Here is a 241,188-nt window from a genome sequence, read left to right as displayed (position 1 = left end):
GCCTCTCTTCCCACTTTTTTTAGCATATAAACTTTGGTATATTATCTCACGTATTTATGCATATCCTTGGCATGTTCATAAAATGTTTCATTAGGCATTCTGTAGCTCTAATTAGTTTAGTCAAATTGTTTGAACCTATCAAATTACTTCCATTCTACTCACCTCACCTAGAAAACTTCAAATGTTTTTTTATTCAATTTTTATACCTTGTTCATATTTTTGTTCTCAACTACAGTACTTAAGTACGATTTTTACTTAGTCTATTATTTTTCCTTTTAATTGGTGCTAACTACTCTAGAAAGCTCTGTCCTTATTTTAATTCTTTAATTTTTATGTCTAGCCCCTGGAATCCTTATGTTCTTTTTTCTAATTTTTCTTCATACTCAAACTTCGTACATTAAAAATTACCCATGTACCATTTTACTCACGTGAGTCATTTCTCTGAATATTTTTACTTTAAAAATATGGGAGAGATTAAGACAAATTTCTGAGTTGTAATCCACTACTGCTTTAGTTGTGTTTTATTAATCTCTCAGATTCTTAGTCCTGTTTACTAAAAAATTATAAACATCTGAGCTGCACTGTAATTGGTGCCGAGCTTGTTAAGCACTGACTCCATTCCTCCAGGATTTCTGTTGGAGAAGAAAAGGCCCTTTAAGCAAGACTGTACCTGTGAGACAAAAAGAGAAACAAGATTCCACATATATCTATCTAGATTTCCCCATTCATTTTCAGATTTGGAGCCTAATCACATAAATTAAAAGGCAGGAGGAGGAGGCAACTTCTACAACCTTGATTCATTGCCTTCACAGCACTGGAGGGCAAGAAGCAATAGTAAGTAGGTACAGCTCTGTAGCTCCACCGCAGGAGAGAGAGGAAAGAAGTGAGAGGAAACAGGGCTGGAGAGAGGTGTTGGATAGTTTTCATTCCCCCTAGTTTTTTTTTTTTTTAATTTTTTTTTTAATTTTTAATTTTTTTAATTAAAAAAATTTTTTTTTATTCCCCCTAGTTTTAAAAGGCAAGTAGTCTTTAAATGAACTCTTTGCCTTAATAAGGAAAATTGTACATTATACTGAAAGAAGCTTGTGCTGCTGTAGCTAGTTGCAAAACAAAACAAAAGGTGTGTGTGTCCTGTAACATGAAACTGTGAGAAAACACATCGTGAGGTATGGCTTTCTGAAACTATAAACATCTCAGTTATGTAAAATTAGAGATTATGTTTAATGTTTATGTTTGCTTGCTAGTTCTTGGCTGTTAGTATATGTCTAAAACTAAACCCCCTTTCCTAATGGATTAAACAATCCTTTTTACAGAGTGGTTGTATTTAGAAAGACCCCTGTTCTTTAATGGTGGGAAAGCCATTGCAATAGAGGTTTTGAAGAGGGTCATGGAAAAAAGTGGTCCCAAAGAAAATGATGTCCGCTAAGATGCTATATAGTTTGGAAATTTGTTTTGAGTCGATATTCTCTTTTTACTCTCTGATGGTCTCTGGGTTAGTTACAGAACTCTTATCAGGTTCCTATCAGTAATGTATATACCATATTTCATTTTAAGTTGTATTTCAGATTTAATTACTTGATAAACTACTGTATCCAAGACTAAGATGAATCAATTTTCTTGCTTCTTCTACAATATGGCTTTTTGAAAAATTCCTGATTTCTCATTTATCTTTTTGTGTATTTCCCCCATCTCTACTTGTTCTAATACTGCACGGCTCCGGTACTATTTCAATTCTTACTTAACACCTCAACGTTTCCCCACAAATCTCTGAGCTCACACTCTTTCAACTAAACCTATGCTAGTCAATATGTCTCTCAATTCTCTTGGCAACTTGTTCTTTTATGCAAATTGTATACAAAAATATGACTTGCATATCTTAAAAATGTGATGTAAACAAAAAGAACAATACTGTTAAATTACTGTTCATAATCACAAAATTATACTTTTAAATATAGGAGTTATTTAAAATCCCTTTCATTACGAGAAGGGCATTACAATGCAAGTAATTCACATTAAAAGGCATTCTATTCAACAGATATGTTGATTGGTGGGTCAGTTTTGCCAGTGTTTTAATTCACATGTAATTCGTGTAGACCCTGTGTCAGCAACAACTAACAGTAATACTACTTTATCTGAAAAATGATAAACTATTTCCATTTATATGTTCTGTGATTATTTTACTGTTCTCAAATTTTAGTCCTTTACAGAAAAAAAAAATAAAGCATGTTGATAAACTGCAATTTGCCATTACACATTCTCTCCAAATCTTAGTATAAAACACAAGACATGTTTTTTGCACACTCTGATAGAACAACCAGATTTGTAATTGATTTCTTTATTTTATTAGATTTGTCAATATACATGGCAGCTTTCTCAAATCTCAAAGTTCCAAAAGTATGTCATTTTAAAGGTGAAAAATCATGTTCCTTTAGATGTCATATTCCTAGAAAGCTATTAAAGTCTATTTATAAACAAAAATAATTCATAAACTAACACACTTTAGAAATCAGAATATTTTAAATTACTTTAAATGAATACAAGATATGCCTTTTTAATTAACTATCATAGTTAAATTTAATATCACAAAACAAAATGACTTGTCCCCACTAATTTCTCAAGTGGGGTAAAGTCATTGGGTTTTACACTTAATATAAGTTTTAAATGTGATTATTAAATGATAATATTTTATCAATTATAGGAAATATTCATTTATAGGAATTTCCTTAGGTTCATCAATCTTTTTAGGCCAAGTTTGAGCCCATGTCAACCTTCAAGGTTAGATTCAGTGCACCTAACCTGCCTATTAAGTTGTCAATTTAAGAATACGAATTTCATTGATAAGACAGGGAATAAACAGTGGCTAAATCACTGTTCAACTTACAAGAAAAAAAAAAGCTACAGTGAATGGGATAGTTTCAAATAACTAATTATTTAAAACAAAAACAATTTTTTTTTTAATTTAAACAGGAATGGCCAATGATGTTGGGTTTAAAATTTCACAGGGTAACCTTAGAAAAAAAAAAAAAACACATAAAAATAGTGAAGTCATCACCTTATTGATAAAAAACTAAACTTTAATAGTCACTGAAGGGGTAACAACCACTTGTAGTCTACATTTAAAAGTAATTTTAATCATAGCTAAAACAAACTATAAACAAAGAATTCTATTAAAAATAACAAAAATGATAAACATTTAATAACACCTAAAATGTAGATACTTAAGATCCTAAACAAAAATATTAAAGGTAAAGGGCCTTAAAATTTTTTTCAACAATTCATCTTATAAATTCATTTTCTAAATAGCTCATATCCTTTGCTTTGGTGTTTTGTCTCCTATCAGCTAAACATTATACAGTAGAAAATCACTTATGTTCTTTTCAAATGCTTGGCATTATAATGTGATCTCATATCTTTCCTCAAATTAAATTTTGCTCCACATATTCCACATGTATACAGGTGAACATCCATGTGCTGTTCCAACTGTTCATTATTTGGGAATATCTGAAAGCAGACCTGGCATATAGTCTCACCAGCAGATAAATGAGAAATCATATGCCGTACATGGTCATGTTTTCTGAAGTTGCCTTGATCACAAATGGAACAGACATACCTGGCCATGCCTTTGTGCATATCATTGTGGAGTCGCAACTGACGTTCCCTTAAAAACTGCTTTCCACATGTCTGACAAACAAACTGTTTTTCCTTGGTGTGAACAGTATAGTGTTCTCTTAAGTGACACCGCTGATAAAATCCTTTCCCACACAGATTACAAAAATGCTTTCGTCTGTGATCCCTTTCATTCTCTTCCATGATGGCACTCTTGAACATGTCTTGGTCTAGGCAGCTAGACATATGTTCAACCACTAGATTTTCAGTTTCAAAACGCTGGCCACAACTAGGACATCGAAAAGGACAGGCAGAATGTTTAAATAACTGCTTTTTTTGGATATTGTTTATCTGGAAATGATTGTCCCTAAAATCATCCAACATTTCAACAAACATATCTCTGATTTCAGACTGTTCGTCAGGATTCTCTTCCATGTCCATTTTCTCCTCAGTACTTCCTAACCCGTTCATTGTCAGGTCTTGGGGCTCTCCACATCTCTGGGCATGTTCCTGAAGCTGTCTACCCTTCACAAGTATTTGTCCACATTTGCCACATGCACAGATATTTTCGATGTGTTTGGCTAAGTAATGAGATGACAGGTCCTCCTCAGTTATCGTGAGTCCACACAACTCACAGGATGCGTTTTCAGTATCCTCTTGTACTGGACTGCTGTTGTTAGGGGGCCTCATATTTTCCAAACCACCTCTTTCATCAGTGTTTATTGACATCCGAGGTTTTAGAGCTTTCCTCCCACTTTTTTTAATACTGACATCTTCTTCAACATAGTATCTATAAAATGGCTCTTCAGGTTCATCTTCTAATTCATCATTGTCAGTGGACTCATTACAGTCTTTATCAGTAACTTTAATAATGTTAAAGTCTTTCAGTTCATCTGTAGGGATATCTTCTGGTTCCATCTTGATAATGATTCTTTTCCTCTCAGCAGCTCTGCTTTTTTCTTCACTGGCTAGTTCAGACTCCACTGTGCTACTTTTTCTGCTTCCAGTGGTTGAAGTTGAGTCATCAGCAGCCTGGCTCGTATCTCCTCTGTATTTGTCCGTCTGTGCAGAAAATGTTTTAGAAGAATCCTTTTCAACAAATTCAGCTTTGATATTACTGTCTTTTCCATCTCTAATATCCACTATTCTGTGGTAGGATCTTGTATTTTGGTATGAATGTCGGTTAGTACAGGTTAGCACATGCTCATCTAGTAATTTCTCACAGCTAAAGCCAAATCCACAACTATCACAGGTAAAACTCCGTCCAAAGCGTCGTGAGACACGTTCTTTTGGAGTAGATAATTTGGACACAGAACTCTTTTTACATACATCAAATAATGGTTCAGGAAAATTACCTAATTGCAAAGACTCTTCATCAGGCTCTCTATTATGTGGTGTATTTACTGTTGAACTCGGCTCTGCACACCATCTATTGGCTTCACTGCCATTTCTAGCCACAGTGTCTTCATACATTCTTACCCCAAATATCATTTTGCTGTTCTGGTTGCTAGAAGCAGAAGATGAACATTTTGAACTAGAACAATCTGCATCCTGTATGTCTTCTAAACAGTCAGGAACATTGTACAGCTGTAGGTAGTTCATTGCCACTTTAAACTGCTCAAAACTGGAAGGAGCTGTCATAATTTTTCCTAAATACATAAACTGCAAAATGAGATCAAAACACTCGGCACTAATTTTCATGTTGCTGAGATTCAGCTGTGCAGTACTATGCTGATGATTCATGAAAAACATTCTAAAGTAGGAGCTACAGGCAGCTAGAACTGCTTTGTGTGCTTGAAAGTAAATGTCATCAATTGCAATACAACAGTCACAGAGGAAACCCCATTCCCTTTGGTTGTTGAGCTGCTGAAGGACGTAGCTGCTGTGGCTGGGCTTTGCCATCTTCTATTAATTAGAGACCTATGTAAAACAAAAATATTAAGGTCAGACAAGATATCAGAAAAGCACTTAAAAAAAAAGAATAGGGCTTCCCTGGTGGCGCAGTGGTTAAGAATCCGCCTGCCAATGCAGGGGACATGGGTTCGAGCCCTGGTCTGGGAAGATCCCACATACCACGGAGCAACTAAGCCCGTGCGCCACAACTACTGAGCCGGCGCTCTACAGCCCACGAGCCACAACTACTGAGCCCGTGTGCCACAACTACTGAAACCCGCGCGCCTGGAGCCCGTGCTCCCCAACAAGAGAAGCCGCAGCAATGAGAAGCCTGTGCACCGCAACAAAGAGTAGCCCCCGCTCACCGCAACTAGAGAAAGCCCGCGCGCAGCAACGAAGACCCAATGCAGCCAAAAATAAATAAATAAATAAATTTAAAAAAAAAAGAATAATTTTGATCATGACCTGTGACTTGTGTGAATTTACTATTACAATCAAGGTATGACTAGCTTTCCAGTCTAATGTAGCAAAGTGCAATAACATATACCTGAATCATTTTTAAAACTTGAAGGTGAAGATACCCAGCCATTTATTCAAGCATCTCGTTTTTATTTTAAGAAATACAAGCAAAGGTATCAAAAGCAAAAACCATACAGTCTTGGTTTCATTACGCCTTTAGGGTGAAAATGTATACTAAATTTGAAAGGAAAAAAGACACTAGTTTAAAAGTACTTGAAGGATACAAACAATGAAAGTTAAATAAAATAGCAATTTAAACTGAAAGTTAGTAATTCAGTCGCAGAGTATTAAAAACTTCTTAGATGACTGACAAAAGGAATGATTGCTCATCCTTAAGTGTGATATGGGTATTTTGGTTGTGTTAAAAGCATCCTTATCTTTTAGATACACAGACTGCTGTATTTATTGATGAAATATCCAAGATATGCTTGCAAATAATCCAGTGGGGTGGGTGTGGGGGCTATAGATGATACAAAACTGGCCATGTGTTGAGAACTATTGACGCTAGGAGGCAGATATAGTTCTATTTTTGCATGGTTGAAAATTTCCTTAGAAAAATTCTATTTACAAAAGCTTATTAGATTACATGGAAATGGCACCAAGCAAACAGGTTTGATCAATGCTCCTCTCTTTTCTTGATTATTGGAGAGGCAATAATTCTGTAGAGTCAGAGTATCTGTCTTATATTGCTTGGCTTGCACTTTACAGTATAAAGAAGCAGTGGATCTATTTGGGAAGGAGATACCTATCCTTAGATTGTAAATTTTTCTTCACTTTTCAATCATTAAAAAAAGAATACAAAAGTAACACATGCTCATCGCAAAAAACTGAAACATAAAAGTACATAGAATAAAAACACACCTTAGGTCGCACACCTCTTTCCAGAGGTAACCTCTCCAATTGTATATCTTCAAATCTGTTTATGCTATACCTACAGAGTCAACAGCTATTGAGTACCTACTACATGCCAGGCACATAGTTTTGCTTTTGTTGTTGTTCTTGTTTATTTTTTACCTAAATGGTATTGTACTGTATATACCTTTCTGCAACCAGTTTTCTTCCCTTATCAACATATAAATATTTTTAATGTATGGAGCTGACAATGAATAAAGAAGAGAGGAGAGGAGAATATTAAAAGTACTGTAAGTCCTATTACATTACAAAGCTAAAATAAGATAAAATTTTAGCCTTAATTTTTAATCTGTATACATAAAACTTCAGAATCTATCATCTACTCAAAAACAAGTTCTTATACAATTTGAACATAAAAAGAACATTTAACAAGCTGTTCAGAGAAATAAAACGTTCACTCTTCAGTCCACAAACCCTTCATTCCCTACAGTAGAAATTAAAAGATTATCTAACTTTACTTACTTCCACTTGTTTTTTATAAACTGTTTGTCCCAGATCACATGTGGATGACATACCCCTTTCCCCAACTACCTAAGGCCACTCTGCCTCCTTCTTCCTGCCTGAAGACAGGGTTACACAGTAGGCATGTGCACCTGGTGAAATGAAGGTGGCTTATAATGAGACCTGCTGCCTTCCTAAACTTGCAACCTCTAGGCCTTTTCTGTAAGCCAAATCAAGTATTTCAAGAAGGTACAGCATTTCAACCTTGTGTAACTCAGATATCTGTACTAGAATTGAAGAGTCATGTTCAGTATGTACCCATATACAAAATGCAATATATGCGCAGATCTTTATCAATGTGTTATTTATAACTTGAAATGCCTCGCAATAAGGTAGTTGTAAGTAAACCAAGGTAAATCTACTTCTTAAAATTCACCATCATGTGGCCTTTATGAAAATTATATTTATGAATGAAGGCTGTAGAAGAAAATGAGAAAAGTTTTCAGGATGGAAAGTCAAGTAAATAAACACAGGCTATGAAATTATGTAACAATTACAATTACATAAAACAAATCCAAACAACAAAACCTTATTCAAAGGGTTAAAACACACACACACACACACACACACACACACACACACACACACACACACACACACACACACACACAGAAAAATACTGACCCCAAGCCCATTTTATGTAGGATGAGATTTCTAGGTCTATAGACATTTTACAGGATTCAGAGAGACCTTTAATGAAAAAAGAGGTAGAGGGATAGATATTATCTCAATTTTTTTCCCCTAGTAATAAGAGTTGTTCAAAAATGAAACGAACTCGTCTAGAGGATAATGAGTGCCCCGTGTAGAAGCAGGGATGAAATAATGTTGAGGACAGTATGGTACAGTGAAAAGAGCACAGGCTTTGGATCAGACAGGCCTGAGTTCCAACCTAGCTTTGCCACCTGAGGTAACTTGTTTGTCCTCATTGACTCCAAGTTTCCTGAACTGTCAAAGAGGGGATAATAATACCTCAAAAAAGTGGCATGGACATATATACACCACCAAATGTAAAACAGATAGTGGGAAGCAGCTGCATAGCATAGCTGTACGGTGATCAGCTCAGTGCTTTGTGACCACCTAGAGGGGTGGAATAGGGAGGGTGAGAGGGAGACACAGAGGGACGAGATATGGGGATATATGTATATGTATAGCTGATTCACTTTGTTATATAGCAGAAACTAACACACCATTGTAAAGCAATTATACTCCAATAAAGATGTTAAGAAATAATAATAATACCTCAAAAAACATATCAAACATTAGGGTTCACAGCAGCAATGTGTAAACTGTATAGTGCTTGGCACATGATAATTAATGGAAGTAACAGTGGCGATGCTTCCTTAAGCATAGGAGGTAAGTTTGACGAGATAATCTTACAGCTCCTTCCATATGAGTCCAGCAGTATGAAAGCCAATAGTTTATCTGTTAAAACTTTCAGGTTTTAAATGCCCTGTGCTTGAAATAATGACATGAAGAGCTTAAAAGTTCCAAGGACCCTTCTAATCTAAAGGAAAAGCAGTTTTATGGTCAGCAACCAAAATTAATGCAGCTACATAGAAGACCGATATGATAAGACACATCTGTAGCTACAGTCATAATTCAATTAAATTAGTGAACATACATTCTGTATTAACATAAACAAGACACTAAAGCATATAAGAGGATCAACAGCATTTTAACACACATTTATTAATTCAACAAACATTTGTTGAGTATTCTATCTTCGCCTCGTAAGGCTGGAAGCTGAACAAGTACCTTTTGGTCAAAAATTAATGCTAACACTACAGCTCCTAGGCTGACCTAAAACTGTAGTTTCTATAATGTTATTATGCAAATGCCCAAGTTCTGAGTAAAGTGGATTTTAGGGAGAGTAACTTTTAATAGCAATCATTCACACATTAGTACCAACAACTCTGTTCTTGTTACACCTCATTCAGAAAAGCCTTAAGAAGGCTTAATAACAGCAAAACAAAAACAAATAAACAAAAAGGCGGGAGGTGGAATCATGGGTGAAGGATCTAAATTCCTGTGAGACTTTTAGTTTGTTATGTCTTGAGAATAATTTTTGCATTAAAATGTTTGTATTTCACTCACTTTTATTAATTAAACAATAATTTCATTCAAATTCCAAAAGAGGTTTGCTCTCTTCAATTTTAAAAATATCCTTAATAATGCTACCCAAAAAACTTAGTGAACTTTGTTATAGTAAAGCTTGTTACCTGTTTTCAATAATTGCTTATATTTCAATTCTTGTTTTTATAATGACATTCTGTGATTGCTTTTGTTTGTGTTACTAGCTACATCACTGGTAAAACAAGTCTGTACAGCTAGAAGTTCTTCAAGGGCTGGGGTTGAGAGCAGAAACTTCAAACGTGATCCAAAGCCAAGGGTTCTCCTAAGGCTAGGATACCCAGTGTGGATGCAGTTCTCCAGAGGAATAAGGAGGTAGGTGATGCAAAAATGTTTACACTGAATTTTAAAAATTTTAGTTTGAAAAAGTTTAACCAGCTCATCTCAAATTCAAAAACAGCTACCAAACACATTAAGAATATTCAGTAATTTAGACATTCATAGGCTTTTAGAGCTTAGAGACCTAATCTAGTCCAACATGCTTATTTCATAGAAGAAGGACAAAGATGTTGTGCTGTTAAACAATGTTATCAAGGGTTAACTGTGGTAAAGTATTATAGGTACTAGGATTCCTGCCCACCCAGCACGGTACTAACCACTGAACTGTGGTTACTACATGCTCCTTGGTATTATGCAGTGTACCCCCATATGTAAAGAACAGTCAGCAAGGACTGGGCATGAGTCCTTAACATAGGGTTTGTTAAGGCCCTTGCACAAGAAACTACGCCCTCTGAACTCTATCTGTAATGTGGTTATATCTGTATATGCACATCTAGTCTCACTCAGTAGACGTGTTCCCTAAGTTATACTCTGTAAGCTGTTTCAGTAAATTTCTCACTGACACAGTAAGGTTTCAGAAATACTTTTCCTTCATTGCTAAATCTCTTAAATGGAAAAAAAGTTTTGCTGGACGTTTCTTTTGCCCTAGCCTTAGTGAAATGATAATTTAAGGGTCTATAAATAAGCATATAAAGTGAATGAAGAAGCAACTTAAAGGAATTTTTGAGTGACTCCTTCCATAAGGCAAACAACCACCCTCTGTGTCCCAGACTTGCATTATCAAGGACATTCCCCTGTGAACGATTTGCATAGCCTCAGTGAGTCTACAGTTCAGCATCCCAATCTCTGAACTACTAACAATTACCTCTGGGTCTCAAGGGACATTTAAGTACATACATTCATTTCCTCGTACCTATTTCTATGTCTTATATGACTGAATGTATGTATATGGATTTAACCTGTGGGCTATAGACTGACTAGCTTCTTAAGAAGCTTGAAATGTAGTGAAAGGATTCTCTCCTGTTTATAAATCAGAGTATCAGAATGTATTGAACACCTACAATGTTCCCAACATGGCATAAAGCATTGAGGTGGAGGGTGGAGAAGGATGGTATACAGTAATATGTAATATGTAATATGAGGGATTACATTTTATACCAAGAAATGATTTGAGAAAATATAAGTACTGAATTATATTGAATAAAGTTCAGTATGCATTTAGAAAAAGCATGAATTGTACTAGAACAGTAGTGGGCTTTAGGAAGGATTTGAGTGAAGTCTTGATGAATGAGTAGAAGAAAGAAAAATAGAAAGCGGTGTGGGGAAGGCATTTCAGGTATCTGTATTGGTATGTACGTAAAAAATTGGGGAGAGGTACACAGCAGCATAAACAAAAGCTTGGAAATGTAATGCGAGGGAAGGTAAATTTGTTTTACTGGCCTTAGTACCAATGTGCCAGGATCTAGTCTAAGCAGGTGTGTGTGTGTGTGTGTGTGTGTGTGTGTGTGTGTGTGTGTGATATATCTGCTTAGACTAGAGCCTGGCATATCAATAGTAAGATATATATATATACACACATATATGAATATATAGTGTGTATTATATATAAAACATGTATGTATGCATGTAAATATGTATATCATTTTATCATTTAATCCTCATAACAAACTCTACAAAGTACATACTGTTTTAAGACCCATTTCCAGATAAGAAAACAGAACACAATGTTATATAACCTTCCTAAGGCCACAGAGGACTGGGTGAGATTAGAACACAAGCAATATGACTCTTGAGCCTGAGATCATAGCCTTAACGACTTTGCTACCTATAAAAATAAGGTCACCTTGACAAAATTCTTTCCTAGAATTCCATTTTCCAGGGTATACAGTGTTCCAATCTCTAAATTTAAACGTAAGAAAATTCTTTAGGTTTTCTGCTTGAGATTTCCAGTAAGAACTGGCTGTACAGGCTCACAAAGATAAAAGGTTTTAATTCCAGGCACTGAAATTGGACAGACATGATCAAGTTTAGAAAATTTTATTCACTTTTTAGAACAAGCATCCTGGCTGATTATTAGACTGCAAATTCAGTACTTAGTACAGGAAGTTCTGAAATTATAACTGGGTTATGTTCCAAAACTTTATTTTTAAGTTAGTTATTTGGAACTTGAAACACATATTCCCATAGAAACAAAGCTATAAATGGTGGCTCTGTTCTGTGCTCACACCCTAAAGTCTTTAAAAACCCAAATGTAGCTGTGTGTTCATTCGTCCTAACTGTGCTGTAGTAGTACTTGCATCTTTAGGACTAACGGAGGGACTGTACAGCAATGCCTACTACACTCAACTCTCCAGGATGGGGACGAGGTTAAATGGCCTTTGTGTTCCCCGTGCCTAGCACACTGCCCATGTAGTTGGCACTTAATGCATGCCTGTTAAATGAAAGTGTTAAAAAAGAGCCCAGGGAGCAGACACCGATAGGTTTGAATACCAGCTCTACTACTTATTCAGCTACGAATTTTCTTCACCTCTCTAAGCCTGCTTTCCTCATGTATTAAATAGAGATAATCATACTTCTCACAGAACTCTTGTATAAACTAGAGATGACAAATGTTTGTCTTTTCAATCCAAGAGTAATAGGATTTTTCTTAAACATTAATGTCATCATTGTGAACAAAGTTCACAGAATTTTACCAAGTGATGATCAAGTTCAACCCGCTACTTCATAGATGAGAAAACAAATGGAGGCCCTGAGAGGTTAAGTCACATACTCAAAGTCACGTCTTGTTTTCGTGGCTGACAGGATGGGACCTTGGTCTCCTCAATCTTGGTCTAGGGCTCTTCCTTCTATTCTAACAGCCGCCCCCATATACAGCATCATGTAGCTGTCTGCTTGCTTCTCTGCATCAATTATGTCTTCCTGAAAAATAGGAGCTCTTCAAATTTCCAAGGGTTGTTTGCACCTGCACAAAATGGCCTGAGGCTGTTATGCTCTTGGAGACTGTAGTTTGTTGGATGATTAGTATTTTTCTGTCTCCCTACTTGTCAGGCCAACAGCTGTCACTTGTAAAAGGTGTGCTGATCTCCTGCTGCCCGCCATTTCAATCTGTTATGGGTTATGAAATTAGACAAAAACTCATTGAAACTGCATCTACATAAATAATTTAATTTTCTGTGAGGACCTAGGGAAGTGTTCTATGAATAAGATAGGGTTTTAATTCATGCACTTTGTTTAATCTATCTTAATTGTTGACAGGCAACAAATTGCCTTACTCTTTCGCTTCAGGTCAGGCCACTGGATAGCTGGGGTTGTCAACCAAATAACTCTGAATAACTGAGGTGTTACTGTAGTTAAGCTGCTAGGTCTGGGAAATGAATTCGTCCACACAGAAAGCAAAGGGAACATAGTGGCTCCTGAAATTTTCCTCTCTTCCTCCAGGAGTGGAAGAGGAAAAGCATTTAATTCAGGCAGTCTAAATGTTGATCTGTTTATCCTACAGAGGCAACATGGCATCTACTGACCACCAGAGGGCACTGGGTGAAGAGCAGGCTTCTCTCAGCAAAAAGCAGCTTCACCAGGAAGTCCCTTTTTGCACGTGGCATTCGTATTCTTAGGGTTCATCTTGTGGAACTTCTATTCCAGCGTACTCACGCTGTGACTTTGTCTGGGACCCACCTAAAACTGCTCCTCCCCCTTCTCCAGCATGCACCAATCACCCAGGATACTTGGGAGTCACCTGGGATTTCTTCTTCATAATTAACTATTAAGTCTTGCCAGTTTTCTCACTAAATATTTCTCAGATTTGCCCCTCGATTCCATCTTTACCTTCCCTGTCCTCTGAGGCCTCTATCACTACTCCTGAATTATTACAATAGGCTCCTTAACTGGTCCCTCAAATCCATCCTTCACCCTCAGATGATTCATAAAGAACAAAAATCAGACCCTGTCATTCTGCTTCTGTGGGTCCTTTCACATACCCTCAGACTGAAGAGCAAACTCCTTCCCAAGGGATACAAAAGCCCTCCGTGCCCCCCCCCCATCTAGTCTCCTATGTGGCTACTTCCTGCTTCAAACTTCTGTTCAAGTGGCATAAAACTGCTGGCCACCACCCCATCCTCCAAGCCCATATACTTCGTGTATTTCTTACCTCCATTTTTACTCATGTTGATTGGTTCTTCTATCTGAACCGGCCACATATCTTTTAAGAATCAGTTTATCACCTCCTCCAGAAAGCCTTCTGCAAGACCTCCCTCTCCCACTGTTTTAGGTTTTGATATTACTCTGTGTATTATCTCCTTATTTTGCACTTATTATGCTATTTTTTTAATCATCAGAACAGCAACATAAAGTAGATGTTAAAGCACAGACTAACCAGACTGCCTGGGTTCAAATTCTGGCTCTGCCACTTATTAGGTGTGTGAACTTGAGCAGGTTGCATCCAATCTGTGCTTCAGTTCTCTCATCTGAGAATGGGGATTGTAATCCTTCCTAGGGTTTAGTTACTGTAAGACAGTGTGTCACGGAGCAAGTGCTAAATAATAATCAGCTTCCACAATTACGTATATGTTGGTCTCCCCACTAGACTATGAGCAACTTGAAGGCCAATATTTTGGCTTGTTCGATTCTCTGCAACACAGTGTGTGTACTCAGTAAATGTTGCTGCGTGAAAACTGGTGAGGCAAGGGGATATGGGGATATATGTATACATATAGCTGATTCACTCTGTTGTACAGCAGAAACTAACACAACATTGTAAAGCAATTATACTCCAATAAAGATATATATAAAAAAAAGAAAACTGGTGAGGCAGCTCTAAGATGATGGGAGGGACTACCCAGTTTCCTTCTTTCAGCAAGTCCACACATAATATTTTTTAACTGTATTGCTTCCAATTGTGTAGCTCCAAGTGCTACTTTTTTAACTCTAACCAAAATCCTGAAAATTTCACCCTTATTAAGTCAATGAAACCAATAAAGAGTATCATAAAAAGTATGTTCATTCTAAGAAGTTTAACTCCATTTTTAAGTCTTAAATCTATTTAACATTTAAGATTTCCCCTCATCCCAAAGCAACGAACACAGCAAAAGCCTTCATGCTTTCATACATGCTATTCCCTTTGCTTAGAGCCTTTTCAACATCCAGCTCACTCTCTTCAGGAAGTTCTTTCTGATTCCAGGGTAAGGTAGATGCCTCTTCTGTGCTTCCAAAACAGCCTATACCTACAACTATAGGGTGACAAATAATGTATCATCCAAACTGGGATGCTATGTCTATCATCACACGCGCGGCAGGGATTATAATGATATGGTTTCCCTGCTTTGCTGTAAGCTGCTTGAGATCGTGGCACTGTCTTAGTCATCGCTGTATCCCCTGAGCCTCTAACAGTCGCCTGACATTTAGTGGATATTTGACCAGTTTTTGAATGAATAAGTGTTGAAGAAGGCAAGTTTTATTTTGCTCATCAATTTTTTGCATTATTTCAATTATGGCAACGTTTATATAGTAGTCAAAAATCTACAAAGTGATTTCCCATACATTATACAACTGATCCTTACAACAACCCCGAGGTAGGTTATCTTTGTTATCCTCATTTTGTGAATGAGGAAACAGGTTCAGTGGTTGGTACTGAAGCGCTCATCTTGTAAGATGGGACTCAGACTCTGACCCTTTTGATTCAGAGCCCTAAGTTTCCGTTTTTGTAAACCAGAAAACACTCTTTCTGGCAATGACTATTAACTGAAGTGTCCCCTTGGACATTCTAAGCCTCCCAGAGTCACCCCATTCTCATAAAGCCCCATATTGCAGGCAGAATGCCCTGCGCTCCCCATCTCTGCTTCCATCTTCTGACTCCCACGGCCCATCAGAGGAAGCCCTCCCCTAATACAAAAGATTTAAAGTGAGGATGGAGCTCTTCAGTTATCTCTAAAAAGGATCGCATGCATCTCACACAGACAACAAACAGAAAATCTGGTTGGCAATTTAATTCTTTCTTTAATTTGCCAATTTTATTTTGCAAATGATTTGTTCCCAACACTCTCAAATAACAAATGCTGTGATTTAACTTCTATGTACTATTTTGGGGATTTGTTTTCAGAACATCAACTACTTCACAGGTTACTCTTCCTGAATATACCAGGCTAAGGAATAAGTGATTCTGTACTCTAAGACTTCTTATACAGATAACTATACATGGCACAATATAAGTATACTTAGAAATCTATCTTAAATATGTACCATCTCCTTCTAGGCCACATCTGAAAACCACTGTCATTAATCCCCTTCTTTCCTCTAATTTCCTTTCCTTGATGTTTGGTATGCTACCTCTGGATATAGATCAAGAGGGACCTCTCATCCCATAACAGCACAGGTATTATCTTGGCAGTGGCCTTAATGGCAAGTATACCTACTCCTTCCCAACTATAGATTATGAAACTCTTTACAAATGTGAGGGGTTTTGTTTTGTTTTAATGAGTTTGGCAAGTATAAATCAACCCATCAAAGGCTTGACACCAACATTAACATTAAAAGTGTGAGAACTAGCCCACCAAGCTACAGTAAGTACTTCATAAGGACAAACCTACAATAGCAGCCCTGTTGTATTTAAGCTCTCACATCTGTTACTTAATCATAGAATTTTAAATCAGTCCAATGCAAAACATTCCCTTTCCTCTACCTGGCCATTTCTCACCAACCTGAGCAGTGAATAGAGAACACGAGCCCATGAATCATCACAGCCATCCCTAGCCAGGGTGAGGCACACACAGCAGCACAGTATGACCAAATGTTGCTTTCTCTCATTTTAAACAAGGAATTGACTGTTAACAGAGATTACCTCTGGGGAGTGGGAGTCAGAAATGACTTTCATTTTTGTTTTTTATGTACTTTGGTATAGGCTGAATTTTTACAAAGAGCATGAATTTTATATAAAAGCCTTTCCATTTTGAGAAAAAAAGAGACACTAATCACTTTTAATTTGGTTTCCATAAGAGTATAAGAATAATGTCAATATTTTATGGTAAGAGATACCAGCACAAGAAGAAAAAATCAGGAGAAAAAAAATCCTATAGACATCAAAATGACCTCTCAAGCAAATATATCTCAATTTTTTTCAAATATATCTCAATTCTTTTTTGGAAGACAACAGATTGTGGCTTAAAAGTAAAAATCTATGGAAAATTTTCTGCATTTTTATCCCAAATGGTTTCCTCCCCTTTGCGCCAGAAGCTTAATAGCAAAGGCTTAGCACTTTTCCTGGATGGAAGAGAGGCCTGAAAGCAGGCACTTCTTTTCTCTTGCACATTAGAATGGTTGTCCTGCAAGGAACACAGAGATACCCTTAAAAAGTTCCATGGACTATACCTTTCCCAGAGCCTGGCAAAAGAGGAGAATGAGGAAGGAGTACAAAAATTTAGCTGTGTTAAAGCGAAATCAAACACAAGGTCAAGAGCAAGTGGCTGAGACTGTGCTCTGCCCTGCTAAGGTCCTGGTTAAATACAGTTTCTCTCTTCTCTGACAATGATGCACCAGGGCTCCCCACTGCCTCCAATTTAGGCCGTGTTGGGGTAGGAAGAATAGAAAGGCTTCAGGTAAGGTTGCTCAACGGTGAGTTATTTTTCTATACCATGAAAATTTGGTTGTAATGGAGAAATCTGCTTTTAAAATGAATGTAAGATGCTGACTGAAAGCTCTACTTGCAGACTGTCATTATTTTATCAATCTTTGGGAAAGCATTTCACCTCCACTATGCTTCAATTTTCTCTGTTTAAGATGAGGAAGCCCCATCTAGCTTCCAAATACGTTCAGTTATTATTGAGACTTTATTAGATATCCAGCAAGTGATTCAAAAGGAAAGTTCTGAGGTTCTGATGGCCAGCCATCATTGAAACTTCATCGTTTTGTATTCCAAGTGTCCTCATCATATCCATTTGCAATGACAAAATTTCATAATTTCAAAGGAGCGAGTGGTGATTGCTTTGGAGTTATCATGAGAACTGCATCCTTCACCAAATCTGCTCCAGAGTGCCTTGAACTTCAGCTCAAGAGGCTGATTCTAAGTCTCAGAAAGCCTGGGACCACTTCTTGGGATCGAGTGTCAAAGGGAAAATTGTTCCTGGCATAGTTTTCCTGCCGTAATACTGCATGGAAATATACTTAGGCCAATAAATAATCTGCGTGTACCTACCACGTTGAAGCTTGATTTAGGAATATTATTACACACAAATTCCATACTGTCCCCAGAAAACATCAAGTACTTTCATCAACATCTCCCTGACGCTCCCAATTTGGAAAATGTCATGTCAACCTTTCAGATCACGCAGACGCGCTGCTTAGGTAGGAAGGGAGACTGGGAGGGTGGCTAAGCTCAGACCCAAACCTACATATTTTAGCGGTAACAACTCCTGATCTACATCCAACACATTTACCGAACACTAACAGAACTTCTAGCAAACGCCCACCACTGGAAGCGAAAGCACTCTTTTCCCAAGAAACATATCTTTCCACTGAAAATCCCCAAACCCGAGACCTACCACTTTTTACTGAACAAAAAGCTTGTGTGCCGGGAGGAGGGAGTGGGAAAAAGCGTGGCAAGAATTTGCACGGCTCTTACGCCTCCTCCCTCGGAGCGCGCCCAAGTCTGCGGCCTCGGGCTCCGGGACACTTCCCCTCCCACCCGCCAAGGAGCCGCGGCTGTAAGTTGAGAGAAGCGGGCTCTGGGCACGTCAATCAACCGGGTCCTCCCGCCTCCCGTCTACACCTCCCCTCCCCCCTCAAAAAAATAAAGGCAGAGAAAGAAAGGAAAAAGAAGGTAACTAATTTGGGAACTAGTCTCCGTGGGGGCTTCGCCTCCGACCCAGAGAGGCCACACGTCCCCGACCAGGCGCGCCGGCGGGCGGCGGGATCAAGCAGGCGGCCCAGCAGCCACCCGTCGCCGGGTCCTCGCCGCGCGCCCGCCGCGCTCCGGCTCCCCGCACTGGTCGGCGCCGCTCCGGCCCTGCACTCCGCTAAGCCCGCGGCCCGCCGCTTTCCGGCCCGGGCCAAAGTTGCGCAAATAGCCCCACAAATGGCAAATACTCACCGGCCGCAGCAGGAACAGGGGCTGCGGAGATTTTAGGGAGTTTAAGGCAAATCGGCTACGGGAAAGGCGGGCGGAGGCAGAGGGGCCGAGAGCTGCAGTGGCGGCGGCGCGCGGCGCTCGGGCTGGGCTGCGCGGAGAGGCTCTGGCTCTGCCAGGGACTGTGCTGCAACAAAGGACTTCCGCTGCCGCACAGCCGCGCCTGCCGCACCGCACTGAGCCGGCCCCGCTTACGCGGTGACTCCGGGTCTGCCCACCAGTTCGCTGCGGCGTCCGCCAGCCTTCCCCTCCCTCTCGACCGCCCACCCACTCCGCCGCTGGCTGCTAGGGGCACCCGCGGTCGCCTGTTTGTTGCAACAAGTTTTTGCGTCGGGCTCCGAGGAGGCTGGCGCAACCCGTACCGCGGGGGCCGGCGCGGCGGCGGCCTGACCACCCCTCTCGCCCCTTTCCCAAGGGTAGGCTTGGGACCTCCTCCTCCTCCTCCTGTTTGCACAGCTGGATGGGACTGGGCTCCTCCCGACTCCCCAAGGGCAAGATGCTGCTTTCCCACTCCGTCCAGATGTCAGACCCCGGCCCCAAAGGGCTCAGCAACTAGGCCTTCCCTCACAGTACGTCCCTGGCGTTCTGGGGGCGCCGGCACCCTTGCCCTGACCCGTGCGCGGCCAGTCGATTCATGATCGCCCATTCCCCGCGCCTCCCCCACCCTTGCCTTCCGTGGGCCTGTCCGCCTCTGGCCTTGAGTCACTTCCCCCGCCATGCCCCACCCCGCCCAGCCGGCCTCCCCTCCCAGGCTCCCGTGGTTCAGCTTCCCTGGCCCCGCGCCCTCACCCCTCTTCCCGCGAACACGCGGGAACATCCTTCCCCGCCCCCATCTCCTAACTGAGGGGGTGCCTGTGCTTTTGCACACCCTGGGGAAAGTCCCCGGGTCACGCGGTTGTGTGTGGGGAGCCTGACGCTCAGGCTCGTCTCCACGCTTCCGCCTACACAGTCGCGACTAGCGACCGTGGCGAAGCCACCCGGAGCGCGGGCCGACCCCCCGCCCGGCCACTTGAGCGGGCGGGCGGCCGCGCACCTACGCACCTACGCACGCACGCACGCACACCGGCCCCCCTCCCCCCCGCCCCTCTGGTGCGCCAGCTACCAGGCGCGCGGTCACGTGGGCCCATCCCGGGACGGCTGGCGCGGGAAGCCGCGCGAGAGCGGGCCGCGGGGTGCGTGAGCCGGCGCCGCCGCGTGACGTACGCTGCGCGGGAGCCGCCCCTCCCGCACGGAGGAGTCAGCCGGCCGCCCGCCGCGGCGGCCTCTGGGTAAGTGATGAGGCCCGGCCCCTATGGGCTGCCCCGGGCTCAGTCCCTCCCGTCGCGAGCCGCCTGGGGCGGCGGCCTGCAGCTGCGTCGGTCGCGGGACAGATGCAAGTAGCTGGGGAGGGGGGTGTTTTTGGTCCGTTTGAGATGTCAGGGCAGTGGAGGAAAATGGCAACCGCGAGTGAGAACTGGGCCGAGGAGGTCCAGAGCTGCTCTTCGCTGCCCGCACCAGGCGGCTGCCGGGGCCTGACGCAGGCCCGGAGAGGGCGCGGGGGCGCATTAAAGGCACGGAGTCCTTCCGGCTGCCAGTCCGGGTGCGACCGGCGCGGGAAGCCCCGACGGGCCTGAGGCATTCCCCAGGCAGCCGCACCCCTGACCCCTCTCGCCAATGGGCGGGTCTCCAGGTGCTACCTACGGGACGCTGCAGCCACTGTCCTCTCTTTCCCACCCTCGTTTGTGATTACCCCGTCTCTAGGGCAGGAAGTCCCCACCATCCCCATAATTCATTTTTCTTTTTTCAGATTATATTAATCTCATTCTAAGCAAAGTCAGTTTTTCTTTTTAAAGCTTGCTCCATCTATCACTGCCTTCTCTAGCACTCATTATTTGGAGAAAGCAAGCAAGCTGTTGTCAAGCTGCTCTAAGCTGTACCTGGAAATTGACAGCAGCTGACATGTTTCATAAATTAATGTCCGTTTCCTCCCAATGGCATGCATTCTCTTGAGACTAAAGTCTTTGGCAAAGCTGTTGATTCTCAAAGGATGTTGTGAAGTGTGTAAAGTACACTTTGTAATCACAAATTTTAAAGCTGAAAGGGACCTTATAGAAAATGCAGTTCATCCCTCTCATTTTACAGATGAGGACACTAGGCCGAAAGACTGTGTAGCGTGATCGAAGTCCCATACCTCTTTACTAACTGGACTCCAAGGCTCTAGATGCCTTGGTCGTTACGCTCCTCGCCGCAGCCGGAGTGCGGTGCCAGTTTAACCCAGGCACTGTAGAGACTATCTGCCAGAAGTGATTATGCTTGACTTGATTCCGGTTATTGAGAAATCAGACTTGGCTAGTGTGATGGCTCTGGTGTCTTAAGGAATGCAGTTGACTATTTCTAGGTGCAATAAGCTGCCTGTTAATGTACTTTGGGCTCAAAGCTTGTCGTCGTACCCACCCCACCCCACCCCCAAATTCAGCCCTATTCTCTGCAAGAATAACCAAGATTTACAGCATTGGTTGCTTCCTTGGGTAAAGGCATCAAAGATCTCTTTACCAATCTGCATGTGCTTTAATTAAGTGTAAATTATTAATCCATTATCAGACATCAGCTCTTTAATAGGGAACAAAACACCGATGGGATAGGAAGCAGAATGGATGAGTTCTGATGGCTGGGAGGTTATCAGGAAGCAGTGGAGCATCACAGGGATGGTCAGCAAGAAAAGAGGAGGGGACCTCACATGACTTGCTACACCTTTTTGCCCAGCCCTGCTCTGAATGTCTTGGAGGTAGTAGAGGGATTCTGCTCAGGTGTGGTCACTGTTTATTGAGTACCTGCAGTGGCTAGCTGCTTTCATAGATGAATTTTGAATACTTAGCAAAAAGGAGGTAGTATTGTCTCCATCTTACAAGCGAGGAAAGAGTCTCAGAGATTTACCTGGCTTCGATGATGCAGTCATTTGCAGTAGAGTTCAAGCCTAAATCACTTTATCTCCCAAGTCCGGTCAGTGCTCTTTTGCATTAGATCTTGCTACCATTTCTAGCCAGGAAGGGGATGAGAGAATCGCCTGTGGCTGATTTATTGGCGCCTGTGGTTGCCCAGAGAGGCTGAGCAGGACTTTCAGCTGCCCTCTATGCCTTAGAAAGTGGAGCTGTGTGCTTCCACCCTATCTCCTGAGGGGAATGCGAAGGAGCCAGGCTGTCTAGCTGGGGAGGAGGGGCCCAAGTGCCTTGGCCATAAATTACCCTGGCCAGGGCTGTGCTGGGAAGTGTTGCATAATGCCCTCCCCACCACTGAACCGAAGTGATTTATTTACTATGGTCCATAGATGGTGCTTGACCATCTTGTTAAAGAAAAACGTCTCCATTTTAGTAATAACAGGGCCAGAAAAAGCGTTGAGGGTTTTTTCCCCCCTTGTCTTAAAAAGCAGCACAGGTGCTCTTATCTTGATAAATTATAAAGTATTTCTGCACCACTTCCTGTGCCCCCTTTCTGCTTGCTTATTCCCAATTGCATGTGAACTTCAGTCTTTTGAGAGAAGAATGCTAAGAAAAATACTGTTCCAGTTTATAGTCACCAGCACAGGCTATGGAGTCAGACGTAGCTTTTGATCCCCACTTTATACTATTTGCTAGTTGCCTGTCCTAAGCCTAGGTTTTTTCCTCATCTGTAAAATGGAAATAAAAATAATACATATAGTCATGGTGAAGATTAAAAGAGATAATGTGCATAGAGCATTTAGCACAAGGCCTTGCACATACTATTTATTCTGTATAATAATAGCTATTGATAATAACTAAACAGTGTTTCCTCTAGGATAGAAGAGATATCGCTACTTGAACTTGCTTAGGGAAAGTGGAGGAAGTGGAAAGAAAGTAACAAACAACAGTTTCAGGATTTTTGGTTGAATTTATTAACACTTCTACTTTCCCTTTGCTAGTAGGAATGTTTTTTCTTTCTTTCTTTCTTTTTTGTTAACCTTACCTGGAGAAAAAGTGTTTATAGTGTTAAGTTAGTTATTTTTGAAAATTTTCTAATTCATTTCTTCCCTGGTTACAAATCAGTCATACAACGACTTTTTGTTCCCCCTGAAAAACCCTAGGCACTTTAAGCAAAGGGTTTCATTAGCCCATGTGGATAACGTGTTTGTGGAACATTCCATGGCAAAGGAAGTAGTGGTTCACCTATATTCAGAAGTTATAATCATTCTTGTTTATACCGTATCCTAGGTGTGTACTAGCATTGTTGTTTTCCAGCTTTCTCCTGTCCTGTGAGTAGCTTATTCTTCTTTCAGAAATGCAGACTTTATTTTTTTAGCAGACTAAGAAGAATCTTTTCCTTTCCTTTACGGGGTTCTGGTATTTTTAAAGTCCGGTAGCAATTTGCCCTCACTGGTGTTAGCATTTTTGGTTGCCTGGTGTTGCGGCTTTATCAGGCATCCCACATGTTGTTTAGATGGGGATAGAGATGTAGTAGGCTGGCTGTGTCTGCCAACAGGCAGGAGGCCCCAAACTAACGTTTCCCTGTTCCGTTAAAGGTTTCTAGAGCATGACTGTGCTTCCTGTGTCATCTACCACGTCTGCTTCTTACCCTCTTCTCTTATACTCTCAGTGATTTTCATAAGCAAATGCCTAGAATTACTGCAGGTTTTACCTCACACAATAATTTTCAGATTTGGAATTTCCATGTCGTTTTCAGATATTATGAAAATAGGTATAATGGTGTATGAGAGAGTTAAATACACCTCTTTTTCCGAAGTACTTTTTAAAAAGTTTGAAAATGTTGTGTTCCTCGTCTGCCCCCAATACCCATCCTACTAGTTTGGGAATATTTTTGTTTCTAAATCTGGCTAATATTTTAGTTTAAAGTTAAAATTAGAATTACAGTAGTTGATTTTTGTTCATTTAATGTAACTGGGATAATTCCCACATTTTGAGCACTTCTTGTGAAATTGCGTCATCTCTGTAACTTTAGTTTGTGAAATAGTCTCTAGGGTTTCCTTTGTCCCTTGTTCTTTTTTTTTTTTTTTTTTTTTTAAATTTTTTTATTTTATTATTTATTTATTTTTGGCTGTGTTGGGTCTTCGTTTCTGTGCGAGGGCTTTGTCTAATTGTGGCAAGTGGGGGCCACTCTTCATCGCGGTGCGCGTGCCTCTCACTATCGCGGCCTCTCCTGTTGCGGAGCACAGGCTCCAGACGCGCAGGCTCAGTAATTGTGGCTCACGGGCCCAGTTGCTCCGCGGCATGTGGGATCTTCCCAGACCAGGGCTCGAACCCGTGTCCCCTGCATTGGCAGGCAGATTCTCAACCACTGCGCCACCAGGGAAGCCCTGTCCCTTGTTCTTTTAATGCAGTGGTTCTTCATTGAGGCATTATATTAGAATCACCTGAGGAACTTAAAAAAGGATCTGTGCCTTACCCTCAGCAGTTCTGTTTGGGTTCATCTGGAGTAAGACTCAGGCATCAGTACAACTCTACATGGAAGGTTTTACCATGCAGTCAGCAGTTAGAGCCACTATTCTGGGGTAAAATGATTTCTGCAAACATTCTCTGGTTATAAAACGTTACACCACCACAATCATGTGAAAGTACATTAAAAAGTTAAAATCCTTGTATAAAGTCTTATTATGTAGCACTTTGGATATTTCTGCTTTTACCTTTGTATTTATAGCCATGAGTAAGTATCTCAAAAAAGCTGTGCACATTCCTGGGCCGACTTTCCTGTCTCCATGTCTTAACAATAATTAATAATAAAGTCACAGTGGTGAGAACCACAAAGAAAATATCTAAGACTTTGTTTTCCAAAGAAACAGATGTCTTACTCCTTTTGTTTCTTCTTTTATTAAAGATTCTTTTAGCCTGCAAGAATGAAAAGCTGTGTATTGCAGGACATCATTCTGGCTACCATAGATCTGAGAGTCCAGTCTAACTATTATAATAGATTTTTTTAAATAAATAAAAATCAAAGATGTTGGATATCAAGCTAACTTTGAATTCAGCTAACATAGATACTAGTATTAAGCTGTACTAGCTTACTTAGTTTGAGCTAACCTAGAGTTATTGCAGTCTAGTAAGTAAACAAGGTTTTTGTAGTCTCTTAAATATCAGTGCTATTATTATAAATACCACTTTGATAACAGATAAAGCATTTTAAGATGTAGGACCGTTATATTTGGCTATAGTATTTGTAAATATAATGATAGGTTATTTTTTTGCAACCTCTCTCACATTTTGAATTTCCACCAAAAATTCTCACATGTGACTTCTAAGATGTTTCTGTATACATAGGAAACTTTGGCTATTCCACATACTAAAGAAAATAAAATGAGTGGTCAAAAAATGATGAGCAAAGGCTATATAAAAAGCCTAGCTAATAATCTGCAAAGTAAGTTACATTAGAAAAATGTTCTGAATAACTTTGTGATGTATTGGCTCTATTAACATGAGGTAAAATCTGGTTGTGCTGCCTTAACACATGAAAGGTCTATTATGCAAACAAATTTGGATGAACTTATATATGTGTGTGTGTGTGTGTGTGTGTGTGTGTGTGTGTGTATATATATATGACTTCTTTTTTTGTTAACAGATTTGAGTTTGTTTCATGTTATAAACTTGGAACATTTACCCCCTTATTTGATTCAATATATTTGCAAAGTCTGCCATCAGTATATATGTTGAAAGTTCTAGATGGGAATTTTGAAGAAAGGGCACTGAGTTTAAAGTCAGACTTGAACTGAAGTTCTACCAACACCATTTAACAGCTAGTTGTCTGACTTTGGGTACCTTTCCTGCCTTCTCTGAGCCTGTGGTTTCTTAAGCAGAAAATGGAAGTAATACAGTACCTGCTTCACTACCTCATAGGATCAAAAAAAGATAGTATAGGGCAGAGGTTCTCAAAGTGTGGTCCAAGGACCCCTTGAAGGTTCCTGAAACCCTTTCAGTGGGTTTACAAGTATCTCCCTTTTGCCAAGGCCAAATTCTCTTAATACATTTGAACCAAAACAACATGTGGCAACAAATTGATTGCAGAAGCAGAGAAAAGAACCCAGCTGTATTTTTTAAAGCCAGGTATTAAAGAGGATTGCAAAATATAAAGCAATGCCACCCTTCTCACTTAAAAAAAAAAATTATTTTTTAGAATGTGTTATTTATATTAATATGGAATGGGTTTATTGTTATTTCAAATATATTAAAATTTTAAAAATTTCTCTTAATTCTGCATATGGTAAATACTGATAAATATAATCCACATAAACAACAGTTCTTAACAGCCCTTAATACTTTTCTTAAGAGTGTAAATGGATCTTGAGACCAAAACTTTTTAGAACTGCTGATAAAGGGTGACGGCTGAGTTCCTATCAGGACGATTCTGCAAATAAAAATTATAAACTTGAAAAAAAGTTTTAAAAACGACCAGATGGCATTCGAGAGTGACAAAAAGCAAGCAGAAACTGGAATGAGGTCTACGCTTGGAAGAATGGAACAGCTGTGAATAATTTTCCATTTTTATGGCTTTTAGCCGGAGAGAAGGCCCCAGTTGGGGACGGCTGACTAAAACTGTGATAATAACCTGTAGTCTTACTTGAAGAAAAGAGGATAGAGTTCAGAGTGACCACACAGGTAGAAAGCAAGGAGGAAAATCCTAGAAAGGATGTTGGGGGGAGACCCCAAATCCTGTATCTAAACTCAGCTTGGATCTCTTGCCAGCCCCTAAACGTATACTTGTGTTGAGCAGCCTCCAAACAGCACACCTAGCACTAAAAAAACTAAACCACGGGGAGGCAGAACTTGGAGTTTAAGTTCAGCCTGGTTAATTTGCAAAAAACAAAACAAAAACATCAGTACGCTTTAGAAGAGTATTACAGTACCTAGAGTCTTTAGTAATCACAGTGTCTAAGATATTATCCACAATGACTAGACATATGAAGAAACAGGAAACTGTCACCCTAATTAATGGAGATTGACCCCAAGATGACCCAGAGGTTGGATTTAGCTGAGAAGATTTAAAGCAGCTACTATAACTATGCTCAAGGATGTAAAGCAAAATAAGGTTGTAATGTGTGAACAGACTGGAAATCTCAGCAGAGAAGTAGATACTAAGAAAGAATGAGATGAAAATTTTAGTCCTGAAAATATATCTGAAATAAAGAATGGGTTAGATTAGGAATGACGGTGAACTTGAAGATAAGTAAATAGAAATGATCTCATCTGAAGCAGAAAGAGAAATAAATTATTGTGTGTCAAAGTTCTCTGTAAACTTCAACACTCTATATCAGCATCAGGGATTAATAGGTTTCTTTCAAGGCCTAAACTCACCTCTTCCCTCTGCATATGGACTGACTTCATAGTTTGTAAATCAGTGCCATCTAAGAGTACACTCAAATTCTCTGTCCTTACTGCAACCATCTGCTTTCCACCATCAGAAAAAGAGATTGCTTTTTTCTCCATGGCTACCTGCTACACCTGTACTTTTTAAATTAATTAATTAATTTATTTTTGTCTGTGTTGGGTCTTTGTTGCTGCGCGTGGGCTTTCTCTAGTTGTAGCGAGTGGGGGCTACTCTTTGTTGCAGAGCGTGGGCTTCTCATTGTGGTGGCTTCTCTTGTTGCGGAGCACAGGCTCTAGGCGTGCAGGCTTCAGTAGTTGTGGCATGTGGGCTCAGTAGTTGTGGCTCGTGGGCTCTAGAGCTCAGGCTCAGTAGTTGTGGTGCACGGGCTTAGTTGCTTTGTGGTATGTGGGATCTTCCTGGACCAGGACTCAAACCTGTATCCCCTGCATTGGCAGGCGGATTCTTAACCACTGCGCCACCAGGGAAGTCCCTACACTTACACTTTTGATTGCATTCTTTCTGGCTTCTAGAGATTACACCCCTCTTCAGCCTGAAAGTCTTTGATCTGCAGTTTCCTCAATGTCCTGTTCTGTCTGTACCTACCCTTTATGACCTCTGCTTTCTGACATTCCCCTGCAGTCAGATATTTTGCTCTTGCTGCTTTCCCAGACTGTTGTCAGAGGTCACCAGAAACCTCTTGGTCAGCACACTTGGGGGTGTTTGTAATAGGCCTCATCCTGTGTTTCTTTGCAGCATTTTATACCATTGCCACCTCCTCCCACAAAGGTTCTTGCCTTTTCTTTATCTCTCTCAATGACAATATATTTTCTTATTTCTCTTCTTCTGTCTAGTTGTACTATTCTTGTCTTTCAAGGATTTATTCTTAGCTCTTTCCCCCTCTTATTTCACTCAGTAGTCCCATCCAATCCTGGTGACTTCAGCCTTGTTATTGCAGAGAATCTCCTTTCCAGTGCTGCCTGTTGTCTCCACTGGTAACTAAACATTTCTACTCAGATGTCCTAGAGTGGACACATCGAACTCACTGTGTCCAAAATGAAACTTCTCTCTTACCAAGCCAGTTTCTGTGCCTCTCCTCTGGCATCCTGCTATGCTACCTTTGTATCAACCTAGCACATGGCAGTTACTCTGCAAGTAGGACCCGAAGCAATGAATGAATTCTTGCAGTTACCCAAGCTGGAATTCCGAGACTCACTTTTGACTTGATCTTCTCTGTGGCTGGCCACATCCAGTCCTCTGCCAAGTCATGTCAGTCTCCATCTGGTATATCTTCTTGTATTCCTTTCTTCATTCCCACTGCTGTTATTTGTATATTGCAGAAGGCTACTTGCTGGTCTTTATTTCTCCATGCCTTTCCCTTGCTAATCTTTTATGTATGTTGCTACTAGAGCAGTTTTGATTCCCAGGCCTAATGATGGTGATTTTACTCATTCTATTTTTTTCTGCCTGGAATGCTATGTTCACCTTCTGCCTGTTCATCGAAACCCAGTTCAAATGGATTATTTTTCATTGGGTTTCCTGTCATTTATCTCCCCCTCATAGTGTGTTCTCCAACTGCTGTTATTGGCACTTATCACTTACTTCATGTCATAGTTACTGTGTTTTATGTTTTGTCTCCCCTATTAGCCTATAATCTTGATTGCAACATCGTAATTTTTTTCTGTCCCCGTGCCTTGTACAAGGCATGCTTTCAAATATTTTTTCTTTATTAAATTTCTCTTCACAAAATATTTGTTCGATAAGTGAATTTAACTGTTACTCATAGAACATTAACCACAGATTTTTGTATATGTGGCTTTTTAGTGTACTATTTTCATTTCCACATGGTTCAACAGTTCACTATACTAATGCACTGTATGTATAAATATATATATATATATATATATATATGGAACTGTTGAAAACATTTATGATCTGAGGGGGGTTTTTTGGAGACAGTTTGTAAGACTGGTTTAAGGTACTTCAATTTGAACCATTTTATTGAATCTAAGACATGTTTTCACATATTGAAATCTCCAACATAGAGTTTTATTTTGGTTTTTTAATCTCCTTATAAATTGGTGGTATTTTAGAATCAGGAAAATGGTAAATACAATAAATATTGACTTTTGGTTAATTGGCCTTTTGGAACAATACCCACAACCTGGATTTTCATTTATATTCTTAGAAGATAGACTCAGGTCTCTGTAGGTTCTGTTATCTTATTTCTTATTTCATTGCTGCCTAAAAGCTTTTAAAATGAGATTGTATGGGAGAGTTTTGTTTTGTTTTTTTTACTTGGGGAGGAGTAAGGGAAACTACTATGTTTGAATTAGTAGGATTTTTAAAAGTAATGATGCCAAAAGCTCAGTTTCTCTGTACACTGGTGCCGAATCGAATCTTGGAGACAGAGTTCTGGGTGTAGTAGAAAAGGATAGCTTTATTACTTTGCCAGGCAAAGGGGGGGACACACGTGGGCTCCTGCCTCTAAAAACTATGTATCCCAACTTGGAGAGGATACTGAGAAGTTTTATAGTAATGGTTCCAAGAGGGCATGATCAGCTCATGGACATTCTTCTGATGGGTTGGTGGTGAGGTAAGTAGGAGTCAGCAACATCAACCTTCAGGTTCCAGCTGGTCTGGGGTCTGCATGCTTGTGGGCAGCATACCATCGTTAATCTTAACTTCTCCCACCTGGAGGGGGTTTCAGTATCTCCAAACAGCTGAAAGATATTGTTGTGTGTATCCCTTGATGGGGAACCAAGACCTTGCACAAAGGCTGCACTATTGTTTCTATGACTGTTGATTTCTCTCTGGTCTAGCATCCCCTCCTTTCCTGAATAAACAACTGCTTTAATCTGCCTGTTGGAATTCAGGGAAGGTCATGGAGGCTGAATGAAAGCTATGTCTTGTAATCAAAGAAATGGGGGACACAGAAAGGCTTTGTGCCCAGGAGCCCCACAGGGCCCTGCTCAGTATCATAATGTATGAATGTAGAGTTAAAAGAAGCAAGTTGCAGGATTCCTAAAGTATAATATTATTTGTATAAAATTTTAAAACATGCAAAACAATACCAAACGTTCTTAAGGAATCTGAACACATGCAGTAAGAATGTGATAATGTACAGGAGAGTCATAAACACCAAAATCAAGATGGTGGTTACCTTTGGAGGCAAGGTGGGTGGTGGGGTAGAGTGTGGGAGAGATGCCAGGGTGTCTCTACCCTGTTTGTAATGTTTACTTGTTGTGCCCAGGGGTGGGTGCTTGTTACCTTGTTCTCTTTACGTACTGTCTGTCTGAAATATTTCAACATATTCAAACAGTATAGTTACCCCACCCTTAACTCTCTGCTCCCTAGTTTCCCTCCCAGAAGCAAAACTGGTTTCTTTGAACCTTTCCAGACATGTGTACATAAACAAGAATATATTTATGTGTAAATTCCCCCACCTTTAAAATAACCACTCTACCACTTTTACATAAATAGTAGTCTTCTCTACACAGTTTTACATTTTGCTTTTTTTACTTACTATGTCTTGGATATTATTCCATATTAGTACGTTATATATGTAGTTTTAATAAAAATAGATTTAACCTTTTATCAACAGTAATTGCCTTTATCTTTACCAATTATAATCTAGACTTTATCCACTAATAAGTATAAATGTTTGTTTTGCTGTGTCACATTTGCTTAAGCAGTAGGAAATCTGGGTTTCTCCCCGATTCTTCTTTGCAGGCTTCCCAGGGTGCTTGATGTGTAGACTGTTCCCTAGGCTCCTTCAGTTGATGAGTCGTGTTTTTTTCTGGGAGGTGGAGAGGGAGGACATTGGGGCTCTGGAGTCCAGTGCCTGGGTTTGAATCCCCTGCTCTGCAACTTACGAGCAGTGTGATCTTGGGTCAGTTAACTCTCTGTGCTGATTGTTTCTTCATCTGTAAGATGCATTGAGTATTTCCTTTCTCATAGAGTTGAACTGAAAATTAAATGAGTGAAAAATGCCTGACACACAGGAAACAGTATAAACCGTTGACTATTTTTATTATATTATCCACCACTCAGCATTTTGCTGCCCAAGCTACTGCCAGTCTCCAGACAGCTAAACCCACACTCTCATCACTGACCTCCTTAAGACTTTGGTCTCTCTGGTTAGTAGGAAAACTTCATTTCTTTTTTTAGGACCTGCTTTTTTAGAGGAGGTTCTCCCAGCACCCCAGGGATGCCCTTTATACCACAGCTGCCTTCTCTCTGCACAGTTGAGGTGGAGAAGGTGGAGGAAGGAGAAGGTGGCACAGCTTCCCACCTCCCAGAGCCCTCACGAATGTTCTTGCTGCTCTGCTCACACTAGACTCTCCGCCAGAATTCTTTTGCATGTTCTTCCTCATGCGTGATTTTTTCCCCTGAGACCAGTGGTCCCATCCTTCATTCTACTTCTTTGGGAACCTCCATGCTTGTATGTGTCTGAGTCCAGTTAAGGTCAGGGCTTAGGTTCTTTCCCATTGGGCTTCAGGCCCCATGTGAATCTGGGGATGTGGCTTGACATCTATTTTAAGGGCTCCTGTGACTGAAAAGTTACCCAAACATTATATGATAGTTAGGAGGCCAGTGTCCCCTGAGCATAACAGAGGATCCCTAAGGAGCAGTGACAGCTCTAGCCCAGGCAGGACACACTGTAATGTTATTAACATTTATAGTCAACATTTGAATAGTAGTTTCCATTACAAGGTGCTTTTCACATAAGTTATCTCATTTGGCCCTGAGGCAAGGATCAGTACCTCATTCCCATTTTTGCCAGTGAGGAAACTGAAGACTAGAAACTGTGGTTGCATAGATAAAAAAGGACAGACTTCCTTTCACGTCTTTGTCACCACACCAAGCCACCTTCTTACCAGATTTTAAAAAGGCCACATTTTATCATTTCAGCAGGGTTGAAATCAGTTGTCATAATGGGGTATTTAATGTTAGCTAAGTTTGGGGTAAAATTAACAGTATTGAAAACTGTTGAATAATTTCATTTACATTTAGGTCTCCTTGTATTCTGTAGGTTTGTGTGATCTATAGCCAACCTTGTAAAAAAAAAATCTATATTATCCTTTTTCAGAGCCACAATGGACACAGCTAGCCATAGCCTTGTCCTTCTGCAGCAGCTGAACATGCAGCGAGAATTTGGTTTTCTGTGTGATTGCACAGTTGCTATTGGAGATGTCTACTTCAAAGCCCACAGAGCAGTGCTTGCTGCTTTTTCTAACTATTTCAAGATGATATTTATTCACCAAACAAGGTAAGGATGTGCTTCTGTAAATCAGAAGAATTTTTGATACTGTGATATAGCTAAGCCTTATTTTAATCTCATTTTGGGGATTCTTTGTTACGGGATCACCTTAGGAAATAATAAAAATTTGTAATTTTTTTACGCATCTGTCATTAAACTCTGTGTAGGGTCCATGGTAGAAGATAAGAATGAAAACAATAATGGCTAAAATCTGTTGAAGGCTTATAGCATAAACAAGCACTAAGCATTTAGCTAATGTAAATTCTGTTATCCATACTTTTTTAGAGAAAAAGAAACTGTAACTGAGTTGTTCAGTAACTTGTCCATCTAGGATTATACAGCTGATATATTAAACTCAAATGCAAATCAGTGATCTTAATCACTAAGTCATTGATTTCTGTTCCATAACACTTTCACAGCAAGGTTTCAATGTCATAACTCTGCCCACTTTATATTCCGTATTACAGTTCAAATGTCGTTTGTTTCAAATATTTTTTCAAAAAAGTTTTTTTAAATTTAGATTACCCCAGCATGGGATATTAGAGAGGGGGCTATAAAGTGGTATCCAGATTCTGAGCTCTTGGAAAAAAATAACTTTAATACCTCCTAGGTTAAAAGTGGTGCAACACTGTATGATTTTTTAAAAGACCTTACATGGTGGCACTTCTCTGGCGGTCCAATGGTTAAGACTCTTTGCTTCCAGTTCAGGGGCCGTGGGTTCAATCCCTGGTTGGGAACTAAGATCACATGCCAGGTGGTGCAGCCAAAAAAAAAAAAAAAAAAGTTTATAGTCTAAGAGAGAGGTAATGCATGTAAAGAAAATAATTGCAGTGTAATTGATCTCTTTGTGCCTCAGTTTCCTTCTCTGTAAAACACTAGAATAATATACCCACCCCATGGTGTTGAGAAGATTAAATGGATTAATAATATTAAAATGCTTAGAACAGAGCTTTGCACTGTTAGCTGCTGCTATTAATAGTTACTGTGATGTCTATAATAGAACTGCTGCACAAGGTAGAGTGGAGTGTCAGCAGCCTTATTTTGAGAAGGTTGGAACAGGTTTTACAGAGGCTCTGAATGTTGAAGGATCAGGAGGAGTTTTTCAGATATTGTAGAGGAACGCAAAAAGTTACAGTTGCAGGCAAAGGGGAAAAATGCATGAAAACATATGCAGATATGAACCAGGCTAGCACATTCAGAAAATGGAGTAGATCAAAATGATTGGAATATATGACACAAAGGGGAGAGGAGGTTAGAGTCGGGGACAGGTCATGGGTAGTCTTTTCTGCCACGCAGAAGTTTCTTCTCTGACTTAAGTGTCAGTGTAGAAACTAGATTAGAAACACTACCGTCACATAAGCCTCATCTGAGAGCAGTGAGTTGGTTCAGCACTTAAAGCACCTATTGTGTACCAGACACCATGCTAAACTAAATTCAGGCGATACAAAGGTAGCAGGCCTACTTTGTGGTATCTCTGTTGAGCAACTAAAAATCCTCAGTTAAAAGAGCTCTGTGCTGATATAAAAAACCCCTGCAACAGACCATGGCAGTGAGGTAAGAGTCACAGGTAAGAGTGAAACCCAAGAGGGAATCCTAAAATGTCAGGACTAAAGAAATGGATTGCCGGCATACTGACACTTGCTTTCTGATGTATTGACACAAACTTTTGCTTCAGGGAAGGTAAGTCCATCAACTGATTCCATTGTTCCTTGTCATCCAGCATTTCCCTCAGGTTGTTTTTATCCTAATTTTGCAGGGTGTTTCCTGATTTCTTGTTACACAGTTATTTCTATCTATTTTCTGAATTCTAAATTCATATGTGAAAATTGGGCTTGAGATTAATTTAAACCTTTTCAAAGTTACACTTGTGTTCATTTGCGATTTAAAGAGTAGATATATTAATACAGTTTGGAAGCCAAAATAAGGTTAGTGTAGTTTAAATTCTAAATAGTACCAATTCCAATAGACCCTTTTAAAATTTTTAATTATTTTTTATTATGGTACAATGTATGTAAACATAAAATTTGCCATTTTAACCATTTCTGTTTGTACAATTCAGGGGCATTAATCACATTCACAGTGTTGTGCAGCCATCACCAGTATCTATTTCTAAAACTTTTTATCACCCCAGAAAGAAACTGTAGCCATTAAATAATAACTCCCCATTCTCTCCACCCCCAAGCTCCTGGTAACCTCTAATCTATTTTCTGTCTCTATGAATTTTCCTATTCTAGATGTTTCTTATAAGTGGCATCATATAAAATTTGTCCTGTTGTGTCTGGCTTATTTCACTTAGCATGTTTTCAGGGTTCATCCATTTTGTAACATATATCAGAACCTTATTCCTTTTTATGGCTGAATAACATTGCATTGTATGTATACACTGCATTTTGTTTATCCATTCATCTGCTGATGGACACTTGGGTTGTTTCTAGCTTTTGGCTAATGTGTATAATGCTGTAATGAACATTGGTCTATAGGTATCTGTTTGAGTTCCCGATTTCAGTTCTTTTGGTTATATACCCAATAGACTGTTAAGTTCCTTAAGAGCAGGGTACCTATTTTATTCATCATTTTTCTACCCCCTGGCATGCAGTTTAAGTGCATATCACTTAGGAGTCACTAATTAAATGTTCAACTAATCAGAATATCTGTGTTTCTTAACTTCAGGCAGTAGATTGAATATATGAAGACTTGTAGTTGCGCCATAAAACTGGTATACAATGAAAATTTAAGCTTTTGTTGCTGAGTTTCATCAAGGCAGATTGCTAAGTTAGAACTTCTTAGGAAGAAACTGCTTTAGCCTAAGACTGTGTACTGTTAACTAAAAGGCCAACCGGGTTGTTTTATTCTGTGTGGGTCTGTTTTTTTGTTTTTAACAGTGAATGCATAAAAATACAACCAACTGACATCCAACCTGACATATTCAGCTATTTGTTGCACATTATGTACACGGGGAAAGGGCCAAAACAGATTGTGGATCATAGTCGTTTGGAGGAAGGGATTCGATTTCTTCACGCCGACTACCTTTCTCACATTGCGACTGAAATGAATCAAGTGTTCTCACCAGAGACTGTGCAGTCCTCAAATTTATATGGCATTCAGATCTCAACGACCCAAAAAACAGCTGTCAAACAAGGGCTGGAGGTCAAGGAAGCTCCTTCCAATAACAATGGAAATAGAGCTGCTGTCCAGGGTGACCACCCCCAGTTGCAGCTCTCTCTTGCTATTGGGCTGGATGATGGCACTGCAGACCAGCAGAGGGCCCATCCTGCTGCCCAGGCCTTGGAGGAGCACCAGAAGCCTCCCGTGTCCATCAAGCAGGAGAGATGTGACCCAGAATCTGTGATTTCCCAGAGCCATCCCTCACCCTCTTCAGAGGTGACAGGCCCCACTTCCACCGAAAGCGGTATCAAAATACACCTATGCCATTACTGTGGGGAACGTTTTGATTCCCGTAGTAATCTGAGACAACATCTCCATACCCACGTGTCTGGATCCCTCCCATTTGGTGTCCCTGCTTCCATTCTGGAAAGTAACGACCTTGGTGAAGTGCATCCACTTAATGAAAATAGCGAGGCTCTTGAATGCCGCAGGCTTAGCTCCTTCATTGTCAAGGATAATGAGCAGCAGCCTGACCACTCAAACCGGGGTACCACAGAGCCTTTGCAGATCAGTCAAGTGTCTTTGATCTCCAAAGACACTGAGCCAGTAGAATTAAACTGTAATTTTTCTTTTTCAAGGAAAAGAAAAATCAGCTGTACCATCTGTGGTCATAAATTTCTCCGAAAGAGCCAATTACTGGAGCACATGTATACACACAAAGGTAAATCTTACAGATATAACCGATGCCAAAGGTTTGGTAATACATTAGCCCAGAGATTTCAGCCATATTGTGACAGCTGGTCTGACGTCCCCCTGAAAAGTTCTCGCTTGTCACAAGAACAGTTAGACTCATCTTGTGCCTTAGAGTCAGAACTCACACAAGAAAATGTGGATACTATCCTGGTTGAGTAGCAGTTTCTCCTTCAGGATTTTTGTATCAGTTCTGAAAAAGAAAACTCACATGCATTTTTTAATTCATAAATTATTTTTCTCCTCAAGTTCTATTGACTTTTTCTTTACCATTTATCCATAGTTTTAAGGTTGTATGTATTAGATCTTCTTATTGTGAAATATATTGATACATAGCTACTAAAATGTAACCTTCAATTAGGGCTGTGAACTTTTCATAAATTAAATCACAATTTAGAAATCAGAAATCAATATAGAAGTATGGAAGTTTTTCCAGGTTGTAGAATCTGTAAAATCAAATCGAATATGAAATAAGTGAAATCTTTTTTAAAGAATATTCTAGACTATCACTTTTGGTTAATGTTCCACATGAATTAAGCCCTTATGAGGATTATTTTAAAATATTTTCTGCCATGTAGGGAATTAATAGTTTTTAGTGCATAACTATATGTTATCATGTATAAAACATTTGTTTTAAGGCATAGCTATACCAAATCATGAGTAGTTTTAAATTACTTTTTACTTACTAGCTCTGCAACATCTTATGTGGCTTTATTTATTTTTTTTTTTAACACTGAGCATACCTCATTTTCAATAAAAAATATTTAAAAGAGAGAAAGGGAGAAGAGTCAGAAACACACAAAAACGTAAAGAAACAGTAAGATACATACACATAGATAAGCATAGAAGCCCCTGGTGTTAGAGACAGAAATTCAGATAGATCTGTGTTGACTGACACCCTAGTGTTGTTATCTTAATCTAGAGTGTTTTCTTAAAGACCTTAAGGGAGTTTGAGATTTTTATGACCAGAAGTTTACATGAGCTTATGAGGTAAATGATAAAATACAAATTATCTTTCTATCCACAGTATCAGAAGATTTTATAGGCTACCTGGGTTGACATTAATTTTCTAATCATCACCTGAAAAGGTAATTTTTCAGTGGCACAATTTTAACTTTTTTCTGGTCCATAAAACCAGCAGAGTAGATATAGTCAGTGTCCTAGAACTATGTTTAAAATCCATGACAGCCTTCCCTCTGTGAATCAACTTAACTCCCTTTTATATTGGTGAAACTTACAAAGCTAAAATTCCAGAAAAATTAAAATTGGTGGACTGAATGATAGATTCTCCTGCTCTGTGTAGCTGGGAAATAGCTGGTTAAACTTCACCACAGAGGATAGACCTAAATTGTTTCTGAGATGTTTAAATTTTAAATACTAGATAGTCAAGGATAACAAAAGAGAGAGGCTTCAGAACAGCCTTATCTTTTTTTGAATGCTGCCCTGCTAAATTCTAAACTTCACAGGTATTTTAGTAAATTTAGTAAATTTGGTTTGTGAAGCTTAGAATTTAACTACATACAGAAACTGTTTGATCCCCTTCCTGACTGCTCACTTCTTCGGGTATTTCCTGACATCACAGTTCCTCAACAGGATCCGAGTTCAGTCAGGAGGTAGCTCAAAGAGAAATCCAGCTCATTCTAAGGGCACAAAGGTTTTCTCTGGGTTATCAGTGAGTTTAGGTGAATTATGAACTGATAAGTATTTCTTAAGGAGTGAATGAAGAAAACCAGTGGGCATTGTCTAAGGGGGTTGAGCTTCTGTCCTAGACAAGGATGGGGAAGCCTTGTGGGGTCCGGGTTGACATGTGTTAAGAGCAAAATCTAAGTAGCTATTGATACAGAGTCAGTTGTATTGGGAGTAGTTAAAACAAATGTATTGCTCTTTAGTGTCAGAGCTTCATCTAATCTTATACTTAAATCATTTAAGTAATTATTCAAACTCATACTGTCCTCAAAGACTTCATCTCATAGGATGAATACAAATATTAACATTGATTTCATGTATCTTAGGCTATTCTAGATATATTCCCTAGCCTTCTTCAAGTAAAATCTTATTTTTCTCATTTAGATAAAAATTTTCCTGATTTTTCTCTTCTGTTTTCTTTCCTACTTGCTCAGTCATTAGTCATTGACACAAAAAAGTGTGTATAGCTAAAGGGTGGGAGTAAGTGTGCATATGAATTGTGGTGTAGGGCAGCAGTTCAGGGCAGAGTCTGGATGTGGCAAAAGTTTGCTTTTGGCTGACTGTCCATGATAGACAACATTAACTTAAAGCAGAGATATATCTACTTTTGTTGGGTGTTAAGAAAAGAGTGCTTAACTGTATTTTTATTCTTATTCATAAAGTTCCTTTTAATATTAGGAATTCAAAGCAGATGTTCTTTCCTTCATCTTCACAGTGTTCTGTCTGTAATAGGAAGTGGGAAAATGATTACTCCATTTTATAGGAAAAAATCCCAAAACCTGGGTTCCAGAGAGCCAGTGAATAGTGGTGTGGGGAATGACCCCAGTTTTATCTTTTTCATTCATTCAACAGGAATATTTTTAAAATAGCTGTTTTATGACTAACACTGTGCCCTGAGTGTATTTTTTTAAGACATGATTCCTCACTAAGAAAAATCTACCTTGTATAAAAAAGTCCTTCCAGCAAAACCCTTTAGTTTTGACTACATCATTTGTAAAATGGAGCTATTATCTTAGCCATATAGTATGGTTTGCATGATGATCACCAAACTCTTAAAACTGGAAATGCCGTGTACACCTTAATGTATTGGGCAAGTACTAGACAGACATTTCCCCTTTGGATCAGCTTAGAATTTTCCCTTCTTTCTAGATCCCACATATAGTTGTTCTCTGGAGGAAAACAGACTGTTTCAGTATTTGTCCTTATTAGCCTATTGTCAGAACTCAGTATCTGATAAGTGCAGTCTGCCTTATAAGAAAACGAAAATTTCTTGATTTATCTCTTGAGATTATTATCTCTTTCTCTGATTTTCTGATTTCCCATCTGTAAAGTGTCTATAAGCAATCCCCACCTCACAGGGGTGTTGTGAGGATTTGTATTAAAACTGTGTTAAGTTCTATCAGTATTATTGGTAAAAACCAACCATATAAAGAAAACTACATTCTACATGTTTTCTGCAGCTAAACCTATTAACTTTAGTATTCCAACTCATAAATTCTAGAATGTCTTAGAAGCAGTCATGTACTATTTAATACTCAATAATTAATTGGCAGAATTCTTATTTTTTGTTTACAAATACTCTAGAAACAGCAGTGTTGCTAGAATTCCTATTCTACCTACCATAGTTTAACCATCAGTATTTCTCTTCAGCCTTTAACAAGGAGGATATTAATTCTTTGGTGTTATTGGGAATGAAACGTTGCCAAGTTCAACTTTATTTACAGTTCCCCCAAACATATTGTTTACATATAGGAAAAGGAACAAGAGCAATGGAGAAAATACCATTTTCATTTCTTTGATGTAGGTCATCTAAAAAGTAGATGGAGACCAGAAATGTAGCAGGGCGAATAACCGAGTAATTCATTATGTTTTGTCAAAATAGTAAGGCTTCACTTAAAACTGAAGGAAATACATATTAATCATGGAAGAAGATAGTCTGGAAAATGTATAATTCCACTGATGTTTATTTGCACAGGCTAATTCTTGATGTTGTAACTCAGATCCTTGAGAAGTATCCATTTTTTTGTAGTAATTGAGGTAAAAATAGGCCATGTGAAGAATTTTCATAATGTAACTTGTATCTTTGTATGTTTTAAACTAAATGTAGCTCTATGGTATTTTATTATAAATTTTTGAATTCCTAAGAATGAAATCTGTACATTTTTATTCTTTGCTGTACTTATGTGTTTGTATGGTTGGACTTTTTTGAAAACTGGTAAGATTCTATAGTCCTATGCCTGGCTGTCTTAAATATAAGGAATTACAAACTGATTTTTGTCTTCAAGACCTGGAAGAATCCTTTGTGCTTCAGTGTATATCTGTGCCACACTTGATTAATTAGTAGATATTGCTCCAATGCAATTGATGTTAACTGTCATCAACTCTTCTATTTTGTGCCAAATAAAGTCATTTAGTCAGATTAAATAAAATATCAACTTAAAATACTTCAAAGAAACTTGTATTTCAAAAACCTGGACAAAAAAAAAAGGCAAAAGGGAATTCCTTGGCGGTACAGTGGTTAGGAGTCTGCACTTTCACTGCCGAAGGCCTGGGTTTGATCCCTGGTTGGGGAATTAAGATCGCACAAGCTGCACAGCACGGCCAAAAAAAAAGAAAAAAAACCCAAAAACTTGTACAATGAAAAAGGGCCCCTGAAGAAATCTTCAAAGTACTAGTAATAGTAACACATAATACAGGAGACTGAAATCAATAATATATTGTATGGTTAAACTCTTCCACCTAATGTATTGGAAGTTTGCTTCAGAAACATTATTTCAGAAAGTTTCGTATTCTCCATTTGGAATGAAAACTGTGAATTTCATGTATTTTATCATGACAAATAAATTAATGTGACTTGATCATAAACAAAACCTTTTATTAGCTCAGCTTATAGAATGTGTTCTTATTTTACAGCAGTGTCTGCCAAATGTTGTCTTCCTAGTGTTGAGGTAAGTAGTCTCTGTACCAGATAACATTTTGGATGTGTGATGCAAAAATGCATCAGTGAGTCCGATTCTTACCAACCATAATCTGTGTTAATAGAAAAGTGGTGTCCTAATCAAGTGCTTTCCAACTGCCATTTCCGGAAAGAAAGGTAGTATGTAGTCATTTCCCAGAAGTTTCTTGCTTTGCTCCTTCCTTTCTTCCCTATTTTCTCTCTATCTCCTCCAGTAGCGTAATCTGCAACAGTGGTTCTTAGCCAGGACACATTAGTCAGGATTCTCCAGAGAAACAGAACCACACTGCGCGCGCGCGCGTGTGTGTGTGTGTGTGTGTGTGTGTGTGTGTGTGAAAGATTGATTGATTGATTGATTATAAAGAATTGGCTCATGCAGATATGGAGGCCAAGTCCCAAGATCTACAGTTGGTAAGCTGGAAACCCAGGGAAGCCGATGGTGTAGTTCCAGTCCAAACTTTGCAGTTTGAGAATCACAAAGGCAGGAGAAGACCAATGTCCCAACTTAATAGGCAGAAGTTACCCTTACTCTCAGGAGGGTCAGCCTTTTTGTTCTATTCAGGCCTTCAACTGGTTGGACAAGGGCCACTCACATTAGAGAGGGCAGTCTACTTTACTCAGTCTACTGATTCAAATGTTAATCTCATCCAGAAACACAGACACATCCAGAATAATGTTTGACCAAATATCTGGGTATCCCATGGCCCAGTCAAGTTAGACACATAAATTTAACTATCACACGGGGTGATCCCCTTGCACCATGGTGACATTTGGCAATGTGGAGGTGTTTCGGGTTGTCACAACTGGGTGGGGGTAGGGGAAGGTTGCTGCTGGCATCTAGTGGGTAGAGAGACCGGGGGTGCTCTAAACATCTCACAGTGTAGAGTATAGGCCCCACAACAAAGAGTTTTCCAGCCCAAAATGTCAGTAGTGCCGAGATAGGCTACTCCTGGTCTAAAAGGGCAAAGTAAGTTTTGTGAGGATTGTCAAGAGCTAAAGGATACAAAACTTAAATTTAGCGATTTTTGCCCCAGTCATCTTTGAAGTTAATACAGTTCTTATGGAGTATGAGATGTGTTTGTTCAGAATTAAATTTCTGTTTGTATTCACTTTTATGCCATCTTTTCAAAGGTACAAAATGTGATTATTAAAAATCATAGATGTATTAAGCAACAAGACAGTTTTAAGTCTATTCATATAACCTTTGAGCTAAACAATTGTGTCTGTAATAAGGTCTCTCTGAAATTAAAATGTGATCATAGTTTGTAATTTGTGTAGATATTTAATCTGGCCCAAAGGTGGCACCAGTCTACCTTTTAAAAGTCTATTTTACATTATGCTCAAATTTGGCATCACTGTTTGCTTAATTCACATTTATTTAATACTTAGCTATTCCTGGATCTTGCTTCACTTTATAGAGTCATGACTAATGAGAATCTTCCTTGAATCCCATAATATATTAGGTACTGAAATATATTGACATCCCTCTTTGATCAAGATGCTTCCAATTTACCTGTATAGCAGCAGATAACTTTTTAAAATATCACATTTAGTGTGCTTGTTATATCAAGCATTTCTGAGGATTCTTGTAAGTCTTTAACATTAAGGCTTTGGAATTTTAGTCTCAATCACATTTGTTCTTCTAATCAGACATCAAACTCAGTTTTTGGTGTTCTGCCTGGTCTAGAGATAAATCCAGGGACATTTGAGTAAATACTCCCTAGTTTCTTACCTCTTGCTTCTTTTCTTCATATCCACAACCTGTGAGTTTGGCCTGTATATTATTTTCTGAAATTTACTTTCTCTTTCAACTGTGATTCAGCAACTGGCTTTCTAAGCTGCTGTTTTTCATCCCTTTCTCCCCTCACTTCCTACCACCAGTTTCATTCTCCGAGACGGCTGAGACATTCTCTAATAGAGTTCCTGTACCTTCCAATACTGAGTGAATACAGGCTACCCTTTCCTCCCCATAATTTCTGCTTGCAATTTACTATTAATATTATCCTAGGACTTTGTACCTCATCACCAAATGCTTCTCTTAAACTTATTTTACAACTGATTAACCAACTTGGGAGAATGAACCTGCTTCCTCCCAGATAAATTCTCTTCCAGTATTTATATAATGTTGAAACTTTCTTCATTGAAACAACTTGATGATATTGTATCAAAATAATGGAAATAAAGGATCTTCCCTTAAGCTATTAGAAGACCTTGGTGTCCTTTTATGTCAGAAATCTGAAGGAATAGCAGGTGCTCTGGGAGAGCTTCTCTGCACAACTGAACTGGTCCTTGCTTTCTTGGGAGAGGCTTGTTCAGGAAGGAGGCCTGGGAAGGAGGCCTTCATCAGCTGCAGTTGTTACCCATTGTCTGATCTATGCTATTACTGAATTTCAGGAAGGTTCATGTTAGATTTTTGTGGACCAAACAGGCCTTTGAGGAATGAGATCTTGTGAATTTAGCTCTGCCACATTTTTCTGTAGTGGAAGCCATATGGTACTTAGTCCAAACCATATGTAGGAAAGTACCTAATTTAAAAAAAAATTTTTTTTTTTGGTTTCTGGCATTTGTACTAAGTGCCTTGTAGGGAGGAAAATCTAAAGAACCTGTGGTGGTTCTATAGGAAAAGGATACAACATTTGCAAAGATAAGGGAAAAGGTTTTAAAATGCAGACCAAAGATTCCAGTGGAGTGAGTCTCAAAAGATTTTTTTACTGGACCAGTTCTCATTTCCCAACATTACCCTTCTTTCACATATGTGCATAGTCTGTGCTGTGAGCTCGGTGGTACCTGTCCTCTCTTTCTATCACAACATTTTAAAGTGTGGGAGAAAAGGCATATAAATGGAAGGCTCCTTTTAAAAATTTTAAACATTTCCTGTTTCACTGTTAACATACCACAGTTTTGCAGATCTCTCAAACTGGTGGTTATGTTCAGACCCACCACGTAGAGCCATGCAAATTATGCACAATAAACGCTAGGGGCGCCACTCACCAAATGCGTGCTTCTGGAGTTGGGCTGTATAGTTTGAACAGCTGTGCAAGGCAGCCCTGCCTTTCCTTAGCCTGGCTTAAATGTTGAGTCTAAGAAGCCCTTATTTTGAATTTCTGCAGCAAGTAGCAGTTTTCACTGATGCAGCCAGGAAATTATATTAAACTAAAATACACAGGTGGTATAAAGAACAATGAAATCAGAATAAGAAAAAATGAATACTCCCTAGGTGACACAACTATGTGTTTGTCAAAATGTGTAGAACTGTGCACTAAAAAGGGTGTATTTTACTGTATGTAAATTGTACCTTAATGAAAAAAAGGTTAAGACCACCCAGATAAATATAGAAAGTCTTGGAGCTTAATGAGCCATGATGATTATCATTCACTATTAATCCTTCCATAGGTCAGAAAAAAACACCAGCCAGATATTGAGTATAGAGAAGAAAACCCATGAAACTAAAAAGGTAATTCTGAAATTCACTCTGAAATAAGGCAAATTACTGATAAGGCTGTTTGTGGCACATCTGGATAAAAGATCTGAAAGGTGGACTTTTTGTCACCTGAATTGAATAGTGAGTGACCACTTATTTTGGCATTCCGTGCATGTTAGCCTTACACAGAGTACCAGAACAGTTCTAACTAGTTATTTTGATCAGGGGGATAGAAATACTCTAGTTAAGTTTTGGGTTTTTTAAAATAAGTTAATTTTATTTATTTTTGGCAGCGTTGGGTCTTCGTTGCTGCATGGGGGCTTTCTCTAGTAGCGAGCGAGGGCTACTCGTTGCAGTGCGCGTGCTTCTCATTGTGGTGGCTTCTCGTTGTGGAGCACCGGCTCTAGGTGCGCGGGCTTCAGTAGTTGTGGCACGAGGGCTCAGTAGTTGTGGCTCGCAGGTTCTAGAGCGCAGGCTTAGCAGTTGTGGCACACGGGCTTAGTTGCTCTGTGGCATGTGGGATCTTCCCGGACCAGGGATCGAACCCGTGTCCCCTGCATTGGCAGGCGGATTCTTAACCACTGCGCCACCAGGGAAGTCCTCTAGTTAAGTTTTTATACCACAAATGGCTATTCCACACGGAACCTCTGCATTGTAATTTATATATAAGGATATTTGATTGGTTTGAGCATGCATGCCTGTAGCTGCATTACTCTTACCTGTGACTGATCACAGATGTGGTCCAGAGACCCACTTGTAGCTATACTGACTGGACCTTCCTGTGATCTGAAGGTACAGATGTCAAAGTAGGGATTTGGGAATAAAAGGTTTGAGTACAAGTGTACAAAGGACTGCATCTGCTTTTGTGTCACCCTGTGCTCCCTATCTCCCAGGAGTATGGAATTGGAAGGCCTGTTTTTTATGGCAACAAGTATAGCTGTGAAAAGTGTAGGAAAGGCTTAATCCCTGCCCCATAATTACACTGTCATAAATATCAAGATAAGGCCAAAAGTCCTATTTGAGTCTAGCCACGAAACAAATTGTGAGGAAAGTGCCTCTCGTCTTGCTAACACGCAGAAACTGCTGGACACCACTACCATTGCTATTATGATAGTTTGGAATTTACAGAGACAATTTTAAGTTTGGGATTTTCCCAACCTAGGAGCCACCATCCTCCCCTCACGCAGGTTTTCCTTAGTTGTTCGTGGTGTCTGTGCCCAGCTTTGCTGAGGATTTTCTGTGAATTAGTATAGTGTGCTCATGTACATATATACATATACTTGCTTTTTTTCCGAAGTTCAGGAACTTAGCCTCCAGTGATCTCAAGCTTCAGGGAAAAAAAGAAAGGTATGTACTTCTCCAAGGGATTGGGAACTCCAGAATTCAGCGTTAAGGCCAGAATTGTCTGTCAGGACAAGTGTTGCAAAAGGTTATGTACTTTTCTCTTAAATTAGATGTGATTTAATAAAATTTTTTAAATTCTGCAAAGTGTGAAATATTAAATACCCTATGTACAGTGTACCTTAACAAGACATTTTATTTTGGAACAAACTTTAGTTTTAGGACTTTTAAGATGCTATCAACTTTAAATTGGTCCCAAGATTTGGAAAGCACATTCTTTCATAGTGCCTATTTATTGTCATTGAGCTGTGCTTAAGAAAAAAACAGGGTTGCTGATGTTAAGGGAAGAAAATCAGTGTCTTAATAAACACAGAACTTTTGAAACACCCAGCTTTAGCAAGCACCATCTGAATAAGCATTTCCACATAAAGATCGCTTAGTAATTTGGAAAACCATACAGATTATTAACAATTTATAGGTTAATACAGAAAAGACAACTAGTGACAATAGCAAGAGACGATGAAAACAAGTACACTTCTGTCAAGTTCATAGATGGCATCAAAGTCAGAATTGCCCTTTAGATGGAATTATTTCAGTGAAATTGAATTCAAGTTCGAGGTGTTTTTCTTTCTCTTTGCTGGAGGTGGGCTTTTTTAGGCACGTCTCGTCAAGTCTGGCCAACACTCAGGAGAATAGAACTTTTGGTGGTGCTAACTCAGTAGTTTCAATCAGTGTGATCTTTATGGTTTCAGGAAATTAACGTACTATATACCACGTTTCTCTTAAAAGATTTGGATAAATAAACATGAGCCAATATAACATTTATTTTGTATTAACAGTACATATATTAATTCAGGTTGAAACCTTTTTTCTACAGAGTATTATTTCTTTAATATTCGCATCTGATCCACAATAATATAGTACTAACTTTAATGAGAAATACAAATTGGAACTTCTGCTTTCATAATAGCTCATCCAGTTAACATTTTTACAAAGAACTACTATAAATATGTAACATTATGCAGGCTTTTTTCTGCACCTGTTCACAAATCAGAAGGAATATACTTTTAAGCTACTTAGCAACTGAATGCTATCAAACCGCCCCTGTATTTATATGACCATCTCCCCATAACAGACAAAATGAATCGCTTTCTCTTTAGTCTCCATGCACTCACGATGCTGCATTACTGTGGTTCTTTGCCTTAACCCCTGTCCAAGTTTCAGTTGCTGGGGCTCCCTAGGTTGAGCTCTTCGAGGGCAGGGAGCCTGTCCCCTTTATCAGTGTTTGGCATGTGTCATACCCAACACACGTTGAATAAATTGAATTTAATCTAAATTTAAGTAGTTTCTTTCTGTTAAATTTTTGTAACTAAGTAAGGATTACAAAAAAACTTTTCAAAAATGTGCCATAAAATATACTATATATTGAAATTTTGAATTCTGTATAATGAGAAACTTCATGTTTGTGAAACAATAAAACATCATAGGAATTTGAAACTAAGAAACGCTAAACCTTAAATGAGGATGTTTAAAAATGCAGAAAGGGCAGGCAGAAAAGTCCACCCCTAATGTATTGAGTATCAGGTGAAATTAGAAAGCAGACTTCACACATTTGAATAAAGTTGACATTAAAGGGGTATTTTCAATGGGATTCTAAAGCCTAATAATTATGTTAATTCTGCCGTAAATCCCCCCCCAAATTAATTATTAACTATAAAAAATAAGGCAACTTGAAGTTAGAAACTTATGAAGTTAACTCTGGATTTTTTGCAGAAGCCAGATTCGACTGGTGCCCTCTCATGATCCATTATTTCTAAAAGCCTTTAGCTGGAAGGCTATTCACACATATTGGTGAAATAACAATCTCTCAGAAATAAATCAGAGTTTTTAAGACTTCATTAAATAGTAGACCAATTAAGATCACAAACTTCATGCTGTCAAATGGATTACCTTCAAAGAAAATTATGCTGACAGCTTTTCTGAAGAACTCCATTTGTGCCAAATGCTTATTGTTCTTTGAGGTGGAGGAGGTGGCAGGGAACATAATTTCTCTTTGAATGTTCTTTTGTTTTCTGCTACCTTTACTTAAATGTTACCAGGGACTATTTTTATATCCTATAAAGTACTTTGAGAAAATGTTAAGTGAATAGTGCTACACAAAATAGAGGAGGATTTTTGTATTCGCTTGTTGTAAAGCAAACTGAATAATACTTCGATCTTAAAAGGGGGAAGATAATGTGCTGAAGAAGTTATCTGATAAACCAGCCAGCCTTGTAAAATTATGAGTTCAAAGAGAAACTGAATCCCAGCTACTTAATAAGTGTTCACTAAAAGCATTTATACCACAGCAAATTTAAAGGAAAATTAATGTGGTGTTATTAAATTGCCTTTTAAGTGATATTTTAATATTGTCAAATGGATGTGAATTGAATAAGAACCTATTTATATTCATTTAATGTCTTGCATATAAGGTCACATTGCTTAAAATAAATACCATTAAAATAAAAAAAATATTTTATGAGAAACTTCTAAGTCATCTGATTCCTAATTATTCTATAACAACAAAACAATTTAGACCACCTTACAATTCATAGTAGTAGGATTTGGCCATGTAGCAGATATAATCAGATTGAGATCAATTAATTTCTGGAATCCTTTTTCAAACTGGATCCTACTTATTTAATTCACCAGATATTCTCAATAGAAAAGATTGAGGAGAAACCACTTAAGATTGAATGCAAATAGAGTACACATTTCATCACAAAAACAATCAATTATAATACATTCTAACCAAATACGTACCACACCACAGTGGAAAAAAAATAGAAACCTAGGACTACTTAGATAAAATGTTACTTTCTTAGAAGAATTTCATTACACATATTTACCTCACATGTTTTTAAAACTCCCAAATAAATATACCTAAACATTTCAAAATATTTTCAATAACTGGTAAATGCTATACTTTTTGCTCATTCATGAGAAATTACTAAAAATTTACAATGAAAGTATATGGCTTGAGCCATCCTTGCAGTAAATGAAGGCAGGATTCTTCAAAACACTGTTAAATGCACCAACTTTAATCAGTCTTTTTAAATTGCTCACTTTTAAATATGTAGTTGCTGGTAGCTGTCCAAGTCCATTAGCACCACATATAGTGAATTAAAAAGAGTTTTTAGGGAGGATGACTTAGCAGTCTTTTTTAAAAAAATGTTTAAAAATTATACAATTAAATGAAATTGATTTCTTGGGTCATGTTTTGAAAGATCCACTTTTCATCTTGTGAAACTGAAGGATTTTGGTAGTTTCCCTCTTCCTCCCACCCCACCCCCCAAGGTTATAAGCATGAAGGTAGGAAAATCTGGGGGAATACGGGGAATACATTTACACTTCAGCAAAGAATCTTGCTAATAATATCCATTATCTGGTTCAGTTCCAAAGTCAGATTAGGTTCTTCTGCCAGAGGTCTCAATATATACTTACAGGAAGAAATGAAGATTCTATGGGACAAATTAGCACATACTTTCTGTATGCAATCCATAAATAATGCAGGAAGTCACCAGATCATTTGAAATCATCTAATGTACATTCTTTTCTCCAAGAATGTACAAATACCTTACAACTCAAGCAAAAGCTCTTCATTACTTCATCTACTTTCAGAGTGACACTGTCACTCAGTTTAGACAGTGGAGGACTGTACAATAGGAACCCTGACCTGTGAGGTAGGGAAGTGTGTTGCAGTATTAGGGCCATTTCACACAAGGAAAGGTTGAAACAATTACTTTTTCAAAAAATACGGCAGTCATTGAGATCGATGATTTAAATAACTGAATAAAATGCAAACAAGCCCTTCTCATTGTTAAGTTCAATTTTTTTTTTTTTTTGTAGGGGACTAGCTGGACTAAAAGTACTGATGAAAAAGTTTATTTTCATTATCTGTGTAAAATTTTTACTGGTGTCTCTCAACACATAGGCACAATGAAAGATGTATTTGGCTCATTCTTAGCCAAGCATGAATATTTTCACTAAATTATTATGATTTCCTATGACTTTTACAGCCAGGTTTGCTTTGAGTCCACTCTCCCCTCTTTGAGGAGAGATTGATGAATACAGTCTCCAGAGATTTAATCTTGCAATATGAATCATGTGTTATATGTGATGATTTTTTACTTGGAAAGTTTGTCTTCTCCTGGATGGAAAATAATCCACTTTTTGTTGTTTTGTTGTTTTAATTTTAAAAAATTATTTATTTTTTGGTTAAGTTGGGTCTTTGTTGCTGCGTGTGGGCTTTCTCTAGTTGCGGCGAGCGAGGGCTACTCTTTGTTGCGGTGCACGGGCTTCTCATCGCGGTGGCTTCTCTTGTTGCGGAACACGGGCTCTAGCCGTGTAGGCTTCAGTAGTTGTGGCACGCAGGCTCAGTAGTTGTGGCTCGTGGGCTCTAGAGCACAGGCTCAGTAGTTGTGGTGCACTGGCTTAGTTGCTCTGCAGCATGTGGGATCTTCCCCGGACCAGGGCTCGAACCCGAGTCCCCTGCATTGGCAGGCGGATTCTTAACCACTGCGCCACCGGGGAAGCCCTGTTGTTTTGTTTTTTGTTCTTAGCTTTTCAGCAGATGATCCCATGCACAAGTGGATTTTTATACAGGTCTGCTTGGGGCAGAAGAAAGATGGAGATGGAAAATTCACTCGCTGTTTCCACACCTTTGCACTTGGTAATTATTTGCGTGTTTGAAGTAATTTGTGAATGGCTTTTGTAAGGAACTTGAGCAAGACTAGAAAACCACTCATGTTTAATCAAACTATTATTTTTTTGGTTTGCAGTATTTTTTTGAGGTAAGACTACTGCCTAGGAGTATAACAGCTATAAGTCACACATTCACAAAAATAGCTCACCTTATTCACCATTTTATACAACATAAAAGTGCACTGTAAAAAAAAAGTTGTTGAAAACAGAATGCGATGTTAACCTATACACAGTGTTGAACTTTTAAAAGGAAACCAGGCTTTGTGACATCAGAGGACATTAAAGAGCTTATGGCATACCGCAAGTACTCAATAAATACATCTTGCTTCTCCCAAGCACTCTGATCTCCACAAACCATTTTAGCAATTTCCTGGATATCACTTTTCATTGCAATCTGTACTGACTTCCTCCAATCCAGAAGTGGCTACATTTCAGTGATAAGGGAGGGTTTTATAACTTAATTCTTTAGCACTTCTGGGTTGGAATTGTACCTTTAAATTCTACAGATGTTAAATCTCTCATTTGTTACTGAATAAGAAATGCCACAAATATGTAAAATAATTTACCATTAAGCATTTTTTCCCTCCCATGATGTGGAAATTAAGTCACTGTAGAAGATTGCTTTTTGCATTATCATCAGAGGCCATTTCATTAACCAGCTGTTCTATAGACAACTGGATAGCATTCTTGACAAGAGAAGAAGCTGTTTCTATTAAGAGTGTTTCATATTGTTCTGAAGTTCTACTCTCAAAACCACTATCATTAGCAAAAACCCCCACTTGCTCATTTTCGATTGAAATTAAGAATTGCTTAGGGACATTTCTAGATTTCTTAACATCAAATTCACTGATTTCAGTGTCTGTGATAATAATAGCAATTGGCTCCATTCTTTTGCTTTCTTCTGGTTTGGGTTTTTCTGCAGTGATTTCATTTACTTGAAAATCTGATTCCTGGCTCAGTTCAGTATCTTTCGGCTTACTCTCCTCAGCAACAGTCTCTTTACTTTCACGGTCTTTCCAGTCTGGTCCACTTTCTAGGATACTGTTTCTGGCTTCTTCCAGAATTTGTTGATCTGGGACTGCAGGTGAGGGAGGAACATCAGAAACCACTGGGAGCTGGTGTTTTGTGTCTGAAGTTTCCAGTGGGCTTGCTTGCTGAGGTTGGATGCTTTGTTTTTCCTCAAGCATTTCAATGTCTTTTTCAAGGATTAGAGTTCCTGTTTGAATAGCAGAATGCCCTGTATCTAACTCAAGTTCTACTGAAATCACTTTCTCTCCAGGAGAAGTTACGCTGTTGTTCACATTTGATTCACAGACCTCATCACTCCCTTTCTGTGAGACATCTTCCCTTACATGCTGCTTCGACTTGGTCTTTGCTGCCTGGTCATCTGATTGGGTCAGAGTTTTTGTATCCAAACTTCCAGCCTCTCGTTGGACTTTGATACTGCAGTCTGAGTCTTCTATAATTTTGGAATGATTACTTCTTTTCTCCCCTTTTGAGAATTTTATACAGGGAATCTTGAGTCTGGACTTTGCCCTTTTTTTAGAATGATCATCCTCAGCATTGATTTCAGGTTGCACTTTGGCCTCAAAGGGCTTTTGCTGCTTTGAAGAATCTGACCTTTTGCTGCGTGTTACAAGGCGTTTGATGGAGGCCCAGGCCCCCCCGGGGGGCTCTGGCTGATCAGAGGCTCCTGCTTCTGGGGAACACTTCCTTGCTGCATCAGCAGCTTCAGAGCCAGCTTTGGGCTTCATTGCTCTGGCTGCTTTCTTTCTTCTCTTGAAGCAAAGCGTCGATGCTTTTTCCTCCTGCCTCTCATTCTGAGGACTAACTTCTGCTGATCTCTTCTCATCCTTGCTTTCTACTTGTATTTCAGGAACTGTGTTCTCCATTTTTATATTACACTCTTTCTTTCTCTAGAAAAGTATATCCTCTCTTCCTTAGCAGCCTTTTATGACAAAAAAGTAGGCAAAAATATCACACTAAGTAAAATTTCTTCCCGATGTAATCACTCCTTTTGTCTTACTCCATACAGTTGTTTTAGGTGGTTTTTCCAGTTATAAAAATGCCTAGTTTCTCTATTACTTGTAATTTCTCTCTTTAATTTCTTCATGAAAGCCCTTTTACTGGATAGATTTTTGTTTTATTTAAGGGTCAACCTGATAAGAGAAAAGAGAGTGGTATTTTATTTCACCATCAGCCTACTGTTTTCTATAGAGACTATTTCAGTTGAATGCATATGGTTCTACTGGGCATGTTTCCCATATAATAACTTACTAAAATGACTGGAGAATAAAAATTGGGGTTTACTTTTGCCCTATCCAGAAGATTTCAGTGTGAATTTATTTTGCTGTCTTTTGTTTGTTAAAACTTCATTTTGGATTTCTCTGCAAATCTGATATGATTTTATCAGTTCTGGAGTTGTGCTGTCTTTACGAATTGTTTATGACTCTGAATTGCAAGTTAACAAACAAAAACCACCACCACCACCATGAACAACAAAAAACAATGAAGGGCAGGGTGTAATTTTTATTAATGCAATAAAGAGCTCTGAAGTTGCAAAGGATCTTAGAGATTATTTGAGATTATTCAAGTCCAGCCAGATGAAGAAACTGAGCTCCAGAGTGGGCAGCTGGCCTGCTAAAAGCCACACAGTTAGATGAGGTTATAGCCAGAGTTAGAACTGAAGACTTTGACTCTCTAATGTTCTTTCCATTATACCATAAGGTTTCTGTTCTAAAAATGTATGTTCCATGAAGGAGGTGCTACTTTTCATACATGCTCTTGGGAAATTTTTAACATTACTGTCATTCTCCACTCTCAAATCTGTTTGTGTAATTTTGACTTTTTTTTTCTAAGTATCTGCAGTTCAAACATTTTCCATAACGAGCACGTAGTTGAAGGTCAGAGTGATTGGTAATAATAGTTGACATTTATTGAGCAACTCCTGTCTATCAGGAAGTGCTAATAAGCACTTTTACATACATCTCTAATCCTCCCACAACATTACAGAGTAGGTGGTGGTATCACCATCTACAGATGAAGAAATCAAGGCCTAGAGAGATTAACTAACTTGCTCTAGATTATACAGCTAATCGATAACAGAGCTCAGATTCAACCCAAGATTGCCTGTTTCTAAAGCCTGTCCTCTGGAACCGGGTTTTAAGAGTATCATCAGAAAAATGAATTGTTTGGAGATGCTAATCTGCACTAGACTCGCTAGTCAAAAAATTTAAAAATTGCTTAAATGGTTGTGTTACCATAATGTAGCCCATCAACTGATAACTGAACCAAGACTAGACTGAGTTCTTGCTATTTTAAAATTTAAGCTTTTGCAATTCTTTATATTTTATTTTCTTGGTTCTGGAACTAATTTGAAAGCCAGAAATAAGTTGATAAGATATGCAGTTGGCAAACTGATTAGTTACATATAAATATAAAGGTATATTTTAAATCAATCCACAGAATGGTATGAGGGTACCAATGAATAGAGACGTGAGGTGATCACCTAACAAAAATCCTATGAATTTTAGTTGATGGATGTTCTAAAATAAGCAAAGGGACTCTTTCTTTGTACTGTTTTTTTTTTTGTAAATCCTTCACTGTTGAAGGTTTATTTGGGTAGCTCTTGATTCTGTGAACCACAGAAGGAACTGGAACTCTGAAAATCAGTTCATGATCTAAGTAAATATTCTCTTAGTTTGAGTGTTACATACTCCATGCCCCTGACAGAAAGGCAAAGTCATCCTAGAACAATGATGGAACTAAAATATGAACATTTTACAGTGTCCCTCCTCATATGATGTTTGCATAAGCACAAGAACCACAGCTGATTATAGCTCCTTAAGTCTCGTCACCTCTTGTGAGTTCTCAGTGCCTGAGAGTTTTTATTAACCAGAGGCTGTATAGCTAATAGAAATATTGAAATCGGATCATGTTTAGGAATGTATCATTTGAAACTAACCTGGATTGCCCAAAGACAACTGCTTGAGAAGCTCACTTAAATGTATATCATGATGCAGAAATAAATACCCAAACAAAACCTAACTGAAATGGGGAAAATGCAGCCTGTAGATACTAAAACTTTGCAGGACATTAGACTGCAAATGATTCGTCCTTAACCTGCACAAAGTTTTATCGCCTGGGCAATCTTAAAGTCCCTGTTGTAATTTCCTGATAGAATCGCAAGTCTACTGCCACAAAAAATACCCCTTCCCCTTTTCCCGTGAGCAGAGAAGCACGGAGGCGAAGAGCAGCCACTTCCTGGGGAAAGCAGTGAATCTCTCCCAGCGCCAGGTGTGGACCACGAAGCTTTCTCCTGGAGGAGGGCGTCTCTCCTTCGGCTTGAATCGCCTTATGGCAGGAGCTAGAGCGCAGCAGAAAAGTACTCAAAAAGGAAAGTGCTGGGGCGTGGAAGACATAACCCAGCTTCAAGCTATCTGCACAATTATAATGGCCAGGAACCCGACACTCTTATTTCCCCCCAAAAGGGCAAAGAAGGAAAAAAGCTACCAGCAACACGAGCTGTAACGACAGGTGTGGGCAGAGCTGTTGAGGGTCGCGCTGGCTGGAGATTTCTGCAGACAAACGACCTTCCCGATTCTCACTCCGGCCACCTCGGGCGGCTCGGATTCCCGGTGTCCAGCGGGCACCTCCCGCCCACTTCGCCCCGCAGGCGGTCAGCGGACCGGGCACCGGTCCGCACCCTTTACCCGCAACCTACTCGCCTTCTTCACTTACCGCGGGCGCCGGGGTCCCTGGCCGACGCTGTCGCCGAGGTCGCGGGGGCGCTCGCAGGGCTGGGCGCACGGGTAGGCGGGAAGCCACGGTCGCACCCGGAGCAAGCAGCCCTCTGCAGAGGGACCGCAGCCCCGCGGCGCCCCCTCCCCCAGAGGGCGGGGACTGACAGCCGGCTGCACCAATGCGCGCGGAGGGTGCGGGTGCGGGCGCGGGGCGGGGCCGGGCTAGGGGCGGTGGGCGCGGGGGAGGGGTGAGGGGGTGATCAGGAGGTCTTCCCGAGAGCAGTTCGCCCAGCCACGGGCGCTCCCAGCCTGGCGTCAATCCCCGCCGCGCGACCACATCGGGGGCCACCGAGAAAGAGAGGGCTGGCAGATGGGGAGGGGACCAGGGTCATAAGCCTCCCATTTTCTCAGACGCAAAGTAGCAAAATCCAATTTTAAATTATAGGTACTCCCATTATAAATCGCCCCACTGAATATTTAAGTCACAGCAGATATCACAGTTTAAAAGCAGGATTCAAAACTGTGCAGAGTGAATCTCGTTTGGCGAGAAAATTACATGAACTGAGAGAGAAAAACCTCATTACACCCAAACCCACGCCTGGAAAAGTTTTGGTTATCAAAGGTTTCATTGCCAAATTCTCTCAGAGGCCCAAGACACAGACCCGTGTCTTCCTAAGTATCTAGAAGGCAGGTAGAGATGATGCAATCTCTGTGCCATCGAGGTCAGAACACAGGAACCCAGCCCCATCCATCCTTTATACCTTATATATATTTCCAAGAATAAGTAGCTTACAAGTTATCCACGTTTCCCTTCAGGATATTCCTAGGTGCCTGCTTAACCTTGTCCCTCTCAAGTGGGGTGTGGAGAATAGGAGACAGCTTTCCTCACCATTCCAGTCCTGATCAGAGCAAAGGGCACAGGCAATATCTACCCTCCTGCTTGACTAGCTAGGCTGTGTATTTTCACACATTTTGAGTCTTTAAACAAGTTCCTAGCCTTAGTGAAAAGCACCATAAGCATTTATTTGTACACATAATCCACTGTGTACAATGCATTAACACTAATGAAAGGTGTTACAATGAGAGTGGGCTTAATGTTACCTACAACGGCATTCCTGGGAGCTCCAGAGGTGAGGTCAGGTGGGATGCACAATTCCTGCCTTCTCCTCTGGCCCCTCCCAGGCAGATGAAGAACCTATTAAGATGGAGGGAAGAACTACTGAAAAGTAGTTGTACTTAACTCTTTTCTTCAATAGGATCATGATCTTTGAGAGTAAACCTCAGTTACCCATTTTTGGATGTTTTTCCAGGAATATATTTTACCTTTGTAAGTTTCTATAGCTTCCACTGAAACTTACTAAGCAAAGATTAGGACAACAGCAAAGCTGAATCTAAGCTGTCAAGATCTTAGAGACAAGAGCTGTAAAACAGGAAAATCCATAAGCATCTAATTTATAGTAGTTATAATTAAGAATTCAATTTATCTTTGTTCATTCAGCAAATACCAGTCTGTGAAGATGTTTTATATCCCCAGATGAGTTACTAACCCTGCTTACTGTCAGTTTTGAACTTTAAACAAGCCAAAAGAAATCCAGGCCACTCATAACCAACTGAGGTGCAATTACTTATTGAGATCCAAGTTTTCTCAAATCTAGCAGATCTGGGAGTTTGCAACAATTTCAGGCAAAAATAAGATGAGCTTATCTAGATGAAGATAGGGTAGAATAGCTGTCTTATTAGGAAGTAACTGGAAATGAAATCAGCGATAGGTTAAAAGCAATAAAGGCCATCTTAATGACTTGTAAGATCTTATCCCACTTGCTTTTCTTAAAAAAAAAAAAGACTACTGAAAGGGAACTGAAGAGTGGTTTGAGGTAAGAGGTGAATTGATTTTCTATTTGAAGGGCAGATTTCTGTAAGGTATATTACATATAACTCATCTCCAACCTCCAACACACACACTCACAGAGTACAGAACTATAAATAAAATACTGCGCTGTCATTTTTCTTTAGAATATAACTAGAACCCGATGCCATATCTGAGTTTTAAAAAATGTATCCAGTACCTCATACATGAAAGAAACCTGTCATCCTTGAACTCACTTAAGTGACAGTTAGTAAGCTATTACCCATATCATTGTCTGCTACTCAATTAGTAGCTTTTCATTATATAATGAGAAACAGGCTCTAAATATATCTCCAATCTGATGAGAAATTATCCTACCTACAGCTTATCTCGTTAACATCACCAGACACAGCGTGCCAATAAAATCACTTGCTTATTTATCTGATCTCTACTGATCATACCGTTTCTCCCATCCTGGTCCCTATTCACCCACAGCCTGGGCCTGTAGCTACCAAACCATGAAACAACGGTTAAGCGTCCATCAGAAGGACTGTTTAAATACTCCACAGCCTTAAGAAACAAGATGAATCCCAAACTGCTGATGGAGCAAGACCTCCAAGGTATATTGCCAAGTGGAAAGAGCAAATTGTACCATTTGAATTTTTACTGAAGGCATATTTTACTTCTAGGAAAATTCTTGCATTAGTCCATTCACTCCAAGCAATACCTGGTGAAAACAATTTGGCTTATTTATTGTATTAGGGCTGTTTATAATTTTTGCCTTATAAACCTCCACTTACCCTCTCCCACCAACTGTGTTCACTACTTCTATCAATATTAAAGATTTAAACACACACGGCAGGGACTTCCCTGGTGGTCCAGTGGTTAAGACTCCGGGCTTCCAATGCAGGGGGCGCAGTTGGGGAACTAAGATCCCGCATGCCGTGGGGTGCGGCCAAAAATTTTTTTTAATTAAATAAATAAATAAACCCACATGGCTTTTTGGTGATATGAGGAAGGCTAAATTCCTTAAGGTGATCTTTAAGTCACCATGTCTGACGATAGACTGCTTTCTTCCCCTGTTTACAAATTGAATTCCCAGCAAGTCCCATCCAGATGAGGTTTTATAGGACATTTTAAAAAACACTAGAAACAATGAACTCCGTGCAGACAGGGCCCAAATGATGCTTTCAAACAGGAACTGACATCACTGAGTGGGTACAATGTGCCAGGCAGTATACAAAGCATGGTGGAGCTGGGGCTCCGTGCTCATGACCCCTTTTGCCATATGCCCTCCGAAGCACTGTCATCATTTCTTTAAACTGCAAAACCGACACTATTACAATCACACCTAGGGGATTAAAAATAATAAAACCGGGGCTTCCCTGGTGGCGCAGTGGTTGAGAATCCGCCTGCCAACGCAGGGGACACGGGTTCGAGCCCTGGTCTGGGAGGATCCCACACGCCGCGGAGCAGCTCGGCCCGTGAGCCACGATTACTGAGCCTGCGCGTCTGGAGCCTGTGCTCCGCAACAAGAGAGGCCGCGATAGTAAGAGGCCCGCGCACCGCGATGAAGAGTGGTCTCCGCTTGCCACGGCTGGAGAAAGCCCTCGCACAGAAACGAAGACCCAACACAGCCATAAATAAATAAATAAATAAATAAAATTAATAAAAAAAATAATAATAATAATAAAACCAAGGACACCAGGAAAAACACTGCTCTGCCCATGCTAGCAGTGTTTTAGCACTGGCACCAGTGGGGATGCAACATCTTCTGGAAGGATCCAATGCAGGAAGAAAAAGGGGAAAAGGGAGGAAAGATGGGAGAGGAAGAACAGAGATAGAAGATAAAGAACAAGAAGAGAAGGGAAAACAAGTGAGGGAAAAAACATCCTGTAGGGAGGGAGAGAGAGCTCAGGCACAGGGTAGAAGCTCAATAAATATGTGCTGAACCAATAGAACAGAGCTACCCTACAGTTAGTGCTGTATGACCATCCTTCCTGAGGACTTTAAAAATAAATGGTGCTGGGCTCCCCTGGTGGCGCAGTGGTTAAGAATCTGCCTGCCAATGCAGGGGACACAGGTTCGAGCCCTGGTCCGGGAAGATCCCACATGCCGCGGAGCAACTAAGCCTGTGTGCCACAACTACTGAGCCTGCGAGCCACAACTACTGAAGCCTGCTTGCCTAGAGCCCGTGCTTTGCAACAAGAGAAGCCATCGCAGTGAGAAGCCCGTGCATGGCAACAAAGAGTAGCCCCTGCTCTCCGCCACTAGTGAAAGCCCGCACGCAGCAACGGAGACCCAACGCAGCCAAAAATAAATACAAATAAAATAAATTTTTAAAAAATGGTGCTAAAGCTGTGACAGAAACGGGAATTCTAAGGAAATTCAGGACAAAAACCTGTGTAAGCAATACTTTCTCGGCGTAAAAAAAAAAGAACAATACAGAAAAGTATATGACAAAAAGGCACGTCCTCCAGACTCTACTTCTCCCTCAGCCCTCTCAGGAGGTCTCCTGTCCTCCCAGAAACATACAAGCAAGCACCTTTCCCCCTTTAAACACAATGTATCATATAGTACACACTACAACTTGCTTCTTCAGTCCCAGGGGTCTCCCGGATCACACAGGACAGCAGAGCTAGGGCAGCAGTCTGTTAATGCTACAATTTATATTTGAACACCAAGATTGCAAAATTATTTACTTTTATTCTATGGATTCAGTAAAGTAATTAGGCATGTGCATGAATGATTTGTGTTGATTTATACACGATGGTGGGAATTAAGACTGAAGAAAGGCTTCTGGGGAAACTCCCACTACTTATTTTTCAGAAAATCTTCGGGGCCGGGACTGACTTCTCTCAACTTCCACACACTTCCCGATATGAGGCCTGAATAAACACTGGCCAAACTTTCAAAGTTGCTTCTTGAAGATGGACAATCTGGAAGGAAAACGAAACAAGAAATAGTTTTCTCTAAGTGCTGAAACATCTCCTCTTCCCTTCCACACAGCACCATCACCCTCTCGCACTGTCAAAGTTGTCAACATTTACCTCCTTTCCCACTGCCAGCTCTTCTGGGGTCTGTCCATAGACTTGAAGACAATGCACAGCATTTACATTATGGCTGTGTGAATACTGTTCAAGGGCAGACCAAGCATGAGCCAGGATGACATTTCTGTGTGCTCCCCCAGCATCTAGCACACGGTCTCTCTGATGTGCAAGCAGAGGTGCTTCTATGAGCAACCACCCTTACAGTTGCCCAGATGACAGCCACGGTTTGCTTCCACCTGGACCTTTACATTCTTAAACTATGTTAGAGCTTTTCTTTTGCATAATTACCCTTTTGACACCCTTGTCTTTCTAGCTCTCTCTACTCTTTCTCAATTCCTCCCTCCTCCTGTTCCACGTGGGATTTGTGACTCTGGGTCACCTGCAGTTGTCAGGACTGCCCTTCTTTACAGTCCAGACCAGGCTTTGGTTTCCTGAAAACCGTGTCTCCCTTTTCTTTGTTTGGTCTTCACCGTGCTGGAGTACACCGCTAAATCCCTTCCTAGGAAGAGGCGTCGGGGTGGCAAACCGTGCGTGTCTGAAAACCTCTGGATAGATTTGGTGGGTGTAAATACAGGTGGAAAGTCATCTTTCCCCGTAGACTTGGAGGGCATTCCTCCACTGTCTAAGAGCCTTTTACTGCTGATAAGAAGACAGGGGTTCAGGCTAATTCTCATTTTTTTCATAGGCAAGCCATTTCTTCCTCTTTGGAGAAGATTTTTAGGATTTTCATATTTGATGTTTCTGAAATTTCACCTGGATATGTCCAGGGGTGGCTCATTCATTGTGATGAGTACTTGGGGGCCCTTCACTTAAGACCCAAGAACTCCTGGACTGGTCCTGCTTCCTTCTCTTTTCTACTTTCTGGGACATTTACTCACTCTTGTGTGCCAACTGTCTATTCAGAGTATACAGACCTTCAGCTGCTCCTGCCCTCCAATGTGCCATCAGCTCCAAGCCCAGAGGCTCCTGGGGCTCCACAGAGGAGGTCTAACCTCCACTGGGGTCCCTCCATAGTTCACTGGATGGCGCCTTTCCACCCTATGCTGCCAAACTGTGATGAACCCTGCTCTTCTTCCAGAAATGTTGAAATATAAGTATTTCCTTCATTGGTTACTGCCAACCCTCACTACTGCCCCCTCTCCTCTCACTGATGTCTGGAAAGAAATCTTTTGAAAGCACTGAATTTGCGCTTTCATAGCTTTAGTTGGAGTCCTATAATTCATAAACATGCCTCATAAGGAAAAAAGCAGAACTTTCACCAGAAACAACTTACCTGTTTAGAACAGCCCATGCACCTGCTCAGTTTCAGGGTCCAAATCAATATCATAGAAACAGGGCCGGGTAGGGAGTCCAGGCATGGTGCTCATCTAGGAGATGCAAAATAGCATTAAAAACAAACTTAATATGATGTTTTTTTCACCTTCCCTTCAGCTAGAAAGCTCAAGGCACAAAGACAGCATATTATTTTATAGTTAACCATAAAATGGCACTCTTCATGTTACATATTAAAAACCAAGTCACTGATCCTGTTATGATCTCAGAGAGAAACCCTCGAGTCCTCCAGCAAACCAAACACCAGGCTTCCTCATGGGCTCCCACACAGACTGGTGCAACAAGAGGTTGAGGAGGTGCCTCCACCTTCGTCCCACAATGGCAGGTGCTGGGGAGGCTGAGGAGTCAGTTATTCACCCCCTCGGTTCTCACATCACAAAACCAAAAGGAGGTGCAGGGCTTGTCTGCTGTTTAATTTTGTTTTAATGAGTCTTGTGTAGATACCCATATTATTTTTGCTTCAGCAACACAACATTAGGAATCAGTATCCTTTAACTCAGGCCAAGACATTTCTGTACCTAATCTAGATGGTTTTACAGTCACTGTTCTAACTGGTCCAATTTGGCCTTCTAAACCTGAACTTGCAATGCTCATGGATTTTATTTACACTTGCTTCTTTTTCTAAAGAGTTGGCTTTGACAAACATCTACTTAGATATAAATCTGTAAGGCTTGTAAGTGGAAAACTCAGTATAATTTTAACCTGTAACAATGTCCTTTATAATGAATACATACATACAAGTTTCAAATCAGATCTAGACAGGAAAAGAGTTTAAGTGGAACTTCTACAACTTAACTATAAAAATGTCATAGAAAAGGATGAGTCACCTTACGTAACACAAAACACTTATACTTTAAAAAACCTGATTCTGACATCTGAGCGCCAATCAATACTTCCTAGAACGTACTACAGGTAGCTGACATCGGTCTCTGTTCTCACATTCTATAAGAGATAAGCAACTGCTGAGCATGGGGACAAGGAGGAAAAAGGAAGGGACTGGTCCTCCACCCTAGCGTAAGAGCCTGAAGATGACACTATAAAGATGAAGGACAGGGCTTCCCTGGTGGTGCAATGGTTGAGAATCTGCCTGCCAATGCAGGGGACACGGGTTCGAGCCCTGGTCTGGGAAGATCCCACATGCCGCGGAGCAACTAGGCCCGTGCGCCACAGCTACTGAGCCTGCGCGTCTGGAGCCTGTGCTCCACAACAAGAGAGGCCACAATAGTGAGAGGCCCGCGCACCGCGATGAAGAGTGGCCCCCGCTTGCTGCAACTAGAGAAAGCCCTCGCACAGAAACGAAGACCCAACACAGCCAAAAATAAAAATAAATAAATTAATTAATTAAAAAAAGATGAAGGACAGGTGCCCACTGATGTAGACACGCATGTGCACATTGGCAGAAAATTCTGAAGATAATCCCCAAAATAGCGATTAATAGGATTATCAGTACTACTCTTTCCCAAAGAGGACTTTTTTCCCCTTAAACATTGGTCATGTTGATAATCAGAAAATGTTTTTAAATGAAAAGATTATGTGTACATACATATAGGAACTTCGATATGAAACTCCAAAGAGAAGCCACCACACCTTGAATTAGTACATAAAATGCTCAAGTCCTCTGAACCCTGTTCAGGCCCCAACAGCAATCAGAAACCCTGAAGAACAGTAATTGTTAAGGCGTCTAGATTATGTGCGGAAACGTCTTGGTCCAGGTGGGCTTCTAAGGTGAGAGTCTGTTCTGGATGAGAAAGTCCCAGCCTGACACTTTCAGCTTTGCTTTCGTCTCTACAGCCACCCCTCTGCACCCACACATCAAAGGAGCAGCGACAATACTGCTCCTCAGCTGTCAGGTGCCGACAATTTCTCCGGAAACAACACACGTTCTGAAGTATTCGAGGTGCTGGGTAAATGGTTTAACGTTCCTACTGAAAGGGAATTTCTACAAACCCCAGGCACTGACGAACCTCGGAGCAGAGCGACGCACGCCTCCTGCCTCTGGAGGGAGGGGCTGAGGGGCACTGGTGCACACGCCCTGTTTGACCACCACTGTGACGCGATGCTGCTGCCCCACAGAGAGCTGACAAGAGCAGGGCTCACACCTTTAATAACCTGCCCAAGGCCAAACCCAGCAGGGGTGAAAGTGGATTCAGTTTTAATGTTCCATACTTTCAACTATCATATCACCTCCTACTGCTTTCTTACTATACTGAAAGAAGCTCCAAAAGGAGGTTTATTGGTTTCTTTTACTTGTGTATTGGCTTAGTTTACTATTTCGATCCTGTATTGCAGTAAGAACAATCTGCAGATGTAGGATACTGGGCGGATCTATGGGGGAACCTGGGCACAGGATCAATGCAGACTCTGGGACAAAGTTAGTCCAAACTGCAAGTATGTCCTTAAGCTTTCCTCTACCTCCCTATTAGCAATTTTCCTCCTTAAACATGCATGAAACCTGTTAAGATAAGATTTGATAATTAAATCATCTCAAAGTGTAAATAAACCCCCTCACCTTTCATATCTACAGGGTTCACTCACACTTTAAGGGGGAAATTCTTTACTCAAAAATGATGCATTCCCTGAATTTCAGGCATAAGCTCCAGGCCTGTCGAGAAGACCTGGGAGGTGCAGAGCCTCAAAGGGGCTGTTGGGAGGACCGAGTCAGTCTGTGAAAGGTGCCCAAAAAAGTCAGTTGTGATTATATATAAGCACCACCACAGCCTATGAGTCAGGCCCATCCTGGATTCAGTCAAGGTCATACTGCCACTGGGAAACAGAATTATTATTCAGTACAAGCAGTCATAGCACCATCCTTGAACTGAGACCAAGATGGTCCATAGCAAGACGATTCATCGTAACGGGCCCGACTCCAGCTTTCTCCTCAGCAGTGAACTCTGCTAATTCGGCATTTGTGTGATGGCTTCAGTAATCAATTTAAGAAGCACGGGTGAACAAGCAGCGCTCTCTGCTTGCAGCACTCACTCACCGTTCCCACCAGGGGGTACAGAAAGCCAGCCCCAACGCTGGCGCGGATGTCGCGAATGGGGAGGACAAAGCCAGTGGGCACGCCTTTTTGCTCTGGGTTGTGAGACAAGGACAAGTGTGTCTTGGCCATGCAGATGGGCAGAGTCCCAAAGCCCTGGGGAAAGACAGGAACAGAAGTGGGACAAATGAAAGGCTGGCAATGCAACGAAGAACATCCGGGCACTGTGCTGATGTGGCTTCTGCAATTTATTTGAAACATCCAACTCCCTTTACATCCATCTCTACATCACTGCCCTCCTCCAGCTTAGTTATTATTGATTAAAAAAAAAAAAACCTTTGTTGGGTGAAGGAGGTAAGCACTCACAACCATATCCCACAAGGGATTTCACTTTCATTTATATAAGCAATTAAAAATGATAGCTTGGAGCAGATATGAAGGTACGACTAAAGGCTCTCAATAAAGACACCCCATATTTCCTCATGGCTTTCCCACACTCACATACCACCTCTGGGTAGATAAAGAACTTGGGGCCGGACCACCTAATCCACGCTCAGTATTTAAGAGGGGAGAAGGCTGCCGCCCAGAGGAGGGAAGCAATGCCTGGTGGGCTGGAAGAATGCAGGTATTCTGACCCCAAGGCCTGCTGGATAAAGAGCTGAAAGAACCAACCAAACATCTACCTGCTTTGTGTAGACTTCAGCTTTGTGCTGTGCTTCGGGGAGCAATTCAATGTCATCCGCCCCATAGATCTTCTGTGCAATGATCCTGATTTTATCCTCAACTGGGAGCTAACAGACAGGAAAGAGAGGGGAGACCATGACTAGACACCCATGAGGACACGAACCTTTACTTACGGCCATGTTCCAGGTCAGAGTCCCCAAAAGGGCCAGAGATGTTTTTATACACATACACAAATAGGCAAATAGTTTGAGGTTTATTGGATTAGAACTTTTTTTTACTACCAAGCCCCAGATTTTATACGTGGAAAATGTCCCACAGGTGTAAAATTACTGTGTGTGTGTGTGTATTTAAGACCTCACTATCATAAACAGTACTGCTCACTACTCAAGAATAACTATTTCTTCATAAATAAAAAATAATGCTTCAATAACAAAGATCAGTCTCCTGTCAAAGCAGACCTGGGATACTGTTTATGAACTAAGGCAACTGATATCCATTCACAGAACCCCTGGTGTGTACAGGAGAGGCAGATGCCATCTTTAACACAACATACCGATCGTTAATCGCTGTTACTTAGAAATAGTTATAAAAATAAGATCATCTACATATTTAAACAACCTAGTGACTTACACAATCAACATGCAATGGGTGTGGTGGGAAAGGAAATGCTTTCCATGGCACCTGTGCAAACAGTGCAGCAGAGGGCGGCCAGTGGTCCAACCAGTGACCTCTAGGTCTAACAAGGAAGCCCAGGGCTGCTTCCTCCAGGGCAAAGCTTTCGGAAGTGGGGCCTGGCCTCTTAAATGCTGCTGCAGCCTAGCTCAGGGCACTAGGATTCAGAGCAAACAGCACAGGGAGTAACTACCCGACGGAAATGGGAAGGACAGCTACTCACAGGTAACCTGGGTGAGCAAATCACTGAAATTAGGCAATATCAGACTCTACGCTCCCTAGCAACTAAGGCTAAGAGAACACTGAGTTTTGTTTTGTGAAAGAAATAATTATCTTAAATAATGAAAATAAACATTTTCTTTTGAACTAAACAGTGATCATTTATGAAGGGGCTTTGTATAATGGATATAAATAAATATAATTGTCTATTCAATTACAGCTTTATAAAGATCCAATAGAAACTACTTTCATATGCCTCTTATAATTGGAGCTCTATAAATGCCAAGGCATATTCAGAACTTCTGAAGCAAAAGTACTTTCGTTGAGGAGTGATTTAAGACCAACAGATGCTTAAGACAAAAAGTGGCAGCCTCCTGTTTGTCAGAACAGAGAAAAGTTCCAAGTAGAAATGGGTTATAAAGTCCTCGTTACCCCACTTCTTCCAGGCCTCCTGCTCACCTTCAAGGACTGGGTTTCCTAATTCAGGTACTGTGGATGGGGGCTTAGAAAGGGTGCCTATAAATGCTTTGTATTTGTGTGCAAACTTGTGTTTAGGGCATTTCCTAAAAAGATGGTTGGTTGAACAGGTTTTCAAACCAGTCTATAAAACTAAAGCTCAACAGGAAAATGTCCATGTCAATAGGAGAATGTTAATTAATTGTAACTAAGATATAAGAGTATTATACCTGCAAGGGGCAAAGAAAACAAGAGACTGTTAAAATTCAAGAGTAATAGGGTTTCTTCCGTCTACCTTTTTATGGCTATTTTTGAAAGTTTATGATTATCTTCTAAAAATCAAGCCAAAAAGCAGCCTAGATAATACAAGCAGAACTAGCTTCAACATCCATCCCATGTTCCTAACAGTTTCCAATTATTGTGGGCATACTACTTAATGTCTAATCACATCCTGAAATACACAGAGAACTGAAAACAAAATACAACCCTATAATAACAACATTTTTGTGAACTATCTTTACTGCATCCCAGAATAAGCAGTGCTTCTGCCTGAGCCAGATGTACCATAATTTACTCAGTGATGCAAAGAATGCTGAAGCCTGCCAAGGTGCTTTGGTTTTGCACCTGAGTGATTCTCTGAACTTGAGGCAGCGTCTGTACCAGGAAGTGCACTTTGGACCACACTGCTTTCCCCTATATTGGGGAAAATGTTTCTGAGTTTGATGTAGCCCCTTGCCAATTTGCCATGACTCTTGCTTCTATATGTAACCCTCTCTCCTGCCAGCAAAGGGACTGTACTGTGAGCCTTTTCAAAGTTAGGATGTGAGCCAACCTCCCGGGGTGTTCTTGCCTGGACGCCCTCCTCTGCCAGTAAGCAGCAACGTGCGTTGATAAGAAAGCTGTCTGGAGTTGAGAGTCCAGGCTGTGGTCGTGTAACTCACCTACATGGGAATCAAACCCATAGGTTGAAGCTGCTAAACACAGGCTCTAAGCAGAAGCAGCCACACAGAAACTGCATTGTGCTTTTTGTTTTTTTTGCATACAGCAGGTAACCCACCTTGAGGTCATAGAGGAGCTGGAAGCTGCTGGGTGCCTGAGCTGCCCTCTGGACGGCCTGAGCCAGCACCAGGGCGCCCTTGCCCCCTTCTGCCCAGTGAGTGCACTTCACAGCATCAAAAGCCCCATGTTCTTTGGCGAGGCGGGTGATGAGGTCCAGCTCAGCCTCCGTATCTGTCCTGTAAAGGTAGCGCTTCACGTTAAAGCATTGATGATGGCTGGAGAGGACAGAATCTGTCATGTTTTTGCCATTAAAACCCATGTGAATTACCCACTGATAAACAGACACTAATCAAGTAATACTGCCTGGGTTTGAACCCTGGTTCCACAGTTTACTAGCTGGGTGACTTTCAGCCAGTTACTTAAACTTTATGTGCCTTGGTGTCCACATGGGTAAAATGGGCATAATCATAGCACTTATTTCATTGGGATGTTATGAGGCTTAGACGGTAAATACATGCAAAGTACTTAAAACATTCTAGGCACATCATAAGGAATCGATAAATACTAGCTTTTCAAAAATTTTGCTTCCTATTTTGCTGTGGTTAGACCATCAGAACAAGACCAAAACCAGCATTACGATAACTAAACAACCCACACAAGTTCTCTTACAGGAACACTTCCAGCTCAATACGTTTAACAAATTGTCAAGACAACATCCTACCAGACCTGGTGAACTAATAGAACTGTGTAGGGCTATGACCTTCTCTTAGCACAAAAGGCCTTTAAAGACCAAAAAGAACAGTTAACTTCTGGCCTGTGTGTTACCCACTTCACCTGGTAGAGAAGGGCACCCACAGGAGCCAAATCTGACTCTGGACCCTCAGCAAGTGAGGTGATGAGTCCCCTGTGACATATGCAGTGCCCGTCATATGGCAGGCTCTCATCAACAGCTCCCAAAGCACAGGCTTAATAACCAATAGCAGTAACTGAAGAAGAGAACAAAGCTGAAAGCTGGGCTGCACAATCAGCACCAGGAGATGTTTGCTGGCCGTTTTCCACACTCCCCCTCGACTCTTACACTTTATACTTACTTGAAGGCGTTCACGGCCACTACCACTGGAACTCCAAACATCCTGGCATTTTCAATTTGTTTCTTCAAGTTACTGAAGCCTTTTTCAACCAGCTCCAGGTTCTGCAGAAACAACAGTGGAAGGTCTGTGAGGTCAGAGAGCAGAACTGAAAACAGTTGCAGGTTCTTCTTAAAAGAGAAACTGTCTCCTTGACCCAGAAGCCGCTCACTGTCAGGACAAGCCAACAGAGACATGCTGGAGGCTGCAGCCCTGGAGTGAGCTGTGCGCCTGTCCTGGCTGCCCTGAAAGGGTGAGATTTGCTGGGGCATCTGCCCTCATCGTGCTGTATCTTAATAGCTTATTTGCTGTTTGAACGGAATCAGCTGCCTTTAAATAAATTATATTTACGACCCCTGTTTTATAGATTGTATGTACTTATATGGTACAGCAGTACAAACCGACTCTGTTCAGCATGGCACAGACCCTGCCATCAGAAGACAGGGCCTAGCATACATAGTGTGTGGCATTTGTCAGAAAACATGGAGTCATCAGTGATGCTTTCACGGGTTTAAATGATCTCAACCATAAACCTTTTTTTTTTTAATTAATTTTTATTGGTATATAGTTGCTTTACAATGTTGTGTTAGAACCATAAACCTTCTTGTGTCAGAAATGAGATAAATACCATTTTTAAGAACCAAATACTATGAAATTTAAAGGAAAGTAATTAAGGAAACACATTTTAAAATATTTTAAAATACGCTTCCTGGAGCACTGCTTGCAGCATGGGAAAACTGCAAACAACACAAAGCTCCTTCAGTAGGGGATTGAGCCAGTGAATCATGATACACACACTCGATAAATATGTATCAGGTACATGTTATGAAAAGTGCGAAAATCCGTATTAGCATGGAACCTCTCAAAGATGTACTGAAATGGCGAAACTATGAAGAGATTAATTAATCCCATTTTTGGACAAATACAAAAATACATGTGCATATTCATGGAATTTTTTTAAGATGTTGAGAGATACGCACCAACTGTTAACAGGGGACTCAAATCATATATATATTATATTCTTGTATTATTTAATTTTTTTTTACAAAGGGTATATTATTATATAAGCTTAAAATACATTAAGTATTTTAAAAATGAAAATATCATAGTCTTATATAAAAATAAGTACACTAGATCGTGAGTAAAACCCAGCAGTAATAGCGCTTGGTTTGTGGGTTCCATAAAACAACAGAAAAAAGGTAAGATATAGAAAACAACTGAGATCATTATAAACATGATTGATGCTTTTTCCCCCCTTAATAACTGAAAACTGAGATTAGAATTTAGTTGACATTCTAAAGAGCACAGCTAATTCCTTACCTCTAGTCACATGAAAACCAATTAATACGTAAGATTGATTGAGAACAGTTTTAAATAAGTAGAATTTCTTAAATGAAGACACCAGCTGGGCCAGTGAGGGGCAGTTGCTCTAATTAGATGCAGGAAAGGCTGCGGGGTGGCAGGAGGGCCAGAACTGTGAATTCCCCTCCTACGCATGAATCAGACAAATGACCATAAAAGGCAAATCATAACTCAGAAGACAGGCAAACTGAAGGCACCAGCAATTCTTTGCTAGCTGCTTTTGACTTACTTCATTTGGGGGCTGAAAAGTGACCCTGTACTGCCTGACAATTTAAAAGCCTCCAAAAAAGGCAGAAAACTTGAATCAACAGTGATAGCAGCTGAACTTACCATCTCATTCGGGGGCCTAATCTCTCACACGATGACCCCAAACTGGTGCTAGAGATGTTTCTTCGATGGTAAATGATATAAATATGAAAAGGTTTGAGCTCACAATTCCTTGAGCTCCTGCTTAATGCCATAAACCAAATCAGTTTATGAAAACTGCCTAGAAAAATAACCAGGATGCTGACCCTATCTTGGCCCCTTAATATGGATTTAACTCTGCAGAGGAAAAAGAATTTCAAAAAAGGCCCCTACTTGCTTCTGATATGAACGTCATTTGAGAATCAACGAACTAATGCAGGGAAGACAAGGCAACTTCCATGAGATTAGTGCAGGGTTTCTCAACCTCAGCACTACTGACATTTTGGGCTGAATATTTCTTCATAGTGGAGAGAGTGTCCTATGCATTGTAGCATCCCTGGCCTCTACCCACTGAATGCCAGTAGCACTCCCCACCTCAAGTTGCAACAATCAAAAATGTCTCTAGACATTGCGAAATGTCCTGGGGTGAGGGTTGGGATGGGGGGAATTGCTTCTGGTTGAGAACCAACCACTGGTCTAGGGGAGTGGTTTTACTGACATCCTATGCAGGCAATTGCTTTATGAGGCATTTCTTCCCTGTTTCATTTAGTACAGTTCTTCAGCACACTGCAGGCCTGTTAGCACACCCTGCTCCCAAGAGCAACCTTGGGTCATAGCGACAGCCCAGTCATTTCTAAATGGGCCAGGCTGAGAAATGCTGATTCAGAATGTGGTGCTTTCTAGGCCAAGTAATTAGAAGTGACTGAAGTTACCTCCTCTACGTAAGCCTTGGGCAGAGGAAGTCCAGCAGTAACCTGGAAGGAAAAGAAGCAAAGTCAGAGGCATTTTCTACTTACAATTAGAGTTCAGCTTCAAACAGTGCTTTGCCATGTGTTAAAGGCCAGAAGCTGCATGCTTGGGGGATACACAGCAGTAGAAGGTTGTTTTCTGCCCTACAGATTTACAGCTATGACCAATACTACGGCACAGAACAAAAATGACTGCTTTGAGCAGAGTGGGAGACCTTTGTGGCCTGAATTGAAGAGATGAGAAGGGATGAATCTATGAAGGCAGGTGAGGGAAGGGATGTGTCCTTGGCAGGGGCAAAACCCCAGCGAGTGAAGCACACAGCAGTGGGGGTGGAAGTAAAGCTGAGTGTAGAGAAAAAGGCAGCGTGAGCCCTGCAAAAGCCACCCTGAGACATGTGCCGTGAAGTCTGCGATGCCCTGCGATGGGTTCGTGAGCTGGTCCACGGAGCCAGCCCACTCCTTTGTGGAGCTGAATGGGGCACGTGAGCAACAGGAACAAGAGGGAAACAACACACAAGGCTTTTCTCCCTCTATGGGTGCTCACTGTTCCAGAGGTATCTGGTGGGTCAGCCCTGCTGCATCCACAGGGAAGTGCAACAGGGGTGAAGGCGCCAGTTCCAGGGACCCCACTGGGCAATGGACAGTGATTAAGAGGCCTTCAGCTTGCTCTGCTCCCTTTCCTCAGAGACACCATGGTGCTCCAACTCCAAAGCGGCCTCAGAGAGGCGGGGCAGGAAGCAGGGACCTGAGCCCACGGTCCGGGCCGCACGTGGCTCCAGCAGGTAGCAGGAGCAGCAGGCGAGGGTCCCGGCAGAGCTGTGTGCAAAGCTCTCCCCTCAGTGCTGCCAGCTTACGCGCCCCCAGTGTTTTCCAGGCATGAGATCAGGAGGAGAGGAGGTGCAAAGGCGTGAGGGTGAGTGAGGGGGTGCAAGAGAGAGAAATGTTGGTTATGAGCAGCAAGAAAAAGGGAGTCTGTCCTGCACTCCTAGCAGAAGGGGGCTTCCTGGGTTAGGAGTGCCTCGGGGACGAGTACGGCTGGAGAGGTGTGCTGGGGTTGTGACAGCAGTGGCTCTCCCCTTAGTGGGGACCTAATCCTTTCATGGGGTCCAAGAGTTCAAGACTATTTCCATAATTCTAAGACATTATGGCTCTTTTCACTCTCATTATTTCCTGAGTATACAATGGACTTTTCCAAAGATTATGGGACATGTGGTATCACAACAGATCAAATGCCAAAGATGAGAATCCATCGGTCTTCGATTAAGCCAGATACTGAAGAGATCTGAAAAACGTACAATGCCTAAATGTTGTTTTGGAAAATATAGTCACTTTTCACTTAAAAAATGTTATTTATGTTAATATTTATGTCAATATTTAATTTCTAATATAGTAAATATCACCAGACATAACTCACCTGAACAAAGAGCTCTTTTAGGCCCTTAATAATTTTTAAGAGCGTAACAAAGTTCTGAGACCAACATTCTTGAGAACTGCTGTAACAGGAAAACCCCTGATCACTACACTAAGAAACAGGGATTTTCTTCTGTCGGTGAGGGAGGTCTTATTTATCAAGTTACTAGACCAGCTCCCAGAGGACAGGAATTTAATACTTCTTCAACTAATTTCTGAAAACAAGCACCATGTCTTCATATGCAGGTGCTGAAGAAAAGGTGTTAAAATAACAGAGCAAAAAGTACAATTTCTAAGCAGTATGAATTCAGGAAAACACAAAGTTCAGGTTGGAGCTGAAGATAAACCACGCTCACCTGTTTCTCCCCATCACCTGGAGGCAGTCTGGAGCTCCTTCTCCCCCGACTCCAAGCTGTTAGTCGTCCTGCCCAGCACCCCCCTCCCAATAAGGGGCTGACCTCTATCTCAGCTAAATGGTTTGGTTGGCTGGCTGCCAGCACCACCATTAGAGGGAAAAGGGACTCAGATTTTAAAAGAACAGTCTGAACATAAAGGAGTTTTTTGTAAATATAGCCAAGCACATGTCCTTGGAGGGGTTTTGATATTATCAGGTGTTTTGCTCCGAAAGGTAGGCCATGACGACAACCTTGGCTCTCTTAAAATGGGAAGAGCTGGTACTGCCTAGGAGTGATAAGGCAGCCAGCACAAGAGCCGTCTGAATATCCCCTGCTTCTGGCAACCCATTAATCATGAGGACAAGAGCAGCCTAATGAAAAAGTGGCACAAGTCATCCAGTTTCCCTTTAGCCTTCAGAACATTTCTGAGAATCAAACTCTTCCAACTCCTGTTCCTCACCGTGGGGCCGCCTCCGTGCATTTTCAGAGCCCTGACAGTGGCAACAAGCACCACCACATGCGGGCGGAGACCAGAATACCGGCATTTGATGTTAAAGAACTTTTCCATTCCAATGTCTGCTCCGAATCCTGCTTCAGTCACTGTCATGAGAAAAGCAACTGTAAAAATGCCATCCCAACTCCCTTGATGTTAAAAGAAAAAACAGTCTATCATTGATTCTGCAAAAGCACTAACCTACAAACCCTTCGGGACCAACAAGCTTGAGTGCAATCCGGTCTGCAATGATGGAGGAATTCCCGTGTGCGATGTTGGCAAATGGCCCAGCATGAACAAATACTGGAGTGCCCTGTGGAAATCAAGACATCATGAGCGAAGCTGCCCATCCTGCTTCAAAAGGGACCACTCGGTAAGGGGACCAAAATTAGCTGGAATCCAAAAGAAAAAGACTTCCCAAGGGAAAGTATGAAGCCGCCTCTTTTAGATTTCAGTAAAGTCCCAGTCACAACTATGAGAAAGAATGGGAAGAAAGAGATGACCAGGGAGAGAAGGTCTCTGACTCCCCAGGAACAATCTGCTTTACAACCAATCCAGGAAGGCAGGAGTCACCCTGCTCACCTCTAATGTCTGCATGAGATTGGGCTTGATGGCGTCCTTCATGAGTACTGTCAATGCCCCGCTCACTCCCTGCAAAACAAAGGCACGAAGGGTTGATTCCCACCAGCAAAAAACCTACCTTTTGAAGCCAAAATTCAACATTCTTAGGTCTTCCTTTTTTAGCCATCTTGGACCAACGAGTACTTTTACCTAAACTAGACCACCCATTTATTTGTTTATTTATTTTTCAGGATATACAATAAAGTTGCCAATTATCTAAAGGGAGAAGAGAGAATGAAAATGACATCCATATGTAAATTCTGGAAAAATACATAACCCTGGAAACAAGCATCTCAGTGAAGCTGAAGCTCTGTTGCTGATCGATGTGGAGAATCCATTTTAAACGCATTTACGGTATGGAAATGCTAGTTCCTAAGAGTACTGAATTATAGGTAACTTTGGTCTCTGGGCAGAAATGGCTGTAAACCTGATTTAATATGTGTCTCCTGTACCTTAAACTGAAAATTTACCCAGGAGTTCAACACCAACTCTTATATATCAGGTCCCTCTTTTTAAGCCATCCAACCACAGATGAACAAACTGGTATCACTGTAAGATAAAGCTATGAATCCCACTTATATTCAGTTTTAATGAGTTTCTAAGTTCCTTGGTGTAAAAATTTAAAACAATTTCTGTTCTTATACACATTAACTGTGAAAACAGGAAATTAATATTTCCCCCCTTTTCCGGATTCATCTGACAGACCGCTAATCATAGGCCAACCATTTTGGTGTGTATGTCAACACAAACAGGCTTTTAAAAAAGTAATCTAGGGCTTCCCTGGTGGCGCAGTGGTTGAGAATCTGCCTGCCAATGCAGGGGACACAGGTTCGAGCCCTGGTCTGGGAAGATCCCACATGCCACGGAGCAACTGGGCCCGTGAGCCACAATTACTGAGCCTGCGCGTCTGGAGCCTGTGCTCCACAACAAGAGAGGCCGCGATGGTGAGAGGCCCGCGCACCGCGATGAAGAGTGGTCCCCACTTGCCGCAACTAGAGAAAGCCCTTGCACAGAAATGAAGACTCAACACAGTCATAAATAAATAAATAAATAAATAAAAGAACGTGAATTTCTTAAAAAAAAAAAAAAAAAAAAAAGTAATCTAGGGGACTTCCCTGGTGGCGCAGTGGTTAGGAATCTGCCTGCCAATGCAGGGGACAAGGGTTCGATCCCTGGTCCGGGAAGATCCTACATGTCGCAGAGCAACTAAGCCCGTGAGCCACAACTACTGAAGCCTGCGCTCTAGAGCCCGTGCTCCGCAACAAGAGCAGCCACCGCAATGAGAAGCCCGCGCACTGCAATGAAGAGTAGCCCCCGCGCGCCACAACTAGAGAAAGCCCGCGCACAGCTACGAAGACCCAACGCAGCCAAAAAAAAAAAAAAAAAAACAAAAACGTAATCTATAAGATTATCTCATTTCAAACTCCACAATACCATGTAGATAGTTCAGAAATAACCCTGATGTGGACAATGAATATAGCAGGACCATCAGAAGAACTGGCCGAGCTGTCCCCAGTGTGGTCACCAGCGTGGATATGGTGCCGAGCCTCACGATGAGAGGCCTCTGTGCAGGGAGGCCTGTCGCAGGGAGGGGCCGGGGGTGACTCGAAGCTCAGCTCTCAGGGCCTCGCTTGGACTCCTGATGCTCTCTGAAACCGAAGTCAGACACCCTCTCTTGGAAATACTCACAGGCTGAAGATATTGCTCAAACCACCTGTGGTCTATTATCGGAGCATACCGTCTATCACTCACTATGAAGTACTTTTTATAAACTTCATAATTATCTAGTAAGTAGCAAGATCATATGAATTTATTAGTTAACTGCAGCATCTTAAGTACGCCACCGTTTCTGTTAGTGGTAACTGCTGAGACACGCGGGGACAACAGACACAGATGGATTGTCAAGTCTGCAGTGCCCGGGTACCCACCAGATCTTCGGCACTAATGGGCTCCCCTTTCTTGCTGGATGCCACCACCATTTTGCTCAGTCTCTCTCTCATGTCTTTTAGAGAACTGGTGAGAGCCAGGACAGCCATGATTTCACTGGCCACGGAGAGATCAAACTGGGCCTGTTGGCAGGCAAAAGACGCATCAGGGAAAACTGTGTTAAACAGAAGCGTGGATTGCAAAAGTAATCCTTGTTTGCATCCCAGGCTTAAACAAATAGCTTAAAAGGACAGAATAAAAGAACAGTACACAAAGAACGTAATGAAAATAACCTTCCAACAGCAAAAATTTGTAATTAATTATTCTAAGACCTTGAGTAGTCGATTTTTACACATAAATGTTCTAGTAGGACCAACAATCCCTGTGAAGGCAGCTTGTAATCATGTGATTATGGTTTCCCTAACATACAAGGGACTAACTCAGAAGCTCTTACACCGAAGAGACATACTGCAAAATGGCCACAAAAAAGAAGCAATTTTAATCGATTCATGTACAAGGATATTCACTTGGGGCACTCCACCTCCAGGAAAAAATACTGGGGGAAAAATACACAGGTGACACATGGGATTTACTGCAAAAGCTGTCAGGAGTGCTCAATACCACACACCTACTCGCTCCCATTTTACAAGGGAGAAGGCAGAACAACACCTGGCAGTATCAGTTGATCAGGAGGGGATGGAGGAGGATAAAAGCAGCAAGGATCTAGTGCCCATGAACTAATTTACTTAGAAAGGAACAGGCAGTTACCGTCCGTGTGTACCCCTTCTCCGTCGGAGCCTGTCCAATTGTGATCTTCCTCAGGAATCTGTCATTGGTATCCAGCACTAGGGTAGAAAAGGAAGATACAGTAGAGGGAAAATACAGCAGATACAGTAGAGAGGGAAAAGGACCATAAAGTCAAAGGAACCAGCAGAATTTTAAGCAACAAATCTAACTTAATGACTATAATATTTGATTTCAAAATTTATGGTAAAGCTAGAATATGGGTCCAAGTTTAGAAATGATGTTTGCATACCATTAATGTGCAGGAATTAAAGACAGGACTGTAGAGTGGCTTGGTTTATTCTTCCTAGAGAATTCAAATAATTAACTAGAAATCTGGAATCTGTTTCAAAGCATATTCCACACTCCACAAAAAACAGAGCAGGCCAGTTTTTCAAAAGGCCGAAGTTTATGTTGTTCTGTGGGATGACTCACTGATCTTACATAACCCTGAGACACACAAGGTCCATAAACACAGGGCAAAGGCAATGCCTTTTGAAGCAGGCTGGGTAACAGACCTGCTCTTTCCTTTAGCACACTTAGAAGAAGTAATTTCCATTCTGATGACAATACATCTTTCCAACTGCATACCCTTGGAAAACATGGCAAAGATCAACCTACTAACTAATCTTAATCCCACCTCCTAGGTCTAACTACGGTGAACACTTTAGTGTATTCCCAATTTTGTTTTTTGTATGACATACCAAAAATAACAACAAAACACAAAATGAACAACAGCAGCAAACCAGTTCACACTCTTTTAGGGTGGGTCAAAGAGGAGAGGCACTTTCAAGGTACTTGATAACATGCCAAGTTATTTTCCTTAAAGACTGTAATAATTTAAACACTAAAAGCAGTGTCTTGTGCAGCACTTGGAGAAACACACACACCACCCCATTTGGTAAGTGAAGGATGTAATGCGTTGTTGGAGTTTGTCCTTATTTTTCTAAAAAAAATAGTGTCTAGTTCCTTGCATCTAATTTCTGTGTATAAAACAGCCAGTCAATGGGTATGATCCATCTTTTCCCTTGTCTGCTTCTACTTTCTTACAAAGCATGAATTACATATAAAGCAAAGGAAAAATGATTGAGATAATAAATTTTCAAAATGGATCTTTAGCTTATTCCTCATAAAATATTATACCATATGTCTAAAGCTATTGAAGCAAAGGAAGAGAAATATCAGGGTGGTTTTAGATATTAGGAGAGTTGCCTTAAAAATGCCATTAGCTAGCACAGTTACTGAGCCAATGACAGTCACAAATACAGTCAATAAATTGCTTGTTAGCTGCATTCTGTGCATCTAGATGAAAATTTCTTCTCAGCAGTGACAGAGTTTAGATGCATACACTGTTGGTACAAAATAAAACTCTAAGCCATGCTGGTTGACATAGAGAAAAGTAACATCTGGCAGTGAAACCAGGCAACTCACTCACCAATTTGCTGAATGTTTAAACCCTGAAGGAAGGCTACCTACTTTGTTACAAGAGAGTTTAAGAAAATGACGTAAAAGTGAGTAGGCAAGCTCCAGACCTACAAGAAAAATCAAGTCACTTATGCCAGACAAGAATTCAAAGAATAAAGGGCAACAAGATTTAAGAAGTGATTAAACATCACTTCTCTACTTAATGACACCAAAATTTTCTGCATAAAATGAAAGTTGCAAAATGTTATTTTTGGTTTATGTATGAACTTCCTTAAAACCCTCCTCACGCCAATGAACGCTGAAGAGCCAGCAAAATGTCCAACTAACCGAACAAAAGGAGGTTTGATTACAGCTAATAAGGAGAGATTGATGGAGGTGGCCAGGAGAACGAGTGAGTCGCCATCCTAGTCAGGCCTTAACCATGAAAATACCAACACACAAGCTATGGACCTCCCATTTTACCAACTCTAAGGGAGGGCACGGGGCGTGCAGTATAACCAAACCAATGGGGTGTACACCCTGCTCTGGTACCTCTTTGCCAAGTTATAGTTTCTGGATCAATGTCCAATCTTGCAAATCTGTTTATCTCGTCATCTGTCAGTGTGGTAGGGTCAGTCTTTTCAATGCCTAGTCTCTGAAGAGGTAGGAAAATTAAAACAAAAATAAGACAAACCAAACAAAAGCAGATAAGATTTTAAAAAAAATTTTTTTATCCCTATCTCCAGATAGGGGAAATATAAACCATGTTAAATTCAGAAGGGAAAACTATGATCCCTTTGGCTAAATCTTTATTTCCCATTCACACATGTACAAAGGTATTATTAACATGTTTGTCCCTATCACTGAGCACCAGAGGCATTTCCCTAAACTGAAGCCCTATGTAAACATAGTGACCAAAAAGTGTTGTACCTAACTCACCATATGCAAACATATTGAAAGGAAAAGCTTTTTCAATCAAACAGTTGAGAAGCCCAAGTCAAATGCAAAATTAGAAGGGCAAAAACAAATATCGATCAATAAAAATCAATGTAAATCACTTTTAATGCTTTTTTAAAAACTAATATGCTGACCTTTTGAATATATTTAAAGGGATAAATAGTCCTTTCAATGCAGAAGAAAAGAACAGACATTGCTCTAGCACAGTACATGCTTTTTAAGTAGTACTATCCTTTCACTGCCTTCTTAACTATTCCAAAAGGCACAAGAAGGGTTTGTCTCTTCCTCCTCACAGAACTTGGAAATTTGTTTATTTACAATGTGTACCATGGTCAAATACTGAAATGGAAAATGCCTTTAAAATGTACTCTCTTTTTCTCTTAACTCATGGTAGCTCCGAGTGGCCCCAGCAAACCCTACTCTTCCCATAGTTCCCTTCCTGTGCTATGAGGACTTTGTTTTAAAACCTCAGGTGTGTTTTCAGAGCTGGTGCTCACTGGCTTGTCAAATAGCGTCACAAGCCTGGAACATGACATTGTTTACAGAAGTCAGCAAAACCCTCAGTCACTAAGCTGAGAATTTGCTGTTGACAACCCTTCTTGGCTGAGTACCTGGTGGGTAGACTGTGATAACACAGCACAAGAGAGGATGCCTGGGGACCAGGAAACAGAAGACTGACGTTCTAGTTCCCACCTGGTGAAGGGTGCTGTGGCCATGGACAAGTCCCTTGATCTCAAATCCTAGAGCTCTTTAAAGGATCATTTAAACGTTGAGTCCAGCCCCTCCCCACACGTGACATAAAGTTCCATCAGCAAAGGTAAGATTAGAAGTTGCCTGCTCTTCTACAGTACTTGCTACCTTGCAGAACACAATTCTTTTACATAACAAGGTAATAGCTGACTTACCTTATGCAAGGATTTTTTGTGGGGTGTGAGAAAAAGAGAAGCTAAAAAATATCAAACTGTGTAAAAGTCACTTTTTCTCAAGTCCAGAGAAAAATGCATATATATAAATAGTGACAGAACTGTAAAGCAAGTAGGGCAAGATGTAAATCATTACTGCATCTGGAGCTTGTGTACTATTCTTACAGCATTAAAATAAAGTTTCAAAAACTTAAAAATAAGGTGAGTGTAACTACTATTGATAACAAGGTAGCACATACCATTTACTGAATGCTTATATGTGTCAGGCAGTGTAAAGAATATTTACAGATATATGACCTTTCTTTCATATGTAAAAGTAACACAAGAATATATTTTGAATTTTATTTTGAAAATTCCCTTGTGCTACCCCTTTATAGCCACACCCTTCCCCGACCCATAACTCTTGGCACCCACTGATCTATTTTCCATCACTATAGCTTTGTCTTTTGAGAATGTCATATAAATGGAAGCATACAGTATGCAACCATTTGCGGCTAGCTTCTTTCAAGCAACATAATGCCTTTGAGATTCATTCAAGTTGTTGTGTGTATCAACAGTTCATTCCTTTTTACTGTATGGATGTACCAGTTTATCCATTTATTACTGAAGGATATTTGGGTTGTTTGTAGATTTTGTTTCTATATGAATACAAGTTTGCATTTCTTTTGAGTAAATACCTAGGAGTAGAATTTCTGGGTCATATGGTACAGTGTATGTTTAATAACTACATATTTGTAATAGAAGTTCAAATAAAACACAGAAGTAACCACTCTTGCTTAAGGCCCTGATGCTGCAAAGAGCAGGTATTCAAACTCCAGAAGCTGCTATGCTGCCATGCTGGCATCCTGACTCCTATATCCATGCTATAAAGAAGTGTCATTCTTAGCTGAGAGCACGTCATCAGTGCTCTATTGATTCTGGGACTAACCACTAAAAATTCAAAGATAAGTGAGAAACAACCTCTGCCACCCATCTTTATGTATATCATAACCTTATGACTATGGTTATGGATGAACTTGTCCAAAATAGGCTACTCTAAGGAGATTATAACCTCCTTATCAATCACCTAATTTCACACAATATCAAAAATGAACAAGGGAAAAAGCTTACCCGTAACCTCCGGATCTGGATATCAGAGAACTTTCTCACTCCATTTACTGATGGTACCAAACGATTAAAGAGGGCCTTAGAGAAAAGGAGGAAGAGGGCTTTTAACAGAGAGGAACGCCACTGCCTTGCTACCTGCATTATTGGTACCCAGGGGTCCAACATTAATTCGAGTGCTTCAAACCTTTCGAAAGTGCCCGTGGGGGTCTCAGCAGCCCACCTTGTCTGTCTGGGTCTGTTCGTGGAACATCCGGGCATCGATGGCTGCAGCCACAAGGTTATTAGCCGCAGTGATGGCATGGATGTCACCAGTGAGGTGGAGGTTAAACTACAAAAGGTAGAAGCCACATCAGTCTCCCAACTTCTCTGCACCTTTTCACATTCCTTCTATTGCAACCAAACCAATCCCTATGTTAAAGCCAATGGAATGTGATGGCAGCACAGCTAGTGGACAAACACCAACACAGCTATCTCTTGAAAACAAATTACTATCTGTCCTCGGAAGAAACACTGATTCTCCCTAAGAGACATGGCCAATAACCATAAACGCCGCACCCCTGGGAGCAACAGCAACACTGGATTAGTAAGAACATACTCACGTCCTTTGAACAGTGAGCAAGAAGTACACTGGAGCGACCCAACTCCATGCCTATACGCTGCTCCCACTTCTGTGGTATTACTTTGAATTCACTTCATGTTTGTTCTTCCCTATCTCATGCTTCATTTAATCACTTGCTTATTATTTTCACTGCAAGCCAGGCTTTGAAGTCTTTGTCACGTCAAAAAAGTAAGCTGGGGCTTCCCTGGTGGCGCAGTGGTTGAGAATCTGCCTGCCAATGCAGGGGACACAGGTTCGAGTCCTGGTCTGGGAAGATCCCACATGCCGCAGAGCAGCTAGGCCCGTGAGCCACAACTACTGAGCCTGTGCGTCTGGAGCCGGTGCTCTGCAACAAGAGAGGCTGCGATAGTGAGAGGCCCGTGCACCGCGATGAAGAGTGGCCCCTGCTTGCCACAACTAGAGAAAGCCCTCGCACAGAAATGAAGACCCAACACAGCCATAAATAAATAAATAAAAATTGAAAAAAAAAAAAAAAGTGATTATTTAAAAAAAAAAAAAAGGAAGCTGTTTAAAAGTTGGCAAATTAAGATGTTTTTCTCTGAAGCACTGCTTCTGTTGAGCAAACAGGTCATTTGCCTACTAAGATCTCTACAATAAACTTTAATCCCAGGAAGGAAAAACTATAATAAAAGGTCTGATTCAACCAAATCCCAGACCACATTACCTCTTCCATAGGAATGACCTGTGAGTAGCCGCCGCCTGCAGCACCACCTGGAGGACAGGTCAAGGTTGAAGACTCACGTTAAGCATGTTTCACCACAACTTGCAAATCAAATGAAAGCAAATCGGGTTTTGTAACTGCTCCGTATATTATTTGCTTTTTACAACCATTTGGACAGATTTGATCAAGTGCTTTCTAATTTCCTTGACCAAACTAAACTGCTTGATCTTGTTCACTCTGAAGTCTCTCAACTGAAATCTGAATCTAACTGACAAAACCATAAACACATAACATACCTACTCATTATCTTTAGAAACAGGTTCCCCTTGATTCCTAACATTTGTTAAAAAAAACCCAGCCTACAGTTACATAAAGGCAAACCTGTTCAATTTCCTACCCTCATAAATGCTATTCTGGCATTTTAAAAAAGGAATATTTAAAATAAACACAGCAACACAAACACAGAGACTGCAATTCTTCCTAAATAGGACACATATGGTAGAAAACAGCTTAACTGCTAGATTTTTGCTGGCCCATTTGGATTACTAACCAAAATCCAGTTAAAAATGTCCAGGATATCAGGTTAACAGTGAGATAAATGTCAATCTGAGGTAGAGGTTTTGTGTGGGGTTTTTTTGTGGGGCAGAGATCACGCAATGAAAATGGGGCAATTTGTGATAAGAGGAAAAGGAGCATATTGGGTTCAATAAGGGGGAAAAGGCGCATTCTGAAATAAAAGGGGGTTATTAAGCTCAAAAGCAGAGCTAAGTTAACGCACTTATATCAAAACAATAGGCTGAAGAAGGGCAAAGGCGTACCCCGTGTCAACATTTGTAGTAATTGTTAGAACAAGCAGGATATGTGATACCCTATCGCCAAGCAAATGATGAAGCTAACTCTGAGAACCTACTTTAATTAATAAAAATAATTTTAATTAAATGAACATGTTTGCAGTACTGCAGCTATCAAAAACTGAAGGTGAAGTACAGTTACTGATGTTGTGTTTTCATCTAATCAGAAGAAACACTGGGTTGATGGTACTATCTTAGAGCTTGAAGTAGACATGGGGACTCACCCTGGTACTTGATGATACTGCCTTGAATTCAAGCTACCTCTGAATCCCAGTTGCTGCTATCGTAAGTGGTGATAATACTAACCATCTTAGAAGATAAAGTAATAGGCATAAACTGCTTAGCACAAAACCTGGCACAAAGCCTATACTCAATAAGCATATGCCCTTCTTATTCCCTCAGTGTGAAACATCTGTAGGGTTTGTCTTTGTCTCTAGAAAGTCAGCATGGTGATCAGCAGCTGTGATTACCTTTATTGCTACTATGACAGTCGACTATCGGTCATATAAAAGCACCCCTGGCTACACATTACCCCTCCCAGGGAACCCCTGTGCAGTGTCAGACAGTGACAGCAGGAGTTGGGGTGATCCAATGAAAGCCTTCACCAGAAGCACCATGATGCTTTTCCGGGATGTGATGAAGCTGTTCCTAGTGTCTAAATGAGCTGAAGACCCCGCACACATTCATGGGCCAAGTGGGCCAGGAGGACTGAAAGAGGTGCAGGCGCCCTCTGGCCACCCAGGTCTGGTCTCACTAATACCTTTTATTCCGAAGGTGGGGCCCTGAGAAGGCTGTCGCACACACGCGAAGACGTTCTGATGGAGGTGGGCGCTGAGGCCCTGCACCAGCCCAATCGTGGTTGTGCTTTTCCCCTCTCCCAGGGGTGTTGGAGTTATTCTTCAAGATGAAAGATGAAAATAGGAAAATTACGTTTATGTAAATTAAATTCATGTGTATCACTAAGTCAGCTCTGATCTTAGAGAGTGACTCTTAATCTGAATAACCAGAAAGATGAAAGACATGAAAGGGATCTTTTCCAAGGGTCTTAGTTGTAACTTCCCCCCAGTTTTAAATTAAAAAAGACTTCTGGGGCTTCCCTGGTGGCGCAGTGGTTGAGAATCTGCCTGCTAGTACAGGGGACACGGGTTCGAGCCCTGGTCTGGGAAGATCCCACGTGCCGCGGAGCAACTAGGCCCGTGAGCCACAATTACTGAGCCTGCGCGTCTGGAGCCTGTGCTCCGCAACAAGAGAGGCCGCGATAGTGAGAGGCCCGCGCACCGCGATGAAGAGTGGTCCCCACTTGCCGCAACTAGAGAAAGCCCTCGCACAGAAACGAAGACTCAACACAGTCATAAATAAATAAATAAAAGAACGTGAATTTCTAAAAAAAAAAAAAAGACTTCTGCATTTTAGCTCTTCTGACAGTTAGGGGCAAATATACTCTACCTTGTAAGAGACACTGCTATACTTTTAATTTCTCAATTTAGTCTCAAAAACTAGCTTTTAACTCAGCCAAACAAAAAAATAGATGAATGCTCAACAGATCTACAGAATTAATGATCTGGGGTTAAAAAAAGGCAATTCCATCTGAAGATCAGGTTTTAAGAGTCAAACTCTTCCACCTACTAGATGAATAATGTTGACAAATTTTCTCACCTCTACAGAGTTATCTACTCTTCCTCACAGGTTCGCTGTAAGGATCAAATTAGATAAAATACATATGAAAATGCTAAAACCAAATTAAAGGAACCTCCACATATACATGGCTAAGTGCAACTGCAACCCCTGGTAATAATAATCAGGATTAATATTAAGATTCAATTGGCAAGGGGCTTCCCTGGTGGCGCAGTGGCTGAGAATCTGCCTGCCAATGCAGGGGACACGGGTTCGAGCCCTGGTCTGGGAAGATCCCACATGCCACGGAGCAACTGGGCCCGTGAGCCACAACTACTGAGCCTGCGCGGCTGGAGCCTGTGCCCCGCAACGGGAGGGGCCGCGATAGTGAAAGGCCCGTGCACCGCGATGAAGAGCGGCCCCCGCACCGCGATGAAGAGTGGCCCCCACTTGCCGCAACTAGAGAAAGCCCTCACACGAAAACTAAGAGACCCAACACAGTCATAAATAAATAAATAAATAAAATAAATAAAGTATTAAAAAAAAAAAAAAACTATAAAAAAAAAGATTCAATTGGCAAATGGACAAAAAACATACCCGGTCACCACCACGTATTTCCCGTCGGGCTGGTGCTTCAGGCGTTCCAGTACTGACAGCAGGACTTTGGCCTTGGTTTCACCATACAATTCTACCTCTTCAGAGCTCAGACCAATTTCTCGAGCCAGGTTACCAATGGGCTTTGGCTTGCAAGACCGTGATATATCAATGTCACTTAGGAGAAATATAGAAAATATGTATCAACCTTTATTCACGGGACTCAGTCAATGCCGTCCTAGTAATGACCCACCTCAACCACGTTCGGAGGGGGCATACACATAACCATGGTATCCATCAGCTAAAACCCCACCATCCACAGAGTGTGAAAAACAGCAAAAGCTTCTTTTTACCTTGGCACGGGTGTCTTCAGGTTAAGTTTGTTATACTGAATGATCCACTTCCCTGGCTTAAATTTCTCCAGGAAACGCTTTGCACTGTCTACCGTGCTCTAAACAAAATGACACAAATGGGACTGAGAAGACGTGATGATTTTAACCTCCACCTCAGTTCCTAGTCCTGGTCACTCAAGTTCAATCACAAAATGAACAGCTTCAGGATCCGCCTGTTAACATGCTTCAATTCGAGGCTGGAGTCTACAGGCAGCAGGATGCCCTGGGCTGCGTGCCTCGCCTGCACCAGCTGGTGTGTGTTACAAAGGGCAAGAAACCAAAACATACTGAGTGAAGCCAGGCTGCTCGCACTTTTTTCCCCTTAAGTTATCACATTCCAGAGTAAATCAGAATCGTGCTACCCCTACTTCCCTCTATTAATACGACTGATTCTACTTCTCTCTACTTTCATTTCCTTTATTTCTTCAAAAGATTCACATCCTTACTTAGATTCTGAGTGGGTTCTATGACATTTCTACTTGGGGAGAAATGCAGTACCTGGAATTCTATCAGTTTCGTAGAACTATTACAGAAACGTCCATTCACACTTACCTGCATTAGCATCGCCACCGTCATTGGCCCGACACCACCAGGAACAGGAGTAATGAAGCTTGCCCTCTCCTTGGCCTCCTTGTATGCCACATCACCCACAATTTTCCTCCCACTTGGTTTTGTATCATCTGGTCAAAGAGGTAAAATAATCAAAGCACAGTCTCAGAATAACAATGCTGGTGTTTATTTCTAAGTTATGTGATCAATTACAACAGCTTGTTCCAAAAACTAAGTCGAGTTTAGGGTGTGTAGTCCCATCTGGTTCAAGTGCCTACTTTACTTAAAAGCTGTGGGGGGGCTTCCCTGGTGGCGCAGTGGTTGAGAATCTGCCTGCCAATGCAGGGGACACGGGTTCGACCCCTGGTCTGGGAAGATCCCACATGCCACGGAGCAGCTGGGCCCGTGAGCCACAACTACTGAGCCTGCGCGTCTGGAGCCTGTGCCCCGCAACGGGAGGGGCCGCGATAGTGAAAGGCCCGCGCACCGCGATGAAGAGCAGTCCCTGCACCGCGATGAAGAGTGGCCCCCACTTGCCGTAACTAGAGAAAGCCCTCGCACGAACCGAAGACCCAACACAGCCAAAAATAAAGAAAGAAAGAAATAAAGTAGCTATAAAATTAAAAAAAAAAAAAAAAAAAAAGTAGTAACAGTAAAAAAAAAAAAAAAAAAAAGCTGTGGGATGTGATAAAAGCTCCCCATTTATGATAAAAACTCTCCAGAAAGTAGGCATAGAGGGAACTTACCTCAACATAATAAGGGCCAAATGTGACAAACCCACAACCAACATTGTTCTCAATGGTGAAAAACTGAAGCCATTTCCACTAAGATCAGGAACCAGACAAGGTTGCCCACTCTCACCACTATTATTCAACATAGTTTTGGAAGTTTTAGCCACAGTAATCAGAGAAGAAAAAGAAATAAAAGGAATACAAATTGGAAAAGAAGAAGTAAAACTGTCACTGTTTGCAGATGACATGATATTATACACAGAGAATCCTAAAGATGCTACCAGAAAACTACTAGAGCTAATCAATGAATTTGGTAAAGTAGCAGGATACAAAATTAATGCACAGAAACCTGTTGCATTCCTATACACTAATGATGAAAAATCTGAAAGAGAAACTAAGGAAACACTCCCATTTACCATTGAAACAAAAAGAATAACATACCTAGGAATAAACCTACCTAAGGAGACAAAAGACCTGTATGCAGAAAACTATAAGACACTGATGAAAGAAATTAAAGATGATACAAACAGATGGAGAGATATACCACGTCCTTGGATTAGAAGAATCAACACTGTGAAAATGACTATACTACCCAAAGCAATCTACAGATTCAATGCAATCCCTATCAAACTACCAATGGCATTTTTCACAGAACTAGAACAAACAATTGCACAATTTGTATGGAAACACAAAAGACCCCGAATAGCCAAAGCAATCTTGAGAAAGAAAAATGGAGCTGGAGGAATCAGTTTCCCTGACTTCAGACTATACTACAAAGCTACAGTAATCAAGACAGTATGGTACTGGCACAAAAACAGAAATACAGATTAATGGAACAGGATAGAAAGCCCAGAGATAAACCCACACACATATGGTCACCTTATTTTTGATAAAGGAGGCAAAAATATACAATGGAGAAAAGACAGCCTCTTCAATAAGTGGTGCTGGGAACACTGGACAGCTACATGTAAAAAAATGAAATGTAATAAATGTAAAAATAAATAAATAAATGTAAAAAAATGAAATTGAAACACTCCCTAATGAAAAATGAAATTAGAACACTCCCTAACACCATACACAAAAATAAACTCAAAATGGATTAAAGACCTAAATGTAAGGCCAGACACTATAAAACTCTTAGAGGAAAACACAGGCAGAACACTCTATGACATAAATCACAGCAAGATCCTTTCTGACCCACCTCCTAGAGAAATGGAAATAAAAACAAAAATAAACAAATGGGACCTAATGAAACCTAAAAGCTTTCGCACAGCAAAGGAAACCATCAACGAGACGAAAAGAAAACCCTCGGAATGGGAGAAAGTATTTGCAAATGAAGCAACTGACAAAGGATTAATCTCCAAAATTTACAAGCAGCTCATGCAGCTCAATATCAAAAAAACAAACAACCCAATCCAAAAATGGGCAGAAGACCTAAATAGACATTTCTCCAAAGAAGATGTACAGATTGCCAACAAACACATGAAAGAATGCTCAACATCATTAATCATTAGAGAAATGCAAATCAAAACTATAATGAGGTGTCACCTCACACCAGTCAGAATGGCCATCATCAAAAAATCTACAAACAATGAATGCTGGAGAGGGTGTGGAGAAAAGGGAACCCTCTTGCACTGTTGGTGGGAATGTAAATTGATACAGCCACTATGGAGAACAGTATGGAGGTTCTTTAAAAAACTAAAAATAGAACTACCATACGACCCAGCAATCCCACTACTGGGCATATACCCTGAGAAAACCATAATTCAAAAAGAGTCATGTACCACAATGTTCACTGCTGCACTATTTACAATAGCCAGGACATGGAAGCAACCTAAGGGTCCATCGATAGATGAATGGATAAAGAAGACGTGGCACATATATACAGTGAATACTACTCAGCCATTAAAAGAAACAAAATTGAGTTATTTGTAGTGAGGTGGATGGACCTAGAGTCTGTCACAGAGTGAAGTAAGTCAGAAAGAGAAAAACAAATACTGTACACTAACACATATATATGGAATCTAAAAAAAAAAAAAAAATGGTTCTGATGAACCTAGGGGCAGGACAGGAATAAAGACGCAGACAGAGAGAATGGACTTGAGGACACGGGGAAGGGGGAAGGTAAGCTGGGACGAAGTGAGAGAGTGGCATTGACATGTATACACTACCAAATGTAAAATAGCTAGTGGAAAGGAGCCACATAACACAGGGAGATCAGCTCGGTGCTTTGTGACCACCTAGAGGGGTGGGAGGGAGACGCAAGAGGGACGGGATATGGGGATATATGTATACATATAGCTGATTCACTTTGTTATACAGCAGAAACTAACACAACAATGCAAAGCAATTATACTCCAATAAAGATGTTTTAAAAAAAAAAAGCTGTGGGATGACAGGTGTTTGCTATCTCTTAGGGAGAAACTTACTTTACCTGCAAAATTCCACAAGATGCTTAAGTGGTTTTTCATAACCAGGAGAATCCTTTTGTCTTCTGTCAGGTGGCAAATAAAATACCAACTGTTTTTTATTCTTAAAGCCAACCACCAAGTATACAATGAGCACCTTTTAAAATGTTAATTTGCCAAGGCCTTCAAAGGAATTTTTTGGGTGCACAAAGCTCCAGCTTTATCGCAGCTGCCAGATATGGTTTCTACAGCAACTGTCAGCATTTTGTAAGCTCCAGGCATGAGCTGGAGGAACAATTCAACATCCAGCTCCAAAGACGAGCAGCTACTTAAATGTATGCAAAAAGGCAAAGAATATAATTACACTCCCGTTAAAAGGATACAAGAACAACTACAAATCTTAGCAGCAAAGAATAGCTATTCAAGAGAACAAAACCCCATGATGCATCACTGCTCACTCACTCCTACACTTGGCTTCCGTGCACTTCCAAGAGGGGCTGGGGACAGGGCTAGACCTTGTGGTTGGTTCTAAGGCAGGACCTGGTAAGATCTTAGCCATTTCACCTCTTTGATTAGATTGCCACAACTAAGAAAGGAAGCCTCAGGATTCAGCCAAAAAGCCAGAATTAAGCGACTTTGGCTCTAGGATCAGCTCTTTCACTAGCCTCGAGTCTGCAGCCCCTGTGGGCTCCTTACTGATCAGAAGTCCAAAGAGGCAAAGAAGGATGAACACTACCTATTTCACAAGCTTGAGGAGAATCAAGTAAGAAATTGTGCGTGTTTCTTGAGATTGAAAAAGCACTCTCTGGGCTTCCCTGGTGGCGCAGTTGTTAAGAATCCGCCTGCCAATGCAGGGGACACGGGTTCGAGCCCTGGTCTGGGAAGATCCCACATGCCGCGGAGCAACTAAGCCCGTGCGCCACAACTACTGAGCCTGCGCTCTAGAGCCCGCGAGCCACAGCTACTGAAGCCCACACACCTAGAGCCCGTGCTCCGCAACAAGAGAAGCCACTGCAAGGAGAAGCCTGCGCACCGCAATGAAGAGTAGCCCCCGCTTGCCGCAACTAGAGAAAGCCCGCGTTCAGCAACAAAGACCCAACGCAGCCAAAAATAAATTAATTAATTAAAAAAAAAAAAGAAAAAACACTCTCCAAACATAAGGGTTTCTCTTCCTACCCTAGATACATTAGATATTTTCTATATGTACTCTAAGGAGCTGGTGAACACAACCCCTTGTGATGGTTTCAGGCTTCTAGATTTTAAGGCAGCAAGCTACGGCAATGGCAGAACATTTCCTCTCATAATCACTAAGGTCGTTTCAAAATGCCAGGGAAATAACGGTTGAGGGTTGCCCTTGTATGGGTTTCAATTGTCTAACACCGAAGTTAGCTAAAAATACCCCTGTACCTCCTTCTATTTATGAATGTTAGTCACTTTCTCCGTGTGTTTCTGCATATACAGGAGATACGTCAATTACTGCACAACCTAACGCTGCACTGGGTGGGCTCAGCTCTGCTCCTTAATCAAACGCTATCAGGGCTGGCTTCAGTGCCCTCTGATGTACGTACAGGGTTTCATGGAAGGTGTGATGTGGTCAGTGGAAAAGTGACCCCGTCTCTAAGCACATGGCTTCAGTAACCAACAAACATTTTGCTTATCTATCCCAGCCCTAGAATTTCTCTTTCATCTGGAACTATTAGTGCAAAACTACTTAAGATCCAGATGAGGGACTTCCCTGGCGGTCCAACGTTAGGACTCTGCGCTTCCACTCCAGGGGGCATGGGTTTATAATCCCTGGTCGGGGAACTAAGATCCCGCAAGCCGCGCGGTAGAGGAAAAAAAAAAAACCCAATCCAGCTGAGCCTTGAGTCCTTCACATGTAATTTGGGGGCCCCAATAACAGGGTCCAGTATAGAAGCCACTACGCTGGATAGGTTGAGACTGGATTGAGGGGGGTTAGGAATCTGTTCCCCCCTTTTATAACCCTTCCAAATAAAACACTATTAATCCAGCCTTTTTCAAATTATCTTTAGTAAACCACCAGGAAGAACACTTTTACATGTTTCTCTGGCCAAAACTTTCTGCTCTGTACTTGAATCTTAAAAAAATATTCCTCGGGCTTCCCTGGTGGCGCAGTGGTTGAGAATCTGCCTGCCAATGCAGGGGACACGGGTTCAAGCCCTGGTCTGGGAAGATCCCACATGCCGCGGAGCAACTAGGCCCGTGAGCCACAATTACTGAGCCTGCGCATCTGGAGCCTGTGCTCCGCAACAAGAGAGGCCGCGATAATGAGAGGCCCGCGCACCGCGATGAAGAGTGGCCCCCGCTTGCCGCAACTGGAGAAAGCCCTCACACAGAAACGAAGACCCAGCACAGCCATAAATAAATAAATAAATAAATAAATAATTTTAAAACAAATTCCTAAAAAAAAAAAAACGAAACAAAAACCCATAACAAAACAACTACAAAAAACTACATACCTTAATTCATCCTTAATTTGGAAAATAACTTAAGATGTTATCCCTGAAAGGACCATGCAAATGATTTAAATAATCAAAATATGAACCAAGAAGTGGCCCAGTTGTGGAAAGTGGTGTTTCAAGAGTGAACATTTGAACCCTCCTACACTGTTGGTGGGAATGTAAATTGGTACAGTCACTATAGAGAACAGTACGGAGGCTCCTTAAAAAACTAAAAATAGAGCTACCATATGATCCAGCAATCCCACTCCTGCGCATATATCCAGAGAAAACCATAATTCAAAAAGATACATGCACTCCAGTGTTCACTGCAGCCCTGTTTACGATAGCCAGGACATGGAAGCAACTTAAATGCCCATCAACAGAGGAATGGATAAAGAAGATGCGGTACATATATACAATGAAATACTACTCAGCCATAAAAAAGAACGAAATAATGCCATTTGCAGCAACATGGATGGACCCAGAGATTGTCATACTGAGTGAAGTAAGTCAGAGAAAGACAAATATCATGATATCACTTATATGTGGAATCTAAAAAAAGGGGTACAAATGAACTTACCTACAAAACAGAAATAGAGTTACAGACGTAGAAAACAGACTTTGGGTTACCAGGGGGTAAAGGGGGAAGTGATAAATTGGGAGACTGGGATTGACACATTCACACTATTATATATAAAATAGATAACTAATAAGGACCTACTGTATAGCACAGGGAAATCTACTCAATACTCTGTAATGGCCTATTTGGGAAAAGAATCTAAAAAAGAGTGGATATATATATATGTATACCTGATTCACTTTGCTGTGCACCTGAACCTAACATAACATTGTAAATCAACTATACATCAATAACAATTAAAAAAAAAAAAAAAAAAAAGGAATGAACACTTGCAAAGAGCAGTCTTCAGGTCCTCCTGCTCACCCTCGGGTCTGTAGCAGTGATCCTGCCTTCCTTGGGGAACAGTAATGATACTTATTCACCTATATCCCCAGGATCAGAAAAAGTACAGCTGACCAGGAGGAAAGATACTGCTCTGACCTTATTCATATTTTACCTTCTGCATGAGGAATAAATGTGAATAGGAGGTTAAGTTTCACGTGTAAGTCAACATTTCATTTCATACGAGACTCAAGAGCCCTACCCAGGTTTTTCTTCTTCCCTCTCTCAAATCCAGTCTAAAACAAAAAAGGTCAAAAGCAGAAATATGATACAGAAGATGCAAGGTTTTAAACAGAATGAGCTTGAATGTCACATTGCAAGTACTGAAAGTGAGGAGTTGTAGGAGAGCAATTTATCACCCATCAGATAATTACACTACAAGAAAATGAGTGATCAATTATGAGCTACTGTCTTAAAAACATGGTACGGAGAGTGGGAGGGAGGTTAAAAACGGTGAAGGCTTGACAGTGACTCATGTTCCTGGCAGCTTAGTGTCTATATTTCAAACTTGAGATGGGAGGGGAGGAAAAATATTCTTGCTGTAACTCTTTTTAACATTCCAACAGATATGGGTGCCAGCAGTCAGAAGGCACAAGCTGGACACGGCACCTACAGGCAGACTAGTGGAGAAAGGGCACAGGACACCAAGCATGAGAGACATACAATGAGAGAAACACCAAGTTCTGTGGGAGGGGAGGGAGGGAGAGAGGATTTTCAAAGAAGGAGAGATCATCTCTTGCTGAAGGAAAATCAGACAAGGTTTGGAAGGAAGAATGGACATTCTGGACAGAGAGGAGGTGGGGAGGAAGTCATTGAAAGTGAAGATCACGGTTGTGTAGCCCAAGGCCTGGAGTGGTGCCTGATGCACAGAAACAGTCGCTTGATTAAAAATTGTTCCTTTTTTGACCCCACGAGGTATGTATGCAAGTATTCACTGAATTGTCCTTTCAGATTTTACGTTTGAAAACTTCATGAGGAAAGAACTGCCTGCCCCACTAAAGATGCAGGCAGAAGAGCAGCAAAGTACAAACAGGCATGTGCAGGAGAGCACGTGGTCCATTTCACAACAGTTTAAGACAGGTATTCACAAAGTGTGTGTGAGAAAGAAGGCCACAGAGGTGGCTGAAACTAGTATGGGGCTAAGGAGTCTGGCAGGTAACATGGAAGAAAGAGGCTCACAGGTCCACATCAAGACCCATAAACATGGCAAGAGCGCACAGATGGATCTGAGTGGGAGTCAGCTGGCGGTAGGGAGACCAAGGAGAAATTTATAGCAGTGCATCCAGCAGAGAGGGTGACTCTCAGTGGTGACACTGAGAACAGAGAAGAAAGGGAAAAAACTCATAAGATTTAAAAACGGATCCATACATGGAACGATTGGGAGGGAAACTAAAAGGTTTCAGACCTGTGGGAAGGAAGAATGGTGATGATATCACTAACCAAAACAGGGCAGTGAGGAGTAACTTAGGGACAAGGATGCAAGGACAGTTTTGGACATGACTATAATGTTGGCTTTATCCTTGGCCTAGAAACAGCCCAGGCCAAACATCTTTGCAAAGCCCTAACTAGAGGACTCTTGACACAACATGTCCCTCTCCTGGAGTCTCACAGCACTTTGCAAAGATCACACTATATTTTAACCATCCTTTGTTAAAGTCCATCTCTACGTGATGATAAAGCGAGAAATCATCTTGCCTCCTCTCCCACCCTCTCCCTGGACAAGGTCATCTTGGACTGCATGGCACAGTGGCTAAAATCACAGGCTCTTCCTGCAAGGCGCAACTATGCCGTCTGCTAACTTCATGCCCCCATGGGTAGGCTGATCACTCTAAACCTTAGCACTTCAAGTCTAAAATGGGACAAGGGGTTCTCGCTTGGGCTTCATCCTCCTCTGCCCAGCCCGCCTCCAGAAACCACCTTCTTCCCCCAGCAACACTCACCTGGGACATAATTGATTCCACAGTCGATGACTATTGCCCCAGGTTTGATCCATTCCCCTTTCACCATTTCAGGCTGACCAATTGCAACTACCAGGATGTCACCTTTACTTACCTAGGGAAAGACAGTTCTGACTTCAGAAACTAAACAGTGAAACATAAAAAAAATCTAGAAGTGGAAAGGACATCCGTAAGCTTTGTATGAAATTCATTGTCATCAGCTATTTTATGCAGGCCACACACTGTCTCTGACAGCTCTTCATATACTGTGCTCATTCCTACACACGTCAAAACCTCCCCTTTCACTAGATATTTTACTGAATGGGGAACCTGATGAGAACCTGTGAGATCGGGAGGAGTACAGGCTTAGAGCCACAGGCCTGGGACAACGTCCCTGAATTACATGACACCTGGAGACTGCCCCCTCTTCCCCGGAACGTGGGGACTACCACCTTCAGCAGAGCATTGCTTGGGGAGGATTAAAGAGGTGCTGGGCCTCTCTCCTGGTCTCTCCCCACATTTAAGAGACTGCACTGTCAACGGGATGTGTCCATGTGAGAATTCCTGGGCTCAGGAATCTGATGCAGGGGTCAAGAACAAGCTGTGACTGAGGTCACAGGACCACTGTCCATAACCCGCTCTGGACACCTCCACCTCTCAGACCACCCACTGTCGCATATGTGGGATCTGGCTGCCATGGGTCAACCCCAGTCCCTGTACTGCTAACCCCTATCTACCACGAGATGGACTGGCACAGAAAGAATACAGTCCAAACGAAAATCTGCATAGACTTGGACAAGTTTTAAATTTGAATTTGTTTCTTCATCTTGTAAGACAGACAAGAATCACAGAATTGTTAGAGGGGTTAAAGGCGGTAATGAGGTAATAGAGTACATGGCAGTTTCTGGCACTTAAATATGAACCATCCCCATTAGGCCAGAACCCCTGCCACACGCAGGAACGGGCGGGCAAACGCGCGCGCGTGACCCCTTACCTCCTCGCCTAGGTGGGCAGTCTTGGAGTGGCAGGTGGTCACTGTGGCCTGGTTCCACAGAAGCAGGTCGTGCATTGGGGCACCAACGATTTTACTGCGCCCGACCACCACAGCGTGCCTGCCGGCGAGCTGCACCCCTGAAAGAAAAGCCAGCGTGCGTCAGAGAACTCGGGAAGCTGCCCTCCTTCGCATGCCACCTAAATGGGAGAACTCAGGACAAGTGCACAAAAGCAGGTTCCTAGCATCAAAAAGCAATCTTCCTAAAACCATCCCTTCTTTGGCTACTCAGGGTTTCAGCTACAAGTTGGGACTTGTACATGTGTCCTTCTTGCTGTGGGTTTTTGAGAGGAGCTTAAGCCAAGATCCATTCACTGAGGCACAGGAGAGTGGGGAGAAAACCTACACTCAAATCAGAAAGAAACCCTGACCTACAGCTAAACAGCCGTATGGAAGAAGAGGACATATTACATTACATGGGAAAAAGTTATAAGAAACAGGGTGAACGTAATGGGGTGGAGGGAAATTAGATTAGTATCAGTAACTCTTTAGTTCCTCATCCAAATTTCTCTTTTGGCTTAGGGACTGAGCCACAGGGTTATTTGCAGGGAAGTGATAAAGGGGAACTTAACTGTAGTAAAAAATTTTCTTTTTGTTTACTGAGCACCCATTCTTCTGGCATTATCCCAATGTCCTTTTCAGGACTGACATACTCTCCTCAGTAGAGATGGTGTGGGTGAACACCCAAGAGTGAACAAGTGACCATATTTCATCCTGTGGCCAGTGGGATCCATCCCATGACTCTTAGGCACAAGGATGCAACAGGCTGGAGCTGCTCGGGGCCACCAAGCAGAGCTCAGAACGAGCCACCGTGCAAAGGGGAGCAGAAATAAGGTCCTGAGGACTCTACTGAGCCCTTCTACCCAGCCCCACTGAAGCGAACTCTTCCTTAAGGCAGTTTGTGTTTAAACTGTGCTTCTTGTGTAACATTAACTCTATTCAAAAAAGGTGAGTTTCTATATAATGCTAACATCATGAACATCTAGAAGTAAAACCTTCAAAGTGTGAAGTGTTTAGAAGGTAACTGTCTATACCTTTTAGGGTACAGTAAAGGACCTGAAGCTGCATTAGGGCAAATGGTCGCTTCAATATCAACAAGAGGAGGTGGGGAGCCTACAGCTGCCACGGCTCATGGGATTTTTTTCTATCAAGTTGGAACACACTGTGTGCTAAACATGCCATAGAGTATAAATTTAGCTGTAGGACTGAACAATAATAGCTGTCCCAAGGCTTACAGATTGACCTTTCCTTGCCAGCCACAGAAAATTTTCACTTACGTTAGCTAATACTTTCCACTTGAAATTTCTGATCCACTTCCTTTAAACAGGGCACACTTCCTTGTAAAAAATAACCTCTGCTAAGAAGTATTCATGATGAAATTAAAATACCAAGAGGCTGACTAGGTAACGGGGTAATACGGCCAATTATCCAAGGAATCCATTTCCTAGATCTACAACGGTGACTCGGGGCCCATTCTGGGATTCAGACTTTTCACTTCGCACCCTACAGACTATCTGAATCTTTATTACCATATAGGTTACTTTTTCACACAAAATAAATTGCTTTGAACTCAAATAACTCTGACTTCGAATCTTGGCTCTGCTGCCTCTTGGACAAATTACTCAATCTCTCGGAGAATGTCTTCTCAGCTATTAAACAATAAGAATACCTATCTACTTCATAGGGTTGTTGAGAAAATTGAGAATTTAGGTAAAGAAGCCCCTAGCACACAGGTCCTTGTGCCAATCAAGCCCACTTATTTAGGGCTCACAGTGTATCTCCCCTAGACCTCTGAAGGTCAAGACCAGGCTCCACGAAATGGTGCTTTGTTTTTGTATGGTTGTTTTTACCTGTCTCCTTGATGAGTTCCAAGCATCCTTTGGGTGTACAAGGGATGAAACAGTCATTTAGGTCACCTCTAGCAAGTTTTCCAGCACTGATGCTAGTCAATCTAAAACAAGGAAAGTGATAGGTGTCTTTTACTCTTTAGAACCAAAATGATGTGTTCCTGAAGTAGAAATATATTATAGTCGCAATCATGCAATGTGGTACAGAAAGCCAAGTCACACTCACCCGTCCACATCCTTCTCGGGTGCAATAGCGTTGATCAATGCTTCAGTGTTAATGGGATTCTCTGAATCTAAAGGTAGCTGCACTATGAAACCATGCACAGTGAAGTCTTCATTCAAAGATGTAATGCACTTTAACACCTAAAAATAAACCACGTACAACTTACATACCACATAGAAATCAACAGGGTGGAGAAACACTTTCCAAGTCAGAAGTCCCATTCTCCCCCCGAGAGTTTAACTGTAGTCCTCTCAGAATGTACCTTGCCTTGGATCCTGAGAGCAACTCTACTTTAACACAGAATGTAACCTTCAGGTGTCTTGCAAGAAATCCAACAAACAAAAGAGCTAAGAACTTTAATAAACTATTACTGCAACAGTAAAATCCATGGTACCATCACCCAAATCAAGATTTCTGTGAAGACAGAAATGTTCTGTAATTTGTACCTTACAATCGTGGTTACTAAAATACTTGAAATGTGGCTTAGTTCAACGAGGAACGGAATTTTAAACTTTATTTCATTTTAATTAAATGACCACATGGGGTTAGTGGCTATCCTGCTGGACAATGCAGATGTAGAACATTTCCACGACCTCAGGAAGTCCCTTTTCCCTCCTGCCGCTTCCCGGTTAATCCCCCACAGTTCTGACTTTACTCACTCATGATCTGTTCTGCCTATTCTTGAACATCATAGAAATGAAATATACATTTCGTTTTTCAAGTGCAGGTAACAACAGGCCAGTGATCAGTTTTCAATGAACATCGCAGGTGATTTGCAAACAAATGATGCAGCAATCACACTGTGAGTACCAAACATTCGTACCTAGCACTGCCCCATTTACTCTGTGGGTATTTTCAAAGATTTCCTGAAGGCTGAGTCTGTGAAGAAAGAATTACCTGGAGGTCTCTTGTATGCTGAATGCATCAGTCCCTAAAGTTCCACTAAACTAAAACCAGAGAGGAAAGCACTTCGGCTGCCCTCTTAACAGTTGATTCTTAACAGCTCACCTCAGATTCTGTGGCCGTTCGTGGTAACTTAATGTGCGTGGCTTTGATCCCGATCTGCAAGAATGAACATTTAAAACAGGTACATGGCAAAAGGACTTGAGACATGGGCCCATTTCTTCTATAGATGTGACTAAGACAAACCAGGTGGCAGGCATCATTTCACCCTCATATACCCTGAAGAATGAGTCTCTCACTTTGACCCATCCATCATTTCCTTGTTAACTGTCACCACGGCACTTAAGCAGTTTTATGTCCACTATTCCTGCTCTTTAGAAGCAAGCGGATCACTGATTAGAAAACATTCCAGGGCAAACCAGAGGCTGAAGCTCTGTCACCCATTTCTAACTTGCGAAATACATAAACTGAAGTCTGCTGTGGGCGATAAAAGTTTTTGTGGGGGGAGCACAAAGGGGAAGGGGTGGCAGACAGGACCTGGGGAGGGGGAGGGGTAAGAGTGGAGAGGCGGGGCGTCCGCGCCGCTGTTCTGGGCTTTACCTCTTCAGCAGCCTTCAGCTTCACGTTTATATAAAGATTAGAATCATCTCTGTTGCCGACCTAGAATAATAAAGACATGCAAATCAGACGATTAGGGAAAGGCAAAGTGTATGGAAAAGCTTCTAAAATTTTAGTTTTGATAAAAGGAATATTTAATCACAAGACTCCTGTTAGGGTGGACCTAATCCTAGCTCACACGCAACAGACGCCCACGCCAGGCAAAGGGCAGTCTGCTGCCCTCAAGACAGAGGAAGAAGCACGCAGAAGCCAAATCCCCTGCCCCACCATGCTAGGTCTCCCTATGTTCCCTGTTTCTTTAATCACGGACATATTTAGCTTTCCACTGTAATCATTTATCTAAAATTTTCCTTTACAAATATTTTTCCACGTTTCAGTGGTTGACATTTGTCCTTTTCAAAGCTGAAACGTCCTCTAGGGGTGATATGCCACAATAAGTTTGATTTCTCCCAAAACTGCAGAGGGAAAAACGGTACGTCCTTGACACCAAAGGTAACTGATGCATGGTTGCTTTAAACAGGACAACCGTGGAGAAAGAAGCTGGCCCTAGGGACGGAGTATCTCCAGGTCTGGTCACGCTGATGCTGTTACTGGAAGCTCCCCTCAGGCTCACAGAACACGGCCTTACTCTTAGCTGCAGGTGTCCTTTATAGAGAAGTCTCAGTTTTGCCAGTGCTAATTTGAATTTCAAGAGCCAGATGAATGCGGTGAGGGGAATTTGATTTTTCTACGGGTTATTTGCACCTAAGTGCATTAGGTGCTTCCTGTGGGGCTTCCCTAGAATTTTAGTGCCTCTCATGTTTCGTTTTCGTCATTTTATATATATGATCTTTGCCCCATCATCCAACCTTCATTGATTCAGTTACCAGATTTAATACACTCTGGGATTTTTAGATCAAAGTAGGAAATAGAGTACTGTTTTTTTCATTTTTATTAATATTGTAAACAAAGAATGTTGCCTGCCATTTCAGTTCTATAAGGATCAAGTCATTAGCCCCTGCAGTTGCTGACCTGCAAGTACACCCTGAAAGGAATTCAGGGTGCAGCATTCCATGTTTTGGAATATATGGGCCCCTTAGATAGTTCAAATGCATGTCTTAGGAAGAATTTCAATGACCCCAGATTCTTGCATCTTCCCACACATAGAAAAGCCCTAAAAGTATTAACTGAGGGGGCTTCCCTGGTGGTGCAGTGGTTAAGAATCCACCTGCCAATGCAGGGGACATGGGTTTGAGCTCTGGTCTGGGAAGATCCCACATGCGGCAGAGCAGCTAAGCCTGTGAGCCACAACTACTGAGCCTGCGTGCCACAACTACTGAAGCCCATGCACCTAGAGCCCGTGCTCCGCAACAAGAGAAGCCACCGCAATGAGAAGCCCACGCACCGCTACAAAGAGTAGCCCCTGCTCACCACAACTAGGGAAAGCCCGCGTGCAGCAGCGAAGACCCGATGCAGCCAAAAATTAAACAAATGAATAAAATTATTTTTTTAAAAAAGGTATTAACTGAGATAGCTGATCCTGTGACCAGCAGTAGCCTTTCACTGAGATCTTGACTGCCTGTATCCCCCAGCCCAAATTCACACACACACACATAATACATATACTGACTCCTCCCCTACCTCTTTGGAACAGTTTCTCTGAGCAATTAGAGACTGTCACTGTCTCCTACGCTATAGCCCTCAGTAAGACATTGAATAAACTCAACTCACAGCTCTCACGTTGTACGTTTTTTAAGTTGACAATATTTATAACTACAATTAGTTATTTCGACTTAACTCGGAGATTAAATGGTTTTATCACTCACTGCCGGGGTTTTTTTTTTTTTAATAAATTACAACTTCTCTGTTCTATACTTTATCTTCACCTCTCATGTAGCTAAATGCAACTGTAAGTCACTTTTCCAGGAAAGGTGTGTGGGCATTTTCCTGAGTCTGTGTGCACCTGAAAACATTTCTCTGCTGTCTTTGCACCTGAAGGCACGTTTGGCTGAGTTTGGAGTCATGACATTTTCCTTCAGAGTTGTTGTCTTTGGCACCTAGTGTGACAGAAGTCTTTTGTTGTTGTTCCTTTATAGGTAACTTTTCTGTCCGAATGTTTCTGAAGGAATTTTTCTGAAACTCCAAAACTACCACCAGTTTTTTAACAGAAAGCTTAACAGTTATGAGCATACGTCAAAATCTTACTGTAATCCTAATGCAAAGAAAAAGACCTCTTAAGATCCAGTTCAAATATTCTCATATAGGCATTTCATAGGGAAAAATGGTTATATAATCATTGATAGACTGGATGCAAAAAGAATGTTTAGTTGAAGAACAGTAGATTCTTGACTGACAGGCAAGTGGGTGGATGGCCTACTGGTTTCCCAGAACAAATCTTAATCCCATTATAGTCTATTAAAAAAAAAAAAAATCACTTAAGCATTTTATCAGAAATACCAATTTCTTCCTTGAAGGAGGTGAATTACATCATCCAAAAAACGTCCTATTGAGACAGAAAAGGAAGTGGGCAGGGCACAACCATTACAAGAATGACACAACCATTAAGAATAGGATACCACAAAAATCGGTTAGAACACATTAGGTCCAAGATGGCGGAAGAGTCTACTTCCAGTGGACCTTGAGCCTCATTATACACTCATTGTAATACATTAGCATATGACAAGAACATAAATGACACAACCATGGGTGCCATGACAGTTCCAAGGCTGACCATAAAAGGCCCAAAAGCGGATGCGGCGGCCCTATTCCTGGAAGTCCCTGCCCCTCCTCCAAAATACCTGGACTAATCCTCCCACTTGTTAGCCTAAGAAATTACCCAGCCCATAAAAACTAGCCACCCCAACACCACGGAACCACTCTCTCCTTTTAAGATGGCCTACGCTGTCTATGGAACGTGTACCTCGCTAAATAAACTTGCTTTCACTTCACTATGGCTCACTCTTGAATTCTTCCCTATGCAAAGCCAAGGACCCTCACCTGGCGGCCTGAGGGACTCACCCGAGACCTGGGATATGACCATCCTCTTGCGCCCCATTTTTCCTACAACACTATCTTGGAACAAGTTAGGAATTTTTTTTTTTTTTCACACCAGGAATCTACAAACTGTTTCTGTAAAGGGCCAGGCAGCATATATTTTAGGTTTTTCAGGCCACATACTCTGTCATACCTTCTTTTTTAACCATTTACAACCTGAGCAGTTTTGGACATGGGCCACAGTTTACCAATCCCTGTTTTACACCATAAAATATCTTGGGTATTGGTCTACTGATTAATTTTTCTTCTGCTCCCGGAGCCTTTTGTAAACATTCAGGCCAATTGAGTTTATTTTTTTGTTTTGTCCATGTCTTTTGTGAGGACTGAATAAGTTACTATATATAAAGCACTTTAGGGCTTCCCTGGTGGTGCAGTGGTTAAGAATCCGCCCGCCAATGCAGGGGACACGGGTTCAAGCCCTGGTCCAGGAAGATCCCACATGCTGCGGAGCAACTAAGGCTATATGCCACAACTACTGAGCCTGCACTCTACAGCCCGCAAGCCACAACTACTGAGCTTGCACGCCTAGAGCCTGTGCTCTGCAACAAGAGAAGCCACTGCAATGAGAAGCCCGCGCACCGCAAGGAAGAGTAGCCCCTGCTCGCTGCAACTAGAGAAAAGCCTGTGTGCAGCAACGAAGACCCGACACAGCCAAAAATAAAATAAATAAAATAAATAAATTTATAAAAAGCACTTTAAATAATACCTGGTAGGAAGCAAGTGTTATTATATTATTAATAACTATTTTATGGAAATACAGCCTCATTTGTATCTTTTTTAAAAAAATTATTTATTTATTTTTTCGCGCGTTGGGTCTTCATTGCTATGCACAGGCTTCCTCTAGTTGCAGTGAGCAGGGGCTACTCTTCGTTGTGGTGCGTGGGCTTCTCACTGTGGTGGTTTCTCTTGTTGCGGAGCATGGACCCTAGGTGTGTGGGCTTCCGTAGTTGTGGCTCGTGGGCTCCAGAGCACAGGCTCAGTAGTTGTGGCGCATGGGCTTAGTTGCTCTGCGGCATGTGGGATCTTCCCAGACCAGGGCTCAAACCCATGTCCCTTGCATTGGCAGGTGGATTCTTAACCACTGCGCCACCAGGGAAGTCCATCATTTGTATCTCTTGTGATGAAAAGCCAAGTCTTAATTTCCGTTAAATATTTAACTATTTGGAAGTTATCAGTCTGCTATTTTAAAAGAAATTCCAACTTGTAGGTATATATGCCTGGACCAGATCCTGAATATCCTTAATGCTAATGAATTAGAAAAACGAATGGGAAAAGCAAATTGATTTTGGAGACAGATAGAGCTGGGTTCCTATCCAGACTCAGTACCTTCATGTCTGTGGCTCTGGGCAAGCTACCCAAGATCTTTGACCACCAGTTACTGTTACTGAACACAGGTTAGGGTGCTCCAGGCGCAGTGAGGCCAAACAAACTGAAACGTCGGAGTTTGGAGCAAAGAAAGGTTTATTGCAGGGCCAAGCAAGGAGAATGGGTGGCTCGTACTCTAAAACCCCAAACTCCCTGATAGTTTTGAGGGAAATGTTTTTACAGGCAAAATTTGGGTTGAGGGCTACAGGGTATGTGACTTTCTTTTGATTGGTTGATGGTGAGGTAACAGGGCGGTATTCCAGGAATCATGTGCTCAGCCTGAAGTTGCCATCCTCCACCTGGGGGTCTCAGTTCTGCAGAAGAACTCAAAGATATTGTTATGTATATTCCCTGAGGAGGAACTAGGACCCTGCCCCAAGGCTGTGCTGCACCACTGTTTCTAGACTGTTCCTCCCGTGTTTCTGCATCCCCTCCCTTCCCTGATCAGCAATTGTTTGAATCTGTCCTATGGAACTCAGGGAAGGTCAAGGAGGCTGAATGAAGCCTATTTCCAACAAACAAGATATGGGGGACACAGGAAGGATTTGTACCAGGGAGGGCCCCACAGGGTCCTGCTCGGTTTCATACAGCTCCCATCTCGTAGGGGTAGTATAAAAATCAGAACATCTAGTAATATATACAAATCATTTGAACTCCAGGAGTCACTCTACATAAGCAGTACTGTTGTTCCTTCTGTAAAGGATGGGGAGAGTGGGTGTAGCTGGATGGATTGTGATCAGATTTGCATTTTGACAAGGGCTACATTTGCAGTTAAAAGGACTGGAAGCATCCAGATCAGAAGCCTGTAAGCAGTTGACTAGCGGCCCAGAGGGTGGGAGCAGTAGAAATCAAAAGGAGGGAAGATATCCCAAGAGCTTATGAGAGGCATTACCAATAGTACCTTAGTCCCTAAGGGGATGTAGAGAGCAGGGAGATGCCCAAAAGAGACAGCTCAGGTTTCTAGTTTGAGTGTGTGGGAAAATGGTGGTGCCTGTCACCAGGATGGAAAACAAACAAGAGGTCTGAGGTGGCACAGATATGATTACAACATAATCTGTGAGCCTTGCATCATAGAAAGATGTTGATTCTGGTGCTAAAGTACAAGATTAAAATATTCTACCACTGTTTTATTGCAAGGACATAAGAGACAAGCTGCAGAACAGTGTTTATGTAACAAAAACACTTTGCAATCAATAAATTTAAAATAGGAGTTTGGAAGTCAATTTTAAAAAAGCAAGAAAAAAAAACCCCTCAATATTGCTACAAAAAGGTTTACAGAAACAGATTTCTTGTCTACGACATTTACTCTTCCTACAACAAATAATTCACAAGAATAAGCCAAGAAATAACTGTCCCACAAAAGTACCAAGTGGACACTCACAACATACACCTTCGATTCTTAGTAATTTGCAAAAATGGAAAATCCACCACAGCACAGGATATACCAGGCAGAACGACAGGCCTTCTGTGCTTTTCTTCTCAACTAAGGCCTCTCAGATAATGAATAGCAATAGGGGAAAATATTTAAGTACTATTCACTCTGAAATTCTTGATGAACATGGAACAGAAACTTAGCAAGGGATTAAATGATATACATGGAGACATACATACAGAGAGAAATGTGAAGTGAGGAAGCAGGGGTTTCTGAAGGGAATTTCAAATGCAAGCTATCAGTTTCCTGTCATCCCAATCAACCCTTCAAACATTCATTTGTACATCTGGCCACATGACACATATTTATTAAATACCTCCTACTTATTGAAGGCCTCTTACTGGATGAATCTGGAGCTCTTGAAAGAAACCTCAGACAGAAAGTATTCTCCCATGTAGCTATGGGACTGGGGGAGCTCACTTAGGGAAAAAATAAGGTAGAAAAGAAGTCTGAGGGCTGAGCGTTGAGGTATTCGAGTGGTCTAGGTATCAGGAAGGTATCAGGAACAACAAGCAAAAAAGATTAGAGAAGGAGTGATGTCCTAGAAGCCAAGAGCCTAGAACCAGAAGAGATCCAGGTTTACCAGTTCCTGACCTACAGCTGATATCTGGGGTCAGATAAAACTGCAGGAGGCAATGGTTCCCTAGGTGCGGTTCACACGCTCTTGCGGGAACCCCAACACCCTTTCAGAAGATTTGCGAGTGCCATAATACTATGATGTCACTTGCCTTTTTCACTGTATTGACATCCGTATGGAGGCTGCACAAGTTAGGCTGTGTAAGACTGCTGATGACTCAGCACTAAATCAAGACAATGGCACCAACCTGTACTAGTCACACAGTCTCAGTAAAAAAAAAAAAGACACCAATTTCACTTAGAAGTGCTCTTGATGAAGCAGTAAAAATTACTTTTATTAAACGTTGACCCTTGAGTACATGTCTTTTTAATATTCTGCATAAAGAATGGGGAAGCAATCACAAAGCACTTCTGCCGCATACAGAAGTGGTTGTCACCAGGAAAAGCACTTGAGCTTTCTTGCCTTGCAAGCAGAACTAGCAGATTTTTAAATGGAACACCATCTTTACTTAAAAGAACAACTGACAAATAATGATTATTTGGGCTTGAATATTTGGCAAATATTTTCGCAAAATTGGATAAAGTGAGCTTGCTACTTCAAGGAAAATAACTAATAGTATTAATTACCAATGACAAAATTTGAGCTTTCAAGCAAAAATTGGTATTTACGTACTCCTGTGAGCTTGACAACTTCTCAACACTAAAGACTTTTCTGATAAGTTTGTTGGTGATATTAATGATTATGATTTTTAAAATATTGCATAATGAAACGTGTTAACATTTGGAAGACCTGCATAATTCAGCGAACCATTATGTTCCAAATGGGGAATGAAGGACATAAAACCAGACACAGGTAAATAGCCATTCAAACTGCAACATAAAACAAGATTTTGATTTAACAAAGTATGAAAGTTCACTGATAACAAGTTTCAGAGTCCACACTGCAACTACCTTTTAAAAACTTTACTTACTGAGTCCTTATAGTATTAAAGAAAAATATCCACAATTATCTGGGAAGACTATTAAAAGAACTCTTCCTTTTACAACCATACGTCTCTATAAGGTCAGATGTTCTCCATATATTTCAATCAAACCAGCATAGCAAGAGATTGAATATAGAAGTAGATGGGAATCCAGCTGTCTTCCATTAAGCCGGACAGTACAGGGTTTTGCAAAAATGTAAAACCATGCCCCTCTTCTCACTCAATTTTGTTTCTAAAAGTTACTTTGTCATAAAAATGTTACTTATGCTAACACACAGTGAGCTTACTCTTGGCATTTTTAAATATACAAATGTCGGGCTTCCCTGGTGGTGCAGTAGTTGAGAATCTGCCTGCCAATGCAGGGGACACGGGTTCGAGCCCTGGTCTGGGAAGATCCCTCATGCCGCGGAGCAACTAGGCCCGTGAGCCACAACTACTGAGCCTGTGCGTCTGGAGCCTGTGCTCCGCAATAAGAGAGGCCGCGATAGTGAGAGGCCAGCGCACCACGATGAAGAGTGGCCCCCACTCGCCGCAACTAGAGAAAGCCCTCGCACAGCAACGAAGACCCAACACAGCCAAAAATAAATAAATAAATAAATTTTAAAAAAGACTGTCTTTAAACCTCTTAGTTTTAATTTCTGAATAGTATATATCAATGGCTAAATCCATATAAATGAAAGTTTACGGGTGTGAAGGGCTCCTAAGACCAAAGGTCAAGAGATACTGGATTACGGAAAGGTACCCACAGAGAAGAGCAGAGGGCCAGGACATAGAAGCTGAGCTGAAGAGGAGGAGCCTGCAAAGAGAAACCGAAAAGGTCTGAGGTTTCACAGAAGCCAAAAAAAAAGAGGAAGAGCTTTGATGTGCCTGTTGTCTTAAATGCTATCGAGAGATTGAGAAAGGAAGAAAGATATTAGTAGAAATACACTATCACAATACCTGTAAAATTGCCAGGCCTGGTGTGAAACCAGGTGCTTGCTCTTTCATCTGAATGACTTGGTTCTTCAGTCTCTCCCTTATTTGCCTAGAGAAACAGGAAAAAATTGGAGTTAACATTTAATGCTTCAAGCCACAAATAAGCAATGTGTATTACTGGATGTATTTCTCTTTTAAATTAAAAACACCTTCAGGGGCTTCCCTGGTGGCGCAGTGGTTGAGAATCTGCCTGCCAATGCAGGGGACACGGGTTCGAGCCCTGGTCTGGGAAGATCCCACATGCCGCAGAGTGGCTGGGCCCGTGAGCCACAATTACTGAGCCTGCGCGTCTGGAGCCTGTGCTCCGCAACAAGAGAGGCCCGCGCACTGCGATGAAGAGTGACCCCCGCTCGCCGCAACTAGAGAAAGCCCTCGCACAGAAACGAAAACCCAAGACAGCCATAAATAAATAAATAAATAAATAAAATTAAAAAAAAAAACAAAACACCTTCATTAACAGACATTATCTGATATAATATGTACCCTGTACCACCCATCAATTTTCCAGGCCTCAAGTAGACATGGATCTTTTCTAACTCTTTTTTTTTTTAAAGATTTATTTTTTTATTGATTAATTGATTGATTGATTGATTGCTATGTTGGGTCTTCGTTTCTGTGCTAGGGCTTTCTCTAGTTGTGGCAAGCGGGGGCCACTCTTCATCACGGTGCGCGGGCCTCTCACTATCGCGGCCTCTCTTGTTGCGGAGCACAGGCTCCAGACGCGCAGGCTCAGTAATTGTGGCTCACGGGCCTAGCTGCTCTGCGGCATGTGGGATCTTCCCAGACCAGGGCTCGAACCCGCGTCCCCTGCATTAGCAGGCAGATTCTCAACCACTGCGCCACCAGGGAAGCCCTTTTCTAACTCTTATTGACACTGCCTGGGCCATGGGGTATGGGCCAGTTTAAAACATACTAGTTGAATATATAAAATAGACAATCAACAAGGACCTACTGTGTAATACAGGGAACTCTACTCAATATTCTGTAATTACCTAAATGGGAAAAGAATCTGAAGAATAGATACACGTATATGTATAACTGAATCACTCTGTTGTACACCTGAAACTGAAACATTGTAAATCAACTAACTCCAATATAAAATTAAAAATAATAAAAAAAAATACTAGTTGATGGCATTCAATATCATACAGTGAACAAATAAAAACTTGGACCAACACTTCTGGAAGGCTGCTAATCCTCATCTTTTTCAGCCTTTCCACTCTTCAGGTGCTGTAGGAAAAAAGTCTGCCAGAAAGAACTCAAGCTCACACCTTCTGCTCAACTTACCCTACCTAGTAAGATGATCACAGGGTATCCACATAAGGCTGAATGATAAATCAATGAATCTCACTCTGAATTCAATATGAATTTACAAATTATATCCTAATTCACAAAAGAATTTTCCTTACTCAAGGTTGAAAGTATAACCTCTTGTGAAACAAAGGTACATCAATTTACTAACACACAACTCTCAACAATACAATAAGACATCAAATAAATTACATCTATAAGTAAACATTCAAAGTAGTCCAATCTTGTCCAGTTATGATACAGTTATTAACTTGAACAGGATCTGTCTCTCCTGAAGAACCAGTTTTGTCATTTATCTTTTTTCATCTTAACCACACTTGACAAACAAATATACCCGGACATTAGCAAGCATCTCTTCCCTCATCCTAATTTGGTTACTCCCTTCCCCAGTTCTCCACACTTGACAAATATCTGGCATAAAAAGGCACAGGAGTCACAAAAATAGATTATGTGTATTAGCCTAGTAAATGGTAAGAATGTTGAACGATACAAGAAGTCATACCGAAGACTTCAAAATCTTCTAAGCTAATAGCCTTGTTTTTTCAAATCAGTATTCTATAAATCATATCATTCAAAAGAAGTATTAATGGACTGTTGGATTTCCTTTTACTGGGATTTGACCTGAACAGAGGCCACAATTCTGCTCTGACACAAGATAACAAAAGATACTATAGCTGCCAAGTTTTCCCTAGGCTGCCACTGAAACTCCCCAGCAGTTCCAGCCACAACTGTTTCTCCTGCATGATCAGAAGTGCTGCCCGGGGAGCTGCAGAAGGTCTCTCCCAGGGGCCAAGTTTCCAGACTCCACTCTCTCCTCTCCCCTTCCTTCCCCCAACCACTGTATGAACACAGAGTGCTAAGCAAAGGTTTCCACTGCTTCTCCTTAACCTTCTCGACCCAAACAAAACCCATGGTTTGGGGTGGGGGGTGGGGGTAAAGAGCCCGCCATTCCTGGCACAATGTGAGACAGTAAGGAGACACAACAGTGAGAAGAAGTGAACACGTCTGAGACTCTCAATAACCCTCTGAAGTATGCGAGGGACAAAAAGCTTTCTTATTCCTGCTCACAGATGTAGACACAGGCTCTAAGCAGTCAGGTCGGGTGGCTTTCCCAGGGCCAATTTACAGAAAGAACAGCAAGTGCAAAGTCCCTGAGTGGGTAATTGAGGCCCAAGGGGAAGCAGTAATCAAATGAGGTATACAGTCATTTATTCGGAATGTGATGGGAAGCCATTAGAGGGTCTTCAACAGGGCTGACATGATTGGACTTACATTTTTTTTTAAATAGATCTTTATTGGAGTATAATTGCTTCACAATACCGTGTTAGTTTCTGCTGCGCGACAAAGCGAATCAGCCATATGCATACACATGTCCCCATATCCCCTCCCTCTTGAGCCTCCCTCCCATCCTCCCTATCCCACCCCTCTAGGTCATCGCAAAGCACCGAGCCAATCTCCCCGTGCTATGCTGCTGCTTCCCACCACCTATGTATTTCACATTCGGTAGTGTAGGTATGTCGATGCTACTCTCACTTCAACCCAGCTTCACCCTCTCACCCCATGTCCTCAAGTCTATTCTCTATGTCTACCTCTTTATTCCTGCCCTGCAACTAGGTTCATCAGCACCAAAAATATGGAACACTTCATGAGTTTGCATGTCATCCTTGCGCAGGGGCCATGCTAATCTTCTCTGTATCGTTCCAATTTTAGTATATGTTCTGCCAAAGTGAGCACCGGACTTACATTTTTAAAGGATTATTCTGGCTGCTGAATTGGGAACAGACCCGAGAGGGAACGGTGAGAATCAGGGACAGCAGCAAGAAGTCACTGCAATTGCAAAATCCAGGCCAGGCCAGAGGTGATGGCGGCTTGGATTAAGGTATCAGTGGTAAGCTGGCAAGAAGTAGATGTATTCCAGATATACTAAACATGAAACACAGAGGAAATGCCAGGGCTATAGATGACTCTCAGGTTTTGGGGGTTGTGAAATGGAGCTGGGAAGACGGACAACTACAAATACTTTAAGAACAGAGCAGATTTCATACTGATACAGTGAATTTATTTACCAAATCTTATAAGGATTGTAGAATAAGTAAGCATCTGAGACCCAAAAGGAAGGAATCTAGGGACAAATAAAAATAATACTTATACCCAGCAGGTAGCAAGCTATAGGAACCCAGTACTACAAGGTGGTATAGGTGGAAAATGTTGTTTCAGCCCAGTAGGTTAAGAGCAAAGAACAAAATGTTCTGTATTTTCTATGCTATAATTTAAATGGGTCTAAGTACGCTTTTTTTTTTTCCCTAAAAAAGATTATAGCTTGAGATCAGTTATACTGACTCCCTTAAACTTTTTCTAAGAAGCAGGACTGTTTTAAAAGTTGCATTAGCAGGGACATTCTTCCAACTACAAAGATTTGTTTAAAAGCTAACACTTGGGCCTCTTTCTGAGACATGACCAGAATAGCAATGAGACATTTTTAAGTACACATAAACCACAATCAGCAAGAACTAGACAGCCCAGAACACTAAAGCAACCAGTGGAAAATCTTCTGCCCTGGTGAGGAAAAAAGAAAAAAATCAAGACAATTGTAATTATGTCTCCGTTAAGTCCCTTAAAATTTTTTTCCTGCCTGGTTTTCTTGGTTGGCCACTAACCGAAGCACCTTAAAACGAAAAGTGGAACAAGCCAAGTGTCAGGTGTGTCTGAAGTTGAAGAAACTACAGAAGAAGAACATGGAGAGAAATATTAATACTCCCTCCCTCGTCTATCTTTATTTTAGGGTCATAGAGCTGTGATGAATTAAATGGTGGGAACCCCTTTAATTTTTATAGCTCACTTCCAGAAAGTATAAATGCTATAATGGAACAACTTTGGAATCACCGAAACCTCCTAAATAAACAGAAACTTCCTTGAATTGCAGACGCCTCCCATTTCTATCCTCGGCCCCATGAGTTATACCATCCTGGTAAAGATTCTGGGGGCAAAGTGAGGCAGAAGTGGGCATGTGGAGAAACACCCCTGATCCCTGAATAGAAATACACATGCCAGTCACACCATCTTCCATCAACATTCTCTAAAATCTAAGGGAAGACATATCTCAATCTTGATGTAGGAGAAATCAGTACTAGAGTGCCAATGAAGGTAGCAGGACCAAGTAGCAGTAAACCATTGAAGTCTCTCTGGTTCTGATGGACAGATACTAGTAAAATAGTCGTAGCTAATTAAACATGAACAGACACAGATGCAGTTTTAACTAAGTTACTACTGGTATCTAGTGGGTAGAGGCTACGGATACAATTACATATCCTACAATGCACAGGACAAAGAACAACAAAGAATTATCCAGCCCAAATGTTAATAGTGCCCAAGGATGAGAAACCCTGCTACTGGCCAATAAAATGCAATGGTTGGGGTTATCTTTTCTAAGGTGCAAAAATCACAGTGGAAATCATTTATAGCTCAACCTGTCAAAATTTGTTTGAATCTCTATGGATAAGAGTTATTTGCGTGACTATCAGTTTTCTCCAAGTTGACTTCTCCCACATATAGTTGTCAAAGAGCCTAGTCAACAAAAGTCAAAGGTGTACATCCCTACAGAATCACATCACCCTTGAAGAGTCCTAGTCAGAGCCTAATATCTCTAACAGTCACCCAGATCTCTTGCCTCAAGTCTTGTACAATTATTCCTGAAAAAGTCCATTACGAATTCCAACTCATTCTGTTTTACATAATGGCCTATTTTCAAATTTTGGACATTTTATGACTGAGAAAAAAAAGCATTGCTAAAATATAATGTAACAAGGACATTTCAACAGAAGCTACAGGTAGGAAAAGGAGGCGGTAAAGGGTATTTAGCTACATGGCTAAGAAACCTACATGACGAGAAAAAAGCTGCCCAGTCAACAAACACTGAAATGTAGCACAGGCTTAGAGGAATTTGCAAATGATCTTCAAAAGGTCCACAGAATAGGCCTTCAGTAACTAATCAGAGAAAAATCAAGAACATTCATCTTCAACATGCAGGGCTATTCTAAACAAGGATGTACATTTCTCACCCTCCCCCACCCCCACAAGGGGACTGTTGTTATAAGATTTTACAATGCAGTACAACACAAATGTCTGATTTCATCTGCTTTATTTTCATTTTGTTCATTTGCTGTTTTGTTTCATTACAACTGTTACACTGCTAAAAAATTCTTCAAATTTTCTGAAAAACTTAACATGTAGCTCCTTGTAAAAACAATTGAGGCCACCTAGTGTTCCAAGAAAGGCATATATTTCAAATTCCTAGTTAGTTAAGTCAAATTAAAAGATTAAATTACCTCCTTGTTGAAGAACATATTTGCAAATGATGCAACCAACAATGGCTTAATTTCCAAAATATATAAACAACTCACATAACTCGATAACAAAAAAACAAGCAACCCGATCAAAAAAACGGTCAGAAGACCTAAATAGACATTTCTCCAAAGACATACAGATGACCAACAGGCACATGAAAAGATGCTCAACATGACTAATTAGAGAAATGCAAATCAAAACTACAATGAGGAATCACCTCACACTAGTTAGAATGGCCATCATCAAAAAAATCTTCAAACAATAAATGCTGGAGAGGGTGTGGAGAAAAGGGAACCCTCCTACATTGTTGGTGGGAATATAAATTGGTGCAGCCACTATGGAAAACAGCATGGAGGTTCCTCAAAAAACTAAAAATAGAGTTGCCAAATGATCCAGCAATCCCACTCCTGGGCATATATCTGGACAAAACTATAATTCAAAAAGATACATGCACCCTTATGTTCACAGCAGCACTACAATAGCCAAGACATGGAGACAACCTAAATGTCCATCAACAGATTAATAGATAAAGAAGATGTGGTACGTATATGCAATGGACTACTTCTCAGCCATAAAAAAAGAATGAAATAATGCCATTTGCAGCAACATGGATGGACCTAGAGATTATCATGCTAAGTGAAGTAAGTCAGAAAGACAAATACCATATGACATCACTTATATGTGGAATCTAAAATATGACACAAATGAACTTATCTATAAAACAGAAACAGACTCACAGACACAGAGAACAGACTTGTGGTTGCCAAGGGGGGCAGGTGGGGGAGGGGTGGATTGGGAGTTTGGGATTAGCAGATGCAAGCTATTATATATACAATGGATAAACAAGGTCCTACTGTATAGCACAGGGAACTATATTCAATATCCTGCGATAAACCATAATGGAAAAGAATATGAAAAAGAATGTATATATATATATATATATGTGTGTGTGTGTGTGTGTGTGTGTGTGTATATATATATCTCTGAAACACTTTGCTGTACAGCAGAAACTAATATAACATTGCCAATCAATTATACTTCAATAAAGTAAATTTATTAAAAAAAGAATTATTATAATTTAATGCAAATATTTACTAAACTTGACAGTTACCTCAAATATATATTTGAAAGCTTAATGTGAATCTATTTTATGCTCCAATGAAAATTTATAATGTAAAATTCTTCCACCCAATTCTCTCAAACTCTCTCAAAGACCTAAGGGAAAGGTGAATTGCCTGATATTTATGACATGAAAATAGCTAAATGTGTAAAATTCTAATGAACCCCCCAATTCCCAGTGAGTGTAAAGGTCATCATTAATCCACATACACAGTGACAGAATAAATGCTTTTTAAACTTCTAGATCAGGGTTGATCGATCTCAACACAACTAACATTTGGGCCAGATAGTTCTTTGCTGTGGGGACATCCCGTGCATTGTAGGGTGCTTAGCAGCAACCCTGGCTTCTACCTCTAGATGCCGCCAGCGCACAGCCACTCCCCATATGACAGGCAAAAATGTCTCCAGACATGTCCAAATGTGGCCTGGGGTGGAAGGAGGGACAAAACTGCCCCCGTTTAAGAACCACTGATCTAGAGGAAACGAATGGAGCTGCAAAGTAGGCTGATTGGTGGAGAAAGGCTTCATAAAAGATAGGATTTTAAAAAGAGCCTAAAAGTGCATTAGCATTAGAGAAAGGTCACACAGAGAAACAGCATTGTCAGTGTCCAGGTGCACACAACAAGGTGCGGTAGGATGCCTGAACAACTGGTCCCACCTTCCCCCGCCCTCACTTGGGAGTGGGGGCAGCTTCTACTCAGATCCAACAAATTGGTGACACCTAGAACAGAGAGCATGGTATTGCTAAGCTTTCCACGTCCTTTCAAAAGGTCAGGCATCCAGATTCTTATGTGTAACTACACACTAATGTGTGAGGAGGTAATCCAATTTTTAAAAATAACTCTGTAAGCCCAACAAAACATAACTACATTTGGCCTCCAGGTTACCATTCTGTAATCTTCAGCTGGTAGCAAGAGTTATGAGACATGATGGGGTGGCCCCAAGCCTCAGGATCCAAAAGTGAGGGCCCAACACCCAGAATTACTCTTATTTCAGGAGTATCTAACCACAGATCTGGCCATCAGAGCAGATTATGGCCCTAATCTCAAGCAGGCCTCTGGATCATCATCCAAGGGGAATGCCGAGAAACTGTAGAAAACTGGGGTATCCACTTGAAAAGGAAGAGCAGGCCAACAGCTCTTATCTGAGAAAAGGCTCACAGAGACCTGGCCTTTCTGCTTTTAGAGAAGACTAAAGGACAATCTTGGGTAGAAAGGGCTTAGGTCCAAAAGGCTGCTTACTAAATAAGCAGGGACTAGTACTTGGGCACCAAAATCCAAAGGAAAGATCATTTATCTTAAGTTATGCAAGGCAGTGAACTCTCTTCCCCGTAACACTAGCAGGCTCGTGGCCCTGCCTCTTTCAAATCTTTGCCCAGAAGTTCTTTTCACAATGAGTATGAGCTTAATTCCCATATTCAAAATTATAACCCCCATGCCTCAGAAATCTGTCCCTCTTCCCTGCTCTGGTTTTCTCTTTGGCATTTCTCACTACCTTACATTCTGTTTTACCAATTTTACCATCTGTCTCTACGTATCAGGACGGAGACTCCACGAGGGTAGGGATGTGGGCTGTTTTGTTGACTGTTATAGTCTCGTGGCTTTGAAGAGTGCCTGGCATATAGGAGGCACACAGATATTTATTAAGTGAATAAATATCCAGAAACACATATTTGTCCCTAACCCTCAGATCTCCCCCCAATTTTCAAATCCAGCCTACAACCTTGGAACTCCCCTAAGGAAGAAAAGGAAGTGTTCCTTCCAAAGGGACACAACTGGCAACTAGATCCAGGTTTCCCATAGGCAGAGAAGGAATCTGGAATGATGAATTTTGTCCAGTCCTGGCTACCAGAAAGATATAAAGGGAGAATAAATAAAGGTAGAGAAAAGTCAGGGATGGCCTTCTCAGCAGAATGGGAAGCATGGCAACAAGAGGAAGACTGCTATAAAGAAAAAAAAATTAGTTTATGAAATTCCTTTTAGCAAAAGTAGTAAGTGCCTGACAAAGTAAGAAGCACCATGTACTGGGTGAAGACTTTGGTTCTAATTGAGCCTCTGCCATTAACCAGCCGAGTAACCTTTGGCCAAATCACATCACTTTTCTTGCCTCAACTATTTCCTCAGCTTGCAGGATAGGATGGGCAGTGAACTAGATTCTGGAGAAATTCTGACTGTGGAATTCTTGACTTGCCCCATCCTTCCTCCCTCCAAGGAAGAAATTTTACAATTCAAATACTACATCAGAGAAGAAACTGCCCAGGGAGCTTGAAGGCTTGCAAATTGGTCCCCAGAGAGGCCCAACAGTGGTGGCAAACAAGGAAGCTGACCTGCAAATCTGGGGAATGAGGGACCCTTCCCTTTGACGCCAGGATCCCTGGCTGCAATGTAAGAAGTTCACTTACCTTTCCTCTCAAGAGTGTCCCTGGCCTAGTAAAAGAGGAAGGTAGGGACACCCTGCCCAGACCCTCTACCTGCAGCCCAACCTACTCAAGCTCTAAGAACCACCTTCTTGTTCAGGATTCCCCCAGGGCCATGGCCAAGGGTCAGCTGCCTGCTGCAGCCTCAGCATGGGGAGCTGAGGCACTGCACTACTTCATGAACCAAGTAGGCTGTCCCCCGTTCCAGAGCTCCTCTTCTCTGAGGAATTGTGAGCTCTACCTGCTCCTGGAGTCAAGCTCTCCATGAAGGTCAAGGTGCCACGCTGTGGCAGCATCTGAAAGAGCCATTTGATAAGCACATTAAAGAAAAATCTTCTGTAAGTACAAAGTCCTTAGTCTTAGTGCTTGTTTATGAATTGTGTTAGTAGGAACTAGTATCAATTAGTTCAATTGATTGCTCAACCATGGGGCACTGTAAAAGATTAGCTATGTTACTTCTGAGCCAACAAGGGAGAGGAACAGTACCTGGAACAGTACCTGGAACAGTCATTTCCAGAGAATGCTTTCAGTACCTGCCACCAAATCACTGCCCTATTCCTCCTCATTGATGAAACTTGGACTTAAGCATTAAGGCTTTAGGGACTTTCCTGGTGGCACAGTGGTTGAGACTCCGTGGCCCCAATGCAGGAGGCCCGGGTTCAATCCCTGGTCGGGGAACTAGATGCCGCATGCATGCCGCAACTAAGTTCGCATGCCACAGCTGAGGAGCCCGTGTGCCACAACTAAGACCCAGCGCAACCAAATAAATTTTTAAAAAATTAAAAAAAAAAGAGTTAAGGCTTTAGATAAGTTGTTCTCAACCTTCAAGATGCATTAGAATCAAAGGATGAGCTTTTAAAAGATTTTTAAAATATTGAGTCCAGTGGCTTATTGCTAGCAATTCCAATTAAATCAGTCTGTGTGGGTACCAAGCATTGAAGCTTCCTATGAATATAAGTTAGTAAAACTACCTTGGAAAAGATTGTCAATTTCTACTTATATAAAACTGCTCATATATATGTCCTATTACTCCACAATTCTACTCTTAGGGATGTAACCAACAGAAAGGTATATATTATATGTTCCACGAAAAGACATATGAAAGAATGCTCATAGCACTATTCATAGTCACCCAAAACTAGAAACCAAAATGTCCATGGATAAGCAAATAGTGGCATATTCATATAGAATACAAAACAGCTATGAGAGTAAATGAACTACAACTACCTGAACAACATGAAATAATTTAAGAAACACAACATTGACTGAAAGAAGCCAGACAGAGAAGACTTTATACTATATGATGTCATTTATATAAAGTTCAAAACCAGGCAATACTAATCTGCAGTGTTGGAAGTCAGGATAGTGATTACCTTTGTTGGGGATGGTGATGGGATGGGAGTGAGAGAGGGGTTTCTGGAATGCCAACACTGTCATTTCTTACTGGGTGCTACTCAAGTTCAGTAATGAAAAACTCATTGAGCTGTACACCGACGACAGGTGCACTTCTCTGTATGTATTCATATGTAAATAAAAAGAAATATCAAACCCAAAACCTCCCAAGGTGATTTTAATCTGTAGCTAACGTTGAGAACCACTGAAATAGATCTCAAGGCCAGACTTCCCTGGTGGTCCAGTGGCTAAGACTCTATGCTCCCAGTGCAGGGGACCTGGGTTCGATCCCTGGTCAGGAAACTAGATCCCACACGATGCAACTAAAGATCCTGCATGCCGCAACGAAGACCCCGCAGGCAGCAATGAAGATCCTGGCGCAGCCAAATAAATAAATAAATATTAAAAAAAAAAAAAGGAATGAATCTCAAGGCAACTATCACTGTCAAAGAGATAATGAATCAATCATCTCTGTATACATTAACTAATTACTAATCGTTAACAGCTAACTTGTATTGAACACTTATTATGTACCAGGAACAATTCTAAATGCTCTTCAGTTAGGAACTCATTTAATTCTCCTAACAATTCAATGGCCTAGATATTATCTTTATTTTACATTTGAGAAAATTCTGGCACAGAGGTTAGCTAATTTGCTTAATGCCACAAAACTAGTAAGGAGTGAAAGAAGGTTTCTAGGTGTTTTGGATATAGACACAAATAAAAGAACGCATGTATTTGCCCTTACGGAGCTTACAAGTATATTTAACTTGCTCTCCACTCAACCAAAACATATCCAGTAAGCACCTATTCTCAGTAGCCTGCCAAAAAGCAAACCTAAATTATCTCTTCACAACCAGTCTTTCTAAAAAGAAGATTTTATCAAGAAAAGCTACTGATTAAGGGACTGGGTTTGAAATATAAGCAAACAAAAAACGAAGGTCAAGCACAAACAATGCAGTTTAGCAAACCACATGCAGAAAAGCGCTCAGGTGTAAGTATTGTGACTTCTAATGTAAACGTTTGGGGTTCCTCCTCACCAATGTGAAAGATTCACCACCATCTAATTTACATCTCACCTTCTTTGTCCACCATCTCTGTCTTCCAGGAAACCCAAGGTGGGTTTCACTGCCAATGACTCTATAATTCACTCAAAAACCTCTGCTCACAAAATTAGGGCTTCATGGGGCAATTATTGTTGCCAGCTACAGTTGTTACTAAATAACTGGTGAGGTCCAAGGTCCCAAGAGCAACCTCCAGGTGGATCACACAAAATATATCCTTTCCCCTTCTACTTTCATCTTTCCCCCCCAGTCACCTCCCAGCCAGGTGTTACTCCCAGGGAATTAAGTCTGGCAATCATATCCACTAGCGAAGCATTCAGAGTTCCCATAGGGTAGAAATGGCAGAGGTCAAAAGGAATAGAAAATACTGTCAGGACTCAAGAGCCAAACTAGAAAGTAAATCTAGGACCAGGACACAGGCGATAGCTGTCAGAGGGGCATGAAACTGACGGAAAAAGAAAACGTTTAGTGGGTTCCACTTAGCAAATGATGACTGGTGCAGCGGGAAAAGCTATGGTCTGGAAGGAGACCCTCTGCCACTAACCAGCCTTGTAACCTGGTTACCTCACTAATCTCAGTCTCCTCACCTCCAAATTACAGGGCAAGGGAATTAACTGGATTTCTGAGTTCTGACTGGGAGGCTGCAGGCAACCCAAACTACTCTCTCGTCTGGCAGCTGCACTTCTGGGAGCATAGTCGTCGGGGTGAGTAAGAGGACTTGTCCCAGAAGCATAGGAGCCAGCGGGCACAGCCACCAGGCCCCTTTCTTTGGTTGTAGGGAACCGGTCTTCAGGTGTGAAGGGCTCAGGACAATGTCCTCCCTCCCCACCCGTCTGGCCAGACTCTTAGGCTACAATTCTCCCCCCAGCAAGAAAAAAAAAAAGGGTCCTTAGGGACCTGCACAGCCTGCTCACAGCCCTCGCCAGCAGCCCGACACGCCCTAACAACAATGACAGGTCCTTACGCGGAGATGACCTTCCCGTTCAGGATTTCCGCCGGCGCCATGACCTCTGTAAGTCCGCTGCCCACAATGGTCACCGACAAAACCGAGGTTCGACTCTCGCCACTGCTGCGCGGGACTGCCCAACACACGTGCTTAGCGACCGCCCAGGCCGACCCTGCTACTGCGCGTGCGCTCCCCTGGACTTGGATGCGCGCGTGCGCGGTCCAGACGGACTTAGGCCCCTCAAGCAGCGAAAAGCTGAATAGAGGGAGGGTCTGAAATGCCACGGGAAGATGAGGGAACTCTGTGGAAGACTGGATGGAGGAAATGATTGGCTGGTGGAAGGACCCTTTCCAGAATGCGCCATCGTGTGGGCGGGGAATCAGCTGAAGAGGGAATCACCCCCGATTTCAGCCTTTCGGTGGCGGGGCAAGGGGCGGAGCCGAGGGGCGATCTCGCAGGAGACCAGTTTGGCTGGCGCGGGAGGCCTGCGCGGGCTAAGGGGGCGGGGTTTCTGCTGGAGTGTTCTGGCCCGGCTCCCGCGTGGGGAGCTTGGCTGGGCGCCGGGCTGGCCGGCAGGGGGTAGACCTGCGTAGTGTGGGGCGGCGTCCGGCGTTCTCGCTCTCCGGCTGCGTCAGACTCGTGTCGGGGCCCCCACCCCGAAACTGAATCGGACAGTCTGGGTGGCGCCTCTGACTGTTTTTAAAATCTCCTCAGGTGAAGCTGATGCTCCGCCATGGTTGAAACCCAACCCGCTGTTTCAGGTCGGTGGAGCTGGAGCGCCGCGTGGCTCCCTCAGGGTGTGGATAACCCCAAGTTGGCCAGTACGGGGAGGGTCGTCAGCTTTGCCAGTCTAGATTTTGCCAGATTCCCCCACGCAGATCTGGGGTTGGAGAAAGGACGCGGGCCTTACATAAACTGGATGCCTAGTGACAGGGGCAGACACTCCTCCCTCTTGGAAGGCAGCTGGGGTGTTTGCGAGGACTGGGCCTGCAAGTTTCTGATTGGTTCCAGGACCGACCCACAGATACTAAAATCCGCAAATGGCGGAAATCCGTTATAAAAAATGGCGTAGTTTTTACATATAACCTAAGCACATACTCCCGTGCATACTCCCGAGATTACTCTAGATCAGTAATCTCTAGATTACTGATGCAGGGTAAATGCTATATAAATAGGTGCTGGTATGCTGCAAATTCAAGTTTTGCTTTTTGGAACTTTCTGGAACTTTTTTTTTTAAAATAATTTTTGACCCAGGGTTGGTTGAATCTGAGGATGCGGAACCCAAAAATACTGAGGGCCAACTGTATAATAACTTTAAAATGTTAGGGACTTCTGAATACATACCGTCACATTATGTTATACCTGGACAACTGAAATTAAGACGAAAATTGAAGCAGATGTTCCTGGAAAATTACAGGTAGTGAAACTTTTGTGATTGTAATACTAAATAGATATTGACTACAGCTTCTTGTTTGCTGAGGGAGATGACATAAACCCCGATTTACAGATGTAGAAATAGACTTTGAAGGATAACTAGTCAAAGATGCATAGCTGTGCCTAGAATTAGGACCAAAACTGGATGTTTCAAATATGTTGCCTTTGCACCTTAACGGCCTGGTTTTCAACTATAATATCTCTATGTGACCTGTACAATTAATTCATTCATTCATTGAGCAGATAGTTACTGAGTAGCTACTGTGTCAACAACAAAAGACACTGCTCTAGGTGCTAGAGATACCACGGTGAACCAATAAAGTTGCCCCCCCATCAGCTAATGATCAATTAAAGAAATATGTGCTCTAATTTTAGATATTGAGACCTAGCATTTTTAAAAAATAGGCAAGCTAAGAGGATAGGGAATGGTGGTGGGAGGCAGGAGAGTGCTGTTTTAGAAGTGTGCTAAGAGAGGCTTCTCTGGGGAATCTGACTTGAGCAGAAACCTCAATAAAGAGAGGAAGGTAGGGTGTAAGAAAAAAAAAGCGAGGGATTGGTTTGAGCAACTGGTAGATGGAGTTGCCATTACAGAGATGAAATAACTTTTTAGATGTTTTTAGATGCCTCTTAGACATCCAGATGTCTTAGTGATATTCATATAAACGAGAGATAACGATAGTTAAATCCGTGAGATTGGATGAGCGCCCAGGAAGAGAATGAGTGTAGGTAGCGAGAAGACCTAGGACTGATGCCTAGGACACTTCAATGTTTAGAATTCAAAGAGATGAGGAGGAACCAGGAAGGAAGATTGAGGAGTCCAGCGTGTTATGAGAATAAACTCCGAGAGCATGCAGCCTTAGAAGACAAGTGAAGAAGAAAGTGTTTCACAGGAATAAGGTGTAACTAATTCTGCCGAGTATATTGCAGATTGGTCAAATAAGATAAAGACTGAGAACCGATCATTTCACAGAGACTAGAAAGATAAAATATTTTTACTCAAATCCTGTTAATGGCAGTTGCTTGAAAAAATGTGTATCCTTTCTGCAGAAGTTCCATTTTTACAAAAATTTTGAGGGTTATTTGATAATAGCTATCAAAACTTTAATGTGTGCTTTCTTTGATCTTGTAATTCCACTTCTAGGAATTCATCCTAGAGTAATAAGTACACGTATATACAAACATATATGTATAAAAGTGTTCCTCACAGCATCAATTTCCATAGTAAAAAACAATAAAATCTCCATCAGGATGGATGAAGTTGTTAAAGGAACAATGGATATACACTGTAGATGCACTGTAAGATAACTTTCACAAATTGTTAAATGATCAAGGCAGGTTATCCAGTAAAATGTATAATATGATTTATGTTAATATATTCAAAGCAGGCCTTCTTTGATTACATTATCAAAAACTGCCCCCTCACTTACCTACTCGTTACTATCACATTAGCCTATTTTATTCACAGCACTGAACACTATCTAAAATGATTTTATTTATTTATATACTTGTTTACTATCTTTTTCTTTTTCCACCAGAATTTCAGCTTTATAAGAAATTTCCTGTCTTGTTCATAGTTATGTTTCTGCTGCTTGGGGATGTAATTTTTAAAATCTAGTTTTAGAGGGAAAAAATGGATATTTCTTATTTTCCTGGTTTAGTTATTAAACTATTACTCTCATTCCTATTAATACTAATTTTATCCCTGCCTCATTTTTATCATATGTAAATGAAGATAGGGGAACAGTCGTTCTCAACCCTAAAGTCACACTAGAATTACCTGTGTAGATTTTTAAAAATATTTCTGCTTAGGCTCTCCACTGCAGACCAATTAAGTCAGAACTTGGGGTAGTGTCAGAGTATCAGTATTTTTTGAATTTATCTTTGAGATTCTAATGGGTGGGCAGGGTTGAGAACCACTAGATTAGATGATATTTGAAGTATGATTCTAGTGATTCTGGTATCAAGAATACATAATAGGGACATAATTTCTTAGAATTAGAATACCAGTTTTTCAGACAAATCATCTTTTGCTTTAGGAATAGTAGATGGAATCATCATTTTTCTCCTCCTTTCAAAATACTTCTTTCTTGATAAGGTGTAAATATTGAAGTACAAAAATTTGACCTATTCCATGAATTTCACAAGAGAAAGCCCCAAAATATAAGTTTTACCTTTGCTGGAATGTTTACTTTCAGTGGGATCACTTTCCTAAGAGTTGTTAAGTTCATTCATGCTTGATGAAACCACTTTATGTTTTCACTTCATTAATTAGGGAAATAAAGACCCACAGGCCTTACTTTATCACTTTAGGAGGTCTCTTTGCCCTTCCCTGGACCTCTGTGATACGTTCTTCTAGCAACAGCTCCTTTGATGTGCAAACATTCTTTTGGTAAATAGTGCAGGGCAGCCACTCATACTAGCCAATTCAGGTTTCTTCTAGAATTGACCTTGGATTTAGAATTTTCTCTTGTGCCTGATATGGTAAAAATTTATGGTTTTTACTTTCCACTAAATGAAGCATAGCATACTGTATCTTTCTAATGTGAGTTTTTTTTTTTTTTAATTTACTTATTTTTTACTTATTTACTTTTGGCTGTGTTGGGTCTTGGTTGCTGTGCACGGGCTTTCTCTAGTTGTGGCGAGCCGGGGCTACTCTTCGTTGCAGTGCGCAGGCTTCTCATTGCAGTGGCTTCTCTTGTTGTGGAGCGTGGGCTCTAGGCACACGGGCTTCAGTAGTTGTGGCACGCAGGCTCAGTAGTTGTGGCTCGTGGGCTCTAGAGCACAGGCTCAGTTGTTGTGGCACACGAGCTTTGTTGCTCCGCGGCATGTGGGATCTTCCCGGACCAGGGCTTGAACCCGTGTCCCCTGCATTGGCAGGCGGATTCTTAACCACTGCGCCACAAGGGAAGTCCTCTAATGTGAGTATTGATAAATCTTATGACTGTGTAAAAAATAAAGTTATGAAAAAAAAAATAAAGTTATGTAGAAACCTAAATTCACAGAATAATTGTGTCATATTGCCATATTCTATTTTTTACTTCAGACTCCTATTATATTTTTATTATATTTCTATAAGGTAAGTTTGGGAGAACAGTACTATCACCTATATAAGTTAACTTTGTATATGTATATAAGGGTGGTTTTTTTGAAAGAACCTGTTGGGTTCTTTAGTTGTTCAATCTGTAGTTTTTGTTCCTCATATGGGATGATAGAGATAAACCAGAAATAGATTCTGCTCTTAATGTACCTTTAATTTAGTAGGAGACCTAAGATTTTTACATAATACAATATATTTTTTTAAAATAAATTTATTTATTTATTTATTTTTGGCTGCGTTGGTACTTTGTTGCTGGGCGCGGGTTTTCTCTAGTTGCAGTGAGCGGGGGCTACTCTTCGCTGCGGTGTGCGGGCTTCTCATGCGGTGGCCTCTCCTGTTGCGGAGCACCGGCTCTAGGCACACGGGCTCCAGCAGCTGTGGCGCGTGGGCTCAGTAGTTGTGGTGCACGGGCTTAGTTGCTCCGCAGCATGCAGGATCCTCCTGGACCAGGGCTTGAACCTGTGTCCCCCGCATTGGCAGGCGAACTCTCAACCACTGTGCCACCAGGGAAGTCCCCATGATACAATATTGAATGAGATAACGATCAAAGGAAAAGTATAGCTCGTATACTATAAGAGTTAGGAGGAGAGAGAGATTACCCTCACCTTGCGTGAATCAAGGAAGGAGGTGGTACTTGAGATACTGCAGGATCAGTTCATGCTTCTGGGGATATATTTTGGCTCACATAGTAGCTTTTTTCTTAGAGGCAATATGAGTGAAACTAACAAGTTTTTAATAGAGCATAAGATTCATAAAATGGTAAGGAAATAAAAATAAAAGCAGAGAATAGGATTCTTAAGAAGACCTTTGTCTCCAGTATGATTCTTGTGCCAGGACTGAGGAGCAGTTTATTCTCCCTTTTCAATTCACCAAAATTTTAGTTGTTCTTTTAAGTCTCTTCTTTGGTTCTTAGAAAAGGAATTGATATAGTAATGATTTTAAGTATCAAATAATTAAAATGAAGAGGAGACTAAAGTTTCATTAAAGACAATTGTTCTTTAATAAGTGTCTTCAGTATCAATAAATCTAGAATAAATTAATAGAGGAATTTCAAAACCGATTTCAGGGTTAGTAAAGAAAACCAGGGCTTCATACTTCTGTTCCATGTTCTTCAAATCACACCCACCTGATTTTTTTTTTTTTTTTCTCCTCTTATAAAAATTCCTCTCATTCTGGGGCTGTTCCATTTCCTGGGAGATACCACCAGCAAAGGAAACTCATACCCCACTTACTTGCAGCCCTTCCAGTGCACAGTTTCTAAATGCCACTTTTTTCCCACTAGAGTACATTCTCTGATCTTAAAAAAGAAATCTTCATCTTTTCACTTAATAAAATACATAGGTATTAATTTGGAAGATGTCTTTCTTCTATTTCTTTTATTTTCACTTTAGAAAAGAAAGATAATATATGGAATTGAAATGGATAGGGAAAATGGATTTAAGGCAGTATTGAGTTCTTGGGAGATTGAATTTATAAAAATCATTCATAATGTGAGGTTACATTTTTTGTTCCTCTGGGACAGAAAGAGCACTATGAGCTATCACATGCTATATTATTAACTCATTTTAGACGTTATCTTTTAGCTGAATCTTGAGAGATATAGGTAGCATTTCTGATTCAGAAATTGAAAATGAAGGAAAAGTGTCTAAAGATATGATTCACAAGTAGCATTTAAGTATGATACTATAAGTGCATATATGTATATCAGCAGGCTGTTTTCAACCAGTTATAATTTAAACAGTGTTTTGATACTATCTTTAGAAACTAGATTTGTCTTGTGTCCAAGCAACAGGTTCAGCGGGCACCTCCTTCTGAGGTCTGGCTAAACTGTAAGGATCTGAAGTGGAACCTTCCCGAAGACTTCGTTGACTCTGGGCAGACCTCAGCATCTCTTCCTGACTCTTCTCTGCAAACTCTTCTTGGAAGCACTTTAGTTCACCATTACTAGATCTGTTTCATTCTTCTTTTATCTCCAGCATGTCAAGCCCTCTCCAGTTTTTAAACCACTCAAATCCAGGCAGGCTTGCTACTGCCCAAAGCAAAGGGCCCCACAAGGCCAAGCCATCAGAACTCAGGCATCTATCAGCTTACACATCTCGGAAAAATAGCCCAGGGGTGAGTTGTACTCTGGCATTTATTTTTTTCCCCCATTTTCAGGAGGAAGAGGTAAATTTCTTGCACAAGTGAGAGCTAAAAGAAAGGAAAGTTCAGTTCTCTTTGCCCACTTGCCTGTGCTAGCACCCTTTGCTAATGAATGATGCAAGACATGAGGTCAAATGATTTCTCACTTCTTTTGATTCCTGGCTTGACTCTAGAACAAGAAGCAATGAAACATCTGAATCTAATGGAACCTCAAAGTGGATTTTACTTATTTTTGCTTTTTTGGTGGTTCTGATATTTCACCAAGGCCCACAATCCCAAAACAATATAAAATAGACTGTAAAGGGCCTCTGAGTTAATTTGATCCAACCCCATCATCTTGCAGATTAGCAAAATGAACACTGGAGAGGGGCCACAGTGATTTAGGGGCAGAACTGAGTAGTCTGACTCCCATCACCTTTCTATTGTCCCATATTACCCCTTTGGTATGCAGCTTTATTAGGACCGCATCCTAATAAGACTCTGGAAATTAAATACCCTCTTGGATCAGATGATATCTCTTCCGTTGATACTTTTAAGACCAGTGGACTGATCCATCTATTCTTTAGCTTGTAGCTCCTAGGAGATGAAGTTTGAGCCAGGGGGTGAAGATGGAGGCTTAGGGGGGTGGTTTATTTCCATCCCCTATTGGCTTTAAATGAGAATGACAAGCCTAGTTTCTTTCTTAGGAAAGGAAATGTATTACGTTAAAACAAGTCAATAGATGAATGGATAAAGAAAATGTGATATACGTATTCTTTAAAAACAATATCATTCAGCCGTTGAAAAAGAAGGAAATCCTCCCATCTTCAACAACATAGATGAACCTGGAGGACATTCTACTAATTGAAATAAGCCAGACAAAGAAAGACAAGGACTACGTAATCTCACGTATATGTAAAATCTAAAACAGTCAAACTTACAGAAGCAGAGAGTGGAATGGTGATTTCCAGAGGTAGAGGGAAAAGGGAAATGGGGAGATGTTGGTCAAAGGGTACAAAGTTTTAGTTATGCAAGATGAATAAGTTCTGGAGATCTAATGTTCACCAATGTGACTACAGTTAACAATACTATATTGTATACTTGAAACTTGCTAAGAGGGTAGATCTTAAATGTTCTCACCACAAAAAAAAGAAAAAATGGTAACTGTGTGAGGCGATAGATATGTTAATTAGCTTGATTGTGAAGATTATTTCACAATGTATACATGTATCAAAACATTGTCACATACTTTAAGTATATATATAATTTTAATTTTCAACTATACCTCTATAAAAATGGGGAAAAGAAGTAACTGATACAATGCAAAAGGACAGTGTTCCACAACCTTTAACTCCTTTCAAGTACATAAATGCTCATGAATCCCTCTAGGAATTTAAAAAATTATTTTACCATTTTTCATGAAATATGATAACACCATAAAAATATATTTAAATATTGGTACATTATAAAATTATAAAGTTTATATTAATAAAGTAATTATCTTATTTTCAACATGTCCTCATTTAACTATGAACTTTATTTTAAATCAATTATAAGACAAAAAGCTTGAGTTTGCAACAGTAAGTTTAAAAATAATATCGTATGTTTTCTTTGGGACTAATATATATTAAAATCTAAATTGAATTATAACTAAAATATAGTACCATAAAATTTTTCTTATCCTCCAATAATGTCCTTATAGTTTGTGATTTTAAAAGTCAGTTGGATTATGTTTGTAAACTTTAGTTTTTGTGTGTTTAATTTCCAGCATACAGAAAAGTACAGAGACTAATACAACGCCACGTACCTACCACGCAGATTTAAATTTGACATTTCTCTCCAAATTTGCTTCACTTGTTCTTTTAAGAAATAAAACTTCACTGACAAAATTGAAGACCATTTTGTAACCTCTGATCCCATTCTTCACTCTTGGGATGGATGATATAAATAAATTTTACAGTAGGATCAGACATCAACCAGTAAAGATCTTTGCCACTCCTAGCACTGGGGCAGGCCCTGGGGCCTCTGCTGCTGAGCATTAGTCATCTTGGTTACTGGATTGTAAGGGAAGTGAATGGACCCAGGGTCTGGGGTGGTGAGAGATGAGGGTGTTAGGGCAGCTGCTATTACAAGTCTATGTGAAAGTACTACTGGACCATCCTGGACCATTTTTTTTCCTTTTCAGAGATAACTTCTGAACTAAGTGTATAGCCTTTATGTACATGTTTTTAGATATATGTGAATGCTTCTTATGTTGTTTTGGGGATTTTAAAAATTACATAAATGATATTCTACTAGACATAACTTTCTACCTTGCTATTTGCACTCAATCTTATGTTTTTGAGAGTAGTTCTTTTTGATTCACATAAATTTAGTCTGGGCATGTTAACTGCTGCATAGAATTCCATTACAAGTTATAGTAATATATCAGTTTTTATACATTTTAGTTTTTTCTTATATAAACAAACTGCAGTGAGTATTCTTGTACAGCATGTCTCCTTGTTCATATCTTCTAAACTATGAAATAAGAAAAGTTTTCAAGCTGTATTTGAAAGAACTTGACTACAAAAATTAATTGCTGGTTGAATATTTCTTACTTTTATAAATTAAAAACCTAATTGAACATAGTATTATTTTTTTCTTTTTATTATTGGTGTTTGAAATCTTAGTGATATTGTGGTGTACTAAAAATAAGACATTTAGCACATTTTAATCAGTTTGCCCTTTTGTTTTAGATCTCAGGTACACTGTCAAGTTAATCATGCTTAGTTCATGGTACAGTATCATCTTTCTGTGCAAGGCCCCTCTCACTTTATTTTTTCTCCATCTCCATTTCTATCTCATCTCAGTCTAATATGTTTGATGTATGTCTTTGGATATATATGCATCTTAAAAAATATGTAGTTTTGTTTTGTGAATGCATTTTTTAAAACATAGAATAAAAGAATATAGAAAAAATAGAATAAAAAAATAGAAAAGAACTATAAAATGTATACACACAGATTAGTTAATAAAACAAATACCTATGAACCCATCACCTAGTTTCATAAAACACTGCCAGTACCTTAGAATCTTCCTGTGTGCCCCTTACTAACTGAATCCCTTTACTCCCACCTAAACTTAAAAATAGTGGATATTTGAGTTTTGTGTCTATCATTCCCTTGCTTCTCTTCCTAGTCTTATCACTCATATATGTATCCCTAATAAATATTAATTTTATCTGTTTTAAAAGTTTATTTAACAGAATTATACTGCTTTTGTGTTTTTGTTACTTCTTTTACTTCATGAGATTTGTGTTGATCTATGTACAATTATTCAATAATTATTCTATTGTACAAATATATCATAAGTTACTTATCCATTAAACTCTTATTTGACATGTGGGTTGTTTTCAGTTTTTTGCTTTTTTGAATAACATTGATAATCTTTGCTTTTAACTGGAAAGTTTAGTCCATTTGCATTTATTGATATTACTGATTATTTGGGTGTATTTCTATCATCATATGTGTAATCTATTTGTCCCATTATTTTTGTTTCCTCTTCCCCCCTTCTATCATACCAAAAACTGATTGTTTTCGTTTTGTTGTGTTGCATTTATTTCTTTTTTCTCATTCCATTTTTTCCTTTTCTACTAGTTGATAAGTTATATGCTGTATGACTATTGTTTAACTAGTTATATTAGCTGTTTTAACATATATACTTAGCAAAGTTAACTGAAATCTGTATGGTTACTCTTGAGAAATATGAATATTTTATAGTGCTTTAAACTGTTTTTCTCCTCTCAGTGTATATGCTTTTTTTGTCCTGCATTGGTTCTATTCCTTATTTTCAATACCATAAATCACACTTTTTAAATTAATTAACGCTTATATAAATATACCCACATAATATTTACTGTTTGTTCTTTTTTTTACTAGTCTTTCTTGTATCTCAGACTTTGTGAGTTCATTTTCTTTCTATGTGAAATGCATCCTTTAGAATACTCTTAAGTGAGGACCTATTGGTGGTAAATTCAATTTTTGTTTGTCTAAAATATCTTTATTTTACTCTTAATCTTAAAACATAATTTAAGTATAAAATTCTGGTTGGCAGTTACCTTATATCCTTGATTTGAAGAAATACTACTATTTTATCCACTATTTTGAAATTCAAAAGTATGTTTTCAGCTAACCTATCCATATATGAATTAGCATCAACTTTAAGCTCCAGCCCAGTTGCAGAGATGTGAAAATTTGTGCATCTTGACTCAGTAAAAGATGATATATTTTTCTTAGTACATTACAGATATCATTTTGCTGTTTCTCAGCCTCTGTTACTATTGAGAAGTCACTCACCAGTCTAACTGCTATTTCTTTGTAATTATCTGTCCTTTCTATTATCCTCTTTTTAGATCTTTCTTTGATGTTCTGCAGTTTCATTATGAGTGTGGAGGTAAAGAAATTCTTTTTAGTCACTTTTCTTGGGATTTGCTAGACCACTTAGATTGGTGTCTTTCAACAATTCTGTAAAATTATCAAAACATTATTTCTTCAAATAGTGTCTCTTCCCCATTCTCTAGAATGTAGCCTTCTTGGACTCCAAATAGATGTATGAATAGGCCTTCTCATTTCAATCTCTCTGCCTTTAAACTCTCTTTCACCATTTATTTTTTCCTATATGCTTGATAATTTCCTTCATATTTGAGTTCAGTCATTCCTCAGCTATGTCTAAGTTGCTTTTTAATGTGTCCAGTTTTCAAATTAAAACTATTACACTTTTTATTTCTAAGAGACTTACTTGGTTGTTTTTCCAACATGTTTTCCAATATGTTAATTCTTTGTGGTCTCTTGTGACTTAATCACATTTTCAAAAATTCTCTATTTTTTTAAACATTTAAATATAGTTATTTTGTATTCTCTCGTGCAGGCCTATGTTCCTAGTATCTTGGTAAGCATAAAATTCTAAAACCTGTTAACTTTAGAAAAATGTATTTTGTTCCTTTAGTACATTAAGCACCATGTGATATATTTATACTTTTTAGAGATTTAGATTAACACATTTTTCTTGGCTTCATTTGAATCATATAAACTTTGTTCTTAACCAGTTATGCTAATTAAAATTTAGAACATTATACACTCTTTTGACAATAGGAGGAGATATTGCAATACAGGTAAATCTCCCTAATTTTTACCCTCAGTAAAGTGTGAAAGAAACACAAAATTGATGTTGATTTACTGAAATCAGATTTTTTAAAAAAATCAATTTGTGTAATGATAGAAGCATAGGAATTGATTTATAATCAAAAATAAAACAAATACTGGTAAATCTTTCATCAGTGACCTTATAATAGTTCAAGTTTCTGTAAAGGTTTTACTAGATGTGAATTAAAATTTCCCCAGACATTTTATATGTGTTTTCTTGATTCCTACACTCTCAGAAATTATGTTTATTAGATGTGCTGCATTTACTTATCGCTGGTGTTGTAAATTGTCAGGTAAGAATTTTTAGAAAAATGTAAAGTAGCCTTTTAGGTTAACATGTTACTTGCTACTTTCTTGAGACCTATTTTATTTGTTAGGATAGCACCTCAAAATGAATATTTTAAAGTTGTATTTTATTTAGAGTTACTTACTTGAGTTTGTGTGGGCTAAAACATTGCGGTTTTTGATTTATAGGTTACATGTTTAATTAATTAATTTGAAATTTCTTTTTGTAGGCTTGTTTTGATCCACCTCTTGAAGTGGTTCCCACCAGGAACCCAATCACGTGCAACAAAAGGGCAGCTGACCCAGTCCATCCTGACCTTGCTGGTTTGTTGGTGAAATACAAGAATCTTTTAGCTGAGGTATATGGATTACCTGAAAATAAAACACCATGGGAAATTATATCCTCTGTAGGGAGAGAAACATTGTGATAAAAGGCTCAAAGTAATATCTGAACTCAGTTTTGCTGTTTTCTCAACATTGAAGCCTCTTATCACCGAGGAACACTAATGTAGACCCAAATCTGTCTTTTGCCAGAGAAGTCCCTTTGAAGATGGTATAATACGTAGTGCCGCTTTTGAGTTACTGCTGAATGCTGTAGTATTAGAACATTGCTTAGGAACTGCCATGCTCAAAATGTATATAATAATAATAGTTACATGTATTAAGCATTTTTCAGTGGAAAGGGTGAGTTCCCACTTTCCAATATAGTACCAAATGGCAAATACCCACTGCTCTTATTAAATACTTAATGAAACATCTGAGTAATATCAACAGATGAAAAAGAAACCACATTTGTAGGAAATGCCTTGACTTTTCCCTTGACACCCTGTGATGAACTAGAGAGTGCCTATAGGAATTCTGTAGTTGAACTCAAGTACCCTAAAATATTTGTTGCAAGAGATAGGTAACCAAGTTTGGAATCCCAAAGGCCAGTGTCATTGTTAAAGGTAACATGGTGTGGCTGCTTATGTCTGTATTGCCTCTATGGTTACCTTTACGTAAAATGTTCTAAATGCTTTTATTGGGACATTGACCAGCCTTTTGAATAAGTAGCTATCTATGGTGTCTGTATTGGTTTGCTTGGGCTGCCATAAAAAAGTGCCACGGACTGGGTGGCTTAAATAACAGAAATTTATTTTTTCACAGTTCTGGAGGCTAGAAGTCCAACATGAGGTGTCAGCAGGGCTAGTTTCTTCTTTTTAATATTTTCCCCAGCTTTATTGCCATATAACTGACATAACATTGTGTAAATTTAAGATGTACAACGTGGTGATTTGATATACACACGTATTGCAAAATATTACCACAATAAGGTTGGTTAATACGTCCATCACCTCACATAATTACATTTTTTTTTTTTTTCATTATGAGACAGTTGGTTTCTTCTGAGGCCTATCTCCTTGGCTTGTAGATGGCCATCTGTTCTCTGTGACTTCGCTTGGTCACTGTGTCCAGATTTCTTCCTCTCATTAAGAACATCAGTCATGTTGAATTAGGGTTCACCCTAAAGATCTCATTTTAACATAGTTACTTCTTTAAACACCCTATCCTCAAATACAGTCACATTCTGGGGTACTAGGGGTTAGGACTTCAACATATGAATTTTGAGGGGACACACTCAGCCCATAAGAGAGGCTTTATTCCTTGAGACCTCTTTTCTGCTCAGGACCTCATTAAAGTTCTTTTCTGCTATCTTATCAATAGCTTGACTCCAGGTTTCATGTAGATAGATAGATAGATAGATAGATAGATAGGTAATTTCTTTCAATTTTTTATGCTAACATTTTCCCTCTTTTAGCATAGAGAGGTGAATAGAAATTAAATTTAAACATAATTTACATAGATACAATAAATCTTATGACACTTTGGAGACATTTCTTAATTTGTTTTTTCTTTCAGGAAAAAAATGTGATGCAAATCCCTGAAAATTGTAGGAGTTTTACTATGGGTAGCATTGTTATTCTTCTCCACAGAATAACTTACTACTAATACTTCTGAAGTTTGGGATTTTTGATAATTTGGATTTGGATTCAATTAGGGTTTATGTCTATGCCTAATTCATAAAAAACCTTTTAAACCAAATTGTCAAAAAAGACAGGTTTTAAACCTTGTTTAAAGAAAATATGTAAGCTATTTTCAAGAATTTCCAAGTACTTTTTAAAAGCAATTTTCTACATGTACATAAAGCATTTGGTACCTATACATATTTTTCATCTATTTGTCAAAACAGATATCTAAAAGGCTCTACAAGGTCTCATTTTGACTTGATTTTAGATACTATATACATTAAAAAGTATTCCATAGCTCATATTGGCATTTTCTGAATTTAATAAAAATTAGTGACAGTTTAACTGTGTCAAACTTATTTAAAAAAAAAAAAGTCTAGTGATTTCAGTAGAGTACCTGCAGCATGAGTCATCTTTCCCTTTTCCAATAACCTATTATTTAATCCTACAGGAACACAATTGTCTTGATGAGACAGTTTTTCTCTTCACTGCATACATGTAAATCTTTTGTTATAATTAACTTTATCTCTTTGTGGGACATACAAAAATAATTATCATGTGTTTCTGTCCAATAATGGAGAAACAGGTGACAGAGAGCTATATTTAGGAAAAGCCAGGTATAGAAGGGATAAATATTAAAGTATTCAGTTGGTGATTGTGTTGTCTAGTTTAGGCAATATGATATTGAGCTAAAACTCTTGCATAGTGCTAGGTGGGCTGCTGTAGTAATAAAAGTTAAACAGGGAATTCCCTGTTGGTCCAGTGGTTAGGACTTGGCACATCCACTGAAGGGGGCCCGGGTTCGATCCCCAGCTGGGGAACTAAGATCCCACAAGCCATGTGGCACGGCCAAGAAAAAATTAAAAAAAAAAAAAGTTAAACAACTTGTAAAAAAAAATTACTGATAATATGTATAATAAGGGCTAGTGTCTTAAATTTAAGATAAATTTAATGTGTTTTGCCAGTATTTTTAATTTGATTTTCATGGAAACTTTTATTTGTGAGGGTAATATGACAGTGTTTTTTGCAGGTAAGATGTTTTCTTCCCTTAGTGTAGTAAAAAGGCAAATAGTAGAAAGCTGGTAGATGCATCCAGCTCTGGAAGGACGAATGGAGGCAATATAAATTTTGCAGCTAAAGAAAAATATATGAGAACCAGTTATTAATTTTAATTGAAATTTTTATTGAGGTAATTGTAGATTCATTTGCAGTTTTAAGAAATAATACAGAGAGATCCACTGTAAATTTTGCAAAGTTTCTCCCAAATTTTGCAAAACTATGGTGTAATGTAACAGCCTAAATATTGACATTGATACAATACAATCCACCAATATTATTCAGGTTCCCCCAGTTTTACTTGTACTCATTTGTGTGTTTGTGTGTATCAAGTTCTAAACAGTCAATCAAAATACTGAACAATTAGTTTTAAGAGAACAAAGATCCTTCCCATTGCCATTGGATATCCACACCCACTTCCTTCCCATCCCCAACTCCTGGCAACCATTAATCTCTTCTCCATTTCTAAAATGTTGTCATTTCAAAAATGTTATATACTGAAAAAAAAAAGTTATATACTCAAAAAGCTAAACATAGAGTTATCATATGACCCAACAATCCCACTCTTGGGTAAATAGACAAGAGAATTAGAAATATATTCACATAAAAACTTGTAAATGAATGTTCACTGTAGCATTTTTCATAAAGCCAAAAAGTGGACACAACCCAAATATCCATCAGCTGATGAGTAGATATGCAATATGTGGTATATCCATATAGTAGAATATTATTTAGCCATAAAAAGGAATGAAGTCCTGATTCATGCTCCAACATGGATGAACCTTGAAAACATTATGCTAAATGAAAAGAAGCCAGTCACAAGAGGCAACATATTGTACGATTCCATTTATATAAAATGTACAGAATAGGCAAATCCATAGAAACAGAGAACAGATTAGTGGTTGCCAGGAGCTAGGAGGAGGGGGGAATGGGGAGTGACTACTAACAGGTATGGGGTTTCTTTAGGGGATAATGAAAATGTTCTGGAAGTAGATCATGGTGATGGTTGCACAACTGCGAATATACTAAAAACTGAATTGTACACTTTAAAGGGTGAATTTTATGGTATGTGGATTATATCTCAATTTAAAAAGTAAAAAATTGTTCAATATGGCTGCACAAGTCTATGAATATACTAAAAACCACTCAACTGTATACTTTAAATGGATGAATCCATGAATTATATCCTAATAAAGCTGTTTTTAAAATGTTATACAAAAGAATCATGCATATGTTACCATTTGAGATTGGCTTTTTCATTCAGCATAATTTCCTGGAGATTTGTTCAAACTGTTGTATCAATAGTTTGGTCCTTTTTATTGCTGAGATTGTGGTATGTGTGTACCACAGTTTGTTTAACCATTCACTTGTTGACTTGTTGGTTTTTTAGCTATCACAAATAAAATTGCTATGAACATGCATGTACAGGTTTTTGTGTGAACATAATTTTTCATTTCTCTGGGATAAGTGCCCCAAAATACAATAGCTGGGTCATATGGTATTTGCATATTTAGTTTTAAAAGCAACTGCCAAACTATTTTCCAGAGTAGCTGGACCATTTTATCTTCCTACCAGCAACGTATGAGTGATCTGGTTTCTCTGCATCCTCACCAGCATTTGGTGTTGTCATTATTTTGTATTTTAGATATTTTAATGTATGTGTAGTGGTATCAAATTGTTGCTTTAATTTGCATATCCTTAATGGCTGGTGATGTTGAACCTATTTTTAAAAACTATTTATTTATTTATTTATTTATTTAGGCTGTGCCGGGTCTTAGCTGCGACATGTGGGATCTTTTTTTTTTAGTTGCATCATGAGGACTTCTTAGTTGCAGCATGCATGTGGGATCTAGTTCCCCGACCAGGGATCGAAACCAGGCCCCCTGCATTGGGAGCACAGAGTCTTACCCACTGGACCACCAGGGAAGTCCCTGAACCTATTTTTATGTGCTTATTTGCCATCTACATATCCTTTCCGGTAAAGTTTCTGTTCAAGTCTTTTGCCCATTTTTTAATCAGATTGTTTTCTGAGAGTTTAGAGTCCTTTATATATTCTAGACATAAGTCCTTTGTTGACAATTTTTATCAACAAGCTGTATCTGAATTTGGGGGTTACCTAAATTTAGCTAAGTTCTGAATATATTTCTGGTTCATTATGTCCAAATCCAACATCAAACTCTTCAAAAATTTGGATTCTTTAATATAAAAGATAACAGGCATACCTCTTTTATTGTGTTTCACTTTATTGCACTTCGCTGATATTGTGTTTTTCACAAACTGAAGGTCTGTGGCAGCCCTGCTTTGAGAAAGTCTATGGGCACTATTTTTCCAACAGCATCTGCTCACTTCATGCCTCTGTGTCACATTTTGGTAGCTTTCGCAATATTTCAGACTTTTTCATTATTACATTTGTTGTGGTGATCAGTGATCTTTGATGTTACTAATGTAATTGTTTTGGGGACCACAAACTGTCCCCATATAAGATAGCGAGCTTAATTGATAAATGTTGTGAGTTCTGACTACTTCACCTACTGCCATTCCCCATCTCTCTCCCTCTCCTCAGGCCTCCCTATTCCCTGAGACACAACAATATTAAAATTACGCCAATTTATAACTCGACAATGACCTCTAAGTATTAAAGTGGAAGAATGAGTTGCACATCTCTTGCTTTAAATCAAAAGCTAAGAATGATTAAGCTTAGTGAGGAAGGCGTATCAAAAGCTGAGATAGGCTGAAAGCTAGGCCTTTTGCCCCAAACTGTTAGCCAAGTTGTGAAAGCAAAGGAAAAGTTCTTGAAAGAAATTAAAAGTGCTTCTCCAGTGAACACATGAGTGATAAGAAAGTGAAACAACCTTATTGCTGATATGGAGAAAAGTTCTTGTGATCTGGATAGAGATCAAACCAGCCACAGCATTCCCTTAAGCCAAAGCCTAATCCAGAGCAAAGCCCTAACTCTTCAATTCTAGGAAGGCTGAGAGAGGTGAGGAAGCTGCAGAAAAAAGTTTGAGGCTAGCAGAGGTTGGGTCATGAGGTTTGAGGAAAAAGCTGTTTCCATAACATAAAAGGTGAAGCAGCAAATGCTGATGTAGAAGCTGCAGCAAGTTATCCAGAAGAACTAGCTAAGATCAAGATGAAGGTGGCCACACTAACCAACAAATTTTCAATGCAGCCTCCTATTGGAAGAAGATGCCATCTGGGACTTTCATAGCTAGAAAGAAGTCAATGCCTGGCTTCAAAGCTTCCAATGACATGCTGACTCTCTTGTTAGAAGCTAATGCAGCTGGTGACTTTCAGCTGAAGCCAGTGATCATTTACCATTCCCCAAATCCTAGAGCCCTTGAGAATTGTGCTAAATCTATTTTGCCTGTGCTCTGTAAATTGAACAACAAAGCCTGGATGACAGCCCATTTGTTTACAACATGGTTTACTGAGTATTCTAAACTTGCTGTTGAGGCCTACTGCTCAGCAAAAAAGATTTCTTTCAAAATATTACTGCTCTTGGTCACCCAAGAGCTCTGATGGAGATATACAATGAGGTTAATGTTATTTTCATGCCTGCTAATACAGCATCCATTCTGCAGCCCATGGATCAGGTAGTAATTTCAACATTTTTTTAAAAGATTTTATTTATTTATTTATTTATTTATTTTGGCTGCTCCGGGTCTTAGTTGCAACACACAGAATCTTTTAGTTGCAGCATGCAGACTTCTTAGTTGCATCATGTGGACTCTTGGTTGCGGCATGCATGCGGGATCTAGTTCCCCGACCAGGGATAGAACCTGGGTCCCCCACGTTGGGAGTGCGGAGTCTTACCTACTGGACCACCAGGGAAGTCCCTAATTTCGACTTTCAAGTCTTATTATGTATGAAATACATTTCGTCGTAAGGCTATTGTTGCCATAGTGATTCCTCTGATGCATCTGGGCAAAGGAAATTGAAAAACTTCTGGAAAGGATTCATCGTTCTAGATGCCATTAAGAACATTTGTAATTCATGGAAAGAGTTCAAAATATCAACATTAACAGAAACTTGTAAGAAGTTGATTCTAACCCTCATGGATGGCTTTGAGGTGTTCAAGACTTCAGTGGAGGAAGTCCCTGCAGATGTGGTAGAAATAGCAAGAGAACTAGAATTAGAAGTGGAGCCTGAAGATGTGACTGAATTGCTACTATCTCATGATGAAACTTGAACAGATGAGGAGTTGCTTCTTATGGATGAGCAAATAAAGTGGTTTCTTGAGATAGAATCTACTCCTGGTGAAGACGCTATGAAGATTGTTGAAAGGACAGCAAAGGATTTAGAATATGACATAAACTCAGTTGATAAAGCAGGGACAGGGTTTGAGAGGATTTACTCCAATTTTTAAAAAGATTTCTGTGGGTAAAACTCTTTCAAAAAGTATTACATGCTGAGAGAAATTGTTTGTGAAAGGACGAGTCAATTGATGGGGCAGACTTCATTGTTGTCTTATTTTAGGAAATTGCCTCAGCCATCCTAACCTTCAGCAACCACCACCTGCTTAAGTCAGCAGCCATCAGCATGGAGGCAATTTCAATTGCCTCCATCAGCAAAAAGATTATGACTCACTGAAGGCTCAGATGATGGTTAGCATTTTTTAGCAATGAAGTATTTTTAAATTATGGTATGTACATTGCTTTTTTAGACACAATGCTATTGCACATTTTATAGTATAGTGTAAACATAACTTTTATATGCACTGGGGAACCAAAAATTTCATGTGGTTCGCTTTATTGTGATATTTGCTTTATTGCAGTGATCTGCAGTATCTCTGAAGTATGCCTGTAATGCAAGAGTGGTGGTTTTTTTTTTTTTTTTTTTTTTGGTTTTTGGGGGGTTTTTTGTAATTCATAAAGTCATGACTTTTTAATCACAATAAAATATTGCTCGATGCCAGTTTTTCGTTATATAAGCTGTAATTTTTTTGGACTTCCCTAAATATTACACTACATGTGTCAGACTTTTTTTTTTTTAATTTTTATTGGAGTATAGTTGATTTACAATGTTGTGTTAGTTTCAGGTGTACAGCAAAGTGAATCAGTTATACATATACACATATCCATTCTTTTTTAGATTCTTTTCGCACATAGGTCATTACGGAGTATTGAGTAGAGTTCCCTGCGCTATACAGCAGGGCCTTATTAGTTATCTATTTTACATATAGCAGTGTGTATATGTCAATCCCAATTTCCCAATTTATTCCTCTCCCCCTTACCCCCTGGTAACTGTAAATTTGTTTTCTACATCTGTAACTCGATTTCTGTTTTGTAGATAAGTTCATTTGTACCCTTTTTTAAGATTCGACGTATATGCATTATCATATGATATTTGTCTTTCTCATGAAGGAGTGTTTTTAAATCTTAGAGTTTGCAAATCACTGTTTATCTGCAGGAAGTAAAAACTAGAACTGTCAAGTCCTCTGGAAGACTAATTGACAAAGTTTGGTCATTAAAAGGAAAATTAAACTAGATCTAGAATCAATGTTGTGTGAGTCTGAGACTCATGCTACCTTAAGTACTTTTCAAGAAACCTGTTACCTAACATTATCTTAAAAATACCCTAACAATAAGATAACTAAAAATAAGATCTTAAAACATAGTTCTTATATCCTAGTACAGGGAAATGGGACCACTGCATTACACAACTCCAGGGGACATTCATTATTTACATGGTATCGCTGAACCACTGCAGTTCAGAGAACCCCCTGACTTACTGGTTAAAATAATGAAGATAATGCTGACAGACTTGAGCAATTATTGTGATTACCAGAAACTGGGATCATTTGATAGGAATCAAGTTTCAGCTCAGCATTTGTTGAGGTTCTGCCATGTGAAAATTACTAAAATAAGGCACTTGGGAGGTGAGGATATAAAAATAAATTAACCATGATTCTCATCCACAAAAAAATTAGAAGGTGGGGAGATAGGCATATACAATGAAAGGAAATACCAAGTAAACTGAGCATAGGCTTCTTGGAGGTAGGGGCAGTTAAGGTGAAACTTGAAGGGCATAGAGGCTGAAGATAGGGGTGTAGGAGGACTTCTCTGGTGGTCCAGTGGTTGAGACTCTGCGCTTCCACTTCAGGGGGCATAGGTTTGATCCCCGGTTGGGGAGCTAGGATCCCACATGCCGTGCGACATGGCCAAAAAAAAGTAAAATAAATAACTGAAGATAGGGGTGTAGAACTGTAAAAGTAGGTTGGAGTCAATGAAGTAGCCAGAATAACATGCTGTAATGAGTTTGAAGTTGATGGGGAATCATCACAATGTTTTGTTGTTTTTTTAAAAATTAATTAATTATTTTATTTTATTTTATTTTGGCTGCACTGGGTCTTCGTTGTTGCACGCGGGCTTTTCTCTAGTTGCAACGAGCAGGGGCCACTCTTCGTTGCGGTGCGCGGGCTTACTGCTGTGGCTTCTCTTGTTGCGGAGCACGGGCTCCAGGCGCGCAGGTTGCAGCAGTTGTGGCACGCAGGTTCAGTAGTTGTGGTGCATGGGCCTAGTTGCTCTGCAGCATGTGGGATCCTCCAGGGCCAGGGATCGAACCCATGTCCCCTGCAGGCGGATTCTTAACCACTGCGCCCCCAGTGAAGTCCCCAACACAGAGTTTTGAGGAGAAGTGATATTATACGATCTGAAACAGCTAAGGGCAGAATAGATATTCTTTGCTTGTGTTCTTGGAACATTCTGTTCATACCACTGTTATTGCACCTGTTATGGTATATTCTAGTTGTTTCCAAATTGGTCTCCCTAGTGAGCTGGGAAATTTTTGAGAGTTCTTAATCTTCTCGGGAGCCCCAGAGCCTAGCACATGCCTGGAACATAGAAGACACTAAAGGCTTGTTTGTTGAATAAAGAATGGCTCAGAGCGTTGCTAGATTGGAGGTGGGAAGACCAAGTACGATGTCTTACAACAAACAGTGCATGAGATGGACAATGAAGCCCTGAAACAAGACAAAGACAAATGGGAAGAAAGGGGTAGATATGAAAGACATATTAGAAGTACAATGAACAGACTAAATGACTTGAGGGGGAGAGTTAAAAACAAAAGGGTGAGTAAAAAATGACTCTGGGGCCTCCCTGGTGGCACAGTGGTTGGGAGTCTGCCTGCCAGTGCAGGGGACACGGGTTCGGGCCCTGGTCTGGGAGTATTCCGCGTGCCGCGGAGCGGCTGGGCCCGTGAGCCACAATTGCTGGGCCTGCGCGTCTGGAGCCTGTGCTCCGCAGCAAGAGAGGCCGCGACGGTGGGAGGCCCGCGCACTGTGATGGGGGGTGGCCCCCGCTTGCCGCAACTGGAGAGGGCCCTCGCACAGAAACGAAGACCCAACACAACCAAAAATAAATAAATAAATTTTTTTTTTGTTTGTTTTTTTACTTCCCTAAGTTCAGCGTGAGGATTAGAGAACAGAATCCTTTACCTTAAGATGCATCAATATTTATACTTGCACTGCTTTCCCTGAGACCTCTTCTGTCTCTCAAAGAAGGCAACTCATTTTGAGCTAGATGTGATATTTTACTGACAATGCTTCCTTCCTTCCTTTCTTTTTTTTTTTTTTTCCACACACACACACTGTATTTTATTTTTACAAGAGATAAATAGACTGACACCAAGCATTGTACATGGATGACCACAACAAAAGCAACAATGATTGCAATTACCAAACATGAAACACACTCATACTATGTCATAATATTGACATTCAGTCCAGTAATCCTCCACTGTAACAGCTCCTTTACTTTGCAGTGAAAATTGATTTGTATATTCTTTGCCTCTGAGTCCTTGTGGGATTTTTTTTTTTTAATTCAGACAGAAAGTCACAAAAATTATACTCATCCTCATCAGTTCACTCAGTCCCATGTAATTAATTTTTTTTTTTCATCTTGATCTTTTGTTAGCACTTTTATGAGTTCATCAGTTTTTCATTAGAGTTCTGAAAATGCTTATTCATTCAGTTCAGCAGTACAGTCAGTTACCAGAAACCTGAACTTGTCAGAGTCTTTTCCATGAATTTCTTGAAGATGAAACCCTTTTATAGGAACATATTTGCAAAATCATCAGAGTACACCCAGAACTGTCTGTAAATGACTAAGATTTTTAGAAATTTCATGTAATGTCTGAAACATTTATATTAACATATTTCCTCTTAACATATTTATCTCTTATAAAAATAAAATACAGTGTGTGTGTGTGGAAAAAAAAAAAAGAAAAGAATCTAACTATTGGGCTTCCCTGGTGGCGCAGTGGTTGAGAATCTGCCTGCCAATGCAGGGGACACGGGTTCGAGCCCTGGTCTGGGAAGATCCCACATGCCGTGGAGCAGCTAGGCCCGTGAGCCACAATTGCTGAGCCTGCGTGTCTGGAGCCTGTGCTCTGCAACAAGAGAGGCCGCGATAGTGAGAGGCCCGTGCACCACGATGAAGAGTGGCCCCCACTTGCCGCAACTAGAGAAAGCTCTTGCACAGAAACGAAGACCCAACACAGCCATAAATAAATAAATAAATAAATAAATAAATAAATAAATAAAATTAAAAAAAAAAAAAGAATCTAACTATTGTTTCAAAATAGGTTTTGATGTCAATAAATCCACAGGTTTTATTTCCTTATTCAAGTTTACCTTGACTATGTTTGGACATTTGTATTTGCATATAAATTTGATAATTGTCTTTCAGTATCAAACACAATAACTTACTCATATTTTGCTTGTGACCATATTCAATTCATAGATCAATTGTGGGAAAATTGACATTTTTGCAATACCAACCTTCCAACCCATGAATTTGGTATATCATCCCTAAATTAATTTTTTTCAATAATGTGTGTGTGTGTGTGTGTGTGTGTGTGTGTGTGTGTGATGTGTTTCCTGGAAATACATCTCACATATCATTTGTTTGATTTATTCCTTGGTGTTTGCCTTTTTTTATGATAGTGTGTGCGGGTATATTCATTTTTATTTAGGTGAAATTCATATAAAATAAAATTAACCATTTTAAAATGTGCGATTCAGTGGCATTTAGTGCATTCACAATGTTGTGCAACCACTGACTCTCCTTAGTTTCAAAACTTTTTCACCACCCCACAGGAGCACCCCAGTTTTCCCTCCCAGAACCTCCATTCCTCTATGCTCTGGCAACCACTAACCTGTTTTCTGTCTCTTTGGATGTGCCTATTCTGTATATTTCATATAAAGGGAATCATACAATATGTAAAAAAAAAAAAAAAAGAGAGTTCTTATGAAACAATTTTTCAAAAGAACTGTCTTTAAAAAGGAACTCAGACTAGAAGAGGTAGTTCCTAAAAAGAGAATTATACACTTTGCTTGCATGATCCTTTGTGTTCCTTCCATACTGGCTACCTTACGAAGTCCTCCACTAGAGAGGAGAAGAGAACACTAGCCATCAGAGGAAATTCAGTTTAATTTTAATTGAGGGGCATGGGCAGGAACTCCTAGGGGAGGTGTGTCACAGCTACAAGTTACATCTTTCCCAGCACTGTGGTGCACCACTGCTCATTTTTTCCAGAGCTTTGGATGTCACCATGCCTGGGTTCAAATCCAGCCCTACTGGTGTGGTTGGAGGGGAAAGAGTAGAAAAAAATGAGGTTGGGGAAATAGTCAGGGCCTAGATCATAGAAGACCTGGTAAGCCCTCTAGCAATGGCATCAACAGGGCAAGCCAGCTCTTAGCACCCCCCTGGAGAGGGGAGCTATGCTGGTGACTGGCAGCCTCTACTAATCTGGGGGCACCTGTGTCAGCGTTGGAAGAACTGAGCAATTAGTCTGAATAACAGTATCCCTTTTGTTTTGTGTACCATAGGCATTAAAACTGCTATTTTGGTTGGTGGACTGTCCACACAGAAACAGCAGAGGATGCTGAACCGTCAGCCTGAGATTGTGATTGCCACTCCAGGCCGGCTGTGGGAGCTAGTTAAAGAAAAGCACCCTCATTTGAGCAACCTTCGGCAGCTCAGGTGAGAAACAGTACCTCCCCCTTGCCCCCACCCCCTGTTCTGAAGCGGACCTGAGGTGACATGGTACAGTGTGCAGTGCCTTCTCCCTGTTACAAAGTGCCATGGTGTGGTACTAGCCAGACTTGGGCCTTTAGAAAACCGAGCATGTGTGAGGGAGATTGGTTGAGGGCCCTGGGGGTGGTGGGGTGGTAGAGTATGCTGTGGATGACTCCTCTTACCTGCTGCTAACCAGGTGATGTGGGTCTGTCTGGATCCGTAGGTGCCTGGTGGTCCATGAGGCTGACCGCATGGTTGAGAAAGGCCACTTTGCTGAGCTCTCAAAGCTGCTAGAGATGCTCAGTGATTCCCAGTACAACCCAAAGAGACAGACACTTGTTTTTTCGGCCACGCTGACCCTGGTACATCAAGCTCCTGCTCGAATCCTTCACAAGAAGCACGCTAAGAAAATTGACAAAACTGCCAAACTTGACCTCCTCATGCAGAAGATTGGCATGAGGGGCAAGCCCAAGGTCATCGACCTTACAAGAAAGGAGGCCACGGTAGAGACACTTACAGAGACCAAGATACATTGTGAGACTGATGAGAAAGACTTATATCTGTACTACTTCCTGATGCAGTATGCAGGCCGCACCTTAGTGTTTGCCAACAGTATCTCCTGCATCAAACGCCTCTCTGGGCTCCTCAAAGTCCTGGATATCATGCCACTGACCCTACATGCCTGCATGCACCAGAAGCAGAGGCTCAGAAACCTGGAGCAGTTTGCCCATCTGGAGGAGTAAGTCAGGCCTGTGCACAGATTAGCCATTGGGTCTAGGTCACCAGGATGGTGGGAAGCTACCTTCTCTCGTGGGAGCCTTATCGGTAGAAGGTAGCCTTTTTTTTTTGCACAGCGTGAGGCAGGCTTACTCTCATCTAGTACATTTGGTTGCTGGGAATGCCCAACAGAAACTTCTTTAATAATGAGTAATGGTGACAATAATACCTATTATTATTGAACACTTAACAACAGATTAAGTATTGTGCTTGCATTTTAGATACATTATTACATTCATTCACTTGTAACATCCTTGAGAAGAAGAATAGAGTCATGGTTAAGAGCACAGACTGGAAGCGGACTGCTTGAGATCAAATCCTGGCTGTGTCACTTCTAGCTGGTCAGATTACTTTGTGTTTCAGTTTTCTCATAATCAGTATAATAATAGAAGTTATGGCAGAGGGTTGCTCTGAGGAGTAAGTGAATTTATGCATTTGAAGTGTTCGGAACAGTGCTTGGCACATGGTATGAGCTTGCTAAATGTTAGCTTTAATACTTACCACTTGTCATTATTCTTATTTTATAGATTAAAAAAAGTAAGGTTTAGAAAAGCACTTAAGCTTGCCCAAGGTTTCTCAGCTTGGAAGTGGTAGAGCTGGGCCTCAGACCAGCCTGTCAGACTGCGGAGCTCACGCTGTCGTGTCCATCTGCTCTTGGGCCAGAGTGATGGTCAGGCAGGCAGCACGGGGCAGATTGTCAAAATGAGGGCCTGGGAAGCTGGGCCTTAAATTGGCTTCTGCCCACATTGTTTTGTCAGGTTACCGGTTACAGATTAGTTTCAAGAACAAGTGGTTCACTTCCCTCTGAATATTAGTAAGTAGAGTTAGTGGTTCATTGGATCAGGAGTTGGCAAACTATAGCCCATGGGCCAGATCTGGCTTGTTGCCTGTTTTTATAAGTAAAGTTTTATCGGAACACAGCGAGGCCTATTTATGTATTGTCTATAGCTGTTTTTGTGCTATAATGGCAGAGTTGAGTAGTTTCAACAGACATCACCCACGAAGCCAAAAATAGTTTACCCTCTGGCCCTTTACAGAAAAAGTTTGCTGACCTTGACTTAGAGCGGTGGTTTAATATTTTACAAACTTTAGTTTGCATCATATTCCGCAGCCCTATCTCAGAGATACAGGAAGTGGGGACCCTGAAGGGCCTAAAATCTTAAGTTTTTAAGACATACGTCAGGCGCTTTTGACTCCCCTCAAACTACACATACATTAAGAAACATCACCCAGTACATATTATTGAGTGCTTGCTGTGAACCTGGCACTGTTCTAGGGGCTGGTAATAGAATAGTGAGTAGTACAAAGTCCCTGCTGTCATGGAGTTTACATCCCAGGGGAGGGAGGTAATAAACTGAGAAGTAAGTATGCAGTTCGTCAAGTGGTGCTAAGTGCTAAGAAGTAAAGTTGTATAGGGAGTTGTGCAGACTGTGGGTGTGTGGTCTGGGAGGCTTTTCTCGTAAGGTGAGATTTGAGCAGAGAGTAGAAGAAAGTAAGGAAATGTGAATATCTGAGGAAGACCTTTATGGCCTAAGGTGCACTAAGTGCACAGGCTGGGAGGCAAGAGCAGGTTTGGCATGTTTGAGGAAGAGCGAGGAGAGCAAGGACGCCTGTGTGACTGGAGGGAATTAAGTGGGAGGGTGATAGGAGATGAGGTCACCGACCTAGAGTATGGCCCCATTTAATGCACTTGAGGTAGTCTTTATTATTGCAGAGTGTGGCTTGTCGATTGCGGCCAGTGAAACCCAGGTTTGGATCCTGGCTCCACAACTGAACAGCCATATATATACCTTGGGAAGTTAATCTCTCTGAGCCTCAGCTTCTTTATCTGTCAAAGGGACATATGTAATAGTATTGTCTCGTAGAGTGTTTGTAAGGATTGTTGTGTTTAGAGTACTCAGTGGTAAGAATTTGATTAATGATAGCCGTTAGTTATTATTAATGAGCTTTCTCTCTCCACCACAGTTGTGTTCTCCTGGCAACAGATGTGGCAGCTCGGGGCCTGGATATTCCTAAAGTCCAGCATGTCATCCATTACCAGGTAGGGACATCAGGGAATTTGTAGGCATCTCCCAACATTGAGTGGGGAATTTTTAAAGCAAGGGTTGAGGGAGGAGGAATTGGTGGTCCCAAGGCCTCACGCAACAGAGAATACCACGAGCATCTAGTGACCAACTGGCTGCTGCCACTTTTGGAACACTGTGGTGAGAGTTATTCTCCAAAACCTCTTGACACTGTCTGATGTCAAATATCAGATAGCCCCTTTCTTTTTGACTTGGGCAGGCTACTTAATATTGGCAGGTTAGAGTCTTAGTTTCTTCCATGAAATGGGCATAATAAGTTTAGCATGTAAAATGATTACCCTGCTTGTAGAGAAATAAAAGAGTGTGGTACTTAAGTCCTGCCTGGGCTTAAATCCCAGCTGTGTACCCTTGAGCAAGTTATTTAGTGTCTTTGTGCCTCAATTTTTTCATTTTTTAAATGGCAGTTATTACAGTATCGACTTCTTAAGTTCTTATTAAGGTGAAATAAGTTATTACGTGTGAGGAGTTTAGAAAGCCAGGTGGCACTTCCTAAATGTTAGCTGCTGTTGATCCTGACATTAATATCAGCACATGTACCTGGTAAAGATTAGCATAGAGTGGTGGTTAGGCATATGGGCTCCGGGACCACACTTCCAGTGTTTGAATGCTTCTTGGCTGCTGCTTAGTGGGTGAGCTTTCGGCATGTTACTTAGTATGTCTGGTTTCAGTGTCATCATTTGTAAATTGGGAGTAATAACGCTACCTACGCCATAGGGTAATCACCGAATTAAACGAGCTAATGCTGACGGATCGCATAAATAAATAAAGTAAAATAAAGACTCTTCACTGCATAATGACCGAGGGATCAATCCTAGACGAAGATATAACAATTGTAAATATTTATGCCCCCAACATAGGGGCAACTCACTACATAAGGCAAATGCTAACGGCCATGAAAGGGGAAGCTGACAGTAACACAGTCACAGTAGGGGACGTTAACACCCAGCTGGCGTCCTCAGCAGCCTCACTACCTGCAGAACTTCTGACACTGCTCTTCCTTCCCAGACAGTGACCTCGCAGGGTAGGCAGGGCCGTAGGAGGTGGGGGAGGGGAGAGAGCAACAGGACTCCACTCACTGTATCCCTCTCTGCTTCCATCCAGGGCTGCTGTCACTGTGACCAGAGGTGAGTGTGCTGGGAAGGGGCTTGAGCCCACCTTTACCAGGAGACTTTGGGAACCTCCAGTCTTGTATCAACCCAGGTCACTCTGAAGCCCTAAGACTTAGGCTGGGTGGGCAGTGGGCGGGGCAGAGATGGATTATTAGACGTGAACAGGATTCTGGAGATCAGGGAGCCAAGTAAAGTCATTATTAACTTTAAAAGCTGTGGTCTGTGCAGATTTGGGGGGCAGGCTGGAAGTGCCCGCAGGCTCCTGTAGGACAGAGGACAAGTCTGGGGCAACAGAGAGGTGCCCCTGCCCTCCCCCCACCAGTCCATCATAAATCAGGCAGAGCACTTCTGATTTTCACACTCTGTTTCTCAGAAAGATAGTGGTGTCCTTGGCTCTGCACCTAGTGTTCCCACACTGCCTCCAAGATGTCAGCTAAAGCCATAGAGGGCGGGGGAGGAGATGCCACTGACCCCTTCCGGCCGGAATCCCCCTCTGATGGTGAGTGCCCTAGGGAAGCTCCAGAGGGCGGGGTGGCCCAGGGCTTGGGGTGCCTGAACCAGGGCGGAGGGGGTCTGGGTTCTGGCCTGGAGCTGCCACCAGGTGCACTGTGCCCCATCAGGTCTCTAACCTCCTGGGCCTCACACTCCTGCTCTGTGAAGTCTGGAACCTGCCAGCTCCGCGTTGGTGCTGGGTCTCCCTCTCTCTGTCTTCTCCTTGGGTTCACCTCCAAGCATCTTTGTCACCTCTTAGCACAGCTGCCATTGAGGTCCCCTCCCAACATCAGAGTTCTTGGGAGTTTCGGGAGATGGTGGAGGGCACCGTGTGGGGCCTCTGGTCCCTCAGCTGCCCACCCTGCTGGGAGCTCCCCCACCTCTTTTTTTTTGTTTTTCCAGAGGAGGATGAACCTTCCCAGTCATCCAACCAGGCCTCTGATGGTTCTCCTGGCAAGCCACCACAGGGGCCACCCCAGGGGCCAGATGGATCTGGCTCTGACCCCAGAGACCCACCCAAGGATGGAGGCAGCAATTTCTCCCGTAAAGCAGGTAACTGATCCCTGACCATCAATCCACGGGCCCTCACCCAACTCCCCACTGCTCAGTTCAGCCTTCTGAGTTGTCAGTGTCAGGCCCACGTTCCGGATAGAATCAGTGACACTCACATTGTCAGAAAAAGGGCACAGTATACATGAGAGATGAAATAAATGACGCTCTGGAATCAGAGGAGCCACACTTCAGGACTTGGCTCTGCCTCTGACTTGCTGAGTGACCCAGAACCAGTCACTTGCCCTCTCTGGGCCTTGAATGGTTTGCTTTTAAGCACAGTGTAGGATGAGGTCCCTCTTAGGGCTTTCCCAGAGCCAGGTCATATTCTGTTAGGAGGGACGGAGGTGCTGCTCAGGCTCCAGGGCAGCCGGCAGGCGCAGGCTCAGGCTCAGGCACGGCTCCTTGCCGGTTAAGTCCACTGGCCGTGCCCGACCTTTTGGCCCCATAGCACCCAAGGCGGGTGAGTACCATTTCTCCATTTTCCCTCCTCCCGTGATGCCCCAGGGCCTGGTTGTTAAAGTCCACCCAGGACACACCCTCGCAGAGCAGTGTCACGTGTAAGGGTGGGGCTAGCCTGGGGCCAGGGCAGCAAAAGACACAGGCTTTTTGTTTTATTTTGGGGGGGGGCCCATAGAATACACACAGCATTAAATTTACCAAGGTAACCATTTGTCAGCGTGCAGTTCAGTACTATTGACTATATTCGCATTACCATGCAGCCAACCTCCAGAACTCTCTTCATCTGCCCAAAGTGAAACTCTGTACACATTAAACATTAACTACCCATATCCTCCTGCCCCCAGCTCCTGGCAACCACAGTTCCTTCTGGCTCTAAAAATTTGACTAATCTAATCTAAATTCCAGGGAGGTGGTATCATACCGTGTTTGTCTTTTTGTGACTAGTTTATTGTACTTAGCATAAGGTTCCCAAGGTTCACCTGTCTGTCAGAACTTGCTGTGTAAGGCTGAATGATATTCTATTGTGTGTATATACCACATGGTGATCATCCATTCATCCGTTGATGGACACTTGGGTTGCTTCCGCCTCTTGGCAATTGTGATCAATGCTGCTGTGAACACGGGGGTGCAAATATCTCTTCAAGACCCCGCTTTCCATTTCTTTGGATATATATCCAGAAATGGGATTGCTGGATCATATGGTTTTCTATTTTTAATTTTCTCAGGAACTGCCGTACATTTTCCATAGAGGTGATGGTGACTAGGGTGGCAGTGGTGGAGCCAGAGACAGATTGGAGTCATGCAGCCACAAGCCAAGGATTGTTGGCAACCCCTAGACAATGATGCTAGAAAGAGGCAAGGAAGGATCCTCCCCTAGAGCTTTCAGAGAGAGCCTGGCCCTGCCTACACCTTGATTTTGGACTTCTGACCTCCAGAACTGTGAGGGACCATGAGAGAATCAACACAGTTTGTGGTAGTTGGTTACAGCAGCCTCAGGAAACTAATATGGGCAGACCTCATTTTATCGTACTTTGCAGATACTGCGTTTTTTACAAGTTGAAGGTTTGTAGCAACCTAGCATTGGCAGATATTGGTTCACATTTTTAGCAATAAAGTATTTTTAAATTAAGGTATACTCCGTGTCTTTTTAAACAAAAGGCTATTGCACATTTAGTAGACTACAGTATAGTATAAACATAACTTTTATATGCAGTGGAAACCAAAAACTTCACGTGATATTCGCTTTCTTGCGGTGGTCTGGAACCGACCCCTCAGTATCTCTGAGGTGTCCCTGGACAGAGATTGAAAATCCCATTGTGGTTGAAGGCTGCATTAGAGTCAGAGTCTATACAAGGAGGAGGTGGGAGTCTCTAGGGGGGTGCTGGACATTGGTAATAGAAAGGGGGCAGTTTCTGTTAGTGACAGGGTCTAGGGCAGCACCGTCCAATACACCTTTCTGCGGTGGTAAGCATGCTCTCTGCATGATCCAGTATGGTAGCCACTAGCCACATGTGACTATCGAGTCCCTGAAATGTGGGCCGTGGGACTGAGGAACTGAGTTTTAAATTTTATTTCATTTTAATTAACTAAGATTTAAATAGCACACATGGCTAGTGGTTCCTATAGTGGCCAGCATGGGCCTAGTGTATGACCTTGGGTGTGTGTGGCAGAGAGTTCAAGATCTTTGGAAGTGAGGCATGAGAACTTCAAGGCCAGTTTGTTGGAAATATCATCTGTGCAGAAACGGAAACCCTCAAGACAGGTCAGGGGTACTGATGGAGAGAGAGGTGATGGTGAGCCATGAGCTGCAAACTTCAAGAAATGACTGCAGGTCTGAGCCTGATTTCCTACCTTCTCTCCCTTGCCTGGGACCAAGGCTCCTCTTTGTGGGGAGCTGGCTGAGCTCACTCCTGCAACTCCTGAAATCTCCGGAACTCCTGGTCCCAGCTGCCCCAGCACCCCAGTCCCTGCCCCTGTCATATGTCCCTGCCAGCCCCAAGAGCTCTCAGCAATTCAACATGGTCCAGGCATGCTCTGCCCCGTGGTGCCAGGGGCTTCAGCCACAAGGCAGGATACACACAAGGAGCAGGGTGACTTCTCTATTTTTTTTTTTTAATTTTTGTATTTTATTTTATTTATTTTTTTTATACAGCAGGTTCTTCTTAGTTATCCATTTTATACATATTAGTGTATACATGTCACTCCCAGTCTCCCAATTCATCCCACCAGAACACCCCCCACCACTCTCCCCCCCTTGTTCTCTACACTTGTATCTCTATTTCTGCCCTGCAAACTGGTTTTTCGAGGTTCCACATATATGCGTTAATATATGATATTTGTTTTTCTCTTTCTGACTTAACTTCACTCTGTATGACAGACTCTGTATGACGTAGATCCATCCACATCACTACAAATGACCCAATTTCGTTCCTGTTTATGGTTGAGTAATATTCTATTGTATATATGTACCACATCTTCTTTATCCATTTGTCTGCTGATGGGTATTTAGGTTGCTTCCATATCCTGCCTATTGTAAATAGTGCTGCAGTGAACATTGGGGTGCATGTGTCTTTTTGAATTATGGTTTTCTGTGGATATATGCCCAGTAGTGGGACTGCTGGGTCATGTGGTAATTCTATTTTTAGTTTTTTTAGGAACCTCCATACTGTTCTCCATAGCGGCTGTATCAATTTACATTCCCACCAACAGTGCAAGAGAGTTCTCTCTCCTCCACACCCTCTCCAGCATTTGTTGTTTGTAGATTTTCTGATGATGCCCATTCTGACCGGCATAAGGTGATACCTCAATGTAGTTTTGATTGCATGTCTCTAATAATTAGTGATGTTGAGCAGCTTTTCATGTGCTTCTTGGCCATCTGTATGTCTTCTTTGGAGAAATGTCTATTTAGGTCTTCTGCCCATTTTTTGATTGGGTTGTTTGTTTTTTTTTAATATTGAGCTGCATGAGCTGTTTATATATTTTGGAGATTAATCATTTGTCCGTTGATTCATTTGCAAATATTTTCTCCCATTCTGAGGGTTGTCTTTTCGTCTTGTTTGTAGTTTCCTTTGCTGTGCAAAACTTTTAAGTTTCATTAGGTCCTATTTGTTTATTTTTGTTTTTATTTCCATTACTCTAGGAGGTGGACCAAAAAAGATCTTGCTGTGATTTATGTCAAAGAGTGTTCTTCCTATGTCTCCTCGAAGAGTTTTATAGTGTCCGGCGGTCTTACATTTAGGTCTCTAATCCATTTTGAGTTTATTTTTGTGTATGGTGTTAGGGAGTGTTCTAATTTCATTCTTTTAGAAGTAGCTGTCCAGTTTTCCCAGCACCACTTATTGAAGAGACTGTCTTTTCTCCATTTTATATCCTTGCCTCCTTTGTCATAGATTAGTTGACCATAGGTGTGTGGGTTTATCTCTGGGCTTTCTATCCTGTTCCATTGATCTATATTTCTGGTTTTGTGCCAGTACCATATTGTCTTGATTACTGTAGCTTTGTAGTATAGTCTGAAGTAAGGGAGTCTGATTCCTCCAGCTCTGTATTTTTCCCTCAAGACTACTTTGGCTATTTGGGGTCTTTTGTGTCTCCTACAAGTTTTCAGGTTTTTTGTTCTAGTTCTGTAAATAATGCCACTGGTATTTTGATAGGGATTGCATTGAATCTGTAGATTGCTTTGGGTAGTATAGTCATTTTCACCATATTGATTCTTCCAATCCAAGAACATGGTATATCTCTCCATCTGTTTGTGTCATCTTTGATTTCTTTCATCAGTGTCTTATAGTTTTGTGAGTACAGGTCTTTTGTCTCCCTAGGTAGGTTTATTCCTAGGTATTTTACTCTTTTTGTTGCAATGGTGAATGGGATTGTTTCCTTAATTTCTCTTTCTGATCTTTCATTGTTAGTGTATAGGAATGCAAGAGATTTCTGTGCATTAATTTTGTATCCTGCAACTTTACCAAATTCATTGATTAGCTCTAGTAGTTTTCTGGTGGCATCTTTAGGATTCTCTATGTATAGTGTCATGTCATCTAAAAACAATAAGTTTTATTTCTTCTTTTCCAATTTGGATTCCTTTTATTTTTCTTCTCTGACTGCTGTGGCTAGGACTTCCAAAACTGTGTTGAATAATACTGGTGAGAGTGGACATCCTTTTCTTGTTCCTGGTCTTAGAGGAAATGCTTTCAGTTTTTCACCATTGAGAATGATGTTTTGCTTTGGGTTTGTCGTATATGGCCTTTATTATGTTGAGGTAGGTTCCCTCTATGCCCACTTTCTGGAGAGTTTTTATCATAAATGGGTGTTGAATTTTGTCAAAAGCTTTTTCTGCATCTATTGAGATGATTATATGGTTTTTCTTCTTCAGTTTCTTAATATGGTGTATCACATTGATTGATTTGCGTATATTGAAGAATCCTTGCATCCCTGGGATAGATCCCACTTGATCATGGTGTATGATCGTTTTCATGTGTTGTTGGATTCTGTTTGCTAGTATTTTGTTGAGGATTTTTGCATCTATATTCATCAGTGATATTGGTCTGTAATTTTCTTTTTTTGAGGTATCTCTGTCTGGTTTTGGTATCAGGGTGATGGTGGCCTCATAGAATGAGTTTGGGAGTGTTCCTTCCTCTGCAATTTTTTGGAAGAGTTTGAGAAGGATGGGTATTAGCTCTTCTCTAAATGTTTGATAGAATTCACCTGTGAAGCCATCTGGTCCTGGACTTCTGTTTGTTGGAAGATTTTTAATCACCATTTCAATTTCATTACTTGTGATTGGTCTGTTCATATTCTCTATTTCTTCCTGGTTCACTCTTGGAAGGTTATACCTAAGAATTTGTCCATTTCCTCCAGGTTGTCCATTTTATTGGCATAGAGTTGCTTGTAGTAGTCTCTCATGATACTTTGTAATTCTGCGGTGTCCGTTGTAACTTCTCCTTTACATCTCTAATTTCATTGATTTGAGTCCTCTCCCTCTTTTTCTTGATGAGTCTGGCTAAAGGTTGATCAATTTTGTTTATCTTCTCAAAGAACCAGCTTTTAGTTTTATTGATCTTTGCTATTATTTTCTTTGTGTCTATTTCATTTCTTTCTGCTCTGATCTTTATGATTTCTTTCCTTCTACTAACTTTGGGTTTGTTTGTTCTTCTTTCTCTAGTTCCTTTAGGTGTAAGGTTAGCTTGGTTATTTGAGATTTTTCTTGTTTCTTGAGGTAGGCTTGTATTGCTATTAATTTCCCTCTTAGAACTGCTTTTGCTGCATCCCATAGGTTTTGGATCATCGTGTTTTCATTGTCATTTGTCTCTAGGTATTTTTTAATTTCCTCTTTGATTTCTTCACTGATCTCTTGGTGAAGAGATTTAGTAACGTATTGTTTAGCCTCCATGTGTTTGTGTTTTTTACGTTTTCTTTCCCTGTAATTGATTTCTAATCTTACAGCGCTGTGGTCGGAAAAGATGCTTGATATGATTTCAGTTTTCTTAAATTTACCAAGGCTTGATTTGTGACCCAAGATGGGATCTATCATGGAGAATGTTCCATGTGCACTTGAGAAGAAAGTGTAATCTGCTGTTTTTGGATGGAATGTCCTATAAATATCAATTAAATCTCTCTGGTCTATTGTGTCATTTAAAGCTTGTCTTTCCTTATTAATTTTCTGTCTGGATGATCTGTCCATGGGTGTAAGTGAGGTGTTAAAGTCTCCCACTATTATTGTGTCACTGTCGATTTCCTCTTTTATAGCTATTAGCAGTTGCCTTATGTATTGAGGTGCTTGTATGTTGGGTGCACGTATATTTATAATTGTTATATCTTTTTCTTGGATTGACCCCTTGATCATTATGTAGTGTCCTTCCTTGTCTCTTGTAACATTCTTTATTTTAAAGTCTATTTTATCTGATATGAGTATAGCTACTCCAGCTTTCTTTTGATTTCCATTTGCATGGAATATCTTTTTCCATCCCCTCACTTTCAGTCTGTATGTGTCCCTAGGTCTAAAGTGGGTCTCTTGTAGACAGCATATATATGGGTCTTGTTTTTGTATCCATTCAGCCAGTCTATGTCTTTTGGTTGGGGCATTTAATCCATTCACGTTTAAGGTAATTATCGATATGTATGTTCCTATGACCATTTTCTTAATTGTTTTGGGTTTGTTTTTGTAGGTCCTTTTCTTCTCTTGTGTTTCCCACTTAGAGAAGTTCCTTTAGCATTTGTTGTAGAGCTGGTTTGGTGGTGCTGAATTCTCTTAGCTTTTGCTTGTCTCTAAAGCTTTTGATTTCTCCCTCAAATCTAAATGAGATCCTTGCCGGGTAGAGTAATCTTGGTTGTAGGTTCTTCCCTTTCATCACTTTAAGTATATCATGCCACTCCCTTCTGGCTTGCAGAGTTTCTGCTGAGAAATCAGCTGTTAACCTTATGGGAGTTCCCTTGTATGCTATTTGTCGTTTTTCCCATGCTGCTTTCAATAGTTTTTCTTTGTCTTTAATTTTTGCCACTTTGATTACTATGTGTCTCAGCGTGTTTCTCCTTGGGTTTATCCTGTATGGGACTCTCTGCGCTTCCTGGACTTGGGTGGCTATTTCCTTTCCCATGTTAGGGAAGTTTTCGACTATAATCTCTTCAAATATTTTCTCTGGTCCTTTCTCTCTCTCTTCTCCTTCTGGGACCCCTATAATGCGAATGTTGTTGCGTTTAATGTTGTCCCAGAGGTCTCTTAGGCTGTCTTCATTTCTTTTCATTCTTTTTTCTTTAGTCTGTTCCACAGCAGTGAATTCCACCATTCTGTCTGCCAGGTCACTTATCCGTTCTTCTGCCTCAGTTATTCTGCTATTGATTCCTTCTAGTGTAGTTTTCATTTCAGTTATTGTATTGGTCATCTCTGTTTGTTTGTTCTTTAATTCTTCTAGGTCTTTGTTAATCATTTCTTGCATCTTCTCAATCTTTGCCTCCATTCTTATTCCGAGGTCCTGGATCATCTTCACTATCATTATTCTGAATTCTTTCTCTGGAAGGTTGCCTATCTCCATTTCATTTAGTTGTTTTTCTGGGGTTTTTTCTTGTTCCTTCATCTGGTACATAGCCCTCTGCCTTTTCATCTTGTCTATCTTTCTCTAACTGTGTTTCTTGGTCCACAGGCTGCAGGATTGTAGTTTTTCTTGCTTCTGCTGTCTGCCCTCTGGTGGTTGAGGCTATCTAAGAGGCTTGATGGGAGGCTCTGGTGGTGGGTAGAGCTCTCATTTACCAGTTTTATTTTACATAGGATGCCTCCTTTACGAAAACCATAGATTCCAAGTTGCTCCATGAAAAATGTGATATTCTTAGCTGTCAACATTAGGGAATTTCCCCAATCACATTTTTAAATTGATTTAATGTGTTATTTTTGAAAACATAAGTTGGGATATCACAAAATGGACTTAGCCTGCAGAGGCTTACTTTCAACCAGAGAGCTCCATTTCCATGTTCCGCTTAACAGAACCCAAAATGATCTTTCTTCCCAAACCTCTTCCTTTTCCTGCACTATCTAAGAAAAAGTAACCACACTCTACATAGTTCCCTAAGCCAGAACCCTAGCAGCCATGTTTGCTTCTCTTTTCCCCTTCCCGCTCCATATCTAGTCACTGAGCACTTCTATTCTACCTCCCAAATGACCTCAGATCCTTTCCCTCCACTCCAATCTCTGCCACTGCCTTTAGTTTGCACCCTCACTCCTCTCTTAGATGAATATAAAGTCTCTTAATGGGTTTTGTTGCTTCCATCAGTCCTACTTATTCTCAAGCGTGACCTCACTACAAACCACCTGATAGTGACTCCTTAACTTCACAACATTCAATGGCTCTCATGTTTCTGGGAAGAAAACCAAGCTCTTTACCCCAGCATCTACTTGGGGTTAATAGATCTAGGTTTGAATTTCAGGTTTAAGTACTTTGCAGCAGTGTGACCTCAGACTATTGGGCTTTCTAAGGCTTTGTTTTCTCACCGTGCCTGAGGTCACTGAGGGCAGGACTATTTTTCACACACGGGTGCCTGGCATGTAGGAGGTACTAATCAATGTTGAATGAAGGGAAAGTATTTTAAAATCCACATCAAAAAATTGTTCCTCCTTAAAAAAAGAAAATCCTGATACACTATGCCACTTCCAACCAAATTTGACTTCTACCTTTATTTTCTGATGATCACAATAAGGTGCCTTTGGGGATCCACACAATCAGGGATCAAATCCTGGCCACACCCCTGAGCAATCATGTGACCTTGGGAACGTTACTTAGCTTCTGTAAAATCTGTAAAATGAAGGTTTCTGAGGATTTTGTTCCCGAGGGTTAAATGAGTACCTCACTTGGAACGGGGGCGGGCGCATAGTGTTTGCCAAATGTTAACTATCGTTATCATCTTCATCAAATCAAGACCGTGGTACTTCACTTTGTGACTCTCAAGTTTGTATGAGAAAATCGTGCTTTCTGCGTTGTTGTTGGCTAAAGTAGGGAAACCTGGAAACTCCTGCCGTGGAAGAGAGAAACAGGCGAGAAAAGCGAGTTGCTGAATCCCAGCGCCTCAGAGGTGGGAGGGAGGAGTTCGGTACCTAATTTACTGATGAGGAAGGGGAGGGGTGACGTGTCCTCGAGTCTCATTCAAGACACAGCCACAGCTCTTTATTGAGAGTAGGACCAGGGCCCCGGGGGTTGCTATGGTTAAACTGTAGGCGGAAACTAACACTCTTTGGAAGGCAAGACAGGAGGAGCATTCAGTTATAAAAAACGGTCAAAAATTGGGGTGAAACTGAGTTCGTTGAGCAATACATCAAATGAGTCAACTGTCGACCCGGTGAAACCGAGTTGCTAACTGAACTGGCATTTTACGAATAGGGGCTTTCTACAGAGCCCACTGACTCAGGACGGCTTCGATTAACAAACTCCCGCGGCGCTTCCCGCAGGACCGGAAAGCTCGGAGCGCGAGAGATGAATGGAAACCAGAGTCTGGGGCGGGGCGTGCCGCTCGGGGGGCGGGGCAGCTGCGGGCGGGGGCGGGGCATTGTGAGTCACATGCCTGCGCTCTGAGGAGGGCGCGTGGAGGGAACTCTGGTCGTGATTGGTCCGTCGTAACCAGGTGACCGAAGGACACATTCCGGTAGGCAAGGGCCGGCCGGGCTAGCTACTTTCAGTCGGGAGGCAGCGGCGGAAGGAGGAGGAGTTCCGGCTGCGCTCTCTCCCTGCAGTGGCTGCGCGTCTCAGCGCTTGTCTGGTTCCCACCCTTTTTAAATAAGCCGGTCTGGTCACCGCCCTCACAGACTAGTTGGCTGCCGGTCTGGTCACCGCCCTCACAGACTAGTTGGCTCCGGGGAGGCGGCGGCGGCGGCGGCGGGGGTGCGGCCGCCCCTGCCGGCCGCCCCTGCCCGGGGCCCGGCGGCTGGGCGGACAGGAGAGCGGCGGGCGAAGTCGCGTCTGCACGTGCGGCACAGCCCCGGCATAGCCCGGGGCTTCCAGTGCCCGCCGCGCCATTGTTGGGGGAGGGGGCGGCTTCTGAGCTCGGCGGAGTCGGGGGACGAGCGGAGGCAGCGGCGGCGAGGAGTGAAGGCGCCCCATGGGGAACTCGCTGTCTTGTTGCCTGTGCCCCAATGCCAGCCCCAAGTTGGGCCGGCGCAGGGGGTCAGCAGAGCCGGACTGCGAGTCTGAGGTCTACAAGGCGGCGGCCGGGAACGCGGTGGCAGTAGCTCCGGCGGCGGCTACCGTGGAACCCGCCGAGTTGGATTTCGCAGGTGGCGAAGGCCACCACCTGCAGCACATCAGCGACCGGGAGATGCCCGAAGGTAAGAAGCGGCTGGCGCGCCTCGCTCCTCGCGGGGTAGGCGCCGTCTGCTCTCGGGCTTACCTCTGGCCTCCGCCGCCCCCAGGGTCCCCCGGGAGGGAGACACCGCCTAGGGCTCCTTCTTGCCCGGAGTTGGCTCTCCCAGGGCTGGGCACCGGGGACGAAGGCTGGCTCTGCTTGGCGTCCCCACCCCTTATTCTTTACCAGTCGCGTCCGGCCAGTCTCCTTCCCTCTTCCCTACCCGAATGCCCAATTCTTTCCCCCGTTCCCATTTCCCAGCCCGGCCTGAGACCCTCCAATCCGCGGCCCTTCCTGTTCATGGTTCTATTTAACATCTCGTGGGACTTAGCAGAGACTTTCTGGTGTATTCTCTCTTTTCTTAATGAAAACTTAAATACTCTAACTTCGGCGTATCCATCCCGTCTCCCTATCCAGATGGTACCTAAGCGAAGGAACTAGGTAAGGGCCTGATGATAGACTTCTGTTCGTTAAGGTAGTTGATACTCGAGACAATTAAGACAAACATTAGAGGATTTGTCATTTAAATTCAAAATAGAGATGGACAGAGTCAGTGTGGTGTTCTTAACTAAAATTCTTTGGATTTTAATGTTTTCAGTCGCCCTGATAGAAGCTACTTTATCCCTTCTAACTATAATTTGAACACGATAGGAAAGAAAATGGTGGGAGAGGGGCTTAAAATAACTGTGAACGGTGTGAAACGTTACTGCCATGGCTGCAGAGAATAGTTGTTGGGTTTTTTTTCTTTACCAAAGGAGACCCCATGGAGTTCTGATTACTTTTAAATTCCCACTTTGACACAAGTATGTCTTCAGCTGCACAGCCTTAACCGACTTCTTTTGCACGTTGCCTGTTCTAAGGGAGGGGTGAGGTGGTTCCTGAGACTGCTGGACAGAAGTTTCAAAGGAGAAAAAACAAATTCAGATTGTCATTTGTAATATAAAGGTTTGGGAGTTAACATACCACATCCATCCTGCAGAAAAATGTCTCCATGGCTCCCTCCTCCGCCCCCCCCCCCCCGCCCAGTAGAATACTATTCAACTTTAAGAATGTTCAGGTAAAAGTTCTGAAGACTAAGTGGCTGGGGGTGGGTGTTGTCGGGGAGGAGAGGAGAGAGAGAAGAGAGGAAATGTTTGATTTTTGCCTCTAGAATTTTGGAAAGGGATGGCTCTAGGTTAAAAAAAAAATTTCTGGGTAGCATAGTGGCACTTTAATAAAGACTGTTCTTGGAAGTATAAAACATTGTATCATAAAGATGTTAAAGCCCCACTGGCCCATTTGTTTCATTGAAATGCCAGAGATTATTTCATTATTTCATAGACGAAATGTCTTACAGCTCTTCTATTTAAATTTTAGTTGGGTTTATTTAATTTCTTTAAAAGTTAGAATAATTAAGCCTGTGGATTCACCCTTATGATGGACGTGGCTTTGTAAGTGGAAAGTACTCCCTTTTCAGAATAGTTAGATATTGTGAAAGAATGAACACATTATGTGAATTAATTGTAGCTTTAAACACAAAGCATGTAAGTACTTGTGAAAACTGCTCTGCTTGTTGCTATAAGGTAAGCCTCTAAATGATTTTTAAAAACAGTTAGTAGTTGGCTAGTGTAGGATGAGAGACGAAAATTGGACCTTTATAGAATTCTTTTAAGATTTACAATGCATTTTCTTGTGTATTTCACTTGGCCCTTCCATCTACAAATAAGGCCCGTATATATTCTCCCTCTGTTGCCGATGAAGAAGCCAAGACTTGGAGATCTGAAATGACTGTGTAACACAGCTACTGAACAGGAGAGACAGACTTGGGAGGTGGTAGATATGCCAAATTCAGTTCTTGGGATGCTTAAGAAACTGTTTAGAGTGCACCTTATATTTTATAATTTATCCATAAGTTAGGCCTATCTCAGCATACTCCAGTTTTGATTATTGCCATTCCAGTTTATTGTACACAACTCAGAAGCAACATTTACCTCTCCATTCTCTGTCTGTACATACATTGCAATGGATATGAATAAAAGTAGAAGTCATGAAATAGCCTAAATTTATCAGTCAGGTAAACACGTTGATATAATTTAAAGAGTTTGTTCTGGTGAAATCCAATTGAAGCCGAGAATGCCCTGGACAGAGGGACATTAGGGGAAGCTGGTAAGCGGGCAGGTAAGGTACTAAGCATTTAGCATACGACTATGTATGATAAGGAAGGAGTGCTAAATCAGGAACTGGAAAAATAGAGTTCATGAGTACAGCATTTACTTTTTTATGTTTAACATGATTGTTAAAATTTCATTTCAATTTGTCTTTTTTGGGGGGGCATTCAATAAAGTGATAAGAGAAACCTCAATTTCAGCATTTGCCTATTAATTAAGTTTCCATAGAAACAAGGTCAGAACACCAAATATAAAGTACAGGCACACTGGAAGTTTGCTCTTAATGTCTTTATTTCAGACAATTTTGTATCAGTTTCCCTGGAAACTGAGAAATACCTACTCAGATATAAAACATTTTGGCTTTTCTACAGTGAAGAATTATTTGGTTACTTAGAGAAAATCGTACATAAATGATGCTCTGTCTTGTTCTTCAGAAACATTGGAGAAGAACATGATTTCTTCAAGCCATCTCAAAAAAGTAACTCCTAAGAACGTAGTATAGATTTCAGATAGACTCAAAAGAATTTTTTACTACTTTGTCTTTAACAGTATATCTAATATAACTGATGGTAGTGTCATAATAGAAAATAAGATGCTACGGTCCTATTATCTGATTTTATTTTTATTCATCAACTTTTCATACAGCCTTTATGTTCTGACCTTAGGAGCTTTGCTAATTTTCTGGTGAAAGGTGCTCTCTCAAGTGACCCCTACCTCCCATCCCCCTGAAGAGTGGGTAGGGAAGGAATTGGCAATATGATGTGGAAAAACCTCTGAGCAACAGATCTTTCCTTTTTTTGGTGACAGTATTAATAAACGTTTGATGTAAAAGATTTAGAAAACACAGAAAAGCCCTTCACTCACACTCAGAATATCCAGAATTTTTATTAATATTTTGGTGTTGATTCTTCCTGAACCTTTTGTATGCATATAAACATAACATTGTGTTTATTTTACAAAGATGGGATTGTTCTTTATGTGCCACTTTGTAACTTTTTGTTATAAACAAAAGTAACGACATGAAGCTCCTGGAACTGTGCTGACACCTAGAGAGTGCTCCAGGGTGATGTATTTCCATGCAACTGCGCATAGCTCTACAGCCTGCCTTTTACCAACTGTTTACTGTGCCATCGAATGGTTGGCACATAATTCATTTACCCAGCCTTTATGGTTGAGCACCTTTTATAATCCCATTATAATGCTTTATTCAGGGGACACAGATAAAAACTGATGCATTGTATTGATACTTCCCTATAGCATTCTGATTATACACTTTGTCTTACGACTTAATTAAATTCATAGGGTGAGTCATTTTGTAGTAAAGGTATTTTAACATTAAATGTTCTTTTCCCAAATTAAAGTTACCATTGATTTTTCACTGAACATTAGATTTCCTCTTTTAGGTTTTCGTGGTTCTTGGTAACCTGTCTTGTGTCTTTGATTCTGAGTAACTAAACTACTACTCTAAGAGATCTGAAATTAACTCTGGTCTTAGGTGACAGACACATCAAAAGACAGCATTAGAAGAAATCTTAGATGATGTGGGAAAATTGGGAGAAACTTAACTGGTTTTGGGTACACTGAAACATGATTATTAGGCACCATTCCAGAGGCAGGACAAACAGTGGTTAGACAAGACAAAACCCGTATCCTAACTCAGGTCCTTACTTTCTAGAGGTGCCTGGGGGCTGACGACACAAGAATAACATCAGGTAGTGAGAACACTAAGAAAGAAAATGAAGGTGTAATGGGCTGGGGAGGAGGACAGTTTTACAAGGGGTGGTTAAAGACAGCTTCTCTCCTTAAGCGACCCATGAGCAGTCCTAAGAGAGCCATGTGAGGCTGTGGGAGAAGAGGCTTCTGTGCAGTTCCTAAGAAGGGAATATGCTTGATGTGTGCCAAGGACAGAAAGATGGGTGGCTGCAGCTGAGTGAATGAATGCCAGGAGGAATATGGGGGATTAAGACCTTGTATGCCTAGTGGGCCTTGACAAAAAAATATGAATTTTAGTCTCATTGTAATGGGAAACCATTGAAGGATTATATGCAGGGGAATGATGTTAATTCTTAGAAAAAGGGAAGGGGGGTAGAGAGGGTGGAGGGAGATCAGACCAGCTACTGTGTGAGAATAGACTGTAAGGGTGGAAGGAAGCAGAGAGGGAGACCAGTTAGGAGGCTGGTGCGGTAGCTCAGGTGAGAGCCAGCAGTGGCTTGAACAAAAAAGCGATATTAATAAGGGTCTAAAATAGGCTGTAGTATATAGATTGCTCTTGCATTTCATTTGATTCTCACCGTGTTCTGAGTTAGGTAGTGTAGGAATTCTTCTCTTAGGTATAAATTGAGTTGTCCAAGGTTTTAAAAATGAGTATTGATAGAGAGTAGGACTGTAAATTCCAAATGCATGGCATATAGGAACAGGATTTATTGTTGACATTATGTGAGCTTCTTTGGAATACTACCTTTTTTCTCACCCTTTTTTGTTGTTGTTGTTTTAGTGTATTAAAGTAATAAAACTTAAGAGTTAAAACAGTAACACTGCATAATGTGAAATGAAATGAAGGTAACTTGCAACCCAGAAAGGTTCTTAAAAGTCCAAGAAACTGAGTAAAGTACTCTTTAGAAATATATAAAGCCAGGTGTACTTACCTATGTGTCACCTCTCAGTCATGATGACTGTACCACTGATTGAGGATTAAAATAAGGCAAAACTGAGAACCAGGGTAGAGGCAGGTACAGAAGCAGTTGGAAACCAGAGCTGGGAAGTTGGGAAGCCAGGATTGTCAGAAGCTAGGGAAGCAGGGTCAAGGCGTGGGTGAGCCGTAGCCTGGCAGGTGCAGGAGCCTGCTGTGTCCCCTCTGGTGAGGCAGCCCAGCTCAGGGCTGGCTGGCAGGAACTCCCTGACTGCGGTGGCAAGTGTGGACTCAAAGAGATGAAATCATCAGTTTACATGGTAATTGTAAAGATTGTAATGTTTGTATCATGAGCCATAAAACTACTACACTGTCCAGTATAGGGATGCTCGGGCAGGTCAGTAAACGCAGTGGTTACCGTTAAGTAAACTGGTGCTCAGCAGGTGGCCCAGAAACTGCTGACGTCGCCTGTTTCTTTGGAATCTATTGAAACCAATATGTTGATATTAATCGCTTTCTGAAATATGCTGCTTCTGTCAGATGCTTTCTTGGTCACTTCCCTCTCCCTCTAATATTTTAACAAGGAAAAATCATTTATCGACAGTTCGATAGCATAGTTTTTAACACTTTTAGCCTTCAGTAACGCATTTCATTTGTTCTAAGTTGCCTATATTTTCACACTTTTAACAACTGCAATTGAGATGGATCTTAACAACTGGTAGAATCTTAGATTGGAGGAAAAACAGTATTCAGTGTCGGTGCTGTTTTACAGGTTTCCTCTGAGGAATGTTTACATTAAGACCGAGTTTAATTTTTTTTGAATCATACTTTTTCTACATCGACCTATCATGCTGTCAAATAAGTTGCAATTTAAATTGATAATACAAAAACGATGGGTCTTAACATACAGTTTTAATCATAACCCCTAATCATGAGCTCAAGAATATTTCTCCTGGGTAAAACATTCTTAGAGGTTTCTAAAGAGATAACTTTCGGAAGAATCCATGTAATTTCCTGAATGCACAGTAATTTCCTGAAGTCTCTAAATGACTGTGTGTGCATGTGGTGGGGAGAGGGATGAGAGGGATGGTGGGTGGTAAAGCTTTGCTTAATAGTTGGCAGTCTTACCTTTGTGATAGTGAAGAGTGTGGTAGGTTTTATCATAGTCTCCTTAGGCTCTTGGGAAGATAGTTAATGGGAAGTGCAGAAATATTGTGTGTATGTATGAGTTTACTGTCTAATGGCTCACATGTCCATTCTATAAAATAGTGATGTGGTATTTTTCATTAGCAAAAAGTGCAAGTTATATAGAAAATTGTTAGTTATATAGGCTATAAACAAAAGATTAATATTTTCTGAAAACCTCATGCAAACTGACAGCAGTAGGGCCCTGGTGTTTACAGTACATTGAAATGATAGGCCAACTCACCAGTGGAAATAACACTGATAACTGTGGGAAAATGGTCAAACTGTGTAATCAAAAGAAATACAAATTAGATCTACAGTGAGGTTCCTCATTCATATCAGTAGGAATTTTTTTTTTTTTCAAGTATCCAAAGCAAGGGTAGGAACTCAAAATGTCATGATTGGTAGCATTATACCCTAATGTGCCCCCCACCTTCTTTAGGAAGCAATTTAGCATTGTACATGGAGCCGTGAAAGTGATCTAACCTTTTGGCTTAGTCATTCCACTTCCGAAGATCTTTGCTAAGGAGATAAAACCATTATTTTAAAAAACTATGTACATGAAGATTTTCCTCATAATATTTTAAGAATAGAACTTTGTAAGCACCAATCCCCAGCAATAGGGGATTGGCTAAGTCCAGTATAGGAATAACACTTGATGGGCCAGTGTGTATTCATTAAACAATAAATATGCAACAGTGGGGTGGAGAGCGCTTGTTAGTAACAAGAAGACATAAATTGTACACTAATTAGAGCTTTTTTTAACGTATAAGAAAAGCAACTAAAAGTAACGGTTGTGAATCATTGTGTGTTAATGATTGTGAATGGTTGTGTTTAATTTTTAAACAGAGCATCGTTTTGTCTCATGCAGATTTTTGTTCATGATATTTGTTAAAGGAATGAGCAAGTGACTTTTACCTTTCCCCACCTTTAGTGTGATCATCAGTACTGCTGATTAACCAGGTCTCCTTCAGTTGCAAGTTAAAAGAAAATCACAGAGTTAAGCACTACTTGACCCAGGAGTTAAACGATCTCCTCAGTTCTGCTCTCCTCTGTTGATGTCTCCTGAAAAGCCTTTCCCCTCATGATAGCAAGGGGAGTGTCCAGCAGCTCAAGACTAGCTAAGGATCCTAGAGTACAGTTCTGCCTTTCTCTTTTCTTGGGAAGTCCCAGGACAGCTGTGATTGATTGGCCGGTCCTGGGTCCTGTGCCTACCTTTGAACCCCCTAGGATAGAGTAGGGAGAGTGCCAGCTTTTTTCTGGTCACTTGGGCTAAGTTTACTTTTTTTTTTTTTTTGCATGTTGTCATTTCTTTTATCCCAGCCTTCTTGATTTTTGTATTTAGATCTGTAGTAGCACACCTTGGTTTGGCGGGTGTGTGTGTGTGTGTGTGTGTGTGTGTGTGTTAAAGCTTGCTTCTCTTTGATTCTGGCACTTAATTTTCCTGGACTTCCATTGAAAATTGTTAAGTTTTACCATGCCATAGACACTGATAAATAATACAGCGACTTTGCAAACATTTCTGCTTATTTTTTAGATTCAAATGTAGTCTATTTACTTTTTTTTGGTATAGGTAAGTAGTCATGAATTCTTTCGGAAGCTATAGGTTAGAGGCAGCTGTGAAAGTCTCTGCCTGCCATTTTGTGTACAGCTGAAATAATTTATTTTCCCATTGTCTTAATTTTTCAAATATGTAGGAGAAAAAAACTTTAAAATAATTATATGGGTCTTTTACATAAAAATGTTGAATAGAATATTTTCTCCAAAAGCAGCTTGATAAACTTCAAATTCAGTGAAGGAATTTTCATGAAGAACAAAGCAGTTGGTTTAGCTATGTGAATTACTAGTGCTGGCAATGACATTAAAATGGATGGCTCAGATTCCTGTTAAAACGGGAAGTCCAAAATTACTGTTCGTGCAAAATTCTTTCTGGGTGGGAAAAGGGGATTCTAGGTAGATACATTTGTGAAATGCTGGGTTAGACAGAATTCACTACTAGACTAATTAGTTTTTAATATATCAATGTGTGTATTCTTTGGATTCTCTAAGAGGCAGGGATATATTTGTATTTCACTTTGACCATCAAAGCCATCTTTCAAAAACAGATCAGTTATTATGTGGTTTGGGAAATAATTGCCTTAACCATTACTCTTTATCTGAATCTTGGTCCAGTTTCTTAAACGAGTGGTTAAATGGTTTGAGATGGACTTTGCTGAGGAAGTGTCATAGGGCTTTTATGTTTGGTTGTTTGTTTTAAACAACAACCTTACTATCCTGTGTGGTAGCTTGTGCTTGTTTTGTATTTCTGCCTAAATAGAAGACGCTATCCCACCTTGGTGCAAGGTGGGCTACAGGCAGACCCACCTTTTCGTGTAGGTATGGCCAAAATTTTTTTCCAGTAGCCCTATGATCTGCTCCAGAAAGTACTCTTATTGAAGCCCCAAATTAATCATGCAGCGTGGAATGAAGAAGTGAGTTTAGCTTTGGAAATAGAGGGCAAAGTTAAAAATCACTATCATGGACGTGTTCCGATAGATTAGAACATTGAACTTTTATGTAGTCCTCTTAAATCTGCCATGATGAATAGCCCCCAGATAAACCACAGCCAATTAAATGAGTTCATTTGTTGAATGGAGTTAGAATTAGCCATTTGATTGTCTGAAGAACATTTGCCAAAAGCAACTCACTTCGTTTTGGCATATTTGATATATTGAGCTGGTATCTGACAGTAGTTGGCCACAGCATAACTTGCTTCTTGAGACTGTTCCTGGAATGTGCTAGTAATATCAGCTTTAAAAGAGGGTGACTGAATTTTTAATTGATCAATAGGAGGGGAGTCACATATATGATTCATCTAAAAATGGCATAGATTATTTAGGTGCAAGTTAAAGAAGTCTAAGACATAGCCATGGTTTTATTCCACATGTATGGAGAGTTTCTACAATTTTGCTCTTTCCCAATAGAATTTTTATATTGTGCCTTTACTAAAATTGCCTTTTTGTCATTACTAAAAGCTCTTCTCAAGACTATTAAAAGTGGTTTCAATCAATGTGTAGCTATCTTTAAAATCATGTATTTTTCTACTCAACTAAATCACCACACCTTTTTCTCTTCTTCCTATACAGACTTAGCTTTGGAACCAAACCCTTCTGACCACCCAAGAGCAAGCACAATCTTCCTGAGCAAATCTCAAACAGCTGGTAAGACAATGCTTTTTTTTCCCTGAGAAAAAGAGTGAAAACTGTTTTTGTTTTGTGTATTATAGGAGGTATTTAGAAAAACTCTTACAGTGGTTTAAATGTTTCACTTTTTTATGTATTCACTTGTCTTATTTTAATATGTTGATGATACAGTTTCCTTTAGTTGTCAGTGTTTTAGGGAGGAGAACACTTAGACTATCTGTTTATACATTTTGCCACCTCTTTATCAACATAGTCAACTGGCCACATGATTTAGATGTGGTCTATTTCTCCATGCTACTTTGTCCTTTTCCCCTTGCTCCGAAGAGCACCTATGTTAAAGACAAATGATAGGGTTTAGGTCACAGTTAGGTTTTCATTTGATCAAATCAGAAACATCAGTTGTTATATATGGGAATTGAGCCTTGTGATTTTGGCCCTGTTTTACACAGTGTTCAACCAGACGAGCCTATCTCGCATCCAGATTTATGCTACTCAGAACTTTTAAGCTATTCAAAACTTTCTCATCCTAATGTAGTGCTGTGCCAGGGTAATAAGAGCACCATGCCATATGGGGTTTTCCAGAAGATTATCCTCAGCATGTGAAACTCATATAAATTTCCTGTGTCCTCCTTGTTTTAAGATGAGAATCAGAACCGTAGAATTTTTTGCACTCCTGCTTGCCTGCCTGTCTTCCTTAATGTTATGTTAAATCCTAGTTTATTTGCTAAAAAGCCATACGTGACCAAGTTTTTCAGTTGATTACGAGAGCAGGAATACAAGAAGTGAACATTCCATAATATTTAAAGTGATGCAGCACAATAAAAAACGGAGGTTTGGTTTTTTGTTGTTGTTGTTTTGCTTTTTGTTTTTTTCCATTAGATCACTGGTTTTTATAAAAGGATATAACTCAGGAACAGCCAGATGGAAGAGATGCATAGGGCCAGGCATGGGGACAGGGCACAGAGCTTTGATGCCCTCTGCAAGGGTACTACGTGTTCACCAACCTGGAAGCTCCTGGGGTTTCTAACTTGCATTTTTCTAGTGTGTGTACTTGAGCCACTCATTTCTGGTTAGGATTGCTCTATTTCTCAGTTTCTTCCAGAGCCATGAGCTGCTCACATGTAGAGGGGCGCTGGAGACAGTAAAAGAAAAGCTGTCCCATGCCTGTCTCTCTCTTCAGCCTTAAGGAATCCGTGCCTGTGATGCCTGTCTGGAGTTAAAGGAGGCAATGTGAGCAAGAGTGTGGCCTAAGACCCTCTTCAGGCTTTTATTCTTCTGGCCTTTGTTGGAGCAAAACAGTTTTGTGTGCTGTAGATATGTTCATTTAGGTCAGCACACTCATTTTAAAATTTACGTTTAACATAGGTTACTTTCCAGTTGTGTATTTTTTCAGTAAGGTATTTGAGTAGGTTACCATTAAGTGGTTCAGGATGCTTCCAGAGATACTGGTGCGTTCGGAGATGAGTGCCTGGCCAGAAACTGGTTCTTAGAGTTGTCATCTGTAGATTGTGGTAATTAAAGTAAGCTGTGTGTAAATGAAGAATTCGAAAATACTCCTGGCTAGTAGTTCAGCTATGCAGCAGGTAAATTTTTTTATTAGCTAAGTTTCTCACCTGGCCTAACTTGCTTTGTCCTTTTCTTTTGTAAATGGGGAGTCTTTCATTTGTACCTAATACAGAATATCTATTAGGTCAAAAAAGTGAAACTAAGTTTTTAGATTTTATTTATAGGACTCATCTTGCTGGATGATTTAAATTATATATTTTGTTGGAAATTATTTTAAAAAATAGAATGGAATTTTATCTCATTGTGTTATTGGTAATCCATCAAATAATTAGTGACTACTTTTATTTTTCTATGGCATTTGTATCAGAATTCATCAGTTAATTTTTTTTATTCTTAGTGCGGGAAAAGAGGAAGAGCGACCATTTAAACCATGTAAGTAAACAGTTGAAAAGTTAAGAAATGAATAGTTTGAATTAAAAATATGTCTGCCATGATTCCTAAAAATATGATGGATCCAATACTGTTAGCATGGACCTCTTTTTTGTAGATTTTCTTTTTTTTTTTTTTAAAGGTCTTTTATAGCTACTTTATTTATTTATTTCTTTATTTTTGGCTGTGTTGGGTCTTCAGTTCGTGCGAGGGCTTTCTCTAGTTACGGCAAGCGGGGGCCACTCTTCATCGCGGTGCGGGGACCGCTCTTCATCGCGGTGCGCGGGCCTCTCACTATCGCGGCCCCTCCCGTTGCGGGGCCCAGGCTCCAGACGCGCAGGCTCAGTAGTTGTGGCTCACGGGCCCAGCTGCTCCGCGGCATGTGGGATCCTCCCAGACCAGGGCTCGAACCCGTGTCCCCTGCATTAGCAGGCAGACTCTCAACCACTGCGCCACCAGGGAAGCCCTAGATTTTCTAAATCTCTATTTTCCTAATTATCAAATGTATTCAGGAAAGTCTTTGACTTAGTAGTGCCCATTTTTTAAGGGTTCTGACATTTAAGTTAAATTTCACTAATATGGTTGTAGTATAAAGATCTGCCTTAAATTCTTTTGCCTTATTTTTTTGATCTTATTTTTTAACCAAAGTAATAAAAGTATGACAGGTAAGTTAATTTTTAGCACTGTCCATTGACTTCTTGTCATAGCAGGTGAAAGCTTAGCTTCTTCGGTCCACCATGACGTTATTTCCCTCCCTGTGTTCCCTCAACATGTATCAGTTTTTATTAAATCAGAATCAATGTTTACATTACTACGACTCTGCAAATATTGTGCATTGCTGAGCCATATAGTTCTCTGACTGTGCCTCCTCCTTGTACACCCTTCATTCTTTTTCTTCAATATTAATGAAATTGGAGCCCTTCTGCACTTCTCTAGGATAACCCAATCCCCCTTTTCCTAGCCAACGTGATCTCACACAGCCAAATGCAGTAAGTAGCTCCCTGCCCGGTCTCCCTGCTTTCACATTCTTCATTTTTTCTGTGGAATTAATTTCCTGACTATATTCACTTGCCTGTTTTCTAACAGCTATTTTTTTCCCCAAATGTTTTAACATTTGTCACATGCCTATCAAAACTATTTTCCGTCTACTAAGCCACATCTGTTCCATTTTTTTTCTTGGAGACACTTTTCCCCAATCTTTTGTCTTCCTACTCCCATATAGACTAGTGTTCCCCTAGGCCTGCTCTATGCCTCTTTTCCTGGGATATCTGTGTGAAGTCATCTGGGATCTCACATAACTCTGCTCTCTTACGTTGGATCCGCTATGTCCTAGATTCTGTTTCCCTCTTGTTATACTTCCTTGTTTTACTGGAGCACATTTTCCTGGGAAAAGGGCACATGGGCAGAAAGTTTATAGAGATCTAGCCTCTCTGAAACTCCTTCTATTTGATAAAGTATAGAATTCTCAGTTGAAACTAATTTTTGCAGTTCTAAAGACATTTCCCTCTCATCTTCTCATTTACACTGTTGCTCTTAAACCTGTTGACATTGTATGGTACATTGTACATGACCGATTTTAGTCATTTTCCCCCATCCCTTCCTTCTCGGGAACCTTTTAGTACCTTCCCTCTCCCTGGGATTTTGAAATTTCATAATTCGGTTTGGTATAGACCTTTTTTGTGTGTTTCTTTGTTATTCTGTTTTTTTTCTTCCAGGTTCCTATTATTCAGATGTTGGAAGTCTTAGACTTACCAGATCGCTAACTTTTTTCCCCTCCTGCTTTGCATTTTGTCTTTTTGTCCTGCTTCCTGGAGATTTCCTTGACTGTGCTCTAATCCTTCTATTGAATATATTGTTTTGTCTACCTTATTTTCAATTTATAGAGTTCTCTTATATCCTGTCATTCTTTTTTTCACTGATGCAATTTCAAGTTTTCATTTGCTCCTGAGTTTTTATCACTCCCATCAAATCCTTCTTCCTGTTTTGTTTTGTTTTTTTTTTAAAGCATCCTTATATTTTATTTTATTTATTTATTTTTTGGCTGCATTGGGTCTTGGTTTCTGCACGTGGGCTTTCTCTGGTTGCGGTGAGCTGGGCCTACTCTTTGTTGGGTGCGTGGGCTTCTCATTGCAGTGGCTTCTCTTGTTGCGGAGCACAGGCTCTAGGGCGTGTGGGCTTCAGTAGTTGTGGCTCATGGGCTCTAGAGCGCAGGCTCAGTAGTTGTGGCGCATGGGCTCAGTTGCTCTGTGGTATGTGGGATCTTTCTGGGCCAGGGCTCGAACCCGTGTCCCCTGCATTGGCAGGCGGATTCTTAACCACTGCGCCACCAGGGAAGTCCCATTCCTTCTTCCTGTTTTGATCTCTTATGTGTTGGGGGCTTCCCTCAAACGTGTGATGGTCCTTGGCTGTCTGTTAAGATCTAATTGGAAGCATCACTTGGACAACTCGTTAACTGATGGGCCTCACTGCAAGGATTTGGGGACCACGCCTCTGAACTCTGAGCCTGCCTTGGGTTCTGTAAGACAAACTGGTTTTCTTGTTCCTGTCCTAGTCACTCTCTGTAGGTACCAAGGTTGTGCTTCCTCTGTTCTGCCATGTCAGTTACCACTCCTTTATCTAGTCTTTTCACCTTTCAAACATTAAAAATCATCTGCTGTTTATCCTGTCTTATGTATAGCTTTTTTAAAAAATGCCTTTAATTCTAATGAGATGATATCTGAAAGAAGGGGGAGAGGAAATAGATTTGTGGTCAGTCTACTCAAACTTAGATTTATTCTTTGAATATAGGTTCTGAGTTTGAAGTTTAATTGAATATAATTAACGATATTAATTCAGACAATATTTTTGATTATACCTATAATTAGAATATTATACTTTTCTACTAAGGCCTTGAGTATGAATTCTATTCAAACCACTCACCCTACCATATTGTCCATTAATGTGCAACATAGATGGAGTATTACAGATTTTTCAGTTAAAGTCATTGATTCTTAATAAACGTATCCAAAACTTGTGAAAAGGGGGAAGAGAAAAGTGAACTTCAGCTTTATTCTTTTTTTTTTTTTTTTTTTTTCATTTATATACTTTTATTTGGGAATGTTTAAATCAATACAGAGAAAACTAAATTTCAGAGACACTGAATATCATTAGTTTGGATATCATTAATTTATTATAAAAGAAACACGGAAATTATTTACAGGATGAAAGATTTCAGAACTTCAGTGGCAGCTTCACATGATGCCATTGGGGGAACGGGCAGCTTCGCGTGATGCCATTTCAATAGTGACTTATTTTAGTCGACGTATTTTCCAAGAATGTCACCATCTCTAAATAAGAAAGAATCCTTGTCATCTAGAACTACTTTGGTGCCTCCATATTCTGGGAGAAGAACTTTATCTCCAACTTTCACACTAACTGGTTGAATCTCTCCACCCTTTCCTTTAGAGCCTGATCCAACAGCTACTACCATTGCTTGCAATACTTTTCCTTGCGATTTTTCTGGAAGCATAATGCCTCCTTTGGTTACAACTTCGGGTGCACTTCTTTCAACTAATACTCGGTCAAAGAGGGGAAGAAACTTTCTAAATGCCTGTCCTGCCATGACTCGGGTTGCCGCACTTCGTACTCTCGCTCTCTCCAGCTTTATTCTTTTAATGGGTTAAAATCAGAGGCAGTAGGCACAATGGGAAGAGTCATTGGGTGGGGGCGGGATTTCAACAGGTACTTGACCTTTAATGATAAGCTTTGAGGGTTGTTACTTACTAGCCTCCTAGGTATGATTATTTTCTAGTCTTCACCATTAAACCTGAAGTCTACTAAGCAACCTTTCCCCTTATAAAGATTGTAAAAGTCCATGTATTTTGTCCTTAGTGCTGAATGAAGATAAATACTCTTCTTCAGTGACCAATTGAAATAATACCTATGAACATTAAACTGTCAGTAGTGTTTTTTGCTACTTTTTTTTTTTTTTTTGTATTTGCACTTTATACCCTTATGTGTGTCAGTGCAGTTTATTGAGGTTGTGAGCCAGCAATGGTAAGGCTTTAATCATAAAGGACAGTTATCTTAAATTTTCAAGCAAGATGAGAGGAAAGTAATCTGCTGGCAGCTAACATATCTAGGCTTTGCTCAGAGGCTTCAATTCTGCCATCCTTTAGTGAACACTAGGTGCTGGAAAGTTTGAATAGTTTCAGGAGTAGGCCTGTGGAAGTGTTTCTTTTGTAGGATCGAGCCAGTAGACTGTAAGTTGCTGATACGTTAAATGAGCCCCCATAGGACTATAGACCACATCTAATTAAAAATTTTAAATGTTTTAGCAGTAATATTTCCAAAGACAAATCAATATACATTCATAATAGAAAAAAAAGTTTTTAATAGAGGAAAACAGGATAAATAGCACCCAAAGCTCTACCAACTAGTCTATATTTTGGTACATTTCCTTACTATTTTTATTCCCCTCATATATATAGATTTTTGGTCAGAATTGACTTTTATTACGTGTAGTGTATGTCATATTATACCCTAATAGTAGTGACCTTAAAAGATAACCTGCTTCGTTTAGAAGCAAAGTATTTGAATGAGTGAATTTTCATTTTTCATGCTGTATCTGTTTTTTGAGATTCTAAAATTACACATTAACCAAATAGCTTAAGGACCATATCAGAGTTTTAGTTTAAAACATTTCTAGCTTGAAGGAGAAATTAGTCTTCCAAATAGTGATACTTTTCAAATATGTTACATCTAGAACTTTTTGTTAATAAGGAATAAGTGGCTTTGCATAAAGCATCTGAAACAAGCAAAATGGTGTTTTATATATGCCATTTGGATATTTCTGATTATTGGATACTGGCAATTTTTATTTAAATGCTCTGTATTTTAAAAAGCATCAACTAGATTTTCTCCCTGCCTCACCTTTCATGTATTTGTGGCGGACATTGATGGGAGAGTGTGACAGCATGGTGAAAACTGTTTTATATTAATAGGAGGAAGGAAGGCTCATCTGAATTAGTAAACAAACAAAAACCAAAAACAAAACCCAGCTTTAAAATTGTTTGTATTCTGTGGTATTAAAGAATGCTACTCTTCCTTCCAGTGGCTTTCAGTGATTGGGATTTGGTTATTGGCCTTACTTTAAGGAAGAGAGTTGTCCTAACATAGTTTAGGCCATTTTAGTATTTGACTATTGCCGTGTTCATGGGCTCTTCACAAATAAATGGATACTTCTAAAGTGTTTTAAAGATAGTTCATTCTCTAGAGGGTCTCAAAAAGTTCTTTGTCACCTATCCAACACCACTGTAGATAAATTCTCACGAATTTGTATCTTTAGTAAGATTTACCTCCAGTTGTAACTGATCTTAAATAATTTCTCAAACACTTGTTGAATCCTAATTTGTCCCAGATTCTGTGCTCAGTAGCTGGAGGTAGGAGAAGAATCTTCCTAACCTGGAGAAGCTTGTTTACTAAAGAGGGTGGTACTATGCAAGCAGCTGAGACCATGGAACAGTTGGTAAATTAGACGTGTGAGTGTGCAGAAAGTGAGAAGTTTTGTGGTGTGCCTGCTGGCAAAGGGATCCTAGAGGAAGATGGGGTCAAGCTTGCTGGGACAGGAGGAAGAAAAAGGCATTGCAGGCAGAGAGCAGCATGGGTGAGGCAGGAGTGTCAGATAACACGTAGAACAGAATTAGTACAATTTTGAAATGAATGGCAAGTATTCTCTGAGGTTCTCACTTGAGTAATGTAATGACAGTCTTACTTAAACATGAAGTGAGAAGTTAAATTCTCAGAGTTGTTTTATCCGTTTTTTTTGGATGCGAGAGAATCTTTAAGCAGTACCTTTTTGTCCTCCAGATAAGGAAATTGAGGCCCAGAGAGACTTATGGCCCCCAGCTTTTTAGTGATAGAGCAGCCCTGGCATGCCCAGCCTCTGATTCGAAAACGTTTGTTTCGTCACACTGTCTCCTGAACTAATACATTTATTATTGGTGTTCATTTACTGCAGTGAAGTGCTCCTACATCGGTATTATAGAAAGCATTACGTTTTATTGTAGTAAATGAATAGAAATAGGAAATCTCAGCTGCATTTCATTGCTTAAGGAAAAAACCCTGTAATCTTATTCTAAACTTTTTACATTATTATAAAGGTAATTTATAATAGGTGCTTGCCAGGTTTGATTATAGGTACTATATCAAGGCAGCATTTTATAACCCATTTCTCAAAGCTCGTCTGTGGAAGTCAGAGTATAGAGGTTTCCCATAGAGCTGCACATGACATCACACTCAGGCAGTTCATGGAGTGTAAGAAAAATCTTAATGCTTTATCGTTTGACATTTTAACCAAGGAAAAAACCACACTTTATAGGTTTAACTTACTGTGACATTTTCTTCTATTTCCCTTCCCCTTCAGGTATCTCCAGGGCAGCTTACTAAAAAGTATAACTCATGCTCAACAATATTTCTAGATGACAGCATAGTCAGCCAGCCTAATCTTAGAACCACAGTAAAACGGTGAGTACAACTAGGTTGCCAAGGGCTGAGTGACAGACCCCCTTATCGCTAAAAGCATCCTAGTCATACATAATTTCATTCATTTGAATTGTCCTTTTCAGTGATCAGGTTAAAAAACTGGTGTCAACTATATATTGATTTCAAGGACCTAAATATGAATTTTCAGTTTCCATTTTAATCTTAGAGCGCATGATAGAAGGGAAAGCCAGTTAGCAAATAAGAAATCCCAGAAAAAGTATAAATCTTTATTTGACGCATTTCTGTTGTTAAGCCATTGTTGAACATAATGAGAAAGAGAGGTACTTTTTATTGGCTATTTCTAGAAAAAATTATTTCTTTATGAGTTGTAGTCCTCAAACAATGTATACTACTTTGGAAGCTACTCTTAGAAGAAGGAACAGCTTGTCCCCTACTGGCACCAAAGCGAATCTGCATTTAAATTTAATTGGATTTTGTCAGATTTATCCCACTGTGCATTTTTTTTTTCCTGCACTATTTCTGTATGAAATTTTACTTCTCCTTCCTGTCCCCCAAAGAGAGGGAGAATATATCAAACCAGTCTTAAGAAATACACACTCAAGCTTAATTTCTTTGTAGATGAAATTTGTTCAGCTGAGGTTTTAACTTAATAGACACATTTAATTTTTGTTTATATATATAAATATATCTCCAACATACTGTATCAATCACAGCAGAGAACAATAAAAGAGGTGAGGTTTCGGAAACATGGCTGTGGTCAGGCTTATACTTAAGGAGACACGAACAGTGTCATGATGATGGAAACTATTCTTTAATTTCTGGGAGCACCTCATAGTCCACAATTGGAGATGCACTTTCAAAACACCCTAATGATGAACCTTTCAAGCTTATTTAAGAGAAAAAAACCAAACGGGATGCAGAGCTTCTTGCCTCCTCCCTCGCGGTTGTCCACGAAACATTAACATCTCCTTAGGATATGAATGTTGATTTTCCAGAACACAGTTTGGGAAATGCTATTTGAAAATATTAATGTCCTTATCCTTAATTTTATTTGTTGTCTTAATTTTATAAGCTAATTATATTTTTAATTGGTTTTTAATGTGCCAGCTTTTTTTTTAGCTATTTAAATGATCAGTAACTTCTACTTTAATTAAAGACAGCAAGTTCACAGTCATAATAATGTAACTTTCCTCTCTTGCTTACAATAACAGTTGCAGTCAAATCATGTTTCAGCAAAAACTGAGCCCCATCTCTAAAGTCCTGAGTTTGGGCACTTATCACATAATCACTGAATGTTTTTATTCAGCCAAGACACTGAATCTGTGGGTACCAAAACCACTCTACTTTGGCTAGAGTCGCAGCTTCTTTTGAATTCAAACGAGTCTGATGTCCAGTATATAATTCAAAAGTACTTTGAAGGTTAACCTTGCTCAGGGACTTCCCTGGTGGTGTAGTGGTTAAGAATCTGCCTGCCAACGCAGGGGACACAGGTTCGAGCCCTGGTCTGGGAAGATCCCACATGCCGCAGAGCAATTAAACCCGTGCGCCACAACTACTGAGCCTGTGCCGTAGAGCCCGCGAGCCACAGCTACTGAGCCCGTGTGCCACAACTACTGAAGCCCACGCACCTAGAGCCCGTGCTGTGCAACAAGAGAAGCCACCACAGTGAGAAGGCCGCGCACCACGACAAAGAGCAGCCCCCGCTCTTGGCAACTAGAGAAAGCCCGCGTGCAGTAACAAAGACCCCATGCAGCCAAAAATAAGTAAAATTAAATAAAATTAAAAAAAAAAAAAAAAGATTAACCTTGCTCAGACAAGTAGGTTTCATCCTTTTTTTTCCCCGACCTAGTCTAATTTTTGGAAGTACAGTAAATTTTAATTTGCTCTCATTAAGTTTTAAAAATGATCATTCATCACATTCATTATTGGTGAAATAAAGGTTTACTGAGAAAATTAATAGGGCCAATTGGCTTTTAGGAATGATTTTGAAAATGTTTATCATGGGCTTAGTTTTCAGTGGGGTAGTTGTTCTCAGTGGGGTAGGTGAGCCTTATTAGAATCACTTATGCAACTTTTCAAGATATATGTTTCTGGATGCACAAAGTCCACCCGCCTGCCCCCGCCTCCAAGACACAGTGTCTGTGTGTCTGTCTGTCTGTCTGTCTCTCTCTCACCCACGGACACACACCTTTTGACAAGATGGGGAATGATGTGAAGCATGATTATATGGACAAAAGCATCCCGAGTGATTCTCCGATCTTAACCCTAACTCATTCATCCCTAAACTTTGCTGCACGCTGCAGTCATCTGGGGATCTTTAAAAACAGTCCTGATGCCCAAGTCATACCCAGTGCCGGTTAAATCAGAACATCTTGAAGCAGAAGCCAGGCAGTTTTTAAAGCTTCTCAGATGATCCCAGTGTGCAGCTGAGCTTGGGAGCCACTATTTGGTTAGAGGGCAGGAGAAAGAGAACTGCTTCTGATAATTAGTGGGACCTTAGGTAAGTCAGTTTTAAGCCTTGGTTCCCTTATCTGTAAAATGGGTTGTTTAATTAAATGTCATCTACGGCTCAGTGGTCCTTTCCATCATAAAACTTCTAATGCTGTGATTTTAAAATCAATTTGAAGATGAAACTTTGAAGCACTATAGAAGTATCCATCTCTGATGCTAACGGTGTTACAGGCCTTTATACAAGTGCTAAGATTCTATAGACCTATTATAAAATTCATATTTGCCTTCCCTCAATTATTTTGAGTTTCATTTTAGACACTGAGAACAAAGGGGAGCATATAACTTAACCAGAGAACCCCTTTGTTGCCTAATATACAACATCTGTGAATAACTTAGGAATATAGTAACTTTAAAAAGACTACCGGGCTTCCCTGGTGGCGCAGTCGTTGAGAGTCTGCCTGCTGATGCAGGGGACACGGGTTCCAGCCCTGGTCTGGGAAGATCCCACGTGCCGCGGAGCAACTAGGCCCGTGAGCCACAACTACTGAGCCTGCGCGTCTGGAGCCTGTGCTCCGCAACAAGAGAGGCCGCGATAGTGAGAGGCCCGCGCACCGCGATGAAGAGTGGCCCCCGCTCGCCGCAACTGGAGAAAGCCCTCGCACAGAAACGAAGACCCAACACAGCCAAAAAATAAATAAATAAATAATTTAAAATGAATATCTGCTTTAAAAAAAAATTGTCTTTAAAAAAAAAAAAAGACTACCTAAGGACTTGTATCTATCTGTTCATTAATACTTTATTTAAAATAATTTGGAAATACCTGTCATTAATAGTATACTGTGTAGTATTATGCTGTATTATTAGCACTGCTTATTTCAGGATAGCTAGACCTATCATCAGTTTTGTGGCTATAAAATTTTGCTATTAAATTTTCTAATAATTATGTAAAAGTGATTTTAAATCATTTTGGTATAGAGCACTTTTATTATTTACTTTTAGGGAAATAATGGAAAACGGATGGGTAGGTGGATAGCGAACTAAATCAACTGAAATGCAGGGGCTAACAAAAAAACCACACACACACCCCCCCCACACACACAAACAACTACTATATGGCTTAAATTTAAGCATGTGTATAGATAGATATAACTTGTACAGGACAGAAGGTTTTGTGGGTAGAAGGACAAATGACAGGGGAAATATGTAATAATTTATATATTATAATAATCAACCAAAACATGCCTTCTAACAGCATATCTAGCATTTTGGGTCTCCTAATTTTGCTAAAAACTGAAGAACCTAAAACAAGGGGGAAAGCACCCATGTGGTACTGTTCTGAATTAGAGGATTTCGGGGCCACTGGGCCTCTGGAAGGTCTTCCCTCCTTGCTAACCCCTTTTTAAAAATGTCTTCAGGCCTGATATGATAAAAATCAGTTATTACAATGTATTTTTTTTTCCTCCACAGTATGACCTTAGCAATATATTACCACATAAAGAACAGGTGAGCTCTTTTAAAACCTATCTTGTTATTCCAGCTAATTAATTTACAAGGTATCAAGTTTAGTGTTAGGTAATAACTATAGATGTTACTGGCATAAGCTTTTATTATTAGAGTGCTTTTATTACAATATAGAAGTGAATCATTTATTTTTATCTTAGGACCCTTAATTCTTAGGTTACTGAGCATCCCAAAGAGTATTTGTTTATATGGGTTATATTGATAATTTACTGTATTAGAAATTGAAATTGAGAGTTTAAAAAATTAAATCTATTGTATGTTAAAACAGGGTTTGCCTTATCACTATTGAAATTTTGAGCTAGATAATGCTTTGTTGTGGGGTGTCGTCCTGTGTGTTATAGGATATATAGCAGCACCCTTGGCCTCTACTCACTAGATGCCAGTAGCACCTTCTTCCCTCCACATTACGACAACCAAAACTGTCTCCAGCCATGGCCAGAAGTCCCCTGGGGGACGAAATCACCCCTGATTGGGAGCCCCAGTGTTTAACATAAGTCATTTTTTTTTAATGAATAATAACTATTTTCCACAACAAAAAATATTGAGAGAAAAGTATCTCCTTAATAGAAGGCAGCTGATTCTCATATCTATTCTGTCTTCAGTCATTTGTTTTGAAGAAACAATATGAAGAAGATCCAGCCGCTTGCAGATATATAGTTGGAAAAAGATGTATTTTTAAAGCCTTCAGATAATTTGGTATATTCTTTGATACTGTACCAAAAGTCTGCATGTGCTAGTTTCTTAAATTAGTTAAAATGGAATTCTAAATCATATCAATGAACTTGTAATAAATACTATGTTAAATTAATACCCATTGATCTGTCATGCATACTGAGTAGATCTTTTTACCTGTACCTGACTTTATAATATTATACGTTGGTCATTTGGAAAGTATTGGTTCACATTTCTTTAGACAGTGTCAAAAACTCACTTTTGTTATTAGTATCACCACCAGTCTTACCAGAAAAGTCTTTTAAGTGTTGAGAAGTTGTCAAGTTCACAATAGAAGGTAGAAGTTTTCCAAAAATCCTGATATTTTTAGCTTGATGGCTTGAATTTTATCATTGGCAACAAATAACTTTAGAGTTATTTTCCTTGAAGTGACAGGCTCACTTTGTTCATTTTTGAAAGAATGACTGTGTCAGTTGTACATTCAGATAACGATGGTGTTCGATGAAAAAAGTGTTTCAAATAAAGATGGTGTTCTATGAAAAAAAATGACTTACCGCCAAGTCACAAGTGCTTTTCCTTAACACAGCCATATTTCAGTATGTAAAAGTGCTTAATGCATACTTTCTACTTATTCAGAATATTAAAAAGAAGGACCAAGGTTTAAGAACACTATTAATTTTTACTCTTTTATCAAGGATGTTCTTAAAGCAGATTTTTAACTGCAAGTGGCAGTGAATAATTGAATGACTTCTAATTCAGTTTGGTACCACTGCCTTGATTCATGCTCAGAAACCAGCAGTTTTACCCACTTTTGCTTTTATACATCCATAGCAAATGTCACACAATGTGAAGGGCAGGTAGTGTCTTAGTATTCTTATAAAAGCAGTTTTGACCTCTTGGGCCTCCTGAAGGAGGGGATAGGGGAGAATCCCAGAGGCCTGCAGACCACATTTAGAAAACCGCTGTTCAAATGAGCGCAGTGTATTAGTGTGGTGAAATTTTAAATTAAAAAGCCTGGTTTCTTTTAAAATAAAAAGACAATTACATTTTTAACTCAAACTATTTAAAAGAGACAAGAAGAAATACACAATAAGAATATAAAGAACTAAAGAGAAAAAAACGGGAAAAAACCATGAATCTCATATTCACATTCATTGAAGTTAGAAGAATTTATTGCCCACCACCACTGCTTTATAAAATGTTCTTGCATATTCCAGTGTGAGGTTAGAGGAGTGAAAATATATTGGTTTACTAGCATTGCCTGTTAGGGAGGGTCAGTGCTTATAGAGGCAACTCTGGCTGGTTGTTGTAGAAAAGATTTCACAGAACTTGATGTGCTGAGTAAAAATAGGTCAGGAAACCTTTCTAAGGGTGGAATCCAGGAGAAGAATTGATAAAACTGTTTGCTTTGTTGAAGGTTAAGCTTCCTCTACCCCTCTCTCTACTCCTAGCAGATATTTTACTAAGATAGTAACTCCTGAATTAATTTTTTAAATACACATTCTTATTTTATAGAGCTGCAGATAGATCCTTGGATATTTTTGATGAGAGATTACATCCACTCACAGTAAGTGTCAGTTTTATTGAAGTTGTATTTTTCTCTTATACAGTTGTGTTTATTTCACGCTGATTTGCTTTGAAATTAATTACTAGAAGAAAATTACTTCCTCCAGCTCGAAGTCAAATTCATCTTCCTTTAAGTCTTCTTCCCCATGCCATGTTGTGTCTAGTCATTTTACCGAAGGCGTGTTGTCTAAGGGGTTGATGGATATGAACCGAGTTGCACTTTGTATGAATAGTGAGCAGGTAAGTAAACATACCCAAGTAACAGAAAATGTATCTTTTTAAAGGATGATTTTCCATAGCATCAAACAATATAAATATTTGTAAATAAACCTAATATGATAAGGCCTCTAAGAAGAAAATTAGAAAACTGTTTAAATTTTAAACGAATTAAAATGACAAAGTTTTAAAATTCACTTCTTCGGGTGCTCTGTAGCCACACGTGGCTGGCGACTGCTGTACAGGACAGCGCATTCTTAGAGCCTTATGGTTACAGGACACTGGAAGTGTGTTTTCAAAGTTGATTACAGAAAAGTATGACATATGGTGATCAGCAAGACTTCTGAGCCTAAAAATATTGGGTTGGCCAAAAAGTTTGTTTGGTTAGTGAATATATTGTTCAATAAAATGCTTGGTGAAAATGAAAACTGTGTCTTTTATTTGTACTTAAAACCAAATGAACTTTTTGGCCAACCCAATAGTTTACATTTGGTTAGAATTCTCTGGGGAGGAACGTGGAAATACATAAATTCTCTGCGGTTGTGCCTGTATTTTTCTTTAATGAATGGTGGTGAGTACTGGATCACTGTGGTATTTTAGGATCCCATTGTTTATATTTAAAAGACTACAAGACATGTCACCCAATCAAAATTATTTTAAGGGACACGTGGGCCCAAGTGTGAAGACTGCTATCTTAAGGGTACTTTTAAGTATTTTTCTTCCATGGATACTTAAATTGCATTTTTTCTCCTTTCAGCGAGAAAAGATTCCAGAGGAATACTTCGAGCATGATCCTGAACACGAATTCATTTACAGATTTGTTCGTACTCTTTTTAGTGCCGCACTGCTAACTGCTGAATGTGCAGTAGTAACTTTGGTAAGATATTTTTTCTTTCATAAAGCATCTGTAGAAATTTCTGTCTTGTACACATGGTATGGTCCTGTTTTTCCCAAATGAAAGTAGGTTCCTGAAATGATCATTAGAACTTTATTAAGAGAAACCTATCAAAAGAAAGTAAAGTATACACATTTGAGCTTTAATAATCATTATGATTTAAAATGTTGCCATTGCTTTTCTCATCACAAAACAATTGCTATTAAAGGCAGCAGGAGAGCTTTCTGGTTTCTCCTTCCACACCTGAGGGGACACATGCACACACAGTGCACACACGCACACACAGACGACGCATGTTGTGGTGGTAGGGCGGGGCAATAACTGAACGCTCTGGTCCACAGGCAGAAACAGGTTCCGGGTAGTTTGAAGCTGAGTCCCAGACTGTACTGCCTAGGCAGTTCTGATGTGTGTCCTGATTGAGAACTACTGCCCTCAGTTCTCTGTTCCTTGGGTAATGGATAATGGTGTTAACCATCCCTGCTGTCCTCTTATTGCCTGCATGTGAAGTTGCCCAGGACTAGGGTGCCAGTAGGACTTCAGAAGGCTTTACTCTAGTTAGCCTGCTAAGCTCCAGCTGTGTAAGGACCTTTTTGTCATCCATTCCTAATTCCTATGGTAAGATTTTATCATTTGAATAATAAATCATATTCAAGTGAGAGGTAGTTGGGATTGTTTTACTCCTCCCTATAGCAAACCTGTAGGGGGGAAAGTCAGCTGCGTGGTCTGCAGGGAAGGAATACTTAGGCCACTCACTGCCTGCTCCTATCAAGGCAGAATTTAGGACAGGAGGCTTGTCCTTTTGAAAAGAGACCCCTCAGTGGGTACTGGATCAGACACAGGCCTTTTCTTGGAGCTACAGGCCACTTGGAGTGCTTAGCACGTGCTTGAGAGAGGCAGGAATGGTGCTTGCATATGGAGAGCTAGGAAATGCAGGAAGGAGAGTACTTGGGTTGGAAGAGGGGCATTTCTTTGTAGACAAGTTAAGCTTGATGTACCTGCGAGACAGCAGAATGGCAGTGTCTAGTAATCATTTGAATATATGGGATTGGAGCATGAATCTGAGCTAGAGGGAGGGAATTAAGTGTAGCTGTTCAAATGCAGAGAAAGTATGTAAAATAAAAAGTGGGTAGAAGATAGATCTGTAGGGACTGTCAGCACTTAAGGGACAGATCCCCAGAGGAGTGGCTACAGTGGTAGGAAACCCAGCAGAGAACCCTAAGAGACACCAGGAGAGGTTCAAGAAGGAGAGTATGGTCCAAACGCTAAATGCTACCAAGAAGTTGCTCATGTCCTAAATACCATGTCACTGAATACCTACTCTGTGTCACTTTTCTACATGTGGGGGGTGGAGGAGAGAACAAGTTGGATAAATAAAGTTCTTGCCTTTATGGAGCAAGTGTGGAAGACGTAAATTTTTTTTTTTTTTTTTATCGGAGTACAGTTGATTTACAGTGTTGTGTTAGTTTCAGGTGTATAGCAAAGTATAAGTGTTTTTTTTTAATGAGTGTTTTTTAAAAGATGACTATTTCAAGTAGTGGTAAAAACCATGAAGAGAAAGCAAGGTAAAGGGATAAAGTGATTAGAGGGGCTTACTAGAAAGCTCAGGAAGAGCCTCTTTAAAGAGGTAATGTTTGAACCCAGGACCTGGCTGAACTGAGGAAGATCAGGTACGCTGGCATTACGGGCAGAGGGGACAAGTGCAAGGCTCTGAGACAGGAACTTGTTCTGTGTGTTCAAGGAAAAGCAAGGTGGCCGTTGTGATCCGAGCGGGGAATGAGGGAAAGAGCATAGGTGATGAGGTCACGGAAGGACAAGGCCGTACCGCACAGGGCCTCGTAACTTGCAGGCCACGGGAAGAAGGTATTTGTTTGATGGGAAACCTCTGGCAGATCTGGAGCAGGCGCATAAAGTACTCTTAATTTAAGAGGCTCTCCTGGCTGCTTTGGGGAGAACAGACTGTAGTCTGTTGGGAGGCAGAGAAGCTAGGCAGTGGCAGCGATACAAGTCAGAAGTGACAGACAGAAAAGCGGTCAGGGTACCAGTGAAGGTAGAGATAACAAGTTCTAACAGATTGGAGCAGGATACACTCAAGTGCAGGTTTTTGGTCTCAGCGACTGGGCGTGTGGCAGTGCTCTTTCATTTATGAGGGAAGGCCTGGGGAGTGGAGCTCTGGGACGAAGAGCTCTGGGTTGTTTGTGTGAAGGCACCGGTGACCACGGCAAGAGTAGTCTCTGTAGAGTGGTAGCAGCAGGAGGCTGACTGAAGTGGGTTAAGGAGAGGATGGGAGATGAGGAGCTGGCCTCAGCCCTGAGGACGCCGTCTAGGGGCAGTGGGGGACAGGCTGGGGACATGGAAGCATTCACACTGGAGGAAGCCTCTGACAGAGAGGGAGAAGTTGTTCAAAAAGAGACTAACTGTGGGCACAGTGCTCTGCAGAAGTGAGGTGGGATCAACTGCATTCATAGGAGAGTTAGCTTCAGTGAAAAGAAAGAAATCTCGCTTCCTCCGAGACAGGAGGGCAAGTGGGATAAATGAATATCGGCACGTGTACCAAGTTTGCCAGTACAAAGGTGAGAGGAAGTTGAGAGATTGCCAGTGTCGTTTCAGTGCCTCTGATTAGTCCCATAAAGTAGAGAGTTGAACCTTGTGGGGAGAGTCGTTCTTAGGGTACTAGAGAGTGCTGAGTTCTTTGGGGAATGGGAGCCGAATTTCACTAAGAACATATAATCTCAATACCCGTGTTTGAAAACACAGTAGAGTTTGGAGGGCATGGGCGAATCTGAGCTGTCAATCTGATAACCCTTCAGAGAGTAAACAGACTCTTTAAAACTGGACATTTTTCTTTTTGTCAAATGGCATATACACTCTTCTACAGAGGTAACAACAAATCACAGCTTACCTCTCTAATCTTTGCTCAGCTGTTAACTCCATCCAGTTCTTTGTAGGGTAGACATTTGATCCATGTAAAAGAAACCATGAAATCATCTCACAAACCGGCAGGTTTAGAGGAGCCCCAGGGATACAGACACAGGCAGGTCTTCCCACCTTAAAACCAAAAGAATTGACTAAGCTGCAGATTATGTAAGACAGAAATGAATAATGAAATGATAATGGAGATGTGAAAAATTGGGGATATGAAAAGGACTACCCTTTGTATGCATGTGTGTTCCTTAAAAAGGCACTAAAATATGGGAACACTTGCCAGCTAGCTGTAAAGCCCCTTTGGACTGCCCGTCCTGCTGTGCCACGCAGCAGCCACTGGGAGGCTCTCTTGACCACCAGTTTTTATCTTCAAGTTCATGCCACAGAAGGACTGGGGACTCTGAAGAGAAGGTAAAGATGTGCTCAGTCTTACCAGAATTTTACACACTCAAGCGTTATGCAAAATCGCCATGCAACCACCACCAGTCTTGTAGTTAACATTGCACGTGATAGGCACTCAAGCATTTACTGAACAGTTGAAGTCGACACTGGGCTGTATGTGCTGCCCTTGACAAGCGGGAAGGTAATAATACAATGCGTGTCTTTAGAATGCCCTTTGCTGAGATGTCCTTTCATTCCTGTGACCAAAATTGGGTTGGAAATTCACACGGGCAGAGTAGAAATATCAGACTAACAGAAATATCTGACTTACAACTGTGACCTGGCCTCTGGCCTTGGCTTGGCTGAGCAAAGTCTTTGTAGAACCTAGGAATAAAAGGGGTGTCAAAAAGAGATGAAATCTGTCATTCCTAACAATTCTTATCACAGCACTTAAACTGAACTAAAATCAAAGATCAGTGCTCTACTTTTGCAGGTTTACTTAGAAAGGCTTTTAACTTATGCTGAGATCGACATTTGCCCCACTAACTGGAAAAGAATTGTTTTGGGAGCCATTCTTCTTGCCTCCAAGCTTTGGGACGATCAGGCTGTATGGGATGTGGACTACTGCCAGATCCTCGAGGACGTTACAGTTGAGGACATGTGAGTTTGTAAGGTTACCGTGAACTTTCTAACCATTTTCCAATACCTCCTTTGCTCTCATAAGGTTTACATTTTTAAGAAATGTTACATTTTATGAAAGGTTACCTTGTGCAGAGAGCTGAAATAGACATAAAATTACAGACTTCTTTCTATCTAGCTGTAGTATAACAATTTGTATTTCCCCTCATTAATTGGTAGGTCTTGATGTGTTATTGTTGTAATATTCTGCTTGATAAATTGAAATTATTTTTCTGGTGGTTTTTGCCAAACATTTTACAAGCTCACTACCAGAACAACATGGTACAGTAAGTAACTTCACAGCTTTCTTAAAGCTGTCTACCAGGTCCAGTCCATTTTTAAGGGGCACATGCCTGGTCTTTGAAGCAAGTGGCCACTGTTAAGGTCTTAGGGCCTCTAGACTACTGACAGGTTATAATTTCAACCTGAGTCACACATTGTGTATTTGCTTTTGCTGGTCTTTTTCTCCTTTTTATCTGAGGTTCTGTTGTTACAGAAACTATGATGTACAGGTAGCCACATATAAAGGTTTCAGATCCCTGTGTTCCTGTCTCCTCCCCTAAAGTCTGCTGAGTTAGGAAACACCTACCTCTCGGGTAGTCCGGGAAGCATCCCTGGGCCCTCACCCAGGGCACTCAGCAAACACAGCGGCACTTTGTGGGGCCTTGAGTTAACTAGGCAGGTTCTCCTCACAGATGGCACGCTCACATTGGCATGAAACGCCAGGCTTCCAATCTGGCTCTGGTGAAGGGCCCCAAGGGTGGGAAGCAGGATGAGCCAGAGAGGTAATTCCAGCAGACTCTCGAAGTGCCCGCTTGACAGTGAACCTGTCTTTGTGGGTGGCATTCAGGATAATGTGAAAGGACACCTCCTGATTATATTGGACAGCAGAGGCCGATCAAGATGGCAGGCAGGGGCAAGAGTTTGTTTTTGTTACCTTTGCCCCTTACTCTAGATAATTCACAATTACCAAAGTGCATATTTACAGCTGAAGCGAGGAAAGTTGTGACTAAGAGAAGGGACCAGTGACTGTCAGTAGCTGTCAAAGTGGCTTTTGGTGAAAATGCCCACTTTGGTGATCATGTAAACCAGGTGGTCATGGTGATATTGCTGGTAGCAATCTTAGCAAACAGTGTAACAGCAGATAATGAATTTGAAATGAATAGAAGTACTTTGGGAAGTTGCAGAAACTAAAGTGACGTTGACCAACACTATCATCAGTCTTTAAACTGGTCCCTTGAAGGAAGGAAAATTTGTAATCGTGAACACCATCCCTGCCATGATGGCAGCTGAAATTTTCTCAGAATCTGCAACTGAGCTGACTGGGGCTCTGGTTCCAGGTACAACATCAGAGAACATGCAGGGAAACGTGTGGGTGTTCATAGACATTGAGCCCAGGAGCATTGGCGGCACTGGCCAGCTATGAAGAAACTAATTCTAAACAACGCTTTTCTGTGTAGAACGGAGAATCACCAGGAGTTATGTTTATAATAGGCTGCTTTTGTTTATGATCTTTGGGAATTGGAAAGCATTACAACAAAGTGTCTAATACACATTTGTTTCATCCCTCTGCTGTTGACTACTATTTGTAATGGTCTCATTTTGAGTCTGAATTGAAAAATTGCTGTCTATCAGCTTTTCCTTAAAACTTTCTAACATCTCTGTGTCTTGTTAAATATATATTTCCCTTCAAAAGAGTACGTTAAACTGAGCAGCTGCTGTTCAGACAGTTTGCTGCGCCTGTAAGTGGTAGGCTCTTCAGCCACCTAGCCATTTAAAAACAGCAAAAAACACAGAAGATGCATATTCTGTAGGCATAATGCTTTTCTTCAGTGATTAAAGCTCTATTAATAGACATGTTAATCCTATGAAGTACTGTATTTCCACACAATTAAAATGTATTAGTGGAGAAAATATAAAAGGGATAGTGAAGTGCATTTATTCCTGTAGTAAATTAAGTCCTGATTAGCTGATTATCAAAACATTATCTGATTTACATTTCTATAGACTTCTGGCCGTATGAACAGGAAATGAATTTTGGAAGTAGGTTCAGTTAGGTTTAAAGTTCAACAAATGAGAAACCTCATTTCTGCTCATACTCTGCTCTCCATACAGGAGAACATGGAGCATTTGTTGATTTATCCAATGGATAAAATATTAACACTTTAAAACCAAGAAACCAAATGTATTGTAAAATAAGCCACTTGCATGTTTGTTTGGGTATTTATCATTTTTATATAATCAACTCTCTAAAGTGATTGCTGTGGAAAGTGGTAAGATTTACTCTAATTTTATATTTATTTACTTAAACATTTGGCAAGCAAATGGCTGGATATGGTCATATAGCAGAAGCCTGCTCCCAGCACTCTACTTTCCCACTTCATTGAATTCGCCCTCTGTGGGCGTGTGCAGTCTGTCCTGGCAAGGGGCGGTAGGTCTGAACATTCTGGGCTGCTCTCCTAACACCGGGGGAAACAACTGCTCTATCAGAGGTCGTATCGTAAAGTGGGTTTAGTCTAGCTGAGACATAATCTTACTGCCTTCCTAAGCTTAAAAAGTGCATCCTGTCCTGTCATGGTGACGACAACTCACCCTAGTAAGGTTTTAAGGTGAACAGAAACTTGCATTATGCCCTTTGACACAGCCCCATGCACGGGGTGGGGGTGGGGGGATTCCCTTTCCCATCGAATGTAGCTTATTTATTTATTTACTTGAGATGAATCCTTGTTGCCTCAAGAGTTTTCCCCCCTCAGAGATAATAGCAGTGGCTCTCGAGGGATCCATGTGTTGCCGTGGTGATGTGCCCACTCCTTGTGTTGGCTCGTCTCCACCTCAGTGAGCCCCTTCCTGTCCTCAGCCGGTGCAAATGTCTGCAAGCTCTTCAGAGCTAATAAACAGCATCCATCATTCCTTTCATGTGATCACTATAGCGGGGCCTTGTGAGTGAGTGTGGAGCATGACTCGTACAGCTGCACTAATGGAACTCTGAAGAATGAGCCCCTGAGTCAGCAGCATGAGTGCATAAGAGGGCCATAACCTCTTCCCCCTTGTCCCAGACTCAAAGTGCTGGGACGCAGAAAGGACCACAAATAGCTGTACCTTGTTTGAACATTAGGGTATTAATCCAGCTGGGTAGCCATTATTTGTTTCAAAACAGTATTTAGAGCCATCCTAGTAGCTCAGAATGGTATTTTTGAAGATAGCCCAGTTGACTAAAATTGTCCTGTGTTGGTTTTGTCTTCTCCTCCTCCCCCAGGAATGAGATGGAAAGGCACGTCCTAGAGCTACTTCAGTTTAATATTAATGTTCCTTTCAGTGTGTATGCCAAATACTACTTTGACCTTCGCTCCTTAGCACATGACAACAACCTGAATGTTCTATTCACTCCTCTTACCAAACAAAGAGCACAGAACTACGAGGTAAGGCTGTGAAATCACTAACTGGGGTTTTCTGTCAGCCACCGAAGCCACATCTGTAGCTAAATTATATTAAGCAGTGATTAGGAAAATGGAAAGCTGTTAACAGTTTGAAGAGCTTATTGACCCGTTGGCCTCATATTTCCTGTGTCTTTTATGGTTTATACAGGGATCCCACATTATAAAAAAAAAAATTGTCTCTTCTGTAACCATAATTCAGAATACTTTAAATCATATTTAATCTGTTCTTAATGGTTTTCCATTTGAACCTCTACACTTACATATAACCATACATGAATAATTTCTTAAAATTGTATCCCTAATCATATGTACCTACATAATCTACTTACCACTCTTAACTGTCTTTTTTTTTTTTTTTAATAATTGATGTTTTGGACTATTTCTACTGTCTTGATATTTTTAATAAATAAATAAATGTATTTATTTATTTATGGCTGCATTGGGTCTTCGCTGCTGCACGTGGGCTTTCTCTAGCTGCGGCGGGCGGGGGCTGCTCTTCATTGCGGTGTGCAGGCTTCTCATTGCAGTGGCTGCCCTTGTTGCAGAGCACGGGCTCTAGAGCGCAGGGTCAGTAGTTGTGGCGCACGGGCTTAGTTGCTCCTCGGCATGTGGGATCTTCCCGGACCAGGGCTCAAACCCGTGTCCCCTGCACTGGCAGGCGGATTCTTAACCACTGCGCCACCAGGGAATTCCCTCTTAACTGTTTTTTACTCAGCTTGCAGTTCGTGTGTGTGTGTGTGTGTGTGTGTGTGTGTGTGTATGTGTATCACAGTTCAGTCCCATGAGTTTATTAGACAAAGCATCCGTGGCTAACCTGAGAGACCTATACTTGGAAGGTATAATGTGGATTCAGATACTGGCTGTAGAAAGTACATGAGTTTTTAATATAAATGGTAACGTACATGGAACAAAGTAATACTTATGGCTTATGATTTTTGGTGGGTATACAGCAAAATTCACAACTGAAATGAACACATTTAAAATTGATACTTTCTGTGGTACCTTGGTGGTACTTTAGAATAAGATGTTTTTCTACCATAATTTATGTGCAAGTGAAATAGCACCTTTCAGCGCTTGTCATTAGACCTCTCCTACCTTCAGCACATACCTACCTGATTAAAATTTTCTTAGAGTATGTAATAACTAATGAAAACTGAATAGAAGTTGAATAGCTGAGTAAACACTGATTTTGCCCAAGTGTATGTCCATTACGTTTAAGGATCACGTGTGTAGGTAACAGATGATATTGCTATTAGGAGCCTATCATTAGGAACCCAATTTTTAAGTAACTCTAAGTTATCAGGGCAAGTTACCCCTTGCCCCAGCAATCTAATCATAGCCCTTAAAGGTTATTACCTTAGGGAATTGTCAGTTAGTGTAGATATCAGCTATCCAAAGTAGCAGTAACTATGAACTATCTAAACGAATGTAGATGTGTGGCTTATCAATGATGCTTTTTTTGTTTTTTTAAGGTCCAAACATTTTTTTTCCCCCCTAATTATACCTATGTTCTACCTGATTGACTTTCCTAGGCCATTTCCAGATTGTGTGACGACGAATACAAAGACGTGTGTAGAGCTGCTATGAGAAGGTCTTTCAGCGCTGATAGTTTCATTGGTATTCAGCGCTCCAATGCCATCCTCTCTTAAGGGAGAAGTGAGGGGTTGTAACATCATAAACCCCTTGAAACAAAGACTGGAGAAATATCACCTCTCCTGCTCAGAAACCAGCAAAGTTAGTATTTTCACCTTAAAGAAAGACATTGAATTCAAGAGACTCATGGACAAGCGAAGATTATGCTCATAGGAAAGAACGGGACCTCGTCAATGTAACACGCTCTTCTGTCCTTTTTATTGTAAACAGAGTTACAAAAACCACTCCAAAGCTAAAAGCTCCCAATCCATGCACAGATATCTGCTCCCAATCTACGCACAGTTATCTGATAGCTGAGAACTATGTGAGGTTTTTTAATTAATAGCTTAAATTTTTAGACTTTAAAGACACTAACTATATAACTTCTATGTTTTTCTTGCCTCTCACTGTCCCATACTGCTGCATATTCCTTTAGAATCAGTGCAGTATTACCATCAAAAAATGGGACTCCAAAAAAAAAAAAAAAAAGAAAAAAACAAAAAAAAGAAAAAAAAAGAAAAAAACAAAAAAAACAAAAAAAACAAAAAAACAAAAAAAGAAAAAAAACCAAAAAAAACAAAAAAAACAAAAAAAGAAAAAAAAGAAAAAAACAAAAAAAACAAAAAAAACAAAAAAAGAAAAAAAAACAAAAAAAAGAAAAAAGAAAAAAAGAAAAAAACAAAAAAAACAAAAAAAACAAAAAAACAAAAAAAGAAAAAAAACAAAAAAACAAAAAAAAAGAAAAAAACAAAAAAAGAAAAAAACAAAAAAACAAAAAAAACAAAAAAAGAAAAAAACAAAAAAAAGAAAAAACAAAGAAAAGAAAAAAAAGAAAAAAAGAAAAAACACAAAAACACAAAAAAAGAAAAAAAAGAAAAAAACAAAAAAACAAAAAAACAAAAAAAAAGAAAAAAAAAGAAAAAAACAAAAAAAGAAAAAAAAACAAAAAAAACAAAAAAAAAAAGAAAAAAAAGAAAAAAACAAAAAAAACAAAAAAAAACAAAAAAAGAAAAAAAAACAAAAAAAAGAAAAAAGAAAAAAAGAAAAAACAAAAAAACAGAGAAAAAAAACAAAAAAAACAAAAAAAAGAAAAAAAGAAAAAAAAACAAAAAAAAAAAGAAAAAAGAAAAAAACAAAAAACAAAAAAAAGAAAAAAAAACAAAAAAAGAAAAAAATAAAAAACAAAAAAAACAAAAAAAAAAGAAAAAAAGAAAAAAAAAACAAAAAAACAAAAAAAAAGAAAAAACAAAAAAAAAGAAAAAAACAAAAAACAAAAAAACACAAAAAAAAGAAAAAAAGAAAAAAAGAAAAAAACAAACAAAACAAAAAACAAAAAACAAAAAACAAAAAACAAAAAAAAAACATGGGACTCCTAACAACTCATAAAGCCAAACTTCGGAACAGACTGTTGTAGCATCGTTAGGTTTTGCAGGGTTCTTCCTCCCTACTATATCATTGAAGCTGCTAGTCATTATTGGCAATCAATTTAAACCAAAAAGCTGCTGAATAACACGTCATCCAAATTCTTTGCAGGCAGTACTTATTAGCATATTAGCATGTTTGCGATCATAAACAGAGAAAGTAGGTTATTTCCTTCTGTTGGGTCCGTGCTGCATTTCTTGTTAACTATAATGGTGCTTCTGATTTTGTGATGATTTTCCTCTTTGTTATATACTTGTATTAAAGGATATTTTCATAATTCCAGCCAACATGGTGGTCCAGTAATTAACAAGCCGGTGATGAAATAGAAGGTGTCCCAAAAGTCTTACAACAATTTTAAGCTTTAATATAGTGTGCTTGGATACTCCAGAACACTGTCGCAGAAGTATAAATGCTAGACTGGCAAAACATCACTTGAAACTTTAATCGAATTTCTTCTAAACTCATTTACTTTTGTACATTTTAAACATTAAGCTTTTATTTTTTTATTTTTTATTTTTTTAAATTAATTTATTTAATGGCGTGTTGGGTCGTTTCTGTGTGAGGGCTTTCTCTAGTTGTGGCAAGCGGGGGCCACTCTTCATCGCGGTGCGCGGGCCTCTCACTGTCGCAGGCTCTCTTGTTGGGGACATAGGTTCGAGCCCTGGCTTGGGAAGGCCCGTGAGCCACAATTACTGAGCCTGCGCGTCTGGAGCCTGTGCTCTGCAACAAGAGAGGCCGCGATAATGAGAGGCCCGCGCACCGCGATGAAGAGTGGCCCCCACTTGCCACAACTAGAGAAAGCCCTCGCACAGAAACGAAGACCCAACACAGCCATAAATAAATAAATACATAAATTTTTAAAAATAAAAAATAAAACAATAAACGCTTAACGTTTAAAATTTACAAAACTAAATGAGTTTAGAAGAAATTCGATTAAACTTTCAAATGATGTTTTGTAAGTTTGTGGCATTTATACTTCTACAAGTATCAAAGCTTAAAATTGCACTAAGACTTGAGGGGATACCTCCCCTCCTCTTTTTAAAATAGTCCTTTGCAAGGCTGGGCTGCTTACCTGCTTGATCACCTAAGTTTCTTTTTTCTAGATTTGGTAAAGGAATTATGAACAACAGTGTTAATTCACATGTAATAAATTGAAAGGAACTGGACCCTAATAGTAGGGACAGGAGAGTAAGTGATACGAAACAGCTTTTCTATCCTGTGTGTTAACCTGGCTGTAGGTGTCTCACTTCAAGTTCTATTTAAGAGGAAACATATAAACCTTAGGAACCCTTACCTCAGGCTTTAAAAGGCAGGGAGGTCCAGTAATCAGTCTTTTTGGAGATTGGTAACGATGTCACCTAAACTTGAAATACTAAAAAAAAAAAGTGTTCTCAACTATGTGAAATCTTTCTCCTCCTACCTTCTCAAATGTAATCCTAGGAATTTTGCCTGTAAACAAAGCATTTCTGGGCCAGAAGTACTTTCTCTCTTTATAGCAAGGCTTCACATTATACTGAGTGCTGCAGGTTCCATCATTTTTAAGGGACAGAGACATAAATGATAAATTATGGTATATAAACTACTACAATCTACCACCTCAAAAAATATTGTTTATGGAGTTTGGAGCTTGGAAATTCAAGTACTGATTGCAGTTTTATTTTGAAAAGAATGCTACAACTTATGTGGTTTTTCTTCCCCATGTTTATATTAAAAGAAAAGCTAATAAACTCTATTAATTAAAATATATGGCTACTGTGTTTGTAACACTTCTCACTATTCACATAACATTACAACTCTGCCTAACTCAAATGTTTTCAGTCAGCTCTGATAGTCGGGCCTTAAAGCATTTTCAAACTAACCATTCATAAGTTGTTTTGACCCCTGCCTTTAGTTAAGATGTAGACATTTATTTCTTCAGCTTACGCTCTTTTCAACCTGAAGATAATCTAGTACACTTAAAATCACTGGCTACAGTGCTCAGTGGCATAATGCATTAGATGGCATTTTTGAATTGTTTGTTATGGTGCCAAGATGGAAATGCACATTGAAAGATAAAAGTAGGTAAATACACAGAGAAAGGAATTACAGGAATACTGCAGAATCAGAACTTGTTTGAGGGTTTCAAGCAATTGAACAGGAAAGAAAATGGAAGAACAGGAAGCAGTAGAATTGTGGTTGCTGTTAAGAGGGTGACTTTTACACAAGCCACGTCATTTGACGTTAACCTGCTATTTCACTTAACATTCAGTTGGAAATATACCAGATCGCTAAAGTTTCTTTTAGACCCTAGCCACTGCACTTGAGCAATATCCCAGCAGTCCTGATAGTATTGCCGTAGTATTTCATCCACCTTAGTTACCTTCCTGAGGTCACATCTTTAACTTTGTTCTTGTGAAGTTGCTGATGAGGAGAAATGATCTGATTTAGTACAGAAGGGGAAAAAAATCTATCACAAGTCACTGTTTATATCAATAGTTTGCACCGCGTAGTAATATGCCAGTTACTAAGCAGAAATGCTGACATATCTCGAGTGGTCGAAGGTTTAAAAAAAAAAAAATTGGGGGTAGGAACATTGGGCATGACTGTAGCTTCAAGAACAAGTTGGTAGAATAAGGGGAATCGCTAAAAATTGCTTTTCCCCTTCAGCTTTAATTCTAGAGGCAATACAGCCATTTTAATAAATGGGAAATTGAGGCAACTTAAGGTAAAAATTTAAACATCACAAAGTAGGTTCTCCAACAAATATGGGGCATGGAAACTAGTTATTAAGAGGGTGGCAACTATGGCATTTTTTTCCAGATTTTTATACCGAGGAAGGGTTTGTTCCCTAAAGTAGTAAGACTATAAAAGAATATCTGACTACCTGAACTCAAATTTTACTTTTTCGCTTTTTAAAAAAAATTATTTTTCTCTATTGGAATACTGACATCTGTGCAATTTTAACTCTGGTATACCGTGAACTGAACTTTATTCTTTACAAGGAAAAGACAAAAGTTTGAAATGTATGTTTGAACCAAATTAAATTGCCATTTTTGTATGTTAAATTCATGTGGTTGACCCTAAGACAACTTCTTAGGGCCCAGTGTTTCTGGTTAAGAGAAACTTTTTCCACCCTGTATCAGATTCCATCATGACCCTATTCTTTCACATTTACTCCTAATGTACCCTGTATGCCCATTATTGAAATTCAACAGCACTAAATCCTAGTTTTACAACAGGTCAAATTTCATTTCTTAGTTTTCCCATTCTATAAAATATACCATTCCTTGATTTTTGAAAAATGCTGAAGCCAGTATTTACTGGAAAACAATTCACTCTGTATTCAGGTTATGCAATGTTTTTGGAAATGTTTACCTATAGCCTGTAGGTTAGCTAAAATCTTTCATCACCCAAGACTTCTCTCTAACCACATGTAAAATGACTACGACTGTTCCCTCACCCAGAAGCCGCATTCTTGAGTATAGAGCTATTTGGTAAAGCACTTGACAGCTGGTAGGGGCTCTCCCAGGGGTAAGTGCTAATTTCGATGCAGAATCTGTAGATTACACCCAGCATCTATCAAGTTAAGGATTAGATCACCTAAAATCTTAACTGTTAGCCACTCACCAGCCTGGCCAGCCTGACACATGGGACTCCTAACAACTCATAAAGCCAAACTTCGGAACAGACTGTTGTAGCATCGTTAGGTTTTGCAGGGTTCTTCCTCCCTACTATATCATTGAAGCTGCTAGTCATTGATAATAAATAGAAACTGATGAACGAAGAGTGGAAGTGCTCAAGAAATGCCATAAAGGAATAATTCCTTTACACAAGGAGTAAAAGTTTCACTTGTGTGAAAAGTAAGAAGGGGGTAAAAAATCTGATCCTAGAGTTTAGTACAAGGTAAAAAGATTTAAAACATTTCGTTATCAACCAGTGACGCTGAGTTCTCTTAACTAGTGACTTCACTTTTTTTCTCTAGGGAGAATTTGCTAAATTTATTTCACTAATGATTCTATTCTATTCTAAGAAGTTTTAGTTTAATAATGCTATAATTTTTTAAGGACTCCTGTCCTCACTACTTTATACTGCAAAACCGATTTCTCTTTAGAATTTTGCCAGAATATCCTAAAAACCCAACTTTAGACTATAAGCCATTTCCATTTCCTCTATGGTAGGAAGGTTGTATTTATTCTAGGAGGATTGCTCAAGGATCAAAACTATAGAACAGCTTTTAATATGCATATTTTGGGGGAAATGGAACAATATTTTATAAAGAAGATTGGTCATGTGCTGGAAATGGCATTAAAAAGCAATCTAAATGATGAAGTCAGTGCAACCCTGGAGGCTGTGGCGCTGACCATGAAGAGTTTATTGAATTCTGAAGATTCTTCTTCATGCTGAGAAGCTTTATCTGGCTTCTAAACTGTAAAATTCATTTTAAAAAATTTACCTCTTTTATGGTCACTTAAAGGAAAACAAAACACGACATAGGATTTGTCACATCCAGTTTTGCATCGTTCTTTGATACCAGCACTAATGGAAAGAAAACCAGGGAGGGAGATAAAAAGGAGACAGATGGTTTCATGAAAGCCAAGGATCAGTCATGGAGTCACTGCAGAAAACAGAAACCACTCTGACTTTTCCCCCCAAAATTATTTAATACAGAGAATTACATGTATACAAAATGATTGGAAAGTCTTTGTGTGGGAGCTGGGGCCAGCGTTGGATGAATGTGTGCAAAGACACACCACTGTAGATGAGATCCGAAGGTCCAGAAGTTGCTCCTACTGCCATTGAGCATTTCTTGCACAGCCACAGCTGCCTCTCAACTTCCACAAAACTGATAAATAGGTAATGGAATGTTTTTTCTGCCCCACTCCTTGAACTTGCTTACCAGCAGAAATAGCAGTGGGAAGATGGTCTTTTCTCCTTTAATTTAAACTTAATGAGAATGCATCTCTCTTTGGTGCAGCTCAGTTTACATAAAGCATGGGGCTCAAAGTGTAGTTCTCCAGATCAGCAACATTAACATCACCTGGAAACTTGGTAAAAATACAAATTCTTAGTCCCAGGCCAAACTAGAAACTCTGGGGGTAGGTCTAGCAATCTGTTTTTAAAGAAGACTTCCAGGTCACTCTGAAGCATGCTAAAGTTTGAGAACCATTGGCCTAGAGAATCCCAGCCTCCAAAAACGAGTCTGGAAAATAACAGTTTTATTTCTACTTCTATGGAACAAGAAGACATCAGGAACGGGAATGGATACCAAGTGCCAATGACTGTACCCAGCAAAAGAGCATGGCCAATGGTGTCAAAAGCTTCAGTGACATGTGGAATATGATGACAACTGAAAAGAAGTGTTGAATCTGACACAAGAGAAGAGTTTCCATGGTGAGGCATAAGGGATGAGAGATGGAATGATATAAAAATTGATTTATAGTAGATAAAGAATGAGCACAGAGGATTCTTACCGTCAGTGTGGCTGGGCAATGACGAGGAGAAATGGGTTTTAGCTTGAGCTCAAATCTTTCACTTCATCTTCACGACCTTGTTTGAGCACCACCCTGCTCCATTTCAGATACTTTAGTTGCTTCTGCAGCTAATTAGCTAAGTTTGTGGAGTGCTTTTTTGGATGACTTAATTTCAAGTTCCAAGGGAGCACAAACTGCAATTTACTGTACATCTGCAATTTAGCATATGCTTATAATTTAGTGTATAGTTATATTCTAATATGTGCCAGACACTATGTTAGGCCCTTGATATATGTTATTTTTAGTTCTTACAACCAGAATGTAAGGCGGGTAAGAAAATTTAACTTATTTGTCTTGGCCACAGTCTGTCTTGTTCCTCCAGATTTTGAGGTCTTTCCACTCTTCCATTATTTTCTTTCTCTATAAAATTACTGGCTTCACAGGCATGTGTTTTTTAAATAGAAGTATGATTAGAAAATACATAAAGGTATGTTTTGAGAACATATAAGGTTTATTTCATTGTTTGAATTCCACAGAATGTTTTAGACACCGACTTATACACATACTGGATTAAAAATTTAGTTTTAAATGCTTGATCTTCGTACCTCCTTTGCTGCTAGGAATTATAGCATTTCTAATTAATGTAATTTTATTCAGTAACAAAGTATTCCTGAACTTTTTTCTGGTTATAAAGCATATGCTGTTTTGCAAAGTCCAATGAAAGCATTTCCTCTAAAATCAGGAAGAAGACAAGGGTGCCCACTCTTGCCACTATTATTCAACATAGTTTTGGAAGTCCTAGCCATGGCAATCAAAGAAAAAGAAATAAAAGGAATCCAAACTGGCAAAGAAGAAGTAAAACTGAAACTGTTTACAGATGACATGATACTATACATAGAAAATCCTAAAGATGCCACCAGAAAACTACTAGAGCTAAACAATGAATTTAGTAAAGTTGCAGCATACAAAACTAATACACAGAAATCTCTTGCATTCCTATACACTAACAAAGAAAGATCAGAAGGAGAAATTAAGGAAACAATCCCATTTACCATTGCAACAAAAGGAATAAAATACCTAGGAATAAGCCTAAGGAGGCAGAAGACCTGTACGCAGAAAACTATCAGACACTGATGAAAGAAATCAAAGATGACACAAACAGATAGAGAGATATGTCATGCTCTTGGATTGGAAGAATCAATATCGTGAAAATGTTAAAAAAAAAAAAAGTCTACAAATAAATGCTGGAGAGGGTGTGGAGAAAAGGGAACCCTCCTACATTGTTGGTGGGAATATAAATTGGTGCAGCCACTATGAAAAACAGTATAGAGGTTCCTCAAAAAACTAAAACTAGAGTTGCCCATATGATCGAGCAATCCCACTCCTGGGCATATATCTGAACAAAACTATAATTCAAAAAGATAGATGCACCCTTATGTTCATAGCAGCACTATTCACAATAGCCAAGACATGGAGACAACCTAAATGTCCATCGACAGATGAATAGATAAAGAAGATGTGGTACGTATATACAATGGACTACTTCTCAGCCATAAAAAAAGAATGAAATAATGCCATTTGCAGCAACATGGATGGACCTAGAGATTATCACACTAAGTGAAGTAAGTCAGAAAGACAAATACCATATGATATCACTTATACGTGGAATCTAAAATATGGCGTGGGATGAATTGGGAGATTGGGATTGACATATATGCACTATTGATACTATGTATAAAATAGATAACTAATGAGGACCTACTGTACAGCACAGGGAATTCTACTCAATGCTCTGTGGTGACCTAAATGGGAAGGAAATCCAAAAAAAGAGGGGATATATGTATCCATATAGCTGATTCACTTTGCTATACAGCAGAAATTAACACAACATTGTATATAAACTATACTCCAATAAAAAATTTTTTAAAATAACAATAAAAAGAAGAAATTTGGCTTTACTTTCTTACTAGTTCATCAGGTTTACACACAGCCTATTAAGAAATTTGAACAAATTAGATTAAATTAAAAGTTAATTGACCCTTGAATGTCAGCAGTGCCTCAATTTTCTCCATCTAGTGAACTTTTTTCACTTATCAGATAGAAGAGCAGAGATTTTTTTACATGCTACCCAGAGGTAAATAACTTACCTCACAGCAGCTGCACCCCTTGCTTCTCCAATCCTTTTTGGACTCTTCCCCCAGTGGCAGCCATTGGTGGCTCTTTTATGTCATGTGATGTCTCATATCATTCTTGGTTCTCTTTATAGCTTTATGATCTCTTCTTTCCTTTAGCTGCCTTAAAATATATATATAATCAATTTAAGCCTGGCTGTTTCTCTTGACTCTTCCCTCTACCCATTTCTCTGATCAGCACAAATAAGGCCAGGAACCAAGTGGTATAAACATAGGCTGCTCTTTAGAAGAGAGGCCTGTGACCACATTCCCTTTTACAACCCATCATAAAACAAAACATCCACGGCCAAAGCATCAAGTATTTCTTTTCTGCTAGAAATTATAAAATTCATTATTTGTCTAATTTACTTTTATAACAAGATTTAAACAAAGTTAATGTTGATGAGAATAAAATCACTTATACCAAACCCTATGTGTCAATTTGACATGATTTTTAAAATGTAGTTAACATTGGAATCTACTGTTAGGAGATTCAGAAGTCTTCATTTTATTGTATAATAATGTATAATTTAAATACTCATAATAATCCCACTACTGGGCATATACCCTGAGAAAACCATAATTCAAAAAGAGTCATGTACCAAAATGTTCATTGCAGCTCTATTTACAATAGTCAGGACATGGAAGCAACCTAAGGGTCCATCAACAGATGAATGGATAAAGAAGATGTGGCACATATATACAATGGAATATTACTCAGTCATAAAAAGAAACGAAATTGAGTTATTTGTAGTGAGGTGGATGGACCTAGAATCTGTCATACAGAGTGAAGAAAGTCAGAAAGAGAAAAACAAATACCGTATGCTAACACATACATATGGAATCTAAAAAAAAAAAAATGGTCATGAAGAACCTAGGGGCAAGACGGAAATAAAGATGCAGACCTACTAGAGAATGGACTTGAGGACACGGGGAGGGGGAAGTGTAAGCTGGGACAAAGTGAGAGAGTGGCATGGACATATATACACTACCAAATGTAAAATAGATAGCTAGTGGGAAGCAGCCACATAGCGCAGGGAGATCAGCTCAGTGCTTTGTGACCACCTAGAGGGGTGGGATAGGGAGGGTGGGAGGGACGGAGATGCAAGAGGGAAGAGATATGGGGACATATGTATATGTATAACTGATTCACTTTGTTATAAAGCAGAAACTAACACACACACACACACACACACACACAAATACTCATAATGATTTAAAATCATGAAGTTTCTAAAACCAAATTTATAAATGATTTTTAAATAACACTTTCCCTTTCTCATTAGCTAAGATATCTTCGAAACAAACTTTTCATAAAAGAAACTTCATTGCAAGAGATGAAGAATGAGCTAGAAAGTTACAAAGAAAATAATGTGCAACAGTCATTCCAGATAATGTCCCTGAAAGATGATATCAAGGACCTAGAAGAACTTATTGTTTCTCTAACCAGAATTAAATCTTTGAAAAACACCAATATTCAGAGTCTTGAAAGAGGCAACTGGGATCTAACTAGAAGAATTATAGAACTAGAAAATCTTCTAAGGTAGGGAATTTTCTAGTTTGTTTTCAAAAATGTCATTTGTCATAAGCTTGCAAATAGTATATGAACCTCATATCCTGATTGATCACAGAATTTAAATCTAATGGAATTTTACATACAGACTCAAAATTATATTTTAAAAGAATATTTTTTACTGAGATATAATTTTCATTTCATTAAAATTCACCCTTTTGCAATATACAATTCAGTAGTTTTTAGTATATTCTCAAGGTTGTGTAAGCATCACCACTCTCTAATTTCAGAATGTTTCCATCAACACCTAAAGAAACCCTACGTCTGTTAGGAGTTACTCCCCATGCCACTCTCTCCAGTCTCTGGCAATCTAATTTCTTTCTCTGTGGACTTGCCTTTTCTGGACATTTCATATGAATGAAATGATACATACAATATACGGCCTCTGTGTCTGACTTCTTTCATTTAGCACAATGATTTCAAGATTCATCACTGTTGAGCATGAATCAGTACTTCATTTTTTTTTATGGCTGAATAATATTCCATCATAAGGATACACCACATTTTATTTATCCATTCGTCAGTTGATGAACATTGGGTTGTTTCCTTTGCAGGGGACTTTATGAATAAGCTGCTATGAACATTCTTCTATGAGCTTTTATATGACTGTATGTTTTATTTCTTTTAGGTATATGCCTTAGGAGTAGAATTGCTGGGTCGTAAAGTAACTCTATGTTTAACTTTTTGAGGTTACTTCTGAGCAACTTCCAGGCTGGTTTCCAAAATCTTTTAATTTTGATGAAGTTTATCTTTTTTTTTTTTTTTTTTTTTGTCATTTGTGTCTTTGGTGTTATATCAAAGAAACCATTGCCTAATCCAGTATCACAAAGATTTACATGTATGTTTTCTTTTAATAGTTATTGTTTTAGTACTTAAATTTTTGTCTTTGATCCATTTTGACTAATTTTTTAAAAATTTTATTTTATTGAAGTATAGTTGATTTACAATGTTGTGTTAATTTTTTTGTACAGCAAATTAAGTTATACATATACATGTATTCTTTTTTATTTACTTTTCTATTATGGTTTGTCACAGGATATTGAATATACTTCCCTGTGCTATACAGTAGGGCCTTGTTTATCCATTCTATATATAATTGTTTGCATCTGCTAATCAAAAACTCCCAGTCCATTCCTCCCTCACACTCCCTTCCCCTTGGCAACCACAAGTCTTTTCTCTATGTCTGTGAATCTGTTTCTGTTTTGTAGGTAAGTTCATTTGTACCCTTTTTTTAGATTCTACATATAAGTGATATCATATGGTATTTGACTTTCTCTTTCTGACTTACTTCACTTAGTATGGTAATCTCTAGGTCCATCCATGTTGCTACAAATGGCATTATTTCATTCTTTTTTATAGTTTTGTCCAGATATATGCCCAGGAGTGGGATTGCTAGATCATATGGGCAACTCTATTTTTAGTTTTTTGAGGAACCTCTATACTGTTTTTCATAGTGGCTGCACCAATTTACATTCCTACCAACAATGTAGGAGGGTTCCCTTTTCTCCACACCCTCTCCAGCATTTGTTATTTGTAGACTTTTTTTTAACTTTTTATTGGAGACAAATATACATGTAATAGTTTTTCATATCTTAAGTGTAAATCCTAATGAATTGTGGACTTTTTAATGATGGCCATTCTGAGCCGTGTGAGATGATACCTCATTGTAGGTTTGATTTGCATTTCTCTAATAATTAGTGATGTTGAGCATATTTTCATGTGCTTTTTGGCCATCTATATGTCCTTTTTGGAGAGATGTCTATTTAGGTCTTCTGCCCATTTTTCGATTGGATTGTTTGTTTTTTTATTGTTGAGTTGTGTGAGCTGTTTGTATATTTTGGAAATTAAGCCCTTGTTGGTCGCATCATTTACAAATATTTTCTACCATTCTGTAGGTTGTCTTTTCATTTTGTTTATGGTTTCCTTTGCTGTACAAAAGCTTGTAAGTTTGATCAGGTCCCATTTGTTTATTTTTGCTGTTATTTTTATTGCCGTGGGAGACTGTTCTAAGAAAACATTGGTACGATTTATGCATTTTGACTAATTTTTCTATGGGTGTGAGTTAGGGGTCCCAATTCATTCTTTTTTTAAAAAAAATTTTATTGGAGTATAGTTGATTTATAATATTGTGTTAGTTTCTGCTGTACAGCAAAGTGAATCAGTTATACATATACACATATACACACTTTTTTAGATTCTTTTCCCATATAGGTCATTACAGAGTATTGAGTAGAGTTCCCTGTGCTATACAGTAAGTCCTTATTAGTTATCTATTTTATATAAAGTAGTCAAATTCATTCTTTTTCATATGAAGATCCACTTGTTGTCCCAGTACCACATGTTGAAAGGATTATTCTTTCTCCCATTGAGTTGTCTTGACAATTTGGCAAAAAAATCAATTGACCATAAATGTATTCATTTAATTCTGGACTCTCAATTCTATTCCACTGGTCTATATGTCTATTCTCATGACAGTACCACACTGTCCTAATTACTGTAGCTTTGTAGTAAGTTTTGAAATGTGAGTCCTCAAACTTTTTCTTTTCTTTTTTTCAAGACTGTTTTGGCTACTCTGGGTCCCTTACTTTTCTATATGAATTTTAAGATTGGCTTGTTGGTTTCTGTAAAAAAGGGAGCTGGGATTTTGATAGGGATTGTGTTGAATCTGTAGATCAATTTGGGGAATACTGTCATATTAAGTCTTCAATCCATGAATATGGGGCATCTTTCCATTTATTTAGGTCTTTAATTTCTTTCAAAAATATTTTGCAGTTTTTAGTGAATGTCTTACATTTCTTTTGTTACATTTATTTCTTTATTTCTAAGTATTTTATTCTTATTTATGCATTGGAAAGAGAACTGTTTCCTTAATTTTGTTTTTGGATTGTTCATTTTCAGAGAATAGAAATATAGTGGATTTTTCTATATCAATCTTGTGTCCTGCTAACCTTGCTGAAGTTGTTTATTAGCTTCTATAGGTTTTTCTGTGTGTGTGTGTTTGTGTGTGTATTCCTTAAGATTTTCTCTATACAAGACCATGTTATCGGCGAAGAGATTTACTTCTTCCTTTCTATTTATTTATTTATTGAAGTATAGTTGATTTACAATGTTGTATTAGTTTCAGGTGTACAGCAAAGTGATATATAGATATAGGTATATATATATATATATATATATATATATATATTCTTTTTCAGATTCTTTTCCCATATAGGTTATTACAAAATATTACTATAGTTCCCTGTACTATACAGTAGGTCCTTGTTGTTTATTTTATATACAGTAGTGTGCATCAGTTAATCCCAAACTCATAATTAATCCCCCCTCCTCCACCCTTTGGTAACCATAAGTTTGTTTTCTATGGCTGTGAGTTTTTAAAATAAGTTCATTTATATCATTTTTTTTAGATTCCACATATAAGTGATATCATATGGTATTTGTCTTTCTCTTTCTGACTTACTTCACTTGGCATGATAATCTCTGTGTCCATCCATGTTGCTGCAAATGGCATTATTTCATTCTTTTTTATGGCTGAGTAATATTCCACTGTATATATATATACCACATCTTCTTTATCCATTCATCTGTTGATGGACGTTTAGGTTGTCTATGTCCTGGCTATTGTAAATAGTGCTGCTATGAACATTGGGGGGCGTGTATCTCTTCCAATTAGAGTTTTCATCTTTTCCAGATATATGCCCAGGAGTGGGATTGCTGGATCATATGGTAACTTTATTTTCAGTTTTTTAAAGAGCCTCCATACTGTTCTCCATAGTGGTTGCACCAATTTACGTTCCCACAGTGTAGGAGGGTTCCTTTTTCTCCACACCCTCTCCAGCATTTATAATTTGTAGACTTTTTGATGATGGCCATTCTAACCTGTGAGAGGTGATGCCTCACTGTAGTTTTGGTTTGCATTTCTCTAATAATTAGAGATATTGAGCATCTTTTCATGTGCCTATTGGCCATCTGTATGTCTTCTTTGGAGAAATGTCTATTTAGGTCTTCTGCCCATTTTTTTATTGGGTTTTTTGTTTTTTTGATATTGAGCTATATGAGCTGTTTGTATATTTTGGAAATTAAACCCTTGTCGGTCACATCATTTGCAAATACTTTTTCCCAGTCTGTAGGTTGTCTTTTCGTTTTGTTTATGGTTTCCTTTGCTGTGCAAAAGCTTTTAAGTTTAATTAGGTACCATTTGCTTATTTTTGCTTTTATTTCCATCACTGTAGGAGAGCCATCCAAAAAATTATTGCTGCGATTTATGACAAAGAGCGTTCTGCCTATGTTTTCCTGTAGGAATTTTATGGTATCTGGTGTTACATCTAGGTCTTCACTCCATTTTGAGTTTATTTTTATATATGGTATTAGAGGATGTTCTAATTTCATTCTTTTACCTGTAGCTGTCCAGTTTTCCCAGCACCACTTGTTGAAGAGACTGTCTTTTCTCCATTGTATATTCTTTCCTCCTTTGTAGTAGATGAATAGACCATAAGTGCATGGGTTTGTTTCTGGGCTTGCTATCCTATTCCATTGGTCTACATGTCTGTTTTTGTGCCAGTACCATACTGTTTGGATTACTGTACCTTTGTAGTATAGTCTGAAGTCAGGGCACATGTTTCCTCCAGCTCCATTCTTCTTTCTCAAGATCGTTTTGGCTATTCTGGGTCTTTTGTGTTCACATAGAGATTTTAAAATTATTTGTTCTAGTTCTGTGAATAATGCCATTGGTAATTTGATAGAGATTGCATTGAATCTGTAGACTGCCTTGGTTAGTACGCTCATGTTAAATAATATTAATTCTTTTGATCCAAGAACATGGGATATCTTTCCATCTGTTGTGTTGTCCTCAATTTCTTTCATTGGTGTCTCATAATTTTTGGTAGGTTTATTTCTAGGCACTTTTTTCTTTTTGATGTGGTGGTAATGGGATTGTTTCCTTAATTTCTCTTTCTGATAGTTTATTTAGTGTATAGAAATGCAACAGATTTCTTTATTTTAATTTTTATCTTACATCTTTACCAAATTCATTGATGAGCTCTAGTAGTTTTCTGGTGGTGTTTTTAGGATTTTGTATGTATAGTATCATGTCATCTGCAAACAGCGACAGTTTTGTTTCTTCGTTTTGAATTTGGATTCCTTTTATTTCTTTATCTTCTCTGATTTCTGTGCCTAGGACTTCCAAACCTATGTTGAATAAAAGTGGCAAGAGTGGGCATACTTATCTTGTTCCTGATCTTAGAAGGAATGCTTTCAGCTTTTCACCATTAAGTATGATGTTGTGTGTAGCTGTGGGTTTGTCATATACAGCCTTTATTATGTTGAGGTATTACTTCTTCCTTTCTAATCTGGATGCTTTTAAGTTATTTTTCTTGTCTATTGCCTTGACTCAAACTTCCAGTGCATTATTGAAAGAAAGTCATGAGAAACAGACATCCTTCTTTTGTTCTTGATCTTAGGTGGTGGTGGTGGTGGGGGGGGGGGTTCAGTCTTTTACCATTAAGTATGATGTTAGCTATGGGTTTTTTGTAGATGCCCTTTATCAGGTTGAGGAAATTCCCTTCTACGTTTGTTGAGTGTTTTTATCATTAAAATGTGTTGGATTTTGTCAAATGATTTTTCTGCATTTATTGGGATGATTGTGTGGTTTTGTCCTTTATACAATGTGTTATTCTTAGACCTGTGGTTACTTAATTGGTTTACAGACAGAGGAGATATTTAATCATGTGCCCTTAGTTGATAGGAGGGGAAACAAAGTCATTAATTTTCCCTCTTATAATATGAATAATATTTAAGTAAGTCATACAATATGAAAAGCTATTGTATTCAGATGTGAATGTGTATTCAGATGTGAAGCTGTTTCTATTCTACATTAGTTAGTATATATTGCCTCAATGAATAGGTTGAAGTTTCTTCCGGGTCTTGCATTTCCAAAATCTCTTTTGAAAAGAAAATATAAAGGATCTTAAAACTAAGTGATAAAACAAACCTTTACTCACGCTGAGAAATTATTAAAATTAAAGGCTAGCAAGAGGGAGAGTAGGATTTCCTTTTTTTCTGGTTGTGCAGTGTATGAAAAAAGAAGACTGACAAAGTTCAAATGAAGAACTGTTTAAAAGAAATTCATCATTCTAATAATTATCTTCTCAGTGATAAGCTACCACCTGAAGTTGGTCTATAGTTTAACTCTTAACAGCTGACCAAACATTGCAGACTCTTCAGCACAATTTTTTTTAAAATAAATTTTAATTAATTAATTAATTAATTTATTTTTGTCTGTGTTGGGTCTTCATTACTGCACAGGGACCCTCTCTAGTTGTGGTGAGCGGGGGCCACTCTTTGTTGCGGTGTGCGGGCTTCTCACTGCGGTGGCCTCTCCTGCTGCAGAGCACGGGCTCTAGGCGTGCAGGCTCCAGTAGTTGCAGCGTGTGGGCTCAAGAGTGCAGGCTCAGTAGCTGTGGCACATGAGCTTAGCTGCTCCGTGGCATGTGGGATCTTCCCGGACCAGGGCTCGAACCCGTGTCCCCTGTGTTGGCAGGCGAACCCTTAACCACTGCGCCACCAGGGAAGTCCCTTCAGCACAATTTTTAATACGGCTGTAGAGTGAGTCACTCTGGACTTTTTGTTTTGTCTTTGATGCCAACAAGGAAGATGGCTATGTGGCATACCATACACTTTTTTTTTCATATTTATGTTCATGTTGAAGAGGGAGAGAATTGGAAGCCGTTCCTATGGAGTGAACTCTGGAGGAGACTTGGGACAAAGGATTGTTCTTAGGCCGTATCTGGTCCCCAGCCCCTTTAGCTGTCCTCTCTTTGCATTTAGTGCAGTTGGGAATAAATTTTCAGACCCAGCACATTTTGCTTTTGTTCTATTGGTTACTGAAAGAGGTATGTTGAAATCTCCAATTATGATTGTGGATTTGTGTCTCTCACTTTTATTTCAACTTTTGCTTTATGTATTTTGAAACTATTTGCATTCTAATATAGGATGTCTATATCTTTCTGTTGAATTGTCACTTTTATTATTATAAAATGTCCCTTTTATTTATTTGTTTATATATTTATTTATTTATTTGTATCTATCCTGCTTAGGATTTGCAGAACTTACTCAATCTATCAATTGATGTCTTTCATCAGGTTTCGAAAATTCTTGGGAATTATTTTTTTTAAATATTGTATTTCTGTCCCATTCTGTGTCTACTCTCATTCTAAGACTACAGTTGCAGGTGTTAGACCTTTTGAGTGTGACCTACATGTTTCTAATATATATTTTTTTTAATTAAAATTTTCTCTTTAGATAATTCAGATAGTTTCTTTGACCTGACTCAAATTCACTAATTCTGTAGGATGCAAATCTTAGATAGAAGAGAACATAAAAAACATGGAAGATGGACTGAAACTTTAACCTAGCTTCAAGGTAGACAATGTTACCAGTACCTACCAATGGTTAATCAAAACAAGAACCAAATAATTAACTGTTTGTATATTTGATAATAAAATAAGTTTTTACATATGCTATTCTCTATTGCTGTATTATTATTTCTAATTCCTTTACCCCTCGTGCAACCCCATTCAGGGATTCAGTTGAAGAACCCATGCAAGTGTTACTAAAATGAGAGTACATTTGCCCCTCATCCCTTGTCCCTCAATGTCTACAGGGGATCGTTCTAGGACCCCTGAGGGTACCAAAATCTGCAGATGCTAAATCCCTTATATAAAATAGTATAGTATTTGCATATAACCCATGCACATCTCCTGTGTACTTTAAATCATCTCTAGATTACTTCTAATACCTAATACTATGTAAATGCTATGTAAATGGTTGCTGGTGTGAGGCAAATTTAAGTTTTGCTTTTTGGAACCTTCTGAAAAGAATCTTTTTGAATACTTTCAATCCATGGTTGGTTGAATCCATGGATGTGGAACCCTCGAATACAGAGGCCTACTGTGCTTGTACACATGTGGAACCTCCTGATCATCACAATATTACCATAGTAGCAGACAGATATTCATACTCAAATTTCCTCTTGAAAAGGCTGGTTTCAAAATTGACCTCCCCCAGGGGAACTACTACAGGACTTAACACTGGATTGTTGTTCTCTTCATTTCTCTACCATTTCTTATCTCTCTCTAGAAATAGTTGGGTAACTTCACAGTTCGTTTCATAAGAAATACATTTTTACTTAATACACATGTTTAATATACTTTAAATGGGGGATATTTCTTTTTATTATTTTAATTGAAGTTTGAAAATTGGTTTCAAGATATCGTTACCTGCCAATATCTTACACAGAGTACATCTGATTGAAAGAAAAAAAGCAGAGCGAAAAGTAGAACTTTTGGAGAAAAAGTTAGCAGGTGTTAACAGATTCACCCCTTATATGAGTATGAAAGAACAAGAAGACAGTTTCATGACGAAGGTGAGAACAAATTTTGATTGATTTTTGAAGAAACAGGATTTTTATTACCTTGTGTTACTCCAGGCGATAATTGGCAAATGTTGAGTGGTTTATTGGTCCTCTTCTTATGGAGGATAAAAGGAAGCAGTACAGCATGGCTGACTGGAAGAGTTTCTGAGGTATGGAGAAGAAGTGCAAGGCAGATCTGAAGGTCTCTGTGATACTAAAGAAAAGGTTAGAGGGAATGGAGCTTTGAGAGAAATGGAAGGAGGTGGTGGTTAGAGAGTGAAATATCCAAGTTTTAAATTTCTGGTATGGGTTACTTCCTGCTGCTGACAACATCTGGGTTTTTGGATTTGGGTGTAAGGATTGAATAGGGGTGTAGGTGAAAGTCATTGAAACTGAAGCACAGGAGTCACAAAACTAAATTGGTGGATCATCTACACTGGACATTGAAATCTAGAATTATGGCATGAGTTGAGTTTAGAAGGAAGAGGTTATCCTGGTCCCTAGTAGATAGCAATTCACAGGATGAATGGAAGTTTTATGGAAGAATGTTGGAGGAGGATGGGAGATGGACTACTGTCAAGGTAGTGGTAAAAGTTTATTTTGAAATCCATGGACCCAAACTGTTTATTATATATTCTGAATGTAAAATAAGGCCCATCATGATCCCCTTAATGTGAGGAGTTCCACTTAAAAAAATTCAGCAACTACTTTCAGAGTTTAAAGTAATTCCAATTTTTAATCACCTCTTTCAAATAATTCACAGTAACACTTTCCATGTTTTTCACTTCTCTGACTTATCTGTCACATCTCCGAAAAACTCTCCCACACCAGAGTCCATGTAGCTCTGACCTTTTCTTCCTCTGCTCTTTTATTCTACCTCTTTTTTCTGGGCTTTTAGTGAGACAAACCCATCATTACTTCAACAGCTCTAGCTCCCCTTCTATTTCCCAGTTTCACATGACAAAAAGCCCAGAAACTAAACTTGTTTACTCAGTTTTCAGACTAGAATGTGGCAAGAGGTGAAAAGAAGACTAGAATTTATAAAGACAGAATATTCCTGGGAGAAGCGACGGGAAGGAGAAGTACAAGCATTATCTTTTATTTTTTTTCCTGTTTACAGTGGAAGCAGGGTGCTTAAAAGGGAAAGGCTGGGGGAAAGAAATGTGACTTGTTTATGCTTTTACATTATCAAAGCTGTTACTATTAAATGATGTTCTATAATCATAATTAAGTCTTTATGAAAATATCCATTTCCCTGCCAGCTTTTCACTTAATAGTCTTAGCATTCATTGACAATCCTTGCCTGAATCAGTTATTTTGTTAGGAGAAGTAAAATGCTGAGTTTTAAAATTCTATCATTATTCCTACATTTATTAGCTCAAAATATTCTGTAAACAGTTCCTCCATAAACTGGAGCAGTTCGGTTAGCTGCTTCTCTAAGCTAAATTTCCTATGTTCTCAAAGTAGTTTCTCTATAACATCATTTTTTTTTTGCCCTCCCCACCTGCCCCCACATAATATTTTCATACCTCTTGATGTTCTAGTTTACTCTTTTTTTAAAAAATTTTATTTATTTATTTATTTATGGCTGTGCTGGGTCTTCGTTTCGTTGCGGCAAGTGGGGGCCACTCTTCATCACAGTGCGTGGGCCTCTCACTATCGCGGCCTCCCTTGTTGTGGAGCACGGGCTCCAGACTCACAGGCTCAGTAATTGTGGCTCACGGGCCCAGCTGCTCCGCGGCATGTGGGATCTTCCCAGACCGGGGCCTGAACCTGCATGCCCTGCACTGGCAGGCAGATTCTCAACCACTGCGCCACCAGGGAAGCTCCTAGTTTACTCTTTTGAGTATGTCCTTGTCTCTCTTATGACTCTGTAACTCTTTATTTCTATTGAGAGCCTTTTCTCCTGAAGCTTTGTATTATGATTATACTTATATTTCAAAAGGAGGGAAGTAGATGTCTCAATATTAAATTCCATATGGGAAGTTTAACATGTGTGGTGGCATATTTAGGACAAGGATGAAGCTATCCTGGTCAAGAACTTTGAGAGAGACAACATTTTTCACTCTGAAGGACCAAAAGATGGACAGAAAATTTGGGATAAATGTCAACAAGATTTGATCCATAAGGAAAAACAATTACCTGAGTTACACAGACCTCCGTATTCATTCAGCTGGGAAACTAAAACTGAGCCTTCCCTCTATCAGAAATTCCTCAGTCAGTTGTCTACTCTTCCCAGCAACAGTGTTGAACCCATACCAGCCACAGAGGAAGGTGTGAAAGAGAGCATTCAGGAGACTGGTGCAAATGAGCAATCTTGGAAGTCCGTAAGTGTATTGACAGATGAGTTACTCTTTCAAATTAGTTTTAAGATGTGGGTTTTGATGTTAGCCAATTTAGTAAACTCTGTGGCTCTGAGTTTATTTTTATTGCTACAGTGATAAAAGGGAAGAGAATGTCCATTATCACAGTAGAGGTAGTATAGTGTGTTTGTTAAGAGCCGAGAGGCCTGGTATGAATCCCAGCTCTGCCATTAGCAACTGTGTGCTCTTGGGCAGGTTACTTATGCTCTCTGTGCCTCAGTTTCATTTGTAAATTTTGGCAGGAGTGGGGTAGGGTTGGGGTAGGTTTAGTTCCTGTCCCACAGAATGGTTGTAAGGATTAAATGGATTAATACATGATAAATGCTTCAGTTCAGTAAGCTCAATGAATGCTAGCTTAAAAATAGTGGTGTGGTGAGGATAATGTTTCCATCATGATCAAACACTGGTCAGTTCAGTCAGTGCAATAAAATAAATTATCAAGTCAGTCATTTGTTTGAATTTACTGGTCAAGTCTATCGAAAGATTGATCCAGCAAGTTTAAGTGTATATATCTCCTTGTATGTCCAAATCATTTTAGTAAAATGTCATGACTCTTCACCCTAAAATTCAGATAAAAATAGGTATTGCTTAAATTCAATGTTAGTAAAACCTACTACACAGTAGTCTGTTTATTGTACAGTTACAAATTTTTTACACTCTGCTCTCTTAAAATTCATTATACAGTTTTATTTCTCAGTACTCACTAAAATGTCTTATTTTTGTATATCAAACCTTTCTGTTTCTTTTTTAAAAACTAGCTTATACATGTCAAATCTTCTTAAATGTCTTCCCCACTCATCTATTTTAGTAGCTTAATGTTACTACAATGTCAGTATAAGTAGAACTTGCAAATAGTTTTGAAAAATACAAATCATGGACCATCAGGATGTTCTATTTTTTTTCCCTGCAGAGAGCTGAAGGCCTCCAGCAGGAAGTTCAGATGCTCACTAGGCAATTGGAGAAGCAGTATCATCACTGTGAAGAAACTGCTGGAGAATCATCCGATACTGAGGAAAAGTATAAGGAACAAAAAAGACCCTTGAAACATCTGGAAGGAAAAATTGCTATTAATGACCTTTTTCCAGGGAGATTAGACTTGGACACGAACAAAGTAAGAATTTCCTGAAGTATAAGGCATTTCTTTGACAATGAAAATGATCGTCTTTTATTATACTATCTAATGTTCAAAGCTGTTAATTCTATTTGTATTTTTCTTAATATTAGGAAAGGGAGGAAAATTTGCTACACACTTTTGAACATTCTGATTGTATCAAAAAGCCTTTCCTTACTCCATATCTCCCATTTCTCTACTGTACATATTTGATATTTATTGTAAGCATTGTTAACATATTTCTTAATGTACTTTTAAAAGAGGATTAGAGGGAAAGGAGCTCAAAGGAATGACTCTCTAAAGGGGGAATTTCAGGTGTACTGTGTCAGCTAGATATGATGGGCATTGGGAAGGGGCTGTTGATGAAATTCCTCAATAATTATCTTGTAGACAATTTCCTTCTCTATTTTCTGCTTCTCTGCATCTATAAGGAAAAGGTCAATCCTAGAAGCGGAATGGGAATAGGTAGGATGATTTTCAGGAGATTTTTTTTTTTTTTTTTTTTTTTTTTAAATTTTATTTATTTTTATTTATTTATTTTTAGCTGTGTTGGGTCTTCGTTTCGTGCGAGGGCTTTCTCTAGTTGCGGCAAGCGGGGGCCGCTCTTCATCGCGGTGCGCGGGCCTCTCACCATCGCGGCCTCTCCTGTTGCGGAGCACAGGCTCCAGACGCGCAGGCTCAGCAGTTGTGGCTCACGGGCCCAGCCGCTCCACGGCATGTGGGATCCTCCCAGACCAGGGCCCGAACCCGTGTCCCCTGCACCGGCAGGCAGACTCTCAACCTCTGCGCCACCAGGGAAGCCCTCAGGAGATTTTGATTCTATTTCACTACCTCTTCACAGAATTGCTTGTCATACCCATACCTATATTATACTATTTCTATAATAACTGTGCCCCAAAGGATAAACTTACTCACTACTCACTCATTTAGTCTCTTATTCCATTCATTCATTCATTGATCCAATATATTTTGATCACTCAGTTTTCTTTTTTAAATATAGAACATTAAAAAAAATTTTTTTAAATTTTATTTTTGGCTGCATTGGGTCTTCGTTGTTGCATGTGGGCTGTCTCTAGTTGCGGCGAGCAGGTCTTCATTGTGGTGCTCGGGCTTCTCATTGCGGTGTCTTCTCTTGTTGTGGATCATGGGCTCTAGGCGCACGGGCTTCAGTAGTTGTGGCACATGGGCTCAGTAGTTGTGTCTCGCAGGCCCTAGAGTGGAGGCTCAGTAGTTGTGGCGCACAGGCTTAGTTGCTTCGTGGCATGTGGGATCTTCTTGGAGCAGGGATCGAACCTGTGTCCCCTGCATTGGCAGGCAGATTCTTAACCACTGCACCACCAGGGAAATCCTGATCACTCAGTTTTTAAAAACTTCCAGCCCTGGTGAAGTGGTATCGACAATGTACTCCACAGAGTCCAAAGATGAGTCCAGCTTCTACCTCTGCTCTTGAATCTGTAATTGATGATGATTCATTTCCATGCAAATTTTAAAAATACTATATTAAATTTTAAGAATATACAAATAGCACATGCTTTCCGCAACCCTTGAGACCAGGTTAAAAGGTTTGAAGGAAATAATAATAATCTTCTCTAACCCCCTTTCTGCCTATTTCATATTGGTAACCAATGTGTCTATATCTTTTACAACTATTGCAATGATTATGGAAATATATGAATATATATATGTAGGTGTTGGTATTTTTACAAAACTGGGACTGTACCAGTCAAAATACTCTTCTTACTTGGTAAGAAGTAGGTACCTCATGGTCTTTCCTTAGGTCAAAAGATATAGATTTAACTTATTCCCTTAACAGCTGTACAGTATTCCATACTGTGTATATAACTTATTTATTCAACCAATTCCCTATTAAGAATTATTGATGGTCCTTCTCTTATTTCCACTTTTAATGCCACTACAAATAATGCTGAAATAAGTATGTTTATACATATCTCTTTCCACACTGGTGCTTCCTCCCCCTATGGGATTGAGTTCTAAATGTGGAAATATAGGATCACAGTGTATGAGTATTTTCTTTTAAAATTTTTTTCTTTGGCTGCGCCACACGGCTTGTGGGATTTTAGTTCCCCAACCAGGTATCGAACCTGGAGCCCCGGCAGTGAGAGCTTTTGAGTCCTAACCACTGGATTGCCAGGGAATATCCTGAGTATTTTAAAGTTTAATAGCCATTGCCAGAACACTACCTTGCAAAAGGCAGGAGTTCACTTTCCAAATAGCAATACATGAGTGTTTCCTCTTCACATCCTAGCCAGCATTGGATGCTGTCATCCTTTTAGAGTGTGTGTTTGTGCGAGTTAGGTTAAAATGGTACAGTTTTTACATTTACCTTACTACTAGTAAGGTTGAGTAACTTTCTTTTTTAATGCTGTTGACCCCTTGGATTCCCTTGCCTCCCCACTCCTCACAATTGGACCTCAGATACAGAAGGTTGAGTTAATCACAGTCCATGGTTTTTAATGCATTAATTTGGGCCACGGAAGGTCTCTCTCTTATTTGTTTATTCTTTCCTTGGATCTTGTCCATTGCCTCCCCAAAAGGAAGTCAATCTAATATGTTTAATGTGTATTTCTTTGTTTATATGTGTTTCTTTAAATGTAATTTTTGTGCATGTATTTTAAATTTGCATAAGTGGTATTGTGTTAAAAATCTCATTCTATTACTCAGCACTGTATTTTTAAGATCCACTTAATATTGCTATTTGTTCATCTAATTCATTGCTTCTGTCTACTGCATGGAGTACTACAGTGTTCATATCTGCCATGGTTTTAATTTTTTCTTTTTATTTATTTATTTATTTTACCTGTCTCTTCCTCTAGTGGTAAATAGCCTTGTTACCTCTATTTTTATGCCACCACAAACAACATCACTGTTAGCATCCTGGTACAAGTCCCCTTCATGGACCCGAGAGAGAATTGCTTAGGGGTGTTAAGTCAGGATTGGAATTGGTGGCTCATAGTGTATACATACACTTAATATGACTAAGTACTGCCAGTCAGCTCTCACAAAACAATAAATCGTCCCACCAGAGATACAGGAGGGTTTTTGAATCTCCACATTCTTGTCATTTCTTGATACTAGCAGCTTCCTAACTTTTGCCATTCCATCAGGTATAAAATGATTGTTAACTTAATTTGCATTTCTCTAATGATTAATGAGTTTCGCATTTCCTTAATGTTTTTTGTCTTTTGGCTTTTTAGTCTCTGCCTGTTTGTTTCCTTTACCCATCTTCTTATTTGGGTTCCTGTCTTGTTCTTGTTGATTTCCAGAATGGTATACACATCTTCCTTGCCCTGTTCAGGCTCTAACACTCCATGACAGGTCACCTCTCCATATGTGATCAGGCTCTGAGTCCCTCTGCAGGGCAGCCCTCTTCTGCAGACACTTTTGTCACCTTGCTTGGGCTCTGTAGGCCTGCTATGAGCCTCAGCATTTCCCTTCTCATTCTGTGCAGATGCCTATGGCTTTAGGACTGAATTGTTTAGAAGGGGAAAAGAAGGAAAGGAAGAAGAATAGGAGGAAGAAAAATAAGAGCAACTGGTTTATGATTAACCTTTCGAATATCCTGATCACTCAGGATATTTATCAGGATTTATCCTGATAAATGCACTCATTTAAACCATAATTTTTCTGTCAAGAACTACTTTTGCTTTGTTCCACAAATATTGACATGTACTCTTTCCCTTATCTTTTATTTTAAATATAGCAATACATTTTTATGTTTCCAAATGTATAGGATTTTTTAAAAATTTGTATTTTATTACAACATGGTAGAAGTATTATATGATCCCTGGGAATTTATTGAGGCTTCCTACATGGCCAGTGATTGGTCTGTTTTGGTAGCTGTGCCATGTGTGCTTATAAAGAATGTGTTCTCTCTTGGTTGGGTATAAAGCACTATAAATAGCTAATGCTCAAGCATATTATTCGTGGTTCAGATTGTCTGTACCTCTGATTATATTTGTTTACTTGATTCTGGAAAAGATATGCTACATTCTTCAAGTATAATTTTTGTTTTTGTTTTTTAATTTATTTTTGGCTGCACTGGGTCTTCATAGCTGTGCGTGGGCTTTCTCTAGTTGCGGCGAGCAGGGGCTACTCTTCGTTGAGGTGCACGGGCTTCTCATTGCAGTGGCTTCTCTTGTTTTGGAGCATGGGCTCTAGGCGCTCGGGTTACAGTAGTTGCAGCATGTGGGCTCAGTAGTTGCAGCTCACAGGCTCTAGAGCATGGACTCAGTAGTTGTGGCACATGGGCTTAGTTGCTCCACAGCATGTGGGATCTTCCCAGACTAGGGCTCAAACCCATATCCCCTGCATTGGCAGGTAGATTCTTAACAACTGGACCACCAGGGAAGTCCTCCAAGTATAATTTTTGACTCATCCATTTGTCTGTGCTGTTCTATCAGTTTTTGTTTTATAGATTACTGGAGCACATGCGCTTATGATGATTTTGCTGTCCTGTTCTTTTAAGCACTATAAAACATTCTCTTTTTTGTGCTTTATAAAATATTGCCTTAAATTCTGTTTTCAGAAATTATGATTACTAATGCAATTTTTGGGGGGTTCATGGTTGCATGATATATCTTTTATTTGGTTTCTTTTACTTGGTCCTAATTTTGTACACAACCACCAAATCTGACCAACGTGTTTGATTACTCTTAGTTGCATATCTCTTGAAGCCTCCTCCTGGATTTTTCTCCTCATTTGAGTATTTCCACAAGCGAGTTTTAAAAAACTGGATCTTTGTGTGGCAAACTTTCTGACACCATGTGTGCCTGATTACACTTTTAGTATGCCCTCATATTTGAATGACAATTTGGCTGGATATAAACTTCTAGGTTCAAAGTTCCTTCATTAAATTCTTTAAAATTATCTCCTTGCATCCTCTGTTACTGTTGAAAAGTCTGATAACAATGTGATTCTTATTCCTTTGTAGGTGATCTGTTCTTTCTCTCAGGAAACCTTAAAATTTTTCTCATTGGCTTTAATGTTCTTAAATTTCACTATAATGTGCTTAGATATATTGTTTTACCTTATCGCTCTTATTTGGCACTCCATGAATTTTTAAATCTAAGTCTTTCATCTGTCAATTTTACCATTATTTATTTAAACATTTTCCTCTGTTTATTTTCTTTTGATTTCTTTCGTTTTTTTTTTGTTTTCACTTTTCTTCTTTTTCTACTCTTTCTCCTTCTGTGACTCTGAACAGAACGTTGGCAATTCTAATTCTATCCTTCATTTCTTTGCATGATGTTTAATTTTATGTGTCAACTTGACCAAGCTATGGTGCCCTGATGCTTGATCAAACATCAGTCTAGATGTTGCATGTTAGATGTGATTAACATAACAAGAAGGCTTTGAGTAAAGCAGATTACTCTCCATAATGTGAGTGAACCTCATCCAAGCAGTTGAAGCCCTTAAGAGAAAAGACTAAGGTCCCCTGAGGAGGAGGAATTCTACCTCTGGATTGCCTTCAGACTTGAGCTGCAACATCAGCTCTTCCGTGGGTCTCCAACCTGCCAGCCTGCCCTGAAGATTTTGGACTTGCCAGACCCCACAGTTGTGTTAGCCAAATCTTTCTCTCTTTATACAGACACACACACACACACACACACCCCTATTGGTACTGCCTTTCTTGTCACCTTCTCAGAGAGTTTCTCAGTCTGATTTTCCAACTCACTCAATTTGTTCTCAGCTTTATCCATCCTATTTATCTCATCTATTGTGTTGTTCATTTCAGCTATTATATTTGTCATATCTAATATTTCTATTTGGTTGTTTTTACTTTATAATTTCTTGACCTGTCATTGTAAAGGTACCTTTTAGTAAAGGTAATGTTATAATTTTTACATTAAACTGAAAGTGATCAGGAAAAACATGGCCTTGCCCTAAGTTTCAGTTAATGCAAATGAAGAATTAGCTCCACAGAATACATTTAAAGGAACAACAGAGGACAAAAATAAAGTAGGTTAATGTTTACACTGTATGAGTTGAATGTTCAATATAAATTTTATACCTGTCAAAGTAGCAATTTGTAAATATTGTTTGTAGTTTACTCAGTTGGCTTTGTAATGATATGATTTTTGAAAATTGATAATTTTTGATAATTTGGTACATGTCCTCTTTCCCTTTAGCAGATCTTATTTTATGTACTGTAATAGGATTTTATCATGTTCTTTCATATAAGTCCTATAAAAGTCCTTCATGTAATTTTTTCTTGTAAAATTTACTCCTAGGTTTCTTATAGATTTCCTGCCCATTATGAGTGGCATATTTTCCCTATTTCAATTTGAAATGATTATTACTAATATAGATAAAAGCCTTTGATATGTTTATATCTTTAAAAATTATCTACCACCTTACTGAATTTACTTATTAAGTCCAACAGTTTTCTTTACTAGAGTTCTTGGATTTTCTGGACACAGTTGAATATTATATTGTTTTCTAGGAAACAATGTATTTCTTTTAGGTTTTCAACTTATTGCCACTGAGTTACAAAGTAGTGTTTAGAATTCTTTTCATCTTTTCTATATCTATGCATTCTGTATGTTTCTCCTTTCCAATATTTTACTTTCTCTCTTTCCTCCTTAACCAGGCTTACCTGGGGCATCTATTTTATCTTTCCAGAGAACTAATGGTTCTTTTCCCTATACATTTTACCAGTTTATTTTTTATGTATAAGTAATAAAAATATATGGTATCTTTATTAAATCTACACCCCTAATTTCTCTTTTTCTTTATGTAAATATGCTTTTTTTTGGTCCCTTGTTTTAAATCATAAAAGCAGCAAAGCCTATAAATATTCCTCTGTGGCTTATCCAATACATTTTAATAAGAAGTGTCCTTTTACTATGTTTTATATGTTTATAATTTTACTATTGGTTTCCATTTCTTCTTTGAGCTGAAGTTAAGAGATTTTTTTTTTACCTTTTACACTTATATGTATATATTATACATATGTACATTTTTAAAAAATTAAATATACCAAGAGTCTTCTATTGAAAAGCAGCAGCCCACTTCTGTACCTCCACCTATCCTATTTCCCAGAGGGAACTACTTTTAACCCCTTTATCTGTTGCTTCTGGTAGTAAATTCCATTTTTTAAAATAATTTGCTTATATTGCTATATCTTGAGTTATTTATTTTAGACATTATCTGTTGACTTCCTGTTATATGACAGATGAAGTTTTATCTTTTTCTCAACTCCCCTTTCCATCTTCCCAGTATTGTTATATCAATATTTTTAGCTAAATCCATAATCAGCCTTTACTTCACTATGACACTAAATAGTGTTTACAAAATGCCAAGTATTATACTCTTGTGACCTTTTCTTTCTTGTAGTGCATGTTATTTTTCCTGGAGTTAATACTTTTCTTGTGTTTTCATATGTATAATTTTCAACATTCACTTATTAATTTTTTCCCCAAATACTGCATCGGATGATCTTCTAATCTATAAAAATCTCCCATTCTTTCTCATCCAAAGTCCTTAATTCTCTTGTGTCGGTCTGGACTGTTTGCTCTGTCGGCCTGGGCACAGCTATAATCCTGTGACTTTTCTTCTCCAATCTCCTGGTTAGGTTGCACTGTTTCATGAATCTCTTGTCTTCCTCTCTTTTGGTTTACTTTCTTATTTTGCTGGGGTATATCCTCTAATAGATTCCTAAGAAATGGTGTCTTGGAGAGAAAAAATTTTTTGAATCCTTGCATGAATGACAATTTTTTTTTTTTAAAACTTCAGGCTCAATTGATAGTTGGATTTAGACTTTATTTTCACACAGAGATTTGAAGGCATTACTCCATTGTCTTCTAATTTCCAGTGTGTTATTGAGAAAAATGGTGCCATTCTCATTCATGTTCCTTAATATGTTACTTGTTTTATTTCTCTTAATGGATTAAGACATTTGTAATAACATCTTAAATAACTTTTTTCTCTTAATAAAATTAATTTATGTACATTAGTTCTGTATATATCTCCTTCCTAATACTGTGTATTTTCACTTTCTCTTCCTTCTTTAACCAGTCTTGCCTGGAGTATCTGTTTTCTTTTTTTGAAAGAACTAGTGGTTCTTTTCAATATATTTTACTAACTTTTAGTTTGTATATAATGAAAATATGTGGTATCTTTATTAAATCTACACCTCTTCTCTCTCTCTCTCTTTTTTTTCTGGTAGTAACTTTATAAAGTACAGAATAGTAGAAAGAATACAATTAAAACGACCAGTATTTCTACCATTTTGAGATAACCAGTGTTAACATATAGGTATATCTTCCTATGATTATTTTCCAAGAATATTTTAACATAATTGAGATAGCATATTTTTTCTTCATCCTGCTTCTGTCATTTAACTATATCATTAGTACTTTCTCTTAGTAAAAATTTTTGAAAACTTTATTTATAATGAATGCATAATCAATCACATGTAATTTATTTAACTATTTTTTTGACATTTGCATTGTTTTTATTTCTTCATGTTATGGGTAATGTTGTATAGAATATCTTTGTGCTTGAGTCTTTATCTAAATATTTTATTATTTCCTTATAATACATTCTTAGAAAAGTTGAACTAATCTCTGCTATCACCTGGTGTTTATAACATTGTCTACTTAACTGTACCCTTGTTAGCCTTAAGCCATCACTTTTATTGTCATATTTTATTTTCTGGATTATTTTAATAATGCATATTTATGGTGAAAACTATTCTACTTATGTAAGAATTAAGTCTACAATTTATCAGTCTAGAGTAGATCTGGCATGCTAGTGTAGAACACCATCTTAAAGCATAACTTCTTTATTCTAATACTGTTGATTTCTGTAAAGGAAAACTCCCAGACTAAGATTTCCCAGATGGAGCATGGCAAAACGTTCAAGCAGCTAGAGAAAGACAACAAGCAAGAAACATTACTGAATATTCAGCAGAATTTGAAGGTTGTTACAACTCAGAGATTAGAGGAGAAAATTCATAAACTTCAGAAACAGCTCAGTGACTTGAGATTGTCAAATAAAAATATGAAAACTCAACTGACAAGAGTAAATGTTCTTAAAGTAAGTAAAAGAAATGAGGCTTTCAAAAATTCACTTAAGCTTTGGTCTGTTTCTATTTTTGCTGCAACTTTCTCATTGAACTTTAAAAATTAACATTAAAATTATTTTACATGCATATAAAAGACTATATATATATAATATTAAAGCATATAGAATAATAAAATTAGATGCCGCAAATCTACCACTCATGTTAAGAATCAGAGTATTATCGATCCCACTGAAGTCCCCAGGTGTCCTCCTCAAAGGTAACTGGTATTCTAAACGTTAGGTATCTAGATCCCTTGCTTTTTGTTTCAGTCATACTTTTGTCTTTCTTATTGGGTTAATGGTTAAAAGTTTTAGTGATTTTTGGGGGGGATGCTCTTTGGATCTTCTTTATATCAAGCTTCAGTTGTAGTATTTCAAACATACATTTTATGCCTGAAACCAAATATACACTAGATACTTACTGATCAGCTTTTTTTTGCCAGTTGATTATCAAGAATATTTCTCTTATTGCAGCCAGTTATTTTCTCTGTTTCTGTGTTTGATTAGCACAGACTGTAAGACTTTTGAGGACGTGGAACATGTGTTAAACCTCCTTAAATCCCAAGTGCCTAGTTTATAGAAGTGCTCAGTAACTGTTGGTTATTGATGAGCATGATGGTGGAGAAATGTCCTCTTAATTCATAAATTGTGGCATTTTCTTTCTTTTCCATTATCTAGCTCTTCCAAAAAAAAAAGAAAGAAAGAAAAAAGAAAAAGAAGAAAAAAAAAAGCATGAGTTATTATGTATCATGCCTGTTATTTAGAGGAGTTTTAAACACAGTCATCTCCCTTTCCCCCAACCTTATACCCTCACAGGACAAAACAATTGAGAAGCTCAGGCAATCTTTAACAAAAGTTGAAGCAATGAAAGGGAAGGCAGTTATGGAAACAGACTTGAAAACTACAGTAGACTCTGCTGAGCAAGACGTAAGGTGGGACAAAGAGAGGGCCCATCAAATGTCAGAAACTGTCACTCCTGAGCTCTGCACAGCAAAGAGCACACTTGAAGAAGTACCGGGACAACAAGAAGAGGTTTTTTTTTTTTTTAATTACTATATTAAGATTATTTAAGTTGAAGTGATAAACACCCACCTCAATTTAGACTCTACCTTAGACAGAAGAGAATTGATTGGCTTGTGGAATCAAAGGCAGTTAAACAGCCAGAGCTCTGAGAAGGCAGGGATGCACCTGGGCCACGGATCAGCACCTGGAATCTTCAATATAAGGCCTTTCTCACCTTCTTGGCAGCTCTCTGTTAATTTGTCTGTCTGACTGACAGCCACAGAGTTTTACAGTTAGATTTTCTGTGACAGGAGAGAGAATCCCAAGAAAGGGTCTTACAAGCCCAGCTTAGGTCAAATGCCTATCCTTAGTGAATTCACAGTGGCAAGGGATGGGATATATGATTATCATAGCTTAGGTTTGTGTACACATCCTCTGACTAACCAAAGACAAGGAGGGTAGGGATGAGAGAAAATGAAAGTTCAGGGGAAACCATTTTTTGGGGGCTGGATCACGTTCTTGGACAAGAAGGTAGTGCTTCTAAACTTGCTTAGATTCTCACTAGATTTATAAAGCAGATATTTTAAGAGAATTTTCTAAAGCCTAAATGATAATTTGGGGCTATTGTGGGATTACATGTCACACCTCCATACATGTTTCTTAAGAAACATGAAACTTTAACGAATTTCCTTAAGAGATTCTTAAAACCAAAAGTCATGATATTACCATTTTCTTTTTTTTCTCTTTTTTAACTTCTGCATATTCATTTTCTTAATTGTTTTTATTCTTCTCCCAGTGTCCCTCCCTTACTATATTTTCATTCTGATCTCTTCTTTGGGCATTCTGTAGTTTACTCTTCATTTCTGAGATGTCTTGTTCTTGCTTGTGTTTAATCATCACATCTTTCTTATCCATTAGGCATCTAGATATTTTTTTTGTCCATTTCTATTCCAAATTATTGCTCTTTTTTTTGGCTGCGGCAGCATGCTGGATCTTAGTTCCCCGACCTGGGATCTAACCCCTGTCCCCTGCAGTGGAAGTGCAGAGTCTTAACCACTGGACAGCCAGGGAAGTACCTCCAAATTATTGCATTTCTGATGCAAAAGGTGTTTTTCCCCCATGTCTGCAAATCCTTGTTTAATTGATATTTAATTCATATCAGGTGTTGTCAAACATGTTGCCTCTGCTTCATGGCAGTTTTTCTGGGGGTAGTATTTTCACCACCGGAACAGTTTGGATGATACTGCTTTTCTGTTTTCTTCTCATAACAATTTAAAATGGATATTTGCCATTTACCTATTCACTTTAAAATCCCTTTGATTGCCCTGCCCTCTCAATTTCAGGTGTTTCTGCCTCAGGGTACTTAGGGGGCAGGGTATACTTACTGGGCTTCTTAACTCAGTACCATCCTCTTCTGTTGACACGGTGAGTGCAGTTGCTAAAGTTTACTTAGGAAGTAAAGCCTTTTATTTTGGGATGGGGGTTTATGTGATGTCTGTTTTTGCAATACTCTCTTGTTTATATAGGTCCCTTAATTTCCAGTGCTTGCTTTTTTTCTTTTCCCTTGTCACGAAGCCTCTAGGGAACACCTCACCCTTCCAAGTAGCTCCCTCTCTGCTCAGAAACCTTGCCCTCTAGATCGGCCGTTTCTGCTCTCACATGCTTCTAAGCCCCTTTCTTTTCCTTCCCCAGTTGCCGGTATTCTGATTCATCAGGTCTCAGACTTGTTCTTCGCATTTCCCCCTTTATGAACTGTCCCTTTTCCGGGACACCAGAGGAAACTAACTGCATACTCCAGCGTGGGCTCTGGAGCTGCCTCTGTTGGTTTAGAATATTTATTTCCCCACTTACATGAAAACTGAAGTCTGTGGTATACTTTACTTGTGCTTTAGGCATGATTTATGGAGAGTTTTATTTGCTCTCCTTGTTGATCACTATAGTTTTTAGAGAATGGGTGGAGAGATATGTATTTAGGGGATGGCTATTACCTACAGCAAATCAGAAGTCCAAAAAATAATTACCTCATGGATGAAAAACAAGCAGCAATAAAATTAGGTTTAGTCTATAAGATTGTAAAAATGAAAACAAACCTTAAAATGCAAAGGTAATTTTAGAATTCTTGTAATTTTTTTTTTGCTTAAAAATTCATTTGAACGTAGAATAATGTACACTTCATAAAGAAATGTTTAATGAAACTCAATTTCTAATAACAATTTCATTGTACATAGTTAAGTAGGTGACCAAAACTAATGACATGTCTTGATTTTTGTGGTTCTTTGTGACTTGTTGACTTTAGAGAAACTATTATGAAGATGTTGGGATTTAACATGAAAACAGCAGACAAGAAAATCATCAATCACCTAAGGCTTATTATACAAGTATATGAAGCATCTGACAAATCAAAGATTGCTTCTGCGTGTGAGACTGGATAGGATAATGAATAAAGAATTTCTGCCAACCAGAACTCAGCAGACATGGACATTTCCTCCAGCATCTTGAATATGGCTACGTTATGAACAAAACACATTTGAAACTTTTCACTTAAATCTCTTCTCTCCTTTGATATTTGGCAATTAACTTTTCTTTGTTGTAATCGTGTTTTGTACATTTATTTGTGGTCTAGTCTGGATTGTTAATTGTAATATATAGTATAATATATATATCTAATTATATTTATTAACTGTATTTTAAGCAGGATATTAATCAAAACTTGTTCTTAGTTGGAATATTTATATCTATAGTTAATGGCCTGTTTCTAGAATGAGTGGTTTTTTGGGTATACCCCCTTATGAATCTAGGTAAAGTTATATTCTATAATTTGAATCTATCTTATCTATTTGATTCACTGAGAGTTTGAAAATCAGATATGAAATGTTGAAGGGTAGGAAAGTCATTAAGAATTCTTAAAAATGTGCAATAGACTATATTGTGTTTTTAATTTTCTTAGTATTTAATAGTGTCTGCCAGTTTTGCTAGATGTAGGCCGATATCTAAGTTAATGGAATGTTTTTAAATATATAATCTCTAATTTTTTCATTTAGAATAGGAAACTGCTCATCTTCCAAGGTAGTTTTAGATTTATCCAAGATGTCCTCTGTAGGAACAGGTCAGAATCTGAACAGGCCTGTGGACACTCAGCGCCTGCTGTGGTCATTTGAAAAGGACTCCTGTGGGGCTTAGTTTTAGAGGGATCTTCAGGGTGGAAGGTGTGAAGTTTCACTGGACCTTATAAAAGTAACACTTTGGAAGAAAATGGTTATCTTGAATACTCATTCAAGGAAAAGATGAGAACAACTTCTAAAATGACAGCCATGGGTCTCAAATGTGTGCCAAGGCACTCTGGAGCTCAGCATGCCATGGAGTATTTCAAATTTTAAAGGGAAACAGTGACATTTGACACTAGTCAGGAAAGTACTTGAACCGTTAGCTTCTACTAGTTTATTGTTTGAACACTGGCTCACTCTTCATTCCTTTTGATGACATATATATATATATATTTTTTTTTTTAACATCTTTATTGGAGTATAATTGCTTTACAATGGTGTGTTAGTTTCTGCTGTATAACAAAGTGAATCAGCTATACATATACATATATCCCCATATCCCCTCCCTCTTGCGTCTCCCTCCCACCCTCCCTATCCCACCCCTCTAGGTGGTCACAAAGCACCGAGCTAATCTCCCTGTGCTATGCGGCTGCTTCCCACTAGCTATCTATTTTACATTTGGTAGTGTATATACGTCCATGCCACCCTCTCACTTTGTTCCAGCTTATCCTTCCCCCTCCCCGTGTCCTCAAGTCTGTTCTCTACGTCTGCGTCTTTATTCCTGTCCTGCCCCTAGGTTCTTCATAACCATTTTTTGTTTTTTTAGATTCCATATATATGTGTTAGCATACGGTACTTGTTTTTCTCTTTCTGACTTACTTCACTCTGTGTGACAGACTCTAAGTCCATCCACCTCACTACAAGTAACTCAATTTTGTTTCTTTTTAGATGACATATTTTTAATGAAAACTGCCCAGGGCTTCTCAGGACTTTTGAATTTGTTGCCAAGGGGGGCCCAGCAGTTGGTGGTATCACTACCAAGTAAGTTGACTCCAGGATCCCTGGATGCAATGTAAGAAGCTCGCTTACCTTTCTTCTGAAGAATATCCTTAAGGAAATGAAGGGACACCCTGTCCAGAGCCTCCACCTGCAGCCCAACCTCTAAGAAAACCACCTTCTTGTTCAGGATTCCCCCAGGGTCATGGCCCAACGGTCAGCTGCCTGCTGCAGCCTCAGCACAAAGAGCTGGAAGGATTGCACAACTCAAAGAGCCAGGCTAGCTGCCTCCCCACTTCTCCAACTCCTTCTTTCTGAGGAATTGCAAGTACTATCAGCTCTTGGGGTCAAGTTCTCCATGAAGGTGAACGTGCCAAGATGCGGCAATGTTTCAAGGAGCCACTTCATAAGCATGTTAAAGAAACATCTTCTGCAATCTTCTTAGTCTTAATGCTCCTTTATGAATTGTATTAGTAGAAACTGATTGTTCAATGAGTTAACTGTAAAAGATTAGCTATGTTAACTCTGAGCAGACAAGGGAGGGGAACCCTTCCACTACCTGGAACAAATCTTTTCTAGAACTGCTTTTATCTTGTGGCCAAATCGCTGCCACTCTGTTCTTCAATGATGAGAAATAAATTTAGATTTAAGGATTTAGACAAATAGTTCTCAACCTTCAAGATGCAGCAGAATCACCTAATTAAAAAAACATTCTATTTTCTGGGCTTATCCAGAGATTCCAGTTCAGTGAGTGTGGTGTGAGGGTAAAGTATGGACATTTTTTTCAAAGCTCTCAAAGTGTATGAATTGATGAAATTACTTTGGAAAATTTTGGCAGTGTTATCAGTTTCCTGCTGCTGTAACAAATTATCACAAACTTTGTGGCTGAAACAAATATTTATTATCCTACATTTCTGGAGGTCTCAGAGCTAAGTTCCTTCTGGGGAGAGGAGAATCCATTTCCTTCTCTTTTCCATCTTCTAGAAGATGCCCACTTTCTTGGCTCATTGCCTCCTTCCATCTTCAAAGCCAGGGTCATGAAGTCCACCCAGTCTTTTTCATACGAATATTTCTCTTATTCTCCTCCTCCTGCCTCCCTCCTCTTTTAAGGATCCTTGTGATTAAATTAGGCCCACTTGGACAATCCAGAATAATCTCCCTATTTTAAAGTCAGCTGATTAGCAACCTCAATTCTCTTTTGCCATGTAGCCCAATATACTCACAGGTTCCGGAGATTAGGACAAGCACACTTTTAGGGAGCCATTATTCTAGAAACCTCCCACGGTTCGCATCTAAAATTGAACACATGCATGCCTTATGAACCAGCAACTCCACTCCTACATATAAAGGTAACAGAAATATATATATATATATTCTACAAAAAGACATTTACAAAATTACTCATGGCAGCATTGTTCATAATTGCCCCAAACTGGAAACTAGCCATATGACCAAAAGTAAACATGACAACCAGATCCACTAGTTAAGCATTTAGATCTCCTTCAGGTGTGGGACAGGGACAGGTCAACTGGAATGCTGAATTTTCTTAGGGGCCATACAAGAAACTGACCCTAGGTCCAAGACTGGGGAGATGACATATGGAGGAGAGCAAGAGTTTGAGGAGAAATGGTAAATTTATGGAGCTCCATTTAGCATGTGTTCCACTCAGCACGGTGGAAAATAGCAATGCCGTGCAAGAAGACTTTAGTTCTTGTTGAACATCTGTCTCTAAGCAGCCTTGTAACCCTTGATCAGGTCCTGGGCTGAACTCGAATTTTGTTAGAGGAAATAAGGTTTGGGTTTCTGGGTTCGACTCTAGATTCCAGGCATCCCCAACTATCCTGGGAGAAACATTTTCGGGTCAGATTAATGGAGCTTGCTGCCACAGAAATACAGGAGCCAGCAGGCAGCCACCAGGTACTTTTTTGCCCGGGGACCCTTTCCTCAGCTGCAAGGCGCCTGTGTGCAGGTCTGACAGGCTGGGAACAGCCTCCTTCCCAGCTACAGACGTCTCCTTCCTCGAAACAAAGGCTATTAGGACCCCTTCCCTACTCTGAACCTTTGCCTGCGCTCCAACACACCCTAGCTACAAGTGCAGCTGCAGAGGCGAACTCCACCTTCCTGTGCAGCACTCCTACTCAAGCTTCCACTGCGGACTTGGCCAAACTGGAGGAGCCACTCCCTCCGCAGACGCGCGGAACCATCCATTCCTCTTCCTTACAGCCGTTCGCAAGTTTGCGCCTGCGCGCCGCTAAACCAGGTTGCGCCTGCGCAGCCCACTGAGGCGGGAACGCGGGTAACCCTTAGCTGTAGGGCGAGTTCCGTGTGACACTGCGCACGGAAGAGGGCGAAGGAGATGCGGAGGAGCTGGTGGTGACTGGCTGACGGAAATGATTGGCTGGTGGAAAGAGCCGTTCCAGATCTCGCCTTCGTGTGGGCGGGGAACCAGCTGGAGAGGGAATCAGCCCTTAGGTGGCGGGGCAGGGGGCGGAGCCGAGGGGCGGTCTCGCGGGAGACCATTTTGGCGGGCGCGGGAGGCCAGCGCGGGCGGCGGTTGCAGGGCCTGTGCTGGAGCGTTCTGGCCCGGCTCCCGCGTGGGGAGCTTGACGGGCGCTGGGCTGGCCGGCAGGGGATAGACCTGCAGAGTGTGGGGCGGCGTCCGGCGTTGTCGCTCCCCGGCTCCGTCAGACTGGTGTCGGGGCCCGCACCCCGAAACTGAATCGGAGCGACTGGGTGATGCCCCTGACAGTTTTTAAAGCCTTCTCAGGCGAATCTGATGCTCGGCCAAGGTTGAAGCCCAGCCCGCGTGGTTCCCTCAGCGTCCGGGGTAACCCCAGGTTGGCCAGTGCGGGGAGGGTCGTCAGCTTTGCGAGTCTAGGCTTTTTCCGATCCCCCACGCACATCTGGGGTTAGATGCCAAGTGACCAGCGAGGGCGGACACTCCTCGTAGACGTCCACTCTGGAGAAGTGAGATTGGGCGTTTGCTTGGGGAGCGGGACTGCAGGACTGGGGAGCGGGACTGCAGGACTGGGGCGCAGTCCTCTGGTTCTGCAAGTTGAGTCCGTTGAGTGCTGTCTCTGCTCGAGGAACTTGGCTGGTTCTTAGGCGCTCAGCTTACAAACAGTTATCCCGATGCAGTTCTCTAATTTATCTGTTACTCAGGTAGCACCAAATATCTGGGTTTCTTTTACAGACCATTTCTTACAGACCATTTCTTAGACCATTTCTTAGGACCATTTCTTTATTCATTTTCTGTTTTGGGGTTTTGGTAGATGGCTTTTACCTTATTCTTAAATTCTGATGATATCTTACGGGAGCCACATATATGGAATTAGAGAATCTCTAATTTCTTATTAACAGTTTTATTGAGATGTAATTTACATACCATGAAATTAACCTGTTTTGAGTGAACAATTCAGTGATTTTTAACATATTTAAAGAGCTCTGCAACCATCACCATAGTGGAATTAGGGGATTTTTTTTCCCCTGGTAATTGCCTTTACAAGTCTCAAAAGTTTGTCTAAGTGGACATTTTGGAAATACAACCTAAGAGCCTCTGAAAATCTACGCTCAAGTCGTGTTATACCTGAGCAGGTGAAATTAAGAGGAGAATTGAAGCAAATGTTCCTAGAAGTTGCAGGTAGTGAAACTTGTGTGTTGTAATACCAAGTAGATAGTGACCATTCCAAGTGTCTTTGTTTTCTGAAGAATATGGCATAAACCCCATTTTACAGATGAAAAAAGACTTTGAAGGATAAGTTGCTTAAAGCTCCATATTTGTGCCTAGGCTAGGCCCCAACCTGGGATGCTTTATCTGCCTTTGCCACCTCATCGGCCTGGTTTCCAATTATATTATCTATGTATGACCTGTACAATTCGTTCATTTATCGAGCAAATATTATATAGAGTGGCCACTATGCCAACAACAACCAAAAACACTGCTCTAAGTGCTGGAGACACCATAGTGAACCAGCTAAGTTTCTACCTTCAGCTAATATTCTGATGAGGAGACAATGATCCATTGAAGAACTATATACTCTAATTTTACATATTGAGACATGCTTTTTATGTTGTTGTTTTTTTGGCCGCACCGCACGTCTTGCAGGAGCTTAGTTCCTGGACCAGGGATTGAACCTGGGCCCTCTGCAGTGGAAGCACGAATCCCTGACCACCGGCCTGCCAGGGAATTCCCAAGACATGCTATTTTAGAAAAAATAGGTAAATTAAGACGTAGGGAATGGTGATGGGAGGCAGGATCTGATATGAGCAGAAATCTGAAAGAAGAGAGGAAGTTGGGGCTTAAGAAAAAGAAAGCAAGGATTTGGCTTGAGCAACTGGAAAGATGGAGTTGCCATTTACTGAGTTGAAATATATTAGGTGACACTGTGGAAGGACCAGGTTTTAGGGTTAAGATGATAAATTCAGCTTTAGATATATTTAGATGCCTCTTAGTCATCCAAGTGGAGATGTGGTATTTAAATCCATGAGATTGGATGTGATCTGACCAAGGGAATGGGTGTAGGTAGAGAGAGGACTGAGAACTGATCCCTATGACACTTCAATGTCTAGAATTCAAGGAGATGAGGAGGAACCAGGAGGGAAGATCAAAAAGACGAGTCCATTGTGTTAGGAGGAAAACAGGTGAGGATTCAGCCTCAGAAGACAAGTGAAGAAAGTGTTTTGTAGAAGAAAGGGTAATTAACTATGTCACATGTTACAGATTTATCAAATAAAATGAAGACCAAGAATGGCCCATTTGTAAGAGATAAGTAAAATCTTTTGATGTAAATGTTCACACTAGCAGTAACTACAGAAACAGTGTTTCTTCCTTTTTGAGGAGGTATACATTTTTATAACCTTTTTGAAGGGCAGTTTGATATTATCTAAAATTTGAATATGTGTTTACTTTGACCAAATAATTTCACTTCTAGGAGTTCATCCTACAGAAATATTTATACATGTACACAAAGATATATGTATAAAGGTGTTTATCACAGCATTATTTACAATTGTAAAAAAAAAGGATACAGATTTCCATCAAGATGGATGTAGTTTTAAAGGAAAGATTGAAATGTATAGATATGAAAGATAGCTGCTATAGACTGAATTTTTTATTTTTATTTTTATTGGAGTATAGTTGATTTACAATGTTGTGTTAGTTCCAGGTGTACAGCAAAGTGAATCAGCTATACATATGCATACATCCACTCTTATTTAGATTCTTTTCCCCTATAGGCCATTACAGAGTATTGAGTAGAGTTCCCTGTGCTATACAGTAGGATCTTATTAGTTATCTATTATATATATAGTAGTATATATATTAGACTGAATTTTGTCTGCCCCAAGTTCATATATTGAAGCCTTAACTAACCCTCAATGTGATGTTATTTGAAGGTGAACCTTTGGGAGATAATTAGGTTTAAATGATGTCATGAGAGTGGGGCCCTATGTTGGGATTTTTGTTCTTACAGGAAGAAGAAAAGAGATCTGAGTGAAGACACTGCAAGCAAAGAAGTGCGGGTTACCAGGAACTGAATTGACTGGTACCTTGATCTTGGACTTCCCAGTCTCCAGAACTGTGAGAAATAAATGTTTGTTGTTTAAGTCATCCAATCTATGGTATTTTGTTAGCAGCCCTCGCTTCGTTAGGTGATAAAGTCAGGTTTTCTAATAGAATGTATAGTATGATCTGTTATCTTAGTATATCCATAGGAGGCCTGTCTGATCACACTATCAAGAGTTACTTCCTCATTTCCCTTCCCTGATCACTGTTACATTATTCTTTTCTATCTGCAGCACTTGTCACTATCTAAAAGTATTTTATTAATTTTTATACTTATTTACTGTCCTTCTGGTCATAGGAAGTAAGTTCTATAAGATTTTTGCCTCTGTCACTTTTCTTTGTATCCCCAGTGCAGGAGTATATAATTTTTAAATACATTGTTTTACATGAAAAACCCAAACAGACAGTATTCCTGTAGTGGTTTTAAAATGAGACCACAAATTCTTTGATACTCTTTCCTTCAAAGTGTGGTGGCTAATTCCCCTCCTCTTGAGTGTGGGCTGGATTTAGTGACTAGCTTCTAATGAGTAGAATGTGGCAGCAATGGAGGCATGTCTATAGGTCATAAAAGGCATCATGACTTCCTCCTTGCTCCCTCTCTTGGATCATTCATTCTGGTAAACCAGCTGCCCTATCCTGAGGACATATCAAACAGTACTTTGGAGGGGCCCTTGTGGCAAGAAACTGAGGCCTACTCCCAATAGCCAGGGAAGAACTGAAGCATCCTGCCAACAGTCATGTGAATGAGCCACCTTAGAAGCATTTTTTTTTCCAGCCCCAGTCATACCTTCAGATGTTTACATCTCCACGTGACAACTTGACAGCAATGCCACAGGAGACCCTGAACCAGATCACTCAAGTAAGCCACTCTCAAAATCCTGTTAGATAATACATTTTTGCTGTTTTAAGGCACTATGTTTTGGGGGTAGTATCGTTATCACCAATAAATAACTAATAACAATTTTTGGTAAACGTTACATTCTGTTGTTTTAGTTAATACTTATTAGTTCTGTTCCTGAGAAAGTCAATTTCTCCCTGCCTTAGTTTTATCATATATAAAAGAAAATATAAATAGTTGGACAGTCCCTCTCTATCATCACATTAGAATTATCTGGGCAGCTTTTATAATATATATGCCTAGTCTCCATCCTAGATCAGTTAAGATCAATCAGAACTCATGGTAGGTCCCAGGCATACGTATTTTTTAAACTTCTCTTTGAGATTCTAATATGTCATCTGGGTTGAGAACTTTTAGATGATCTTTGAGCTTTCTCCTATTGATTCTGTTATGACTAATACATAATTGGGATATACTTGCACTGCTGTAAGGGCATTTCCCTGGAATTAGAGTCCCAATTTTTGAGATAACTGATCTTTGTTTTAGGAATAGACAATGGAATTATTATTTATGCTTCTTCCCTGAAGGGGTAAGTATGTATTGAAGAACAAAAATTTGGGCTATTTTAAGAATTTCACAGAAGAATTACCCAAACTTTGATTTTCACATTTTGGAGTTTTTGCATTTTCTTTTTCTTTCTTTCTTTCTTTCTTTTTTTTTTTTTTTTTTAACATCTTTATTGGAGTATAATTGCTTTACAATGGTGTGTTAGTTTCTGCTGTATAACAAAGTGAATCAACTATACGTATACATATATCCCCATATCCCCTCCCTCTTGTGTCTCCCTCCCACCCTCCCTATCCCACCCCTCTAGGTGGTCACAAAGCACCAAGCTGATCTCCCTGTGCTATGCGGCTGCTTCCCACTAGCTATCTGTTTTACATTTGGTAGTGTATATATGTCAGTGCCACTCTCTCACTTCATCCCAGCTTACCCTTCCCCCTCCACATGTCCTCAAGTCCATTCCCTACGTCTGCGTGGTAAAGCATTTTCTTAATGCTTTTCTAGTGTTTGATGAAATCCCCTTTGTGTTTTCATTTTATTAATCAGGAAAGTAAAGAGTTACACTACTGTTTTTCCATTTTTACTTCAAGGTGCCAAATAATTTTCATTTTACTTTTATAAAGTTTGTTTGGGAGAAGAGTACTATCATCTATAAGAATGGCAAGCTGATTGTAAAATTCATATGCAAATGCAAAGGACCTAGAATAACCAAACACCATTGAAATTCTTTGAAAAAGAGTAGCAAAGTTGAAGGGTTAACACTATCTGATTTCAAGATTTATTAAAAAAAAAGATTTATTTAAAGCTACAGTAATCAGTACAGTGTGATATTTGTGTAAAGATAAATGGGATGAATAGAAAGTTCAGAGAGAACCACACATATATGGACATCTGTTGTTGTTGTGTTGTTATTTTAAATAAAGATAGAAGGACAATTTGGTGATGAAAGGGGAGTCTTTTCAACAAATGATTCTGGAACGATTGGATCCATATGCCAAAAAGAAAAAAAAGAAAGAAAAGAGAGAGAGCAAGTAAAAACTTTGATTCATGTCTTGTGCCATATACAAAAATGAACTAAAAATGAATCATAGACCTAAATATAAGAGCTAACATTTGTGGCATAAAATTATATCTGAATCCAGGTATAGGTTCAGATATAATTGACATTCATGTTTGCAGGAGTGAATAGAGGAGAGCTGGTGTATTGGTTCCTATTGCTGCTCTAACAGATTACCACAGGGACTTCCCTGGTGGTCCAGTGAGTAGGACTCCACTCTCCCAAAGCAGGGGGCCTGGGTTTGATTCCTGGTTGGGAAACTAGATCCCGTATGCATGCCGCAACTAAGAGTTCGCATACCGCAGCTAAGAGTCTGCATGCCGCAACTAAGAAACCTGCATGCCGCAACTAAGACACCTGCTTGCCACAACTAAGAGTCCGCATGCCACAACTAAGAGATCCTGCATGCAACAACAAAGATCCCATGTGCCGCAACTAAGACCCGGCAAAGCCTAAATAAATAAATAAATAAATAACCACGAACCCAGTGCTTAAAACAACACACATGTATTATCTTACAGTTTTGTAGTTTAGAAGTCCTACACAGGTCCACCAAACTAAAATCAAGGTGGTGGCAGAGGTGCATTCCTTCTGGAGGTTCTAGGGGATAATGTGTTTGCCTTTTCCAGCTTCTACATGATGCCATGGTATCTTCTTGTCCTTTCATATTCACATAGGGCCTGGTTTCTTTTTACTCTGACTTTTCTCTTTCTTTTCACTCTGGAATGGTCTCTTCACTCTGCCTTTTCTCTTTCAACCAAATGTACCCTGTGTCAGTAGACTAAAAGAATTCAAAGAATTTTCAGATGTCAATTAAAATAATAAAAAGAAACATATCCTTGTATATATATAGTATTAAATATTCTGTTTCTCATCAAACTTTCCTCCATGTATCTATTTCCTAACTCCATCATTACTTCTGTATTACTGGCATTCTGCCGCAAGGAAGAGCTTTCTCCTTTCTGAATTCAACTTTAGAAATTGTCTCTTGACTTCCACCTATGGCAGAAGATTTAGATAACTGGCACTAGTTCTTCATTGCCTTTCTCTCATCTTCGCAGTAGAATTATATTATTTTTAGTTCCTCCATAGGTGATCTTTGTGATTTAAATTAATATACTGACACTTCTTTTTCTTGTTGTTTCAAATCTTTATGATACCTCTTGATCTTTAGTTTAGTAAAGTGAAGATTTTTGTTGTCCTTGCTCTTCCCTTTCATTCTCTTTCCCTGTTCTACTTCCTGACTTCTCTCACTTAAACTTTTACTTTTACACCATTGAGGTTGTTATTTACATGATGTCTTGTAACCATTATTAAGTCACTGTGAGATTATCTAGTTTCCCATCAATTTTTCACTTAATGGCTTTAGTGCTCATTGATGAGCCTTACCTGAATTAATTGTTTCACTAGGAATGGCAAAATATTGATGTTTTAAAATATAGAATTTTTGCCATACAGTAGGTCCTTATTAGTTATCTATTTTGTATAGTAGTAGTATATGAATATAGTAGTGTGTATATAGTAGTGTGTGTGTATGTATATAGTAGTATGTATATGTAGTAGTGTGTATATGTCAATCCCAGT

At 39.9% G+C, this 241,188-nt stretch overlaps 7 protein-coding genes, 2 long non-coding RNA genes and 1 other non-coding gene across 23 annotated transcripts; 3 read left to right on the top strand and 7 right to left on the bottom strand.

The window, feature by feature from the left end:
* Positions 1-3,052: 3,052 nt before the first annotated feature.
* On the bottom strand, positions 3,053-19,618 carry ZBTB1 (zinc finger and BTB domain containing 1). Of its 2 annotated transcripts, none has more exons than XM_057542910.1 (2): positions 18,917-19,618; positions 3,053-5,526 (listed from the first exon to the last, which is right to left on the bottom strand). In XM_057542910.1, exon 2 carries the CDS (start codon positions 5,506-5,508, stop codon positions 3,367-3,369), a length of 2,142 nt encoding a protein of 713 aa, XP_057398893.1. In that variant the 5' UTR covers positions 5,509-5,526; positions 18,917-19,618; the 3' UTR covers positions 3,053-3,366. The 2 variants fall into 2 exon arrangements, with proteins under 2 accessions (XP_057398893.1, XP_057398894.1); XM_057542911.1 differs by lacking the exon at positions 18,917-19,618 and adding an exon at positions 18,369-18,386.
* A 141-nt stretch (positions 19,619-19,759) lies between these two features.
* Positions 19,760-74,733, top strand: ZBTB25 (zinc finger and BTB domain containing 25). 5 transcript variants are annotated; one of them, XM_057542915.1, is made up of 5 exons: positions 19,761-20,220; positions 32,346-32,525; positions 35,399-36,342; positions 40,971-41,005; positions 74,252-74,733. In XM_057542915.1, the coding sequence occupies exons 2-5, from the start codon at positions 32,353-32,355 to the stop codon at positions 74,261-74,263; spliced, it is 1,164 nt and encodes a 387-aa protein (XP_057398898.1). In that variant the 5' UTR covers positions 19,761-20,220; positions 32,346-32,352; the 3' UTR covers positions 74,264-74,733. The 5 variants fall into 5 exon arrangements, with proteins under 5 accessions (XP_057398897.1, XP_057398898.1, XP_057398896.1 ...); XM_057542914.1 differs by lacking the exon at positions 74,252-74,733 and having other exon boundaries at positions 19,760-20,220; positions 40,971-41,108; XM_057542913.1 differs by lacking the exons at positions 40,971-41,005; positions 74,252-74,733 and having other exon boundaries at positions 19,763-20,220; positions 35,399-40,937.
* AKAP5 (A-kinase anchoring protein 5) lies at positions 49,645-55,396 on the bottom strand. The gene is made up of 2 exons (XM_028167041.2): positions 55,259-55,396; positions 49,645-52,677 (listed from the first exon to the last, which is right to left on the bottom strand). Exon 2 carries the CDS (start codon positions 52,408-52,410, stop codon positions 51,124-51,126), a length of 1,287 nt encoding a protein of 428 aa, XP_028022842.2. The 5' UTR covers positions 52,411-52,677; positions 55,259-55,396; the 3' UTR covers positions 49,645-51,123.
* MTHFD1 (methylenetetrahydrofolate dehydrogenase, cyclohydrolase and formyltetrahydrofolate synthetase 1) lies at positions 59,793-120,767 on the bottom strand. 5 transcript variants are annotated; one of them, XM_007184280.3, is made up of 29 exons: positions 120,556-120,767; positions 117,377-117,431; positions 107,910-107,994; positions 99,564-99,623; positions 99,069-99,122; positions 98,064-98,200; positions 97,841-97,941; positions 95,934-96,070; positions 94,943-95,054; positions 86,444-86,571; positions 85,853-85,950; positions 85,503-85,676; positions 84,052-84,188; positions 82,444-82,490; positions 81,381-81,488; positions 81,164-81,238; positions 78,726-78,828; positions 76,755-76,831; positions 75,989-76,129; positions 74,022-74,090; positions 73,641-73,752; positions 73,407-73,546; positions 71,106-71,147; positions 68,590-68,690; positions 67,557-67,734; positions 65,152-65,259; positions 64,472-64,624; positions 61,430-61,523; positions 59,793-60,045 (listed from the first exon to the last, which is right to left on the bottom strand). In XM_007184280.3, exons 3-28 carry the CDS (start codon positions 107,955-107,957, stop codon positions 61,434-61,436), a joined length of 2,730 nt encoding a protein of 909 aa, XP_007184342.2. In that variant the 5' UTR covers positions 107,958-107,994; positions 117,377-117,431; positions 120,556-120,767; the 3' UTR covers positions 59,793-60,045; positions 61,430-61,433. The 5 variants fall into 5 exon arrangements, with proteins under 5 accessions (XP_007184342.2, XP_007184340.2, XP_007184341.2 ...); XM_007184278.3 differs by lacking the exon at positions 120,556-120,767 and adding an exon at positions 119,607-119,637; XM_007184279.3 differs by lacking the exon at positions 117,377-117,431.
* Positions 110,884-110,990, bottom strand: LOC114238195 (U6 spliceosomal RNA). The gene has a single exon (XR_003623607.1). It is a non-coding gene; the product is annotated as a U6 spliceosomal RNA (small nuclear RNA).
* Positions 120,768-121,111: 344 nt separating the features above from the next.
* Positions 121,112-229,974, top strand: LOC130707571 (coiled-coil domain-containing protein 170-like). The gene is made up of 11 exons (XM_057542700.1): positions 121,112-121,298; positions 121,792-121,954; positions 127,045-127,183; positions 132,885-133,013; positions 205,283-205,539; positions 213,865-213,991; positions 215,992-216,306; positions 217,253-217,453; positions 226,289-226,513; positions 227,357-227,571; positions 229,824-229,974. The coding sequence occupies exons 1-11, from the start codon at positions 121,271-121,273 to the stop codon at positions 229,972-229,974; spliced, it is 1,950 nt and encodes a 649-aa protein (XP_057398683.1). The 5' UTR covers positions 121,112-121,270.
* Positions 146,335-195,275, top strand: LOC130707710 (cyclin-Y-like protein 1). Of its 5 annotated transcripts, none has more exons than XM_057544253.1 (15): positions 146,335-146,474; positions 146,734-146,853; positions 148,478-148,553; positions 149,698-149,720; positions 150,087-150,204; positions 150,600-150,749; positions 170,108-170,182; positions 172,068-172,102; positions 178,503-178,603; positions 182,501-182,536; positions 184,742-184,793; positions 185,766-185,885; positions 189,700-189,866; positions 193,141-193,303; positions 194,854-195,271. In XM_057544253.1, exons 5-15 carry the CDS (start codon positions 150,132-150,134, stop codon positions 194,968-194,970), a joined length of 1,089 nt encoding a protein of 362 aa, XP_057400236.1. In that variant the 5' UTR covers positions 146,335-146,474; positions 146,734-146,853; positions 148,478-148,553; positions 149,698-149,720; positions 150,087-150,131; the 3' UTR covers positions 194,971-195,271. The 5 variants fall into 5 exon arrangements, with proteins under 5 accessions (XP_057400236.1, XP_057400235.1, XP_057400234.1 ...); XM_057544252.1 differs by having other exon boundaries at positions 150,083-150,204; XM_057544251.1 differs by having other exon boundaries at positions 150,079-150,204.
* Positions 175,377-175,729, bottom strand: LOC130707711 (10 kDa heat shock protein, mitochondrial-like). Its single transcript, XM_057544255.1, has one exon. It carries the CDS (start codon positions 175,698-175,700, stop codon positions 175,392-175,394), a length of 309 nt encoding a protein of 102 aa, XP_057400238.1. The 5' UTR covers positions 175,701-175,729; the 3' UTR covers positions 175,377-175,391.
* LOC130707712 (uncharacterized) lies at positions 185,796-189,090 on the bottom strand. Its single transcript, XR_009007727.1, has 2 exons — positions 188,803-189,090; positions 185,796-185,976 (listed from the first exon to the last, which is right to left on the bottom strand). It is a non-coding gene; the product is annotated as an uncharacterized LOC130707712 (long non-coding RNA).
* On the bottom strand, positions 189,121-190,753 carry LOC130707713 (uncharacterized). Its single transcript, XR_009007728.1, has 3 exons — positions 190,474-190,753; positions 189,538-189,590; positions 189,121-189,225 (listed from the first exon to the last, which is right to left on the bottom strand). It is a non-coding gene; the product is annotated as an uncharacterized LOC130707713 (long non-coding RNA).
* Positions 229,975-241,188: the final 11,214 nt, after the last annotated feature.

This window comes from Balaenoptera acutorostrata, chromosome 3, assembly GCF_949987535.1.
Source record: "Balaenoptera acutorostrata chromosome 3, mBalAcu1.1, whole genome shotgun sequence".
NCBI classification, from domain to species: Eukaryota; Metazoa; Chordata; class Mammalia; order Artiodactyla; family Balaenopteridae; genus Balaenoptera; species Balaenoptera acutorostrata.
Note: the sequence above shows the minus strand (reverse complement) of the source record. Positions and strands in the feature narration are given on the sequence as shown.

Excerpts from the sequence above, each read along its gene's own strand:
- ZBTB1 (XM_057542910.1), bottom strand. The coding sequence starts at position 5,508 with ATGGCAAAGCCCAGCCACAGCAGCTACGTCCTTCAGCAGCTCAACAAC.
- ZBTB25 (XM_057542913.1), top strand. The coding sequence starts at position 32,353 with ATGGACACAGCTAGCCATAGCCTTGTCCTTCTGCAGCAGCTGAACATG. Across the intron at positions 32,526-35,398 it reads ATATTTATTCACCAAACAAG|TGAATGCATAAAAATACAAC; the intron begins GTAAGGATGTGC and ends TGTTTTTAACAG.
- AKAP5 (XM_028167041.2), bottom strand. The coding sequence starts at position 52,410 with ATGGAGAACACAGTTCCTGAAATACAAGTAGAAAGCAAGGATGAGAAG.
- MTHFD1 (XM_007184278.3), bottom strand. Across the intron at positions 97,942-98,063 it reads CCCGAGAAGGATGTGGACGG|ATTGACTAGCATCAGTGCTG; the intron begins GTGAGTGTGACT and ends TCCTTGTTTTAG. Across the intron at positions 76,130-76,754 it reads AGAAGGGGTACACACGGACG|GCCCAGTTTGATCTCTCCGT; the intron begins GTAACTGCCTGT and ends GCCTGCCAACAG.
- LOC130707571 (XM_057542700.1), top strand. The coding sequence starts at position 121,271 with ATGGTTGAAACCCAACCCGCTGTTTCAG. Across the intron at positions 213,992-215,991 it reads AAGACAGTTTCATGACGAAG|GACAAGGATGAAGCTATCCT; the intron begins GTGAGAACAAAT and ends TGGCATATTTAG. Across the intron at positions 217,454-226,288 it reads TAGACTTGGACACGAACAAA|GAAAACTCCCAGACTAAGAT; the intron begins GTAAGAATTTCC and ends ATTTCTGTAAAG.
- LOC130707710 (XM_057544250.1), top strand. The coding sequence starts at position 160,779 with ATGGGGAACTCGCTGTCTTGTTGCCTGTGCCCCAATGCCAGCCCCAAG. Across the intron at positions 185,886-189,699 it reads AATGTGCAGTAGTAACTTTG|GTTTACTTAGAAAGGCTTTT; the intron begins GTAAGATATTTT and ends CTACTTTTGCAG. Across the intron at positions 193,304-194,853 it reads AAAGAGCACAGAACTACGAG|GCCATTTCCAGATTGTGTGA; the intron begins GTAAGGCTGTGA and ends TGACTTTCCTAG.
- LOC130707711 (XM_057544255.1), bottom strand. The coding sequence starts at position 175,700 with ATGGCAGGACAGGCATTTAGAAAGTTTCTTCCCCTCTTTGACCGAGTA.